This window comes from Macaca thibetana, chromosome 3, assembly GCF_024542745.1.
Source record: "Macaca thibetana thibetana isolate TM-01 chromosome 3, ASM2454274v1, whole genome shotgun sequence".
Taxonomy (NCBI): Eukaryota; Metazoa; Chordata; class Mammalia; order Primates; family Cercopithecidae; genus Macaca; species Macaca thibetana.
The window spans coordinates 164304331-164508205 of NC_065580.1; the positions used below are offsets into that span (position 1 = coordinate 164304331).

The window sequence follows — 203875 nt, forward strand, 5'->3', positions numbered from 1 at the left end:
AGGGAGACTGCCTCAAAGAAAGAAAGAGGCCAAGGCTAGGCAAGGTGCAATGGCTCATTCCTGTACTCCCAGCATATTGGGAGGCTAAGGCAGGAGGATTGCTTGAGCCCAGGAGTTCAAGACCAGCCTGGACAACATTGACTTTATATCTGGTAAAAATCAAAAAAATTAGCTGGGCATGGTGGTGCATCCCTGTAGTCCCAGCTACTTAGAAGGTTGAGGTGGGGCATCACTTGAGCCCAGGAGATCGAGGCTGCAGTGAGTGAGCTATGATCACACAACCACACTCCAGCCTGGGCGTTGGACCAAGACCCTATCTCATTAAAAAAAAAAAAAAAAAAAAAAAAAAAAGGCCAAGGCTAGTGTTGCCTTTTTTCGTACCTATCTGGTTGATATTTGAAATTCTTACCTTAATTCTTAATGTTCATTAACCTTTTATTAAGAAGTTACAGAATTATTGCCTTAAAAAACCATTTAAGATACTTGTAGGTTAATATGGAGTTATAAGAAATAATACAGAGACCCCATGTACCCCTTTACCCACTTGCCCCCATGGGTAACATCTTGCAAAACTACAGTACCAGAGTATGACCAAGACATGAACGACACAGAGCATTTCCATCACCATAAGGAACCCTCATGTTGCCCTTTTCCCACTGCCCTTTCATCCCATCTCCTTTTCCCCTGCCCTTAACTTCTGGCAACCACTAATCTGATCTCTGCATGTATAATTTTCTCACTTCAAGAATGTTATGTAAATTTAATCGTGGTATGTAACCTTTTGGGGTTGGCTTTCTTCACTCAGCATAATTCTCTGGAGATTCATCTAGGTTGCATGTACTATCTGTTCCTTTTTATTGCTGAATAGTATTCCATGGTATGGATGTACCATCATTTAACCATTCATCCACTGAAGGACACCTGGGTTGTTTCCAGTGTGGTGGCTATTACAAATACAGCTGCCATGAAGAGAAGTTTCCATGTCTCTGGGATAAACACCCAGGAGTGCAATTGCTTGGTTATATGGTTATGGCATGCTTCCATTTTTTAAAAACTGAAACTTTTCCAGAGTGCCTACCCTTTCATATTCCCATCAGCAATGCATGAGTAATCCAGCTTCTCCCCATCCTTTTCCTCATTTGGTGGTGTCGTTATTTTTTTTATTTTAGCCATTATAGTAGTGGATGTTTCCTTGTGGTTTTAATTTGCATTTCCCTAACAGCTAATGATAAAAATCTTTTGTTTTTGTTTTTTGAGATGGAGTCTTGCTCTGTCAACCAGGCTGGAGTACAGTGGCACAATCTTGGTTCACTGCAACCTCCGCCTCCTGGGTTCTGATGATTCTCCTGCCTCAGTCTCCTAAGTAGCAGGGATTATAGGTGCCTGCCACCATGCCCAGCTAATTTTTTGTGTTTTTAGTAGATATGGGTTTCACCATTTTGGCTAGGCTGGTCTCAAACTCCTGACCTCACGTAATCTGCCCAGTTCGGCCTCCCAAAGTGTTGGGATTACAGGTGTGAGCTACTGCGCCCAGCCTGAAGATCTTTTCAAGTGCTTATTTGCCATCTTATATTCAGTGAAGTGTCTGTGGTATTTTGCCCATCTTCTAAATGGATTTTGTTTTTACAGTTGAGTTTAGAAGATTATTTACATATTATAGATTCTACTCATCTTTCATTGGATATGTGGTTTGCAGATACTTCTCCAGTCTGTAGCTTAGTTTTCATTCTTTTTACATGACCCACAGCCAGATTCTGAGCTCTGCAGGGCCAGAAACTATAGCAAGGGTGATAGGCATGTAATAAGCAAACTCACAAGAAACTGATGTATAAATCAAAACACCAATTTATTAATGTTAGAAAAATGTCTGACCATATCAAGGATTACCAATTATACGGAGAGAGGGGAACTCTTACATGGTTGGTGAAAGAGTAAACTGGCACATCAGCTCAAGAAAACAATTTAACAATATTAGGTAAAATTCATGTACCCTATCAACAAGAAATCCGACTTCTAGAGAAACTAGGATCTGTGGAACATGAGAGGCATTGTTTGTAATGGTGAAATCCAGAAATAAACGTCAACTGGGGAGTGGAGTGGAAAATAAGTGAGTGAAAACCTCACAGTGTAGCCATAAAGCAAGATACAAAATAGTATGACATCATTTATATAAAATTTACAAGGTCGGCTGCAGTGGCTCACGCCTGTAATCCTAGTACTTTAGGAGGCCAAGGGAGGCGGATCACGAGGTCAGGAGTTTGAGACCAGCCTGGCCAACATAGTGAAACCCCGTCTCTACTAAAAATACAAAAAAATTAGCTGGGCGTGGTGGCAGGCGCCTGTAATTACCCAGCCACTTGGTAGGCTGAGGCAAGGAGAATTGTTTGAATCTGGGAGGCGGAGGTTGCAGTGAGCCGAGTTTGCACCACTGCACTCCAGACTGGGCGACAGTGCAAGACTCCGTCTCAATAAATAAATAAATAAAATAAAATTTAAAATACACAAGACGATATATTTTTAGGGGTATATACACATGTTAATGGTATTAAAAACATGCAATGGAAATGATAAGCACCAAATTCAGAATAGCAGTTTACCTCTGGAGAAGGGGAAGAAGAGAATGGGATTAGAGAGAGGCCTTAACTGTATCTGTAGTGTGTTAGGACCTAAAAAAAAAAAAGGCAGTCAATAGAGCAAAATTTGCTCTTTTCGTTTCTGGCTGCCTGATATCCAGCAGCCATCATGAAAGACTCATAAATTATCCAGATCAGGATGTTAATCACTGATGGACTCCTGAACAGATACAAATGGTCATAAGATGCTCTTCATCCTAGAAAGGCAACTGCACCTCAAATACAAAGAGAAAACTAGTAAAAACTCACAAGACCACACCAGGTGTCATCTTGGTCTTCAGATTCGAACTCACTTGGGTGCCTGAGGGCAAGAAAACAGGCTTTGCATGATTTATGACTGCTGAAACCACACCAAGAAAGAGCTCGCCACAGATATTTAAGACAAGCCCTGTATGAGAAGAAAAGGACCTTAAGTAAATGCTGAACAGGGCCAGGTGGTGGCTCACGCCTATAATCCCAGCCTATAATCCCAGCACTTCCAGAGGCTGAAGCGGGCGGAGACCAGACAGGCCAACATGGCGAAACCCCGTCTCTACTAAAAATACAAAAATTAGCTGGGCCTGGTGGCGGGCGCCTGTAACCCCAGCTACTCAAGAAGTTGAGGCAGGAGAATTGCTTGAACTCAGGAGGCAGGGGTTGCAATGAGCCACTGCACTCCAGCCTGGGCGACAAGAGTGAGACTCTGTCTCAAAAAAAAAAAAAAAAAAAAAGGAAAGAAAGAAAAGAAAAGAAAAGAAAATGCTGAACAGAATGCAGTTATAATAAAATTATGAGGACCACAAATACCAGGGCTGACAAATTTAAAGATACTGCACGGGCTTGATCTGTGGTTATTTTAATCACTAGATGATTTAATAATCACTAGATGATTACTAAGCTACATATTTAAACAAAACTGGATGGTCAAAACATGGGTTCTTATGCAACGATTTTCCACATTTCTCAATATTATTAACAATTATATGGAGACCCCGTAAAATACGTAAGTTTGTGGACATGTAGCTCTCTATCTGGAAGGCTATACTGTAAAATTTTAAGAAGCTGATGAGTACGGAATTGGATTCAAGAGAAAGGGTATGACCTTATGGCCCGCAGTCAGGAGCTAAGAAAACATAGTAGCCCATTTCCCCTGGCGAGATAGGCATTTGCCAATCAGACCAGTACTGCCTGTTCCGGGGTTTGGGTGATCCCTGTCTCAACAGTACTAGAAATAATAACACATCTTCCCCTCTCCCAAGGCTCCATCCCCCTTCTATCCACTATCAGTTATCAGTCTTCCTACCAAGCCCAGATTGGCTTTGGGCATTTCCAGGCCTTCAGTCATACCCTTTCGCCCAACACGCCCCCTCCCCAACACACACTCCCCAGTTTCAACCAAGAAGACCAAAGTTCCAAAGCTTAAGGAACAGGAAGTAGCGGGAGCTTGTAACAGTCAAATCAATATGTACTCAGCACTGCTCCCCTCCAAGAACGAGACAACGGGTAGAGGCCTTGCACCATCTCGCCTAGACGCCTTGTTACTAAGGACTCTGCAAATGTTACGCATCTCTTCAGGCATTCCTTGACCATCCAACCTAAGAAGTCCATCAACCTGTTTAGTTTTTTTAGACCTGTATTTGAATTTGCATTGTCCGTTTATTTATTTATTCACTCTGTCGCAGAGGATGGAGTGGCGCGATCTAGGCTCACTGCAACCTCCGCCTCCCGGGTTCAAGCGATTCTCCCACCTCAGGCTCCCTAGTAGCTGGAATTACAGGCACGTGCCACTACGTCTGGCTGATTTTTGTATTTTTAGTAGAGACGGGGTTTCACCATGTTGGCCAGGCTGGTTTCGAACTCCCGACCTCCCAAAGTGTTGGGATTACACGCGTGAGCCACAGCGCCCGGCCTGCCATTTATTTTTATTTTCTCTTTGTCACACTAAAATATAAGCTCCATGGGAGCAGTGACTGTGGATCTGCGGCGCCCGGAAGAAACAGCGACTGACGCCGATCGACTTCTGCAAGAGTCCGCTGGATATTTCGGGAAGGGTCGCTGAGGCAGGAAACGCTGGAGCTACCCTACCAACGCCATCCAAATCAGCCTGAACGAAGAAGTGCGGACACTCGCCCTGGCCCCTCCGTCCTGAAAAGCAAACGCGCGTAAACAGCAGCCAACAGGGCGACCCAGTTCTAGGTCGCTGCCGCCAAACTTTCCCAGGCCGGAAGCAGCATGGAGGCGTTGCCGGAAGTGGAGACTGAAAGCGGCGGAAGGGACGCTAGAATGTGGAGCGGTTGTGGGGCGGCAGTTGCGGAACTCGGCGCGTATGTTGCCTGCCGTCCCTCCCATTCCCCATCTAGTAACTCCCACCTCAGCCCACGTATCTCCCTGAGTGGAATCTCGGGCCCCAGACCAGTCGATTGGGAGGTCCACCCTCCACTTCAGCGGCTTGGTCTGTGTTTGGGAAGTTGCCACGACAACAGTCACTTCCGGGAGGGGCCTCTGCGAATCTCCTTCCGTCGGTCCGGCCAGAATCAGCTGCCCTCTCAGGCTGTGTGGGTGGTTTCCCCGGCGGCAGCTACATGTGGGCGTAGATTGCTGGGCCTCAGTGCACACCAGCCTCCGCTACGCGAGTTCTGAGCTGGAGCTGGCGGCTCTTTTGACTCTGCTTCACTGTTGCTGCTGGCAACATCCACTTCCGGGAGCGAGTGCCGTTTCCCTAGCTCACTGCGGGCTCGGGAGCGTGGGGTTCGGGCCCCCGAGCGGCTGTTGTTAGTACGTCGCCGCTGCTGGCGATCCGGCGACCCTCGGCCGGCCGGATCCGCGGGCCACACAGCCCGGGCCTTCTCACCGCCTCAGTGCCTCGGCGGGACCGCCATGGTTCTGCTGCACGTGAAACGGGGCGACGAGAGCCAGTTCCTGCTGCAGGCGCCTGGGAGCACCGAGCTGGAGGAGCTCACGGTGCAGGTGGCCCGGGTCTATAATGGGCGGCTCAAGGTGCAGCGCCTCTGCTCAGGTGCGGCTCACGGGCGGGCCCAGCCGGGACAGATCGAGAGACAGGCGTGGGATGGAGAAAGAGGGGCAGGATGGGCCGAGGGGTCAGGTTTGTGAAGATTATTGAAGAGATTTGCGGCAGCCGGGGTTGAAACGGGACACTAGGGTTAACCGGAGATGAATAAGGAACCGAAGGTCCGGCCTGTCTGGCATCCCGGGCTGGGAGGTGGGCCCAGGTGCCTCTCGGAGCCGGGATGCTGCGAATCCTGGGGTGCTGCGAATAAGTGGAAATGGGCTGGGGAGGGAGGAGGGAACCTAAAGACCGGGCTGAACAGCCGACTTAGTGCAATTAATCACGTGTGAGGGGTGAGATGAGAACTGGATGGGCTTTTAAAAGCTGAATTTACTATTTTTAGTCGCCCGATGTAAAGCAGCGAGCCACCTGCCTTGGGGCGGCTCCTTACAGTTGAGGAAGCCTTGGTGATTTTTCCCCGCCCTGGAAACGGCCTGTTGTTCGCTTGGCGGCGCCGTCTCCCTTCCCCGCGCAGGTTCCAGGGCACCGCTGTTCCGCAGAATCTCCCCGCGGTGGAAGGGCCCCCATCTGTGCTGTCCATTGGGTAGCCGCCGGCCACGTGTGGCAGAGCATTTGGAATGTGGCTAGTGCGGCCAGGCAACCGAATTTTACATTTTCATTTTAATTTATTAAATATATATATAGTGTGTGTAGGGGGTGTGTGTGTGTGAGAGAGAGAGACAGGGTCTCTCTGTCGCCCAGGCTGGAGTGCAGTGGTGCGATCTCGGCTCACTGCAACCTTCGCCTCCCGGGTTCAAGGGATTCTCCTGCCTCAGCTTCCCAAATATCTGGAATTACAGGCACATGCCACCACGCCCAGCTAATATTTGTATCTTTAGTGGAGGCGGGGTTTCATCATGTTGGCCAGGCTGGTCTCGAACTCCTGACCTCAGGTGATCCTCCTGCCTTGGCCTCCCAAAGTGCTGGATTACAGGTGTGAGCCACTGCGCCCGGCTGATTTTAATTAATTTGAATAAATTTAAATCGCCAAGTGAGTGAGTACCTGCCGCATTAGACAGCATAGCTTTTGAACTTGACGGGATGATACTTTCTGATGTGGTGTAGGATATTACTAAGTGTTTATATAACTATCATTATGTATACATAGAAAATACAAACGTAACTATTTGCAATAAATAGTATATTCATTTATGTGATTTATTAAATTGCATGAATATGTGATTTATTATTAAATGTATTGATTAAATTGCATGAACTTGTAATTTCTGCACCGTGGAGAAATTCCTGAGGGTTATGGTTCTTTTCATGAAACTTATGTGTAGTGTATTAATTGAGCTTCCAACACAAACACAATATTAAATGTTATCTTAAAGCATTTGAGGAGAAAAGGAATTTGTCTTTTCTTTCTATAACATTATAAATTGGAAATGTGCTGAATGCTGAGAGTCACATTAGTGAACTTAAAATTCATGTATTTATTCTGCACCAGTGCTCAGCCTTCAGAAGACAAGGATGGGGCCAGGTGCGATGGTCACACGGGTAATCCTGACACTTTGAGAGGCAGAGGCAGGTGGATCCCTTGAGCCTAGGAGTTCTAGACCAGCCTAGAACATAGTGAAACTCAGTCCCTACTAAAAATACAAAACTGAACTGGGCGTGGTGACACATGCCTGTTGTCCCAGCTACTTGGGAGGCTGAGGCATGAGAATCGCTTGGACCCGGGAGGCAATGCTGCAGTGAGCTGAGATCACTCCACTGCACTCCTGCCTGGGTGAGAGAGGGAGACCCTGTCTCAAAGAAAAGAAAGACAAGGATGAATAAGACCAGTACCGTGCCCCTGTGTCAAGGGTCCAGGCCAGGTCTGGCACATAGCAAGTGGCATATAAATGTTCGTTCCATAAAATAGAGAGCCAGATGGGCAAGGCCCCTGACCCCTGGAAGCTAACATTCCAATGGGGTATGAGGGGGCATCATGATGACTGTGATAGATGTTATCTAACCTTCCCTTATTTTTAAGAAATAAGTAGCTTAGACTGTGGTGGAGAGGGAGACAGTAAACATCCCATTCAGTGACACCATTTATTCGTAATACTGTATTATTTCAGGTCAGGTGACGTCCTCACACAATGTTATGGGAACACTAAGATCCAAGTGCCTCCTTCACAGGAAGGAAGGAGAGAGAGAGAAAGGAAGGAAGGCAATTTTGCAAGGTTAAAATGCGGACTGGTTTTGGGGTGAATATATAAGGATTAGGAAAAACAGCCATGCATTTGAATAGTGAACATGATACTAGAAAACTAAGTCCCTTGTCCCATCTCTGCTACCTCTGAGGGGTGTAAGCTGCTTTAAATCCTCCCCACTGATTTGTATAAATTATTTATGAAGCATTGACATGAAGTTTTATAGAAGGTCTCAGACCAGGCGCGTTGGCTCATGCCTGTAATCCCAGCACTTTGGGAGGCTGAGGTGGGTGGATCACTTGAGGTCAGGAGTTCGAGACCAGCTTGGTCAACATGGCTAAACCGTGTCTCTATTAAAATACAAAAATTAGCTGGGCATGGTGGCGGACACCTGTAATCCCAACTACTCAGGAGGCTGAGGCAGGAGAATTGCTTGAACCTGGGAGCTGGAGGTTTCAGTGAGCCTGAGATCGTGCCACTGCACTCCAGCCGGGGTGACACAGTGAGATTCCGTCTCAAGAAAAAAGATATCAGCTGCAGCTGTGTCATCTGAGCAAGCCTGACATGATACAACTTAAAAATTAAGGAGGGTGGGGGGAATGTACAAGGTTAAATTAAATGAGATAGTCCATGTGAGTGCACTTGGAAAACTGTAAGACCCATGTGAATATATATTCAGGTGTTCAATGAATAGTAATTTTGCTCCTCCAGAGTTAGGAAGCACAACAGAGCACAAATGATTGGCCCCTCAATCTACAGGCCGATTGCCTGGGACCTGGGGCGAGCTTCTGAGCTCTCTATGCTGTTGGCTGAGGGTGGATCAATGACTCTTTGTCAAGGGTCCAGGCCAGGCCTGGCACTTAGCAAGTGGCATATAAATATTTGTTCCACAAAATAGTGAGCCAGTTGGGCAAGCCCCTGGCCCTTTGTAGCTTACGTTCCAATGCTATGAGGTGTTGTGATTTTGATACTGTCTTTTGCTTATTTTTAAGAAATGGAAGAATTAGCTGAACATGGCATATTTCTCCCTCCTAATATGCAAGGACTGACTGATGATCAGATTGAAGAATTGAAATTGAAGGATGAATGGGGTGAAAAATGTGTACCCAGTGGAGGTGCAGTATTTAAAAAGGATGATATTGGACGAAGGAATGGGCAAGGTAAGTGAGGATTTCTCTTCTATGTGCATGCTTATATAGGCATAAGTATGCAAACAGTTCCTTTTTTTTTTTTTTTTTTTTTGAGAGGGAGTCTTGCTCTATTGCCCAGGCTGGAGTGCAGTGGCACAATCTCAGCTCACTGCCAACTCCATCTTCCAGGTTCAAGCAATTCTCCTGCCTCAGCCTCCTGAGTAGCTGGGACTACAGGCATGCGCCACCACGCCTGGCTAATTTTTGTATTTTTAGTAGAGACAGGGTTTTGCCATGTTGACCAGGCTGGTCTCAAACTCCTGACCTTAGGTGATCTGCCCACCTCGGCCTCCCAAAGTGCTGGGATTACAGGCATGAGCCAACGCGCCTGGTCTGAGACCTTCTATAAAACTTCATGTCAATGCTTCATAAATAATTTATACAAATCAGTAGGGAGGATTTAAAGCAGCTTACACCCCCTCAGAGGTAGCAGAGATGGGACAAGGGACTTGGTTTTCTAGTAAAGAAAGCAGTTCTTTATGTTCAAAAATTGACCTCATCATTTCTCTACAGACTTAGAAAATACTGTACTCTGTAGCTCCTGTGGTAAAACTCTAATCTAGGATGAATTCGGTAGATAAAGGAAGTTTTTGTTTTGCTCTTAATAAGTTGCAGCTTGCTTTTAAATATATTCGATGAACCAGATGAAATGACCCTTTCCCTTCTGTAGGTCAAAAATGGTTGAGTATTGGCAATTTCATGTGGTTCCACCTAATAATTGTTGGCAGATACTCACTGAAATGTATTCAGAGTTGTGTTTTGTTACTGTTCACAGATGTTGGGGGATCTTTCGAGCTGGACTGTGTGAAAGAGGAAAGGGAAAGCATGTCAGCACATGGACTTCCCTGATCAAGGACATGCCTCTCTCTGGGGCAGAGCACCTCAGTACATGGCAAAACACTGAAGAAATTCTTCTCCTTTCAGTGTTGGGCCGATCATGTGGAATTGATGATAATCCTCTTTGATAGCTTATTCTTTTTAACCTGCATTAAAAGCTCCATTTAAAACACTGTAATTGATCAGCCCTAAAACACTGTTAGGAGTAAAAGAACAGTATTCCTGCAAGGCCTTACCAGTTCAAAAATACACTTTTTTTAAATATCAGGGATAGTAAGAATTCCTAGTATTATTTCCTTTGAATGTTAACCTGAAAAATGGTTGTCTTCCACATCTTTCTGACCTAAGAAGATGTGGTAAGATGAAGAAAAAAAACATGAGAACCACTTAACAGTTCATTATTCATCATTAAAACAATATGTAGTATGTTCTTAAATTAACCATTTTTTTTTTTGAGACAGAGTCCCTGTCGCCCAGGCTGGAGTGCAGTGGCATGATCTTGGCTCACTGCAACCTCTGCCTCCCGGGTTCCAGTGATTCTCCTGTGTCAGCCTCCAGAGTAGCTGGGATTATAGGTGCCTGCTACCACGCCTGGCTAATTTTTGTATTTTTTGTAGAGACAGGGTTTCTGCATGTTGCCCAGGCTGGTCTCGAACTCCTGATCTCAGGTGATCCACCTGCCTCGGCCTCCCAAAGTGCTAGGATTACAGGTGTCAGCCACCACCCCTGACCTAACCACTTCTATTCTAATACAATCTTATATTTCTAATATTTTCAATGTCTAATTAATACTGTTATTTATTAGGAATATATGGTTTCAACTTGCCCCATTTTCCCTAGGTTTGGGCATTTCATCTTCTTTTCTTTTTTTTTTTTTTTTTTGCTTCTAAGCTTTCAAGTTATTGTTTTTTCCTGATCTAGGGGTCACCAAATTATGGGCTACAGGCCAAATTCAGGCAGTTGCCTATTGTAAATAAAATTGTATGGAGATGCAGCCACCTCATTTTTTTTTTTATTTATTATATATTTTTTATTATTATTATTTTTTGAGACGGAGTCTCACTCTGTCTCTCAGGCTGGAGTGCAGTGGCGCAATCTCTGCTCACTGCAAGCTCTGTCGTATTGTCTGCTCTTGTGCTACGTGGCAGAGCTGAGTAATCCCACCCAACAAGACTGTATAGCCTGCAAAGCCTCAAATATTTACTCTCTGGCCCTTTCCAGAAAAAGTTTGCCGGCCCTGTTTACCCAACAACATGGATTTCTGTTTTTTGTAGCCTTTGCCACTGCATAAAGCACACTCCAGGTGTCTGTGTTGGGAAGAGATCTTCACCTAACTTCCGGCAGCCAGGTTTCTTGCCTCTCTTCCCTACAGTCCACACTCGCACTCTGTCTCAGTCCACTTACCCGACTCAGACAGAAGGGATTGAGATACTTCACTCGCACTCTGTCTCAGTCCACTTACCCCCTGGCTCAGACAGAAGGGATTGAGATATTTCAGAAGACTTTTAAAGAGGCTTTATATTTGACAGCTCTCTCTCTCTCTCTCCTTTTTTTTTTTTTTTTTTTTATAGCTCCAAATGAGAAAATGAAGCAAGTGTTAAAGAAGACTATAGAAGAAGCCAAAGCAATAATATCTAAGGTTGGCTCTTTTAAATGATGCTCTAAAACTTGTCTTTTTTTGGGGGGGTGAGGGGGAGATGGAATTTCGCTTTTGTTTCCCAGGCTGGAGTGTAATCGTGCGATCTCGGCTCACCGCAACCTCCACCTCCCGGATTCAAGCAATTCTCCTGCCTCAGCCTCCCGAGTAGCTGGGGTTACAGGCATGTGCCACCACGCCCAGCTAATTTTGTATTTTCAGTAGAGACAGGGTTTCTCCATGTTGGTCAGTCTGGTCTCGAACTCCTGACCTCAGGTGAGCTGCCCGCCTCAGCCTCCCAAAGTGTTGGGATTACGGGGGTGAGCCACCGCGCCTGGCCTAAAACTTGTCTTTTGAGAAAAAACTCCAACTCTGGCTTCCAGAGTTGCCTCTCAGCCAGCCTTCTCTTTCAGCCTTCTGGAGGCAAGGGAAACAAGCATATTTGGGGTAGGCCATAGCTTTTCCTTTCGTAATCCTGACAGTTGCCCAGAGTCCTCCCCGTTCCTACAGGCAGACACAAATTTTGTTGGCTTGTGTAAATGTAGGTTCACGTATAATACAAATATGTATAATACAAATGTTGATTTCGTTTCTTTTACCTTTTTGAAGAACTTAACAAAGCTAAGTAGGGGAGATTTGAATATTGTGGCCATAGAGTAGTTCTCCAGACACTTGATTGACTTAATATGTATTTGATATAAATCGGTTTTTTGTAATTGTCTTTAGCATTTATACAAAGGCTATTTTATAGAGGGAGGAGCGTAAATTTATACCATTGATACACAGATAATGTGTATCTGGAGGAAAAGAATTTAAGGCTATTGAAAGAAGTGGTGTCTGTATGTGTTGCTTGTATTTGTGTGTTGGTGATATTAGTTGCTACCACCCTCAACTGCAAGTCTCTCGATTGATAACCACTTTTGATTCTGCTTCTTCTGATTTGCTCAGCAGAACTGTTATTTTTAAACCAATATTTCTCAAGCTCATCAAGCTTTTGACTAATCTTTGAAGAGCCTCAGCAAAGGCTGCCCTGAAGCTCTGTGCCTGTTAATATAGTAACGGCTTGAAGAAGCTCCACAGGAGAGGCCTTGGCTGAGCCCAGTGTTTGCGTGATGATGGCATCTAGGCATGCGAGCACATCTCAGGCCATGGCAGGAAAACGGTGGTCTGGCCGTTGTTCTGCACCTTTCTCCCCACGCTTTGCTGTGGAACTCCTCTTTCAGTCGCCTCGCTTCTCCCCTTTGCCTGTGTACTTCTGAAAGTACTTTTTATCCTTGGCCTTCTTGCTCCCTTGGCATCTTATCTACTCTGCCAAATGCAAATTCCACCCTCTGCAGATAACTCTGAAGCTTCCGTCCTTTCCCCCTGACATCTTGCTTCACTTGCAACCTGAATTTCCAGCTGGTTGCGAGACCGTGCTATCTGAACACCCGGTCAGCACTCTGAGGTCCAGTTTTCTAGAAATGAGCTCTTTGCTTCCTCCTCTCCCTCTGTGTTCTGTCCCTGAGAATCAGCACCTCCTATGAGCTTCTCTGTCTCCAGTAACAGAACCTCAGTGTCTTGGTTTTATAGGCCAAATCCTCAGTGTCATCTTCAGCACTTCTCCCTTCTGTCACCTCTAGGTTTGAAGTGGGGTCCGGTACCGTCTGGTCCCATGATGCCTCTTAAATCCTCCTCTTCCTTTCACTTCCACAGCTCTGGCTTTGTTGAAGGCTCTCCTGTAGGCTTTTGCATTCTGATGCCCACTGGGGGTCCTGCCAGTCAGTTCCATTTCATTCTGACACTAACTACTCAGAGACAGCACAGACCCCACTGGTCAAAGGCAGATCCTTCAATTCTGACACCAATGCCTGGAGTTAGCATCAGACCCCACAGGTCAAAGGGCAAGATCAGCAACAAGACTCCTCTTATTTCAGACACCAGCTGCACGTGAGGGCCCCAGGCCACCCATACGTGTGTCCAGCTTGACTACAGATTTGGAGGTTCCCACTATGCCCCCATTGATATGCGTCACCTGGCACATCAGCATCTGCACCAATCAGGAAGCTCCACTGAGCCATGGTGTCCGGGATTTTTGTGGAGTTTCTGCTCAGTAAGCATGATTGCTTAAACCACTGGCCACGTGTTTGATCCCAACCTCTAGCCCCCGGAGGTGGAGGAAGGGGGTGAGGCTGAAAGCTCCAACCCTCTAATCATGTCCTTGGTCTCCCTGGCATGGCCAGCCCCTTCCTTGAAACCAAGCGCTGATTACAGGTTACTGTGTTAGCACAAGCTCAGGTGTGGTGAGAAGGGGCTTGTTGTAAATAACAAGACACTCCTGTCCCTCAGGAAATTCCACGAGTTTTGGAGCTCTGTGCCTGGAACTGAGTAGCAAAGACCAGATGTATTTGTGATTTCATCACACCTTCCTCTGTGATCTTCAGTGCCTGCTACCTGGTCTCCCTCCGACTAGGTCTGTTCTTTTTTTTGAGGCAGAGTCTTATTCTGTTGCCCAAGCTGGAGTGCAGTGGCACAGTTTCAGCCTACTCCAACCTCTGCCTCCCGGGTTCAAGCGATTCCCCTGCCCCAGCTTCCTGAGTAGCTCGAACTACAGGCACCCGCCACCACGCCCAGCTCATTTTTGTGTTTTTAATAGAGACAGGGTTTTGCCATGTTGGCCAGGCTGGTCTTGAACTGCTGACCTCAGGTGATTCGCCCACCTTGGCCTCCCGAAGTGCTAGGATTATGTAAGGTGTGAACCACCACACCTGGCCAACTGGGTCTGTTCTATACCAGTTACAAGATAAATCTCCCAACATTACCACTCCTTCCCAGAAAAGGCAGTCGCTTCCCGTGGTCTAACAGAGGAAACGTGAATCTTCAGCCTGGCTTTTGTGGCCGTTCGAAAACAAACTCCAGCTGATCCAACTAGAGCTGGCCTCACCTTCTCCTCTCCTTCCTGCCCCGTGCCATGCCGGGGAGGCTGGCCCCTGCTTCTCTTTGTTTCAGCTTGTCCTGAATGAAGCACCTGCTGTCATCTCTACCTTTTCAGCCCGTCTGCGTTTCAAGGCCCACCTGTGGTGCCTGCTCCCCCTGCCGTACCTCCTGATCCTTGCCCCCATCTGTGCTGCCAGCACCGGGCTGTTTCTCGGTGGAGCATGCTTCGCACTCACTGTACTCCGTGCTCAGTGCTGCTCACTGTCTGCTTTATAATACAGGCCGCGGTGTGCTTGGCTCAGCCCCTGAAATAGATGGTAGTCACTCTGGGAGCAAGAAGAGTTTGATTTCTTTTTGTTGCTCTGGCAGTATCTGGCACGGGTCTTGTACAAGATCTTGATCGAATGTACTGAATTGGTTAGCCACACTGTAGATAACGATGCCTTTCTGCTTGCAGAAACAAGTGGAAGCCGGTGTCTGTGTTACGATGGAGATGGTGAAAGATGCCTTGGATCAGCTTCGAGGCGCGGTGATGATTGTTTACCCCATGGGGTTGCCACCGTATGATCCCATCCGCATGGAGTTTGAAAATAAGGAAGATTTGTCGGGAACGCAGGTATGTAGTTCTTGGGTGGGCACTCTGGAGGGTGAGTTCACGGCCCCCCAAAGCCCTTCAGATTTGACGCCCCTCTTCTGGATGTAGTGTTTTGTTCCCTACACAGCTTTCAGGTTTGCTGTGCCCTGCATCAGAGCAGAGTTCCGAATTCAGGAGCGGCCCCTGAGAGTGGGTACCCACGGGTAAGGGGTTTGGCCCCACACACAGGAGGCAGTGGATGCAGTTTGTGAGGCCACCCGTCAGGAGTGACTGAAAACATTTCCACTGTCTTTGGCCGCTAGGAAGCCAGCTACCTAATTTCTTCCTATTTCTACCTGAATGCATCTGTCCCTTTGCATGGAAATTTGTGTTTCTAGTCTTACCTGTTGCTTCATGTTATTTTCTGACCCTCATGTTCCATTTTCCTTGGGTTTTCTCACTTCCTATCCTATTGGACAATATTCTTTGTCTAAGCCATCTTAAGTAAATGGAATATGCAGAAGTGAACAGGCAGCCCCATTATACCTCGATTTAAACACCCAGCACGATGCCAGCGCCCTTCCCTGGCAGTGGCCTACAGATCTGTCTAAGATGAACTATATGGATCAAGGTGCAAATGAGATAGGACCTCCCTGTTGTTCAGAGGAGGAGGTTAACTGAGTCAGGGCATGAGTGGAAACTTAACAGGGAAGGTACTAAAGTCAGCAAGGAGTGAGGTGGGGGAGTCAGGCCTCCCATGGTGAGCACCGGGAGAAATCAGTTCTCTGCCCTCTGCTGGGAGGGGCTCAGCTGGGCTCTGCCCCCCGGGTGGGAACCCACAGTCAAGCCAGTTCTTATGATTGGCCCCAGGCAGGGCTCAACGTCATTAAAGAATCAGAGGCGCAGCTGTGGTGGGCAGCCAAGGAGCTGAGAAGAACAAAGAAGCTTTCAGACTACGTGGGGAAAAATGAAAAAACCAAAATTATCGCCAAGATTCAGCAGGTAAGTACTTTTTGCTTTAACATGTCAATATTTTTTGTTATTTCCCTTCAAACTGATAAAAATGTACAGTGAATCTGAAAGATTTAAACTACTGGTACAAATATTTTAATCCTATTGGCTTGGGTTTAAACTAAAAATATCCTCTTCCTGCACACCAGCAAAAACTAGAAGAAAATATGGATTGTTTAGTGATACCTAGAGTTTGTTTTAATATGTGGGGGAGAGGAAATACACTATGTTAATTTCAACCTCAATAATAGGGCTGCAAGTAAACAAATATTTTCCTTGAAATGTAAAATTTCGCCCGACACTGATTTCAGGCTTTTGCAAACTGCTGATGCCATGTACAGGAGGAGGAAAGTTTCGAGACCTTTGAAGGACATCGTGTAGCGCCGTAACCTGAGGGGCCGCCTTGGTTTTGTGGGTGCTCCTACGTCACTAGGCTGTGATTTTGGGGAAATGGGGCCCTCCACCATACGTAGATCCAGAGTCTGTGGCTCTGAGCCTCCTCCCTTTCCCACTGGACCTGCCTACAGTGTCTGCCTTGGGAATGGCCAAGACAGAGATGGCGTCGTGCAGCCTCTGGTCTCCACACAGTGAGAGTCCAGGGCTCAAGTCTGCTCAAGACCAAGGCTTCCCTCGATGCTTCACTTCGGGTGATCAGACGTGGGGGACCTGTTTATCTTTAGTAGTTGGCAAAGGCAATTGTAAAACATTTGTTGTAACTTCAGGATTGTCACTCTAAGAACCTTAATTCACAATTTGCTCTGCTATCCTCTTTGCAGAGGGGACAGGGAGCTCCAGCCCGAGAGCCTATTATTAGCAGCGAGGAGCAGAAGCAGCTGATGCTGTTCTACCACAGAAGGCAAGAGGAGCTCAAGGTAGCGGGGAACAGATGGGCTTTCTGCAGTGCTGGCGCTCAGCATAGCCTGCGTGCCTTACCTGGGGCTGGTGGGGAGTGGTGAGCTCTGCAGGATGCCAGGGAGGGCTCTTTCTAGACCTTCTCTCTCTGCAGGGCTGTCGGGGTCCTGCCAGGTGTCTCCCGGGGCTAAACATGGAAGGGTCCCGCTCCTAGTGGGCAGGGAGAGGGGAGGTCAGTCATGGACTCTTTCTTCCGTCTCTTTATGTGCAAAACACCTTCCTGAAATGCCTGCCTGAGTAAAACGTATTTGTTTCCAGAGGTTGGAAGAAAATGATGACGACGCCTGTTTAAACTCACCATGGGCGGATAACACTGCTTTGAAAAGACATTTTCATGGAGTAAAAGACATAAAGTGGAGACCAAGATGAAGTTCACCAGCTGATGACGCTTCCAAAGAGATTAGCTCACCTTTCTCCTAGGCGATTATAATTTTAAAAAGGCCACTTACCACCCTCTGTAAAAGATGTTAACATTTCTAGTTTTCTTAGTTTTCTTTTAGTGTGAATTTTAAAAATAGCAGTTCTTCAAGATTTTAGAACTTAATAAATACGTAATCATAAGAAAATGTGTAAATCGCTTCTGTTTCAGGACTATTTAGTATGTCACGGTTTTCTTTGATAAAATACTAAACTTTTTTTTCTTCCTTCCTGATTGTTTTATATTCTCATGACACCTGGTTTATTGGAGGAAAGCCGATGACAGGCAGTGACCACTAGAGGCCGCCAGGCCCTCAGCGTGCTTTTTCTCCTGGCTCCCTCTGTAGATCTGTTGGAAGCCAAACTCCCGGCCTTGCTGGAGAGACTTCGGTGACCCTGCTGCGGGATCTAACTGTAGCCAGGCGTCACCCCGCCTTGAAGGTGAAGTTTACCTCCTGGCTGATGCCTCTCTACCTTGTATTCTGGGAGCGAAAGCTACAACCGTGATGGAAGTTGAGTAGCAAACTCATCTGACCTTGAAACTTAAATTCTCCTGGAGTTTCTCAGCTTCTCAGGTCTCCTTCATCAAAAGGTCACCGTCATCCTAAGTATCTAGGACACCACTGAGTTTAAAGACTCCAACTCATCATCACTGTAAGCCATCCGAGGAGCCTGCAAACCCTGGCACTTTAGCGTCTGAAAGGCACCTGCCAGACCACCTGTGGCAACCAGAAATGGCCCAGACATTTCCTCATGCTTGACTTTTGGTGCCTAGGGTCCTCTTCTCCTGGTTACGGGGAACTTGGTGTGCTCGCACTGAGGGAAAGTGAAGGACGCGTGGCGTCTTCCTGCCTTGGCCTTCCTGCCTTGGTGCCTGTGCTCCCCACCATCCTGCAAAGAGGAACCCTGGGAGCTAGTGGAGGTGGCAGGGGTTTGGTTCCTGCCTGCTGCCAGGCGGCCTTGCCCAGGGGATGGGTCCCAGACCTGAGAGCAAAGCTCTGTTCTCTAAAGTGCATTGTAGTTGACTGCATCTTGTGCCTTACTCTTTTGGTTGATTTTCAAATTTTGTAAAAGCAAATTTGCATCTATTTTCTCTTTTACTTGGTTATAGTTTTAAATGTCTCTATGAAAGGGTTTTGACCTTGGATGATGTAGTGTATGCAATAAGATGCTGTGATTTTATTTCAGGACCATTCTGTCTTTGTATAGTTCGTGTGTGTTAAATCCATGCTCAGACTTGTAAGAAAAAGTTAACCAAGCCATGTAATCGTAGTGGCTCTTTTCAGGGAACTACTACTTCAATATTATTAGAAAGTCTTGTTGAACCTGCAGTATGAACACTCTATTGGCCATCATAGTTATCCCATTGCTTCATGTAATCAGCAGAACTTACTAACCAAAAAGTCACTCACCCACCCATGACACTACACTCCTTAAATACCCAAGTGAGAACTCTCAGAGCTTGGTGTGTTTGAGTACAGCAGATCTTAGTAAGTACGTGAGTAGTTTATTTGCAAACCATCTGTGACGGGGTGGGGGGGGGGGTCGCAGGTGGTCCCTGGTGCCCACTCTGTCACTGTGCTGTGTGTGTTCCCTTTGCTGACTCATCCAAGGTCACAGATAGCTAGTGATGGTAGGACCATGGGGTCACATCCAGGAACTTTCCCGGGATTTCCCAAGAAATCAATTTATCAACAAAAGTAATCTTGCCAGTGTTAGACCACTGATCAGCTTAAGTCTGTGGTCTCTGGTGTTATTTTCGTCTTTTTTTAATCCACTCCCTCTTGGGTCTATATCAAAAGGAAACCACGTGTCTGTTGTATGCACAGTGCCCATCTGGGTCTGCAGTTTTATCCTTTGACATAACTTGTCTTCTTATGTGATTCTTTCATGGAGACCAGGAATGCTAGTAATAAAATTTGACACCACCTAAAACCCTTTCGACCATCAAACTGACAGCATCAGGCAGTATTTGTGTCACAAGTTACCTTGTTCCTTGGCAACTGCTCTGCAAAGAATGTGCCATCAAGCTTGAAATGAACTGCCACATGCTTGGAACACAGTAGCCTTGAGGGGGTCTGAGCTCGCTAAATTTCCTTCCAAAGCCTCAGCAACCACCCCCCTGGAGAAGTGACGAGAGAGCCGCTTGCCCCCACCTCTCGCTGATCCTTGCAAGATCGGAGTTGCCGCTCTAGATTTCTGAAAACCCACTGGCCCTAGACAGGGCTCAAGGAGAGAGGTGGCTGGTTTCCAGGAGAAGTAATGGCAGCTGGCATTTATGCAGGCTTTACTATTTTCCACACGGTTGTACTAAGCACTTGACCTACATATTCTGTTCGTTTATACCACAAAACAGCCAAATTAGAAACTATTGTCATCTCACGAGTTAGGAAACCAAAGTCCAGAGGGATTAAACTGCCCAAGGTGAGGCGCCTATAATCCCAGCACTTTGGGAGGCCAAGGCGAGTGGATCACCTGAGGCCAGGAGTTCGAGACCAGCCTGGCCAACATGGTGCATGGTCTCTACTGAAAATACAAAAATTAGCCATGCATGGTGGCACGTGCCTATAATCTCAGCTACTGGGAAGGCTGAGGCAGGAGAATTGCTTGAACCCAGGAGGCAGAGGTTGTGGTGAGCCGAGATCATGCCACTGCTCTCCTGGGTGACACAGGAAGACTCCATCTCAAAAAAAAAAAAAAAAAGAGACACCAGGGATCTATGTACACAGAGGAAAGGGACAGGAAGAAGGCCGCCATCTGCAAGACAAGTACTGGGGCCTCGGGAAAAACCAGCCCTGCCAATGCTGTGGTATTAGACCTCCGGCCTCCAGAACTGTAAGAAAATCAATGTCTGTTGTTTAAGCCACCCAGTCCATGGTATTTCGTTATGGCAGCTCTTACAAACTAAGACACAAACTTAAATGGGTATTCTATAGGGACAGATATATATACAAGGAAGATAGACATTCTTTTATCAAAGTGGACTTCACTTCTTAAAATATACTAACGTTGTGTACTAACATTGTAAAATATAATTTTAAATATTTTTTTGCAAAGCGGAAAGCATAGTTCCAGTATCATCTACGTAACCTGTTTCTGATTCTTGCCTGACTCCCACAGCCCGCATTAAGGTTGAGCGCCCACTGCCTCCTTAGTTCCCAGGTTTCCGAACACACCTTCTTCTTCATCCCCCGTTGAGCTGGTTGTAATCACGGTTTACAAGTCTGTCTCCCTGGATGGACCGTAAGATCTTGGGGGCCAGGGTACTGTTGTTAGATTTTTAATTATTTTATTTATTTACTTTTTGAGGCAGGGTCTCACTCTGTCACCCAGGCTGGAGTGCAGTGGCATGATCTTGGCTCACTGCAACCTCCACCTCCCAAGTTCAAGCGATTCTCCTGCCTCAGCTTCCTGAGTAGCTGGGACTGCAGGCGCGCACCACTGTGTCCAACTAATTTTAGTATTTTTAGTGGAGACAAGGTTTCACCGTGTTGGCCAGGCTGGTCTCAAACTCCTGATCTCAGGTGATCTGCCTGCCTCAGCCTCCCAAAGTGCTTGGATTACAGGCATGAGCCACTGCACCTGGCCTAGATTCTCAATTAAATCACATTTGCACAGATCTTTTTTCCATAGTAAGGAGTATTTATGGGTTCCAGGGACTAGGACCAGGTATCTTTGGGTGGTCACCATTCAGCCCTATTATACCTATAGCAACATCATCATAGCAAGAGATTGGAAACATCCCACATGGCCATCAGAGGGGCCTGCGTGAATATGATACATCCATACAGTGGAGCACTCTGCGGCCCTTAAGAGGAACAAGGGTCATCGTATGTATACTAACTGGGGAGAAAAAATGCAAAGAACAAAATTGTGTTTATACATTCCACCATTTTATTTATTTATTTATTTATAAATTTTTTTTTTTTTTTTTTGAGACAGTCTCGCTCTGGAGTGTAGTGTTTCGATCTCCGCTCACTGCTACCTCCGCCTCCCTGATTTTAAAAGATGAGTGAAAGATGTGCCGTGGTTTCCTCTACAGAATGTTCAGACCAGAGAGCCCTGGAAGACCATGCCTGAAATGCGGCTAAGGCACCACGAGGCTGAACAGAAAACGGGGGCCTTATCAGAGAGAAGAGAAGGGCCGCATAGTCCAAATGCCCAGGAGGCTCCGACCTGACCTGTGGCTGCACGTGTTTGCTGCAGGGCGAGAATCTGGGGAAGACTCAGTGAAGAAAATGTCCTGGGCAGGCCGGGAAGAGCAACACACAGAGAACTGCAGCAGAGAGAGGGATGGGGGGACCCTGCCCTGGGAGCCGCTCCGGCTGAGGCTCAGGAGGGGAGCTGCAAAGCCTGAAATACATCGATGATGGCTGGTGATGAAAACAGGTGGACCTACTTTGATGGCAAGATGGACAGATCTGAGCTCACACATCCTCGGGATAAAAAATACAACTCTGTGGAAATGGACATGAGACACTGGACATGAGCCCTCATTCCCCAACTTGTAGAGATGACTGAGAAAGGCTTCCAGAAACTCGAGGACATCACAACTTCCAGCTGGGTCAAACTTCTCAGGGTGCTCTGAGGACTGGGCAGAGAGACCCCCGGGTGTCCCAGCGATGGCAGAGTCTCTAGGGGATGGAGACACCACGAAGATGGGGATGGAACCTGCCTGCCCCACGGAGAGGGGAGGGACGGCCGTCCAGGTCTCAACCTGCAAACAAAACCCATGTGGCACCTGAGAGGAGTGCACAGAAACGAACACAACCCTCACAGAACTCAGGACACACACACACAACACCTCACACACCTCAGGATACACACAACCCTCACACACCTCAGAACACACACACAACACTCACACACCTCAGGACACACACAACCCTCACACACCTCAGGATACACACAACCCTCACACACCTCAGAACACACACACAACACTCACACACCTCAGGACACACACAACCCTCACACACCTCAGAACACACACACAACACTCACACACCTCAGAACACACACAACCCTCACACACCTCAGAACACACACACAACACTCACACACCTCAGGACACACACAACCCTCACCTCAGAACACACACACAACACACACACACCTCAGAACACACACAACCCTCACACACCTCAGAACACACACACAACACCTCACACACCTCAGAACACACACACACACACACACACCTCAGAACACACACAACACCTCACACACCTCAGGACACACACAACCCTCACACACCTCAGAACACACACACACACTCACACACCTCAGAACACACACACACACACCTCACACACCTCAGGACACACACACACCCTCACACACCTCAGAACACACACACAACACTCACACACCTCAGAACACACACAAACACCTCACACACCTCAGGACACACACAACCCTCACACACCTCAGAACACACACACAACATTCACACACTCAGAACACACACAACACACTCACACACCTCAGGACACACACGACCCCACACACCTCAGAACACACACACAACACTCACACACCTCAGAACACACACACAACACCTCACACACCTCAGGACACACACAACCCTCACACACCTCAGAACACACACACAACACTCACACACCTCAGGACACACACAACCCTCACACACCTCAGGATACATACAACCCTCACACACCTCAGAACACACACACAACACTCACACACCTCAGAACACACACACACAACCTCACACACACCTCAGAACACACACACAACACCTCACACACCTCAGAACACACACACAACACTCACACACCTCAGAACACACACACACACCTCACACACCTCAGAACACACACACAACACCCTCACACACCTCAGAACACACACAACACACACCTCAGAACACACACACACACACACCTCAGGACACACACAACCCTCACACACCTCAGGATACATACAACCCTCACACACCTCAGAACACACACACAACACTCACACACCTCAGAACACACACAACCCTCACACACCTCAGAACACACACACAACACCTCACACACCTCAGAACACACACACAACACTCACACACCTCAGAACACACACACAACACCTCACACACCTCAGGACACACACAACCCTCACACACCTCAGAACACACACACAACACTCACACACCTCAGAACACACACACAACACCTCACACACCTCAGAACACACACACAACACTCACACACCTCAGAACACACACAACACCTCACACACCTCAGAACACACACACAACACCTCACACACCTCAGAACACACACAACACCTCACACACCTCAGGACACACACACAACCGTCACACACCTCAGAACACACACAACCCTCACACACCTCAGGACACACACAACCCTCACACACCTCAGAACACACACACAACACTCACGCACCTCAGGATACACACACAACACCTCACACACCTCAGGATACACACAACCCTCACACACCTCAGAACACACACACAACACTCACACACCTCAGAACACACACAACCCTCACACACCTCAGAACACACACACAACACCTCACACACCTCAGAACACACACAACACCTCACACACCTCAGGACACACACAACCCTCACACACCTCAGAACACACACAACACCTCACACACCTCAGAACACACACACACACAACACCTCACACACACCTCAGGACACACACAACCCTCACACACCTCAGAACACACACACAACACTCACACACCTCAGGACACACACAACCCTCACACACCTCAGAACACACACACAACACTCACACACCTCAGGACACACACACAACCCTCACACACCTCAGGATATACACAACCCTCACACACCTCAGGACACACACACAACAACCCTCACACACCTCAGGATATACACAACCCTCACACACCTCAGAACACACACACAACACTCACACACCTCAGGATACATACAACCCTCACACACCTCAGGATATACACAACCCTCACACACCTCAGGACACACACAACCTCTCACACACCTCTGGACACTCACATCTCACACACATCAGGACACATACAACCCCTCTCACACCTCAGGGACTCACACAGCCTCTCACACGCCTCAGGGACTCATACAAGCCCTCACCTCAGAAACCTACACAACCCCTCACACGCCTCAGAAACCTACACAACCCCTCACACACCTCAGAAACCTACACAACCCCTCACAACATCTCAGGGACTCACACAACCCGTAACATACCTCATGGACTCACACAATCTTTCACACACCTCGGGAACCTACACAACCCCTCACACACATCAGGACACATACAACCCCTCTCACACCTCAGGACACACACAACCCCTCACACACATCAGGACACACACAACCCCTCACACACATCAGGACACACACAACCCCTCACACACATCAGGACACATACAACCCCTCTCACACCTCAGGGACTCACACAACCTCTCACACGCATCAGGACACATACAACCCCTCTCACACCTCAGGGACTCACACAACCTCTCACACGCCTCAGGGACTCATACAAGCCCTCACCTCAGAAACCTACACAACCCCTCACACGCCTCAGGACACACACAATCTCTCACACACCTCAGGACACACACAACCCCTCACACACCTCAGGGACTCACACAACCTCTCACATATCTCAGGACACACACACACTCCCACAGTTAGAATGACGCACAGGGACAAAAACGCCTTCTGGTTCCTCTTTGTAGTATTTTCTTCATTCATTCACAATGTCGGCGTTTACCGCCTACTGCACGCGAGTCGCTTGCAGAACTATCTGAGTGACACACGTCCCAAGCAGGCTCAGGTGAGCCCCAGGTGTGTGTTTTCCACACGCAGCACCATGGATGAGAAGGATGGCCAGGGTTTAACAGGAACATTGACTCTCGCTTGCTCCTCATTCTCTTCTCTACCACAAAAATCACACGAACAATTCAGATGGAGATGCATTTAGTGAAATGATGAAACTTTGAATCCTGTCTCCTATTTAAACTCACATATATTATTTTCCCCTCATAAAAAATGTTTTTTTCTAGTAAATAATTTGATATCCAAAGAAAATTTGTATGTCTTCAAAAATGTATGCTCAGAGAAATGAGCTCTTACTACACATTGGGTGTTGAAGACTTGATATTAAACACATGATTTTTGTCAATTGGGAGGAGCAGTTTGACTCTCTCCAATGTCCTTTGTGGATGGATGGACTCTACTGACGATGAGCTTCTGTATTAGAATTGCAGGTTCGGGGATGTTTAATTATTATCTGAGCTGGTACAATGGTGACGCTGAGTGAGACGTTCATGTCCCTTTAAGACAGAAAGTCCGTTGGAACTGTCTGCTGCTCACTGGTCTCTGGATATGAGGCGGGAGGGCTTGGGGACAGCTGTTGGGACACGGCTCAGATGACCTGGTCCCAGCAGAACTGACTGTCAGGGAACAGGTGAGGTGACGAGGTCTGGTAGTAGGGCTGAGGGAAGGGGTCTTCCCTGGACGGAGGGGGTCATGAGTTTGGGGCCGAGGACACTGCGGTATCCCCTCAGAGGAGTGGGAAAGAAGGAGCTTTCTCAGGGCTGTGAGGACCGTGACCCCAGCCCACTTCCGCAGACACATTCCCAGTCCTGGCCGGGAAGGAACGGCAGTGGTCCGGTTACTGGTAGGTCTTGTTCTAGACCTTCCATTCGCTTCCATCAGGAGACTCTCTTTTAAACAACATTTCTCCGATCACTGTGGTTAAACTGTTCCTTCTTATGTTTGTATACAGTCAGAAGTTTATGAAAACACAGTCAGGGTTTTGCTGGGGGCCACGGGCTTCCTAAAACCAAGAGGGCGAGGCAGAGGTGGAGGCAGCCTTCGGAGATGACCCTGCAGGCTTGCAGCAAAGCTTTGCGTTTTCTCTTTTGTTTTTGTTTTCCAATTGCTGTGAGCTTCCTAGAACTGGTATAAATGCTCTACTTATAAAAAGGTGTTTCCTTTCCACGTCTTCACCATGAATTCACAAATGTCGCCCTGACGGTTCAAGACTCATACTCAGCACAGTGGAGGGTCTGCCTGTGCCCCTCCAGGTGGGTGCTGATCCCGTGGTGCTGATTAAAGGGCTGAGAATTCCCTCAGTGTCGCATGTGACCATCCACTCACACCCACTCACACCCCGAGACCATCCCGCTCACACCCGCTCACACCCCGAGACCATCCCGCTCACACCCGCTCACACCCCGAGACCATCCCGCTCACACCCCGAGACCATCCCGCTCACACCCGCTCACACCCTGAGACCATCCCGCTCACACCCGCTCACACCCTGAGACCATCCCGCTCATACCTGCTCATATCCCGAGACCATACCACTCACACCTGCTCACACCCCGAGACCATCCCCCTCACATCCGCTCACATCCATTCACATTCTGCTCATATCCCACTCACACCCCACTCACATCCCGCTCACACCCCTCTTTGGATGACCAGAGTGCGTTAGGTGTCAAGCTGATCTTCTAGGATTTCAAGCATTTTCCACGGAGGATGGTGGAGAGCCAGGTGTGGACAGCTCAGTCCCTCCATCTGTGGTGTCCTTTCACCTGGTCAGCTTCAGGCTTGGGAATGTGCACATGACCCAGGGGGAGAAGAGTGGCTCCAGGTCCTGCTTACACTTAGGTTGGGGCTGGGGCCTTCAGCCCACACTGATAGGGTAGGGGGGCTGCATTCAAGCATTCCCATAGCCCTTCCCTTCCCAACCAGGATGCTGGCAGGTCAGCTCAAGGCTGGCACCCACAAGGGCACCCACCCAGAGGACCCATGCCCGGGAGCCGGGGGTGTTATGGAGAAGACAGCTGCGGCAGCTGAGGTCCCCACAGAGGACTGCAACGCCGGGGAGACGCCAGTGAGTTGAGCTCTGTGGGGACAGAGTTAGCCCCACCAGGCGGGACCCTGATTCCTGTCCCTGAGGCCCACCATTGGACTTTCCCTCGCCGGGCCCCTGTAGAAATGCACCACCCGGGGACACTGATTCCATACTTTCCTCTCCAAGGGGCACGTGGCTCTTTCCCCCTCTGCAACCATATCTCTTGGTGGATGGGAGGCAGGGCAGGGAGTTAAAGAAAATATTAACATTCCAGCTTTTCTCCTGTAATCCAGGAGAGGCACCAGACTTTAAAAACTTCATTAAAGAAAATCAGAAAGTTGACATGCCTCACATCATCCCAGCAAGTTTCCTGATTTTTACCATCTTCCTCACTGGACCCTGTTGGACAGTGCTTGCTGTCATTAAAGTCCTACAGGTCCCTGTGACCAGGGCCACCCAGTGCAGGGCTATACCTTTATCATGATCCTGCTTATATTCTCAGAGCAAGACTGGAGGCTCTACGATCCAGTGAAAGATCCCAGGGGAAGGTTAACATGTCAGGTTGAAAATGCAGTGACTTCCATAATTTTTAAACTATTGACTATACATCCATGCCAGTACAGCGTTTGAGACCAGCCTGGCCAGCATAGCAAAACCCTGTCTCTACTGAAAAAAGAAAAATTAGCCAGGTGTGGTGGCATGTGCCTGTAATCCCAACCCCGGATGCTGAGGCACCAGAATTGCTTGAATCTGGGAAGTGGAGGTTGCAGTGAGCTGAGATTGTGCCACTGCACTCCAGCCTGGGTAACAGAGCAAGACACTGTCTCAAAAAAAAAAAAAAAAGAATGCCAGCCTCTTTTTGCTGTAGTAGTGTTTTAACAAAAAAATCATAATTCACTAACCATCTTTATCTGGTTATATTATGTGGACTAACTCATAATAAACACTACTTAATAAGAATAAAGCTATGGCCAGGCATGGTAGCTTATTCCTGTAGTCCCAGCACTTTGGGAGGCCGAGGCAGGTGGATCGCTTGAGCCCAGGAGTTTGAGACCAGTCTGGGCAACATGGTGAAATCCCTATCTCTACTAAAAATACAAAAATTAGCGAAGTGTGGTGGCACATGCCTGCAGTCCAGGCTATTTGGGAGGCTGAGGCAGGAGGATCACTTGAGCTCATCAAGTTGAAGCTTCAGTGAGCTGAGATCATGCCACTGCACTCCAGCCTGAGAGACTGAGTGAGACCCTGAAGAAAAAAGAAAGAAAGAAAGAGAGAGAGAGAGAGAGAAAGAAAGAAAGAAAGAAAGAAAGAAAGAAAGAAAAGAAAGAAAGAAAGGAAGGAAGGAAGGAAGAAAGAAAGAAAGAAAGAAAGAAAGAAAGAAAGAAGAAAAGAAGAAAGAAGGAAGAAAGAAAGAAGGAAGGAAGGAAGGAAGGAAGGAAGGAAGGAAGGGCTGTGGTTGTCCTGTTTATCTCATCGGGTGTCTTTTATTCCAGGAATAGTGTTGGTCTTACATCAGAGAGGGCTTGAGTATTTGCAGATAAATGTGCCCATTGTGACGTCTGAGAGGTTTTTCTGGTGTTCTCTTCCCAATAACAGCCATTACAGCAGCAGATCATCAGACTCCACCAAGAGCTCGGGAGACAGAAGTCTCTGTGGGCTGATGTTCATGCAAAACTCCGGAGTCGTATACATGCTTTGAGGAAGCAGAACGTGGAGCTCCAAGAAAAGCTGCGATCTCTGCAGCTGCGGCAGTGGGAAGCCAGGCAGAAATCTGCAGCGTCCCCACATGCGGGGCAAGAATCACGCGCTCCGGTACCAAAAGTGCATTTATGTTTTTGTACCATTTGCATTGTGTGAAAATAGCGTCCCCGTAAAGATGTGGGCTTTATTGCTTAGTGACGTGGTATCGCTCACGCTCCGGGTGGTGGGCGGGGTTGCTCACTTCCAATCAACTTCATTTCCCGTAAGTAATGATTAATAAGAACTGGATACATCAGGCGTCTCCCCTGGCACTCCAGCAGACAGAAGCATTGCCGCCCCCAGGCTGTGTGTCTCAAGTCTAGAATTCTAAGACATCTCCGGACAACAGCAGCAAACCCTTCCTGTGGACTTTACATGGGCTAGATACAGAGCTGTACGGTCTTACTCTCTATGATGACCCTACGAAATGGATACTAAAACTAACTCCATCGTGGCCACGGGCTGGAGAACATGGAGCTGGGATTTGAACCCAGGGTGACTGCAGAGCCAGCTCAGTAGCCTGGTGTCCTTCTGTTCATCCTCTAGGGCAGCTGTGTAGAATGCAATAGAGACCTGTTGAAACGGGAAAAGTTCCCTTGTCCCCCTCACAGGGTGTGCGATGGGGGTGTGGCTCGCTTCTTTGGTTCTCCACTGCTCAAACCTCTAGGGGAACATACAGACCGGCAGCCTGTGGGGCTCTGACCCCACGGCAGTGTCTAGGGTTGAAAGTTTCCAGCTGAAGCGCCAGTGGGTGTGTGTTACAGGGCGGGTGCTCTTTGGTTTAGCCGTCTGTAGGCAGTTTGTGTTTATCGGCTCAATTAGACCCTCTGGCTTATCACATGGACAGAGGGCTTTCTGTGTCCTGGGTTCTTGCCTTGGTGTACCTGAAAAATCAGATCACATGTACGCTTGGAGGATGGGTGCAAGGTTTTTTATTGAGTGATGATAGCTCTCAGCAGATGGGGGAGCCAGAAGGGAGATGGAGTGGGAAGGCGGTTTTCCCCTTGGGGTTGGGCTGCCCAGCGGCTGGGCTCTCCTCCCACCACCCCAAGCAAACGCTGTGTCATTCCACCAGTCAATGCCCTGTTGGTGTCTGCTGTGTCTGCTGGTGTGCTCTTCGGCCGGTGTGTTCTTCTCGACAACCAGCCACTTGTGTCTCTGCCTGCTAGGGTCTCGGGGTTTTTACAGGCATAGGATGGGAGTGTGGCAGGCCAGGGTGGTCTTGGGAAATGCAACATTTGGGCCCGAAAGCAGAAATGCCTGGGTCCGTGGGCACAGGCCTAGGGGTGGAGTCCTAGCCAGGGACCCGTCCTTCTCTACCCAGGACTTTCCTGCCCCCATCCTGTATCACTACCCTGCTCTATCCCAAACGGAGAACCAGCATTCTCATGCTGAAGTGGTGGGTGCCTCCCAGCACCAGCCTGCCTTTACAGAACACTGAGCTTTCACGTTTGATCACATGGCTCAAAGAACCAGCCTAAGAGAGTGTGAATGTGGCCAGTGTTACCACTGCCTTGTCTAGGTCCTGTTTCCCGCACATGGGTCTAAGCAACTTGAATCATTAAAATTATACGTACAGGTAACGACACATGGAACCACGCGAACACCCTCCAAGTGTACGTGGGGATATTTCTTAGTGGATTAAGAAAAGTACTAACATTTCCTAGCTGCACTTATTGTGTGAACTTTTAAATCGGTACTTCCAGAACTTAGAATATTTCTGATACAGCACAGTGATTACAACACACACACACACACACACACACGCACACACACACCCACTGAATATATTCCAGAGGAGCCTGCTCTGTGTGTTCTGTTCTCCAAGCACAGCGAGAATAGCCACAAGTTCCTCTACAAGAAATGACGGGAAATCTTGGAAGTTATTCCCACTCTTTGGGAGCTCTGCGAGAGCTTTGTTTCCATGGAGATGGCTTCTGTTGCCTCAGAAAGAAAGTGGGTTTAGCCTCTCAGCACAGCAAAGCGCGCAGTCCTTCTGTGGAAGGACGAGCAGAAGCTGGGCAGGCTGTTCCTCCATCAGAGGAAGAGAGGGGGACATTGCCACAAATACTGGCCAGGATTATCCACCTTCTGTGGGGAAACCCAAGAAGACCCACAGGGATTTTTCCCTGCATATATTGTACGCCAGTTCCTAAAAATTAGTATCTACTGCCCCATTTGGGTCATTGTACGTTGGGAGAAATGTAACCATGACAATTACCCCAAGAGTCAATGAAGTCTTACTCAGTCTGCACATGCCCTACAGTTTTTGATCATTCTCTTATTTCGAGATCAGAGCTTGGTGAATTTCCAAATATTTTTCCATTCTGTGCATTGTACTGGTCACCATGGAGCTCTTCATAAGAACAGGACCTACGCTCACAAGAGCACACCTAATCTGAAGAAAGAGGATGGGATATGTGAATCCCACACTTTAAATATGCGTAGGTGTAGCTGTGTGTAGTTGCAGTTTTAGGGACTGAATATCTAAAAGGCTGAGGCGTGAGCACCCACGGAACGCGGGCACGGCTGTGTGGGTGAGCCACTCTGGATCTGATACTAAGGGTTCTTTCATAGCAACCCTCTCCCCTTCTCACTCCCTCCTCCTCCTCAGAGGGGAGAGCGGTGAATAATTTAACATTCCAGACCTCACATACCTCACCCACCTGAAGGATCACGCTGTTCCAGGTCAGTCTGCTGATAACAGGGAAAGTTGGGAAGTTGCATTTTGAATCTTAGACAAGTTGTAGAGACAACACTAGAAGTAGTATCACATTTTCTTCCTCCATTAGCACATTCCTGGTTGAAGACACAGGAGCCTAAAGGAAGATATGTCGGGTATTGTTTATTCTGTAGCCGTTGGGATCCTGTGATCATCTGGAAACAAGGAACCGCAATAAGAAACACAAAGCAAACATCGGCTGCACAGTTTCCTTCACAAACTTTTGGTGAGGGTTTCTGTGCTTATCAACATGTTAGGGGGAGAACCCAGTCCAAGCCCCCCTACCTGGTACTGGAATGTTTTCAAGGACATTCCAATTATTCTTGTTTGTTCTAAAATTTGAATTTATTTTACCTTCGAAAACGTGAGAATTTTCCCTGCATTTTGTCTTTTAGGCATTGGAACCCGCTTTTGGAAATATTTCACCTCCGTTGGCTGATGAAGAGACAATGCCCAAATACGTTGGCCGCAAGAATCAGTGTGCCACTTTCCTGGGACAAAGATCGTCATCTAACAATTCAGCTCCTCCAAAGGTGAACCTTTGTGCTTAGCATCTGTAAAGAGCAGCAGAAGTTCTGTAAACAAACACACACAGCCCGTCAGCTCCTCACCACACAATTTCTCCTCCCTGGGTGAGCATGGTGCTCCCTGGAGTCCTGACACACCCCGTCAGCTCCTCACCACACAATTTCTCCTCCCTGGGTGAGCATGGTGTTCCCTGGAGTCCTGACACACCCCGTCAGCTCCTCACCACACAATTTCTCCTCCGTGGGTGAGCATGGTGCTCCCTGGAGTCCTGTGTTCTTCCAAGGACACAGTGCATGCCTTTCAAACAAGTTCCTAACCCTTAGCACTTCTTGCTGCAGAGCAGATTCCAAGTCCTCCTGCTGCTTCCCTCTGAGCGCACTCAGAGCAGCAAGCGTCTGGCTGGGCCGAATGGACTTGGGGGCTTTGTTTCCGTGGGTGCAGCCTGCAGAGGTGATGTGCATGGCACTCTCTCCACGTGCCGTGGCCATTGTGTCTCGGGGCTCACAGCCTCCCGCACTCCCTGCTTCTGCACTGCTGTCTTGCACCTGCTGCTTGTCGGCGTGGACTCCTCTGAACAGGGTGGCAGTGTTAGCTTCGGGGCCACAGTACAGGATGCTATTTTGTCTCTTGTTGGGAATAGGCCCCCAAATCTGGCCATAAACTGGCCCCAAAACTGGCCATAAACAAAATCTGCAGCACTGTGACATGTTCGTGATGGCCATGATGCCCACGCTGAAGGTTGTGGGTTTACCAGAATGAGGGCAAGGAACACCTGGCCCACCCAGGGTGGAAAACCGCTTAAACACGTTCTTAAACTACAAACAATAGCATGAGCAATCTGTGCCTTAAGGACTTTCTCCTGCTGCAGATAACTAGCCAGAGCCCATCCCTCTATTTCGGCCCATCCCTTTGTTTCCCATAAGGAAGAATACTTTTAGTTAATCTATGATCTATAGAAACAATCAAATTATCACTGGCTTACTGTCAATAAATATGTGGGTAAATCTCTGTTCGTGGCTCTCAGCTCTGAAGGCTGCGAGTCCCCTGATTTCCCACTCCACACGCTACACTTCTGTACGTGTGTCTTTAATTCCTCCAGCGCCGCTGGGTTAGGGTCTCCCTGACTGAGCTGGTCTCAGCAGTCTCTATCAAATTTTTCTTTGTTAAAATTAGATCCTCTTTAGAACATTCTGCCAGCCAGTGTGTCTCTTCCTGTCCTAGCTTTGTGTCACCCTCATACTCAGGAGGCAAATATTGTGAGTCCTCAGCCAGCAACTGATACCCCCAGCTCCTGAAGATGATTTATCCCTTTGCATTCTTTCCCAAAGCAACTGCTGGTCAGATAACACTTTATTCCCTGAAGGAAGATCAGAAGTCGACTCCAAGCATTTGTCACAAGTAGGAAAATAGCTTTTTCAGATCTATGAGTACAAAGCATTGTAAGTCCCAGGATGGACTGCACAGGCCCAGCCTCCTGTGAGATGTGGACTTCTCTCATGCTCCCTCATGGACCTGAGTTAATCACAGGCATGCTGGGCAATGTACGAGCAAATAGATAACTGAATGGGTGGCTTATCCACGCCTTGAAACCATCACTTTTTTTTTTTTTTTTTTTTTGAGACGGAGTCTCGCTCTGTCGCCCAGGCTGGAGTGCAGTGGCCGGATCTCAGCTCACTGCAAGCTCCGCCTCCCGGGTTCACGCCATTCTCCAGCCTCAGCCTCCCGAGTAGCTGGGACTACAGGCGCCCGCCACCTCGCCCGGCTAGTTTTTTGTATTTGTTAATAGAGACGGGGTTTCACCGTGTTAGCCAGGATGGTTTCCATCTCCTGACCTCGTGATCCACCCGTCTCGGCCTCCCAAAGTGCTGGGATTACAGGCTTGAGCCACCGCGCCCGGCTAAACCATCACTTTTTAAATAGCACAAAAGGTAGACAATTATTTTTATTATGCATTTTTGAATTGAGCTTCAAGCACTTTATTTCACTGCTGACTTTATTCCACAATATCAGCCATATATTGGAATCCTGAATTCCACAGGAGCGTGGGCTGTAAAATGGGGAATCAGAGACACCAAGTAGTGGATGCCACGTGTGTCCTTCTGTAGGAAGCAGAGGTAGAATCATCTGGATTCTGTGATAGCTGGTGTGATATGTTGCTTAACATTTTTAAATAATATAATGGTTACTAATGCAAACATTTCCCACATTTATTTTCAGCCAATGAGTTTAAAGATAAGAAGAATTAACTTGTGGAAAACAACACCACAGGAAAACAGAGATAAAAGTCTTTCCGGGAGACGTCAAGGCAGAAGAGCAACACCCTCTGGAAGGCCGACTCCCTGTGCAGAGAGACGGAGGGTGTCTGAAGATGGAAAGGTGCCCTCAGACACCTGTGCCACTCTACACTGGCTGAATGGAAAATTCAGATTCAGAGAAAGTTCCACTTAGGCCTAATAAAAGTACTCAATTTGTTATTCAAAATAGACCAAGTAATTTATTAAACTAATATGTTTCTATAGATAAAACCTTGAATTTCTTCAGAAATGTCTTTAATGCTATAAAAGCAAACAACTTGAATTGGGTTTTAAAAATCAGTTGCTTTCCTGAGCTCTGTAGTTGGTATATTTCTGCAGAGTCTTTAAAAGAATTGACCTACCCTGTAGTGCGGGGCGCAGGGCTGTTGGGTGAGCCCGGCGTCTTGCTGGAAATCGAGGATGGCTGAAGATGGCTTTGTGCTCCCAGCCTTTGGGCTCAAGGTATTGCCCACTCCAGGGACCTTGTGACAAGGCAGGCCTGTGACTGTCGTTGCTCCATGTCCGGAGCTGCACGCCCCGGCCATAGCGAATAATAACTGACGATTAAAAACGCCTGAGCTATATTCATTTCCACCCCACACCTTCTCCCTATCTTTGCCTTTTTTCCCTGTATTAATACCTCATAAAAGATGGCGCTCTTCCTGCTGCTTCTTCACCCATTTTTCCCGCGCCCGCGAAAATTACTACCTGACAGCGCAGGTGCAACATGACGTTCCACCAGAGAAACCAATACCTACTTGGTCACGCCCTCTGCGATGAGATCATCTCCGCCTCTGGCCCAACCCCTTTCCCTCCAAGTGTATATAAGGCACTGCATTACCGCCATTAAAAGAGACTTGATCAGAGCACTGTCTTGTCTCCATTTCTCGTATCTCTTGTTCCCCAAATTCCCACCCCCTCCTCCAGGGCCTGCTTCGACTATCCCGCGGGCCGGGATAGCTCCAGGCTATGCATCCATCTTCCTGAAGTCTGCAAGACTCGAGGGGCAGAAAATCACCAGTGCAGGCTTCCCAGGCCGCCATGCTGCAGGAGCAGATGGCAGCAGCCAGAGGAGCTGGTGAGCAGGGTCTGGGACTCCTGTTTCCATGCTCCCGGTAAAATGCGGGGCCTTCTTGTGGATGCGCGTGAGCAGAACATCTTACTATGGCAAGGACATGTCCTTCATGGAGCTGCCTAATTTGTGGCCACTTTTTGTCTGATTCTCTCATTGGTTTCTTACCTGTGAGACTTGCCGACACCCCCAGCCCTTCACCCCACACACAGCCCACATGTCGGTCTCCAGGGGCCATGACTGGAGATTCCGAATCCTAGCGGTCACTTCCCTCTGAGCACACTCCCAGCAGAAGGCGTCTGGCTGGGGCTGGGTGGACCTGGGTGCTTTGTTCCCCTTCCTCCATTTGCCGGCCCACGGCGTTGCTGCCACCCTGATGGAGTGCCCTCTCGTGTGGCACCTGCCTGGCCCCTTTCCCAAGCCCCAGTTCTGTCCATGCAGCTGTGGGTGCTTCCTGCATTGGGGGTCCCGCCGGGAAGAGCCAAGAGTGCCCCTGGGGGAGTCAGGAAAGAATTCCCTCTTCACCTCACTGCCAGAAAATGACCATAGCAGCTTCGCCACCCCTGCAGGAACCTATCTCGGTAAAGAAATGGAGCCTATGTGGTGGCCGAGCCTCAGGTGTGGCTAAGCTTCGGGTGTGACCCTCATGCACAGCACAGCCACAACCCGACACTGTCTTCCTCCTGTAGGTCCGCTCCCCCGGCCTCCTGCCCCCAGGCTGCTTCATGGCCTCTGCAGGGAGCTTCGTAGAGGTGAGGCTGATACCATCTGTCTGCTTCAGACCACCGCAGGCTCTGCGTGCCCTCACAGTCCCCTTGGCACTTCTCTGTGGGGTGGAGAAGCCCTTCCCATGAGGTCTCCACTAGCCTGGCTGCTTTGTTCCTGCCGCCCCCTCCCCTTCAGGCCCCCAGACAAGATCTCAGTTTACTTGCTGGTGCCGGGTAGAATGGGGAACTTTGTCTCCCACCCACTTGCTAGCATCTGTGCAACCTCCAGGCATCATCTCAGCTGACAGTGACGCCATCCTGGGGAAGCTCCCCTGACCCCCGGTTCTCCTGGAAGCCTGTGGTGCTCCTTCACCCTTCATAGGTCCCGTAAGCCAGTGTCACAAGGATCCGGCTTTTCTCTCCTGTGTCTGCCTGCCGCGGGACTGTGGGCAGCTTCAGGGCCGAGAGAGTGCCTTTCCATCCGTGAATCTCCTGATCCGTCAGAATACTCGGAAGAGAGTGATGGCCAAGAAACACCATGGAGTGTATTCAGTAAAGAATTAATGTTCCTTACAGGATCATTTGTTGTTGAACTGATCTGACATGTGTATAGTAATCTCACGAACAAGAGAGAACGTGTTCATACGTTCGCTTAAACTGAATGTAGCAATCGCATTAGGATAATGATACTTCCACAATGTATATGCACTATCTTTTTAAATTTAACTTATTTGCTTTCTAGACGGAAGCTCGTCAGTCTTAGAGAGTTCTGAAGGTGGATTTCTCAGCCACGTTCAACCTGATGAGTTCACTGGTTCTTCCCCAAACATTGCAGAACTGCAGTTAGGTGGGCTGAGTGGCTTCTGCAAGGGTGGCCCACCTAGTTCCCCTGAGGGAGACCTGAGAAGGTGACCTTTTCATCTTGGGGAAGTGACATGCGGAGTGTCAAGAGATGGTTGCATCTTCTTGACAAGAGCAGAAAATTAAGATGATTCCAAATGTCTCTTTAGTTTCTGAGGTACAGTCTTTCAAACAGAGACTTTTTTTTTACAGATTTAAGTTGGTTGCATTTAGCACATAGTCAAACAAGATTAATATTTTTCATGGCTTAAGAGTTTCCCAAGTCAAAGTTTCATTTTTTATCATTTTGATTTACAGTTCTCAATTGACATTAATAGACTGGAAGGCAAGAACAGCACACATACTTCTAAGCCCTAGCTAGTGGTCCACTTGTAACATGCTATATTTTACAAGAAATGTCAATAAAATGAAATTATTTTCTCTACGGCAGGGAATTTGGGCTGTGAACTTCCGTGTGATGTAAAAGTAGGCACCTGGCGGGGGAGTCTGGGAACACAGGTCCCGCCTGTTTTCTGTTCTCCCGAGAAAAACCCACATTCTGTTCTGCCCTTTGCAACATCTTCAGTGGGGGGACGAGTGGGAACATTTTTCTTGGGATTTTATTTTGTCTGGGGATCCAGCTAATGGGTTTGCCTGGAAGCTTCAAGGTTAATGATCTGCATTTAGAAAGAGCACCGCAGCCATGGCAGGTGGTGTCTCTGTGCGTTATTTGTATCAGGTGTTGAATGTGGCAGTTGTCACTGTGGCCACCCTGACCCCAGAGCAAGCGTACGAGTGGGAGATAAACGCTTTAATACAACACAAAACGTGGTCCCAAGTCCTGGTGCTGACGGTCCCGGGCTCAGCTGCGCCCACCGACTTAGAAGCAGAGGCTGCAAAATGCCAGTGCAACGTGCGTTTCTCCCAGGTGAAGGACTGGGAACTCCACCTCAGTCCAGTCCTCTCTCCCACTAGCCTACAGCCACAGTGTCTTGACTTCTGGGCTTGGGTGACAAGCCCTCTCCCCATGCCTCCTTGCTGTGGAGTGTGTCCATGGACGAGGTCAGCCCACTCCCACCTGCTGGGACGGTGCTTTGACCCACCTGCAGGAAGGACTTTACTAGATTAAATCCAGGTTCAAAATGATAACACAAACTGCCTCCCAACATAGGTGTTTCTGGTGCTTACAGATTTACTATTATGCAAATGCTCAGACGACACACATGACCTACCCTGATGGTTTGGAAGCTGTGCAGTTTCTTAACAAGCAGACAGGTGAGTGATGTCACCAGGAACCCGCGTGGGTAGGTGCCTTTACCTGTGAGTGTGCAGAGGTGTGGAGACTTGCGGGTTAGCAAATACTTGAGCCCTGTAGGCAAGTTCCCCACAGCAGCAGCTGTCCAGATAATTTGGGGCTTACCCTGCTTAATGCATGTTTTCCGGGTTCTTATCCAAGAACTGTGAGCCTGTGGCTTCCGTGCCAGTGTGTAAGTGCACCCAGGTTTGGATGCCTCTGTAAACACCATCAGATCTCAGTCAGGGGCTTGTGTTTTAGCTTTTCTGTGTCGACCTGGCTACATGGCTCGAGCAGCAACCTGGATAAATGGGTGTTACTTATTCGCACAGTATGGTCAGCTCATTGTCCTAAAAACCACCATATTCTTTCCCGAAGTCTCGCCTGGACTCTAAAATGCCATCCTCTGGGTAACTCCTAGGTCTCTTGGGAACTGGGCTGCACAGCAGGAGGTGAGCAAGCCAGGGGAGCTTTATCTGTATATACAGCTGCTCCCCATTGCTCCGTTAGGCCTGAGCTCCGCCTCCCTCAGATCAGTGGCAGCATTCGATTCTCATGGGAGCGCGAACCCTCCTGTGAACTGTGCAAGCGAGGGATCTAGGTTGTGCACTCCCTGAGAGAATCTAATGCCTGATGATCTCTCACTGTCTCCCTTCACCCCAAGATGACACCCTCTAGTTGCAGGGAAAAAAACTCAGGGCGCCGAGTGCGGTGGCTCACGCCTGTAATCCCAGCACTTTGAGAGGTCAAGGTGGGCAGATCACGAGGTGAGGAGTTCGAGACCAGCCTGGTCAACATAGAGAAACCCCATGTCTTCTAAAAAGCAAATAACAAAAAATTAGCTGGGCATGGTGGCAGGCACCTGTAATCTTAGCTACTCAGAGGCTAAGCCAGGAGAATCGCTTGAACCTGGGAGGCAGAGGTTGCAGTGAGCTGAGATAGTGCCATCGCACTCCAGCCCGGGTTACAGTGTGAGATTTTGTCAAAAAAAAAAAAAAAAAAAAAAAAGGCTCAGGGCTCCTATTTGTTCTACATTGTGGCGAATTATATAATTTATAATTAATTCATTACAATATAATGAATATAATAATAAAGTGCACAGTAAGTTTAGTGTACTTGAATCATCCAACCTCCCCCGCCACACCCCACATCCATGCCAGTCGTGGAAAAATTGTCTTCCATGAAACTGGTCCCTAGTGCCAAAAAGGTTGGGGACCACTGCATTAGATAATGACAGAACTGTGTTAAAAATATCCCAGTTTGGGCCGGGTGTAGTGGCTCATTCCTATAATCCCAGCACTTTGGGAGGCTGAGGTGGGCAGATCACCTGAAGTCAGGAGTTCAAGATCAGCCTGGCCAACATGGTGAAACTCCATCTCTACTAAAAATACAAAAATTAGCCAGATGTGGTGGAGTGCGCCTGTAACCCCAGCTACTCAGGAGTCTGAGGTTGGACAATCGCTTGAACCCAGGAGGCGGAGGTTGCAGTGATCTGAGATCGTGCCACTGCCCTCCAGCCTGGGTGACAGAGCAAGACTCCATCTCAAAAAAAAAAAAAAAAAAAAAAAAAAAATCCTAGTTTGGTTATGAATTTACTAATATTTATTTGTAATTTTTCTCTTTCTTATGAATTGGTTTCTTTTTAAAAATCCTTAACCAGTGACACCTATTTTTATACCTTTAATGCTTTCTGCTTTAAGTCTATTAAGTCCAATAGGTACAGCAGCTTTCTTTTAGTTAATATATGCCTGGTATACCTGTTTCTATTCTTTCTCTTTTGCTATTTCTAAATCTTTATCTTTAAATAGGATCTTATAAGAAACAGACATTAAGAAAAGTATATAATCTGAAAATAACTTTCCTTTTAACCTGAGGTTTTGTTTCATAAACTGAAAATGTATCAGTATCCTTGCTGTCCTCCACAACCAACTCAAGAGTCTTTTAGTTCTAATTCTCCTCCCCGATCTCTCATGTTATTGTGTTGGCTTCTGCCAGGATTTTCACTCTAGGTTGTCTTTACCCTCAGTATTAGTTATGATTATTACTGTGGTATTTATGCAGCCAGTGTGTACTTTAAACTTCTTAAATTTATGCAGAATTTGGGGTGCTTCTTTCCCATTTCTTGGGCTTTTCTTCTTGGCACAATTCTACTTGACAAGCATGAAAAGATGGGGGCAATCAACCCTTTCAGTTTTGGCTCATCTGAAAATGTCCTTTGTTTTGCCTTGTTCACGAGTGATGGTTCATCCTGATGCAGCTTCTGACCCCTCATCCTGTAGCTATTCCATGGCCACCGTGTGGCAGGCATTGTTTTAGGGCTAGGGAATCAACAGTGAGCAAATTTGCAAAAAGTTCTTATCTCATGACATTTTATTGGCGGGAATCACTTGTATGCATGGTTTATTTCCTTAAATCTCATGAACCAACCTCTGCTACTTTCAAACTTTTCTTCTGTAGCTTTCTCACTCCTCTCAGCCTTTGTGGAACTGAGGAGAGTTGGGGCCTTGCTCTGGAGTAGGCTTTGGCCTGAGGGAATGTTGCGGCTAGTTTGATCTTCTATCCAGACCACTCAAACTTTCTCCAAATCAGCCATAAGGCTGTTTCGCTTTCTTGTCATTCATGTGTTCACTGGAGCAGCACTTTTAATTTCCTTTAAGAGGTTTTCCTTTGCATTCACAGCTGGGCTAACTCCTGGATGCACAAGGCCTTGCTTTCAACCTTTCTCAACTTGGAACAGGCTTTCCCCACTAAGCTTAATCATCTCTAGCTTTCGATTTAAAGTGAGAGATGTGTGTCTCTTCCTTTCACTTGAACACTTAGAGGCCGCTGTAGGTTATTAATGGTGTAATTCCACAATTGTGTCTCAGGGAATAGGGAGGCCTGAGGGGAGGGAGAGAGATAGGGAGCAGCTGGTCATTGGAGCACTCGGAACACACCTGACATTTATTACGTTTTCTGTCTTAAGTGGGTGCCGTTGTTGGTTCTCCAAAACAATTACAAAGTAAAATCAAAGATCACTGATTACAGATCACCATGACAGACATAATGATAATGAAAAAATTCGAAATACTACAAGAATTACCAAAATGTGACACAGAGATATGAAGCGAACACAAGCTGTTGGAAAAATGGCACCCATAGAGGTGCCCCAACAGAGTTGACACAAACTTTCAATTTGTAAAAAAAAAAAAAAAAAAAAAAAGCGGTATCTGCCAGGCATCATAGAGCAAGGCGCGATAGAGCAAGGCACAATAAACGAGGTCCTCCTGTGCGCGCAACCCCCTCGCAGGGAGGCTGTAAACGCAATGCAGGAACATCATGAAAAGGCCCGTTCTGAGCTCTGGGCTACAGAGGGCGCTGTTCGGTGAACAGGTCATTGCGCCGTTCAAAGCTGCTCACAGCGCATCTCTGAAGTAACGCGCCCAGAATTTAACTTTTCAACACGTGCCGTGCCACAAACTGGGTCACTGAAAACCGCGGAAGTTTATTCCTCCCGGGACCAGGTGGGCTGCGCCCTCAGGGAGCTGAGCGGTCCCCGTGAGGCCCCTTCGCTGCCTGCACAGTTCAGCTGTGCCGTCCCCAGCGCAGCGGTGCCTGGACCCGGTGTGCAGAGGAGTCGTGGTAAGAAATGTGCACACATCGTCCAGACAGACGGTCCCGTGAGTCTCTCCAACAGAAAAGAGGAAGGTCAGGCGGAGTCCTGAAGGCGAGGCTTGCAGAGGTGGGAGAACCAGGCAGAAGGCCACGGGCCTGCGGAGCTCCCAACAGCGACCAGGGCGGCGCCCTCCACACGCGGGCGCCCCAGGAAGGCTGATGTGTCCGCGCTGCCTGCGGTGTGTGGCAGCTGCGCGCTCGTTACCTGTGGGGCAGAGCTGGCTGGAGCCACTGCCTGAAGAAACTCGGCTCTGTCCTCCGCTCCGGGGAGCACAATGTGGCCGGTGGATGCTGAGTTCCTTCTGTGGCCTTCCGCAGCCCGCAGGTGAGTGACTCTGCAGAGCATCTGGCAGGCCCGCGCTTCTGCTTCTCGTTGCCTTCTAGGCGGTTCTGACTTTGACCCCCCTTTCCTCCTCTGCTTGTGCCCTCGAATCCTACGTTAGGGAAATGGGGATCCTGTTTTGAAACAAAATGAGAAAGAATCATAACCTTCAACTTCAGAACACTTCTAAGTCAGTAGAACCTGTAAGGAAATACAACCACATTCTGACTATCTTCTATAGGTTGACGGTATTAAAAGATGCTGTAAAATAATGTAATTGTATAAAAAGAAAAGAAAAAAACAATGGCAATAAGAAAAACGTTCTCCATTTTACTATTAAAAATTTAGTAATAGAAAACTTTATTCACAAAAATTCATATCGAACACCAACTGTGGGCCGGGCGCGGTGGCTCACGCCTGTAATCCCAGCACTTTGGGAGGACGAGGCGGGCGGATCACGAGGTCAGGAGATCGAGACCATCTTGGCTAACACGGTGAAACCCCGTCTCTACTAAAAATCCAAAAAACTAGCCGGGCGTGATGGCGGGCGCCTGTAGTCCCAGCTACTCGGGAGGCTGAGGCGGGAGAATGGCGTGAACCCAGGAGGCGGAGCTTGCAGTGAGCCTATATTGCGTCCCTGCACTCCAGCCTCTGTGACAGAAAAGACAGCCTCTGTCTCCAAAAAAAAAAAAAGAAAACCAGCTGTGAATAATAGGTCAAGTTCAGCTGTGTTTGTCAACTGTCAAAACCCACCACCTCCCGGGTGGACCCTGAGGACCCAGTAGGTGATAAAATCTAATCTTCATCAAGGATGTTGGACAATCAATAAACAACAGCTGTATGTTAATAAAGCTGTATTGCCTGTCCTTCTTTACAACTGCACTTTAATTAGATATTTACATTTTGCCTTTATGAAAATATAGGCAAATGTTTTTTCCTATATTTTCCTTGATGAAAAATGTTTAGATATTCATTTGACTTCTTTCTTTCCTATTATTCTCTTTATTTCATTTAAGATGTATGCTCATCTTATATTGAGCTCAGATCTCTGAACTCTTCCTCTTAATAAACAAACCTTCCACTTCTTTTAGTTCATTAAATCTATTTTAATCTTTCTTTGACAGTGATTTTTATAAACAATGGTTGTTTATTAGAGAAAATAATATCTGGACTAGAAGAAGTGTCAATGAGATTAGTTTTACAAACTATCAAGTCAGTTATCTAACTTGTTAAGTGCTGCCCAAATATTAGTAATTTAATAATACTACAGAAATATCATGTTGTCCACCTTTAGAAAAAATTATTCCAGGTATGTCATTTGTTTTAATTTGAAGAATACATAGTTCAGACAGTTAAGTTAATGATTCAACTCATGGAAGCTGACAATTCAGAATGAGCAGTGTGATAATGTAAGATTAATTTTTCAAATATTTTAAAGTTTCTATTAAATATTTAAAAATTATATACCAACTGGGTCTTAAGATGGCCAATTTGATGCTGCTGGGAAGTGCTGCTCCCTTAGAGAGAGGCCAAGATTTTGACTAAATCAACATAATTTGAATAGATCTTTGTAAAGAAGATGCTGAATGTGGATGTAGAAAAGATGCAGACCCTGAGGCTGAAGAGGGAGGAAGCTGGAAACTCCAAGCAGGGTAACTGAATGCTAAGGCTCCTGCCTGGCCTTATGCAGTGTCTGAGGAAGGGGTAAGTGAAGGGACTTGGAGACTGGAGACCTCACACCTGCCATGGACATTTCAGCTGGTAGGTGGATGTCATCAGAGATTAGACATGTGCTTAGACAGAGCTGCTGCAAGCATGGTGCCAGGAACCTTTGTACTAGGGAGAGCTTTGGCGGAGCCTAACCCACCAAGGCCTGCCTATCTCCCTTTGACAGGCTCTGACCCTAGCTAACCTATCTCCCTTTGACAGTCTCTGGCCCTAACTGAGGAGAAAGCAGGGCCACCTTCCCTGTGGGACTGGGGCACACCAGTCCCACAGGCTACCTGCCTGCCAGCCCCTCCCAGGGCTCCTGCCTGGCCACCCTGCAGAAGCCTGTACATGGCATGGCTCCACTGCCCAGCCTGGGTGCTTTGTACCACCTAAGTGCATTCTGGAAGCCTGGGAGCCCTTCAGATCCTGTAGTGCACCTGGGACCCAGTCCCAAGGGTCTGGAGGAGGGAGCTGCAAGCGGGTCCTGATACCCCAGGGCCATGGCCCATGGCTCAGGATCTGTGCCTTGCACTCAAGTCGGGGAGGACCCCACACTCTCAGAAAACTGAGAAGGATGAATTGCACTGGTTCACAGGTTGGCCTAGAACCTACACATGCCTCCCTCCACAGAGCAGGTCCAGTAAGGATATGGCCTATTTCCCTGCTGGACCTCTGTCCAAGGGAGCCCTGAGGCTGAAATATAAAATTATAAATAAATAAATAAATAAATAAATAAATAAATGGAATTGCTGGCAAAGTGCCAGTCATCAGAGGTGGCTCCCCCAATCCCCAGGAATGGATCTGGTGAAGGGGTCACCTCTCTCCCCCTTGCACTGCAGAGCATAGCTACAAATCCAAGGATACACAAAGGAGCCATGCTGCCAAGTAAGAGCCCATCTTCCATCCATTGTTCTCAAGCACTGTCTACTGGATCACAGCCCAAACTACAACAAGAACAAAAAATCACTCTGCAAATTCTCCCTGTTGATAAACCAAGGGCAAGAATTCAACAACAAAGATCCTGTACAGAGCCTCAGCCCTCTGAAAACTTCCAGAAACAAAGCCAACTGACTGTATGAGATTTCCATCACAGTTAAAGGAACACCAGCCCTCTCAGATGGGAAAAAATCGGCATAAGAACTCTGGCAATTCAAAAAACCAGAGTGTCCCATTACCTCCAGATAGGCCCACTAGGTCCCCAGCAATGGTTAATCAGTCTGAAATGTCTGAAATGACAGACATAGAATTCAGAATCTGAATGGCTAGGAAGCTTATCAAGACCAGGAGAAAGTTGAAGCTCAATTCAAGGATGCAAAGCAATTCAGTAAAATGATTCAAGAGTTCAAAGACTAAGAAGCCATTTTAAGAAAGACCCAAATTGAACTTCTTGAGCTGAAAAATTCACTACGAGAATTTCAAAATACAATCAGAAGTAGTAACAGCAGAAGAGACCAAGCAGAGAGAAGAATCTCAGGGCTTGAAGACAGGTAATTGAGTCAACTCAGTCAGGCAAATATAAAGAGAAAAGAATAAAGAAAAATGAACCAAACTTCTGAGAAATATGCAATTATGCAAACAGACCAAATCTGTGACTCATTGGCATTCGTGAGAGAGAACAAGAAATAATAAGCAACTTGGAAAATATATTTGGGGATGTAGTCCATGAAAATTTCCCTGATCTCACTAGAGAGGTTGACCTGCAAATCCAAGAAATATAGAGGACCCTAGCCAGATACTGTAAGAAACAACCATCCCCAAGGCACGTGGTCATTGGATTCACCAAAGTCAACACAAAAGAAAAAATCTTAAAGGCAGCAAGAAAGATGGGGCATGTAACTTACAAAGGGAACCCATCAGGCTAACAGCAGACCTTTCAGCAGAAACCTTTTAAGCCAGAAGAGATAGGGGGCCTATTTTTAGCATCTTAAAGAAAAAAAAAATTCCAACCAAGAATTTCATATGCTGCCAAACTAAACTTCTTAAGTAAAGAGGAAATAAAATCCTTCTCAGAAAAGCAAATTCTGAGGGAATATATTTAAACTACACCAGACTTAGAAGAGATCCCCAGAAGTGGACCTGGTGAGGGGGTCCTCAGATCCTCAGGTCCCTGATGAGGGAGACTTGGTGAGGGAGTGCTAAACATAGAATTGAAAGAGCCTGCTACCCCAAAACACACTTCAGCACGTAGCCCATAAGCACTATAAAGCAACTGCATAATTAAGTCTACATGACAGCCAGCTAACAACACAATGACAAAATTAAAATCACTCATATCAATAGTAACCTTGAATATAAATAGGCTTAATGCCCACTTAAAAGTCACAGAGTGGAAAGCCTGATAAAAAGATAAACTCCAAATGTCAGTTTTCTTCAAGAAACCCATCTCACATATAATAACACCCACAGGCTCAAAGTAAAAGAATGGAGAAAATTCTACCATGCAAACTGAAAGGAAAAAAGAGCAGGAGTCACTATACTTATATCAGGTAAAACAGACATTAAATCAAAAATCAAGAAGGACAATAAAGGGCATTATATAATGATAAAGGGTACAATCCAACAAGAAGCCTTAACTATTCTAAGTATACATGCACCCAACATTGGAGCACCCAGATTCATAAAATAAGTTCTTCTTGGCCAATGAAAAACCTTAGAGAAACACAAAATACTAGTGGGAGGCTTGAACATCCTACTGACAGTGTTAGATCATCAGGGCAGAAAGTTAACAAAGAAACTCTGGATTTAAACTTGACACTTGACCAACTGGACCTCAGACAGCTACAGCACACTACATCCAACAACCAAAAAGTATACATTTTTCTCGTCTGCACACAGAATATATTCTAAGATCAACCACATGCTTGATAATAAAAAAGTCTCAATAAATTCAAAATGATTGAAGTCATACCAAGCACATTCTTGAATCACAGTACAATAATAGTAGAAATCACTATCAAGATCTCCTCAAACTATACAAATACATGAAATTAAATAACTTACTCCTGCATAGCTCCTGGGTCAATATCAAAATTAAGGCAGAAATAAAAAAAAAAAATTGAAATTAATGAAAATAGGGACACAACTTACCAAAATCTCTGGATGCAGCCAAGGCAGTGTTAAGAGGAAAGTTTATAGCCCTAAATGTCTTCATCAAGAAGTTAAAAAAATCTCAAATTAGCAATCTATCTCTGGAAAGGAAGAAACTAGGTCAACTAAGGGAAAGGAACTAGGGGGGAGAAAATCCCAAAGCTAGCAGAAGAAAAATAAACCACTGAAATTAGAGAAGAATTTAATGAAATTGACATGTAAAAATCCATACAAAAGATCAATAAAACTAAGACTTGGTTTTTCAAAAAAATAAATAAAATCGATAGGCCACTAGCTAGTTTAACAAAGAAAAAGGAAGAGAAGATCCAAGAAAGCACAATCAGAAATGAAAAAAGTGTTTTTAAAATCAATATCATAACTGACCCCACAGAAATACAAAAGACCTTCAGAAACTTATGAATAACTCTAAGCACACAAATTAGAAAATCTAGAAGAAATGGATACTTTCCTGTAAGCACACAATTTTCCAAGATTGAATCAGGAAAAGACTGTTACCCTGAATAGACCAATATCAACTTATGAAATGTAATCAACAATGAAAAACCTACCAACCAAAAAAGCCCTGAACTAGTTGGTTTCCCAGCTAAATTCTACCAGACTGAAAGCAATCCAACACAAAACTATTCCAAAAAATCAAGGAGGAAGGTTGTTTCCCTAACTCATTCTATGAAGCCAGTATGAGCCAGATATGCAAAGCTGGATTTGAAAAAACAAACCTTCAGGCCAATATTCCTGATGAACATAGACAGAAAAATCTTTAATAAAATATTAGCAAACAAAATCCAGCAGCATATAAAAAAGTTAATACATCACAATTAGGAAGGCTTTATTCCTGGAATGCAAGCTGTTTCAATGTATGCAAATCAATAAATGTGCTTTACCACCAAACAGAATTAAAAGCAAAAACCATATAATCATCTCAATAGATACAAAGAAAGCCTTTGATAAATCCAACATCCCTTCATGGTAAAAACCCTAAACAGACTTGGCATCAGAGGAACATACCACAAAATAATAAGATCCATCTGTGACAAACCCATGGCCAATATCTTACTCAACTGGCAAAAGCTCGAACAATTTTCCTTGAGAACTGGAGTAAGACAAGGATGCCCACTGTCAGCACTCCTGCTCAACCTAGTCCTGGAAATCCTAGTTTGAGCATTCAGGAAAGAGAAAGAAATAAAGGGCATCCAAATAGGAAAAGAAGAAGTCAAACTATCTCCCTTTGCTGATGATATGATTCTATACCTAGAAAATCCTGAAGACTCTGCCAAACACTACCTAGAATGCATAAATGACTTTAGTAAAATTTCAGGATACAAAATCAATGTACAAAATTTAGTAGAATTTCTGTATGCCAATATTGTTTAGACTGAGCATCAAATCAGGAGCATAGTTCCATTTGCAATAGTCAAAAGGAAAATGAAATACCTAGGAATACAACTAACCAAGGAGGTGAAAGGTCTCTATGAGAAGAACTACAAAACACTGCTGAAATAAATGAGAGACAATACAAATCAATAGAAAAGCATTCCATTCTCAAGGATTGGAAAAATCACTATTGTTAAAACAGCTATATTGCCCAAAGCAATTTACAGATTCAACACTATTCCTATCAAACTACCAATGTTATTCTTCAGAGAATTAGAAATACTATTATAAAATTCATATGGAACAAAAAAGAGCCCAAAATAGCTAAAGGAATCTTAAGCAAAAAGTACAAAGCTGGAGGCATCACGCTACCTGACTTCAAATTACACTATAAGGGTACAGTAACCAAAATAGCATGGCACCGTACAAAAGCAGATGCATAAACCAATGGAGCTGAATGGAGAACCCAGAAATAAAGCCACACACCCACAACCCTTGACAAGGCTGATAGAAACAAGCAATGAGGAAAGGACTCTCTATTCAATAAATGGTGCTAGAATAACTGGTTAGCCAAATGTCAAAGAGTAAAATTGGACCCCTACTTTTCACCATATACAAAAATTAATTCAAAATGAATCAACTATTTAAATGTAAGACTTCCTACTATAAAAATGCTAGACGATAACCTGAGAAATACTCTTCTCAACATTGGACTTAGTAGAGAATTTATAGCTAAGTCCTGAAAAGCAACTGTAACAAAACCAAAAATAGACACATGAGACAAGCTAAAGAGCTTCTGCATAGCAAAAGAAATGTTTTTGATACATACAGCAATAATTTGTTCTTACAGGAATTGACAGCTATTTCACATATGGAATAGTTTCCAAGCCTGCAACTTTTGGGGCAGTCCACACTATTCAGGGGCTCATAGGAGATCTGATTTATGAATGTAAAATCCCATAGAATAATGCCTAAACCTAAAGGACCAACTTTATGGTAAAAAGAAGTGCAACAATGAACATATGGCAGTGGGATCCATCCATTGACCATATCAATCAAAACCTCTCTGCCTATAAGAGTCATATTGGATTGGTCTCGTCTCTTTAAAAAAAAAAAAAAAAAAAAAAAAAAGCAGCTATGGTGTTGACCTGGTGATGACACCTTCCAAAGTTTTGGCTCTGTCCTCAAAGGTGCATTTTCATACTTTGAGTGAATGGCCATCATATGATCCCCACTAACTAGCATACATGGATGATAAACTGGATCTATGAATGGACAATGGCCAGACTGTATATAAAAACAGGACATTGACCCATAGTCTGCAGCAGCCAGTCCAGGAAACCAAATAACCTCTGTTAACAATCAGCCCAAAACAGTCAGGACTTAATTAAGAACTTCCAGCTTCCTTAATTTTTGCCGCCTTTATAACTTTGGACAACTAGAGAAAGCCAAATATGCTCCCCAAACCAATCACATAGGACCCTAGTTAGCCCACCTCCAGCTACCTTGGGTCAACAACCTCTTATCAGAGGATACCTGAAATCTTCCCTTTTTGTTTACTGTAAAACTTTCCCGTTCCCCTGCCTGCCATTGAGTCTTTGCCAACTTTAGGGATTCTAGTGATGTTGGTGGCCTCCCCTGCTATAAAAATCTGTGAATAACAAGCCTCTGCTTGATCTCGCTTGTGTGATCTTTATTTTCACGTGGACCAGAAACCAAAGAATAGAATGAGGTGTAGGAGATCTGTCAGAGTGGTGGAAGAAGCTACAGGGAAAGGAGCGGGCCTTCTGAAAGGTCGGAGGCTCTGCATAGCTTTGGGGGAGAATAAGCTGAAGGCAGCTGTTCTCTTACCCCGAGGCGGAGGACAAGGAATAGGTACAAGGGAGTGTAAGGGAATTTATCTTAAATAGGCTTGTTTACTTATGTTGTCCAGAAACTGACCTTTGATCATCCATACATGTGACTCCTCCCTAAAAGGGGGAACAGTAATGTTAATTACTTGCAAATTGTATTTGCTCCAGGCTTTCAGCATTATATCTATACTGAATAAAAGCAAGCAGCTCTGGCTGTTCGAGACTGCTCACTCTTTGGCCACTATTGAGTCCCCTAGCTGCTCTTACACTGCATACCTGTGTCTGAGTACTCCTTTCATCCATCACTCTGCCAGGGTCTGCAAGACAGACCCGGCAAGGAGGGATGGTCCCTTTCATTATAACTTCTAGTAATCCATTCAGGAAATCATTTCCTATCCCAAAACCTGTGGGCCTGCAGAATTAGTGGTTGCCTCTGTCTTGCAAGGTGGATGGGCACTTATACCAGGCAGTAACAACTAACTTGTTACTTGGTTACTTTGGACCACTCATCCTGATAGACCGGCAGACAAAGAAAAGAGTTAATATAAAAGCAGAGGTAATTCATTCTTATTATCATGAGTTCAGAGGCACAATTATATAGAGAAGGAATGTGGAGTTTGTCTGGAACTCTGGTTATTTACTGAATATCTCAATGTTTCTGACTGGTGACAACCAGAATGAGCATGGAAGAAGTCATGATGTGACAAAGGCATGGTCACCAGGAAGTCAGACTCATCGTGGGTGCAGGTCACAGCTTGCAAGCAAGCAAGCTCCGCTAGCAGAACAGAACTGCTGGGTGTGGCTGAGGGGAATCTAGAACACAGGCAGAGGAGGGAGAGTATACATATCAACTACAGCTCAGGAATGCAGAAGTGCAGAAGTGGAGAATGCTGCTTGGTCTACTAACCTCTTGCTGTAAGTTTTGGTAGTTGCAAGAAGACACCACTTGAAAAACCAATTATCAGGATATCCTGAACTTAACACGGGGCACTAGTGTCTCTGAGCAGTGCCAGGGGGCTTAAGTCGGCCCCGGCATCATCTCACCCATCCTTTGCATTCTCATGCTTCTTACTATAAAGACTTGCACTTCTCAGCCTGCGTGCTTTCTTGTGCTGTAGGAGTAGGTGTATTAGTTTGCTAGGGCTGCACAGACTGAATGGCTTAAGAAACAGAGATTTTTCTCATAGTTCTGGAGGCAGAAAGTCCAAGATCAAGGTGTAAAGCAGAGTTGGTTTCTTCCGAGTTGGTCTCTTCAGCTTGCAGGTGGATCCTTGTCTCTGTGTCATCCTGTGGCCTTTTCTCCATGCATGTGCATCCCTAGGGTCTCTTTCTCTTCTTCTAAGGACATGAGTCATATTGGACCAGGATCCCACCTATATGACCTCATTTAATCTTACTTACCTCTTTAGAGGCTTTGTCTCCAAATACAATCACAGTGAGGGTTAAGGTTTCAACACATGAATTTGGAGAGGGTGGAGAAAACACAATTCATCCCATAACAGGATGTTTGGGGTGAGCATGCATAGGCACAGGCTAAAAGGACCAATGGCTTGATGTCTCTACAAGGAGGGTTTATGCAATGACACAGCTTTCTTGCCTGTTGGGTTACTTATCTCTGAGAGGTATTCCACACACTGTACTAGAAGTCACCACAGGGAGTAGAGTAGTAACCTGATTAATGCGCACTAAATTGTCTTTTTTTCCATCCATAGTCTCATCCCCCACTACTCTATCACCTGCACCCTGCAATAACCTCCCATATAAACTATTTGCCTTCAAGTTCTTTTGGGGGGTCCGCTTCATAGATAACTCAACCTACGACAAACTTCAATAAGATTTTTGTGTTTGTTATAATAGTTATACCTACTATAATTGATAGTCTTCCATACTTCAGCAACTAAACAAAGAAAAGCTTAATTCTTACTTATGTAAGACTAACTGGCATGAGGGGATGGTGTTAACCCTAACAATTCAAGAACCCAGATTGATGGAGGCTTGAACAATATTCAGTGTGTGACTTTCAAAGGTGTCCTCAGCATTAACATCCAACAAGCAGGTGAAAAAGCCGAAAATCATGCAAGTTATTTTTATTGTCCAGACATGGCATTGTAATGGATGGCTAAACAATCCAAAATCCATAAAGCTGTCAGTAAGAAAGGAAGATCGTGAGGATGAACTCCATGCATATAGGAAGTTATCGGTCACAAGTGGAATTTCTTCTGTGCTCTTTCTCTCTCTGTCTCCCCCCTACTTTCTCTCTCACTTTCACTCCCTCTCTCCTACTTAAGCCCAGTTTTTAAGGCCTCCTAATTGATTCACTCAGCAGACTCACCAAAAGTTTCCAGAATAATCTCTCTTATATCTGCACATTGGCAAACTACCCTCACAATGATATTTAGGTTAGTGTTTGAAAAACTAAAAACTGTTGGCGGGTCAAATTGATGCATCAAAAATTCCATCTTAAAGAAACAAAGTAATAAAATGAATTTCATTAAAATTAAATTTTTTGCTTATGCGAAATTACCATTTAGGGAATGAAAAGTTAATCCACAGACTGAGAGAATACAATCATAATACTTAAATCTTACTAAGGACTTGTATCAAGAATATATAAAGAATTCCTACAAATATGAAACACAAGTAATTGAATAATAATACAAAAAAGTTTTGAAAGATAATTCTTAAGATAACATATATAAATGTCCAATAAGTACATGAAAAGGTGTGTAACATCTTTCATCAGCAAAGAAGTACAAATGAAAGCAAAAACAAAGTATTTTTTGCCACCCACTGGAATAGCAAAAATTACAAAGACTGAGACAGGAATAAATCAGGGTGGTCACAGGAGAGTAGATGATCCAGGCAGCAGTTTCAGATGACTAGCAAAAGGAAACTGTTGAAATATTTGCAGAGACTAAGGGCTAATAAGACCCTAAAAAACAGGGTGTGGACCAAGCTGGCTAAGACCAACTGAACCCAACATGGCGCTAGATTTGACCTCGGTTTCACTAGGACCTTATTATATGCTCATTACACACCCGCTAGTGCCATGGCAGTTCTGAGAACACTCATATTTGGTTAAAAATGGGTGGCAATCACAGACCTGAGAAATCTCCACTTTTGCCAGGAATTTTCATGAATATTCAACCCCTTGGTTGAAGGGGCCCAGAAAGGTAAAACCTGCTTGTACATGTCTCTCTCTTGAGTACAACTGCACTCTCTTTTCTGAAATGTCTACTTTTCCCTTTACAATAAATATCTGTACTTTCACTATTTCCTGACTCGCCCTTGAATTCATCCTCATGACAGTGTCAAGAGCCTGGACAGCCCTGGGGTCAAGGTCCCACTGGCATTCAGGAACCTCCCCCAGCCTGCCAGTATCATAACAACAGCAAGTGGGGAGAAATGTTGCTGAAGGGAGTAAAAAATGCTACAATCACTTCGGAATATACTTTCATAGTTTCTAATGAAACCTCACAATTCCATATTTAATAACCAAGAAAATGAACACATGTATCTATATAAGTCTTGCAGACGAATAGTGCTAGTTTCTTTCAGTAAATTAATAGGATCATTAGATTTTTAGCTTGTGTTGAAATAACTTTTGTTTATAAATCTGTTACGTTCCTATAATTTAAAAAGTCACTTATATTACAAGTCCCAAGATATCGAGACTGTTGTATTATATTTTGTTCATGCTTCTTATAAAGACATACACACCACATACATATGAGTCTATAAAAATGGGTATTTTAAACTTCCTCCTTTGTTATTAAACAAAATAACTTTTGTGAATTAAGAATAGATTTTGTGATAAATCTACATGACTCAGAAAATATTGTACAAATTGTAGTTTATCGTAGAATTGCTTAAGGGCTCAAATGGTTGAGATTCTCATTTTGTTTCCTCTAATTATCCCTCCTTCCTCACCTGCATTTATGGAGAACACACATTGGGCAAAATATGTGTCTGTCCTACTGAGAAAGTTTATCAACTCTGCCTCACAGAACTGAGAACAAATGCTGGGAGAGCTAGTGTTTTACCAAGATGAACTTAAGCAAACAAAGAGATAGAAACCAAATTCAAAGCCAAGAGCCTTACATATAGATAAAATTGGAGGAATGAGAATATAGCATTTATCCAGGAATCATAAGTTAATCATGTTACCAGGCTTTAGGGCAAGGGGCTCAGTGAGCAGTCAATATATTATTACATGCATAGTTCTTCGAAAATGTCAAGGAAAAATATTTCCCATGGATTTTAACTGCTTGAATTCAGAGCATAGAAAGCGGAAGAAAACTTGAGTGTAATATTAATAAAGACCCTTAAAAAAGATGTTATATAAAGAGAAAAATCACAGGCCAATGAAAAATACATGCAAAATTCTAAATAACATTTTAGCAAACAAAATCTAGTGATTATTAAAAGCATAACACAAGAAAAAGTGAGATTTTTCCCAAGAATGTAATAGTAGTCAAACATTTTATCAAGACATTTAAAAATAAGCATAAAAATAGATGTCTGAATGCTATTTATAAAATTCAAGATCTATTCCTCCCATCCAAGTACTAACCAGGCCCGACCCTGCTTAGCTTCTGAGATCAGAGAAGAGCGGGCGTGTTCAGAGTGGTGTGGCTGTACTCAAAAAGAACTAAAAAGTGTAATAAAATAAGAATACCAGGCTATCACTGAAAAGAAGTTCACAATCTCATGCACACACACAAAAAAGTTATAGGCCAAACGCAATGTAGACATGAGAGTCCAGGGAGGTTAACAGCATCCAGTCTGGAGCCCGAGTACTTGAGGGTTATTCTGAGTTTCTCATCTCTCTGTGATCTTGAATAAGTTATGAAATTCTCTTTGCCTCAAGTCTTTATATTGTTAAATCAAGTTTAGACTAACGCTACCTTTTAACATATTTTAAGTTCAGCCTAAAGGTTTCTCTGTACATAGTGAACTATAACCTAAGTGAAGATGTAAACAGACTGAAGCCTACTTTTGTGCCAATCACCAAGTTTTGGCCAGTCGAGGGCTAACTGTTCAAACGATGTTCAAATAAGGCAAACTCCCACCGAGCTGCAACCAATTTGGTTGTTTCTGTGCCTCACATCTGTTTTCCGCACGTCGCTTTCCTTTTTCTGTCTGTAAGTCTTCTACCACGTGGCTGCGCTGGAGTCTCTGAGCCTACTCTGGCTCAGGAGGCTGCCTGAATCACAAATCATTCTTTGCTAAATTAAACTCTTAAATTTAATTCAGCTGAAGTTTTATCATTGAATAGATGGCATCAGAAGTGGGATCCAAATAGATCTTCTGATGATCCCCATGAGTGCTGAGTGACTAAGCAAGGTACCCACCGGACCCACTGAGGACTAAGCTCTGATATTTTTTATCTTGCTCAAATTCCTGTCTAAGGGGTCTGGGGAGTCATGCCCTACAAACCCTAAATTCTCATCAGATGGGGTTTATTTAATTCTGTATATTGTGACTACTTTCCAATCCGACTCTGGTGTAACAAGGAAGAAAATCAAAATATTTTACTCCAAAACATGTTTCTTTGTCATATCTTAAAATGTTCCTGCAAAGCTGTCCCTTGTGGAAAAATCTACATTCTGCAGAGAATCCCTTCCCCCCGCCCCCACCACCCCCTTTTTTTTTTTTTCCTTCCTTCCTTTCCAGATCCAGGGAATAATCAACTAAGAGCCAGGCATCCTTTTAGGTTAAATAAGAAACATTTTATAACCTGTTCTCTCTGAAGTCGGCTATCTGAGAGTTCCCTCTGCACAATAAAACGTGGTTTCCACAATCCTTTATCTGGTTTTTTTTCTTTTATTTTTTTTGAGACAGAGTTTTGCTCTTGTTGCCCAGGCTGAAGTGCAATGGCGTGATCTCAGCTCACTGCAACCTCCGCCTCCCAGGTTCAAGCAATTCTCCTGCCTCAGCCTCCCAGGTAGCTGGGATTACAGGCATGTGCCACCAGGCCTGGCTAATTTTGTATTTTTGGTAGAGATGGGGTTTCACCATGTTGGTCAGGCTGGTCTTGAACTCCTGACCTCAGGTGATCCGTCTGCTTCAGCTTCCCTAAGTGCTGGAATTACAGGTGTGAGCCACTGCACCCGGCCACACAATCCTTTATCTTAGCCTAAACATTTTCTTTCTATTGATCTCCAGTCTTCAGATAAACTCAATCAACTATCGACCAGAAAATGTTTAAATTTACCTATAGTCTGAAAGCTCCCCACTTTGAGTTGTCCCGCCTTTCTGAACCAAACTATTGTATTTCTTAAATGTATTTAATTGCTGTCTCATGCCTCCCTAAAGTATGTAAAACCAAGCTGCACCCCAACCACCTTGGCCACATGTTCTCAGGACCTCCTGACGGCTGTGTCATGGGCCATGGTCACTCACATGTGGCTCAGAATAAATCTCTGAGAATATTTTACAGAGTTTGACTCTTTTTGCCCACACTATTGTGTCCATTTCTCTCTCATAGCAACTGGGGATCGTGGCAAGTTCTCTCTTAGATTCTGAAGCTCCACAGATTTGTGTTTTGGGGTCTCCAATGTCTTTGAGCAAATTTCTGACCCAAACTGGGTTTGGAAGTCACAATAGAAACTGGACTAACCCCAGGATCGGATTGGATCTGATAATTAACTGGCATGGATCCAGTTATAGGCCTCTTATATCTGACTGGGTCAGAAAGAAACCAGTAGTAAATGGCAATATTGCAGGGGGTGTAAAATTTGGCTTTTGGAAATTCATGGGGATTTTCCTATTCTCCTCTTTATTTCATTTTTCTTGCAGGCTTAGATAGGAAAAAAAAAGTTATTAGCCAAGTTGATTAAGGGAACCTGATCTCCAAAGCCAATATTTCACATAAAGATGGAACCCTTAGTTTTGGAAGAACTGAGCACCTTCTGGCTTATACATGCTGTGAACCCCAAATATTTGAGACAGGCCTCTGTTAATATAGAAAGTTTATTTTGCCAAGATTGAGGATGCACACCTGTGACACAGCCTGAGGTGGTCTTGATGACAAGTGCCCAAGGTGGTCAGAGCACAGTTTGGTTTTATACATTTTAGGGAGACAGACATCAATCAACATATGTGAGATGTTCGGTCTGGAAAGCCAGGAGGGGGCTTCCAGGTCATAGGTAGATAAGACAAATGGTTGCATTCTTTTGAGTTTCTGATGAGCCCCTCCAAAGGAGGCAATCAGATATGCATTTATCTCAGTGAGCTTAGGTGTAACTTTGAATAGGATGGGAGGCAGGTTGGCCCTAAGCAGTTCCCAGCTTGACTCTTCCCTTTAGCTTAGTGATTTGGGGGCCCCAAGTTTTATTTTCCTTTCACAATGCGTAAGTATTAGGCCTCAGAAGCAGCAAGTCTTACAGAAATGGTGAAATCTTACTAAAGATGATTTACCGTGGAAGGTTCCAAATAAACCACACTGCACTGAAGAAATGCATTTGAAAATGAGGGCTCCTGAATTAGTCTCATCTAAGGATGCCTATTGATGTGCACAAGCTTCTAAAAAGATTTCAATATTTTTATTTAAAGGTTTTATGAAAGGCAAATAAAACGCTTAAGAAACTAATTGATAAGAAAAATTAAATCTGCTTATCTCTGCTTGGTTACTATTCCACCGTAAAGTTGGAAAGAAAGTTATCCTAGATAAGGTATTTATAAAAGTTAGGCCCTCTGGTAAAATAGGCTTGCTTCTGGTTCAGACCTGTCCATGTGGGAGGTCAGGCATAGAGGATGCTTTCTTGGCTCTGTTCCCTAATGGGTTCCACCCTGAACTCAGTACTTTTAACTAAGAAACAGTGGCTACATTAAAAAGGACACCCTATTGAAATAAAATGCATTTTTCTGGAATTTAATTGGCTACCTTGAAACTCTTTTGTAAAAGAAATTTACATCTATAAAAGAAATCTCAATTTTTAAGGATGTCTGCCTACGTACAATAGAAACTCTAACCATTCTTTGAAATTTAAAGAATAAGTAATGCCTTTATTTAAGGTGCTTTTCTGTCTATCTTAAGTGAACTTTTACTTGAGCAGTTTTTTCCCCCTTGGTTTGAGCAAATGGTGAATCAATACTTAGGCCAAGAATCTTAGCTCTGTGCTTATGAAATATACATGTTTTTTTTGTTTCACCGAAGGGATTGTGTCCATTTCCCTCTCATAGCAACTGGGGATCGTGGCAAGTCCTCTCTTTATAAATGCAAATTTGATGCCTAGTTAACAATTGCTTTAGGGAAATGAAATAGGTAATAGAAAGATTGATACACCAAATGGAGAAAAGCAAAACTATTTAAAAACTGGCAAAAGCTATAGGATCTGCTTCTGTTTGTTTGTATGTCTATATGTGTTATGTGTATGTGATATCTGGTAAATAAAGCTAGTTTTTAATTTGTTGGTGAAATAGAAATGGCTTCAAAACTATCAGTAAGGCCGGGCGCGGTGGCTCAAGCCTGTAATCCCAGCACTTTGGGAGGCCGAGACGGGCGGATCACGAGGTCAGGAGATCGAGACCATCCTGGCTAACATGGTGAAAACCCGTCTCTACTAAAATATACAAAAAACTAGCCGGGCGAGGTGGCGGGCGCCTGTAGTCCCAGCTACTCGGGAGGCTGAGGCAGGAGAATGGCGTGAACCCGGGAGGCGGAGCTTGCAGTGAGCTGAGATCCGGCCACTGCACTCCAGCCTGGGCGGCTGAGCAAGACTCCGTCTCAAAAAAAAAAAAAAAAAAAAAACTATCAGTAAAATATAATTAGATACTTGCTTGATTTGATTGTGAGCTTATGTCTTTGGTTTGGAGTCTCTGGATTCAGGGGTCTGGATAGGTGGCCAAGATGACATCTGGAGACGCATTCTTAGTGCCTAGACCACCAGCTACAAGCCCATTATGGCCCCTTCTTCCTCTGCTTTCCCTGTTTTGCCTCCTGGCTATTGTGGGAGGGGCTGGATCCTCCAAGCATAGTCTTCACAGCTCTGGCTTCTGTCCTGATGGACTCAGACAGGCCCTGACCTTCATAGTCCTCATGGGTGGCACATGCTTCTTGGGACTTAGAATGACTGAGAGGAGACATTAGGGAGGCTGCCTGTGTCGTAGCCTCAAAGTTCTTTTCAGTGATTTAAAATCCTAGACTCATGTTATGTTAAATTAAGTAATAAAAACATCAGAAGATAAGTCATGTTCAAGATACTGAAGTATTCATTATTAAACATGCATTTAAGTCTATATATCTTGACATATTATTTCTATATAGTAAATATATTTAGATCTGATAATAAAAATAATTTGAAGAACTGTCTAAAAAATTATAAAGTGGTTTTTGTCTACAAATAACTGATATGAAACAGTTCAAAATTACTTTCTAGAGTTTTCACTAGAGATAAGGGTTACTAAGAGTTAAAAACTACTGTCAGAGGTGTTTGAACCTGAGCAACTTCATCTTGAATAAGGGCTTGGTAAAATGAGGCTAAGACCTACTGGGCTGCATTCCCAGCAAGTTAAGGCATTCTCAGTCACAGGATGAAAGAGGAGGCTGGTAGAAGATACAGGTCTTAAAGACCTTGCTGATAAAACAGGTTGCAGTAAAGAAGCTGGCTAAGACCCACCAAAACCATGATGGTGATGAGAGTGACCTCCGGTCGTCCTCACTGCTGCACTCCCATTAGCACCATGACGGTTTACAACTGCCATGGCAATGTCAAGAAGTTACCCTATATGGTCTAAAAAGGGGAGGCAAGAATAATCTACGCCTTGTTAGCATATCATCAATAAACAACCGTTAAAATGGGCAACCAGCAGCCCTCAGGACTGCTCTGTCTGTGGAGAAGCCATTCTTTATTCCTTTACTTTCCTAATAAACTTGCTTTCACTGTACTCCACAGACTCGCCCTGAATTCTTTCTTGCACGAGATCCAAGAACCCTCTCTTGGGGCCTGGATTGGGACTCCTCTCCTGTAGCATCTTTCTGGTGACCGCTGAAGGGACTGCAGCCAGAAAACCCCCACCAAAGGCTAACTTTCGGTAAGTGGTGGGGGCCAGTCACATCTTTCCGGTGCACCCTGAGGGGACAATGCTGAAGAAACCCGCCGACCCAAAGGAAATAGACCACAGCACTGATTGGCCAACTTTGGGTAAGTGGGGGGGAACCCAGGTAAAGGTGGAATTGGGTTAGAGGCCCAACTTAGGGGAGTTAGAGGCTCTCCTAAGACAGAGTGGGTTAGAGGCCACACTTCATAAAAGGCATGGACACTTGACCTACCTTGGGTTAAAGGCCCAGCTTAGGAGGGTTAGAGTCCCTTTTAAGATTTAAGGGGTTAGAAGCCCCTCTCAGTAAAGTTCCTTTTGGCTAAGAATGGGTTTGGTATTATGAGATGTTAACTGCTATTCTCTTTAGATTAATCTGCCTTGAACTCTTTGCTAAGGGCTGTGGGTGACAGGATTAGGCACATATAGGACCGTGGGACATGGGGAGCTTTTTTCTCCCTAAAAGGGGAAACTCGAGAGCTGATAAGACTGCTGGAAAATATCCCTTTTCTACTCACAAGCCACCGCCCAAACTTTTCAGTGTCACTGCAATGGGTGGGTCTTGCTCTGGCCTCCCTGTGCACCTTGCCTTCCCCACCCTGCCTCAAGCAATGCTTCCTCTCTCTCTCTCTGTCTACTTCTGTCTCTCTCTGTCTCTCTCTCTGTCTCTCTCTGTGTGTGCAAACTGGTTGAATTAATTGTAAAAATCATTGTTTATCTCCTCTGTAAAGTTTAGATTAATGGAGAAACGGTTTTGTGAGGCTAGTCCTAAGCTATAGTGAATCTGGTGTGCTTTGTGTGTCTTTGTGTATTGTTCTGCCATAAAGAGGGGTATCGTAGGATGGAATATGGTCTTAAGACACCTGTAAGCCCACTGTTCAAGATGGCCCAGCAAACTGGTCAGTTACAAATTTTGCTGAAGGTCCCTAAAAACAAAACTGGATGAGATTTCCCTCTTGTCTTGTATGTCTTGGGGAGCCTGCCCTTGTAACCATGTAGTGATGCTCTCTCTTTTCACAGTGGCGGCCCAGGCTCAGGGTTCAATTCCTGCCTTAGGGAATGAGTCCTTTATCTTATTTTGTCTGGGTCCTAGGCTCCACACCTGGTACATAATTAAAATCACTTACTAACCAGGTTTTTCACCAAAAATAAAAGTTACTAAGAGCTAACGTTGTATGCACTCCAGCCTGGCAACAGAACGAGACTCCATCTCAAAACAAACAAACAAAAAAGAGTTAACGTTGTAACATGTAATTGAGACTACTGAAGAAACAGTTTTACCTTCAAAGTGTGTAAGGGAAGTAGAATGTACTTTTGGTAAAAGATTATAGGAAGGCATGGGAATATGGATTTCTTGCCTAAGTTTAGAGAGTTAAAGGAATGTTTTAGGATAAAGTTGAAGGTTTAAGTAAGTTGCTAAAGGTCTGTGAAATATTAATCTCATAGAAGAAATTAGCTGTGAAAATAATGACTAAAATTACAGGGATATTATTTCAGCTTTTCGATAAATTGAACATTGGAATGAAAGTACAACAGGTTTTTCTTATAATTCTTAGTAACATACACTAAGTCATATCAGAATTATAGGAGTTTCTCATTATTTCGTATCACATCCCAATAACATATTTATGCAAATATAGCCTAAAGAAAGCCAAATACCATTTCATATTTAGCAATACTCCCTGTGTGATTTTTATACCCAGTAAGCCAAATTTCACCTTTACATTAATGTACTATTTATGTTAAACCGAAATCTTAATAAAACCTTATAGACAAATGTATTTAATCTTAATCAGTTTGACCATAAGGTAAGATTTTAATAAACCTTTTATAACCCTTAAAAATTGTGTTAAACAGCAGATTATAAGCAGGTTTGTACTCTAAGAATTACGTAATTGATTTCTGAGACACTGTGCCATACAAATTTTTTAGGTTTCTTTTGTGCCTCAAAAGGCAAGTATGTATTCCTTCATTTTCCTCAGTAAGAAGATTTCAAGCCTTGCTCCTGGCTGGTCCAGATTAAGTGCAGGTATTTTATGAGGCTCTACACCCTTTTTCTCAGTTATTTTACACATCAAAGACGTGATTTTCCATTGGCTTCTAGGAGTTGGTAACTAAAACGTGGGCCTCAGAATGTTGTCTTACCAACTATACAGTGCACAAAGAATATTCTTCCCAGCCTAAAGTCAGGAACGAATATTTCTGAATTGTTTCAGTATGTTTGCAGTGTTTCTTTTTCCTTTCAGCTTTATGATGATTACAAATGTAGCATTTGCTACATACCTTTAGAGTATATTTGGTTAATGCAGGCATTCTTTTTGAAAGAATCAGTTATCTCTAATCTCGACAAAGCCTATGGTCAGGGAACAATGACCCAGGATCCAAGTATCTTTTTGTGCACTGGTTATGGGAGAGGGTGAAAAGAGGTTAACAGGGCACCTTCCTATGTCCAAGAGAGACAGACAAGCTGGCCCAGGCTGAAAATGATGAGGAAAATGAACACCAAGGGTCATCGTAAGCCAGGCTCAAGGGTCTCATAAGCCATGCCTGGTAGCATGTGTGGTCCATCCAGGAAGCTGGGCCCATCAGAGGCAGAACGAGCAGTGTTCAGAGCAGGAGGTCTTTGTACAAACACCTTCTCAAAACGATAGGAAAGAAAGCAATGTGACTTCTTCTTGTACTTTGCATAAGAAGTCAGAAGTCAGATGAGGGCCGGGCGCAATGGCTCACACCTGTAATCCCAGCACTTTGGGAGGCCGAGGTGGGTGGATCACCTGAGGTCAGGAGTTCGAGACCAGCTGACCAACATGGTGAGACCCCGTCTCTATTAAAAATGCAAAATTAGTGGGGCATAGTGGCACACGCCTGTAATCCCAGCTACTTGGGAGGCTGAGGTAGGAGAGTCGTTTGAACCCGGGAGGCAGAGGTTGCGGTGAACTGAGATCGCACCATTGTACTTCAGCCTGGGCAACAAGAGCGAAACTCTGACTCAAAAAAAAAAAAAAAAAGAAGTCAGATGAAATCTGTTTCTGACTATTATGGAAAACTGTTGCGGGCCATGTGGTGGGGACCACCCAGACAAGACCCTCCAAGACCTTGTTGTCTAGGTAATTTATTCCCTTTATTTAGAGACCCAGGTAATTAATTCATTTATTTATGTGATGATAGGCTTTTGGCTGTTAGACCAGACCAGATGCTGTGGTACTCTATGAAATGAATAATACTGGAGGACTATATAACTTACTTATTTTACTTTTTATCTTGGCTTCCAGGAAACGTAGAGCACAATTTGATACTCAATTTCAATGATTACACATAGCCTAGGTTTTTGGTACATCCACCTTTCTCTCATAGATACCTAAATAATTTGACATAGGCAATAAACAGAGAGTTGTTTTCTGACCACAGTATGCTTCTTATTGTGCAATTAAATGACCTTTTTGCCCTTAAAAGACTGAGTTCTGCTAGCTCATATAACATGTTTTTTTCATTGACGATTTCCAGAAGAGAGAAAATACCAAGGACCTCTTGGACAAGTTTTGTTGAATTACATCTTTCATTCTGTTGCATCATTTGTAAAATTTAAGACACATTTAAATTAAATATAGTGATCTGTATATAGTGGGAATTCCAGCCTGAATCTATCTTGGGCTTCTCTTCAAACCTGCTCCATGGATGATCACTTGAGCCCAGGGAGGTCCAGGCTGCAGTGAGCTGTAATTGTGCCACTGCACTCCAGCTTGGGTGACAGAGTGAGACCTGTCTCAAAAAACAAAACAAAACAAAACAAACCTCCATGGGTTGGTGGGGGTGCTGCTAGATGCTGATTTCCTGGAGGAATTGTAGTTTGGCAGAGAATACCTGGGGTCAAGTGGAAGTGGGAAGATGTCTGTGTCTAAAATTGGTTCTTATTGTAGCCCAGTGGGTTTGTTTTCAGGACTGGAGTTTAAGGGGCTGTTTCAATGAGGAACTTTATGATACACAAAGAGGCAAATAGTGTTGGTGTTTACGGATGAGTGGTACTGGAGGTTGAAGGAGAGGCACTTCCCAAGAATGGATCTCAGTGTAGTCTTGGTTCCTTGAAGACCACGGACCTTCATTCAGACACTGTGGACACAGACAGAAAGGCATGAGAAAGAAATCTTTTCAGGGGAAGTTGATGCTGACAGAGAGGGTCTGAGCAGCTATGGTCATGATTGAGGAAAACACTCAAATGACATCTGGGGTGTTGAGTGCAAATAGGGGTAGTTGAGAGACAGACTACGGGACTCCAGAAAACCCAGGTGAGAACTTGGAGAGGGGTGGGAGGCTCTGTAGCAGACAGATGCATATGTATGGCTCCTACGTCAAGTTAGTTACTTATTTATTCATTCTTATTATTTTATTATTATTATTTTTTGAGACGAAGTCTCACTCTTGTCCCCCAGGCTGAAGTGCAATGGCGCGATCTCAGCTCACTGCAACCTCTGCCTCCTGGGTTCAAGCGATTCTCCTGCCTCAGCCTCTCGAGTAGCTGGGATTGTAGGTGCCTGCCACCATGCCTGGCTAATTTTTGTATTTTTAGTAGAGACGGGGTTTCACCATGTTGGCCAGGCTGGTCTCAAATTCTTGACCTCAGGTGATCCACCCGTCTCGGCCTCCCAGTGTGCTAGGATTACAGGCGTGAGCCACCGCACCCAGCCTATTCATTCTTATTTTTATTAATAATGTGACCTTATTAACATCCACTGGCTGCTGAGGCTTGGGAAAACCAGGATGACACCCGTGTTGTACCAAACCATGGAGAGGCTAGTGCCTGCCGGGACAGGATCTCGGCTTGTCTCCCTCACTCCGTGTGTGCTCTCTAGAGCCTGCATGGCTCTCCTGACATCAGCACAGATGAGTCGCTGGACCAGTTGCCTCGCCTGTAAAATGAGAGATCTGGATGACATGGACTCTGAGAACATTTCCATTTCGAAAATTCTAAGATTCCATTATTTGGTACAAACGAGGATGCCAGAAATACATGAGGATGAAACAAAGGGAGTGTATGAATCAGTTTGGCTTGCTATAGCAGAATATCATGGACTGGCTCAAACAACAAACATTTCTTCTTTTTTCTTTTTTGAGACAGTCTTACTCTGTCGCCCAGGCTGGAGTGGAGTGGCGAGATCTTAGCTCAATGTAACCCCGGCCTCCCTGATTCAAGCAATTCTCCTGCCTCAGCCTGCCAAGTAGCTGGGGTTACAGGCGTGTGCCACTATGCCTGGCTAATTTTTGTATTTTTAGTAGAAATGGGATTTTACTGTATTGGCCAGGCTGGTCTCAAACTCCTGACCTCAAGTAATCCACCTGCCTCGGCCTCTCAAAGGGCTGGTATTACAGGTGTGAGCCACCGTGCCCAGCCACAAACATTTATTTCTTATACTTCTGGAGGGTAGGAAGTCCAAGGTCAAGGCAGCAGCAGATTTGGTGTCTGGTGAGGATCGCCTTTCTGGTTTGTAGATGGACGTCTTGTCCTGTCCTCACATGGCTGAAGAGAAACCATCATCTCTGTTGTGTCTCTTCTAACAAAGACTCTAATCCCACCATGGGGACTTCACCCTAATCACCCGCAAAGGCCTCACCTCCTGATACTCTCACGTCGGGGATTAGGGTTTTAACATGTGAATTTTGGGAGAGAGACACAACATTCAGTCTGTAACAGGGAATAACCAAACGAGTTGGAAATTGAGGCTACTGGTGTGTAGGGGCAGAGAACAGACTGAGTTTTGAGTTCTCAATTCACCACGGGGACCCTTTAACCTAGAATGGGTTATTTAACACTCCACTCAGCTTCTCAGGCTTACATCCTGAATGCCAATTCTTGCCTCAAACACTTATTGTGAGGATTACGTAAGTGTGTGAACGTGTCCAAACCTCCAGGTGTGTGCTGGCCACGGTGTACGTAGGCAGCGAGGGGTGTGTGTACTTTTGACTGATGACCACAACACCAGCTTTCCAGACCATACAGGCCTCTGGGATCCGGGGATGCAGGAGCCTCTTAGTTGTTAGAAACAGAATGGAAAGGCACAGTCCTTCTTTGAGTCAGAAGACATGGGTTTGAGAATTGCCTCTGTAGTTTACCACAGGAGTGATAGAATAGTTCAGTCTTCATCTGTAAAGTAAAGTGCTTGGATTCTCTATATAATCTTCAACTTTTTTTTCTAAGTTGTGCGATTCTAAGATCTGTAAGCTACTAACCCCTTGGATGGCAGGAGTTTTCCTTTCTAATCTTTCTACTTCCCACTGCCTCCTGCACATAGTAGGCGTGGTAAATACTAAATGAATGACCGATGAGATGGCTCTGGTAACTTAATTCTGCTGTCCTCAAAAGAGGAAGAAAATGTCACTTAGAACCGAGGGATGCAAAACCTGAGTTCTCTGAATGATGAACTATCTGAGTCATGCTGTTTCAAAGATTCAGGCTTGCAGCCTAAACTGATAACAAATTCTTTCCACTAAGAAATTGTTCTCTCTGGCCAGGCGTGGTGGCTCATGCCTGTAATCCCAGCACTTTGGGAGGCCGAGGCAGGCGGATCACGAGGTCAGGAGTTCGAGACCAGCCTGACCAACAAGGTGAAACCCCGTTTCTACTAAAAATACAAAAATTAAACAGGTGTGGTGGTGTGCACTTGTATTCCCAGCTACTCAGGAGGCTGAGGCAGGAGAACTGCTTGAACCCTGGAGGCGGAGGTTGCAGTGAGTCAAGATTACGCCACTGCACTCCAGCCTAGGTGACAGAGCGATACTCCGTCTCAAACAAACAAACAAACAAACAAACAAACAAATAGAAATTGCTCTCTCTGGTGAGCCTGACTTTTGAAGCAGACAATGTAGACACTGGCAGAGCGATCGGGTCGGCTCATTCAATGATTGCAGCCAGGTTGAGCCATTCAAACAAAAGCCCGGCACGCCCCAGTGATACCAACAAAACATAGCTAAGACCTGCAGCCCGCTGAGAGACTGGAGAAGAACATAGCTAGACGTTTCCTTGGTGCATGCCTGAGTCTCTCTAATTCAAGGTTTGGAAACCAAATTTGCTACATGATGATGTTTGAGTAATTATTTACCTGTAAGCACCTAGCTGAAGCATGAGGGTGCCCACATGAGGGGAATCTCACTGTTGAGAACATTCTCTATGCCCAAATGGTGAATCATAATCCAACAGATACACAAAATGTCGCTCTGTATCTCCCTGGCACATAACAATGAGTTGGATGTGACAGAGCCTGAGACCCTTGCTTTTTTAAAATCTGCTTTTGGGAAATGTGTCAGGCAGGCTCCAGTGGGAGAGTAGAATCTGGAGAGAGTTAAGTGGGGATGGTTTAGAGGAAGAGGCGACTATGGGAAAGGTGGAAAGAGAAGAGGGAGAAAAGGCACCTTTGTGGCATCCTCTCCTGGCCTTCTTTCTCGATGACATTCTTCCTGTCTTTTCTCCTGTAGAGTGATTTTTCAAGGCTGCTTGTATCTGGCTGTCCGGGTTTTTTCTTCTCTTTTGGAATAGGAGGGAGGAAAGAGGCTTGTCTCTTCTCCATCTAGAGCCTAGTGACTCCTTTTCTTTTTCCTTTTTTTTTTTTTTTTTTTTTTTTTGAGACGGAGTCTTGCTCTGTTGCCCACGCTGGAGTGCCGTGGCGTGATCTCAGCTCACTGCAAGCTCCGCCTCCTGGGTTCACTCTATTCTCCCGCCTCAGCTTCCCGAGTAGCAGGGACCACAAGTGTCCGCCACCACACCTGGCTAATTTTTTGTATTTTTAGTAGAGACGGGGTTTCACCGTGTTAGCCAGGATAGTCTCGATCTCCTGACCTTGTGACCCGCCCGCCTCAGCCTGCCTAGTGACTCCTTTTCTCCTGGTGCAGTGGCAGGGCTCTCAGCTCATCATGGAGCTTGGGCTTTGCCAGGAAACCTTCGGGATTTAGTAAGTTTCTATCATGTGAATGTACAGATGCCACAGAACCGGAAGGGTTACGGGTCTCTGGTTGGTTGTTTTTATTTTCTTATTTTTCATATCACTGGGGAAAAGTGCACCTTCAAGGTTTCATCCAAAGCCAAGAATTGTTGCTATTGACTTTTATCCACTTCCTAAGCACTGCATTTCTTTCAGGCTTCGTCAAAGTCGTAATGCTTCATTCAGAATCTTTTTCATCACTTTAAATAGTCCTCTCACTTTTGTTGAAGTTTTCTGCTTTTAGAGAGACGAGGTCAAATCTACTCCAACAGTGGAAATAAAATGGGGGAGGAGAACGAACTGTAACCTTTGTGCTTAAAACTTGAAGATGGTGTGCAATTTCTTTTTCAAAAAGAGAGCTACTGTTTGACTATTCTGATCTCTTAAGATGCGTCTGAAAAAATGCTATATTTTAAACAAAATGTTAATAAAAAGTCTGTGCTAACATATATATTTCAACAAAGTTTTTAGAGAGAAAAAAAATGATCTCCAAATTGTTTGAGAGAGTCAGCCTGCTTCTATGATATCTGTGTAGCACCAGGGTATAACAAAACTAAAGATTTTAGGCAGTTTTGACACCTTAAAGCAGAACAGCACAGGCTTTTAAACCCAAAGAGGATTCAGCCTGCTCATTTATTACTTTCCACATCTTCAAAAGGACAATGTCTCTTTTTTAATCTTTTGGCTTTGCTGTGAAACCATGGGAAGTTATTGACTTTACAGGCGCTTTAAGTACACAATCAGGCAGGAAAAGGACATTGGTGCACTCGGGGGCTGCGAGTTCAAATTCTCGTCTCTTTGTGGCATTCTCCTCCCTGCTCAGACAGAATTGAAAAGGGCAGGACAAACAGGGAGGGGCTGCCATGGGTTTTGGTGGGGACCCTCGCATTGAGTCACAGGTACCTGAAGCCATTTGGCTAAAGACAGGCTCCTGTCTCGTTTCTGTTATTATTTTTTAATCTGACAGCTCCCAGGGTTCCCTTGGATGGTGTGCTCAGAAATGCCATACTTCCTTGTGGCCCCTGCAAGCTAAAATAATGAACAAGCAATTAAATCTCATGCTTGAGGGCCTGTGCTGATTGCCTGCAGGGGAGGGGCACAGCCCAGTCTTGTTTATTGCATACAGGGCACAGGGCCTGGCTGCTTCCCTTGCAGGAGAAGCACCTGCTGCCAGGCTGTGTCAGGGGCGGGCTGCAGGGGCGCGTGGGTGCTAGAGAAAAGGGACTTGATGGGAAACAAAGGTTCACCGAGTCACCTGTATCGAAAATGGGTGCTGGCTCATGTCCTCCTGAGGTCTTGTCATGATTGTTATTCATTAGTAGAGCACAATTGGCTGTGACTCTACTTTTTCTTCTTTATTATCCTTTGATGAATGAATGTGTACTAGAAGCATGGTTTGTTCTTTTTATTATTGTTAAATAGGTATTCTTGGTTTTGGCTAAAAAGTGGGTTTTGTGGCTGGGCGCGGTGGCTCACACCTGTAATCCCATTACTTTGAGAGGCTGAGGCGGGCGGATCATGAGGTCAGGAGATCAAGACCATCCTGGCGAACACGGTGAAACCTGTCTCCACTAAAAAAATACAAAAAATTTAGCCGGGTGTGGTGGCAAGTACCTGTAGTCCCAGCTACTCAGAAGGCTGAGGCAGGAGAATAGTGTGAACCTAGGAGGGGGAGCTTGCAGTGAGCCGAGATCGTGCCACAGAACTCCAGCCTGGGCGACAGAGTGAGGCTCCGTCTCAAAATAAATAAATAAATAAATAAATAAATAAATAAATAAATAAATAAATAAATAAATAAAAATTAAAAAGTGGTTTTGGTTTAGCTAGTTGCTGGGAGGCTAACTTTTGTCTTCTTGAGTTTCCTATGCAAGCTACTCAATTTTGGAGAGGAAGTGTCAGGGATAATGATAACTTCCCCAAAGTCACAAAACCAATATGTAGTAGAGCCAGAAATGGATCTGAGTAGTTTGACTGGGGAATGAGGGGTCTTAACCATGTTGCTGGTGCACCTCAATACTAATTTAAAAAGTAATTAATAAATCACTTTTCAATAATTCAATATATATGTATTGAAATTCTACTGGGGCTTTGCCACTGGGAATTCATGGATAAGCAATATATAGCTATGTCCTGCTGTACTGAATTTTACATTCTAGCACGGGAGACCACCATTGATGAAAAAACCCACATTGTCACACAACAGCAAATGTGCTAAATGCCCTGAAAGAAAATCGGGCAGTGAGGTGGGAATGCCTAAAAGATGGTCTCAACTGGTATAAGGAGTCGTAGATTGCCATCCTGAAGATGTGAACTTGAACTGAGGCCCGAAGGATGGTTAAAGGGGAAGGAAGCAAGGTAATACAGGGGCAGGAAAGCCATGGGAGGTGGGACTGACTGGGAGCCAGGGTCAGGTCCTGTGGGGTCGTGTACATTTCCTTAAGGATTTTAAAACAAAAACAGGATCACGCCTATAATCTCAGCACTTTGGGAGGCTGAGGCAGGTGGATCACCTGAAGTCAGGAGTTCGAGACCAGCCTGGCCAACATGGTGAAACCTCGTCTTTACTAAAAATACAAAAAAATTAGCTGGGTGTGGTGATGAGCACCTGTAATCCCAGTGACTCAGGAGGCTGAGGCAGGAGAATCTCTTGAACCCAGGAGGAAGAGGGTGAAGTGAGCCAAGATCATGGCTTTTGTCTGGGCAACAAGAGCAGAACTCCATCCCCCTCACCAAAAAAAAAAAAAAAAAAAAAAAAAAGGAAATCTGTTCACTGGTGGAGAAGAAAAGTCAAACCTGGAGGACCAATTTCTTGATGACAGTCTTATTCGCTTGTTTGTAACAATAGCCCTTTCCTAATTGATTCATTGGAGTCAAGAGTATGTCTTGCACAGGGCATTTTTAAAGGTGTCATTCCCTTTGTGACCTCACAGAAGACAGGATTCCTGAAGCTGGGCCTCCAACTGTCCCAAAGTTCAGAAACAGCTGAAGGATCATTACTTTTTCTCTTCCCTTTCCAGGAAGCTCGCTGGTTAAGAAAACTTTACCCACCAGGGACATTAGCTAATTAACTAATTAAGTTAATAAATCAACTAATTAATTAGATTAATTAAAGAGACATCATTGTCACTGCATTTCATATAAATTAGATTGTTGAAGGAGTTGCTTTTTTTTTGATTCCTCAATAGTATTTGCCACTCCATGGTGTAACATGATAGGTTAAAAATCAGTCAAATAGGGAATGATGAAGATCAAAATAAGAGTCATGGAGTTTAAACTTATGCACATCAAAGTAGTGAAAATATGTGCTTTTATCTGAATTTCTTGCTATGAGGCTTTGGGAGTGTTTCTATAGATGATACTTTAATGGATTTTTGATTCCAAGTTTTCAGTGTTACAAAAGGATCACTTAGATTTTTCTTCAGTGCAGGGGAAGAAATGAAAGGCAAGACTTGGTTCTCTCGCTAATTGAGAAGTGAAGGGCTAGAGAAAAAGCCAGGCAGTATCCATAAAGCATTTGGAGTAAGACAGCTGCTTGTACCCTGACCTCTGACAAGTGTCTTAATCTAAGCCTATAAAATGGGTATATCTCAAAGAAGCCTTGTGATGAGGAAATGAGATAATGTATGTATTGTGTCTGATGCCGTTACCCATACTAGTGCATGGAAGTGGTTAATAAGTGTTGGCTGTTATTTTTCTTTTTTCACATTATTGAAATTTGTTATTAGAATATAATGTAACTTCTTTTCCTTGTCCCTATGACTCAGAAGTTTACAACAAAATATTTTCATCCTTCCCTTTACGTATAATTTGTCATCTAGTTTTGCTGACATTAGTTGAATGCATGGATAGATGTGATAAAGGTTTCTCAGACACTAGATATTCTGGGGGGAAAAAAAGGGTACTACAGCTTTGGATATCCTACAGTTTACTGGAGATTAAATATATTAGAAACTCTTGAAAGACAGACATGCTCTTAAGGAATTCATCCTCTGGTAATTTTCTTATTCAAGATATACTTTAAGGCTCCAACTATGCCTGTAATTTGCATTTATCTTTAAAGAGACTTTTTAAAAAATTTCCTTGAATGAATTTTTAAAGAGGTCCTCAGGAATGCATCATCCAAAATGTCCTATCTTGTTGAAGTTATGTTTTATGCAAGAGTTTCTGGGCTACTCAAATTTCTTTATCCTGTGTTGCTAATGGATTTGCTGTTGATCCCCTGCACATTATGTGACAGCGGCTTGAGGAATGGACCTTCATTACAGAAAGGATTGACAATAATTTGGGACATAGTTTGGGAGGATGCTTTCATTTGTCCCTGGTACGCATCAAATTTGTCCAAGTAGATGCTCAAGGTTTGGGAATTGTTTTTAACTTTCAACGGTTTCCAGTCTAAGCTCCACCATCAGGTTCCTGAGGAGGCTGTATATACCTGTTTTATCACTCTACTGTTCCTCTATTTTTTTTTTTCACCAGTATTCAAACTAGCTCTTAAGATTTCAGAGAAAAAGAGTGAGTGACCCACTCTTGGAGGTGGAAAATTCCAACTTTCTGGGTTGCTATTTGTGGTTTATTTGCTCTCTTTATGCAGGTCTTTGTCGCCCGGTGATTAAAACTTAGTATAAATGTTGCTGCTTATCCACCTGTCAAGGATGGTGTGAGAATAAGTAATAATATCTGAGCCGTATTTTTGCTCCTTGGTAGAAAGGTGCTATATAAATACAAAATGCTATTCCATTAAAACTACTTGTATGATAACAGCATGTGTTAAATTCCGTTTCCTTGACCAATTAGATAAATATATTTTGGTGTTACAATACGGTTGTTTTTATGGTGAGTACGTGTGTATCCCACACTCTGTGTTCTATTTTCTGCCTGGGTGGTGTAACATATCAAATGTTTAAGAAAAATAAAGACACCATTCTAAAGAGATCTTGAAGCTACTGCTAAATGTTATTTTATGGGGGGATTTCAAATAGATGTTAGCGAGATACCTACTGAATTATTGAGGATATGAACTGCACAACCATATAATAGGACATTATAAATATGTAGGCTGTGATACACCTGTTTTGAGTAAACAGTATATTTTTCTTATCAATCTTAGTTCTATGTTGGTGGTTTGCAGCCCATGACACAGAAGTATTTTATGGTTAAACCTATGATCCTGGGCTTCAGTGGCCAGAGATGATGCCCGTTAGCATCATATAGTGGGACACTGGAATCCATGTTGGGACACTGGAATCCATGTTCAGCCTGGGGAAAGGACATCCCTTCTTGTCGGAGACCATCCATCGGGAAACTTCTCCTTTTGCTGAAGAGGAGGATTTGAATCCCTCCCATCACTACGGCAAGCCCAGAGAATGCAAAGGTGGCAGATACATGGAGACATGGCGCTATTACAGCACAGTGTGGTCATTTTTGGATAATTTTTTCTAATGCAGTATAGACCTTCAGGCAAGTCATAACAAAGGCCCTCGGCAGCCACTTTCTCCCACCCACAGTTTTCTCAGCAACTTACTTGACTTATTGCCTCACACATAAGAGATACCTCCATGTGCACCTCTCACCAAATTATTTGCAACTCTACCTCTTCTAAAAAACTTTTCAGTTTGAAATCATTTTAGAATAAAGAGTTACTAAGACAGTATAGAGTGTTCCCATACACTCTTCACCCAACTTCCCTGAATGTTAACGTCTTACATAGCATGTTTACCAAAACTAAGACATTGATGTGGTGCAATATTAGTAAGTGAACTACCAACTTTATTTGGACTTCTTAACTTTCTTTTTTTTTTTTTTTTTTTTTGAGACGGAGTCTCGCTCTGTCACCCAGGCTGGAGTGCCAGTGTGATCTTGGCCCGCTGCTCCACCTCCTGGGTTCATGCCATTCTCTTGCCTCAGCCTCCTGAGTAGCTGGGACTACAGGCGCCCACCACCACTCCCAGCTAATTTTTTTATATTTTTAGTAGAGACGAGGTTTCACCGTGTTCACCAGGATGGTTTCAATCTCCTGACCTCATGATCCACCCGCCTCGGCCTCCCAAAGTGTTGGGATTACAGGTGTGAGCCACTGCGCCCAGCCTGGACTTCTTAACTTTTTCTATTAATGTACTTTTCTGTTCCAGGACCCCATTTGGGATATCATGATACCTTTATTCCTCATTTCCCCCTAGTTTCCACCAATCCGTGATAGCTTCTCTATATTTTCTTGTCTTTCATGACTTTAGATGTTTTGCAGAGTAGTGGTCAGGTGTTTTGTGGAATGCCCTTAATTTGGGTTTCTCTGATGGTTTCTCATAAACATTCTGAGGCTGTGGATTTTGGAGAAGAACACCACAGAGGTGATAGGCCCTTGTCATTGTATCATGTCAGTGGGCGTGTAATGTCAGCATGACTGCAGGTAACATTGACTTTGATCACCTGGCTCATGTGGTATCTGTTAGGCTTCCCCACTGTCAAGGTACAGTTGTCCTCTTTCTGTCATCTATTCATAAAAGCAGGTCACTAAGTCCAGCCTATACTTGAGGAAAGGGCCATTAAACTCTACCTCCTGGAGGGAGGTAGAGCATCAAAATCATGTTTTAAAACCACAAGGGTGATTAGTAAATTTAGGAAGGGATACAAATGTGATGCAAATATCTTGTTACTCCTTAAGGTTCAACCACTAATTTTAGCAACTATCAATTACTCTTGCGTGCAGCAATGATAACCGTGGGGTTCCAATGGCGATTCCCTATTTCTCCAATTCCCTCTACATTTATTAATTGGCTTTCTTATTTAAGAAAGATTGGTCCTTCTTGTTTTGATTATTGATTTATTTATATCCATATGTGCTCATGGATATTTATTTTATTCCTTAGGTGATAATTAAATACAATTGAAATTTATTATGGTGCTCAAATTATATTAGCTCTGGCCACTGGGAGCTTTACCAGATTGATTCTTGGGTCCTTTTGATGTGTCCTCATCTTAAAAACACATTCTTGGGGGATACCTTCTTACTTCTGATACTATGATATATTCCAGGATCACTGCGGTGAGCAAAGTAAGTTCCTATTACTTGGTTTATTGAAGATGTAACTTTAGCCTACTTGGAAAAAGAAACAGACAATTTATAAAAACAGATACAATACAAAACAAAGCTTTAAATATGAGCACAACACCCTAGTTTGCTTTGTCTGGGGGCTGAGAATGACAGTTGTTAAGCCAGACCTTTTTTGTTGCTACACATGTGAATGGGAGGGCTTCTCAGAGGTGATGCCGTCCTGACAACCAGGTGTGATTCCCTTACAATGTACAAGCACTTGGCATTTCAGAGGTGACTTTGTGCTGACAACCAGGTGTGCTGTCCTTACGATGTACAGGTAGGCACTGGGCATCTCAGGGGTGACTTTGTGTTTCCAACCAGGTGTGCTGCCCTCACTGTGCACAGGTAGGCAGTGAACATCTCAGGGTAGACCCTGTCCTGATCATCAGGTGTGCTGTCCTTACTGTGCACAGGCTGGGGCTGGACACAGCAGGGACCCAGGTGTGTGCAAGGTGCGGCGTTTGTTCCATGGGGAGGACCTGCAGGTCCGTCCAGCTCCCCATTCCTGTCCTCAGAAATTCACTGGGGCACAATGCCTGGTAGGGCAGAAAGCTGCTTTTGTGCTGTGATGTGAACCTCAGGGTGACTCCAAACCTGATCGTGCTTCATGTGCTGTTAGGCTGCTGTCAATAAATACAATAAATGTTTGAACAATTCCTCGTAGATGTCTTTGGATATTTTTATGTCTGTGCCTCCTCTTTCGGCAATGAGTTCCATAAGTTTACTCTTCATTATGTAAATTACTTTCTTTAATTTGTCCTCAGTATAAGTCAGACATATTTAAACATGACTCTGAGGTTTTCTCTTTTGTTTTCTCTCAAAATGAATGCATGTACTCTTATTTTTAATTGTGATAAGACACATGTAACATAAAACTTACCATTTTAACTATTGTAAGAGTACAGCCCTGCGGCATTAGGTAAATTCACAATTTTGTACAACCATCATCACCACCATCCAATTCCAGAACTTTTCATTCTGACCCATTAAACACTAGCTCATCATTTCTCTCTTCCCCAAGACACATACACAGGCATGCACACAGTCATGCACAAGCATACACACACATAGGCATGTACGTGCACGCACAAACACACATAGATACACATAGACATGCACACACACATGCACGAGCACATACACAGACATGCACACAGTCACGCACAAGCACACACAGACACATAGGCATGCACACACATATGCACAAACACACATAGGCATGCACACACGCACAAACACACACAGATACACATAGACATGCACACACATGCACAAGCACACACACAGGCATGCACACAGTCATGCACAAGCACACACAGACACACATAGGCATGCATGCACACATGCACAAGCACACACACACAAGCACACACACACAGGCATGCACACATGCATGCACAAGCACACACACATAGTTGTGCACATACATGCACGAGCACACACAGACACATGAATGCATGCACACACATGCACACACACAGACACACGTAGACATGCACACACAGACACACATATGCTTGCACACACACATGCACAAGCACACACACACACACACACGCAGGCACGTGTGTTTTGTTTGTCCTGCAAACAGCCATCGATTCTGATGGAAGGAACAAGTGAGCAAATGCAAAGGTGAAAGCCCTGTTCATGCAGCTCTGGTGCAGGATCGTCTTTGTGAGCACGAGAATGTGGCTCCCTGTCCTGGCTGCAGTGAGGGCTGGAATTTGAAGGTGCTGATGGATCCTTCCACCCCAGCCCCCGTGAATGCATCCTGTGTGAGATCTAGACACCTCGTGCTGGATTCAGGATGGGGAGACAAAGCTGGAACAAATGACAGCCCCTCGGAAATGAAGGTGTGGGAATCTGTGGTTCCTGTGAACTGCGAGCAGGAAGAATCACCTGGGATATGATGGGAGCCCATGGACTGGACCCTTCCAGAACCCAGCCAGGTTGGCTGACCAGCCCGGCCACCTCCACAAGTGCCACATTCCACTTTGTTTCTTCTGGAGTCACATTCCTGGAAGCACTGAATATGTCAACCCGGCATTTCATACTTCAGCCATCCAAGCACGGAAAAGGGCATGATCCCAAGCTGAAAAGGTGTATTTTGTATTCACACACTTGACTTTCAAGACCCTGAATGAATTTTGCTGAAATAAATATTCACCTTTGGGTTTCATCCAACTGTGATAAGTTTTAGTCCCAAGAAGTCTTTTCTTTTCCTTTCTCTCTTTTTAAAAGAATATTAAAAGTGACTGAAAAGAAGGATTTAGAGATGAATGGCTGTTTTCAACATGTCTTATACAATGAAAAGGAGTAAATGTATAATGTTTCTTAGAGAAATGGGTTTAAGCAAAATGAGATTTAGAACCCGGTGGCTGTTTATTGCAATGTGAGACAGACATCCTTGCAGGTCTCAGTATAATGTCCTTGCAGACCTCAGTATTCAAACTTGAGCTGTCAGAAGGGAGGTGAGAATTAGGATGTCTGCCCATCCCGTATTGCCTGAGACTACTACCCTCTTTTTAGCACTAACCCCTTCATCCCTCACAAACCAGAATGATTGGTGTCCCTGGTTGAAATTACTATAGCTATAAGAAGTACTCACAGGAACCCATAAACCCAGTCCAGGTGACCAGTTCGTTCGTTCGTTCGTTCGTTCGTTCCTTCCTTCCTTCCTTGCTTCCTTCCTTCCTTCCTTCCTTCTTTCCTTCCTTCCTTCCTTCTATCCTTCCTTCCTTCCTTCCTTCTTCCCTCCTTCCGTTCCCTCCCTTCCTTCCCTCCCTTCCCTCCCTGTCTCACTCTGTCCCTCCCTCCCTGTCTCACTCTGTCACCCAGGCTGGAATTCAGTGGTTCAACCCTGGATCACTGCAACCTTCACCTCCCGGGCTCAAGCAATCCTCCCACCTCAGTCTTCCGAGTAGTTGGGACCACAAGTGCATGGTAGCGCTCAGCTAATTTTTTTGTATTTTGGGTAGAGATAGGGTTTCACCATGTTGCCCAGGCTGGTCTCAAACTCCTGAGCTCAACTGATATATTTCCTCAGCCTGCCAAAGTGCTGGAATTACAGGCATGAGCTGACATGCCCAGCCTACCAATTTTCACCTCACTTCATGTTGCATCTACATCATGGATTGTGCACAATGCCAAATGCAGTTATTTGTCAGGGCTCTAGAAATCACACCCTGTTTCCCATCCTAGCTCTAAAGTGACTAGGAACCACCTCTCACATTCAGGATGGAGAGAACTGACAATGGAGACTAAGGCTGAGATACGTGGCAATGAAAGGCTTCCTTAGATCAGCCGCAGAATGAGATGCAGGCAGCTGTGGCCAATCACAGGCCTCGCCAACTGATGGAAGGTCCTGGGCTTGGCCTTCATCATGTGAATATTCCTAGTGCTTGGCCTGGTCCCTGACACAAAGCACTCCTTAAAAAGTAGCTGCTGTACTGAAGGAAACTGTTCTGGCAAAAATGCAAAAAGGAGTTGTATTAGTCCGTTTTCACACTGCTGATAAAGACACAGCTGAGACTGGGCAATTTACAAAAGAAGAAGGCTTATTGGACTTACATTTTCACATGACTGGGGAGGCCTCACAATCATGGTGGAAGACAAGGAGGATCAAGTCCCATCTTACGTGGATGGTGGCAGGCAAAGAGAGAGCTTGTGCAGAGAAACTCCCCCGTATAAAACCATCAGATCTTGTGAGACTTATTCACTATCACGAGAACAGCACAGGAAAGACCTGCCCCCATGACTCAATTACCTCCCACCGGGTCCCTCCGCATCATGTGGGAATTCAAGATGAGATTTGGGTGGGGACACAGCCAAACTGTAACAGAAGCATGTTTGTGCATGTGTGTGTATCTGCATGTTCTGTGCATGTGTGTATCTGCACGTTCTGTGCATGTGTGTGTCTGCATGTTCTGTGCATGTGTGTGTCTGCATGTTCTGTGCGTGTGTGTGTGTGTGTCTATATGTGCACCAGTGCCCACCTGCTCCTGGCTTTTTTGGTGCCATCTCTGCATCAACAGGTCTCCTAAGAGCTCACAGTTGGAAGCTGATGTGGCTGGTCGTGGTCGGTGTTCTTCAGCTGATGCTGTGCCCTGGACCAGCTGAGAGCTGATGTGGAGGCTGCTCTGCAGGCCACCCTTCCTCTGGGGCAGTTTTGCGGGCCTCAGAGGTGGAGGTGCTCCAGGCACATCTACCCAAAAGCATCCTATTGGAGCCAGGTTGCTGCATTCCAGGCCCCACCAAGCTGAGGTTATATTTGCCATCTGCCTTCTTCACCGCTGTACTTCTTGTAGCCAGCGCTGGTTCATGGCAGCTGATGGTTAAACATTCAGGAATTTTTGCAAATTGGTTGTTAAACACAGCCACCATAAAAAATTAAATTACAGAAGCTTACAATTAAATAGATTATATTAGACACAAGGTCAGTCAATTCTCAGAACTCAATATTTCATAATTATTTCACTTATTTTACTATTATCGTGAGGTCATTGACATTGACTGTACCTGTAGGGTAGAAACGTTATATGAAGGACGTTGTGTTGCACTCGCATTGGCCAAGAAGGGAGTATTTATACCACAGAAATTGGCAGATGCTGCAAATCAGCATTTCCCCGCCCACGCCTGGGGTTGCTGGTTGTTACAGCTTTTCTGGCAGCCCCTGGCCTCTGCCCAGCGTGATGTCTGGCACAGAGCAGGGTGCTCATGCTTTGCACGTACAGTTCCTTGAGTCATCCCAGTGTGAATGTGTCCCCTGCTTCTGGCTGGGGAGCTGTGACTAGTCCATGCCTCGCCTTGTGCCACTTCCCCTCCTGGGAGCAGCTCTGGAACCTTTCTGTATTCGTTTCCGTGGCTGCCAAAACTAATGACCACAAATGGTGTGGCTTAAAACAACAGAAATGTATTCTGTCCCAGTTCTGGGGGCCAGGGGTCTGAAATAAAGGTGTTGGCAGGGCTGTGCTCTCTCTGAAGACCAAGAAGGGGGTCCTGCCTCGCCTCTTCTGGCACCTGGTGGCCCCTGGCAATCCTTCGCACTTTTTGGTTTGTGGCTGCGTCACTCCAGTCTCTGCCTCTGTAGTCACATGGCATTCTTCTCTGTGTGTCTGTCTGTGGGTCTTCCCCCTTCTTAGAAGGCTGCCAGTCATTGGAGTTAGAGCCCATGAGTGCCACCTAATCTTAACTAATTACATCTGCGAAGACCCTGTCTCCAAATAAAGTCTCCTGAGGTTCCAGGAAGATGTGTATTTGGGGGAGCAGTGTTCAACCTACTATGGAATCTGTGCCATAGAAACTGCAGGAAATTCTGTCCCTCTGAGGTCATGAGGAAAGTCCCAAGGGTTGCCTGGCACCAGTCATGACCAATGAGCAAAAGGGCCCTCCTGGACAATGTTTGGCACTTTGCTTTCACAGTGACTTTGCGGACAGCAAGAGAACGGCTCCACAGTCGTCCTCATGCCATGGGGTCAGCGACCCTGGCGTCTCCCCCTCTACTTTCTCCCACATGCACCCAAGTAAGTATGCTATATTTGCAGTGCCTGCATAATTTCTTTTTAAAAATTTGTAAGTTCTTTTTTTTTTTTTTTTTTTTGAGACACAGTTTCCGTCACCCAGGCTGGAGTGCAGCAGCACAATCTCAGCCTGCATCATTTTCTTTTTAAAATTTTTTAAGTTCTCTCTTTTTTTTTTGAGACACAGTCCCCATCACCCAGGCTGGAGTGCAGTGGCACAATCTCGGCTCACTGCAACCTCCACCTCCTGGGTTCAGCTTTTATTTATTGGTTTTTCTCTTTCTTCTTTTTAATTTCAACAGTTTTTGGGGTACAGGTGTTTTTTTTGTTACATGGATAAGTTCTTCAGTGTTGATTTCTGAGATTTTAGTGAATCTGTCACCCAAGCAGGGTACATCTACTCAATTTGTAGACTTTTATCCCTTACCCGCCTCCCAGCCTTTCCCACCAAGCCCCCAAAGTCCATTATATCACTCATGCTTTTGCATCCTCATAGCTTAGCTCCTACCTTTTTTTTTTTTTTGAGACAGGGTCTTGGTCTGTCACCCAGGCTGGAGTGCAGTGGTGTGATCTCAGCTCACCGCAACCTCTGCCTCCTGGGCTCAAGCGATCCTCCCACTTCAGCCCCCAAAGTAGCTGGATTACAGGCTTGTGCCACTATGCCTGGCTAATTTTTGTATTTTTTAGTAGAGATGGGATTTTGCCATATTGGCCAGGCTGGTCTGGAACTCGTGACCTCAAGTGATCTGCCCGCCTCGGCCTCCCAAAGTGCTGGGATTACAGATGTGAGCCACCGCACCCAGCCTAATTTTTAATTTTTGTGGATACATGGGAGGTGCATATATTTATGGGGTACAAGAGATGTTTTAATACAGGCCTGCAATGTGAAATAAGCATATCATGGAGAATTTCCATCCCTTCAAGCATTTCTCCTTTGAGTTGCAAACAATCCAATCACACTCTTTAAATTATTTTAAAATGTACAGTTAAGTTATTAATGACTATAGTAACCCCGTCATGCTACCAAATAATAGATCTTATTCATTCTTCCTATTTTTTTTTGTACCCATTAACCATCATCACCTTCCCCATCCTACTGCACCACCCTTCCGAGCCTCTGGTAACCATCCTTCTACTCTTTATGTTCATGAATTCACTTGTTATGATTTTTAGATCCCACAGATAAATGAGAGTATGCTATGTTTGTCTTTCTGTGCCTGGCTTATTTCATGGAACATAATGATCTCCAGTTCCATCCATGTTGTTGCAAATGACTGGATCTCATTCTTTTTTTATGGCTGAGTGGTACTCTATTGTGTGTATGTATCACATTTTCTTTATCCATTCAACTGTTGATGGACCCTTAGGTTGCTTCCAAATCTTAGCTGTTGTAAACAGTGCTGCAACAAACAGAGGAGTACACATATCTCTTTGATTTACTGATTTCCTTTCTTTTGGGTATATACCCAGCAATGAGATAAGTGGATCATATAGTAGCTTAACTTTTAGTTTTTGAGGAACTTCCAAACTGTTCTCCATAGCGGTTGTACTAATTTACATTCCCACCAACAGAGTACGAGGATTCTCTTTTCTTCACATCTTCTCCAGCATTTGTTATTGCCTGTCTTTTGAATAAAAGCCATTTTGACTGAGGTGAGATTCTATCTTACTGTGGTTTTGATTTGCATTTCTCTGATGATCACAGATGTTGAGTACCTTTTCATAGGCCTGTTTGCTCTTTGTGTGTCTTCTTTTGAGAAATGCCTATTCAAATCTTTTGCCCATTTTTTGATTGGACTATTAGATTTTTTTCCTATAGAGTTGTTTGATCGCCTTGTGTGTTCTGGTTATTAATCCTGCCTGCATCATTTTCTTTCTTTTCTTTTCTTTTTCTTTGAGATGGAGTCTCCCTCTGTCGCGCAGGTTGGAGAGTAGTAGCTCGATCACTGCAACCTCCACCTTCTGGGCTCAAGCGATTCCCTTGCCTCAGTTGCCTGAGTAGCTGGGATTACAGGCCTGCACCACCACGCCCAGCGAATTTTTGTATTTTTAGTAGAGACAGGGTTTCACCATGTTGGCCAGGCTGGTCTCGAACTCCTGACCTCAAGTGATCTGCCTGCCTCAGCCTCCCAAAATGCTGGGATTAGAGGTGCAAGGTACCAAACCTGGCCCCGCCTGTATTATTTTCTAGGAAGACTCACACCTCTGTGGATGGCCTCTGTGGTGTCACCTTCTTGAGGTTAGGGTTCAGCCTCTCATTCTAACAACCTGTAAAGCTGTTGTCTGCTGCCTGTGTGCATGCTGGCCCAATCTGGTGGCCAACTTCAACAGAAGCTTCGTGAACACTTGACACAGAGAGACGTGCATTAACCTCTTTTGATCTTGCTGTGATGATAGTAATACCTGATATTTTTGGGGCAGTTAGTGGTTGTCAAAGCTGACGTCATTTGTATTATCTCTTTGGATCCTCGTTGCAATCTCATGAAAAAGCCAGAAAGATACACATTCTCAAATATACAAACTTTTGCTTAAAACTTCAGAGAGCTCATGTAGCTCTAGAAAAGATCAGTGGTCCCCTTAAAAGTCCAGGAACCACGGCCGGGCACGGTAGGCTCGCGCCTGTAATCCCAACACTTTGGGAGGCTGAGGTGGGTGGATCTGCATTTTCCCCCCAAACTCCCCCCAGGGGTCCTGATGGGCAGACAGCTGAGAGCTGGGCCTGCCTCTGCTTGGGTCCCTGGAACCCAGTACCCCGCCCTGCTGCTTGTCTCTTGCAGCCCAACTCCTGCAGCTGGGCCTTCTGCCTATCCTGTACAGAAACCCTCTGTTTGCAGATCTGCTCTCCGTGGCCCCCAGCCTGCTCCACTGTCCTGTGCCTCCAGATCCCCATCAGCATCCCTGCTGCCTTTCAGCTGGGTTCAGACAGTGGGGAGCCTGGCAGGAGACAGTCATGCCATCAGCTTTGAAGATACTTTCCTTTCCTGACTTCTTATCCTGGGGTTCCTGAACTCTTTTTTTTTTTTTTTTTTTTTGAGACAGAGTCTTGCTCTGTCGCCAGGCTGGAATGCAGCGGCACAATCTTGGCTCACTGCAACCTCCACCTCCCGGATTCAAGCAGGTCTCCTCCCTCAGCCTCCCGAGTAGCTGGGACTACAGGTGTGCACCACCACACCCAGCTAAGTTTTGTATTTTTAGTAGAGACAGGGTTTCACTATATTGGCCAGGCTGGTCTCAAACTCCAGATCCCATGATCCACCCACCTTGGCCTCCCAAAGTGCTGGGATTACAGGTGTGAGCCACCGTACCCAGCACCGTTTTGAGTCTTTTAAAAAACACAGTATCATAATCTATGTATTATTTAATAATGAATTTAAGGATTTTTCATGTCACTACATAGAGATCCAGCTCTTTTAAAAACATGACGCAGGGCATTTTTATTTTTTCAGAGCAGCTTGACTTCTTCCCAAGACATCTTCAGTAAGAAGTATTGATGTGTATGAACTGAGTGATAGAGGCTCATTTACCAGAAACCTGGGCGAAGCAGAGCTGGGCTTGGCTTGTCCATGTGATTCCCCCTTACTGACCAGCATAGGCCCCTCTCTCCCGGGGCCCAGGGTTTTACAATCAGAGGTCAAGTTCTAAGGAAGGAAGTTTGGGAGCTCAGAGCTGGGAGGTGACTCACTGGGTTTGCGAATTCTTCACAGATTAGCAACACTTTTTCTTGCTAGTTCATTGTTAGTGAGTTGGGAATGTTTTCCTTTTTCTGCTTTAGTGAGGTAATGTCATTATTTTACACATGCCTCTAATTGGAGCTCCCTCCCTTCCTCAAAAACTAATGGAGACTTTTCCAGGTCAGGTTGGTGCTTAGTCATCTAGAACACGAGTCCTGTCCTCTTCCCTTAATCTTTCCCAGGCTGGATTTCGTCTTTGAAACAATAGGAAATGACAGGCTCTATTTTCTTTTCTTAAAAGGACTCAATCCATGGAGTCATGAGTTTGGAACAGGGAAAGTGTGGGGAATTAATACGTCCTCCCAATCAGAAGTGACCAGCTTTCCTCTCTTTGTTCGGCTGAGCCTCTGCAGCCTGAGCTCATGATATCACAGGCAGTTCGCTTAAAAGCAGGAAGGCGGCATTTTCACCCAAAGACAAATTTCCAATTGGATTTTCTGTTAGACCCATTGGAAAGAAATGCAATTAGGCAGTGAACAGTCTTGGGGCAAAGACTGGAAACTTTTCAACGTTTCTGCCAGAAATAATTTGTTAGGCCCTTGAGGTCTTTTTGCATTGGTGATATTAACTGCATCTTAAATTGTCCATGTGAGTCAGTCACCAGAATACTCAGGATAATCACTCTTAGGATAAGAGTAATGATTTTAATTTCTTCAACGGAATTCAACTGTAATTTGGTCATTTCCAAGATGTCAAGATTAACTGGATGGTGTTCAGTGGCCTTAAAATCAGGAGCAATTACTATTCTGAGTCAGAAGGTCAAGGTTTGAGGCCGGACCCAGCCTGCTCCTGGCTGTAGGTTCCTTATTTGTTCACAATCCGGAGACAAAAGACAATATTAGGAGCAGATAATGGAGCCACAGCCAGGAGCAGGCTAAATGATGCCGCCCAAAGTGGATAATGTTCTTAGAGCCAGGACACAGGCATGTGCCAAAGCCCAAAATATCAATATCCTCCAGGTGCCCTTCACCCTTTTAGCCTTATTTTCCCTCACTCTGGCTGTTCCCTGTTCTCAAATGTGCTGTTCCTGTTCCCACCTCCTGGCTGTTCCTTTCCCTACCTTCCTTCACCTTTGGAAATTCTGCCTATTCTTCAAGGACCACATTGAGCGCGATCTCTGATAAGCTTCCCGTAGTTCATTTGGTGGAATCATTTTCTCTGAGTTCCCAGGGCCACTTGGTTTGGCCATTTACTGTCATTCTTTGATGTCTGTTTGTTTATTTATTTATTTATTTTTATTTATTTATTTATTTATGTATTTATGATTTTTTTGAGACAGAGTTTTGCACTTGTCATCCAGGCTGGAGTGCATTGGCGCAATCTTGACTCACTGCAACCTCCGCCTCCCGGGTTCAAGCAATTCTCCTCCCTCAACCTCCTGAGTAACTGGGATTACAGGCATGTGCCACATGCCTGGCTAATTTTTATATTTTTAGTAGAGATGGGATTTCACCATGTTGGCCAGGCTGGTCTCGAACTCCTGACCTCAGGTGATCCACCCGTCTTGGCGTCCCAAAGTGCTGGAATTACAGGCATGAGCCACCGCACTGGCCCTTGATGTCGATTGTTTTTTTAGAGTCAGAGTCTCACTCTGTGGCCCAGGCTGGAGTGCAGTGGCACAATCTCGGCTCACTGCAACCTCAGCCTCCCAGGTTCAACAGACTCTCAAGCCTCAGCCTCCTGAGTAGCTGGGATTACAGGCGCCTGCCACCATGCCCGGCTTTTATATTTTTAGTAGAGATGGGATTTCACCATGTTGGCCAGGCTGGTCTCGAACTCCTGACCTCAAGTGATCCACCTGCCTCAGCCTCCCAAAGTGCTGGGATTATAGGTGTGAGCTACGGTGCCTGGCCTACTGTCATTCTTACATTCTGTCTTATGCAGCTAAGTCCCTGAAGGATAAAGAAAGGACCTCTGCTGAATCTGCTCATGGGCTCGGCAAAGAGACGAAGGGATCAAAGGGAGAGAGAAAGAGGAGGGCAGGAGGTGCAGTTCCTTCCTGGGTGGACCCAGGGGCTCCTCCTGGAGCCGGGGGCAGGTAGGGCCCGGGGGAGAGAAAAAGGTCTGACCTGAGGTTTCTCTCGAATGTTCCTGGGGTGCGGATGGCTGCAGGGTCAGGAAAAAGGAGCCCTTTAGGCTCTCCAAGGTGGTCACATCCTTTTCAGGGCACAAAGGAAGGGGAGTTAACAGCAGCAGCAGTGCCCAAAGAGGTGACAGTAACAGCAGCTGCCACAGGACCATGGCCAGGTTGTGTGTTAGGAGCAAAAAGGAGCAGAGGGCTGAGTGTGGCCAGGGGAGGGAAGGGGCACAACTCCTGTGGTTGTGGCACTGTGGGGGTCAGAGCCCACGAAGGTGAGGCTGCAGTCCCAGGGGGACAGGGGCCTGTGCACTGAGTCTTCGGGGTTTGGAGACAAGAGACATGCAGGGGTATCCCCAGGAAGGTGGGCAGAGGTCGGGTAAGGTGGAGCTGGGTTCCCACATTTCTGTGCCTGGGATTTTGATATCTGATTTTGTTCTCAGTTGGTGAGGGCAGGGAAATATCTGTCCCATTTTATCAGTGAATTGAGCAGGCTTCTCCATGCCTGACTTCACACACTAGCTCAGCACTGTCCAATAGAACTGTCTGCACTGTCCAAGACAGTAGCCACTGGCCATGTGGCTATTGAGCACTTGAAATGTGACTAGTGCAACTGAGCAGGTGGCTTTTACATTTTATTAATTGATTTAAATTTAAATGTAAATAACCACATGCGGCTGGTGGCTCAATCCTGGACAGCACAGCCCGGAACTGACAGCATCTGCAATTAGCTACTCTCATTCATTCTCCTGGGAGCCTGGCGCTGTGCCACACCCAGAGGAGGCGACTGTTAATTTGAAATTCCTAAAAATGACGTAGTAGTCCCGGATCCTTAGTTGGCTTCCTGAATCCTCCCTTATGGGCTGATGGTTATCGTGGCTCTTTCCTGCCTTCTCTTTAGCTGTGGACCAGTGAGGCTTCCAGTTCACAGAGCATTTGTTGGAGTATTTAGGATTTAATCTCCAAGGCTACCATCCAGTCTTGGAGTGGAGTTTGGCCAACTCCACACTGGTGCTCAGGCTTACAATGGGTTTTTAAAACCAAATGACCATAGTTCCGGGTTACAACTACCCTGCCAAAACTGAGCACAGTGTAAGTCCATGTGCTGGAGACTTGACAATGAACTTGGCTGCAGAATCCAAGGAAGTTCAGGCCTTGACACTTTTCCTCTGAGCTCTGCAGATGCAATTATTTCTCCTCCGCGAACTCAACTCTATAGCAGGGCTGAAGGAAACTGGCTTGTTCTCTCCCTCAGTGACTTGTTCTTACAAGGCTTTTGAGTTTTGCGAAATGCCCTTAGTGTGGTCTAAATGGTGCAACCTCGGCCACACGGGATGCTGGATGCTGCCTCTCACGGGGAAGAAATCATTGATGATGAAAGTTGAAATGTATTGTTGTCACTATGTGTAAAGCACCATGACTCTCAACACCACCAGGAAGTAGATACCATTATTATGCCCATTTTACAGATGAGGAAACTGAGCCACAGCTAAGTCACCCCAAGACTGAGCTAGGACCAAGTCAGAGCAGAATCTGGGAGACAAGAGTGACACAGTGAATGAGGAAACCCCAAGTTCAGGGCTGAAGCAGAGTCATGTCTAGTCTGGTTGATGTTAGTGTTCCAGGGGTCCAGGGTGACAGGCAGGAAGTGGGGTGGAAGCTTCAGGGCAGTGGTGCTTCTCAGGAGGTCCCGCTGGACTTGTGGGGGATGCGTGGAGCGGTGCCGAGACCCAGGGAGATGGAAGAGAGGCCGGCTTGGTTCCCCTGACTGCCTGGCACTGGGCTTTGGTTCCTGGAGCAGGAACTGGTTTCCAGGGACTCATGGAGAAGGCTGGGGGGAGACTGGAAGGGGGATCTTGTGGGCGCTTCTTTCCAAGACTCCCCAGATGCCAGGTGTGTAAGTGGCTGACTTTCCCGACAGCACGAGCTAGTGGGGAGGGTCTCTGATGTTCCTTTGGGCGTGGCTCCCACTCGCTGAGGTTGCACGTGACGCTGCCCAGCATTGTGGCTCAGCAGGGCCTGACACACGCCGCGGTCCACAGAACTCTCACATTGGATGCTGGAAGTCAGTTTCCTGAGATGGAGATTTGTGCACGAGAGATTTATTGAAGGAGTGTTCTCCGGGGAAACACCTGTAAGAAAGGGGGGAGGAGTAATTCTCTGCAGAAGAGGACAGGTGAGGGCCATTCACAACCACTCCTCTCGGCAGCTGCGGGCTGGGTGCCTGGGAACAGGGCACCAACATCACACACAGGTCCGTTTGTGGGGTCAACAGTGGGACTGCTTCCAGGCTCCCCAGAGCCCGCTTGGTCCCTGGGCTTCTCCCTGAAGCAGTAGCAAATGTCATGCTGCTACAGGTCCCAGCAGCCCCTCAGACAGACCTGTGTGTATCCAGAAGAGTAGAATTTCACAGCAGGCAGCTCATGGATGGAAAGTCAGCATTAGCAGCAAGTAGCTGAGGTAGGCACGTACAAACCTCCCAGAGGGAACTGTCTTCTTTTCACAGGACTCCTGGGACCCCACAGCTTGGAAACTGTGGGGGCTCTGCTGCGCAGAAAGCACAAAAGCAAGAAGTGGCAGCCCACATGAGCCCGTGGTCCCTGGGAGGACTTCCACCCGGGAGCTTCCTCCCAGTCACCACGGTCCATCAGCAGTCCCTCATCCAAATCCGCTCTGGTCATTTTCCCCCTGGACTTTGTGCCAAGCCAAACACAATCTCAGCAGGACCCTTCAGCCTCCTTCCACAACAAGAACATGGCATTCTTCTTTGGGGCTCTGAAAATGCAAAGAAATATCTCACTGTATCTGCACAGGCCAAAGACTGACACTTGAGTTGGCAAGCCTGTTGACCAGTTGCCTCTGTAGGGATCCTGGGAGGGGGTGTGTGTGTGTGTGTGTGTGTGTGTGTGTGTGTGTGTGTGTGTGTGTGTGTAAGCACGCATGCTGGGGGTTGAGGGGGGAAATTCAGATAGGGGAAAACCCGTTGTGGAATTCAAGAAAAGCATGTGACTGAGGCCAATATGGGCACAGCTCTTTCTTCAATTGGTAAAGTGAACGTCTGCAGCCCCAAGAAGACAATCATCAGCCATCAGCTGGACAGCATTTGCATTCACAGAGACAAGGAAGATGCTGCCTTCAAACTGGAAATAGAGAGAGACAGCTGCTCTGGGAGCTGGGACATTATCAAAATGCTCCTTGCTGAACTCAGGGACATGAAAGGACAGAGAGTCTCTGTGATTAGAACAAAATCGTTATGAAACAGTTGGACAATGGAATTCACTTCATTCTCTGATATGATCCGAATAGATTTCTCTCCAGGCCAGGCACAGTGGCTCATGCCTGTAATCCCAGCACTTTGGGAGGCTGAGGCGGGAGGATCACCAGAGGTCAGGAGTTCGAGACCAGCGTGGCTAACATGGTGAAACCCCATCTCTACTAAAAATACAAAAATTAGCCAGGCGTGGTAGTGCACACCTCTAATCCCAGCTACTCGGGAGGCTGAGGCAGGGAGAATCGCTTGAACCTGGGAGATGGAGGTTGCAATGAGCTGAGATCACGCCACTGCACTCCAGCCTGGGCAACAGAGCAAGACTCTCTCAAATAAATAAATAAATAAATAAATAGATTTCTCTCCAATGACAGGTTTAACCCTTCTCCCATTTGCCCTGAGAATACTCACAAGTGGCACCTGAGGCTGTAGCATTTACTCAGAGATAATTTTCTAGGAGATCTCTATTTTATTATGATTTTTGCATTGCTCTTGTATATTGACTTTTGAAACAAAACACATTATTTTGTTTATAGCATTCTGCTTTTAGTAGTGATATCTCCATTTACGGAGTATAGTAATTCTCGATTGCTGAAAATGTCAAATCCTAGAAAATGTAGCATTCCCATGCCTGATGTTAACTTCATTCTCCAACAGTTGTTGGCTGAAGATTCATTTGATGGATTCGGTTTTTCTGAAATAGATGATTCTGATGTCAGTTCTGTTTAGAAATAACTCCAAGAACATTTTTTATATTTTATGTTCACATTGAAAATCAGTCAGATTTGCTTCAGCCTCAAAGTGTGTTTATGTAAAATTAAATGAGTGCTGACAGTGAGTCGCACTTTTTTTTCTAAACAGGAAAAGGAAAAGGGTTAAAACACATCATTCCCAACCCCTTCAACTTCTCCCCATGGGAGAAATTCTGGTGCCTGGAAGTCCGGAGGAATTTCAGTCTCCACCCAAACCACCCCCAGCCCATCTGTGTGACACCTCTCTTGGCCAATCCCTGCTCTCCCACCTGCAGGGGGTCTGTGTAAGGGAAGCTTGCTTTGAAATTGACAGGTGCAGAGGGTGGAAGAGGGAGTGTCATTCTGACCCATCTTGATTTTCCCCTTCCTTCCACTGAGTGGACACACAGGATTTCCCACCAGCTCTGTCTGTAGTTGCTGCTTTGTGCTGGTGAAAAGCACCGCACATGAAATGTTCACAGCAGCGCTATTCACAGTGGCCAAAGGAAACAGCCAAATGTCACCAGCTGATGGGGGGGATAAACAAACCGTGGGCTAGCCATACAATGGAATATTATTCAGCCATGAAAAGGAATGAACACATGCTACGCTTGCTACAACATGGATGGACCTTGAGGACGTTATGTTAAGTGAAATGAGGCAGTCACAAGAGACTACATATTGTGTGACCCCATCTACATGAACTATCCAGAACAGGCTAATCCATATAGTGACAGAAAGCAGCTTGGTGTTTTCCAGGGGCTGGAGGGAGGGAGGAATGGGGAGTGACTGCTTAACAGGTAGAGAGTTTTCTTTTGGGGTGACGAAACATTTTGGAACTAGATAGAGGTGGAATTTGCACAACATTGCGAATGGACTAAATGCCATTGAGAGAGTTAGTTTTACATTATGTGGGTTTCAACTTACTAAAAACGAATGCCACAGACCCTCTCCCCATTCTGGGCAGCTGAGCCTCCTCACTCCACACCCACCCTCCTCTGCATCCTGCAGATAGGCCCTTCACCCTGATGGTCTGCAGAACTGAGAGAGACATGCCTTCTCTATATCTGTCACTGTAGGAGTTCCTGCGGGAACAGATATGTTTCCTGAGCACTCAGGATGAGTCAGTCTCAGCACTTCCCAGCTGTGTGACGTGGGCCGGACGATACTTACCCTGGCAGCCTTCAGCTTCCTCATCTACGTATGTTTACAGGGTTAGTGATGATGAAGTAAGATAACGCAGAGAGAGCTCTTTGGTAGTAGGCATATGAAAATTGCAATCATTTTTATATTCTAAGCCCCGGGGATTACTAGGACAAAAAAGAAAAAAAAAAAGTTTTCTTATTTGATGCCACAGCTATAAGCCTCCTGTCTACCAGGGGGAGCCGTCTGCAGGAACCAATCATTAGTTCTCCCACTGGGGTCTGTTTTCTGAACTCTTTCTTCTGCTCCTCCACACAGCCGTCCCCCAGTGGGGTTTTTGGAGAGATTTGGGAGCCAGCTCCACTTGATCCTGGCCCACAGCACTATTAGGTACCCTGCTTGATGGCTTGATGCTGTTTTAAACTCTAAACCAGGAGTCAGCAACCTTTTTTCTATAGAAGGCAAGAAAGTAAATATTTTACGCTTTGCAAACCATACTTTACTTACAAAAACAGGTTGCAGGCCAGATCCATCCTGCTGTCTGTTTTTGTACAGCCTTTGAGTTAAGAATGGCTTTTTACATTTTTATTTATTTACTTTTATTGAAAAATTTTTTAATTCAATAGAGATAGAATCTTACTATGTTGCCCAGGCTAGTCTTGAACTCCTGGCCTCAGGCTTTTATATTTTTTAATGGTTGGTTTGACAAAAAAAAAAAAAAAAAAAAAAAAGAAGAAGAAGAATGTGGAACATGTGAAAATAAAATGAAATTTAAATTTCAGTGTCCAAAAAGAATGTTTTATTGGAATACAGCCAAGTTCATTCATTATGTATTATCTGTGGCTGCTTTTGAGCTGCAATGGAGAGCTGAGTAATTGTGGCAGAGAGGATTTCACCCACAATGCCTAAAATATTTATCATCTTGCTTTTTTTTTTTTTTTGACAGAGTCTCTCACTCTGTCATCCAGGCTGGTGTGCAGTGGCATGATCTCAGCTCACTGCAACCTCTGCCTCCTGGGTTCAGATGATTCTCCTGCCTCAGTCTCCCAAGTATCTTTGATTACAGGCATGTGACATCACACCCTGCTAATTTTTAATTTTTTTGGTAGAGACAGGGTTTCACAATGTTGGCCAGGCGGGTCTCGAACTCCTGACCTCAAGTGATCCACCTGCCTTGGCCTCCCAAAGTGCTGGGATTACAGGTGTACTGTGCCTGGCCTATCATCATGCCTTTTAAGAAAAAATTTGCTAACCCTTGGTCTAAACAAGTCAGTGGTTAACATCATTCATGAGCTTCATGTTTGCTGAGTATCTGTATAGCTATTTTATGTGTACATATAGGAATCTTTTGTTTGCTCATCTGTAAAATGGGGGTAATAGTACCATCTCATGACATTGTGAGGACTGAATGACTCAGAACATGAAAAGCAGCTAGAATAGTGCCTGGCATTATAAGCGCTCAAAAAATGTAAATTCTAATTATGAATAGACTTATTAATGTATAGACACAAATTCAAATAAATACAGAAAACAAAGACTCTTCCCTCCTCATTTATTTTGGAATGTGCTGGAAACAGCTTGAAACATCCCTTTAATAGCTTCCTGGCCTCACGAGTGTTGGATGACATGACAAATTCTCCTTCATAGAAGGTACGGGTGAACCAGAACCGGAGGGGCATTTGGGATCCTTCCTTCTTCAGAAAGTGCGACCGCATTAAGATGCATGTGGTTTTCAGTAGAACTGGCCCATGTTTCTCGGGAGTGAGGTGTCCAAACCACTGTTCATCCATATTTCCTGAATGATTTGCTCCCTGCGTTCAATCCTTTCTGCGAGCTCTGCAGCTTCTATGGAACTGTAGACAGGATATGAAGTCCTACAGAACCCCGACAGTTCCCCTGGGAAATCAGACTCGGAGGAGTCCTCCTCCTCTTCTTCATCCTCGCTGTCCTCCTCGGCCTTGTCACTTCCTGGCACCAGCTGCTCCCTCCCCAGCTGCAACTTGCGGAAGTCCTTGGCACAGGACTCTCTGATGACCAGGGCGCACAATGTGAGGGCCAGGCCGATGCCGACACTGGACACGAACAGCAGGGCAGCTCTCTCCGGGTGGGCTGCAGGAAGAAGAGAACATGTCAGGAGCTGGGAGGAGCTGGCAGACTCCACCAATGCCAAGTCCCACAGAAACAGATGTCTGCCCAAGCAGGGGGCTAATGAAGAATGCCAGTCCAGCATCTTTGAGACTGTCTACACAAAAATCATCATATACCCCCACTGACATTTTTTTAAAAAAAAGCTTTTGAGTCTATGGAGTCAATATATGTATGTGTAGGAGAAAAACACACAGCAGGGGGGCTCAGGAGCCAGACTCCTCTGAGTTCAAACTCAGGTCTGCCACTCACTAGCTGTGTGATTTTGGGCAAGTTTCATAACCTTTCTGTGCCTTAGTTTCCTCATCTGTAAAATGGGGCCTATAGTATCTTCGATCACAGAGTCGTTACAGTGAAATGAGTTAATTCCTATAAAGCTCTTAGAATATTTACTGACACATAGTAAATGCTGAATAAAGTGTTGCTATTAGTAGTAATAGTAGAAGTAGCTCATGAAGAATTAATTTATGTATGAAGTATATCTGTGAACCTAAGTAATAATATAATAGATGTTAGCAAAACTTAATTCTATTCTTTTTCAGATTAAAAAGTAAATATAAATATACAGTCATCCGTTGGTATCTGTGGGGGACTGGTCCCAGGACCCCACCCCCACACTCCCAGGCTACCAAAATTCACAGACGCTAGAGTCACTTATATGAAATGGCACAGAATTTGCATAAAACCTAAGCACATTCTCCCCTATTCTTTAAATCACTTCTGGATTACTTGTAATAGCTAATGCCATGGAAATGCTAGGTAAGTAGTTGTTATCATGTGTTGTTTTGGGAATAATGACAGGAAAAAAAGTCTGTACATTTTTGGTATCTATTTTAAAAAGATATTTTCTTTTTTTTTTTTTTTTTTTTGAGACGGAGTCTCGCTCTGTAGCCCAGGCTGGAGTGCAGTGGCCGGATCTCAGCTCACTGCAAGCTCCGCCTCCTGGGTTCACGCCATTCTCCGGCCTCAGCCTCCCGAGTAGCTGGGACTACAGGCGCTGCCTCCTCGCCCGGCTATTTTTTGTATTTCTTAGTAGAGACGGGGTTTCACCGTGTTAGCCAGGATGGTCTCGATCTCCTGACCTCGTGATCCGCCCATCTCGGCCTCCCAAAGTGCTGGGATTACAGGCTTGAGCCACCGCGCCCGGCCTTAAAAAGATATTTTCAATCTGAGGTTGGTTGAACCCACAGGTGTGGAACCCGTGGATACAGAAGGCCAACTGTAATATAAAATACAAAAACATGCTGGGTGTCGTGGCTCACATCGGTAATCCCAACACTTTGGGAGGCCAAGGTGGGTGGATCGCTTGAGCTCAAGTGTTCAAGACCAGCTTGGGTAACATGGTGAAACCCCATGTCTATTTAAAAAAATACCAAAATATAGCTCAGCATGGTGATGTGTGCTTGTAGTCCCAGTTACTAGGGAAGCTGAGGTGGGAGGATCGCTTGAGCCTGGGAGGTCAAGATTGCATCACTGTACTCCAGCCCAGGTCATAGTGTGAGACCCTGCCTCAAAAAAAGAAAAAAAAAGAAAAAGAAAGAAAAAAATTAAAATAAAATAATATAAATATGTATATCATTTATAAATATTAATAATATAGTATCATAATACTATATTATTGTAAGGAATATACAGATAGAAGCCTGTATATTGTAAGTAACATGCAGATCGAAGCCTCATCTCTCCTGACTTCATTTTCATCTTCCTCCCCTTTGAATTCCCCTCCTTTCCTCCCCGTCCTGCAGCCCTCCTCTCCCCCGAAATCTTTGAGCCACTGTCCTCTCCAAACCCTCTCCTTCTGTGGTGCTGTTAGGGCTTTCAAGGTGGGCCACAACTCAACTTCTCTGTCTTGGAAAACATAAACTTTGAGCCCCACTGGCAGTGATGCTGTCGACCTCAAGGAGTGCTGAGTGTGAGGAAACGGAATCCCATCCATTTATAGTCTTTTCCAGCCACCCATGGTCGGGCCAGGGACAGATCTGGACAGAAACAATTCCATCCAGCTCAAGCCTCTGAGGTACAGTGGTCATCCATGGCCCCCTCCCCTCCTCTCCCAGTGGTGGTGGTGTGGGAGGGGCCGGGTACCCAGGGCAGACAGAGTAGGATGCAAGAACTGGCTCTGCCACAGCAGAGCAATCAATTCCAGCAGTTGATTCCACCAGTGACTTGAGCAGCAAGTGAAGGAAGTCCAATGGGGACATATCAGGTTCCAAGAAGGGAGCAGGTTGCCACAGCGGGTAACTATGGACTTGCTACTGTACCTCTTTTTTCATATTTTGAGGATGCCGTGTGGACTGAATTAAATTACCCATAATCCTTAGAACATGAGACATTCTCTTCATTGGTCAATACATAGCCCTACTTTATGTCTATATAATGAATTACTTTTTAATACTGTAATTAGCACCAGTGCTATGAATAAGCACCTGTATAGCAATGAGGCCTTGACCACACCTGTTTCTAACCTGTGCTTCCCCATCCCCCAGCCTCCCCCTTAAGGTGACTACCACCTGAATTCCATGCTCCTTACTCCCCTGTTTCCTTTTTTATATAGTTTTATTTTCCCTCTCTATGTATTCCTAAAATTTTATTTAAAGGGTATAATATTATAGGTAGTGTTGGAAACTTGGTGTGTTTTTAACTTAATATCATATCGCTGTCTAATATTTCATTGTCTTGACTATAATGTAGTTTATTCATCCACTCTCCTGCTGGTGGGTTAGGAACTGTTTATTCACCTGCTCTCTTGCTGTTGCCAGGTTTCTGCTTTTGTGGATGATCATGAGCATTCTTGTAAATGTCCCTGGTCAACACCTGTAAGCGTTTCTCTTGGGTACTACCCTAGGACGTAACTGATGGGCTTAGGGCATGTGAGTTTCAATTTTCAGAACTACTGCCAACATGGTGTTCAAAGTGGCTGCAGTGTGTAAGAAATCCTATCAGTCCTCATCTTCTCCAGCACTTGGCTCACATAGACTTTTACATTTTTTTCCAATCACGTGGGTATAGAATTGTAACTTATGATGGTCCCCAGATCTGTACCTATCTTCACATGCTTATTTATTTCCTCTTCTCCAAATGCTGGCTCATGTCACATACCCATTTTTTTCTGAGTTGCCTGTGCTTTTCCTCTTACATATAGAAGATGTGTATATTTTCTTTTTTCTTTCTTTCTTTTATTTTTGAGATGGAGTTTTGCTCTGTCGCCCAGGCTAGAGTGTGAGTGGCATGATCTTGGATCACTGCAACCTCCGGCCCCCGCCCCAGGTTCAAGTGATTCTCCTGCCTCAGCTTCCCAAGTGGCTGGGATTGCAGGTGTGTGCCACCACACCAGCTAATTTTTGTATTTTTAGTAGAGACAGGGTTTGCTATGTTGGCCAGGCTGGTCTTGAACTCCTGACCTCAGGTGATCTGCTCAGCTTCCCAAAGTGCTGGGATTATAGGCGTGAGCCACCGTGCCCAGCCCAAGGATGTGTATATTTTCTATAGACTCTTGGTGATAATCCTTTGACAGCAAATACATTGTGAATATATATATATATATATATATATATAGAGAGAGAGAGAGAGAGAGAGAGAGAGAAAGAGAGAGAGAGAGAGAGAGAGAGAGAGAGAAAGAGAGTCTCCCTTTGTCACCCAGGCTGGAGTGCAGTGGCACAATCATAGCCTGCTGCAGCCTTGAATTCCTGGACTCAAACAATCCTCTCACCTCAGCCTCCTTAGAAGCTTAGGCGAGGGAAGAGGCCATCTGTAAGTACAGATGTACTACCATGCCAAGCTAACTTTTTATTATATTTTTTTGTAAAGGTGAGATCTGACTTTGTTGCCCAGGCTGGTCTTAAACTCCTGGCTGAAAGTGATCCTCCTGCCTTGGCCTCCCCAAGTGCTGGGATTACAGGTGTGAGCCATGGCATCTGGTGTGACTATCTCCTGGTAAGTGCCTTGTACTTTCACTTTCATTAAGATGTCTTTCGACCTTGTGACATTATCTGAAAAACAGGGATGAAACACTGTTCTGCTCCATCTTCCCTGCAGGCACTTGGTCCCCATCCTCCTCTCTTGCCCCCCTTTTCTAGTGAATGGCCAGATAGGAACTATTGCAGGTTTTATGGGGCATATGGTCTCTGTTGCAAATATAACAACTCTGCTGTTGTAGTGCAGAAACAACCACCGACCATATATAAACCATCTTTCCTGCATGGACTCTGTAATCTTTAAGAAACACACGTTGGGTCACATCACTGCCTGACTTAAAACTTATAGATGGCCTCTTCCCTCTCCTAAGCTATTAGGTTGGTGCAAAAGTAATTGCTGTTTCCACCATTAAAGGTAATGGCGGAAATTGGCTGGGCGTGGTGGCTCATGCCTGTAATTCCAGCACTTTGGGAGGCCGAGGTGGGCGGATCACTTGAGGTCAGGAGTTTGAGACCAGCCTGGCCAACATGGTGAAACTCCATCTCTGCTAAAAATACAAAAATTAAAATTAGCTGGGGGAGGTGGTGGTGTGCGCCTGTAGTCCCGCCTACTTGGGAGGCTGAGGCAGGAGAATGGCTTGAACCTGGGAGGTGGAGGTTGCAGTAGGCCAAGATCACACCACTGAACTCCAGCCTGGGTGACCGAGAGAGACTCTGTTAAAAAAAAAAAAAAAGGAATGGCAGACATCACAATTACTTTTGCACCAACCTAATAAAAGTCAAGTCCTGACCACAGCCTAGGAAGCCGGCTATGACCTGGCCCTTGTCAAACTCCCCAAGTTCAACTCCCGAGACCTTCCGTTTCCTCTCTGCTCCCCACTCCGGCCTCCCATTCCTCACTCGTGTCACATCAGATGCCTGCGCACCCTGGTGTTTCTGCATGTGCTCTTCTGTTAGCCTGGAAAGTTCTTTCTTCCCTCTTCATCCAGCACTACAAGATACCTCCCCCTGCCTTATCCTAGCCAGGTGCCCTGTCTTTTAGTCTTGAGTATCTTGAATGTCTTCTTCACAGCCCAACTTACAATCGTCACTCACTCAATGAGTGGGCGCCATCCTTTCTCCCCACCTAGAATGCAAGCTCCCTGAGGGCAGGGGCTGGAACCGTCTCATTCTTTGCCAAATCCCCAGTGCCATCTCTGGCACAGAGTGGGCATTATGAAAATATTTGCTGAGTGCATAAAAGGAGGGAATCCTGGATTTAAGCACTTGGCTTGGCGCTCTGGGGATGGGGCTCCATAAAATCACTTCCCTTTTTCCCCGTCTCCTCTTCTCCCGGGAGGTAGGCGTCTGGGTTCTCCTGCCAGGATAACTTCTCTCTCATAAGACTCCAGCTGCCTCTTGGCCCAGGCATGCCTCCTGCTAAGTGAGCACTCTTTAGGGCACGTCCACATCTACTCTGCTGAGATCCAGCCACCAAAGGTGGACAACATGGGCAATGCTTGGCAAGTCCATGGGAATGAGGCTTCCTAGTCATCTGAATCAACTAGTTTGAAGTCACAAACTCTCCAGACATTGGTCAGCTGGAATCTTACTGATGAGCTGGTCCAACCCATCTTGTTGTAGCCAAGTCACTTGTGCAAACTTGGCTGGGACCCCAGGTTCAGGCCAGGGCTCTCTCTATGGCCCCAGGCTTTACACTAAGGGCATGTCAACTGTTCTCTAGAATCGCTTGGACTACTTTATACTTTTGTGGCTCCTTTCCCTATTCTGTATTCTGGAAAAACAAAGTTCTCCTTGTGATTGAACAGAATCTTCACACTGTGTTATTGCTGGCATTGTTCTAAATTTAGCCTTGGTTCATCCCTGGCTGGAGTGAATGACTTTAATTTGATCAGCTGCTGTACGCCCTTGGGAGCCTCCGAAGGAGGACCTATGGCCTTTAAGGCTCCTTTCCACCGTTAGATCCTGACTTGGGGCCAACACACGCTCCAGCTTGTTCATGTCCAGATAAGACACCCAGAGGCCATGGCTAGGGTTCCCCCTGTCGGGGCCCTATTGCCGTTGAAGGATCAAGGCAGCAGTCAGGGCCTGAGGGCTGTCCAGAAGAAAGCACAAAGTGTACCAGGTGCTGGTCTGACAGCACTTAGGGGTGTGACAGAAACCTTCTGTCATAAAATCAGATGTTGGAGACCGTGGGAACACATCCGAATCCACATCTCCGTGACAAGGTGGTACTGATTTCCAGTGGTCCTCCCTGGTTGGGGAATCACATAGCTCTGACTCTGGAGTGTGGTGTTGTGTTTCTCTTTCAGTATGAGCTTGTCTGAGGCCCTAGAGTTCCTCCTTATGAAACAATGATGCCTCCCAACACAGGACATCCCAGGCTGCAAGCCTGTCCCTTCTGCCCACCTTCTGCACTCCTGTGCCCCCAAAGCCCACAGCAGGGCCTGCCAGAGGCTGACAACACATCTATCACTGTCCCAAGGGGGTAGGGACAGCAATGGAAATATTAGGCCACAAAAGGCATGCCTGCAGGCACATAGGATGTAAACACCCAAAGCCAGATGTCAATGAAACAGTAATTGGGTGGAATGGGAGAGGCCATATTCTCATGCAAGACTGTCTAAATAAATAAGTCCCCTTGGGCACAATCTGCCAGGGGACAATGGCTCACGCTGAGCCAGTTAGTAAACTGCCTCGCTAAGAACTTCCAATGCACACTTACACACACAGATACACACAAATATGCATGCACACACCTGCATGCACACACACACCCACACACATGCAGGCACACATACAGATACACACATGTGCCCACACACATACAGATACACACACATACAGATACAGCAAACACACATGCATGCACACACACGCATGCACACACGCATGCACATGCAGACAGACACACATGCATACACAGATACACATGCACACACACAGATACACATGCACACACATGCAAACACATATGCACATGCAGATACACATATGCACACATATGCACACACAAACACACACGTGCACATGCACACACATGCACACAGATACAGACATACACATGCACACACACATGCACACACACGTGGACACACATGCACACCCATGCGTGCACACACACACAGGCACCTATGCACACACATGCACATGCACACATGCACACATACACATCATTCCTCTTTCCATTTCTCTAATTTCCCATCTTTTTCTATGAGCTTCCTCAGACTCATGATCTTGATTCTAGAATGAATTCAGGGAGTAAGTCTGCATTATTGAAATGACAGTAAATTCAAACATTCCTACAAAGCTTTTTCAATGTTGAGAAAACCATCTTACAGATCATTCAAACGGCCCCAGGAGACACTGTTCACAAGGGACTCTTAGACATCCTCCTGTCCCTTCCACCAACCTCTGTGCTTCAATATCAGGGGACAAACCTCTTGATTTTGGTTTCTCATCTCCTTGTCCCCATGAACACTGGACTACACTACTGTGTCAAAGCCACTTGCAGCCTGACCTGGGAAATGTACTTTTGGATTCACTCCATTTGCCACCTATTTGGGTGGTTTGGGCTGGAAACTGCCCTGCTTACACTCTTGGCTCCCCGCTGCTCCTGCTTTGGGGGTGCCTAGAGACCTCAGCTCAGCCCGTGGGTCACATCCCCCCAGTGGGGCCAGGGATGTGACTGAGAGTTGTCTGGGCACCTCTCTCCAGCAGCAGTGAGGATGGAGCTCTGTGCCATGTGACACTGGTTGGTGGCCACTGCCTGTTTAGGTCGAAATGGCCCAGCCTGATGTCCACACGCACTTCAGTGGCACACTGGCCTGCAGACCCCCGAGCATGTGCTGCATGTTTCCCACCTCTAGAGTGGCCATCCAGACAGTGACACAGACACATCAAGAAAACCCACAGGCAAGTCCAGAGGTGCCCGTTCCACTAGGACCTTGTGAGCCTCCATGATTTGAGTCACGAGCTTCTTGTGGTGATTTCATTTAGCTAACATCCAACCCAGTGCATTTAGAGACTCTTTCTCTTGGACATTATATGGAGGCATGGTCATGGCTTGCTGAGATCCATGTCCCAAAACATCCCTCAATAAAACCAAATAACAGCTCATCAAATCCTTACATTTTTAAAAATTTGACATCTTATAAATAGCATACATTGGATGACAATAAGGCACAGGAAAAGGCTCATAAGCCCAGATCAGCAGTCATCATTCGACTGTTCTGACTGTGCACCTGTTCTGTACCAGCACCACATCCTAGATGCAGGGACACGACACAAAGTAAGATGACAAAGCACCTGCCCCTGTGGAGCTGAGCCTCTAGCAGGAGAGATAGTCACTAAAAAAATAACGCTATCCTGTGGTTTCTGGGAATGACAATCACATAAACGGATAGAAAGGGATGGAGGCAAGCTAATTTAGACAACTCAGGATCAGAGTGGGAAGGTGACTGTATCCCTCAAAATTCAGAGTAGCTGGAGTGCAAGTCTTGTATTAGCTCAGCCTGAATCCTGGCCCTGCCGCTGTCCATAGCGTCCTCAGGCAAATGGCTCAATTCCTCTGACCACCGGCTTCAAGTGCAGAACAGAGGACCAGAGTCCCATCTTTCAGTGTGGTTGCTATGGACTGAACTGTGTTCCCCCCAATTCACTCATTAGGAGTTAATTAAGGTTAAAGGAGGTCATAAGGGTGGAGTCCTAATCTGATAGGATTGGTGGTTTTATAAAAAGAAGAGATGTCTCTGTCTCCATCTCTCCTACTCTCTGCCATGTGAGGACATAGCAAGAAGGCTGCTGTCCACAAGCCAGGAAGAGAGCCCTCACCAGAAAGTGATTGGTGGATATTTTGATCATGAACTGGCCTCCAGAATGGTGAGAAAATCAATATCTGTTATTTAGGCCATCCAGTCTTGGGTACTTTGTTATGGCAGCTGGGCTGGCTAAGGCAGTTGTTGAGAGGAACCGACAAGGTAGTTGGGGTAAAGCACACAGCACGGCCGCAGCTCACTGAGCACAACGTCAGTCTTGTTCCCCTTCAATCATTATTCTCTGACTAGAGGATTTTCATGATGGCTTTTCTCCAAGAAGCTCCCCGGGGACTTTGTAAATATGGGGATATTTCTGACAATAAAAATCCTTACAGTTCTTAACATTGACAATGATCAGGAACAGCAAGACATGAAAATGAGAAGGTGGCTAGAAAAGAGAGGACCTGCAGAAGAAACCAACAACCACTCAACACACGCACAGCAGGAATCCTGATGCAGGAGGACAATAGAACAGCAGGGGACCCCAAGACTGAACTCTGCATCTCATGTATTGAGATCATTCCCTGATATGGTTTGGCTGTGTCCCCACCCAAATCTCATCTTGAATTGTAGCTCCCATAATCCCCACATGTCATGGGAGGGACATGGTGGGAGGTAATTGAATCCTGGGGGTAGCTCTTTCCCCTGCTGTTCTCGTGATAGTGAATAAGTCTCATGAGATCTGATGGTTTTATAAAGGGGAATTCCCCTGCACAAGCTCTCTTGCCTGCCGCCATGTAAGACGTGACTTTGCTCCTCATTCGCCTTCCACCAAGATTGTGGGGCCTCCCTAGCCATGTGGAATTGTGAGTCCATTACACCTTTTTCCTTTATAAATTACCCAACCTCAGGTATGTCTGTATTAGTAGCATGAGAACAGACAAATACATTCCCTAAGGCTCTATTTTCCTCTGAGACAGGCTTACCCCAAATAGCCCCATCTTTGCAGGCCTCGAATAGAATACTGTTATGTGTTACATTAACATGTATTTTACTGAAGGTCTCTGGTTTTTGTCTCTCTGAACGTAGGCAGGCATTGCTGAAACTTGCAGATGACATTCCAAAATACGTTCTATCTTAAGATAAGCAGAGAAGGTGGTGAGGAAAAATTGTACACACCTTCCCCTCAGTGAAGACGTCCCCACAGTGTGGTAGGCCTTGGTATAAGCCTTTTGGCTCTGTTAATTCATGAGGGCTGAGTCTGACTGATCCTCATGGAGAGGATTAACAAGGGAATCCTTGGCAACCATTAGGAGTAACACTCATGACCCAGAAAGTGGCTCTGTCTTCATGGGGCATGATCTGTCTTGTTTACTAAGTGACCTTCTGGCTCATTTTTCTTCCAGCCAGGGTTGGAATTCAATAATCCTAGTTCCTTCCCAAATTTTAGAGCTGGGAAATGCATTCCTTGGGTTTCTACTTTTCAAAGGCAAAAAACATCTGTGGAGCTCAACTCCTAAATAGTATGACTTTGCCTGTTTCTGTGGTTCTCTTGCTGGCTACCTGGTTGTGACTGTGCCTGAACTCAGGCCTCTCTGTTTCTGAATCTTAGAAGCGGTGGTTGGCATGTCAAACTTGAAGTCATCGTCCTTTAGTTATCTGAGTGTTATAATTGAACGGCACATTTATTAACAAGACTTTAGTAAATCCATCAGCATTCTAGGAAGCTTTGATTCATTGACCTACCTCTAATGTAAGCAAAGGCTGCCAGAGAGTTGCTAACAAGAATTCCATCTTTCCTCAGAACCTTTGATTCGCTTGGGTCGAAGTTTATACCTGTTTTGTGAAAAATGCAAAACCAATTAATCACAGCTGTTCATAGTTCACCTATTCTAAGAGACCCCTGCTACTCCTACCCCAGGGACTGCCGAAATAATTAAAAGTCATGGAAATCAAATAAATAGGCCTCTGGCTAAATTATGGAAGATTAACCCAGGAAGAGCATGTATTAAATAGTAAGCAGTCCCCGAAAATATTAAAGTACAAAAAGGATTAGAAATTGTTTTAAGTGTTGGTTGCAACTTCAGGTGCTGGTTTTCCACTCCACTGTGGAAGGGAACAAATGGACTTTCCCATCCTAAAGACAGTGACATTCATCACACCCCTCAGAGGCTTAATAACATCTCACTTTATTTTATTTATTTATTTATTTATTTATTTATTTATTTATTTTTGAGATGGAGTTTCACTCTTTTTGCCCAGGCTGGAGTGCAATGGCACTATCTCATCTCACTGCAACCTCTACCTCCTAGGTTCAAGTGATTCTCCTGCCTCAGCCGCCTGAGTAGCTGGGATTACAGGCACGTGCCACCACACCCAGCAAATTTTTGTATTTTTATTAGAGATGGGGCTTCACCATGTTGGCCAGGTTGCTCTCAAACTCCTGACCTCAGGTGATCTGCCCACCTCGGCCTCCCAAAGTGCTGGGATAACAGGCATGAGCCACCACACCTGGCCAATAATATCTCACTGTAAGCATGGAGTTGCTGTCCGCTGTGTGGCCAAAGATAAAACAAGCCTCCATTACTGAGGGCGGTTGTAATGGGCTACTCTTTTTTGGAAACAACAGCAAAATGTGGGGCAAATCTGCTTTTAGATCCTGGTTACACTGCTGGATGGAGCTTAGCAAGCCTGTGATGGGGTAGCCTGGTGGCTTGGGGGACTCCTAGCCGTGTCAGACAGGACAGATGGCTTTGAGAAGAGATGGCACAGCACTGGCTTTCAGGCCCCCACTGCAGGAGGACCAGGCGGTTTATGGATCGGGTGGGAACCCTGTCAGAAAAATAAGTGGAGGCTGGGTGCGGTAGCTTACGCCTGTCATCCCAGCGCCTTGGGAGGATGAAGTGGGTGGATCGCTTGAGCCCAAGAGTTCGAGACCAGCCAGGGCAACATGGCAAAGCCCTGTCTTTACAAAAATAATAATAATAGTTAATTAATGAGTTAATCTTTTTAAAAAAGAAAGAGAAGTGGAGCTAAGGAACACAGAGCCTGCCAGAAAGTCAAGGTGACCAGCTAGGAGGACACAGAAGAGCATTACCAATAGTTCTCTCGGAGCTTTTGGACTGGGGTGCTTTGGTGTGTTTTTCATATCAAGCATACTTTACTTTTATACTTAGGGTGGAAAGACCTAATACATATAATAAAGGTAACACAAGACAAAACTCTCACCAAAGCCTAACATCTTAGATGCTCTGCTGGGTCTCTGCAGTTTCTATTAGGGACCCCATGGGTTTGGATTCCATTCTAGATTTGATAAGAAAATCCAAATGCTCAACCCCCTCAACCCCCCACCCCTCCACCCCGTTTACAAAAGCCAAGTGAAAGCTAAGGAGGGGCCGGGTGCAATGGTTCACACCTGTAATCCCAGCACTTTGGGAGGCCAAGGCGAGGGGAACACCTGAGGTCAGGAGTTTGAGACCAGCCTGACTAACATGGTAAAACCCTGTCTCTACTAAAAACACAAAAATTAGCCAGGTATGGTGGTGGACACCTGTAATCCCAGCTACTTGGGAGGCTGAGGCAGGAGGGGAAGGGAAGGGGCGGGGGAGGGGAAGGGAAGGGAAGGGAAGGGAAGAAGAAAGGGAGAGAGGGAAAGAGAGAGGGAGGGAGGGAGGAAGGAAGGGAGGAAGGAAGGGAGGAAGGAAACTAAGGAGGAAGGTGGCATGTACAGAGGTACAGAGGCCCTCAGGTCCTAGCTGGCCCTGGGCAACAAGAGTGAAACTCTGAAGAAAAAGAAGGGAAGGAACGAAGGAAGGAAGGAGGGAGGGAGGGAGGGAGGGAGGAAGGAAGGAAGGAAGGAAGGAAGGAAGGAAGGAAGGAAGGAAGGAAGGAAGGAAGGAAGGAAACTAAGAAAACTAAGGAAACTAAGGAAACTAAGGAAACTAAGGAGAAAGGTGGCGTGTACAGAGGCACAGAGGTCCTCAGATCCCAGATGGCCCTGGCTCCTACGCAGGTTCCAATGGACTCAGCTTTGCAAAAAGCTCATTGTATAACCCAGGACGCCCAAATTTATTTCTGAGCAGATGTCTTTTCAAAGTGATTTTCCTTTTAGCAAGTGAGAGGAGAATGAAGGGGAGGTTTATCCTACTTCTGATTTTTAAAAAGTCAAAACGAAATAAAATGGTGTTCACCATTTGCGACTATTGGCCAAGGCACTATCATCACCAGGACCAGAACCTGAAACACACCTCCTGACACCTTCCATTCTAACCAAGGTGTGCCCAGCTGTGGTCACCCAGGGGCTGTTTACCTTTACTTAAAGAGAAATGCTGGTAGTAAGCCATAAAAATTACCATATTCACCATCTTTCTGCTTCAAAGAAGGTTTTAGATTAGCAATGGCTGGATCAATCGCTGTGAGTATGTTCTTGGGAACTAAAAGCCGAAAAGAAATATTTTAAATACGTGCTGTATTTTTAAAATGTGGACTCTTAATATATTTTTAAATGCAATGTAGATAAGATTTTAAAATCACTTTCCAAATCACAGCAAGAATCACTCACTCTTCCTGCTAGATACACAGACATACACACAGCCCAACGGTATCCACGTGATCATCAAACGCCCCAGAAAGGTGGTTTCAGGTCCATTTTGCAATATTAAAAAAAAATGGAAAATAAAAACAAGATATGATATATCCATCCAGCAGAATACACCTCCATAATAAAAAGGAATGAAGACCCGGCATGGTGGCAAGCACTTTGGGAGGTCGAGGTGGACAGATTACTTGAGGTCAGGGGTTCGAGACCAGCCTGGCCAACATGATGAAACCCCGTCTGTACTAAAAATACAAAATTAGCTGGGCGTGGTGGCACACGCCTGTAATCCCAGCTACTTGGGAGGCTGAGGCAGGGAGAATTGCTGGAACCCGGGAGGCAGAGGTTGCAGTGAGCGAAGATCACACCACTGCATTCCAGCCTGGGTGACAGAGTGAGACTTCATCTCCAAAAAAAAAAGTGAAGTACTGATACGATACATGCTACAACATGGATGAACCTCTGAAACATTACATTCAGTTAAACAAGCCAGCCGTGCACACACACACACAACCATCCATTGCATAATTCCATTTGTATGAAATATTCAGAAAAGGCAAATCTAGAGACAGAAAGTAGATGTGTGGTTATCTGGGACGGGGGGATGGGGGGTGGGAATGGGGCAGTGATGGCAAATGGGCACAATGGAGCTTCGGGGGATTGTGAAAATGTTTTAAAACTGGAGGGTAGTGATGGTTGCACAACTCTCAATTTACTAAAAATCATTGAATTGTATTCACGTGTAATAGAATTTTAAGGAAGATAAACAACACCTCAATAGAGTGGTTAACTCTGGGCCGGGCACAGTGGCTTATGCCTGTAATCCTAGCACTTTGGGAGGCTGAGGCAGGTGGATCACTTGAGTCAGGAGTTCAAGACCAGCCTGGCCAACATGGTGAAATCCTGTCTCTACTAAAAAATACAAAAATTAGTCGGACATGCTCACTTGAACCCAGGAGGCGGAGGTTGCAGTGAGCTGAGATTGTGCCACTGCATTCCAGTCTGGGTGACAGAGCGAGACTCTGTCAAAAAAAAAAAAAAAAAAAAAAAAAAAAAAAAAAAAAAAAAAAAAAAAAAAAAAAAAAAAAGGGTGGTTAACTCTGAAGAGGAGCTTTCCTGGACTTAGTAAAGCAAAATGACTGTGACCAACTCAAAATCCACCATCAAACTCTCCCAGCACCTACTCTTCTGCTTTCTACCCCAAGCTCTTTGCCTTTGTGTTTCCATCACAAATCTGGAAAGAATTCGAAGACTCTGTGCTAAAGTGATTTGCTAAATATTATCAGAAAGGACTACAGAAAGATGCAGAGAAGATGGCAGCATGACCGACTCCTTTGAAGGTGGTTTAAAACTCTGCTGAACCGACCCTAAGAATAAGCCCTGGGATATCAGAATCCCCATGCAAAGCATTCGGCAGATGACAGCACCCGCTGAAACAGACGGCAGAGCAAGAATTCTGCAGGCCAAGCACACTGCCGCAGGCTGGGAGAAGAGAGTGGAAACCGAATATTCCTGCTGCAGAAAATTGCTTATTTTTGTTTGTTCCTCAGCCCAGCTGAGATCTCGGAGAAGTAGCAACAGGAAATGGAAAGAAAGCCAAAACAAACTGCGAATTCAACTGTACTGCTTTTTTAAAAAGAATAAGTGAGACATCAGCAGCAAGAAAACCTCGTTTCCTTTCTCGGAGGGCTTAACTAAATTCTGCTGGGGATGTCCCAGGATCAACAACCACAGGACATTCCTAGATTGTGAGTTTTCCACGTACAGGAGGCCCTGGCGCCTTCGTGCCCATCAGCAGCAAGCGACACTTTCCAGGGAGGCCCGGTGGAGTTGCTGGAGGTGGCTCATGATTTCCATGGCCTCGAGAAATGTCCCTTGGCTGTCCTCGGGGCACACCACTGATCCTGGGACCATGGCAGCTCAGGAGAGCTGAGCTGAGCTGCAAAATGCTTTCTGCTTTAATTAACTCGCATTCATTTCTGGGCCCTGAGAAGGATGCAGCAATAGCCTAGGAAGGGTCACCTCTCCCTACCAGGAGTGGCACTTCTTTCTTGTGTCTGCTTCTTGGTTTGTTCTCAAACTATGGCTTCAGGAGGACCTTGGCTCTTGGCAAATGCCGGAGGCTTTACAGTTTGAGAAAGCATCAGAGTTTCGTAGAGGAGCTCAGAGAGGAAGGGCATTCTAGGATGCACTTTGCAGAATAACCAGGCGGCGAAAAGATTAAATTGGCTGTGTATGACACAGGCCACTGCAGGGAATGTGCTCCTCTACTAGGTGAAAATGGCTCCGATATCTGGAGAATCTTTTAGGACCTTTAAAATCACCGTTGTCAACACACTTGTCAGATTTTTGCATCTCCTTGTTTCAAACTGGTTCAGAATGAGGTTGGGGACTGGGGTGTGATTGATCACCGTCCCGCTCCACTTCAGATACGTTGGTGAAAACACTAGGAACTACTCTTCATGGAGCTCCTACGGTGTGCAGGACACTGTTCTCAGCAGTTTAAACCAGGGCCATCTTCCTCCTCATCAATGCCTTTCCTCTCCCACTCAGCAACCTCAGTGTCTCGGCCCCTAGTGTGCAGCTAGCGCGCATCCCCTAGTGTTCACCCTACAGGATGGTTCTCTTTGGAAGACTTAACCCACCACCCCAAGCTAAATTAGGCCCCCTCCGCTGTTACAGTCTTCTGCCCTTTTCTAAAATAGCATTTGTCACAATAATCATGATGATGTGTCTGGCTATTCGGTTAATGCTTGCCTTTCTCCCTCAACCGTTCACCCCATGAAAACAGGACTGTGTCTCTCTTTTTTTTTGAGACGGAGTTTCACCGTTGTCACCCAAGTTGGAGTACAGTGGTGAGATCTCAGCTCACTGCCAACTCCGCCTCCCAGGTTCAAGTGATTCTCCTTGCCACAGCATCCCAAGTAGCTGGGATTACAGGCATGCGCCACCATGCCCAGATAATTTTGTATTTTTAGTAGAGATGGGGTTTCTCCATGTTTTCCAGACTGGTCTCGAACTCCTGACCTCAGATGATGCGCCTGCCTTGGCCTCCCAAAGTGCTGGGATTACAGGCGTAAGCCACCATGCCCGGCCGTGTCTGTTTATTACAAAATCCCTGGCACCCAGCACAGCTCCTGACACAAAGAACAATGTGCTGAATGAGTGACAGAAGGAAGAAAAGCTTGAACTGGGACATGTGACCCCCAGGCCCTGAAAGCTCATCTTCATCTCAGCATTAGTGATAGGGTTTGGCTCCATGTCCCACGTGTTGTGGGAAGGACCTGGTGGGAGGACCCTGTGGGAGATGATTGAATCTTGGGGTGGGGGTCTTTCCTGGGCTGTTCTCTTGATAGTGAAAGGGTCTCAAGAGATCTGATGGTTTAAAACATGGGAGTTTCTCTGCACAAGCTCTCTCTCTGCCTGCCACCATCCATGTAAGATGGGACTTGTTCTTCCTTGCCTTCTGCCATGATTGTGTGGCCTCCTAGCCATGTGGAACTGTAAGTCCAATTAAACCCCTTTTTTGTAAATTGCCTAGTCTCGGGTATGTCTTTATCAGCAGTGTGAAAACGGACTAATACAATTAGCTAAGAAGAGCCTCAGCTGTAGGAACTGTTCTTGCCTCATCCTTGAAAGCACACTAGAAACTGCACCTTTAAAAAAAATGTGGGCTGGGCGCGGTGGCTCACGCCTGTAATCCCAGCACTTTGGGAGGCCGAGGCGGGCGGATAACAGGGTCAGGAGATTGAGACCACGGTGAAACCCCGTCTCTACTAAAAATACAAAAAATTAGCCGGGCGTGGTGGCGGGCGCCTGTAGTCCCAGCTACTCAGGAGGCTGAGGCAGGAGAATGGCGGGAACCCAGGAGGCGGAGCTTGCAGTGAGCAGAGATCGCGCCACTGCACTCCAGCCTGGGCGACAGAGCGAGACTCCGTCTCAAAAAAAAAAAAAAAAAAGTTTTAGCGAATGTTATTGTACAGAATAAAAAAATACATCATGATTCTGTAATGATTTTCTCTCCCACAAGAGCATGGGTGAAAACCAGTAACTTACTTATAAAAATATTTTAATTAGACTCTAATAAGATAATATGTACCTTCATACCTTGTCTTCTGAGTATCTAAATGCGGAGAGGTTCACCCGAAAAAAGTTTTCCCCAGGAAACCCATGGTTTCTTGGCTCAACGGACCCATTAAAAAAGTCCACCTAGATCAACTTTCTGCCAATCTGGAGAAGATTTGTTTTCTTTGATCTCATGTCATGTATTCACAAGCTTCTAAAATATTTGCCAAAATTAAAGTCTGCTGGATGATTTTTCCCCTAACCCATATTCTTCCATCCATTCCAAATACTATTTTCAGTGGATAGAGTTTTCCCACTTCCTGTTTGACTTCAGGATCTGAAGCTAACAGCTTTCTAATGAATCCCAGCCACCTTAAAAAGCAGACCCTCCTGTCCAACAAGTCATTCCATTGCCTTATCCATAGCTGTCAATACAAACCATCTCTGGTTCCATGTCTTTATTAGCAGCCACAAATTGGTCATACATGAGATCTCCAACCTGCACATTTGGTCTGTTTCTTTTAGTTGCACCTTCAAATGCCAAGTAAGACAAAGAAACTGGCTCATTCCCTCCAACATCAACTCTGAATACATCTCCAGATTTAGCTGTCACTATGCCAATCACCTGGTCTCCTTTCACTAGAATATACTCCGTTCCCAGGGCTACAGCGGCCCCAGCCCAGCGGTGTCTCAGCTTTCCCGGTCCCCAGCCAAAACTACACCTTATTTGGAGGCTAAAGTTCTGCTTCTTATTCAACACTCAGATGAACAGGTCTGAAGTTACTAGAACCTCAGAGTGACCCATGTCCAGTCTACCATCCTCCACTCTACCAGACGAGCTATCCAAGGATGTACTTAGAGTGACCAATGTCCAGTTTACCATCCTCCACTCTACCAGATGAGCTATCCAAGGATGTACTCAGAGTGACCTTTTTGGCCTCTGGGGGAACCTCAGCCAAAATGGGCCCCATGCTACTTAGAGCTGCTTAGACATGACAGTAGGAATAAAGACAGAGCAGGTAAAGCCATCCCTCCTGTGATATAAGAGTAGGTGCCATTATTTTCATAATACATTTATGTAGTCACTTCATCATATCTATTGTAGCATTGATATTGCAGAGAACAACATTTTTAGTTCAGGATATAAAAGTCTGAAGATGCAATGGAACATTATTATGCCACAAAAAGGAATAAAGTACTGAGACATGCCACAACATGTACAAACCTTGAAAACAGATGCTAAGTAAAGAAGCCAGACAAAAAGCACCACATATTGTATGATTCCATTTCTAGGAAATGTCTAGAAGAGGCAAATCCATAAAGACAGAAAGTAGATAGGGGGTTGCCTGGGGCTGGGGCAGGTATAATGGGTGGATTTGGGGGCCTGACTGCTAAGGGATACAGGTGTCTTTTGGAGGGAGGAGAATGTTCTTAAATTGATTGTGGTGACGGTAGCACAATTCTGTGCATATACTAAAAACCACTGATTTGTATGCTTTAACAGGTTAATTGTATGGTCTGTGGATTATATCTCAAAAAAGCTGTTCCAAACGTAAAATGGCTAGGAATGTTTGGCAGGGGAAAAAGAGATTTCCAAGAGAATAGGTATCGGATTCTTCAGTTATAATGCTCTTTGCTTTCCATTTGCTTTTATGCTCATTTCAGAAAAAAAAAACAAAAACAAAAACAAAAAAACAGTCAACATATTAGGATTACAAACTGGAAATCCCAGTATCCTCAGAAAATAATAAACTGCTGATTTGCTTTTAACTGGCTTTATGAAATTAGAATCTAAACAAAGAAGGCATTTCATTTTATCATTTAAAGACATTAGGAAAACAGGCCGGGCGCGGTGGCTCAAGCCTGTAATCCCAGCACTTTGGGAGGCCGAGGCGGGCGGATCACGAGGTCAGGAGATCGAGACCATCCTGGCTAACACGGTGAAACCCCGTCTCTACTAAAAATACAAAAAGAAATTAGCCGGGCGTGGTGGCGGGCGCCTGTAGTCCCAGCTACTCCGGAGGCTGAGGCAGGAGAATGGCGTGAACCCGGGAGGCGGAGCTTGCAGTGAGCCGAGATTGCGCCACTGCACTCCAGTCTGGGCGACAGAGCGAGACTCCGTCTCAAAAAAAAAAAAAAAAAAAAAAAAAAAGACATTAGGAAAACAAAGTAATGCTGTCGTGTAACAATTTTTATTGTTTTAGGGTAAGCATTTGATCTGTTGACTCAACAGTGTGGGCATGTAGATAAAATAGCTGTTGGCAGTACAGCGAGTTAGTCATTTAGGGCCTAAAAGCAGAACTGGAAGGTTAAATAGGAGACACACAATACGACTGTGAACTCACATGACATCCCAATAAATTTACCCAGATGAAAATCACTGTTCTCAGTGACATCAGTTTACCCCTATTTGGTTGTTCTTTCTCCACCCTCCCATTGGCTGCCAATCTGATTGCTAAAGGCGCTTTTACACAAATTTTGACCAAAGAAAATTCTATTGCTTATCTGACATGAATATCATAAACAAGAATAAGAAAGAAAAAAGGGCTCCTGGATATCTGGGATGAGCAAACAGCTTCAGGAGGAGCATGTTTGGCTTGTTCTGGGCACACTCCTGCCGTTCACATGATCACCACCCTCCCCCAAAAGAGGCAGGGTCTTCAGGCAGCTGGTCGGGGAGGGGGGTGTTCTTACCACATGCGTAGGTCACAGTGAGGTATTTTTTCACACCTGGCAAACAGGGGCTTCCAAAATGGTGATTGTTGACGATGATTTTGCATCTCTGCTTCCCATAGCACCTTCGGGACAGGACTTGCGAAGCTGAGTAAGACAAGCAATCTGAAAGGCAGGAGACACCCAGAACTTCATGTTGCATCCCAGACAGGGCCACCACATGGCCTACAGCATTCCGTGTAAATAGATATGCTGAGCTGGATTCAAATCAATTGGAGAGTTTCTCTGTTTATTTTCTGTCTCATGAAAGCACCCAAGATGGGCAGAGCCAGCATCATGATCCTGTCCTAGAAGTCCCAGAGCTGGGTTTAATGCTCTGCTGGCACCATCTTGAAATTCTTTTTCTTTCTTTCTTTTTTTTTTTGAGACTGACTCTCATTCTGTCCTCCAGGCTGGAGTGCAGTGGCTTGATCTCAGTCACCGCAACCTCTGCCTCATGGGTTCAAGCAGTTCTCCTGCTTCAGCCTCCCGAGTAGCTGGGACTACAGGCACACACCACTACGCCCAGCTAATTTTTGTATTTTTAGTAGAGACGGAGTTTCACCATGTTGGCCAGGCTGGTCTTGAACTCCTGACCTCAAGCATTCCGCCTGCCTTGGCCTACCAAAGTGTTGGGATTACACGCGTAAGCCACCGTGCCTGGTCGAAATTCTGATATATTTTTGAACAAGGGGCTTTGCATTTTCATTTTGCACTGGTTAAAATATGAAGAGCATTGAATGAAGATTCTTCATTCTTTTATGACCTTTACCATGCTTTGAAATATTTTATTTGTTTGTTTATTTTGAGAATCAATCTCCTGTACATGAACATAAGCTCCAGGAGAGACTATTTCTGTTTTGTTCATCATCTAATTCCCACACCTCGCCCACTGTAGAGCCAAGTAAATATCTGATGAATGAATGAATGAAATAAACTAATTGACATGAAGATTTGTTTTTCGGCACCCTGGCACAACATCATTAAAATCAGTAAATATCAATTGAACATCTATGGCAGATGAGGCACTGTGCTAAGTATCATCAGAAAAATCAGTAAAAAGAGGACCAGGCACAGTGGCTCACGCCTGTAATCCCAGCACTTTGGGAGGCGGAGGCGGGCAGATGGCCTGAGGTCAGGAATTCGAGACCAGCCTGGCCAACATGGCGAAACTCCATCGCTACTAAAAATACAAAAATTAGCCGGGCATGGTGGCGTGTGCCTGTAGTTCCAGCTACACGGGAGGCTGAGGCATGAGAATTGCTTCAACCTGGGAGGCAGAAGTTGCAGTGAGCCGAGATCGTGCCACTGCACTCTAGCCTGGGCAACAGAGCAAGCCTCCGTCTCTAAAAAATAAATAAATAAAAGCCTACGTTGCTTTCACAGGATTTGCAATAGAGCTAGAGACTCAAAATGCACATGTGAGAGCTGGTGTCTGGTAGTGGAAACAGTGAATCAATGTCAGCAAGACATGGTGCAGACAAGAGGTGCTAGGTCAGAGGCGGAGAGATCGCTGTGGGTGATGAAAGAAAGAGCAGGAATTGGGTAGAGGCAGGCAAGAGAGAAAGCAAGAACACTAAGGCAGTGGGCTAGGAGCCCCTGCAGGGGCTGGCCACAGGCTGGAAGGGCGGGAGTAGGCGGGGGTGACCATGGCGAATGAGTGGGAAACGTAAACTGGAACAAGACGGAGACGCTTTCAAAGGCTTAGCTAAAGAATTTGGACTTTACTCTGCAAGCAACAGGGAGCTCAAAGAAATGGCCTGACACTATTGTCTTTAGGGGACAGTGTAGAGGATTCCCTGGGAGAGAAACGGGAACCAAGGGCAAGGAGAGCAGTTTGGAAGCAATTTTAAGAATGTACATTGGGGGGAGGTACAGCCTTAAAAAGCAAGGAATGGAAGAGGAGAAAATTTTAGAGACTTTGCAAAGTTCCATTCACTTACAATATAACGGGTAACATGATGTGAGCCACTGTTCTCAGCACTTGTATAGTGAGAGACTATTTTTGTTTTGTTCATCATTTAATTCCCACACCTGGCCCACTCACTGTAGGAGCCCAGTAACTACAGATATTTATTTATCGGGCTCCTACAGTGGGCCAGGTGTGGGAACTACCCTATGAGATAGGCTGTTTGTAACACACACACACTTGTGCACACACACACTTACACACACATCGATTTTGCGGCTGAGAAAGCAGACACAGCGGGGTTCAGTAACCTCACACAGCTAGAGAAAACCGGGGCCTGCAGGTTGATCTCTGAGCCCCACTACCCCGGTCTCCATGAAAGGGTGGGTGAGGGACTCAGGGTTTCAGATCTCAAGCTGCAGGGCTGGGGAAACAGTGGTGCTATTGAGAGATGAGGGAAGTTGTTAGGAGTAGGCAGTTTGAAGGACAAGATCATAAATTCATAAAAAAAAAAAAAAAAAAAAAGAAGAAAAAGAAAAACTGTCCTGCATTTGAAGTGGGCCGAGATTTTGAAGAAAAGGCTCAAATCTGGAGATGCCTGTGGGGGGTTCATGCCCAGAGAGGCCAAGGGCCGGTGCTGTGAAGAAGGGCGGGTCAGGGAGAGTATGAAGGCATAGGGGCAGGGACCCCAGCCACACAAAGTCCTGTGCATGTCTGCTCACATCTTACAGATGACAAACTCCTCTACCCTCTAACAACAAAAACTGCTCTCCCCAGTTCCCAGGACCTCTCTCCAGCCTTACGCTTCTCCTTCAGTCAGGCTTCTAGAAAGGATCTCTATGCCTTCCCTGCATCTCCCCTTCTGCCCTGTCCCCTCCCTCCTCAATGTGTCTCTGTCCCATGCACACCCTGAAACTGATTCCTTTGAGGAGATCACAGCGATCTGTCACCACCCCATCCCAGAGATGAGGGCTGATCCTAATCCTTCCCCGTCTCTGGAACTTCTGGTGCCTAAATGCCCCTGTTGGGGGATTTCTCACTGACTTTGGCTCCCGGGTGCTCATCACCCTGGTGGTCTCTGATTCCTCTATCGCGGCGCCCTCTGCAGGCCTGCCCACCCAGAGTAAGCTCATTCCTGTGCCTGGCGGAAATTTCCATACGTTTTTGAACAAGGGGCTTTGCATTTTCATTTTGTACAGGGCCCTGCAAAATGCACTGGGTCTGGGCTCTCTTCTCCTTTCTCCTTTCTACACACTCTATTCAGTCCCAAGTCCATCCCTGCCACTAGCAAACCACAGAGAGCCGAGGCCAGGATCGCTGCCTTCAGCGCTGGCCACTCCGGTCACTCCGCCATGTGCAATGATCGCCTTTACTCTTTCCAGCCACCTCTGGCTCCACACATCCAGTCTGCACCCATTGTTTCCTCCTACTCTCCCGCCACAGCCTCAGTTCCAGCCCTGTCAGTTTTGCTGCAATTCTAGCAACTGGACTCCCTCCCTCCATTTTCTTCCCTTCATATGGTTCTCTCTTTGCCCTCCACTGTGCCCCTTTTTTTTTTTTTTTTTTTGGAGACAGAGTCTCGCTCTGTCACTCAGTCTGCAATGCAGTGGTGCAATCCTGGCTCACTGCAACCTCTGCCTCCCAGGTTCAAGCAATTCTCCTGCCCCAGTCGACCAAGTAGTTACAGGTGCCTGCCACCATGCCCAGCTAATATTTGTAGTTTTAGTAGAGACGGGGTTTCACCATGTTGGCCAGGCTGGTCTTGAACTGACCCCTGGTGATCCACCTGCCTCAGCCTCCCAAAGTGCTGGGATTACAGGCATGAACCACCACACCCAGGCCACTGTGCTCCTTCTAATCTCATCCCTCCCTGCCTGCTTAAGATCCCCCATCACCCATCTGACCAAGTCCGACTCCTCAGAACTGTGCACAAGGCCCCACGTGACTTGCCTTTTCTACCTTCCTAGCCCCTTCACAGTCGCTATTCTCCCACCCCAGCCTGTGTCGCAGCCTGCAGGTCTCACAGAAGCGCCAGAAAGCCAGGCTGCGACTCTTGACATCTCTTTATCTTTGCACATGCTACTCTGCCTGCTAGGAAATACTTCCTTCTCCCCTGTCTTCTCAGTTGTGCCATCTCCCCCGGGCGGCAGTCACTTGTTTCCTTCTCTCTGCCTCCCCTGTGCTGTGTCTTGCTCTCACCGCATGGCTCTCCTTACTTGCTCATTTGTCTCTCTCCAGACTAGACAGGGAGCTCTGGCCCCCAGCACTTACACTGGTCCTGATGCTCAGTAAATGCTCAAAAATTACAGGATGAATGAACAAAGGGAAGGTTATAACCTCCATCCCTTCTGAAGCTCCTCCTTGACTCTTGGAGCCTTCTCCTGGTGTCTTCACCACCAGGCATTGGAGCTGGCTGCTCAGGGGAAGAAAGTCTTGAAGTGGATTATCCAGGAGGAAAGGAGAAGGATTCATGAGCAGTGGGTGCATGAGTGCATGAGAGCCCACAGCTGTGAGATACAAGGAGACTAAAATGGAACCAGAAGCAAGAGAAAAAAACACCATGGTTTCACATCCATGTTCATAGCGGCATATTCACAATAGCCAAGAGGTGGAAGAGACTCAAGGGTCCTTTGATGGATGAATGGATAAATAAAATATGGTATATACATAGGATGGAGTATCATTCAGCCTTAAAAAGGACTCACTGGACTCCTTCCTTCCATTTTCTCCCCTTCAAATGGTTCTCTCCCCTTTGCCCTCCACTGTGGTCTTTCTTTTCTTTCTTTCTTTCTTTTTATTATTATTATACTTTAAGTTCTAGGGTACATGTGCATAACATGCAGGTTTGTTACATATGTATACATGTGCCATGTTGGTGTGCTGTACCCATTAACTCGTCATTTACATTAGGTATATCTCCTAATGCTGTCCCTCTCCCCTCCCCCCTCCCCACAATAGGCCCCAGTGTGTGATGTTCCCCTTCCTGTGTCCAAGTGATCTCATTGTTCAATTCCCACCTATGAGTGAGAACATGCAGTATTTGGTTTTCTGTTCTTGCCATAGTTTGCTGAGAATGATGGTTTCCAGCTGCATCCATGTCCCTACAAAGGACATGAATTCATCCTTTTTTATGGCTACATAGTATTCCATGGTGTATATGTGCCACATTTTCTTAATCCAGTCTGTCACTGATGGACATTTGGGTTGATTCCAAGTCTTTGCTATTGTGAATAGTGCCACAATAAACATACATGTGCATGTGTCTTTATAGCAGCATGATTTATAATCCTTTGGGTATATACCCAGTAATGGGATGGCTGGGTCAAATGGTATTTCTAGTTCTAGATCCTTGAGGAATCGCCACACAGTTTTCCACAATGGTTGAACTAGTTTACAGTCCCACCAATAGTGAAAAAGTGTTCCTATTTCTCCACATCCTCTCCAGCACCTGTTGTTTCCTGATTTTTTAATGATTGCCATTTTAACTGGTGTGAGATGGTATCTCATTGTGGTTTTGATTTGCATTTCTCTGATGGCGAGTGATGATGAGCATTTTTTTATGTGTCTGTTGGCTGTATGAATGTCTTCTTTTGAGAAGTATCTGTTCATATCCTTTGCCCACTTTTTGATGGCACTGTGGTCTTTCTAATCTCATCACTCCCTGCCTGCTTAAGATCCCCCACCACCCATCTGACCAAGTCCAACTCCTCATAACTGACACATGCTCCAATGTGGATGAACCTTGAAGACATTATGCTAAGTGAAATAAGCCAGTCACAAAAAGACAAATACTGTGTGATTCCACTTATACGAGGGACCTAGAGTAGTGAAATCCATAGAGACAGAAAGTGGAATGGTGGGTGCCAGGAGCTAAGGGAGGGAGCAATGGGGAGTTGTTTTATGGGTTTTGAGTTGCGATTTTCAAGATGAAAAAATTCTGGAGATTGATTGCACAACAATACAAATATACTTAACACAACCAAACTATACACTTAGAAATGGTCAAGATGGTAGGCCAGTCGTGGTGGCTCATGTCTGTAATCCCAGCACTTTGGAAAGCCAAGGCAGGTGAATCGCCTGAGATTAGGAGTTCAAGACCAGCCTGGCTAATGTGGTGAAACCCCATCTCTACTAAAAAAATACAAAAATTAGCCAGGCGTGGTGGCACATGCCTGTAATCCCACCTACTCAGGAGGCTGAGGTAGAAGAATCGCTTGAACCCAGGAGGCAGAGGTTGCAGTGAGCGGAGATCGAGCCACTGCACTCCAGGCTGGGCGACAAGACAGAAACGCTGTCTCAAAAAATAGTAATAATAATAAATAAAATAAATGGTTAAGATGGTAAATTGTATGTTATGTGTTTTTTGCCATAATTTGTAAAATGCTAAGGCTTAATTGTAAACATAAAATTCATCAATTTTCTCTCAACAAATTAGGTATAGAAGGAATGTAGCTCAACATAATAAAGGCCATATATGATAATCGTCCAGCTAATATCATACTCTACAGTGAAAAGCTGAAAGCTTTTTCTCTAAGATCAAGGGTGCCCATTCTCACCACTTCTCTTCAACATAGTATTGGAAGTCCTAGCCAGAGAGGATTTAGGCAAGAAAAAGAAATAAAAGGCATCGATGTCAGAAAGAATGAAGTTAAACTGTCACTGTTTATAGATAACATGCTTTTATACATGGAAAATCTTAAAGACTCCACCAAAAGCTATTAGAACTAACAAGTTCAGCAAAGTTGCAGGATACAAAATCAATATACAAAAATCAGTAGTTTCTATATACTAACAACAAACTATTTGAAAAAGAAAGCAAGAAAACAATCCCATTTACAATAGCATAAAAAATTACAAGGCATAGGTTTAACCAAAGAGGTGAAAGATCTGCACACAGAAATCTGTACACACATTGATGAAATAAATTGAGCAAGACACAAATAAATGAAAAGATACCCCATGCTTATGGACTGGAAGAATTTATATTGTTATAGTGTTCATACTGCCCGAAGTGACCTACAGGCTCAATGCAATCCCTATAAAATTCCAATGACATTTTCCACAGAAATAGAAAACCAATCGTGAAATTCATATGGAACTGCAAAAGACCATGAATAGCCAAAGCAATCTTGAGCAAAAATAACAAAACTGGAAGCATCACACTACTTACTCACAAAATCTACTACAAAGCTGTAGTAATCAAAACAGTATGATACTGGCATAAAGACAGACACATAGACTAATGGAACAGAATAGAAAGCCTAGAAATAAACCCAACGATATACCATCAACTAACTTTTCAACAAGGGGGCCAAGAAGACACTAAGGGGAAAGGATAGTCTTTTCAATAAATGGTGTTGGGGTTTTGGAAAAATGAAATATCCACATGAAAAAGAATGAAATTGATCCCTATCTTCCACCATACACAAAAATCAACACGAAATGGATTAAAGACCAAATATAAGACCGGAAACCATAAAACTCCTAGAAGAAACCCCATGGGGAAAACTCCTTGACCTTGGTCTTGGCAGTGATTTATTAGCTAGGACACCAAAAGCAAAAATAAACATGTGGGACCACATCAAGCTGAAAAGCTTCTGCACAATAAAGGAAACAATTAACACAATGAAAAGGCAGCCTACATATTGTGAGAAAATATTCTCAAACCTTATATCTGATAAGGGGTTCATAGTCAAATATATAAGGAACTAATACAACTCAACTGCAAAAAGCAAATAACTCAGTTAAAAAGTGAGCAAAGGACCTGAAGAGACATTTCTCCAAGAAAGACATAAAAATGGCCAACAGGCCTGGCGTGGTGGCTTACGCCTATAATCCCAGCACTTTGGGAGGCCGAGGCAGGCGGATCACCTGAGGTCAGGAATTCAAGACCAGCCTGGCCAACATGGTGAAACCCCGTCTCTAATAAAAACACAAATATTAGCCAGGTGTGGTGGCTTGTGCCTGTAATCCCAGCTACTAGGGAGGCTGAAGCAGGAGAATTTCTTGAACTAGGGAGGCAGAGGTTGCAGTGAGCTGAGATTGCACCACTGCACTCCAGCCTGGGCAACAGAGCGAGACTCTGTCTCAAGATTAAAAAAAAAAAATGGCCAACAGGTATATGGAAATGTGCCCAACATCACTAATTGTCAGGGAAATACAAATCAAAGCCACAACAAGATATCATCTCACACCTGTTAGGGTGGATTCTAATACAAAGACAAGAAATAACAAGTGTTTGAAGAGGGTGTGGAGAAAAGGAAACCCAGCTACACTATTGGTGGGAATGTAGATTGGTGCAGGCATTACGGAAAAGAGCATGGAAGTCCCTAAAGAAATTAAAAATAGAGCTACTGTATGACCCAGCAATCCCTCTTTTGGGTATAGACCTAAAGGAAATAATTCTCCAGCTCCTGAAAATACCAACTGTGTGTCCTACGATTTATCTAAATTCTGATGCTAACTACCTGGAGTTAGTACAGATACCACAGGCTAAGGGCCCAGTCCCACAAGACTACCCCCCAGCCCATCATCAGATGCCAATTGCAAGCCTGGGCCTCTGACTGACCAGCTATAAATCAGTGGTTTCTGCAATGTTCTTCTTGGGTTCCAGAATTTGCAAGACTGGCTCACAGAACTCAGGAAAACAGTTTACTTACAAGATTGTTAGTTATTATCAAAGGACACAACTCGGGAGCAGCCGAATGTTAGAGATGCACACGGCAAGGTTTGGGGATGGGGCACGGAGCTCCCATGCCCTTGCTGGGGGTTCTACCCTCTTTTTTTTTTTTTTGAGATGGAGTCTCTGTCCCCCAGGCTAGAGTGCAATGGTGCGATTTTGGCTGATTGCAACCTCTGCCTCCTGGGTTTGAGCAATTCTCCTGCCTCAGCCTCCTGAGTAGCTGGGATTACAGGCGTCCACCACCATGCCCAGCTAATTTTTTATATTTTTAGTAGATATGGGGTTTCACCATGTTGGCTGGGCTGGTCTCAAACTCCTGACTTCAGGTGATCCACACCCCGTTGGCCTCCCAGAGTGCTGGGATGACAGGCATGAGTCACTCTGCCTGGCCTAAAGGTTCTACCCACTGAGCATCTCCATGGAGTTCTTGAGCTGAAAGGTCTCTGAGCCCCATTGTTGAGGGCTTTTATGGAGGTCTCATGATATAGGCATGGTTGATTAAGTCATTGGCCATTGGTGATGGACCCAACAACCTCCAGCCTCTCTCTCCTGCTTGGGGAGATAGGGGATGGGCGTGAGGTTTAAGTTCCAGCCCTCTAATCACATAATCCATTCCCTTAACAACCAGTACCCCATCATTAGGGGCTTTCCAAAAGTCATTCATCAACATAAACTCAGGTGTGGTTAAAAGGAGCTAATTTTAATGACTAACAAAAGATGTTCCTTTCATCTTCATCATTCTGGAGCTATTTCAGGAGCTCACGACAAAATCTAAATATTGTAACAAAAGATGTTCTGATTGCACTTATAACTGAGGAAATTACAAAGGTTTTAGGATCTCTGGCTAGGAGATGAATGAAGACCAAAATATATATTTCTTACTATATTACAATACCTCAACACCATTTTTATTAGCAAAAAAAAAAAAAAAAACTAAATAATACTAAACAGTTATTTAAAAGTATATGTGTAACATATTTGTATAAATACAAATCTCTACATAGTATTTACCACTGAAAGGGACAGGACTGGGACAGGGGAGAAAAACATAAGTAGATTCAAGTTATTTGTAGGATTCTAGTTCTGTGGAGTGTAATGCACTGTATTATTTTCCTTTTATAGCTTACATAAGTGTTACACATATTATTTTGAGTATGTCAAATATATTAAATAATTTAAAGGTAAAAATGGGCTATTAAGGCCTTTTTTCCAAGAAAGTGTTTCTTCCAGAAATTTTAGGATTAAATGAGACCAGAGATGTTGGCAGCAAGGAGTCAGGTAAAAGTAATATTAGAGGAAATTTAAAAACATAGATTTGTGGGCGTTTAGAGTCAGAAATATCTCACAGGAGTATAGAGGAAGCAGTAATACCTTGTAAAAACTTGAACACAGGGAGAGGGAGAAGTTAGTCAAGAACAACAGTAAGGGCCGGGTACAGTGGTTCACGCCTGTAATCCCAGCACTTTGGGAGGCTGAGGCGGGCGGATCACCTGAGGTCAGGAGTTCAAGAGCAGCCTGGCCAACATGCTGAAACCCTCGTCTGTACTAAAAATACAAAAATTAGCCGGGCGTGGTGGCACACACCTGTAGTCCCAGCTACTTGGGTGGCTGAGGCAGGAGAATCGCTTGAACCCAGGAAGCAGTCAGCCAAGATCATGCCACTGCACTCCAGCCTGGGCAAAAAGAGTGAAACTCCTTCTCAAAAAAAAAAAAAAAAAAAGAAGAAGAAGAAGAAGAAAAACAACAACAGTAAGATCAACAGCTCTGCATCCACTCTTTCTTCCTTTGTCTGCTCATGACGATTGGTTCAAACAATGCTGCCAGAGCCAACTTCTAAAAGTACGTCTCTGATGATGTCCTTTGACTGTTTATGCTGAAACCTTACAAGGTGGAGAAGGCCTGGATCCCTGGGTCGTTGGAAGCGAGCTGCCTATGAGAACCACCTAAGCCTCGCTGGACTGTGAACTGACCAAGAAATAAACCTTTACTGGGTTAAGCAACTGAGTGACTGTAACAGTTACATTAATTGCCCTGACAAATGCAGAAGGCTTGGCAAGGCTATGTAACTTCACTTAGGTCTCAATGTTTGGTGGTAGTGTGTGCCCTAGAACCTCAATCCGGTTGACATTAAAGACTGTACCCTTAAATATAACATCTCCACTTAGACAAGAATGGGAAAAGGTATTGCGAGAATCAGGGGCTCAAACAATTTGGCAAGAGAGAGAAGACAAGTCTGTACTATGGTGAACAAGAAATTAAGGAATCTGGATTCTGAATCTACTTGAGGAGCCGGCCCATGAGGAGCCAGGACAGGGGGATTAGAGAGAGAAAGTTCTTAAGGAGAGAAGAGACCTATGGGCTCCATGAAAGAAGAAAAACAAAATGCAAAAAATAAAAAGGGAGTGGCTAGGCACAGTGGCTCACGCCTGTAATCCAAGCACTTTGGAAGGCCAAGGCAGGTGGATCACCTGAGGTTAGGAGTTCGAGACCAGCCTGGCCAACATGGCGAAACCTCATCTACAAAACTACAAAAAAATTAGCCAGGCATGGTGGTGCACACCTGCAATCCCAGTCACTCTGGAGAGTCACTTGAACCCGGAAGGCGGAGGCTGCAGTGAGGGGAGATCGCGCCACTGTACTCCAGCCTGTGGGACAGAGTGAGATTGTCTCAAAAAAAAAGGGAGTGATCAACATCAGGTGAGTTTCAGGTATGCAAGACCAATTGCAGCATCTGAAAGACATGGCCCACTTGGAGGAAAACAAGAGGGTGGACAGTCAGGGGAGGAGAATGTCAACTACAGAGGAGGAAGCATGTGTCTAATGTGTTTGACGCTTCTAGAATAGGCCAAGGGAGAGTGTGGGTTGGGCTCTGGAAGGATTTGTAGGGGAGAACACATTACCGATGCTTGTGAAGTAAAAAAATAGCCAAACAAGGAAAGTTTCTATGGTCTGGCACAGGCCAGCCCCTCCCTGTGGGTGAGTGGGGATGTAATAGCTCTGGAAATGGCAGAGGCCGGAACTTCCTCCAGCAGCATGGCTGCTCGGCGGACAGATGGAAGCACACACAGTGGGTGGAGGTCAGTCGGGGGAGCTCACTGGGTCTTAGGGAGGCCAAAGGTGCCTGTCCAGAAGACAGATTAGGGTAGAAATCACAGACTAACACATGTGCTGAGAAAAAGGGGCCAGAGAAAGAAGCAAGAGTCTCTAAGTAGGGGAGGAATTCACAGCCCAGGAAACTTAAAAGGTTGACAGAGGCCAGGGTGACACATGTGAGTTGCATGAGTTAGCACAGTGTCTACCCCAATAATTTTTTTTTTTTTTTGAGATGGAGTCTGTCTTTATCACCCAGGCTGGAGTGCAGTGGCGTGATCTCGACTCACTGCAACCTCCACCTCCTGGGTTCAAGCAATTCTCCTGCCTCAGCCTCCCAAGTAGCTGGGATTACAGGCATGTGCCACTGCACCGAGTTAATTTTTGTAATTTTAGTAGAGATGGGGTTTCACTATCTTGGCCAGGCTGGTCTCAAGCCCGTGACCCTAAGGTGATCCACCCACCTTGGCCTCCCAAAGTGCTGGGATTACAGGTGTCAGCCACTGCACCTGGTCCACCCCAATAAATATTAAATGGTAGTTCCTTCTGCAAGAGCATCAACATCGAACTATGTTCCAGGAAGCCCCGGGCTTTGGAGGAGGTACCCTGGGGACTGGGCAGGTAGAGGAATGTAAGAAGCTCACGTCTCAGGGAAACTCTTCTACTCACTGGAGAACTGTGAAGGGGTCCAGTTGAAAGGAATGACCTATGGCTAACCACTAAAAAATTGGAAAGTCAATGCCCTTGAGAGAAGGACAATTTAAATATATTTTTATACACACACACACACACACACACACACACATAAACAAACAGTGAGGAACATTATCATAAAAGCACTTGTTCTGAATATATTCATGAAGGACATCTACGGCCATACCACCCTGAATGCACCTGATCTCATCTTACATCCATGAAGGTTCGGACCTATTTTGCTAAGGTACCATTCCACAAGCCTGATAAAAAGGACTAGGTGCTGGGCACACAGTAGGCACTCAGCAATGAAGTGCTTAATGTATGAATTCATGGTCTGAAATGGACAGCCTGGCACATGACCTAATGCAAACATCCCATATCTCTGGCTTTAGAATGGTGTTATTTTGTAGGGGTGCCTGATCTGTGAGATAGAACCTATGCTGAGAAAGGCTGCTCCAGGGGTGTTAGGAAGCAGTGAAGCTGTCATCCTTCTGTCCGGTTCCTGGATCAGCTCTTCCCAGTCACTCACTAGGGACTTGGAATCAATCCATCTTCCCCCTGCCTGCCTGGGAGTGCAGTACTCCAGTCTAAAGGAGTGGCTTGCTGGAGCTACTCTGGCGGGTCCTCATGAATGAAGAGTAAACACAGCAAGTCAAGAAGTCTTTTGAGCTTTAAGAGAATGGTTTAAGTGCCTGTCTCTACCAAGTGCCAGAAACGTCAAGTCTGTCTTTGTGAAGGGCAAGTTTAGCTTGACCAGTCTAGCAGGAATAGTCACGGCTGCACATCCAGGCGCCAGGCAGGCCACCCACGGCTCAAATCCAGGCTTAATAAATAGACCATTTGCAAAGGTGGGAATGGGATGAGGACGTGGCACACCCAAAGGATGGTGCAGAACCCAGGGCTAGGAATGGCAGGGAGGGCCAGGCATGGTGGCTCATCCCTGTAATCCCAACACTTTGGGAGGCTGAGGCGAGAGGATTGCTTGAACTCAGGAGTTCGAGATCAGCCTGGGCAACAAAACTGGACCTCGCGTCTACTAAAAACAAAATAAAAAGTAGCTGGGCATGATGGTGTGCACCTGTAGTCCCAGCTACTTGGGTGACTGAGACAGAAGGATCGCTTGAGTTGGAAGATCAAGGCTGCAGTGAGGTATGATCATGCCACTGCACTCCAGCCTGGGCAACAACAAGACTCTGTCTCAAAAAAAAAAAAAGGAGTAACATCAGGTCGTGACCACCTCCAAACCTGAAGGGGCCAGGGCAGTGGTTCCAGAACACAGAGGGGGAAGTTCCGTGGACAGGGCCACTGAATGGAGCAGGGCCCTTCAGAGGAGAGTGGCAACGCTTCTGCTGTGCTGTGTTCATTGTTTGCGCCTGCATCTCCCATTGGGCTGATAGCCGCTGGGGTTCGAGACCAGCCTGGCCAACATGGTGAAACCCTGTCTCACAGAGCCCAGGGTGACCCATGTGGGTCACATGGGTTAACACAGTGTCCGACTCAATAAATAGTAAATGGTAGTTCCTTCTGCAAGAGCACCAGCATCAAATTATGTTCCAGGGAGCCCTGCGTTTCAGAGAAGGTACCCCAGGGACTGGGCAGGTAGGGGAAGGCGGGAAGCTCATGTCTCAGGGAAGCTCTTCTACTCACTGGAGAACCGTGAAGGGGTTCAGTTCTTCTGTGAAGAGGGTGAGCTCACTACTGTTTGCCCAGCACGTGGTATCTGATAAACTCACTGAGACTCAGTGTCCCTCCTGTGTAGCATGACGAATATCTTTTCTCACCGTATTTCGATGAGGTTTGTACGAGGCAACGGCAGACGGTAAGCCCACAAAAACATTAGCTGTTCTCCTCAGCTGTCTCTAAGCTTGCACGAAAACATCTGTGTTTAAGGTCCCGGAAGATCATCTGTGGCAGCTGTGGGCAGCAGAACAGAGCAGCGGCAAAGAGTGTGACCTTGCTAAGCCTCAGTTTCCTCACTCGGACAAAGAAAGTCCTGGGAGCTGACTACTGGGGTGGTATGATTGTTAAAGGCAGCGCCCTGGGCAGCGGGGACAATTCCAGCGTCCTCGCATGTGAATAAGCCTCATCATCATCGGGGCACCTAATGTCAGGTAGGAAATGGTACTTTAGGAAAAGGCCTTTGGGACTTAGTCAATTTAGAGTCTAAATTACATGCCGTCTTTGCTCCCTTCAAGTGAAAACAAGCATATATGGTACGGCATGATATGAACTAAATATTCAGACCCCAAATCTGCATATCGGAAATAAAAAAAGATTGGAAGGAGAATCACCAAGATGATATTTTTGGCTGGTTGGAAAAAGGTGTTTTATTCTCCCTTATCGATTTTAAGGTAGGTTTCAAGCTTCTGTGACTTAACAATGCTTTGAAATGAAAGTATCGAATGATCTTTCTTTAAAAGGAAAATGAAATTTATGTCTAAATGAAGACAGTTTTTGAACAGTGAGAGTCTTAGAGGCAATGTTTTCAGAATATTTTAATAAACTCTTCTTTTTATATAACTTAATTTGCCCCAGAAGTCATGAAAAGTTTAGGAGTAAAGACATATCCTTTAACTTTTCTTCTAGTTTTTTTTTTTTTTTTCTTGTGGCTGCACAGGGTTGACTGAGGGTATTTTTGTTGTCTTTAAGAGCCTTGTTTTATTTGGGGTTTTGAGCTGAGCACATTTACCAGTCGGAAAAAAAAAAAGGTTCTGTTTCTTCTCAACTAAACCACAATCCTTATATGTAAGTGGCCTAAAACTAGCCCCTTCTCCACTGAATTCCTCTCCCTAAGTAGAAAAAACCTTAAGTCTGAAAAGAACATAGAATGGAATATATGATTTCTGTATAAGCGACCTGTGTCGGGAACAAATGGTCTGAATTGAGAAATTTATCTTAGAAGTCTGATGTTTCCAAAATAAGTAGTATTTTTTTTTCCTGTTACAAAGTAAATATATGTTTACATTTTAGAGTACAGAGAGGCCCAAACTGAGGAAAAAAGCCCTAGTACATCCCACCATCAAGAAATAAAGCTATTAACCTTTAAAGAATATCTTCCTAGTCACTTTCCTTGTGTAAATGTTCTTCCCTCTCAATGGAATCATATAGAATTTTATTTTATATTTATTTATTTAATTATTTAATATTTATTTATTTATTTATTTATTTATTTATTTATTTTGAGGCAGCACTTGCTCTGTTGCCCAGGCCGGAGTGCAGTGGCACGATCTCAGCTCACTGCAACCTCTGCCTCCTGGGTTCAAGTGATTCTCCTGCCTCAGCCTCCTGAGTAGCTGGGATTACAGGCGTCCGCCACCATGACCACCTAATTTTTGTATTTTTAGTAGAGATGGGGTTTCACCACGTTAGCCAGGCTGGTCTCGAACTCCTGACCTCGGGTGATCCACACATCTCGGCCTCCCAAAGTGCTGGGATTACAGATGTGAGCCACCGTGTCCGGCAAAAAAATTTTTTTGAGACAAGGTCTTGCTCTATTGCCCAGGCTAGAGTGCAGTGGCACAGACATGGCTCACTGCAGCCTTAACTCCCTGGCCTTGAGCAATCCTCCCACTTTAGCCTCCCAAGTAACTGGGACTATGCTACCCACGGCTCTGTCACCCAGCCTGGGACATGCCACCACATGCTGCTAATTTTTGTATTTTTTGTAGAGGTGGGGTTTTGCCATGTTGCTCAGGCTAGAATCACATATATACTACTTTGTATGCTATACTTTCCCATTTACTAATATATTTGTGAACATTTTAAATAAGCGATATTTTAAAGAGCTGTATTGTCTTTCATTTTATGAATGTACCAACTCAGTATCTTTTTACTTTTTTCTTTTTCTTTTTCTTTTTTTTTTAAGAGACAGGGCCTTGTTCTGTCAACCAGGCTGAAATGTAGTGGCACGGTTATTGCTCACCACAGCCTCCAACTCCTGGGCTCAACTCCTGTGTAGGAATCCAACCCTATTTACAATACGCTATTGTTGGACATTCAGATGATTTCTATTTTTTAATATTATAAGCAATGCTATGTAGAACAATCTTAGAGCTAAACATTTGCAAACAAGTATGATATTTCCATAGGAATTATTGGAAGTAGGTTGCTTTGTCAAAGGGTATTCCAAACATTAAGCTTTTAATACATACCGCCAAACTTATCCAGAAAAAGTGTACCAAGGCACACAGCTGCAAATATTCTGAGAGCACGCTGGGAAACTTATATTTTCTTAGTTTTAAGGATATATGCCTGACCATATTCTTTAAGGCTAACAGAAGGAAAAAAAAAAAAAAAAGAGAGTATCTGGGACTACGGTATGTGCCACCCTGCCTGGCTAAATTTTTATTTTTATTTTTGTAGAGATAAGGGTCTCACTATGTTGCCCAGACTGGTCTTGAACTCCTGGCCTCAAGTGATCCTCCCACCTTGGCCTCCCAAAGTGCTGGGATCACAGGAAGGAACCACTGCACTGGGTTGCTTTTGTACTTTTAAGTTACTCTGGGAGTGCAAGAATTTATCTTAGAGAGAGTGAAAGAACCCACAGGAAGAGGCCCAGGATAACTCAGCTCTGATTCAGGTCTGACTGTATCTTTGTTGACACTGAGCTCTGAACGGTTCGCAGGAATTTGTTGTTGTTAGCGGTTATTTCCCTCTGAGGCTGATTTTATTTGCACCTTCTGCTTCTTTTTTTTAGGGGCGGGGTGGGGCGGGGACAGAGTCTCGCTCTGTTGCCTAGGCTGGAGTACAGTGTTACAATCTCAGCTCACTGCAATCTCCGCCTCCCAGCTTCAAACGATTCTTCTGCCTCAGCCTCCTGAGTAGCTGGGACTACAGGCATGCGCCACCATGCACAGCTAATTTTTTTGTATTTTTAGTAGAGATGGGATTTCCCCATGTTGACCAAGCTGGTCTCGAACTCCTGACCTCAAGCAATTCACCCGCCTCAGCCTCCCAAAGTGCTGGGATTACAGGCGTGAGCCACAGCTCCCAGACTGCACCTCCTGTTTCTGGCAAACTGCCCTCCACCCCTAATACATGTGATAACAAGATATTCAACCATTTAAATTTTTACTTTTTGGCTATTACTTAACAGTGAAACTGAAGTTAATTGCTCCTTCCAGCCTGTGTTTATTTATATAATAAGGCTGGCTGCTTAAGTGCCGCTGTCTTGGCAGTGGGAACTTCTGGCACCTCGATCTTTGGCTGAAAAGTCCAGGCCTGCCCACACTTGGCCTCGGGGTGGCCTTAGCCCAGCCTTTGAGGCCTGTTGTGTGGTTTTTCTCATCCTCTTTTTAAGGAAATAGTAGAATCCCTGGAGCTCACCCGGAAAATGTAAACCACAGTGGGAAATTACGCACCACAGTGGACGCCCAGACAGAGGCATGTTCTGAAGCCTGGCATCCCCAGGCCCAGTCTTCGGGAAAGGCTCACTCCTGTCTCATGTAAAAATGCTGTTTTGTTGGTGTTCATTGGTCACCAGCGATGGCCACTTTAATGTCCTCCTTTCAGTTTTTCTTCTACCGGATGAGGCATAAATTCTGACGGAGACCACTTGCTGTAAGACCTTCCAGAAATGACTTTGGGTCAGTCTCCTTCAAGCTAAGACATCAGGCCAGGCGCGGTGGCTCATGCCTGTAATCCCAGCACTTTGGGAGGCCGAGGCAGGCGGATCACCTGAGGTCAGGAGTTCGAGACCAGCCTGGCCAACATGGTGAAACCCCGTGTCTACTAAAAATACAAAAATATTAGCTGTACTTGGTGGTGCGTGCCTGTAATCCCAACTACTTGGGAGGCTGAGGCAGGAGAATTGCTTGAACCTGGGAGGGGGAGGTTGCAGTGAGCTGAGATCGTGCCACTATACTCCAGTGTAGGCGACAGAGTGAGACTCGGTCTCAAAATAAATAAATAAATAAATAACTTAATTATCTCTTTAAAGACCTTATCCCCAGATAAGGTCATGTTCTGAGGTACCGGAGGTTAGGACTTCAGTATACGAATTTGGGGAGGACATAAGTAGCTCATAACAGCCTTCAAGAGGGTCTCCTGTGAGGCTCACCTCTTGGAATTCATGTGCTTGTGCAGCCTCCTCCCACCGTGAACCAGAGCTTCTGTGGGGGACCGATAGCGTATGGCGGAGGTGAGAACATATGGGGGAGGTGGGAGCGTATGGGGGAGGTGAGAGCGTATGGCGGAGGTGAGAGCGTATGGGGGAGGTGAGAGCGTATGGGGGAGGTGAGAGCGTATGGCGGAGGTGAGAGCGTATGGGGGAGGTGACAGCGTATGGGGGAGGTGACAGCGTATGGGGGAGGTGACAGCGTATGGCGGAGGTGAGAGCGTATGGCGGAGGTGAGAGCCTATGGCGGAGGTGAGAGCCTATGGCTCCACCAGTTCTTCTGCATCACTTTCTCTGGGGGAAGCCAGCTACCATGTTGTAAGGACACATAAGAAACCCATGTGGGGAGAAACTGATGTCTCATACCAACAATCAGCACCAACACCCACCCATGAGTCAGTCCCCTTACAAGTCCAGCCCTCGGGACTGCAGCCCCAGCCACCATCAGGGCTACAACTTCCTGAAACCCCATGAGACCCTGAGCAAGAACTGCCAGACTACACTATCCCTGAATTCCTGCCCCACAGTAATGAATATTTTGTTTTAAGCCATCAAACTTGGAGGTATTTTACTAGAAAACGAGTCACACTTTGATACTTGAAGGGGGTTGCCGGGGTAACGAAATCCTCAAACTATGGCGGTGGCTTTGGGATCAGGCAGTGGGCATGAGTTGGGGGGACCTTGAGGGGTATGTTAGAGAAAATGTAAGGGCCTTGAAGAGAAGCCTGGTATCTGTCATCTTGATGTGCTGAAGCCAAGTGCATCTTCAAGGCAGAGCTTCCCAGCTTACCTGTGAATGCACAGACTCCTGGGATGTGTCCCCTCAGGCCCCGCCTGTCCTCAGGCCACTGATGCCGGCGTTCAGTGGCATCTCTCTTTACCCCCTTTCCATATGGATGTAACTGTCTGTGTGCTTGCTGATGGGGCGGTTGGGAAGCTCTGTTCAATAGCAGGGTGGGGGTGTGGCCAACACTGACCTCCTCAGTGCCTGCCCTGATGCAGTTCAGTTGGGAGCGGCTTAGGGCTTCATATACAGAACACTGCAGCACTGCTCTCCCTCTTCTGCACCCAGAACTCGGAGGCTTTCTTGAGGCAGGTGGGGGGACCCTCAAGTCCTTGGGAATGCTCGGGAATGTGTGTCCCACTGCAGTGCAGGGTACGGGAGTACCGACAGTCAGGCCTTGGGCAGCCCTGGGGGTGCCTATGGGGCAGGAAGAAGTCACACCGGTAACTTGGGAGGATCACACACATGCTCCTATTTCTCAGCCCCCTTCTTCTTGAACTTCTTCTTCTTTTTCTTATTTTGAGATGGAGTTTCACTCTTGTTGTCCAGGCTGGAGGGCAATGGCGCGATCTCGGCTCACTGCAACCTCTGCCTCTCGGGTTCAAGCGATTCTCCTGCCTCAGCCTCCCGAGTGGCTGGGATTACAGGCATGTGCCATCACATCCGGTTAATTTTGTATTTTTAGTAGAGACGTGGTTTCACCACGTTAGCTAGGCTGGTCTCAAACTCCCAACCTCAGGTGATCCACCTGCCTCGGCCTCCCAAACTGCTGGAATTCCAGGCGTGAGACACCACGCCCGGCCCCTCTTGAACTTATCCTACATATGACATACAAAGAATCAAAAAGGCAACCAGCCCTACATAACAAACCCAAACTGCCAAAAAACAAAACCAAAACAAAACAACAAACAAATAAACAAACAAAAAAACGGAGGACGGGGACAGTTACAGCAGAAAAAGCATGTCAAGGGTTACTATCCCTACTCTGCCAAGAACTCATAAAATAAATCAATAAAATAAATCAAAGATCTCAACAGGGAGAAAAAAAAAAGACAAAAGCTAGAGAGACAAGGTGTGCAAGTGCAAATACAATAACCACAAAAATATGAGGAAATGGCCAAGGTCAGTCATAGTCAAAGAAAGGCAAAATAAAAACCACATCGAAGGACCATTTTATACCTCTTAAATTGGAAGCATGCAGAAAAATCATATATAAAGCTGCCAACATTGCAGGGAAACCACAGTTATACATTCCTGTTAGAGAGAGAGAGAGAGAGAGAGAGAGAGATAGAAAGATAGAGATAGATAGAAAGATAGATTGATAGAGATAGAAAGATAGATTAGATAGATAGATAGATAGATAGAGAAAGATAAATTTAGATAGATAGATAGATACATAGATAGATAGATAGATACATAGATAGATGGATAGATAGAATAAGTTTTTGGAAAGAACTCTGAGAAGAACTGTAAACATACTGATGCTGTCTTTTGGTATAAAACTTCTGGGAATTTATCCCTAGGAAGTAAGCCAGAAGAAAGGGAAAACTACAAGCACACGCTCATTATACATTATTTACAATCCTTGAAAGTCAGAAAAAATGAAAAATATCCAGCCACCAGGGAACGGTTACATAAATTATTTGATTTGTCTCTTTAACAAGATATTAGGAAGTGCTCGGCATTATTGGGGTCTTTTTGGCCACACAGAAAAACACACATGATATAAGGTAAAGGAAAATAAGGCGGTCTGCAAATGGATCTGCTTAGAACTGCCATTACGTAAAACAGTTCTCAGCTCATACTCGACTTGGAGAGAAATCCAAAAATAATAATAATAAGAAGAAGAACCTTTTATCTGATGAGTAACATTTGTGACTGAATCTTTTTCTCATTTCTGTTAAATATTATTATGGTGTTTGTGCAAAACAATAAAAACGATGATGATGATGATGATATTTTAGAAAGAACTGGAAATGCTTTTTTACAGCATCTCAGCACTAAAAGCCACACTGAGCTGCTATAAAATCCAAAGTGGTCCCTGACCATGGAGAGACACTGTGGACACTGGGTTTCACCACCTGTGTTCCAAGGGGGTGTCCAGTCTAAAGCAAATGGGGTTTTGCCAGACTTCAACTTATAGGCAGGAGGAAAAATACACAAATCATCCTCTCAAACCAGATGTTCCAGGACTCACCACAAGCTCCCTTACAGAGGTCCGCAGTGAAACCAACCCCTCGCCCTCACATAATCATCCCACCAAACTCCTGCCAGCTTCTAGGGTTGAGGATAAAGACCTTTTCCCCTTGAAAGCAGCGAGGCTGAGCTGCAGTTGTAAATGGGAGCACAGAGCAGAGATCACACACATGCCGGCAGCCTGTGGCCCAGGTGCGCCCTAGAGGCATGTTTTGTTTGGCTCACACAGTGTTTTAAAAGTTGGAACATTTCACTTAGAAAAAAGAAAATCCAGATTTCCAGCATCCCATGAGATGGGAAGCTGTGACACCAGGCCTACGTTCCCAGTCTGTAACCAGACGATTATCCATCCTTGGGAGCCGAGTGTGAGGGGCTCTGATTCATTCCTACGCCTCAGGATTCACGCGAGCACCCACTCTATGCCTGGCACTGCTCGAGTTGCTGGCAATTCCACAGACCAGTTCCTGCAGAGCTGCTCAGCTCCTGGAGAGATGAACTACACACACATACCACGGTCTATCTCCATGCTATGGAGAAAGTCCAACGAAAGGGTCGCCGGAGAGGGACTGCAGGGACGAGGTGCCATGCTGGCCAGTGCCTGGAGAAACCTCTCTGAGATGACATCTGGGTTGATTCCTGAATCCTGAGGCAGAGCCAGCCACACAAGATATGGGGTGAGCACAGTCCAGGTCAAAGGGACAGCTTGTGCAAAGGCCCAGGGGTATGAATAAAGGTAGAGTGCTCCAGAGGTAGTGAGGGAAGAGGCGTGTGCAGCAGGACCACAGCTGAAGACTGATGTATTCCAATTACAATGGGCAGAGTGGAGGGCTTTAAGCGGAGGTGTGATGTCTTCTGGTTTAATTTAAATAAAATCCTGGCCGGGCTCAGTGGCTCACGCCTGTAATCCCAGCACTTTAGGAGGCTGAGGCGGGAGGATACTTGAGGCCACGAGTTGAAGACCAGCCTGGGCAAAATAGCAAGACTTCATCTCCACCATGCCAGGCATGGTGGCATGCTCCTGTAGTCCCAGCTACTCAGGAGGTTGAGGTGAGAGAATTGCTTGAGCCCGTGAGTTGGAGGCTGCAGTGAGCTATGAGGAAGGCTTCACTGCATTCACCGCCACAGCCAAAATGCCAGAGCCCTTCTCGCCCTGTGCTCTGCAGGACAAAAAGCCTCAAAGACAGAAATCAAAGGGTCCTGAGGATGCCCTGTTCATCGGCCCTCAGCCTCACATGGAAGGCTCGGCTCTGAGCTCACCGTTCAGGTCAGTGCTAAGGGCATTTTCTCCTGGACTCAGGTAGACCATACATGAAGGCTTTAAACTGCCCTTGGTGCATCACTGCATTCCAGCCTGGGTGACAGAGCAAGACCCTGTCTCCAACAATATTTTTTGAAATAAATAAATACAATCCCTCTGGCTGCTAAGTGAATAGGGGAGGCAGCCTCGATGTCCAGGGGAGGGATGCCCAGAGGGCGCTGGGAGCAAAGTGGACAGATTAGAGACACGCCACCATGGGACTGCCCTGGGACTGTCTGCAGATTCTCTGCGGACAGCAAATGCTCTGCCCATGGGACTGGTGAAGGGAGCGGACAGGTAGCAGGTAGGAGACGGGCGGTCAAAAGAGTATGCTTTTTCAGGTGGATGATATTAAAGCATGTTTAGACACGAGGGGTAAACTGATGATTCTCTGGGGAGAACAGGCCGAGTGCGGTTTAAAGCCTTCATGTACGGCTACAGTGGCCCGGCAATGGTCCCTTTCCCTAAGGCAGTAGCAGGGAGAAGGGAGGAGAAGGTGAAGACATTTAAGAGAGAGAAGAGCACAGCATCCGACTGAATACACACAGGTGTTGTTAGAACACACGCAGGTGTTATTGGCTCCTGGGCCAAGAAGCAAATGATTTCATAGCATTCAATTAGATGGAGAAAATGCACCAGCTCAGAGAGTCAAAGGTTTGTATTTCCGCATGCATGCGTGGTTCTGCCCTTAGCACTGACCTGAACGGTGAAGTCAGAGCTGAGCCTGCCTTCCATGTGAGGCTGAGGACCTGATGAACTGGAAACCCTCAGGACCCTTTGATTTTTGTCTTTGAGCTTCTCTGTGCTACAGAGCACAGGGCAGGAGGGGCTCTGGCATTTTGGCTCTGGCCACAAATGTAGAGAAGAGTCTGGTCCTCACCCTTGCAAGCACACCGAGGCCAATGGACGGAAGTGCTTGATGGTGAGGGAGAAGGGCGAGCAGGCTTTTATTCTGTGAGCTGAAGCTTTTTACCTTGAACAGCCAAGCAAGGGGCACAGAGCAGAGTCACAGACTTTTCTTCACAGTCCTTTCTACATCAGGAAGGGTTTCTGAGGGCGTTAACACTGCTGGCTGACCTCAGAATTCCTCCACTCTCCATGGAAACCTGTCTTTTAGGCCATGGGATCTCCTAACACTTTCTTTAATTACTTTTCCTTTTTTTTTTCTTTCTTTTAAGAGACAGGGTCTTTTTCTGTGGCCCAGGCTGGAGTGTGGAGGTGCGATCACAGCTCACTACAACCTCAAACTCTAGGCCTCAAGTGATCTTCCCATCTCAACCTCCAGAGTAGCTGGGATTACACAGGCATAAAACACTACGTCTGGTATACTCTTCCCTTTTAAATCCAACTCTCGGCCGGGCACAGTGGCTCACACCTGTAATCCCAGCACTTTGGGAGGCCAAGACAGGTGGATCACTTGAGGTCAAGAGTTCAAGACCAGCCTGGTCAACATGGTAAAACCCCATCTCTACTAAAAATACAAAAATTAGCTGAGTGTAGTGGCAAGCGCCTGTAGTCCCAGTTACTTGGGAGGTTGAGGCAGGAGAATCACTTGAACCTGGGAGGTGGAGGTTACAGTAAATGGAGATCGTGCCATTGCACTCCAGCGTGGGCGACAGAGCAAGACTCTGTCTCAAAAATAAACAAATAAATTTATTAATTAAATCCAACTCTCATCCACCATTCCTAGGAATGAAAGGCAGTGACCAACTGAACACAAACCATTCAGCGTACAGATTTACCTGCTTGGTCAACTGAATTCTGCTCAAAAGAACAGCTGACACGGATGTTAACTTACTGCTGTTTCTTAAAACACATGCGGCTAAGTTAGACTAGTAAGCCTGGGAAATGAGACACTTCTCTGCAATATTAAGAAATGGAGGCCGGGCACGGTGGCTCCTGCCTGTAATCCCAGCACTTTGGGAGGCCGAGGCGGGCGGATCATGAGGTCAGGGGATTGAGACCATCCTGGCTAACACGGTGAAACCCATCTTTACTGAAAATACAAAAAAATGGCCATGCTTGGTGGTGGGCACCTGTAGTCCCAGCTACTCAGGAGGCTGAGGCAGGAGAATGGCGTGAACCCAGGAGGCGGAGCTTGCAGTGAACCAAGATTATGCCACTGCACTCCAGCCTGGGGTACAGAGCGAGACTCCATTTAAAAAAAAAAAAAAGAAAAGAAAAAGAAATGGAGACCGGGTGCAGTGCCTCACTCCTGTAATCCCAGCACTTTGGGAGGCTGAGGTGGATGGATCACCTGAGGTCAGAAGTTCGAGACCAGCCTGACCAACATGGTGAAACCCTGTCTCTAATAAACTATAAAAATTAGCCGGGCATGGTGGCAGGCACCTGTAATCCCAGTTACTCGGGAGGCTGAGGCAGGAGAATTGCTTGAACCTGGAAGTGGAGGTTGCAGTGAGCCGAGATCACGCCACTGTGCTCCAGCCTGGGTGACAGAGGGAGACTCCATCTCAAAAAAAAAAAAAAAAAAAAAAAAAAAAATGGAGTGGGCATAGGGGACACAGAGCCCGTAAAGAAGACGTAGATCCACAACGCCTTGCACAGTCCCTGTTCTGGAAAGGCATTCTTGAATATTGTAACGGTTAAGAATTAAAGGGAAAAAAAAAGTGACGACGCCTCTTTTTGCAGGAAGGAGTTAAAACACCAAGGGTCCCTCATCCAGCTAAGGAACTATATAATACAGGGAGCCCCTGCAGGGTGTTAGGAAGGGTAGTGACAGATTTGCCTTTAAGAAAGATACCTGGGCCCGGCGCAGTGGCTCATGCCTGTAATCCTAGCACTTTGAGAGGCCAAGGCAAGCGGATCACCTGAGGTCAGGAGTTTAAGACCAGCCTGGCCAACACGGTGCAACCCTGTCTCTACTAAAATACAAAAATTAGCCAGGTATGGTGGCAGGCGCCTGTAATCCCAGCTATTCCTGAGGCTGAGGCAGGAGAATCACTTGAACCCAAGAGACAGAGGTTGCAGTGAGCCGAGATTGCACCACTGCACTCCAGCCTGGGCAACAGAGGGAGACTCCATTTCAAAGAAAAAAGGAAGGGAGGGAGGAAGGGAGGAAGGAAAGAAGGAAGGAAGGAAGGAAGGAAGGAAGGAAGGAAGGAAGGAAGGAAGGAAGGAAGGAAGGAAGGAAGGAAGGACCGACCTGAGGCCACTGTGGGGAGAAAGGCAAGCCTGGGAGTAGGGAGATGGCTACAGTGGCTCGGCAATGGTCCCTTTCCCTAAGGCAGTGTAGCAGGGAGAAAGAAGGAGGCGGTGGAGACATTTAACAGAGAGAACCGAACACATGCAGGTGTTATCAGACAGGGAAGATGGGGTTCAAGAGCTCACGAGTCAACTTACTGGACCAGGACAGTGGGTAGTGTCATTAATGGACAATGGGGACCCACCCTCACACGTGCCTCTCTGCCCCGTTTGACTGCTGAGCCTGTCAGGACAGGAACACTCAAGCCCAGATTGAGTTAAGGGCACTGCCCACTGGCATGGCTTCCTTCCTTGGGGAGCCAGGGCCTTAATCCGCTCAGACTGCACCCTAAGTATAACCCTACTGTGATGGTTAATACTGAGTGTCAACTTGATTGGATTGGAGGATACAAAGTATTTCCTGGGTGTGTCTGTGAGGGTGTTGCCAAAAGAGATTAATGTTTGAGTCAGTGGGCTGGGAAAGGCAGACCCACCCTTAATCTGGTGGGCACCATCGAATCAGAGGCCAGCAAATAGAAAGCAGGCAGAAAAACGTGAAAAGGAGAGACTGCCTTAGCCTCCAGGTCTACATCTTTCTCCCGTGCTGGATGCTTCCTGCCCTCGAACATCGGACTCCAAGTTCTTCAGTTTTGAGGCTCAAACTGGCTCTCCCTGCTCCTCAGCCTGCAGTCAGCCTATTGTGGGACCTGTGACCGTGTAAATTAATAGTAATAAACTCCCCTTTATTTACATATATATAAAGGGGAGTGGGGTACTATTCTTTATATGTATGTAAAGGGGAGGTGGGTACTATTCTTAGTGTTTATGTCTTCAGTTCTTTTTTTTTTTTTTTTTTTTTTTTTTTTGAGACAGAGTCTTGCTCTTGTTGCCCAGGTTAGAGTGTAATGGCACGATCTTGGCTCACTGCAACCTCCACCTCCCGGGTTCAAGCAATTCTCCTGCCTCAGCCTCCTGAGTAGCTGGTATTACAGGTGTACCCCACCATGCCTGGCTAATTTTTGTAGTTTTAGTAGAGACGGGATTTCACCATATTGGCCAGGCTGGTCTCGAACTCCTGACCTTGTGATCTGCCCGCCTCAGCCTCCCAAAGTGCTGGGATTATAGGCGTGAGCCACCGTGCCCGGCCAGTTCTTGTTCTTTTACTTATTTATTTTTGGCAGATTACTGTTTACAAGCATACAAGCATATATATATATACACACACACACACACACACACACACACACACACACACACTTTATATATGGGAGTTTATTAAGTATCAATTACACGATCACAAGATTGTGATCGTGTTAAGTATTAACTTCCACGATCATATAGGATATATATATATATATCCTATTAGTTCTGTCCCTCGAGAGATCCCTGACTAATACACATACAAAAGCACATACCGAAAGGGGGGAGCCGCTCTGCCTCGGAGGAGCAGATGTCCCTTTCCTGGGTCCTCCTGCCGTAGGTCGCAGAGTAGATGTTGAGGAACTTGGATTCATGGCAGTGCAGTTTCAGCTCCTGGTCTTCACACACGGTTTTGTTTTTTAATTCATCTGAAGCAGAAACAAAAATTGAAGGCACCATCAGCTTCCCCCAGAAGGAATCGGTGAGCTCTGTCCAAGTCCCCCTGCTCATTTCCCTGGGGCTGCACCCTGAGAAGGGGGCGGTAGGGATGGCCCTCTGGGCTCATGCTGTCTCTGACCCTAGAAAACAAAGCCCTCTGCAGGAAGCGGGTGGGAAGTAACCTGCTGACAAGCGCAAAGACCCTGGGAATTATACTAAGGGGCAAATGGAGGAGAGGTGCCAGAGTTAAGGAGGCAGACGCATGGAGTTAGGTCCCAGGCAGGGCCTGGCTAGAAAGGAAGTTTCTCTCGCTCACCACTTAAGGTCACACGTTCCTTCACTGAAGGGAGCCTTTTCTCAAATGTTGGCTTGGGATCCACATAGGTAAAGACAGACCAGAAGTTACTTGAAAGAAGCATTAAGCTTCTTTCTCTCTCTGGAGACAGCCCAGTTAAACCTCACCTCCAGCCCCTCCACTGGCATCCACATGTGTGTACGAATTATTTATTATTTTAGTTTAGTTTAGTTTTTTAGAGACAGGGTTTCACTCTGTTACCCAGGCTAGAGTGCAGTGGTGCAATCATAGCTCACTGCAGCCTTGAACTCTTGGGCTCAAACCTAGGCTCAAAGGATCCTCTCCCCACAGCTTCTCAAGTACCTGGGAATATGAGTGCACACCATGCCCGGCTTACATTTATTTGTTTAAAAGACAAGAAAAGAGACCGGGCACAGTGGCTCACACCCGTAATCCCAGCATCTTGGGAGGGAGGCTGAGGCAGGAGGATCACTTAAGCCCGGAAGTCAGAGGCCAGCCTGGGAAACATAGCAAGGCCTCGTTTCTAATTAAAAAAAAGCAAGAAAGATGATATGATACCAAATCAAATCATTTCCTTTACTAGGAAAGGGGCAAAAACAAGGCATGGTGTCAGTTAAGAATCCCTCTTTAGAGAAGCGTGGAAACTCTGCCCCAAATCTGGTAAATCCAGGAACAACTGACTATCAAGCTGATGGCGCATTCTAGGTTAGGATGATCTGGACCAGGTTGTATGTTGTTCTCAAAGAATTCAGGGAAAAGTTTGTTTGTTTAATCTGCTTATCATAGTAAAATCTTTCTTTGCAATGTCATACAAAGTTGGCATTATGAATGCACTGTTGAAGAAAACGTATTTTTTTTTTAAAGAATGTACTCCAAAACCATTTAATTAGTGAAAATGTTTAATAATGATTTGATTTTTTTAAAGCAGTAAGAGCTAACACTCCAGACACAAAAGACCGCATACGGTGTGATTCCTTTTATATGAAGAATTGAGAAGAGGCAAACCTTTAGGGGCAGAATGTAGATAAGTGGGCACCTGAGGCTGAAAGTGAGGTCACAGAGTGACAGAAAATAGACACAGGGAAGCCTTCTGAGATGGTGGGAATGTCCCATGCTGGACTGTGCTCACGGTTGCACAACTCAGTAAATTCACTGAAAATCACTGGATTGTACACTTGAAAAATGTGAATTTTATGCTATGTAAATGATATCTCAGCACCTTGAGAGGCTGAGGTGGGTGGATCACCTGAGGTCAGGAGTTCGAGACCAGCCTGGCCAACATAGCGAAACCCCGTCTCTACTAAAACTACGAATATTAGCCAGGCGTGATATTGGGTGCCTGTAATCCCAGCTACTCAGGAGGCTGAGGCAGGAGAATCATGAATCCAGGAGGGGAAGGTTGCAGTGAGCTGAGATTGTGCCACTGCACTGCAGCCTGAGGAACAGAGCAAGCCTTCATCTCAAAAATAATAATAAATAATAATAAAAGCTAATACTTGCTGAAGACTTCCTCCCAACTAGGCCCTGTTCTAACAGCTTTAAATGTATTAATAAATTGATATTCAAAGCAGTCCTTCTGTGAACAACCTCTTCAAATCCTTTGCATAGTGTGTGATGGATTTTTAAAATTTGCAGGAGTGATTCATGTATTCCGGATGCTAACTTTTGTCTCTTAGGTGTTAGAAAATCTCTCCTAGATTGTCACTTATCTTAAACTTCGCAAAATCAAAGCAAAGCAAAATATAAAGGGGACCACGGTCATTTATTTGCATATGTGGTTCTTATCCTTGCCAACATTCTGTAAAGAAAATTCTTTAAAAAATGCTAGCTCTACTCTATCACCCTTGTTCTGGAGTTTTCTACTTTGAAATGGCAACCACACAGCAGATAGGTGCATTTTTTAGCCAAACAAGCATTGGCGTTAACTGCAAACAAGAGTTAAATGGCAAGAACTGCTAGGGCTGTAATGGGCTGGCCTGGAGTGGGCGGGAAGACTGTCCAGAGGGAACCTCTTCCACCCCAGCTTCTCACTCCTCGCACATGCTCATGTTCTCCTTCCACTTTTCCTTCCTGGATTGGAAGTGCAGGCGGATTCCAGCTCCCACAGGCACCTCAAGCCCAAGTTTTCCAAATTGTGATTTGAGGTTCATTCATGAGTCTTGAAATCATTAGTGCGTTGTAACCAGCAATTTTTTAAAATAAAGAATACAGTAGTTTAGAAAACAACAAAGGGCATCACATGAAGAAAGTATAAACACTGTTTTGTGATTTAAACATTTGTTTTTCAGTTGTGTGTATATGAGTATGTGTTCCACTGGGCCAAAATGTGAAAATCTTTTCCTACCATGAGCTGCAATCACAATTTGAAAACGCCCACCTTAATCCCTACAGAAAGGCATGAGCTGTACACATTAGGGCCACAGCAGCTGGCTGGATCTTCGTATCCTGGCATCAATGATGCCAAGCTCCAAACTTAAAAAAGTGAAAGACAATAATTTTTAAATATAAATGCCACCTTTTTTCTTTCTTTCTTTCTTTCTTTCTTTCTTTCTTTCTTTCTTTCTTTCTTTCTTTCTTTCTTTCTTTCTTTCTTTCTCTCTCTTTTCTCTCTCTCTCTTTATCTCTCTCCCTCCCTCCCTCCCTCTCTCTCTCCCTCCCTCCCTCCCTCCCTCTCTCTCTCCCTCCCTCCCTCCCTCCCTCTCTCTCTCCCTCTCCTCTCTCTCTCTGTCTCTCTCTCCTCTCTCTCTCTCTCTCTCTCTCTCTCCCCCCTCCTCCTTCTTTCTTTCTTTTTCTGACAGGGTCTCACTCTGTCACCCAGGCTGGAGTGCAGGGGACGCAATCTCATCTCACCGCAACTTCCACCTCCCAGGTTCAAGCCATTCTCCTGCCTCAGCCTCCCGAGGAGCTGGGATTACAGGCATGTGCCACCAGGCCTGGCTAATTTTTGTATTTTTAGTAGAGACAGAGTTTCACCATGTTGGCTAGGCTGGTCTTGAACTCCTGACCTCAAATGATCCACCCACCTAGACCTCCCAAAATGCTGGGATTACAGGCGTGAGCCACCGTGCCTGGACTAAACAGCATCTTTCTGTACCTTGTAAATTTCCATGACGTTCTACCAAAAGCAGAGAAGCAACAGCAAGGCCAAATTTTGGACCACAGGAAGGCAAACTTTACAAAATCTCAAGAGGACCACCAGCTCTGCTGCTGGCAAACTTTGTTGCTATCCTTTCATCCATGAGGATGCGAACATTCAAGATGAATGAAAGGCTCAGAGCAGAAGCCAGCCTACAGATGCTCACAAAATCCCCATCCTGCCCTGGTAGTTTAATAAGCAGGAAGAACCTCCACGAGGAAGAAAAATGAAAATGGTGACTAAGCAAATGTCTCGAAGGCCCTTTACCCACTCACTGGAATCTTAATTCAACAGCTTAAACTTAGAGCCAAGGCAAGTTTTGTTTTCATTCTCTAAAGAAAAGACTGCTAAGTCTGACCCCAACGTCAGAAGGTTTGATTCTTTTTGGTGAGTCATATCCGCACTGGCATTTGTATGCAGTTTATGAGTAGATGCTAAATCCCACCAACAACAACATTTTGCCTGACTTCAAAGACCCAGAGTGAACGATGGCCTTTGATGCAGAAAAGAGGGCTTGGATAGAAACACCAAAAGAGCCAAAGCCCCCTTCCAACCATAAGAACTCAGAAAAATGTTAAGAATGCCTTCCGGTGGCAGAGCTGGCACAGAAAGAGGATGGGAGAAGGCAGGACAAAAACAAGCCTTATCTCCACAAATTGGAAACTTTTTAAATGGAAATCTTTTTTCTTTTTCTTTTTCTATTTTGTTAAATCAAAATTTTTAAAAGTTAGAAGAGTTTTTTTGTTTTGTTTTGTTTAAGGCATGTCATGAAACGCATTTATTAGCCACATCTCTTTGATTTATTAAAGCCCATTCATTAAAGGTAGCCTCGATGCCAACAAAACCCTCCCAGAGTAACGCAACACCCACATGCAAGGCCTCCAGCGATTTCGTCCCCAGATTATGGGCAAATCATCTCCTGGAACGGAGGGGCCTGTGCGTGTCATATTACATCCTTGGGGTGACTGCTGTGTTACATTGAGTCACTTGGTTCCTTGGGAATGTCCTAATTCACTGTCACATAAGAGTGACATTTCTGGATTATAAAAAATTAAGAAACTACTAATATCATTGCTACTTTTCTTAGAAGACTAGAATTTGTTTTAGAGCTGGGTTAGAGTTCTCAACTGGTCTCAGATTAGAGAAGGTGTGGGCAGCCTTCCAGAAGTGGGTTGCCAACTCTCCTGGGAGTTTAGATGGGGAGGATGGCAGGGGCCTGGGAAGGTAGAACCACGACTCTGCTTAAATGACAACAGCGACGAAATTCCCCTTCCTCATTTTATTAAATTGGTGCAAAAGTGACTGTGATTTTTGCCCTTAAAAGCAATAGGCAAAAACCGTGATTATTTTTGCACCAACCTACTAATGAGCGGGCTATGTGGGTCATTCTGCTTCTCTTCGATACAACAGTCACAAAAGCACATCACTGCCGAGACCAGCTCAGTTGGAAAGACCCTAACCCAGTGGTGCTGGAGGAATTAGAGGCACACACACAGAAATATAGAGGTGTGGAGTGGGAAATCAGGGGTCTCACAGCCTCCAGAGCTGAGAGCCTGGAACAGAGATTTACCCACATATTTACTGACAGCAAGCCAGTGACAAGCACTGTTTCTATAGATTATAGATTAACTAAAAGTATTGCTTATGAGAAATAAAGGGATGGGCCGAAATAGAGGGATGGGCTCTGGCTAGATATCTGCCGCAGGAGCAAGTCCTTAAGGCACAGATCGCTCATGCTATTGTTTGTGGTTAAGAACGCCTTTAAGCGGTTTTTCGCCCTGGGTGGGCCAGGTGTTCCTTGCCCTCATTCCGGTAAACCCACAACCTTCCATCATGGGCGTCATGGCCATCACAAACATGTCACATGTTTGTGATGCAGAGATTTTGTGCTGCAGAGATTTTGTTTATGGCCTGTTTGGGGGCCAGTTCATGGCCAGATTTTGGGGGACCTGTTCCCAACACATCACCAGCCACCTTTCAAAGGTGGGCAGAGGAAGGATCTGCCGTGGTGAGAGTATTTTATTACTGACATTGTATACAATTGCCAGTGCATAGTGATGTTGAAATGTAGACAGACAGTCACTTTTATTTATTGTTATTCTTTCTTTAGTAAATAGATCTCACCCTGTCATCTAGATTGGAGTGCAGTGGTGAGATCATAGTTCATTGTAACCTCAGATTCCTGGGCTCAAGCAATCCTTTCGCTGCAGCCTCCCAAAGAGCTAGGACTGCAGGTGTCTGCCACTATGCCCTGCTAATTTTCTTTTCTTTTCTTTTCTTTTTTTTTTTTTTTAAGAGAGATAGGGGTCTCACTATGTTACCCAGGCTAGTCTCTGACTACTGGCCTCAAACAATTCTCCTGCCTTGGCTTCCCAAAATGCCGGAATGACAGGCATGACTAAATCATTTAGTAATTCATGTCTTTAGCAGAGTGACTTGAATCAGCTTTATTGAAATAATAGCTACCAACTGCTGAGCTCAACTCCATGGTCCTGTGCTAAGCATGTTACATACAACACTGTGTTTTCACAGTCTTATAACAGCCCTCTGCAGAAGAGACATAATCCCATGTTACAACCGAGTCCTAGAAAGTGTCCCTACACTGCCCAACACACAGCAGATACACAGCAGAAAGGAATATGAACCCAGAACTACCTAAATCCAAGCCTCGCTGAAACCTACATTTCCTGAAAGGCTGCAATTTGGGAGGTGAGGTTTTGAGGAAGGAAGCATAATGCACATTAAGGAAAAGAAGTTTCCAGTGAGGCTTGCTGGTAAAATAGCTTTCCGTAAAGACAAACAAATAAACCCAATCAGTGGCATTTGCCAGTTTCCCTGGTGTAAATATTCCCACCGTGGCAGATTCCACAGAACACAGGCAGAGCTGGTAACACATGCATAACTGGCTTGCATGATAAGCACTGGCTCCACACACCACAGGGTACAGCCATGCAGCCTTTGGACATTCACAGTGTCCTGCCCCGACTAGAACTGGGAAGTGAGAAGAGCCTCAGGAGGTGTGAGAGATGCAGAAAAAGAGGCAGGAAGGTGTGCAGACAATCTCACTTCCACCTCCTAAATGGCAGTGCTCAGGTTGCCGGTGTCCAGGTTACACAGGGGTTCTGCCTCTCATCTGCTCTCTATGGGGCAGCCAGTGGGGCCTTATGACTTCATCTTAGCACCCTCCCTGCTTAAATGCTGCCCTACAGATAGAGCCCCAACTCCTTCCTTGGCTCTGAGGGCTCAGGATCCCTACTCCAGCTCCCCAGCTGGTGCTCTCTCCTGCTATCTTGCTTCTGTGCTCCTACCCCGTGACTGGCTGCGCCAATGCACCTGCAACCCCCAGCCACAGGCTTCTGTATGGAGCACTCTTTCTGTGCCCTGCATCCCTGCAGTTCTCAGCTCCGTCACCACTTGGTCCAAAAAGACTCCACTGAACCCCCAGTTGAGGTCAATTCCTCCTATGAGGCTGGGCACGGTGGTTCACGCCTGTGATTCCAGCACTTTGGGAGGCCAAGGGGGACAGATCACTTGAGGTCAGGAGTTCAAGACCAGCCTGGCCAACATGGAGAAACCAGGTCTCTACTAAAAATACAAAAATTAGCCAGGTGTGGTGGTGCATGCCTGTAATCCCAGTTACTCAGGAGGCTGAGGCAGGAGAATTGCTTGAACCCGTGAGGCAGAGGTTGCAGTGAGCCAAGATCAAGCCACTATACTCCAGCCTGGGTGATGGAGTGAGACCCTCTCTCAAGAAAAAAAAAAAAATTCTTCTGCAAGCTGCTTGCATAGTACCAAGTGCCTCTCCATGAAGCCCTGACCCTACCTGGAATCTTGCACATATTTGTGTGAAACTCACAGTGAATATCAGGCCTCACAGGACTGGACAATCTGGTTACCAAGGATGTGCTCACTTGTGTCTCCCCAGTGCTGAGCACAGGACCTGGCCCCTGCTGGGTGAACATTTGCTCTGTGAATACATATTAAGCACCTACTGCTCTGGGGTGACAATGCTGAACCACACAGAGTTCCTGCTTTCATGATGCTCACAATCTGATGCAGTGTGCGTGCAAATCATACACAGGCCACAAATAAGGTAAATCCAAATGATGATGCTGCTGTGAAGAAAATAACATAGGATGCTGTGATAGTAGAGGGGTTTTTTTTTTTTTGGTTGTTGTTGCTGTTTTTTGGACAGAGAAGGTCTCTCTTGAAAGGTGCTGTTTGGGGTGGAGATTACATAAGGAGAAGGAACCAGCTGTGTGAAGATCTTAGGAATGGTTGCTGGGTGAAGGAAGGTTGAGAAATACCCTGGAGGGGGTGTGGACACCACCCACGATAGAACCGCCATTCAGGGAATGTCTGCAGGATGTGGGTTCTCTTCATCCTCCACTCCTGAGCACGGTGGGGGCTTCATAAGTGTTTGCTGAAATGATATGAGTAAACCAGAGGAAGCCTCACACCACAGTCGCGGGGCTGGGGCTCTGCACTGACTTATCTGAGGCTCGGGCAATTTTACAAAGGTCATTTGACGTCTCTTAGAGGCTGGCTTTTCTCAACTTATGAAACATTTCAAACATATAGAAAATGTGAAAGAATATCACAACCAACAGCCATATTCCCACCACCTCAGTTCTCCAACTGTTAACATCTTGAACAAGAGCTTTTTTTTTTTTTTTCCCCCGAGACAGAGTCTCGCTCTGTCGCCCAGGCGGGAGTACAATGGTGCCATCTCAGCTCACTGCAACCTCTGCCTCCCGGGTTCAAGCGATTCTCCTGCCTCAGCCTCTCGAGTAGCTGGGATTACAGGCGTCCGCCACTATGCCCAGCTAATTTCATATTTTTAGTAGAGACGGGGTTTCTCCATGTTGGTCAGGCTGGTCTCAAGCACCCGACCTCAGGTGATCTGCCTGCCTTGGCCTCCCAAAGTGCTGGGATTACAGGCGTGAGCCACCGCCCCCAGCCAAGAGCCACTTTTTAAAGGGCAATCTTTTACACCATGGAAGGAGGGAAGTGGAGAACAGAAAAAAAAAGAAGGCGACGCTAATGGCAGTCAAGGGTGTCTTCAAGGCCATGACACAGTCATCTGTGAGGTTCAGCGGTGGGAGGGAAGTGAGGAAGAACACTGAGATCTTGGTGTGATTTCCTGAGTCTGTTGACTGAGGCAGGAGGTGATCCCAATGTCTGGTGCTGGAGGGAGGGTAGAGAGGGGTCACGAAGGGAGTTCCGGCGGTTCTGAATGGCTGGGCCTGCTTGTAGGTATTTGCGATTGTCTGTACATGTGAGCGTGTGTGAGCATGTATGATAGTGTGAGTGAGTGTGACAGCTTGTGTGCGTTTGAGTGTGTATAATGGGGTATAAGGTTGTGCTAGTGTGTGCCTGTGGGTGATGATGTCTATTATGAGAGGCGTGTGTGATGAGTACCTATTATATGCTGTGAGAGCATGAGTGCCTTTGCATGTGCTGTGTTAGAAAAGCACAGGGCAGTTTCGACGTATGTGGGCCCTGGCAGGGAAGGAGTTTGACAGAAGCCTGCATATCTGCTGAAGGGTTCGGGGGGTTTGTTCCCAGTTGTGTACCTGAGACTACAGTACGAGTGTGGCCTGACCTCTCCCCACATAAGTCTGGCACCTAGGCCACCAGGATATCGGGGAAATCTGGGCTCCAGGATGGGAGCTAACAGACAACAAAATGCAAAAAGTGAAAACAGTTGTGTTGGGTGGCAGGGAGGAGGCTTAAAAATGCTTAACTTGACCAGACGCGGTGGCTCATGCCTGTAATCCCAGCACTTTGGGAGGCCAAGACGGGTGGATCACTTGAGGTCAGGAGTTCAAGACCAGCCTGACCAGCATGGCGAAACCCTCTCTCTACTAAAAATACAAAATTAGCCAGGCACGGTGGCACATGCCTGTAGTCCCGGCTACTCAGGAAGCTGAGGCAGGAGAATTGCTTGAACCTGGGAGGCGAAGGTTGTGGTGAGCCGAGATTGCCCACTGCACTCCAGCCTGGGCAACAAGAGTGAAACTCTGTCTCAAAAAAAAAAAAAAAAAAAAGCTTAACTTCTCATTGTTTGGTTAAACATACTGCTATCGTTTCTTTGCAACAAGGTGTGCAGGAACCTCTAATGCCACAGTGACCTATGATTTATCTCAGGCAGGTTCTTGGCGCCTAGAAGTGTGACCCACCCATGGAAGAGGGATTATTTTTGGCCATCACAAAGCTGATGCATGTTAGAAATGGCAAAAGTCAATGGAGAAAAGAACAAGAACCAGAATAAAAGAGAGTGCTCCAGCCATGCCCCTTGTCACTCTCCTGGGGAACAAGGAGCCCCTGCCGTGGGTGAGGGCGGGAGGAGCCAGATCAAAGCTCTGAAGCAGTGGGTGCAGGTGGCAAGTGGGCCACTGAGCCTCAAGGAAAAACAGGGAGCCCCTCAATCTCAGCACAAGACACCTCTGAAAAGCAGAACCAGCTCCTCACTTTGAGGAACAGCAACAGCAGTCTCTTACCACCCCTGGGAGCTGTAGCATCAGTACAACTGAGTTTTACAGATTGGATTCTTAAAATTCAGGCATTTGTAAGAAAATGAAGGCATGTGCAGACTCACGCACACAAAATCCCTCTCTTTCGCTCTCTCTCTCTGTCTTTCTCTCTCTCTAAAAAACTGGGTAGGATGGAGCCCAATGTTTCTATTAATGAGTTTCAAAGTTGGACAAATGCCAACGGGCAGAGAATTTTGACCAGGAGTGTGAAGGAAGCGAGAACCACACCCCAAACACACTGTCCCCCTCCGAAGTTACTTACTAGGTTGGCATTTAAAGGAGACCAGGAGGTATTTACTGCTTCCTGGACAAAGGTCAGGTCCAAAAACACGGCTATTGACCAGGAGGTGGCAGGCCCGCTGGTTCTGGCATTCGTCCAGCACCTTCTAGAAGGAGAGGGTAGAAAAGGGACAGGCTTGAAAACTGCTCACAGTGACTGCCAGACCCGAACCTGGGCTGCTCTGGGCTCTGCAAAGGGAAGGACGCCTCCCCACCTGGCCAAGCTGTGTCTAAGGCCGAAGAGCATACACGTGGGTGAGTGGATTGGCTCCCTGTCTCCCTGCTCTTTCTCCTGAAAAGAAACCTGATCCAATAGTGCCAGGCTCCTGGGAAAACTAACCTCTGATTCACCACCACGGGTGCGGCTGCTGATACTTTCAGCAAAGGCACTGACTACTGAGGCTCTAGGAGGTGCAAGCGAGGTCAGAGTACTTTCCAGTATTGGGGTGCAGGGGACTTCAAGGTCCCCTTCGAGTGGGGTCCCCTAGCTTTAAGCTGAAAGAGCTGTGACCATCAGCAATCACAGTCCTGGCCCTTCATCCTTAAACGGCCCTACACAGGCCACAGGAGAGCTGTGCACTGGGGAGCCCTTGAGGACCCAAACCCTTTCCAGCTTACGAACTGTCCCCAGGCCAAAAAATAAAAATTACAAAGCTGATTCCCACCCTCATCAAACTCAAGAGGATGGGACCCACGTCTCCCTCGGGGAGCAGTTTTCTTAGTGGAGTACTCAGACTTTCTGTTGAGCATTGGGAGTAAAGGCTTTCCTTCAAATCTCAGTCTCTCTCTGTCTCCTGATTTTTTCCAGGCAGCGCCTTCGTGTTTAAGACATCTGTTCTGTGGAAGCTCACAGGACGCCCTCCTCCAGGTCCTGATAAGGCTCAGCATTTTGCTGCTGTTCTCTAGGTCCTCATTCCCAAATGGAACAAGTCCTGCCTGTGATAAACACAGAGGTCCTGAACTTGGGTCTGGTTAAAACAAAAACAAAAAGGACACCAAGCACAGTTAAAAAAAAAAAAAAATTCCCAAGAATCTGCTTATTACTTTAGGTCTGAATTTAGTGCAAACACATGAGCCTCTCTGAGTCACCATGTTCTCATGGTAGCTCATGGAGTATCTCTGCAAAGCATGCTGGCCCTGCCAGCTATACCCCGTTCTCTCAGGGGCCCAGCAGATGTGTCTCAATCAGAAAAAAACACCCCAGAAACCCCTCAGACCCCAGAGGGTGCAGCTTTCAGATGACTGCATGTGGCATGGCCAAACGTCATTGTGAAACGACTCAGCCCACAGACGTCACTGGAGGGCTCCGCGGTTACAACCGCAGAGCAGACCCCAGGGCAGGGCTGTTTCCAAACTATGTCATGAGCTGGAAAATGCAGAAAGGGGGACTTCCCATTGACAGTCAAGGGATGGATCAGCTGTGGTCTCCCGTGTGGACGTCTCCCCACATTAAGCAACCTCCCTCTGAGGAAGCACCTTGCCTGGGCTCCGAGTGCAGCTTAAAAGACACAAAAGAAGGCTGGGTGCAGTGGCTCACGCCTGTAATCCCAGCATTTTGGGAGGCCGAGGCAGGCAGATCACCTGAGGTCAGGAGTTCAAGACCAGCCTGACTAACATAGTGAAACCCTTTCTCTACAAAAAAATTAAAAAATTAGCTGGGCGTGGTGGTGGGCGCCTGTGATCGTAGCTACTCAGGAGGCTGAGGCAGGAGAATTGCTTGAACCTGGGAGGTGGAGGTTGCGGTGAGCCAAGATTGCCCCATTGCATTCCAGCCTGGGCAATAAGAGCGAAACTCTGTCTCAAATAAACAAAAAAGACACAAAAGTAAAGGACTTCTTGACCTCTGGTTGAAAGAGTAGTGCATGGGGATGTTTCTGGCAAACAAACCCTCCCAACAACATCAGAACTGTGTTCACAGATGCTAACCTGTCAGCCTGGTTATAGAACATCCTCTTCCCTCAGGGGTATCTGGCAGAGGCAGGTACCCGTGGAATGGTGGGGGTGGTGCCCATGCTCTAGTGTGTGCCAGGAGTTCATACTTTTACAGAGTAGCCGCTTTAGAAAAAATGTTGGTACTGGCCAATTTCATGCACCCAGGAGGGCAGCAGGTAGCCTGGGATCCAAGGATGGATGGCCAGGGCAGGTGACTGAGAAATGGGGGTGAGTCAAGAGAGGTGTAGCTCCTGGGGTGGCGCCCAACGGAGAGAATTAGGGGTAGGGTGGGTGCTATGGCTGGAACGTTTATCCCCCCCAAAACTCACATCGAAATGTAATTGCCACTGTAACAGTATTAACAGGTGGAGTCTTTAAGGGGTGATTAGACCATCAGGCCTCCATCCTCATGAATGGATTAATACTGTTTTTTTTTGTTGTTGTTGTTTTTTCAGGAGTAGGTTGTTAGAGTGGCACTAGGCACTAGGCTTGTTATAAATGGCAAGTTTGGCCCCCCTCCTCTTGCCCCTTCCATTCTTCTGCCACGTGAGTACCAGCGTTCCCCAACCCCCTAGAGGATGTAGTGTTCAAGGAGCCATCCTGGAATTAGAGACACCAAACCTGTGGCGCCTTGCTCTTCGACTTCCTGACCTTCAGAACAGTGAGAAATCAATGTCAGTTCCTTACAAATTACCCAGGCTCAGGTACGCTGTTATAGCAGCACAAAAAGGACTAAGACAGTGGAGCACACAAGGAAAGCAACTTTTTGTCTCCTGAAGAAACATGGTTTCTCCTCAAGGTATAGAAACCATGTCACGGGCAGTCATTCAAACACATTCATTTTGGCTACTCAACTGGTGTGTTTCACCAATCACCTGAATACCCAGATACTACTATGCTTGGAGTGGAAGCAAGGGATGGTGTGAGAAATAGAAAACTTCTTACATCATCACATTAGTTTTGCGTCTCCTATTTGGGCCTTAAGGAGAACTACACAGCATTAAAACTACTCCTATTTCTCCTTAGTTCTCCTAGCAAATTTATCTTTATCCATATTTCCTATGGTTGACAAAATCAAACAGACTTCCAACTTGCCAGCTGCTTTAAACTCCCTGCTTTAAATGTATTCATATGGAACTTGGAGGCATTAAAAAAAAATCCAAGGCCGAGTAATCCTGGTCAACTAGTTGTATATGTTAGGGGCCAGAGATGGTAAAGTAGAAGCTGCTTAGATGATTGAAAGCCATGCACAGTCTAAAACCATCACTGAAATATTAGTTTGACCTTCTCCTATACCAAATATTTCCCTAAATATGCCAACCACAAAAAGAATGACTTAAGCCACATCTCTCCCAATTCCTGGTACTATCTGGTAGAAGGAAGGAGTCAGTAAAGGCTGCCTAAAATAGCTCCAAGCAAGAATGACATGATTATCTATAACTGGAGAAGCAAACCATTAAAAAACACAAGGCGGTTACTGATGTTTCCTTCCTTGAGTACATTTTCTTTTTTCTTTTCTTTTTTATTTTTTTTGAGATGGAGTCCCACTCTGTTGCCCAGGCTAGAGTGCAGTGGCACGATCTCAGCTCACTGTAACCTCCGCCTCCTGGGTTCAAGCGATTCTTCTGCCTCAGCCTCCCAAGTAGCTGGGACTACAGGTGCGTGCCATCATGCTCAGCTGATTTTTGTATTATTAGTAGAGATGGGGTTTCGCCATATTGGCCAGGCTGGTCTTGAACTCCTGGTGATCCGCCCACCTCACCTCCCAAGGTGCTGGGATTACAGGCATGAGCCACCGCGCCCGGCCCTTTGAGTACATTTTCTAAGAAGTTGGTCATGACTTCAGATGTCTGCCTCAAAGAGATACTTGTGGTTTCTATTAAAGAACCCACCTTCCCTTTCTACAGGAGTATTTATGGGAGATGTAGGCCTGGAGGTTGGAATCCATCCTGGTTGTACTTTGCTATACTGAAGTAAGGAGTAAACCTACAAATAAATTCATACTGAAGTGCACAAAGGGGGCTCTACAATAGGTAGGAATTCTATTTAGTTTTGTTGGGTAACAAATCCTTTGAGAAGCAAATAATGGCTCACCTACAAAACTGGTGATCTGTATAAATTGGGATTTTTCATGGATCAGTTTTGCTTGGATTGAACTATATAATCACAAATATATTTACACCCAGAGAGAGAGAGAAACAGTGTGTGTTGAAACTGTATCATCTTAACATGTCTACAAAAGGCAATACCTGGAAGGTGGTGGGTGCCACACAGGTTAAGCTGTCTTCCCTCTGGGAGGCGGGCTTCTGGGAACTACACATTTGGTAATCTTGCCCATAAAATGCCGATTGGACACTTATCGTAGAATGCCGAGGGCACTGTAGATTCAAATAGTCCCCATCACAGGCATAGGTGGTGTGGTTTTGCAGGAGTTTGGTTAGGTAACCTGGAAAATATTCAGTCGGGTTACAAGAGGCCCAGGAACCCACCACTCCTCCATGGGTTTGGGGACAGGAGGAGGTTGGTTCCCTTGGGGAAGGGCTGTTCAGTCAACAACATGTGGGGTGGGGCCTCCCTAGCAGCTCTGGTGCAAAAGTCACCAAACCAGGCCCAGAGGTGGGGCACAGGAGCAAATGTCAGCTTTCATGTTGATACAGAAGTGGGGCAGGGGAGTGCTGGGTAGAGAAGGATGGGGTCCCTGGTGAGGGCTCCACCCTTGGGTTTGTGCCCATGGACCTTAGTGAGAACAGGCATTCCTGTTTCCATGTCCAAATGTTGCATTTTCCAAGACTACTCTGGCCTGCCATGACCCACCCCCATCCTGTGCCCATAAAAAACCCAAGACCCTAGTGGGCACAGACACAAGTGGCTGGACGTCAAGAGGAGCAGAAGAGCACACCGACAGATACCAGCAGATGCCGGCAGGCTTTTGACAGCGGGGCAACATGGAATTCAGTCAGGGGCAGTTGGAGGGAGAGTCTAGCTGCTGGAGTGGCCCAACTCTAGGCGAAGACCACCTTCCCACTCCATCCCCCTTCTGGCTCCCCATCCATCTGAGAGCCACCTCCTCCACTCAATAAAACCTCGCACTCATTCTCTAAGTCCACGTGTGATCTGATTTTTCAAGTACACTAAGGCAAGAATCCAGGATACAGAAAGCCCTCTGTCTTTGTAATAAGGCAGAGGGTCTAATTGAGCTGATTAACACAAGCTGCCTGCAGATCGCATAACTGAAGGAGACCGCTGTAACACATGCCTACTGGGGCTTCGGGAGCTGTAAACACTCAATGCTACATGCTGCTGTGGGGTCGGAGCCCAAAAATGCTCCCCACGACCTATCCGTCTGCATGTTCCATCTAGGGGTTTGAGCAGCAGGGTACTGAAGAAGCAAGCCATGTCCCTGTCACATGCCCTGCAAGGGGGATAAGGGAACTCCTCCTGTTTCAATGTCTGGGTCAGAAACCTTGGTCTGGGATGGCCTACTGAATGGTTTGGAGGGCTCTTTCCCCTTCAGGAAGCACTAAGGTATTGACCAGGAGCCAAAGAGTCCTGAAGCACCTTTATAAACCAGGAAAAAAATCGGGGTGAGTGTACCCTGGACGTGTGGATACCCGTCCTGAGGAAGGCTTACATTTGCTTATCTCCCACTAGTGAGGCCATGCCTTATTGGGATGAGAGGATGCAGTTTCATTTCAAGAAATCACTCTTAGCTCTGTCTTGGTGCTAGAGAGGAATGACAGGCAGGGTACCCTGTGCAGCAAAGGGGCCTGCTCCAAGGGCACGGTGTGGGGAAGTGATGGTGGGGCTCTGCTGTGGGTTGAATAGTGTCCCCTCAAATTCACATTCGTCAGGAACCTCAGAATGTGACATTTGGAAATGGGGTTGCAGATGTAATGAATTAAGTTGGCGATATACTGGAGTAAGGTGGGCCCTTAACACCATATGACTGGTGTCCTTATAAGAAGAAAAGAAGAGACACAGAGGAAAGACAGCCACGGGCAGCTGGAATGATGCATCTGAAGTCAAGGAATGCCGAGCGCTGCCGGCCACCACCCAAAGCTGGAAAAGGCCAGGAAGGAGCCTTCCCTAGAACCTTCAAAGGCAGCACAGCCCTGCCAACACCTGGATTCAGACTCTGGCCTCCAGAACTGTGAGAGGACGAATTTCTGTTGTTTTCAGCCACTCAAGCTTAGGAAATGGGTTGCAGCAGACACTGGAAATAAGACAGGCAGCCAGGCAGCCTCCTTGGAATTCCCAGGCAGCCTGCAGGAACCACACTGGGCCCTGGGCTCTGAGAAGCTCTAAGGCCCAGCAGGCGCAGGGGCCTAAACTATTTCTCGGCAAGGAGGAAGGAAGGTTCATCCAGAATGTAGATCCCCTTCCTCCTTCTTACACCTCACGAGGTCACGGCGAGGCGGCTGGGAGGAGAGCCAGGGACTTTTCACTGAGGTGTGTGGGAGAGAGCTTGGCAGCCCTTGGCCTCTGAAGGGAGGAGGTGGCGTGGAGGAGGGCAGCTTCGGAACTTCCCAATTCCTGCTCGATGACCTGTGTGTAAAGTATTCCTGTTTAGGTTTCAAAATCCTCTCAGAAATATAATTCTCGGAAAATCCAGGCGCCCAATCCAGCTCCCTGGGCTTCCCTGAAATCTGAAGTCAAAGGGGCTGAGCCAGCCTGCCCTGGGGTCCTCACACCCACCAGTCCAGAGTGCTCTCTAGAGGAAGGCTACAGACACTTTCTGGCACGCTCATCCAGACGTTAGCTGTCTTGTTGAAACTCCTTTTTTCACCCTTGAAAACCACTGGAAGAGTGGCCAAGAAACCAGCCATCCTGAGTAAGTTCACGTACAGAAGCAAAATCTAACATGAGTGGCAAAACGGACACTGGCACCAGGAGTGTGGGTCAGAGTCATGCCCCTTGGAACCACATCATCACTTGCACAGTGTACCCCCCAGGCACCAAGAGACCAGGCCGAGACCCCTCAGTGGCCCTGGGCCTCTCGTCAGTGTCTTCTTGCCTGGCACACAGGCAGGCTCTCATAAAACAATGAGTACTGAAAGTTCCAGCCTTCTTGGTGGGTTCTCAACACCCTGTCATGAGCCACACCCTGCCCCAGGGAACTTAGGGTCACCCTGATGCTACCCCTAGGCCAGTGCCCCTTCTGAAGTGCCCCAGGCTGGCACCCCCATACTTAGATCTCTTCAGCCTCCTCATGAAAACCTTCTTGTCCATCACCCCAGCATCCCTCAGACTATGCTAAATAAGCAGCTGACCACATGTCAAATCAATTTTCAGAGTGTGCCTTTGGTTTAATATTCACGGCTTATCCAAAAGACCGTGTCACTATCGCTAGATGAAAAAAAATGACAAAGCTCCGGAGAAGCAGAGCCACAAGATGGACGATACCTGGGTCCCAGGTTCATGAAAAGAGGAGCTGCCTGCTCCACAGACTATCACATGAGTGGGAATGAAACTTTTGCTGCGTTTAGACCATTACCTTTCTTCACTCTGTCACATCATCTATCCCCGCTAAATAGAACTTGACCTCTGCCAGACCATTTACATCAAGACCTGTATGTGCAGTGCAGTGGCCTGAGCCTTCAATCCATGCCCCACCTATCCAACCGGCCTTATCATATTCTTATTCTGAGAGTGGTATTCTGGGGGCAGAAGCTCAGTGCATAGAACTGACTAATGCAAGATCCTTCAGGCGCTTTGCACTTTGAAGTCTATCAGTCCTAGCACAATCCAAGTACAAAGAAGACACTTCAGCAGTGCAGCCTGCCCTACACTCAGTTCAATTCCTTCTTCAAAAACCTAGACCTGGCCAGGCGTGGTGGCTCACACCTGTAATCCCAACACTTTGGGAGGCCGAGGCAGGCAGATCACCTGAGGTCAGGAGTTCGATACCAGCCAGGTCAACATGGTGAAATTCCGTCTCTACAAAAAAGGCAAAAAATTAGCCGGGTGTGGTGGCACACCCCTGTAATCCCAGCTACTCTGGAGGCTGAGGTAGAGGAATTGCTTGAACCCTGGAGGTGGAGGCTGCAGTGAGCCGAGATCGTGCCACTGCACTCCAGCCACGGAGACAGAGCAAAACCCCATCTCAAAAAATAAATAAATAAATAAAAATTAAAAAAAGAAACCTAGGCCCACATTCAGACAATGGAATGTTACTTAGCACTAAAATGAAATGAGCTATCAAACCACAAAAAGACATGGAGAAACCTTAAATGCATATTCCTAAGTGAAAGAAACCAATCCGAAAAGGCTGTGTACTGTATGATTCCAACTATATGACATTCTGGGAAAAGCAAAACTATGGAGACAGCGAAAATATCCATGGTTGCCAGAGGTCAGGAGAAAGGAGGAATGAATTGGTGGAACACAGAGGATTTTTAGGGCAGTGAAACTACTCTGTGCGATACTACAATGGTGGACCCATGTCATTGTCCATAAGTCCAGACCCATGCAACGTACACCAAGAGTGAGCGCTAATGTAAACTATGGACTCTGGGTGATAGTGTGTGTCAGTGTAGGTTTATTGATTATGACAAATGTCCCACTCAGGTTTGATACTGCTAGTGGGGGAAGCTGTGCATGTGTGTGTGTGGTGAGGGGGAGTAGAGGTTGATGAAAACTCTGCACTTTCTGCTCCATTTTTTTTTTTTTCTGTTGTTGTTGTCTTACTCTGTCACCCAAGCAATCCCAGCCTCCCAAAGTGCTGGGATTACAGGTGTGAGCCACCGCGCCCAGCCTCTGCTCCATTTTTCTATGAACCTAGAACTTCTCTAAAAAATTAAGTTTATTTAGGGCGGGGCACAGTGACTCATGCCTGTAATCCCAGCACTTTGGGAGGCCCAGGCGGCGGATCACAAGGTCAGGAGATCGAGACCATCCTGGCTAACACAGTGAAACCCTGTCTCTACTAAAAATACAAAAAAAATTGGCCAGGCATGGTGGCGGGCGCCTGTAGTCCCAGCTACTCGGGAGGCTGAGGCAGGAGAATGGCGTGAACCCAGGAAGCGGAGCTTGCAGTGAGCTGAGATCGCGCCACTGCACTCCAGCCTGGGCAACAACAACAAAACTCTGTCACAAAAAAAATAAATAAATAAATAAAAGAAAAAAGAAAAGTGAGTGGAAGTTAAGAAAGTCAAAGATGGCTCATGTGGTAGGCAGAATAACGGTCCCCAAAGATGTCCACAGGCCTTAATCCCCAGGGCCGGTGATTACGTTACCAGACATTCATGATAAAAGGGACTTGGCAGATGTGATTAAGTTCAGGATTTTGAGTTGGGGAGATTATCCTAGATTATCTGGAAGGGGTTTATATAATCACAAGAGTTCTTAAAAGGAGGAAGGTGGCTGGGTGCAGTGGCTCACACCTGTAATCCCAGCACTTTGGGAGGCCGAGGTGGGTGGATCATCTGAGGTCAGGAGTTCGAGACCAGCCTGGCCAACATGGTGAAACCTCGTCTCTACTAAAAATATGAAAATAAACTGGGTGTGGTGGTGCATGCCTGTGATCCCTCCCTACTTGGGAGGCTGAGGCAGGAGAATCTCTTGAACTCGGGAGGTGGAGGTTGCAGTGAGCTGAGATAGCGCCATTGCACTCCAGCCTAGGCAACAAGAGAGAAACTCCATCTCAAAGAAAAAAAGGAGGAAGGCAAGAGAGTTAGAGTCAGAGAAAGGAGTTGTGACAATGGAAGCAGTAGTTGGAATGATGCAGCCATGAGCCCAAGAATGTAGGCAGTCTTTAGAACCGGGAAAAGGCAAGGAAATAGATTTTGCCCTGAAACCTCCAAAAGGAATGCAGCCATGCAGAAATCTTCATTGCAAACATCTGACTGCCAGAACGGTAAGAGAATAAATGTGTGCTGTTTTAAGTCACTGAGTTTGTGGCAACTTGTTACAGAAGCAATAGGAATACTAATGCAGTTTGTATAGATGACTGTTGCAACAGTGTGGTGAAGATGAGAGAAATAGAGCTGTAACTGTAAGAACTGATGTTCAGGGAGAGATTTTTAAATAATTGTGATTGAGTTACAGTTGAAAGAGGCTTGTGCATATATGTATGTGTATAGATAAATACATATGCAGATGACCCTTAGACCATATGTATTAGATTTCTTTCTCTACCCCCGCTGCCCCGAGACGGAGTCTCCCTTTGTCGCCCAGGCTGGAGTGCAGTGGCGCGATCTCCGTTCACTGCAACCTCCACCTCCTGGATTCAAGCAATTTTCCTGCCTCAGCCTCCAGAGTAGCTGGGATTACAGGTTCCCGCCACCATGCCCAGCTAATTTTTGTTTTTGGCCAGGCTGGTCTGGAACTCCTGACCTCAAGTGATCCACCCACCTCAGCCTCCCAAAGTGCTGGGATTACAGGCATGAGCCACTGCGCCCAGCTCATATGTATTAGATTTCTTACTGTGGGTTATGGTCTGACAAGTTTGAAGGGGGTTATTGTCAAAGACTGCTCAAAATGATGAACCGTGGGCTCCAAGCTAAATATAAGAAAGGAAATGAGCACAGAAGAGGGGAGGGGCCCAAGGGACCAGAGATCCTGCTGAGGACCAGCAAGATCAGAGTGAGGGAATCACACAGCAGGCTGGAAAGGCAGGAGGCTGTGCCCACGAGTTGTTTGAGGAGTGATTTCAAGGTGGATTTGCAGGTTATGGAAATGTCCAGGGGTGGCCACAGAAGGAGGTAGAAGAGGTTGATGGAGAGGGTTGCTGGAAACAAGGATGCCAGGACTGAGAGTGAAGATGCCCTGTGGACCAGGCGTCTCCCAGGATGAAGGTAGGAAGTGGGGTGGAGCAGGAGCCAGCTGCCGAGGTCGTCCTTAAACAAAAGGCAGATGACAGATGAGCTGCTCCTAATCTAACGCCCTTTCCGGCATGCTCCTTTCCCAGTCGGCAAGCTCATCATTTCAGTGTGCTGGGCAGAGTCATGCCACTGAGCTTTCCACACCTTGGTTTCTTGGCTGGTTCAAGAGAGATCCTTTTTAAAGAACAACTACTAATGCAGCTGTTTATTAACGATTCCCTCCGGGTAAAATTAGCCATCGTGTTGGATCAGTCAAAACTGCTTTATTTCTTAATAGTTTCAGCCAGAGCTTTTATAATCTAACTCTATTTGTGGGCAAGTATTAACTATCCTGAAAGATGGCAGATGGGCACACTCTGTTAAGAAATCAGTCCTGGAATCCAGTAGAGCCTGGAGATGCTCTGTTGATCCTTGTTAAACTGGTGAGGAGAGGAAATGGGAGGATGTAGACTCTTTTTCTTTTTTTTTTTTTTTTTCGAGACGGAGTCTCACTGTGTCACCCAGGTTGGAGTGCAGTGGCACAATCTCGGCTCACTGCAATCTCCACCTCCCAGGTTCAAGCGATTCTCCTGCCTCAGCCTCCCAAGTAGCTGGGACTACAGGCACGTGCCACTATGCCTGGCTAATTTTTTTTTTTTTTTCTGGTAGAGATGGGGGTTTCACCATGTTGGCCAGGCTGGTCTCGAACTCCTGACCTCAAGTGATCTGCCCGCCTTGGCCTCCTAAAGTGCTAGGATTACAGGCGTGAGCCACCGCACCCAGCCGGATGTAGACTTTTTTTTTGTCAGCTTCACATCGTTCAGGGATCTTGGTACAGCTCATGTGCAACTCCAAGATACTCTTCCCTGATGAATCCTCCCACGGTGTATCAGCAGAAACTCTTACGGCTACTGCCATGGCTAAAACCTTCCTCAAAGGAGTATCTGGAAAGGCCTGGGTTGAGCAAATCGTAGAACAGCTTAAACCAAAGTTCTAAGGTTTTCATTTTTTGAATCAGATCAAGAGTTCATGACATGAACCCCTGAGAGTGGTGGGAGCTCTCTTCTGTCTTCTGAAAGACACAGGGAAGTCCTTCTTTGGAGCGTCATCTTTATCACATTTACAATGAAAATCCATTAATATTCAAATAATCCACTGACTATAGAAAGACCGGTGTGATAGGAAAATAAATCTTGGGGCCCCATACTTACTAAGCCAAAGGGAAAAGTCAAGCTGGGAACTGGGTCACACAAACCTGCCTCCTACTTCGTTCCTAACTAAGACGGCTACAAAGATAAAAAGCTACATACATCCCTTACCTTTTACCCACAAGGAGATTCCTTACAGGCCCCAAGATCTTTGCTTGGAAACAGTTCTGTTGAATTTCACCCTGGCAATGTAAATTGATAGCTTATCCACAGATGCGGGACCGGACAGAACTCAAAGTCATCCTTCTACTCGCCTGAGACAAATGCATATCTGGTTGCTTCCCCTGCCCTATTGTTTACGTTATCTCGTGTAAAATTGCAGATTCACTTACCCAGATGAAGTGACAGCATGAATGACTATTTCCTCTACTCACCCTCATATGAAAATTGGATATTCCCCCAATATCCATCCTTTCCCCTTTAAATATTGAAGCCCTTAAAATTATCTTTGGAGAAAGGCATAGACCTGTCTCCCGGGTGGGTGTCCTTAACTTTGGCAGATAAACCCCCTAAAATGATTACAACTTGCCTCAGTCATTTTCATTGATTTATACTGGAATGATGTAAGTGATTTTCAAAGAATCATGGTACGTGTCCCAAAGTGTTCTACAGGAGTGTGATATTGTGAAATATATATTTGATCTTTCATGTGTTTCCTTCTATACAACTCCTAAAACCCTTAGAATCTCCAAAGTGATGTGTTTTTGTATGCTAATAAGTTGACTGATGGCTGGCAGCCCCTAGCTGGCTTCAGGATGGGGGCTGGTCCCTGGAAAGACCAAGGCAAGATTAGAGAGTTGGGACTTTGAGCCCACCCCCCAATTTCCAGGGAGAGGACAGGAACTGAAGGTTATGTTGGTCACTCATGGCCAGTGATTTAATCAATTGTGCCTATGTGATGATGCTTCTATAAAAATCCAAAAGAACTGGGTTTGGAGAGTTTCTGGATGGCAGAACACGTACAGGTTTCTGGGGAGCAGGGCACCCAGGCTGGGCATAGAAGCTCCTTACTCCTTCCCTCATCCCTTTCCCTATGTGTCTCGTCATCTGTATCCTTTGTAACAGCCTTTACAGTAAACTGATAAACATAAGTAAACTTCCCTAAAGTTTTTCTGTGAACCACTCCATATTGATGGAACCCAAGGAGGGGGTCACGGGAACCTCAGCTTGAAGCTGGTTGTTCAGAAGTTCTGGAGGCTCAGACTGTGACTACTGGGAAGAGGGGCAATAGTCTTGGGGACTGAGCCCTCAATCTGTGGGATATGATGCTATCTCCAGGTAGATGGTGTCAGAATTGAATTGGAGTATACCCAGCTGGTATTTGCTGCAGAATTGATTGTTTGTTTGTTGGTGGGGAGGAATCGCCAAACATTTGGTCACAAAAATATTCTGTGTTGATTGTTGTTGAGTGAAAGAATAGAGAAAGTACTTTGAGTTTTAGTGTGTGTGTGTCTGTGTGTGTGTGTTTTTTCACACAATTGATGTCAGAAGTGGGATCTGCTGGCCATGGCCCTGGCTCATAGAAACATGTGCTTTGGGAAGAGAAAAAATAAGAGGAAGGAGGATAAGGGATCTTTGATTCCTGGATGGTCGCATGGTCACCCATGGTACAAAGTCACAGCTGTACTGCACTCAGTTACTAAAGGTGAAAGTTACCACTGGAATTTGGAGATAGATCCAACTCTTGGGAAGTTGGTTCGCTGGATGTGCAAGGAAATGCAAACTAATAATAAAGAAGTGAAATATGCAATCTGTTGGTTATTGTTATGTGTAATAGCTAAAATAAAAATAAAAGAGAGTGCTAGGTCCAGCCTCAATGCTACACCAAGCTTAGATGTCAGTGAGTCTGAGCTTTGGCCACTAGTTTTGGAGCCATTCCTAACAACAGAAAATGCCTCTGAGACGTGTGGTTACCAAGAAGGTGGTCAATGTGGGGGAAGGGCAAAATCAAGAAACTACTGAAACCAAGGGGTAGAGTGTGAAGGAACTGTTTTATTTTGTGGTTCAGTATCATCAACTCCCTGAGGGACCTTTACTAAAATGGACTGTGAGAGTAACTAATTTAGGGGCAGCATCTTTGGTTTTACATGCTACAGAGGGGAAGCGCATGGTTAGGGTGATGCAGGATCCACAGCTCACTATGGAACAACCTCAGATGGCTATATACGATCTGGACATACAGCAGGTTATTCCTGAGGCAACAGCCAGCCTAGTAGACTGGATAAAAGTCACCATAAAGTTTGTTTACCCTGAGAAGGGGGACTGTCCAACTCCACCTATAAATGCCAAGTGGAGTGCCCAGGATGAAGCAGCTAATATGCTTTGTATGCAAGCCACGTGGGACTGGCTTTATGACAACTGGGATATCCACCCACTAAATATGCCTGTTACCCAGGTCATGGGAAATGCTGTGATTAAGGGGGCCCCATTTGCATGGACACCTCATGCAATCTCACTGCTGCAAAATCAAGCTATGGTCAGAGAAGCCTTATTGAATTTGCTATCTCAGCTTCCCCTCGTGGGCCTTATAGATGCTAATAAAAACATTAGGGCAATTAATAAAAGAATGCGGAAAAGCAGAGGACAGAGTCAAAGGACTCATCCCAGGAAGGTGGATGTATTTAAGCAGTTATTAAGAAGTAAAGAGATTAAAGAAAACATTAATAAAGCTAAAACGAAGAGGAAAAAGGGAAGCGCCATGGGACTCATCCCATCAGGCTGAAAATCTTCAGTGGTGCTTAGGAAATGAGAAGAATAGAATGGAAATTGATGAGGTGAAAACAAAGGTCTTAATATAACACTATTGAAGGTTGAGTGGACCAAAAAGAGCCCTTGCTGGCTACTAGCATTAAGGAGTTCCAAATGGGTTTGCTGTATTCACCCTAGTTTGGAGAAACTTTAAAAGTCATTAAGCAGAGATTACAATGAGAAAGCTGACCAGCAATTGCCTGGGCCAATGTTGAGGCAGGTTCATCAAGATAAAGATGGACAAAAGGGCCAAGGTTCCTTGGCTCAACCCTCTGCTGGCGACTGAAAGACTTTTGCACTGGCTGGTGGAAAAGAAAAGCTCCTGGGTCTAGAACTTAAAAATGTAAGGGTTGGTAGAATTATGCAAGTTGGTGTATTTGAACATGCTTCATATGAAATGGTTACATCTCTTTTACCTGATTATATTAGGGAATGGACTTTGTATCTGACTTGCCCTTCAAGCCATATTAATGGGACGTGAGATGGGAGCCAGTAAGATTGCCTCAGCCCACACAGTACAGAGTGGAAGCTGCTGAGCTGGGAGGGACATGTTCTCCATTCGATAACCCCTCTACAAAGCCTCTAATGCGGCATATGGCAAAAGCCTTTCACCGTCTCCCAGTGACGACTCCCAGCCCATAAAATGACCTTGACACCTGAAATACCCAATGCTGTCTCAGGTAATGTCATAGAAACACTCTCATGAGGCCAGGTGCGGTGGCTCACACCTGTAATCCCAGCATTTTAGGAGGCCGAGGCGGGCAGATCACTGAGATCAGGAGTTGGAGACCAGCCTGGCCAACGTGGTGAAACTCCATCTCTACTAAAAATACAGAAAATTAGCAGGGCATGATGGTAGATGCCTGTAATCCCAGCTACTCAGGAGGCTGAGGCAGGAGAATCGCTTGAACCCAGGAGGCAGAGGTTGCACTGAGCCGAGATGACACCACTGCACTCCAGCCTGGGTGACAGAGTAAGACTCTGTCTCAGAAAAACAAAAACAAAAACAAAAAAAACAAGACCCAAAATTGCCAGGTGTGGTGGCTGGCACACACAGACCTCTTGAGCCCAGGAACTTGAAGTTGCAGTGAGCTAAGATCACACCACTGCACTCCAGCCTGGATGACAGAGCAAGACTCCATCTCTAAAATGAGTAAATTAATAAAAATCCCAAGACTATGGCTCAGCCTGGGATTAGGGTGTGTGGCTGTGACAGCCACCTCTTGGAATTGGTGGCTTCATGTTTTGCTGTGAGGATTAAATGATATAATGGGCATAAGCATCTTTTTTTTTTCTTTACCATAAACCACTACACATCTCTAAGATATTACAATTATAGTGTAAGGGTTGTGTTTGTTTGTTTGGTTTTTGAGACGGAGTTTCACTCTTCTTGCCCATGCTGGAGTGCAATTGTGCAATCTTGGCTCACTACAACTTCCACCTCCTGGGTTCAAGAGATTCTTCTGCCTCAGCTTCACAAGTAGCTGGGAGTTACAGTGCTTGCCACAATGCCTGGCTAATATTTTTTGTATTTTTAGTAGAGACTGGGTTTCACCGTGTTGGTCAGGCTGATCTCCAACTCCTGACCTCAGGTGATCCACCTGCCTAGGCCTCCCAAAGTGCTGGGATTGCAGGCATGAGCCACTGTACCCTGCCATGTACTGTAAATCTTGAAGAACACTAATTAACATAGAGCTTCCATTGGTACAATGCTGAACAACCCAGCTCTAATCAAATTACATTCGCAGCCAGCCCTCTCAGCTCTGAGCACCTTGATGTAAGGTAGACAGCTCAGAGACCAGTACATAGCCCCGTGACTGCCCTCAGTCCAGACACGTCCCCGCTGAGCCTGGAGGAAAAGGGAACCCTCCCTCCCCACCCTTCCTCCCTCCCATCCCTCCCTTCTTCCCTCCCTCCCTCCCTTCCTTCCCTCCTTCCTTCCTAATAATTAAGATCTAAAAAGTTACTAGTATTTAGAAGAGGCCAAACAAGCTGTACATTCTTCTTCTCTTTCTTTTCTGAAGCCAGAGGCTTCCAATGAAGTCTGAGTTTCCTGAGGGCTGACGTTGCCTGAGTCACTCTGAGCGCAGGATATAAGAACCTCAGTCACTGGCCCCACATTGGTGTGCTAAAGACCCCTAATCTCCAGGGGCCAATTTCACAATCTTACTTCTGGGAAGAGAAAGGAATTCAATTGCTACGTCCTTGCCTTCCCTTTTTTTTTTTTTTTTTAATAGCGTGCCACCCTCCACTTGATAATGCTTTAGATGAAAGACCACACCCTTGTATTCCCAAATACTGAAAGGTGTTTTTACCTGTTTGAAAGTCCTTTTCTAGAAAAAGATGTTCTTTTCTTTTGTGTTTGTGAATGCATTTAGAGAACTGGCAACGGCATGGGGTTGGGGGGTGGGGAGCCATGAGTCAGGGGTCCTGAGGGTACAGGAAAGAGCCCATGAACAAGGGCTCAGGACTGGGCACTACACACCCAGGGGCATCAAGATCAAAAGGTGAAGTTAGGTCTGAGTTTAAGTCCTTCCTCTAGTCCCAGGTGTGAGAATAGGAAGGTGAACCTGGAGGTTCATTGTGAAGAGAACTAGAGCCACCAGCCTGTTTTTTAGATATTTGGAGGGTTCCCAAGTTAGGGATGACCAAGGATAGCTGTGACCACTCTTAAGTGATGAGCTCAGATCCTAGTCCTGAAACAAACCACAGAGGAGAGAAGGTGAACTGAGAGTCCAGACAAGGCAGAGACAATATGTTTTCTTCCTGAGCACACGGGAGTAGTATATTTCCCAGCCCGCCCTGCCCCAATCTCTCCTTGCAGTACAGTGGGCCAGTGGAAAATTCTGGGCAATGGAAAGAGGGCAGAAATGATGCTTGCCACTTGAAGATCTGGCCCTTGAGACCCCTTGTGACCTCCACTCCCTCTCTCTCCCGTTTGCTGTCACAAGTGGACGACAGAGGGGACAAGGACAGACTCTGAGGCCCCAGAAGACGGGGAGGCACAGGATGGAAGAAACCTCATTCTGGGCTACACCTGGACTTTGAATTCTTGTAGTTGACATTGGTTTCTGATAGTCACCCAATTATCTCCCATCTTGTCACTTTTTCTCACTTCTTTTCCCTTTCTGTACACCAACCCTCTGATTCATCAAGCCCCATAGTTTTCCCCCATATATTCACACTATTTTAAGTGGATTTTCCTATGTAGTTGCCCATATGTATATTTATATGTATGGATTTCAGATTTTTGTGGCTGTCTCGGCATTTGTCTACACATGTCAATCCATTGCATGGATTTCCGACTCCAAACAAAAATCTAAAGTCCCATGCCACTGGGGCCCCTTCTGCTTCATCCAACCTCGTCCAACCTTATCTCTTGCCATTCTCCTGCTTGACTTCAGCCACAGTGCCTTCTTGTTTCTCAAAAACGCTAAGCGTACTCTGACCTCGGGACCTTTGCTTTGACTGTCTCTCAGCCCGAAGCAGTCTTCCTCCAAACATCTGCTTTCTCCCTTCCTCCCTTCATTCAGCCTCTTGTACCAATGTGGCCTCATCAGTCAGACCTTTCTGGGTTGCTCTGCAAGACAGCACACCTCCTGCCCCACACCCCTGGCTCTGCTGTATTTTGCTGCCTCGAGACCTGTTGCCTGTTTCTCCCCTCTGCGATGTAAGCAAGGACTTTGCTTTATTTATTGCTATATCCTGAATAGCTAGAAAGAGTTTGTCATATAGTAGAATGGCAGAATGTCATCATATAGGAAAATGAAGAGTTCTTTTTCTTTTTTCTTTTTCTTTTTTTTGTTTTTTGAGAGGGAGTTTCACTCTTGTTGCCCAGGCTGGAGTGCAATGGCATGATCTTGGCTCGCTGCAACCTCTACCTCCTGGGCTCAAGCGATTCTCCTGCCTCAGCCTCCTGAGTAGCTGAGATTACAGGCATGTGCCACCACACCTGGCTAATTTTTTGTATTTTTAACAGAGACAGGGTTTCTCCATGTTGGTCAGGCTGATCTCAAACTTCCGACCTCAGGTGACCTGCCCACCTCGGCCTCCGAAAGTGCTGGGATTACAGGTGTGAACCACTGCGCCTGGCCCAATGAACAGCTCTTGAATGAATAACACAGTGAAGAAGACTACCAGAGCAAGAGCAGATCAAAAGTGAATAATTGAGTAGTAGGTTCTAATTAATCCTCATCAGCAACCAACATAACCCAGGGCTTATAGATTTCTCTATGTAATATGCTACACGCACATCTACAGAAAGAGAGAGGGAGAAGCACATCAGTCAACCAATTTTAAAAAGTTACTCTAAATGTGCTGTGTTGGTCTTGAATTACAATCTTTAGATTACACTACTATTTTATTTCAAACAGGACTGGTAGAAACTTCTTCATGCCTTTTCAACCAAAAGCCTTCAATCCTATAAAAATGAACACCTTGTTCTTTGACCAAGTACCAACCTTAGAAAGTTATGCAGTGAACACCATCTGAATTAGATTAATTTAAAAGTAACTGGATCAATCCCCCTTTACCCCAAGCATCTAAACGGAACAATTTTCTTTTCTTTTCTTCGGGACGCAGCATAATCCCCAAACTGCAGAGCCACTTGGCGATGAAGCCAGGATCGCAGTGCATTTGATAACTTAATGCAACTTTTTACTAGCACTTAAAACTCAGATATGAAATCTACACTTGATCTTTTCTGCTTGGAATTGGCCAGATTAGTGGTTCTGCCCCCACGTACAACAAAAGGCTTTCAGAAACACTCAGGGTCGCTAACCAATCGGAAGGACCAACAGAGCTCGACAAACAGACAGGAGGGTGGAAGGACACTGCTTCACACCCCACCCACTTAGCCTTTCAACTCTGCCCACTTTGAGGATGTGTAGGATGATCAAGGTAGGCATGATATACCTGCCTTAACTTCAAGGTAGAAATTAAGACTTGAGGGCACTTATTTGGTGCCTTATTCAGTTAATTGGAAGATTATATGGTAATTTCACTGCTCATAATAATTAAACCTTTTTTTTTTCCACTTTAGGGATGATAATGACATTTGGAGAGTAGTACTGTAAACCTCAAAAATCTATTTTGAAGATGATCGGATTTAGGAGAAGGACAGGTTTGCTGTATACTTGACCGAACTGCTTTGTTCCCTCAAAGCAGCAAAAAAGCCAGAACCTGGAAGTTTCTAAAACTTGAAGCAGATGTAAATGGCAGATCCAAAAAGCTGTGCCTAGAGAACAGGTCGGGCGACCGGCTGTATCTATTCCAGCCCCCCATTGGCTCGGTGGAGGATTTCGGACAAGTCTCTCAGTTTCCCTTTCTTTGGTTTCACCTTAGAATGAGGGGAAGCCACAGCATTTCCTCCTTTGCATTTCACAGAAACACAGGAGGCTGGATTGACAGTCAGCAAATGTAAAGAAATACGGGCGCCCACACGGTAATTATGCTGGCCTGGCCTCAAGCTTCATATTCATCCTTAATTGATTCCCTGGCACACTCGCCAGTGACCTGGCTCAGCTTCACCGAATGGCCCCAAGGGCCCATACTTTCTTAATTCTCCTGTGAACCCTTTATTCACTCCCCCTCATCCTTCCTTTGCTGACTGTGGTCACTTCTGACTGCCCCAATCTTTTTTTTTTTTTTTGAGATGGACTCTCACTCTGTTGCCCAGGCTGGAGTGCTGTGGCGAGATCTCGTCTCACTGTAACCTCCGCCTCCCCAGTTCAAGTGATTCTCCTGCCTTGGCCTCCCGAGTGGCTGGGATTACAGGTGTGTGCCACCACACCTGGCTAATTTTTTTTGTATTTTTAGTAGAGACGGAGTTTTACCATGTTGGCCAGGCTGGTCTCTAACTCCCAACCTCAAGTGATCCGCCCGCCTTGGCCTCCCAAAGTGCTGGGATTACAGGCATGAGCCACCAAGCCTGGCCTCAATCTTATGCTTACTATTCTTAATCTGTTGCCTCATTTTATAGCCACAGCTCAAGTAACAGCTGAGGGATGACATTCGTCTGTCTTTGAGCCTGTAAGACTTCTATTTTCTTCCCCACCCTCCAGGAATCCTTTTTTCTAGCTCTTGGTTGCTGGCCATCTCCTGGATGGTTAAGTTGAAAATCTGACCTCCAGTTCATTGGTGCATCTACAAGCAATCTTCATTACCTGCAGATTCTGTAGCTGCAAATTCACCTACTTGATAATGTTTATTTATAACCCCTGAATCAATACCAGCGGGGCCTTCCCGGATGTACGCTAGGTGGTGAAGAGGTTCAATGGCTGATAAGCACAGTCCCAGCAGAGCTCCATCGAGGAACCTCTGCCTTTTGGTTTCACCTCTTATACCACAAATGAACGCCCTTTTCATGGTCTTTTTTTTTTTTTTTGAGACAGAGTCTCACTCTGTCACCCAAGCTGGAGTGCAGTGGTGTGATTGCAACCTCCACCTCTCAGGTTCAAGTGATTCTCCTGCCTCAGCCTCCCGAGTAGCTGGGACTACAGGCATGTGCCACCACAGCCAGCTAATTTTGGTTTTTTAGTAGAAATGGAGTTTCGCCATAATTGCCAGGCTGGTCTCAAACTCCTGACCTCAGGTGATCCACCTGCCTTGGCCACCCAAAGTGCTAGGATTACAGGTGTGAGCCACCTCGCCCAGCCAGGGTTCTCTTAAAGGTAATGGAAAGAGGAGAATTGGAATGGCAGAGAGAGAGAGAGAGAGAGAACTAGGACCCTGCATGAATGAATCAAGTTGAGTTGGAGAGAAACTGTATTTATAGGGAAGTTAAGGCTCTGAGTTTGGAGGCCAAGCAGGGTGAGGGTGAGCAGAGCCATGGGAAGGAAAGCAGGGCTTCAAAAAACAGCTGCTCCTTCTTGATAGACGCAGAGAGGAAACAGGAAAGACCGGAGACCATGCGGTGTTATTTGTAGCACTTGAATAGCTTGGCTCTTAGAGTTGCAAGGCCTCCAGCTAGTGATCCACAGATGCCATTAGAGGGCAAAAGCGCTCGCTGCTCCCTCATTCGTCACCAAGAAGACCTGGTGTGGCCCTGGCCTTAAGGACAAGTTAGTCAATTGCTTATTGTACATCACGAAACGAATGCTGGGAGAGAGGAAATGCAGGGTGTGTAGGGAGAGGGCAAAAATGGTTACATTCGATCCCAGAGATGAGGAAGGCTTTCGGGTGGGAGGTGACGCCAGGAGGTAACCAGGTAGAAATGACCCTCGAGTAGCAGGGACAGGTGTGCAAAGGCTCACAGGGAGCTTCTCCAGGATCAGCAGGGCGGGCTCGATTGTAGGGCGTTAGGCTGTCACAGAGGCTGGGGAAATAAGCAGTGCCTTGCTAAGAATTCTGAATTTTAACCTGAAGAGACATGGGAGCTACTGCAGGCTGGTAAGCAGGGGGGTGATGCTGGTTGGATTACAATGCAGAGAAACCTTTGGTTGGCCTGCATCCCATGGGCTGGAAAGACCCTTGAAGAAATCAGGGTACAGGCCGTCCTCCGGGGGAGAAATGAGGAAGGTGCCAACTGAGACCACAGCAGTGGGGAAGGGTGTGAGAGGGAGGGAAATTGAGATGAATTTAAGGGTGTTTGGCCTGTGCAGTCACACAGGGCCCATGCTGAGAGGGCCCCCGAGCTTGGCTTAATACTCTGATGTTACTGTCTTAAAATTCCTCCTCATTTTATGTTTGAATCTATGTTTTGTTTTAAGAAAGAGTCTCGCCATGTCACCCAGGCTGGAGTGCAGTGGCGCCATCTTGGCTCACTGCGACCTCCACCTCCCAGGCTCAAGTGATTCTCCTGCCTCAGCCTCCCAAGTAGCTGGGACTACAGCCACCCGCCACCACACCTGGCTAATTTTTGTATTTTTGGTAGAGAGTGAGTTTCCCCATATTGGCCAGGCTGGTCTTGAACTCTTGACCTCAAGTGATCTGCCCGCCTCGGCCTACCAAAGTGCTGGGATTACAGGCGTGAGCCACTGCACCCTGTCTGAATCTATGTTTTATCAGTGAAATCCAACGGGGAAATAGAACATGTGCGTGGGCAGACGAGACACCAACAATATGAGTTACCACTGTCCCTTGCCACCGCACTCCCCATGGCGTGTCTGCCGTGCAGTAAGCATGGAATCTTGGTGGGTCTGCAGTGCATGGGAGCCTAGCAAGGCTCCAAGTGAGCATAAGGAAAGCCTACTATGTCCACAACAGAGTCTGCAAGAGATGCTGACAGCACCAAGAGGTCACACTTTCTCTTATAGAATCAGAATTGAAAACCAAGTCAAAGGCATTCTAAGAAACATGAACAAACAAGGAACCCTCTCCCAGCCTTTTCCACTCATCTGATTCCTTGTAGTAGCCAACCACTTCCACTGGAAATGATGACATAGGAGATGCAAAGATAGCAGAGTCATAGTTATTCTTCCTTTCAATTCTTCCTTACACATCAGTAAGCCAAAGGTAGAGAGTGGCAGTAGATAGCATAGGTGTGAAAAAGTGAAATAAAAACAGCTGAGTGGCGGGTGCGGTGGCTCATGTCTGTAATCCCAGCATTTTGGGAGGCTGAGGCAGGTGGATCACAAGGTCAGGAGTTCGAGAACAGCCTGGCCAACATGGCGAAACCCCGTCTCTATTAAAAATACAAAAATTAGGCGGGCGTGGTGGCGGGCTCCTGTAATCCCAGCTGCTCAGGAGGCTAAAGCAGGAGAATGGCTTGAACCCGGGAGGCAGAGGTGCAGTCAGCTGAGATCTCACCACTGCACTTCAGCCTGGGCAAGAGAGCAAGACTCCGTCTCGGGGAAAAAACAAAAACAAACAAACAAACAAACAAACAAAAAACCAGCTGAATTAGTTTCCTGCAAAGTCTCACTGTTTCTGTGAGGCAAAAAAACCCCACATGCAAAATACAAATTATGTCATTTCTGTGATTCCACATTTGAGCCAAATGTTCCTATTTCAATCTGGCATTACATAATGTAAAGAGGAACAGTATAATCCACCCTAGTAATTTAAAATGTTAATTTTCCTTTACTTAGAAGGACATTAACTAACAAATGAAAGCATCATGATAAACTGAGACACAGAGACTGCAGAAGAAAGAAAATGCTTTATATGTTAGTCCTGCAGCAGTGCTTTTCTTCTGATTTTTGAATAAGGGAGCCCATGTTTTCATCTTGCACTGGGCCTTGCAAATTCTGCAGCTGATCCTGACTATAAAGACAGGGATTTAGCCATAAAATCAGCAGGGGTTGGTCGGTCGTGGGGACTTGGGGTATGGGAAGAGAGAGGATTTAGGCATGGCTGCAGGGTTTTAAGCTGGTGGTACCGTTGACTGGGATATCTATGAAATCCAGCATCGAAGGACAGACTTTGTGAATCTGTTGTGGATGGGCTAAGCCTGCAGTGGCCATGGTGCATCCTGCCTGGGAGGAGGGCAAGCAGCAATTCGTCAGCACAGGTGGTGGCTGAGGCTCATGAGGGGCTACTGAGGCAGGAACTGTGGGCAGGGATGCTGGGGAAGGCAGACATTTAGGAGACGGGACAACAGCTGGGTATGGTGGCTCACACCTGTAATCCCAGCTATTCAGGAGGCTGAGACAGGAGGACAGCTCGAGGCCAGGAGTTCAAGATCAGCCTGCACAACACAGCAAGACCCCATTTCCCCCCGCCAAAAAAATTAATAAAAAGTAAAAATGCAAAAAAAGAGATGGGACAACAAAGAAGGCCTCATAAAGGAGATGGAGAGGAAGGGGACAGGAGGAAAGAGGAGAGCTTTGTTGACAGCCAAAGCAGGCATAAGAGGTTTCCTAGGGTGGGGGTTTATTATCTCAAGTGACCATAAGCAAATTACTGAACCTCTCTGTGCTGCACATGTCATGGATAAAATGAAGATAAAATGAAGACAATAACAACAGCACTTATGGGCGGGGCGGTTGTGGTGAAGATTAAATGAAGAGTTTATATGGGAAGGGCTCCGAATGCTGCTGTATTAAATGCCTCGGGCTACTATAACAAAGTACCCCAAGCTGGGTAGCTTAGAACTACAGAAATGCATCGCCTCACACCTGCAGGCCAGAAGGCTGACAGGAAGGCATTCTCAGGGCCATGCTCCCTCTGAAGATGCTAGGGAAGGATCTCCCTCCCAGCTTCCGCCAGCTCCTTAGCTCGTGGCAGCCCAAGTCCAATCTTCACGTGGCCTTCTCCCTGTGTGCATCTGTGTCCAAAATTTCCCATATATATATAAAATTATATTTATTTATTTACTTATTTAAGATGGAGTCTCGCTCTGTCGCCCAGGCTGGAGTGCAGTGGTGTGATCTCAGCTCACTGCAAGCTCCACCTCCCAGGTTCACACCATTCTTCTGCCTCAGCCTCCCGAGTAGCTGGGATTACAGGTGCCCGCCACCATGCCCAGCTAATTTTTTTGTATTTTTAGTAGAGACAGTTTTTACCATGTTGGCCAGGCTGGTCTTGAACTCCTGACCTCAAGTGATCCACCCGCCTTGGCCTCCCAAACTGCTAAGATTACAGGCATGAGCCACCACACCCAGCTATTTTATTATTTTTTAATAGAGATGGGGGTCTTGCTATGTTGGCCAGGTTGGTCTTGAACCTTTGCCTCAAGTGATCCTGCCGCCTCAGCCTCCCAAAGTGCTGGGATTACAGACATGAACCACTGCATCTGGCCAATGTTCCCTTTCCATAAAGACACCCATTATACTGGATAAAGCCTGCTCTATCAACCTCATTTTAACTTGAGTACCTCTGTAATTAGTATCTCCAAATATAATCACATTTTGAGGTACTGGGGGGTCAGGACTCCAAGAAGTCTTTTGTGGGAAGGGGGATGCAACTCAACCCACAGCAGTGCCCTGCTCTGTGAAATGTTCACCTTTATGAGTATGACGACCTCCACGAGTTGTTTTCTTCAAAGGCATGAGGAAGAGACCAGCCAGGGACAACCTGAGGGTGGGGAACCTAATTTTGTTGTGGCCACAATCTCCACAACAACCCGATGTTTCTCCCGCAGCACTTAGCAGCCCAGGTGAAGGTAAATATAAGAAGGAGGGGAACAAAGACAAGGGAGTGACACATCTTGATAAAGCGCCAAAGACAACCACAGGCAGAAACACTGACTGCAGCGAGGCAGACGGGGAACATGCTCATTGTTCTGCCTGCCTCACTTTTGTTCAGGGGCCACCAGGCGGCCTGAGGTCCCAGGTGGACAGAAATCACCACCACCCCCTCTTGGTCCCAACCAACATACGCACAGGAGGCAAACCAAGTTTTGATCATTTATTAAAACAAATAAGAGGTTTAATCTGTGGGTAAAAAGGCCTCGTTTGCCAGCAGCTCAGGGGATGCCTTCAAGCTGACAGGCGCTAGTGTGCTTTGAAGTGGGAAGCATCACATGGGTTCTGGAGATAAGCAATAGGTAAACAACCGGAGTTACCAGAAGTGTCAAGCCAGGTATCACCTTAACAGAAATTATTCCTGGAGCTAATGCGGAAGTCATCGATCCCAAGAGAAAAGACAGGGCTGGGCATGGTGGCTCATGCCTGTAATCTCAACACTTTGGGAGGCTGAGGCGGGAGGATCACTTGAAGCTAAGAGTTCAAGATCAGCCTGGGAAACAAAGTGAGACCTTGTCTCTACAAAAAACTAAAACAAATAAAATAAATTAGCTGGGTGCAGTGGTGCACACCTGTAGTCCCGGCTACTCAGGAGGCTAAGGCAGGAGGATCGCTTGAGCCCAGGAGGTCAAGGCTGCAGTGGCCGATGATCATATCACTGCACTCCAGCCTGGGCAACAGAGCAAGACCCTGTCTCCAAAAATAAGAGAAGAGAAGACAGATGAAGCACCTGCAAAGTGGGCCAAAACTTAGAAAAAGGGAATTGCTCTGTTTCAGATGAAGGGTTGCGAAACAAAATTTTCAAGAGCAGCAATGAAAGACCTGCCTGCCATGGTGTAGCCCTCAGCAAAACCATAAGTGGGCAGCTCTGACTCTCCTGTGCCCCTCTCTCTAACCCCAAACCCCTTCTAGACAGAATGCTCTCCTTCCTCTTCATCCTAACACCAGGAGCAACTTTGGTGGTGCCTTCCCCTGACCTGTATCCTGGTCAAAGCTCCAGGTTCCAGAGCCTTCCTTTCTTTCTTCTCTTCTGCTTTAAAGCTTGCTCATCCTGAGTTCAAGACCCTTACAGCTTTGTTAGATAAATGGCTACGTAAGATGATCGGTTAATCAGAGCAAGTATGGCTGACGATGGCTTCTGCAATATAATGCAATGAACCTGCGCCCACCTTCACTGAACGATCAACATTCACTTTGGTGTAATGGGGTAAACCATCAACATGTCCCTCCTGATGCGATGCACAGAGAAGAACACGACACCATTGCTGTGACAGTCCCACCCCAAATGCATAAGAATACGCCACCAAGAAACATCAGCCAAATCCAAACTAAGGGACATTCTATCAAATAACCGTCTTGTGTTCTTCAAGAATGCCAATACCATGAAAGAGAAAAAAAAAACTGAGGAGCTGTTCCAGGCTAAAAGGGACCTACAGAGACACAACTAAAATAATAAATGATCTGGGATTATCTTTTGCTCCAATGTACATTATTGGGTTAACTGGTGAAATCTGAATGAGGTCCATACATTAGAAAACCGTATTGTAGCAGGGTTAGTTTCCTGATTTGGATCATTGCCTTGGTTATATAAGAGAAAGTCCTTGTTATTAAGGAGTACACAGGAATATTTAGGGGTAAAGGACAACTTATCTGCCACTTAGAAAATAATAAAGCAAATGGGGTAAAATGGTAGCACTGGGGAATCCCAGTGAAGGGTATAAAGGATGTCTTTGTACTATTCTTGCAACACTTCTGTGTCTGGAAAACTAATAATAAATATTACATATTTAATAACTAAAGAAATGGAAAAGTGTGCGATGTTTCTGCAGGTGTCAACCTTGGCGATGTATTAGGATCACCTCAGAAGCTCTGTGTAAATATCAGTGCCCAGGCCCCAACCCAGAGATTCATATTCAGTTAGCTGGGAGTGAGACTCCAGATATCAGCACGTGTGAAATACACCCCAAGGTCATTCTAGTGCGAATCCAGAATAATAAGCAGCCAGCTTAGCCCTTAGTGTTGCTGGGTGACAGGAGATTTCTAGGCTGGGGAGTTTCTGAGGCCCCCACGTCTGCTTGTTTTGAGATCTGATCTTGGGGGCAGCATGGTGACTCAAAACAGGAGCACAATTGTGGGTTCAGTCTTGGTCCTTCCACTAATAAGATGGGAGACATTGGGTCAGATCCCTTGCCTGTGCCAAGCCTGGGTTTTCTCAGCTGTGGAAGGAGGTTAACCGGGAAGCGCCTCAGAGGTTAATGTGCATTCAAGGAAGACGACGCCCAGCTCAGTAACTGATATGGTCTGGCTGTGTCCCCACCCAAATCTCCAAGTGTAGTTCCCATAATCACCACATGCTGTGGGAGGGACCCGGTGGGAGGTAACTGAATCATGGGGATGGGTCTTTCCCCTGCTGTTCTCATGACATTGAATAAACCTCACAAGATCTAATTTTTTTTTTTGAGACCGAGTCTCACTGTTGCCCAGGCTGGAGTGCAGTGGCGTGATCTCAGCTCACTGCAACCTACGCCTCCTGGGTTTAAGCAATTTTCATGCCTCAGCCTCCCGAATATCTGGGACTACAGGCATGAGCCACCACGCCTGGCTAATTTTTGTATTTTTAGTAGAGATGGGGTATCACCATGTTGGCCAGGCTGGTCTCAAACTCCCGATCTCAGGTGATCCACCCACCTTGGCTTCCCAAAGTGCTGCAATCAGAGGAATGAGCCACTGTGCCCTGCCTGATCTGGTTTTATAAAGGGGAGCTCCCCTGCACAAGCTTTCTTGCCTGCTGCCATGTAAGATGTGACTTTGCTCCTCCTCCACTGCCATAATCATGAGGCCTCCCCAGTCATGTGGATCTATGAGTCCATTAAACTTCTTTTTCTTTATAAGTTACCTAGTCTCAGGTATGACTTTATTAGCAGAGTGAGAATGGACTAATACAGTAACCCTTACATCCCTGCAACCTAAAATGGAGTTGCCATAGGACGGCAGTCTGAAAGCTTTGTGACGTCCAGCTGGCAGAAAGGAATTTGGATGAGTAGGGTTGGCCAACTTCTGGTATTGCTGGTGGGTCCTGTCATTGTGTGGGTGACTCCTTGCACCCCTGGCCCTTCACAGGACTAAATTCTGGGAGGGTCCTTGGGAAAGGGGCTAGAGAAGGCGAGAGGACAGCAACCTTCTTCCAGGCAGCAGGAAGGCAAGCTGGAGAGGCCAAGCTCCCAAGTAAACTGAGGCACTTCCCCTGGCCCCTTTGTGAGGCACGCTTGACCTGGGTTTTATGGAAAGAAAGTGCCCTCACCAAAGGGTGCTAAAGAAGGCCTGAGGCTCCACACCTGATCCCAGGTGCCCCCGTCTGCCCTGCCCTAGACTTACCCAAAGCTGTACTGCCCAGAGTCGTGGCCTCAGGCCATACATGGCTACTTGGCACTTGAGATGTGGCCATCTCAATTGCGATATGCTGTTAGTGTAAAATATACACTAGATTTCCAAGCCTTCATAAGCAAAAAAAAAAAAAAAAAACCATAAAATATCTCATTAAGAATTTTTAAGTATTCATTAATGTTGAAATAATACTATTTTGAATATGTTGGTTAAATAAAGTTTACTAGGAGAATTCATTTCACCCCTTTTACTTTTTCTAATATGGCGACTAAATTATTTAATATTACATATGTGGATTACCTTATATTTCTATTGGACAGCTCTGTTCTAACATCTGCACATTGTCCTTTTGTGGCTTATTTCCCTGATACTTTTATCAAAATTAAATTGAGGGGCCAGGTGCAGTGGCTCACGCCTGTAATCTCAGCATTTTGGAAGGCCGAGGCGGGTGGATCACCTGAGGTCAGGAGTTCGAGACCAGCCTGGCCAACATGGTGAAACCCTGTCTCTACTAAAAATACAAAAATTAGCTGGGTGTAGGGGTGCGTGCCTATAATCCCAGCTACTCAGGAGGCTGAGGCAGGAGAATCGCTTGAACCTGGGTGACAGAAGTTGCAGCGAGCCGAGATCACGCCACTGCACTCCAGCCTGTGGGACAAGAGCGAACATCCATCTCAAAATTAATTAATTAATTAATTAATTAAAAAATAAATTGAGGGCCAGGCACAGTGGCTCATGCCTATAATCCCAACACTTTGGGAGGCCGAGGCAGGAGGATTACCTGAGATCAGGAGTTTGAGACCAGCCTAGCCAACATGGTGAAACGCTGTCCCTACTAAAAATACAAAAATTAGCCAGGCTTGATGGTGGGTGCCTGAAATCCCAGCTACTCGGGAGGCTGAGGCAGGGGAATCACTTGAACCCGGGAGGTGACGTTGCAGTGAGCCGAGATTGTACCACGGCGCTCCAGCCCGGGCGACAGAGCGAGACCCCGTCTCAAAAAATAAATAAATAAACAAAAATAAATTGAGTAAGGACTGAGCATGCAAAATAGAATCAGCCTTGGACCCTGAATGCCCTGCAGTGAGAATTCCTCTGTGGTTCTCAGGCTTCTGTAATTCCAGCAAATACACTCTTCCCTCAGGTCCACTAAAAGGCATATATTGTGAGATAATGCTCATTTCTCACAGCTTGCTTGAATAATAATAAGGATCATTATAGTAATTTATGACTTAATAGTCAACACTGCCATTTTAACCCAGTCTGTGAGACTGAATCATAAAAGTGACATTCTTTAAAGTAAAGCTCTCGATTAATATACCAGACTGCATAAACTCTAATATTAAACTTACCTTTCCACGGAAAGAGAATATGTGGGTAATGAAGACAAATGGTGGAGAGTAGACACTCATCAAAGACCCTCTGGCAGTAATGAGTTGCATTCCAGAAGATTCCAGAAGGTTCTGTGGAAGCCTGCAGTTTGGGATTGGTTCTCAGGTGTCTGACTGCTTTCTACGGATGAAGGCTCCTAGTTCATGTCTTAGCTACACCCACAGGAGCAACAGACTAAGACATTCCTCCCACACAATAACAGACCCAGGCAGTGCAGAGCCATATGGGTCTTCTCTCTTATGTTGTCCACAGTCTAGTTTTATCTTAGACCCAGCCTGGTGCAATCCATGTTGTGTATTGGCACTCCACTTAAGTTTCCTGTTGGTAAAAAGCCCCTTTCATTCGGTGATTCCTCGGGGCTTTAGGGGAACTTTCTGGAAACCAGGAAGAAGGAAATAAAGGTTGTTTTGCTGAGGATGGGTGACACTGGGCACGGGACCCAAATGAGTGGTTTGAGCAGAAAGTTGCCTCCATGCTGGACTAATGCTTGGCAACATTATGAGAAAATTTCTGAGCCCAGAAGTTTATCATCTATTCACAGTTCAGAGGGATCCAGGGGTCAGATATGATCCTTCAGTTCTTTTTTTTAAAAAATGTAGTACATAATCTTTATCAACAAGAGAAGACAGGGACATGGAGGACAAATTGTACACTCTACATAAAGTATACATGTGATGAGAAAAGTCACTGTCCACTGTTTAAGGTCCAGGGAAGAAAACAATTAGGAAAAGAGCAACTTCAAAAACAAGTGTTTCCTGCTTTTTTTTTTTTTTTTTTTAATAGAGATGGAGTCCTGCTATGTTGCCCAGGCTTGTCTCAATCTCCTGCCTTCAAGCCATCCTCCCACCTTGGCCTCCCACAGTGCTGAGATTATAGGTATGAGCCACTGTGCCTGGCCTCAGCCTGCTTTTTTTTTTTTTTTTTTCCTGAGATGGAGCCTCACTCTGTCTCCAGGCTGGAGTGCAGTGGTGTGATATCAGCTCACTGTAACCTCTGCCTCCCAGGCTCAAGCGATTCTCCTGCCTCAGCCTCCCGAGTAGCTGGGACTACAGGCATGTGCCACCACGCCCAGCTAATTTTTGTATCTTTAGTAGAGATGAGGTTTTACCATGTTGGCCAGGATGGTCTCAATCTCTTGACCTTGTGATCTGCCCTCCTTAGCCTCCCAAAGTGCTGGGATTACAAACATGAGCCACCACGCCCAGCCTCTGCCTATTTTTTACACCGTCTATACCCAGCAGTAAATACTCCATTCAAGAGGCATTTAAGAAGATCAATAATGTCTTTAGGCCTGAATTTCCAAACTGTATAGAAACAAAGAATAGTAAAGTCTTGCAAGAAGATGCTCTGAAAAAAAAATGTATTATATACATTGTCAAATGTTTTTACTTTTATTGCAGGAAGCCATATTCATTTAAGAGCCACAGTAATCTCTGCTTAAGAACATGGTGCCTTTTTATTAAAAGGGTGTCAAGGGAAAAGATGCTTCAGTTTTTTAATCTGAGCTGATTCTGAAAACTGAAGTTCTATGGCACCAAAGTGAGCAGGAATGAGAAAATGCCCTCCCGTTGGACAGCATTCGTACATCACCCACTTGAAAATTAAATCTGAAACAGAGTTCTGACAGGCCTGCTATTTTCTTCAGTGCCAAGAGCCACACAATAGACCTTTTTTTGGGACAAAGCTCTTAAAATGCTTGGAAATTCAGATGGACTGAGTCACAAAACTGTACAAATACTGCACACCCATTCCTGCTGGTGCCCCTGCTCGCTCTCTTGGAAACAATACTATATTTTCTCTGTGTTTGGCAGAAGGAAAAAAATATTTTAAGTAGAGTTGTGACTTGTCTGAAGGGGTGATAGAGGGAGGCACGCTCAGAAAGTGGAAGCTGCTCCGCAGTCTTGAGGCCTCTGGGCAGGGATGGTAGTTACCACTTCAGAGGAGTCCAATGACTCCTCCTCCTCGATGTGGGCCATAAAACGGTGCTCAGCCCCATGACCACATAAACTCCAGAGTATCCTGATAACTGTATAACAGCAGCACAGACGGCTGAATGCACTGTTCACAAAATAACGCCGAAGCTGGCTGTCTGTGAGTGCATGGAGACTGGTGGGGTGGCCGGGGATGGAGAGAGAGAGGTAGGGGGAATAAGAGCAGGAACACAGGGAAGGAGGAAAGTCAGGGAGGCAGTGGGAGATGCCAAAAAAAAAAAACTCTGCATTATCTTCATGACTTTCTCTCTTCCTTTTTCATGTTCAAATCAAATTATCCACCCCCATCATGCAACTGTTTCACTGAGATTTTGAAATAATTGAGATGTGTTGCAAACACATCCTTGCACGTCAAGTGAGCGAGTGATTTCAAGTTTGAACACCTCTCGAGAGCGATATTTCACTTTGACGTTAATGATGGCCAAGAGTCTAGCTGGAGATGAAGGCAAAAGGGCCAAACACATAGACAAGGTCCTTGGAGGAAAGGAAGGGGGAAAACTTCTGACTAAAACCCCACTGGGCTAGAGAGTGTGGAGAAGCATAGCAGCCTGTGGATTTTCATTTCTTTGGCTTTATGGAACTGAAGACCTCCTTCAGGCTACAGAAGACAAGCTAGATGTGGAGAAGAGTCTTTTAGAGCTGTCTAGGGACTCCAGACTCAACTCTGATTAAAAAAAACAAAAGTTTTCACTTTTTTCAGGTTCTAAAAGTGTCGATAATAAAACAAGGACAAGTCTGCTGGTCTAGCCCAGGGTTCCTCAACCTTGGCACGAGGACTGCATGGTTCTTTGCTGTGGGGGCGCAGTCCTGGGCATTGTAAGATGTTTAGCGGTGTCCCTGGCTTCCACCCACTAAAAGGCTGTGACAAAGAAAATTGCCTTCAGATATTGCCAGATATTCCCGAGGGACAAAATCACTCTTGGATTGAGAATCACTGATCTCAACTAAACATTCGGAAAAGCAAAATTTTCACCGGATAAAGAGAGCCATCCCCTGGAAAGACCATATAGCACTTTTGGCAAATGTTGACAAACCCAAAGAACCTGCCTTGACTTGAATAGCCAGGGAGAAACACAGAAGTCTGAGACAAGAAAAGACCTTTTGCCTCAAAGCCTTAGTTTATGGTTTTTGAGAGCTAGAACACTAATAAAAAATAATCCTGGGCCAGGCACACTGGCTCCTATCTGCAATCTCAGCACTTTGAGAGGCTGAGACAGGAGAATCGCTTGAGGCTAGGAGTTTGAGACCAGCCTGGGCAACATAGCAAGACCCTGTCTCTACAAAATACTTTGTTTTTGAGATGGAGTCTCACTCTGTCTCCCAGGCTGGAGTGCAGTGGCGTGATCTCGGCTCACTATAACCTTCGCCTCCCGGGTTCAAGTGATTCTCCTACCTCAGCCTCCCAAGTAGCTGGGATTTACAGGCACATGCCACCACACCCAGTTAATTTTTGTATTTTTTTTTTTTCAGTCGAGATGGGATTTTGCCATGTTGGCCAGGTCGGTCTCGAACTCCTGACTTCAGGTGTCCCACAGTGCTGCGATTACAGTTGTGAGCCACTGCACCCACCCTACAAAATACTTTTAAAAATTAGCGGGGTGTGTAGTCCCAGCTACCTGGGAGGCTGAGGCAGGAGGATCTGTTGAGCCCAGGAGGTTGAGGCTGCAGTGAGTCACAATCATGCCAGTGCACTCCAGCCTGGGTAACAGAATGAGTCTCTGTCAGAAATCATTATCAATCATCATCATCATCATCCTGGGGCATTCTAACTTAAAAGAAGAAAAAATAGGGAAAGCAGGTGAGAGGCACTTGTGCACTTGAAAGCAGAACAAACAAGACCACAAGATCTGCTCTGTGTGGTTCTCCACAGCCTGCTGTGACCAGCACCACAGAGTGGGACCGCAGCACTGGAGTTCTCAAGACCTCTTTTCATTCTGAATCTTTGTGTCCAGGGTGGCCTGTCCACAAAGCATTTTGCATCGTTAGCTTTGGAACGAGTGTCCTGGCATTCAGGTCTCAGCGAATAGAACGAAGTGTTTAAAATGACTATCCCTTAATTTTACAAGGAAATTGACAAAGGGAAGCATGTAAGCCTGAACTTGGGTTCAGTGTACATTCTTTTTTAATGAAAAAGAGACTATAAAATTGTATGCATTTCTTCAAGTATATCCCTCCAAAGCTGTACAAATTGGCCTTCTAGATAAGATCATACATTCCCATTTCCACCTGTCGTCTCCTGTTGAGCAGGCAGGGAGGGAAAAGGACCTGGTGACCTGGGTCTCTCTTGTTCCTCGGTACAGTACGATGATTTATGATTTCTAAGCCTGAGAATTTCGGAAGCCACTGAACATGAAAAGAGTGAAAAATCTTCTAAGTCAAGAGAAAGAAAGGAGATGACGTGGTAGCACAGTATGCTCTTCTCAGCCTCTGAAACACTACTCTGAAAGCTGTCACGAGTATGCATCGCATGGGCCTTTGCAGACAAAAAGGGTTATTTTATCCAGATTATTCCCCCACATTGCAGGGGAAAAGGGACTCATTTGTAATCATCAAAGGAATGCTGACAGACTTGAAATGGGATTACACTCTATTATACTCATCCGAATTAAAGATTTGTGTTGGAGATCATTCTTGGGTTTCCTCCTCTCTGCTCCTCCAGCCCCAAATGAGGCGATTTGTATTCACAGGGCATCAGAGGCAGACATGAAATCAGACTGTTCGCAAACATACGTTTCAGACTCCGTGGCCCGAGTTTTGAATTTTAATGTTGCCTGGTTTTCTGCGTGTGGAAAACTTGGTGCTCAGATGGAAATGAACCCAAAGCATCACTTCATCCCAGTATCGTTTCATTCTCTAACTTATTAGTGCAGGAGAAATTCATTTCCAGAGGCTTGAGTGAGCAAACGATACAGGTGTCGGAGAGAACATAAGGGGAGAAATTCATGTAAGGAAATGTAAAATCTACGCATAGACAGAGTCATCTAGTAGGTCTGTGAACATACTTCCAAACACTCAGTTCCAAACTCTGTGGTTTGCTTACTATTTTTTGGAGAATGTGACCTGCCAAATCTATGGCTCATCCCTCAAGCTCCTCTGTAATGTGTGTGTCCACGAACCCACTAAAAAGCAAGCTTCCCCAGGAAAGGAATGATTTTTTGGAGTAGGCTGTATCATATCTAGCACAGCATCCGGGACCTGAGAGGCTTTAGACTGTTTCCCATTCTTCCCTACAGAACTTCCAGTGTGTGGTCACCACGAAACTGAGGCTCACCTGTGGAGGAGCCTTAAGTATCTCAGGGTGGAAGTTATAGTCCTTGGAAGAGCTCAAGTGGGTCAAGAAAGTCTCTCATGACTTTTGCCATCAAAAGAGTGAAATATATTAGAGAACATCCCTCTCAACACAAAAAGATGATACTCCCTCAGCAGAAGACAGAGCAAGGAATGTGGATAAAGGGCATTTGAAGTTGTACCATTTCTTTGCCCACCATTTGTTTTTTTTTTTTTTTTTTTTTTTTTTTTGAGACAGAATCTCACTCTGTTGCCCAGGCTGGAGTGCAGTGGCACTATCTTGGCTCACTGCAACCTCCGCCTCCCATGTTCAAGCGATTCTCCTGCCTCCGACTCATGAGTAGCTGGGATTACAGGCACACACCACCACGCCCAGCTAATTTTTGTATTTTTAGTACAGACATGGGTTTCACCAAATTGGCCAGGCTGGTCTCAAACTCCTGACCTCAAGTGATCTGCCTCGGCCTCCCAAAGTGCTGGGATGACAGGTGTGAGCCACTGTGCCTGACCCCTTTAGTAGCTGTTTTAGTAAAGATTCAATAGTGGTAAATTTGTCTTTATTTCACACACTCTTGAAAAGTAGTTTAGCTGGGTATATAATTCAGGGCTGATGGTTGTTTTTTGTTTGTTTGTTTCTCAGAACCTGAAAAATATTATTTCACTATCTTATGGCTCCCACTGTTTTTGTTGCAAAGTCTTTATAGATAACATTTTCTTTACTATCTGATTGCTTTTAAGACTGTCACTTTGTCTTTAGTATTTTACAGTTTCAGTATGACACATTCAGGTATAAATTTATTTTATTTATTTTCCGTGGAATGCTTAAATCTGAATCTTTCATTAATTCTTAAAAATTAATCCTAGGACAGGGCCAGGTGCGGTGGCTCACGTCTGTAATCCCAGCACTTTGGGAGGCCGAGGTGGGTGGATCATGAGGTCAGCAGTTCAAGACTGGTCTGACCAACATGGTGAAACCCCATCTCTACTAAAAATACAAAAAAAATAGCTGGGCATGGTGGCGGGTGCCTGTAATCCCAGCGACTTGGGAGGCTGAGGCAGGAGAATTGTTTGAAAACTGGAAGGTGGAGGTTGCAGTGAGCTGAGATTGCACCACTGCACTCTAGCCTGGGCAATAAGAGCAAAACTCCATCTCAAAAAAAAAAAAAATTAATCCTAGCACATCATCACTTTGAGTGTCGCCTCTCTCTCCTTTTCCCTACTTTCTTTTTCTGGAATACTGATCAAATGTATATTCAACCATCATTCCGTCCTCCATGTCTTATGACTTTTCTTCCATGTTTTCCATATGTTTACCTGTTTTGTTTCATTCTGGATAATTTCTCCAGCTTTTTTTTTTTTTTCACCTCACTGTTTCTCTCTTCAGCTATATCTAATCTGCTCTTCAACCTACCCATCAGGCTTTTCATGTCAATGAATATATTTTTCATGTGAGTAAATACATTTGATTCTTTTATAAATACACCTGTTTTTTTCTTGATAGCCTTTTGTTCCTTTCTCATGTTTTAGATTCCTTCTTAAATTTCTTTTTAGATTCCCTCTTTTTTTTTTTTTTTTTTTTTTTTTGAGGTAGGGTCTTGCTCTGTTGCCCAGGCTGGAGTGCAGGGGCACAATCTCAGCTCACTGCAACCTCTGCCTCCTGGGTTCAAGCGATTCTCATGTCTCAGCCTCCCAAGTAGCTGGGATTACAGGCACCCACCACCACGCCCAGCTAATTTTTGTATTTTTAGTAGAGACAGGGCTTCGCCATGTTGGCCAGGCTGGTCTTGAACTCCTGACCTCAGGTGACCCACCTACCTTGGCCTCCCAAAGTGCTGGGATTACAGGCATGAGCCACCATGGCCAGCCCTAGATTCTCTCTTTTATTACTTAAGAACTATGTCATCGCTGCTGACTACTTCTCATATAATGTAATTTTGAATTGTGTGATCATAATCAGCAACATTTCATCTATAGGAATCTATAGATGGGCCTATATTGATGATGTTCCCATGCAGGCAGTATCTATGTGTTTGCTTTTACCAGGTATCATGGGCCAACTTTATTAGTGTCTCAGTTTGGGTTTCTCAGTAAAGGTAATATGAATTCAAAACCTAGACTCCCCAAAAGGCAGAATTTTGGTTACACTGTCTCAAGAGACATTATTTTTTTCTCCAATCCTGAACCAAGGCTATGACAAGTTTCTTTGTCATCTTTCTTTACAAGAAGGCTGATTTGTTTCACATCCACCTTTTAATGAAGGTTTAGGCTTTCAAGGTCCTGGCTTTATATAGAGGTCTTTATTCTAATCCCTCACTTTACAGTGGTCTCATGCCTTATCACCTGCGCTCAGGCACCTGTTAAATCTGCATTGTCAAGACCATCAGCAACTCCAACGTAGTCATAGGGTTTGCACCAGCTATCATCCCTAGTTCTCTATTCTCTCTTCATTTTTGTTTCCTGGATATTTCTTATATTTAACCACTCACTTATGCATGAAAAGATGTTTCTTATATTTTATTCAGTGTTTCTAGGTGTTCTGTTGGGGAAATAGTTTCAGAACACCAATTTCCAGAAACAAATTACAGACTCAATTCTATAATCAGTTCTTTGGGGCTAGATGGTATTATCTTTAAACAGGACAAGGAATGGATATTACTTATATAAGTCCTGGGAAAGATTTGGCTCTGGTAAATGAAGAGATAAACATGACAGAAGTGCCTCTGCTTTAAACTACATGTAATTTATTTTGTTTTCTTCCCTTAGTATTAGAAAGGCTACCTGGATTCAAATCCCCAAAAGTGACGCTCTTTGCCTCAGTTTCTTGAACTTTTTATACAAGCATCTCCTTTATAGCTACAATTGGGAGGACTGAATGACTTAACATGAAGTTCTTTGAACAGTGTCTGGCATAGAGTGTTTTATGTGCTTAATACATTATTTTTAGGGCCAGGCGCAGTGGCTCACTCCTGTAATCCCAGCACTTTGGGAGGCCGGGGCGGGTGGCTCTCTTGAGTCCAGGAGTTCGAGACCAGCCTGGGCAACATAGTGAGACCCTGTCTCTACCCAAAAAATGCCAAAAAAATTAGCTAGGCCTGGTGGCATGTGACTATAGTCCCAACTACTAGGGGGTGCTGAGGTGGGAGGATGGCTTGAGCCCCAGAGGTTGAGGCTGCAGTGAGCCGTGATTGCACTACTGTATACCAGCCTGGGTGACAGAGCGAGACCCTATCTCAAAAGTAAAAAATAAGTTTTTTCTTTTTTCTTGAGACAGGGTCTCACTCTGTCGCCCAGACTGGAGTGCAGTGGCGTGATCTTGGCTCACTGCAACCTCTACCTCCCAGGCTCACACAATTCTCCTACCTCAGCCTCCCGAGTAGCTGGGATCACAGGTGCCCACCACCATGCCCGGCTAAATTTTGTATTTTAAGTAGAGACAGGGTTTCACCGTATAGGCCAGGCTGTAAAAATTTTTTAAAACCCTAAAAGTATTTTTAACTCACCAACTTTTTTACTCGTGCTGAGGGTAACCAAGAAGTTATTGGCTCTGCTGAACCGGTGGTGCACACATGGGACTCAACTAAAGGGGTGGCAGAACGAGGTACCCCAAGGGGCAAGGGGAAACTCGGAAGACACCAGAATCACTTGGTCAGCTGCCTTTCCAATCCGAGATTCTCTTTCCAGTACTAAAATCTTCGTGACTCTAGGATTTAGGATTTATGTTATTATGAGAAACCATTTCCTTACAGAAGGATGCAAATATACCAGCCTCATTAAAATAGTGACAAAGTATCATAAGACTTCAGATTCCCCCTCCCCAGCCCCCACCCTTGCTCCCACCTTCTTGGTCCATTGCTCAGCTTCAGTGACAGTATGGAATTTTTTTTTTTTTTTTACAGGATCTCGCTCTGTTGCCCAGGCTGAAGTGCAGTGGCATAATCTCGGCTCACTGCAAACTTCACCTCCTGGGTTCAAGCGATTCTCCTGCCTCAGTCTCCTGGGTAGCTGGGACTACAGGAGCACGCCACTACGCCCAGCTAATTTTTGTATTTTTAGTAGAGATGGGGTTTCACCATTTTGGCCAGGCTGGTCTCGAACTCCTGAACTCAAATGATCCACCCGCCTCGGCCTCCCAAAGTGTTGGGATTACAGGCATGAGCCACAGTGCCCGGCCATCAGTATGGATATTTAAAACCTGATAGGTACTGGGTTCAAATCCTGTGTCTAAATTTTATTAGCAGTTGTGGAGCTGGGGATAGCAGCAGGCAAGTCAGGCAATAGGGGTGGGTAACAAGGGAGCAATTGTTCTCTCACTGTATACTACCCTCAGAGTGGTGCCTCACTGAGAATTTTAAAGATATTAAGACAACAGGTGGGCTGTGAAGATCAGTGACCTCCAAATTTTTTAACTCATGAACTCATCTATGTACCCAACCTTCCCATGTACCCCCACACCTAAAATAAAAGTTTTTAAAAATAATTATTATTACTGGCAGAAAAGCATTATAAAAAACATCACGAACAGAAACATTTTGATAACACATCTCCAATATATGCACACTTATTTATAAATCACATGTTCTGTCAATTTATATGTTAATTATAAGCAAAACTTAACTCTTTTTTTTTTTGTTAAGATGGAAAAGCCAATAGGCAAGAACAGAAGTTGTGACATTTTTCTCCTACCCCACTGGACCACTTTGTGAGTGCAGCCACTTGGGGAGGACGGTGATGAAATGACGCTGATGGAGGGGTAGGAAAAGGTCAGTCTATTCAGAAGCACCTCAACTGGCAGCGATCACCGCATGAACGATCAAGAAAGGTTAGGCAAATTGTGGCACCTTTTTTTCTGGTCTTGCTCCTCCCTACCCCAACACCCTTGCAGGCCAAGACCCCAGCCTGGCCCCATCCCCGTGCCCTGGCCAGCCCTGGTGCTGGAGCCTGCCTCAGCGCTGCTCCCTAGCTGGGCGGTCTTGGGCACGTTTGTTACCCTCTCTGAGGCTGAGTTCCCATCTGCAAATGAGACCGGGCCTGACCTCATAGAGTTGCTATGAGGATGAATCAGATAAAAACTGAGCTCGACTAACTTTTACCCTCTTCTTGTTTCTTCTCTGAAACTGCTGCTAGGCTCCCCTTTCCCATAAAGCACCTGGGAGACCAAAGCCATCAATAACAGGGACCACTTGTGGGCCGAGACTCTTCTCTGCCACAAAAAGAGCCGGTAGAAAACTTTTCAGATGTAGTCACTTTCCATGGAAACAGATGAGCAGATTCAGACACTGGCTATTCATCTCTCTTCTTCTGTGGCCTCTAGACAACTCCTTTGTATACTTGGTTTGTTTTTCTTTAGTTACGAGCTGGCTTTCCACTCCATACATTTTTTAAAGTAAAGATAAATCTTGAATAAAAAGGATGATGTGACTGAGGCATAATACAAGGCAGAGGGAAGGGTGTGTGCATGTGTGTGTTTGCATGGCTGTGCATGCACAGGTGTCTGTATTGGGAGGTGCTGATATGCTGGGGAAATACAGTCCTGGTCTCCCTGGTGATGAGCCCTAGGGTAGGGGGTGAAGGGGACACCCAGCCACACTGTGTACCCTTGGATGAACTGATGCATGGGCAGGAGGTCACCCTCCCCTCTGAACTCCAAAAGTGTGGTCCTCAACTCTAGCCACATATTAGAATTGCCTGGGGAGCTTTCAAAAAGAGATCAGTGACTGGCTCTCCCAGGGCCAATTACATCAGATGTCTTGGGGTGCAGCCTGTCTATATATTTTTTTTAGTCTCCCCAGGAGATGTTATTGTGCTGCCAGGGCTGAGACCCAATGTTTATCTGAAAGCAAATAACAAGGTTCAACCTCTCCAAAATGAACAACTGTGTCCATCAATACCGAGTTCCCACCTTGAGGCCCCAGGTTCAATTGAATTACCATATTTCTATACCCTGGAATTCCTGGCCAATGCAATAAAGAGCTACCAGTCAGGTTTATTTATTGGGCTGCAAATGACCTAAGTTTTGGCTGAACTGCATCCCACTAAAATTCATACGTTGGAGTCCTAATCCCTAACACTTCAGACTATGATAGTATTTAGAGATAGGGCCTTTAAATGGGTGACTAGCTTAAAATGAGATCATTTGAAGGAGTCTAGTCCAATATGACTGATGTCCTTGTAAGAAGAGATGGTTAGGACACAGACACATATGGAGGGAAGACCGTGTGAAGATACAGCAGGGAGATGCCATTTACAAGCCAAGGAGATAGGCCTCAGAAGAAACCAACTCTGCCAAGACCTTGATCTTGAACTTCTAGCCTCCAGAACTGTGATAAAATAAATGTTCCTTGTGTAAGCCACCCAGTCTGTAGTATATTGTTATGCCAGCCCTAGCAAACTAATACAATCTGGTACCAAGTACCACTTAATGCTCACTTGGGCTACCAATGGCAGGGACTGGAACACTGGCCCAGGCCAGGTGGGTGGTGCACACCTGTAATCCCAGCTACTCAGGAGGCTAAGGCAGGAGGAGATCGGTTAAGGCCAGCAGTTTGAGGCTACAGTGCACTACAACTGCACCTGTGAATAGCCACTGCACTCTGGCCTGGGCAGCAGAGCATGACTCTATTTTTAAAAAAACAACACTTCTATTATAGAGTGACCTTTCTTTGAGGTCTGGGGACATTTGGGTACAAGGAAGGCCTTAAAGGCTGCCCCACTCTCCTTGTTTCCCATCCCCTGTCCCTCCTACTTCTCACATTCACCACTATGTGCCCTAGGGCAAAATCAAATGTGGAAACACATGGTTATGTCTACTTTGTCCAAGGCCAGGAGTTCTTGAGGAATTCAAGTGAGACCTAGAACAACTTTCTACCCTTTCCTTCCCTTCCTTCCTCCCCACCTCTACCTATAAGCCCGTCAATCACTTTGAACTTCTTGGAGAAAAAAAAGAAACGAAAGAAAAGAAGAGGCTGGGTGCGGTGGCTCACGCCTATAATCCCAGCACATTGGGAGGCCAAGGTGGGTGCATCACCTGAGGTCAGGAGTTTGAGACCAGCCTGGCCAAAATGGTGAAACCCTGTCTCTACTAAAAATACAAAAATGAGCTGGGTGTGGTGGTGGGTGCCCGTAATCCCAACTACTTGAGAGGCTGAGGCAAGAGAATTGCTTGAACCTGGGAGACAGAGGTTGCAGTGAGTGAGCCAAGATTGCACCACTGCACTCCAGCCTGGGCAACAGAGTGAGACTGCGTCTCAGAAAGAAAAAAAAAGAAAAAGAAAAGGAGACAAAGGAAAGAAGTAGGGAAGAAAGAGAAGACCCAGCTTGCCTTCAGCAGAGAAACAACACAAATTAAAAGCAGACACACACACACAAAACAGTAAGTACTGAAGGACCATCACAAACTAAATACAAGAGACACACTGAAACACCACTCTTTACGGCAAAAATGTAGAGGATCCCTTGCTCTTTATGGCTGCTACTCAAGAGGGTACCCCTCCCTCCTCTCAGCACTCATCCTCAAGCTCCAGCTCCCTGTCTTGTTCTCTGAACAAAGACGATGGGCATAGCATTATACTTCTGGGGTTTGTTTTGTTTTTCAAGTCAATGATGAATTTAGACGTCTCAAGCCAAATCCTCAATTTGAGAATGCAGTCAAATGAACAGAACTCTATCCCAAAGAGGAAAGTGGACGAAAGCCAAGCACATTTGAGTATGAGATTAAGGATCAGAGGCACTAATTTTGCATGAACTTCTCTTGCCTTCGCTGGGATTCATTTTTAATGCAATGATGATAGCCTTCCAGTGGCCGCTGGCGACATCTCAAAATCTTTGGGGATGAGAGAGGAGGCGGTGTTTGGGGAGCCTGTTTACCAGCAGGCTTGGAGGTGATTAGAACGTCACGAGCATGGATGGGGAGAAGGAGGGGGCCACGATGCTGCCTCTGGCTTATTAAGAGTGAGATCGATGCTGGAATCCCCAAGGGCAAAAAAAATCAATGACCCAGGAAAACTACACCAGCTGACAGCCCCAGGAAAAGGCTCAAGGAAGAGCCGCAAAGAAGAGAAAGGCTTAAGGAACTTTCCAAAACTCTGCACTGTTAATCTCCTTGGGGGAGAGGGGGGCCTATATTGTACAGACAATGGCTGGGACCCCTGACATTCTGGCACTTTCTTTCACATGGATACACCATCCTCCCTCCTTCACAGGGCAGAGGGGTCCCAAGTTTCCTCTATCCTCTGCTAGTTTTTGATGTTCCCCTTATTTAGAAAAACAGGCAAGTATCTGCATTGTCAAACACTGCTCTCTAGCCCTGTTTATTGTGATCAGGCTCTGCGGGGGAGAGTCCACTGTCTCTTTCCAGGCCTCAGCTTTGGTTTCTATGCACTCCTTCAAGTTCATAAAAAGGAACAGGACCGACTGTCCCAAGAACACAAGCGGCAAGCCTTGAGGCCACAGGGGGTTCGCGTCAGCTGAAACACTGAACCGGACAATAAGATGGTCATCTTTGGAGCTTAGGAATTTGCAGAGGGAGGGCAGCTAAAACCCAAGTCAAATGAGCCAACTTGGAAGATGATCTTTCTTTCTCCGTGAGATTTTTCTAATATTTCTCCGACCTCACATGATATGGAATTAAGGTTTAAACTTAAGGGCCTCAGTGGTTTGGGAGGACATTATATTTCTTTTCTTCTCCCCAAAAGGCTTCTGACATGTTCTCCCTAATCTTCAGATCTCTAGAGAGCATCACTGATGAGAGGAAAAATGGGGACTGGCTGTGGGTAGCAATATCACCACCTACTGCTGGCTCAGGGAGTTTGAAACCCTGGAATTCAGGTTCGCATGGAAAGCAGAAGGAAATGCCTTTTATCGTTTATACTATTTAGAATAACATGTATCAAATCATTCATTTTACTAAGGATATAGCCTGCCTGTTTGATAGGTCAACTCCACTGTATATAACAGTTGCTAGAGACAGACAATTCCAAACTTGGGTGGTAATCTATAGACTGTTACAAGTTTTGTAACTGCTTGGGTGGTAATCTATAGACTGTTACAAGTATTGTAACTGCTTCCCTAAAGCAACAGAACTCTTAGTGTCTATAATCTGTGAAAACAATCTAATGATTGCACTGCAATTTGCCTAAAGCAATATTTGTTCAGTTGCAATGATGTCACACACACAAAAAGGCTTGTCAGTTTTCAATTATTTCCCTAGAATTCAGAGCTAGATGGTGGCTGAACTCAGAACTGCTTTCCATAGCTCAAATAAGCTAATACAGAGCTTTTCTAGCAGCCAAGAAAGTTCTAGTACAAAAAAAAAAAAAATAGTTAATAGCACTTGAAAAGCCTGATGCATTTCCCCAGAATGCTTACCACAGAGTTCTGATCCTGGGATACTTGATTGTAAGGGCTATGGGTGGCTTGCCAAATAGGCATATCTTGGCTTCCTTTGCTAGGTAGGAATACTGCCTTGATATTACATATTCAAAGCAAAGAGCCTCTGACCTAAGGGCTCTCCACTAACAATGCCATTCTCTGTAAGTAAACTAGAATCCCAATTCAAGTTCTGGTTTGCTCTTGTTCAATTTGCTATGTACTAGCCTACTGCACAAACAGGACTGAGGAAGGACTCCCTTTACCACCATTATGTTGCAAAAGACTCTGCACTGCAGGACCCGATAGGGACTGACTGTGCAAAGTCTGAACTTGGGAGAGGTTCCCTGGAGAAGGAGGAGTGTGGCGCTCAGAGTTGCTCCCTAAGCTGGCTGAAGGCCTCCAGCCTTGCCAGAGGGAGATCCAGGTCTGTTTCGTCTGCAAGGACTTGTGTTCCGATAAGCAACTGCAGTGCTAACATAAGCATGTGCTCCTAAGTCTATCGTCAACCTAGAAATCCCTTTCACTTTTCACTTTTCACTTTTCACTTTGGGGAGTCACACCTGTAAGCTCAGAACTAGCTGAGATCCGCTGCGAGAACCTGGATCACGATTCCCAAAAAGAAAAGCCTCCTAGTTGATTTGAGAGTAGGAAGTCATTATTTTCTGTGAAGGAAACTGGAATTGGAGAGGGAGGACCCTGGTATACTTTGGCAGAGGCTCCTCTCTGTTATTTAAGTATCTCCTCATCTCTCACTGCTTTCCACCAGACCTCCAGTCCCCGCGGGCTTCCCTTCCTACCTGCCAATGTGGACTCGAGGTCAGGTGTCCCCTGGGCTAGTCTCCTTACATGGGCAAATGGGCTACGCGGGTGGCAAACCCGGTGCAACGCCTCCGACCACAACACGTGTATTTTACAGCGCTGGGCGCAGCACAGGGCTCCAGAGAACCAGCGTGGGTCAGGACCGGGTCCCTAATGCTAGGAAATTGACGAGGTCAACAGCAGGGCGAGAAACTCTAAATACATTACACACCCTTCCTTCTTGGGAGTGGCAGTCCCCTGTCGCCACTTCACTCACAGCCACCTATATGCCAAGGGCTCACACCAGACAAGACAAGTGTCTGTGAGCACGCCTCAACTTTAATCCTGCCTGGCCGTGTCCGCTGGTGCGGCTGCCCCCATTCGAGGGCTCACCTGGGTGCTCCGCGGTGCCGGGGGACGCACAGCCAGGGAGGGCACTCTTACCAGAGAAGTCGCTGAGCGCTGAGATCTCTTTGGAGCAGACGAGGACAGTGCAGTAGAAGAGGCGCAGGAGCTGCCCCGGCGGCTCTACCTGCCGGCGGAGGCCGGGATGCTGCGCGGGCTGGGGCGCCGGCGGCTGGCGTGCAGGTCCCGGCAGGAGCATGGTGCTCGGCGCGGCGGGGCGGGGGCGCAGGCCCGGGACGCGCGGGGGGTCGCAGGGCTAAGGACGGCGTCACATGGCGGGGCGAATCGATGGCCAGCGACTCCGCGGCCCCCCGCCACCTCCCCGCCCAGGCTGCCAGAGCCTCCTCCCCTGAGCGGGCCAGTCCAGGCGCCCCAGCAAAGGGGAGGGGGCGGAGAACTGGGGCGGGGCGAGGATCCCCGAAAAGGATCCGCGTAGTTTCCAAGAGAGGAAATCTCCGCTGCCGCGGTGCGGGAGGAAGCGAGGAGGGCGGTAGGGAAAGCGCAGCCTTGGCGCCCCGGGCGGCTGCCCAGGCCGGTCCCTGGCGCGCTGCCCGCCGCGGAGGGCGCCCCCAGTAGCGCGTCCCCGGCCGCGCACCTTGAGCGCCTTCCACACCCGGGAGACAGCCGAGCACCCGTGGCCCTGCCCGCGCTGGCCGGGTGCCAGCCTCGCCCTGGCGGCAGAAGGAGCGCGGACGGTGCCCGTGACGCACTTTGGAGCCAGCGCCGCGCGTGCAGCTGGGGCGCCCCCGGGGCGGGGCCGATCGGGGGCCGCGGGAAGGTGGGGTTCTGGAGGCGTGGGATCGCACCGCTGCCATCCCCGCCACCCGCCGCGCGCCACGTGCTGTCACCCGGCACGTACAGTTATCGCCATTTCACAGTAGAGGAGACTGAGCCCCGGCACCGTGCCCAAGCTCTCGCAGCCAGGACGGCGACGAGCTGGAGGTCTCAAAACCGGTCAGATGGCTCCGGAGCCGGGATCTTTAGCTCCAGCTCGGCTTCCTTTGGGTACTGGTTGTCCGCAGCGCTGGGGGATCTGACACCGGACCGGCGCAAACAGCCGCCCAGCGCTAATAATTGGGCTTTGTTTTAAAGTGGGCCACAGCATCTTTCTGAACCTCTAGACTGTGCGCGGGGTGACCCACGTTTGGACGCCCAGCCAGTGGCCGAGGAGTGGCCTGCGTGGCCCAAACTCAAGGGTATCGAGGACAAGTGCGCGAGGGGCTCCGTGGCTGCTTGCCGGGTGCGGGTACCTGGGGCCCAGCGACCCAAACCTAAGGACCGCGCGGGGCCGGCGGGAGGGAGGAGGGCAGGGCGGGCGCTAAGCACACAGTGTTCCCGAACCCCGCGGGAGGGCCTGCCAAGTTCTCAGCGGGCGTGACGCGGAAACGTAGATAATGAGGCCCAGGGCGGGGCCGGACGCACTGTCCGGCGGGCTTCAGAGCTGCGAACGCCCCAGAGTGTGCCGGGAGGCATGGTGAAAGAAAATGCGGCTGAGGGTCCCCGTGGGACCCACTCAGAGATGGGCCGTAAAGATTCCAGAAAGGTGGATGGCGTTAGATACCACCCAGTACTCCAGCAGGGGCTGGGTCACCGAATTGGGATCTCCGCCCCTTCTTCCAGTCTGGGGAAAGGTGTGTTAAATGCTAAACATCAGTGTTTACCAAGTGAGGCCCAGTCTGTCTGGCATAATGACTTTAAAAATCTACATTAAAATATTAAATAAAAACTCAACCTCCCCAATAACCTCTGAACATATAAATATTAGTGTGCGCTCTCTAGGTTAGGGAAACTGAGGCTGGGAGTGTGGGTAAGGATGCCCAGCACTTTGGAGCCACAATGTAAGTAATGTTTGTCCAAAACTCGAGTCCCTCCTGTACTTTCCATTCTGTCTGCTCATTCAGCCAGTTTAGATATGAATTGGTACCAGCGTATGCCGGGTTCTGAGCTAGTGACTGACAGTGTTGGCACAGGGAGGCAGCCATGCTCCGGAGTCTTGGGAGTGGGCAGCACTGCCCTGTGGGTCTGCACTGGCCTCCAAATGTCTAAGTGGGCACTGTTACTAACTGTGACAGCATCCCCAGGCTTTCTTGTCTGGTAAAGCAGAGACTCAAACATACTTGCACACCAGTATTCACTGCAGCATTATTTATGATGGCCAAAAGATGGAAACGACTCCAGTGGATGAATGCATACAGTTATTATTACAGCGGGGAAGACAGACATTGGACAATAATGCCCCTCGAACAGACAGTCACGAAAGACAGGAACCATGGGAGCAGAAGCGAGTAAGGAAGGAGCTGAGCCGGAGGGAGGAAGGGAGATGTTCAGGAGCATTTTAAAGCAAGATGAATGAGAAAGATAGAGGATGAACTGGCCAGGCAAAAACTAGCAAACTCTGGGTGCTGCGGGAGGATGAATATTTTAGAAAAAGGGACCAGCATGTTGAAATCCAAAAGGAGCATGGCTCTCTTGAAGGATGGAGAAAAATCTAGACAGCTGGAGCAGAGCAAAGGGAAGAGCCAGGGGATTTGGAGGTCGGCAGGCCAGAGTTCAGGGCCCTGGAGACTTTGGTGAGCATTTACATCTTTTATCTTAAGCCAGCAAAGAATTGTAAGTACAAAAGTGATGTGATTGGATGTGTGTTGGTAAAAAGTCGTTCTCAGCTGCTGAGTGCAGATGGACTGGAGGAGTCAAAAGCAGGCCCTGGAAGTACATATGCCAAATAACTGAAAGCAGAGACTCAAACAGATACTTATGCACCAATATTCCTTGCGGCATCATTTAGAAGAGCCAACAGATGGAACAACCTCAGTGGATGAATGGATAAACAAAATATGGAATGTGGCCGCACGCAGTGGCTCACGCCTGTAATCCCAGCACTTTGGGAGGCCGAGGCGGGTGGATCACTTGAGGTGAGGAGTTTGAGACCAGCCTGGCCAACATGGTGAAACCCCATCTCTAAAATAATACAAAAATTAGCCAGGCGCTGTCGTCTGCGTCCGCAGTGTTAGCTACCTGTGAGGCTGAGGCAGGAGAATCGCTTGAACCCAGGAGGCAGAGGTTGCAGTGAGCTGAGATGTCGCCACTGCATTCCGGCCTGGGTGACAGAGCGAGACCTTGTCTCAAAAAATAATTAAAATTTAAATGTAAAAAAAATGGAATGTTAGTCAGCCATAAAGGGGAATGAAGTTCTGATACATGCTAAAACATGATGAACCTTGAAGACGTCATGCTAAGTGACATAAACGGGACACAAAAGGACAAATATCCTATGATTTCACTTAAATGAAATATCTAGAATAGACAAATTCATAGAGGAAGAAAGTAGAATTGAGGTTACCAGGAGCTGGTGGGGGAGAGGAATGGAGAGTTTTTGCTTAATGGGTACTGAGTTTTTGTTTGGAATGGTGAAAAAATTCTAGAAATAATGATGATGGCTCTACAACATTTTGAATGCAATTAATGCCACCGAATTATACCCTTAAAATGGTTAAAATGGCAATTTTATTTTATATATATTTAGCATGACTTTAAAAAATTAATAATGTCATTTATCAGAAATCTTTGAGTGGCACACTTTAAATGGGTGAATAGAATGGTATGTGAATTATATCTCAATAAAGCTGTTTTAAAAACTCAAACAACAACAACAAAAGTGGGTCTGTGCTGACTGGGCATGGTGGCTCACATCTGTAATCCCAGCACTTTGGGAGGCCGAGGTGGGTGGATCACCTGAGGTCAAGAGTTCAAGACCAGCCTGGCCCACATGGTGAAATCCCATCTCTACTAAAAATACAAAATTAGCTGGGCGTGGCGACTCGTGCTTGTAGTCCCAGTTACCCCGGAGGCTGAGGCAGGAGTTTTGCTTGAACCCGGGAGGCGGAGGCTGCAGTGAGCCGAGGTTGCACTACTGCACTCCAGCCTGGGCCAGACAGAGCGAGACTCCGTCTCAAAAAAGAAAAGTGGGTCTGGGGAGATGGCCGTGGCGAGGGAGGGAGTGCAGTCAGGGGTACATGGCTGTGCTTGGGCTGATGTGCTTGCTGTACACCCAGAGAGAAGAGGAGAAGTGGCCGCAATGGAAAGATGTTTAGGAGGCAGATGAATAGCACAATGTGGCTGGGCGGTCATGGGCTATGAGAACAGTCTGAAGGACATCTCCCTGGCTTCCCTCTGCTTTGTCCCTTAGCCCCTCTCTGTTAAATCAGAAGATTTTGGTCCTAATCTAATCTCTTTAAGAATTTCGGAATCTTGCAAGAAAATGGAATTGCTCAGTTATCTTTCTCTCTGGATCACACTTTTCTAAGAGCCTTGTAGGTCAAATACCTAAACTCTGAGGCCCTATAACAACTCATAGGACGGAAAAATGGGAAAAGGAATATATGTTTCAAAGAGGGATGAACCTTGTAAAATCGATCTGGGGTCTGGAGAGAAATAATCTTTTTCACCGAGGCATGCTTTCTACTATGATAGAATTTGAATAATAAAAACAGTCATAGCCACTTGGTAATTCCACACAGTTATGGGAGCTGGAATTAAAGTGAATGATGAATGGCGTGCCAAATAATAAAGTGTTTCCAAAATATTAATACTGACAACAACCCTTTGAGATAGGTACTAACCAGGCTAACTACGTCATCTACTGGCCCAGTGCAAAATGAAAATGTGGGGCCCCTTGTTCAAAAAATATTAAAAATTCCAGGATGATAATAGCATAGCATTAAACCAAGCATGGTTTAATGCTTTGAACACAGGGCCCTGAGTGATTGCTCAGGTCATATGAAGCTGGCCCAGGTACAACAGGAATCTTCATTTCTCAGATAGGGAGACTGAGGGCACAAAGTCACACTGACCATCCCAACCAAGACTCTTACACTGCAGAGGCACAGCAATTAGGTGGAGGTAAAATAAAGGGTTTTTTCTAAGCAATGACACCATTGGGCAAGCTTGTTCCTTCTTGTACTAGTTTGAAAAGTGCCTCTGTAGTCCCAGCATTCAGTCCATGTGTGCAAGAGTCAACCTTTATAGGACATTGTAAATTACAGGTCTTACTTCCTGCCTCTTTGTCTTCTTTTAAAGCAATTCCTGCACCTTCTTTTCAGCTCCACGTTACATCTCTGTTTTCCTTCTTCCTTGAGATCCTAGCTACTTGTCTCCCACCCTCTGCCATATCCAAGCCTATTTATTTTTTCTTTAGGTGGAGTCTTGCTCCGTTGCCCCGGCTGGAGTGCAGTGGCATGATCTTGGCTCACTGCAATCTCTGCCTCCCGAGTTCAAGTGATTCTCCTGCCTTAACCATCCAAGTAGCTGGGATCACAGGTGTGCACCACCATGCCCAGCTAATTGTGTGTGTGTGTGTGTGTGGTGTGTATTTTTAGTAGAGACAGGGCTTCACTATGTTGATCAGGCTGGTCTTGAACTCCTGACCTCAGGTGATCCACCCACCTCGGCCTCCCAGAGTGCTGGGATTACA

The 203875-nt window shown here is 45.9% G+C and overlaps 3 protein-coding genes, 2 long non-coding RNA genes and 2 pseudogenes across 13 annotated transcripts; 3 read left to right on the top strand and 4 right to left on the bottom strand.

Moving 5' to 3' along the window:
• Positions 1–4880: 4880 nt before the first annotated feature.
• On the top strand, positions 4881–17462 carry CFAP298 (cilia and flagella associated protein 298). The gene is given in 9 exon segments (XM_050786028.1): positions 4881–5004; positions 5007–5269; positions 5271–5628; positions 8813–8980; positions 11419–11486; positions 14857–15015; positions 15844–15975; positions 16761–16856; positions 17155–17462. Coding segments are annotated over 9 exon segments (1464 nt in total). The 5' UTR covers positions 4881–4895; the 3' UTR covers positions 17266–17462.
• A 4758-nt stretch (positions 17463–22220) lies between these two features.
• On the bottom strand, positions 22221–24285 carry LOC126951682 (uncharacterized). 3 transcript variants are annotated; one of them, XR_007724589.1, is made up of 4 exons: positions 24222–24285; positions 23331–23389; positions 23055–23113; positions 22221–22321 (listed from the first exon to the last, which is right to left on the bottom strand). It is a non-coding gene; the product is annotated as an uncharacterized LOC126951682 (long non-coding RNA). The 3 variants fall into 3 exon arrangements; XR_007724588.1 differs by lacking the exon at positions 23331–23389 and adding an exon at positions 24022–24050 and having other exon boundaries at positions 24222–24274; XR_007724587.1 differs by lacking the exon at positions 23331–23389 and adding an exon at positions 24078–24106 and having other exon boundaries at positions 24222–24274.
• A 1384-nt stretch (positions 24286–25669) lies between these two features.
• Positions 25670–34653, top strand: TCP10L (t-complex 10 like). Its single transcript, XM_050786029.1, has 5 exons — positions 25670–25784; positions 27080–27221; positions 28779–28994; positions 32040–32177; positions 34390–34653. The coding sequence occupies exons 2-5, from the start codon at positions 27081–27083 to the stop codon at positions 34618–34620; spliced, it is 726 nt and encodes a 241-aa protein (XP_050641986.1). The 5' UTR covers positions 25670–25784; position 27080; the 3' UTR covers positions 34621–34653.
• A 7138-nt stretch (positions 34654–41791) lies between these two features.
• On the top strand, positions 41792–63449 carry LOC126951683 (uncharacterized). The gene is made up of 2 exons (XR_007724590.1): positions 41792–42358; positions 60297–63449. It is a non-coding gene; the product is annotated as an uncharacterized LOC126951683 (long non-coding RNA).
• Positions 63450–93499: 30050 nt separating this feature from the next.
• On the bottom strand, positions 93500–199077 carry EVA1C (eva-1 homolog C). 7 transcript variants are annotated; one of them, XM_050786035.1, is made up of 9 exons: positions 182518–192732; positions 181157–181275; positions 156148–156344; positions 151950–152073; positions 141537–141689; positions 114134–114277; positions 107133–107213; positions 104527–104616; positions 93500–94073 (listed from the first exon to the last, which is right to left on the bottom strand). In XM_050786035.1, exons 2-9 carry the CDS (start codon positions 181224–181226, stop codon positions 93697–93699), a joined length of 1236 nt encoding a protein of 411 aa, XP_050641992.1. In that variant the 5' UTR covers positions 181227–181275; positions 182518–192732; the 3' UTR covers positions 93500–93696. The 7 variants fall into 7 exon arrangements, with proteins under 7 accessions (XP_050641992.1, XP_050641987.1, XP_050641988.1 ...); XM_050786030.1 differs by lacking the exons at positions 181157–181275; positions 182518–192732 and adding an exon at positions 198445–199077; XM_050786031.1 differs by lacking the exons at positions 181157–181275; positions 182518–192732 and adding an exon at positions 198445–198939 and having other exon boundaries at positions 151950–152070.
• LOC126949799 (exosome complex component RRP40-like) lies at positions 111173–112410 on the bottom strand (annotated as a pseudogene).
• LOC126951685 (protein GVQW1-like) lies at positions 153416–154402 on the bottom strand (annotated as a pseudogene).
• Positions 199078–203875: the final 4798 nt, after the last annotated feature.

Excerpts from the sequence above, each read along its gene's own strand:
- TCP10L (XM_050786029.1), top strand. The coding sequence starts at position 27,081 with ATGCTGGCAGGTCAGCTCAAGGCTGGCACCCACAAGGGCACCCACCCA. Across the intron at positions 28,995-32,039 it reads GGCAAGAATCACGCGCTCCG|GCATTGGAACCCGCTTTTGG; the intron begins GTACCAAAAGTG and ends TTTGTCTTTTAG. Across the intron at positions 32,178-34,389 it reads ACAATTCAGCTCCTCCAAAG|CCAATGAGTTTAAAGATAAG; the intron begins GTGAACCTTTGT and ends ATTTATTTTCAG.
- EVA1C (XM_050786030.1), bottom strand. The coding sequence starts at position 198,604 with ATGCTCCTGCCGGGACCTGCACGCCAGCCGCCGGCGCCCCAGCCCGCG. Across the intron at positions 141,690-151,949 it reads CTCCTTTAAATGCCAACCTA|ATGAATTAAAAAACAAAACC; the intron begins GTAAGTAACTTC and ends TTTCTGCTTCAG. Across the intron at positions 107,214-114,133 it reads CACTGTGACCTACGCATGTG|TTCCCAAGAACATACTCACA; the intron begins GTAAGAACACCC and ends TTCGGCTTTTAG.